At 38.6% G+C, this 250,084-nt stretch overlaps 3 protein-coding genes across 3 annotated transcripts; 1 reads left to right on the top strand and 2 right to left on the bottom strand.

Annotated features, from left to right (window-relative positions):
- Positions 1 to 67,853: 67,853 nt before the first annotated feature.
- MIS18A (MIS18 kinetochore protein A) lies at positions 67,854 to 85,765 on the bottom strand. The gene is made up of 5 exons (XM_043996129.1): positions 85,438 to 85,765; positions 83,520 to 83,586; positions 75,789 to 75,911; positions 71,948 to 72,044; positions 67,854 to 68,325 (listed from the first exon to the last, which is right to left on the bottom strand). The coding sequence occupies exons 1-5, from the start codon at positions 85,703 to 85,705 to the stop codon at positions 68,245 to 68,247; spliced, it is 636 nt and encodes a 211-aa protein (XP_043852064.1). The 5' UTR covers positions 85,706 to 85,765; the 3' UTR covers positions 67,854 to 68,244.
- A 15,911-nt stretch (positions 85,766 to 101,676) lies between these two features.
- Positions 101,677 to 122,224, top strand: LOC122750608 (melanocortin 2 receptor accessory protein). The gene is made up of 3 exons (XM_043997361.1): positions 101,677 to 101,788; positions 120,437 to 120,536; positions 121,966 to 122,224. The coding sequence occupies exons 1-3, from the start codon at positions 101,677 to 101,679 to the stop codon at positions 122,222 to 122,224; spliced, it is 471 nt and encodes a 156-aa protein (XP_043853296.1).
- A 952-nt stretch (positions 122,225 to 123,176) lies between these two features.
- On the bottom strand, positions 123,177 to 227,331 carry URB1 (URB1 ribosome biogenesis homolog). The gene is made up of 39 exons (XM_043997360.1): positions 227,063 to 227,331; positions 221,218 to 221,357; positions 220,076 to 220,227; positions 218,072 to 218,204; positions 207,592 to 207,688; positions 206,443 to 206,528; positions 204,900 to 205,025; positions 203,450 to 203,571; positions 200,352 to 200,547; positions 199,328 to 199,465; positions 197,319 to 197,492; positions 191,811 to 191,949; positions 190,521 to 190,637; positions 188,862 to 188,974; positions 186,560 to 186,667; positions 183,738 to 183,854; positions 183,031 to 183,169; positions 181,019 to 181,189; positions 179,708 to 179,901; positions 178,058 to 178,279; positions 176,280 to 176,459; positions 172,657 to 173,509; positions 171,330 to 171,528; positions 170,642 to 170,825; positions 164,575 to 164,633; positions 163,147 to 163,337; positions 161,741 to 161,851; positions 161,563 to 161,626; positions 157,647 to 157,818; positions 156,222 to 156,321; positions 143,775 to 143,935; positions 142,793 to 142,904; positions 140,162 to 140,268; positions 138,030 to 138,173; positions 136,139 to 136,248; positions 131,729 to 131,926; positions 130,542 to 130,783; positions 128,063 to 128,665; positions 123,177 to 123,426 (listed from the first exon to the last, which is right to left on the bottom strand). The coding sequence occupies exons 1-39, from the start codon at positions 227,199 to 227,201 to the stop codon at positions 123,236 to 123,238; spliced, it is 6,804 nt and encodes a 2,267-aa protein (XP_043853295.1). The 5' UTR covers positions 227,202 to 227,331; the 3' UTR covers positions 123,177 to 123,235.
- Between the last annotated feature and the right edge of the window lie 22,753 nt (positions 227,332 to 250,084).

Genomic DNA, 250,084 nt, shown 5'->3' with positions numbered 1-250,084 from the left:
TATTCTATTCTCTGGACTAAATAGCATGAGTCCCTATATCCCCAGTACATACTATATAACATAGTGTCCAATTTTATCACCTAGTTGCTCTACCTTTGTATAGTCTGATTTGTCAATGCCCATCCTAACTCTTGGTATCTAAAATAAAAGACTGTATGTGGCCTGACCTGGGCAGAATATAGGATTGTTGCTTTCTTGGTTCTGAATACTATTGATATCTACTAATCATGGCATGCATGGAGTCTCAGGATCAGCTCCCAAGTTGAAAATACTCTGTGGGTCCATATCCACTCAGAATAGTAGTTTATCATTTCCCACTAATGCATTTACTTTTTTCCTCACCTAGAAAACACAAAATGATTAAATTGTCTAGAAAACACAATTTCAGAGCAAAAGTATTTAATATTAATTTAATTTAATGTTAATTTTAATCAGTAAGAAGATCTGCAATAAATAATAAATAATAAAAAGATCTCCTAAACCAAGGGCACACAAATACACACATCATCAGTAAGCAAAGTGAGCAGGCATTCAGATTATTGTACACATAGGGCATATATGTCCTGTACTATAAGATCCCTGATGCCTTCTGGTGGTGTCATCACATTGCTGCTTACTGGATCTACTCCTTACTAAGCATGCTATCTCTCCTAGCCTGTTATGAGCCTGTTCCTATATGGACATAGCATCTCTTCTTCAATAGGTTCTGTTGGTCTCATGACATAGTCTTTACCTTATAATCTTTACTGGTGTGCTGCTCTACTGGTCTCAATGCTACTGTCGAGTGGGCTCTGTGGAATTTTAAAAGGTTTGAGAAACATAATTTCTGGACAATTTAATCATTGTATTAATAATGCCAGGATATTAATAAAAAGATAATCATTTGTCCCTCTCTCTTTCTCTTAGACCAAAGACAATCATGGAGGTGAGAGCTCCAGCTTCTATGTCCATTAGAAGAGGGTGTTCCCTAGGGTGGCAATCAACTCTGATTGATCAGCAATTAATGAGAGAATGAATATTACAACGAGGGGCTGGACCTGAACTTTGATTATGTCATTTACTTTTAAGTGAGCCCCAGCTTTGGGCAATCTATTCAAAGAATTTATCTGCACTCAAACCTGAAATAGAGCCCTATAGCTGCCCCACCTGGCTGGTGTCTGGATAAAGGAAAAGGTTAGCTTAACCTTCAGAAACTGAGGTCTTGAAATGAGGATAAAAGAAAAAGGGGGAAATCTGAATCTGCCCAAATCATTCATTATTTTAATAATCATTTCTCTCAACTCATCTCCTCAGGGTTAGCCAAACCACCTCAGCTTCAGTCATCGGGGATGACATCCCAAAGCAATGTCTCCCTAAACACAGGCTAACAGCTTTTAGGAGACTAAGATTAAGCCTTTCCATCACAACCCCTTTATTGGGTAGGAAATCAAAGCCTCCCATTAGAGATAATAATCTAATTTAGAATTCTGAAAATCTTACATAGTCACAAAATCCTCTCAGGCTTTGTGGCCAAGAAATTTTAGCCAGAACAAAAGGTAGGTTAAGGAGACACACTTACTCCAAATTCCTGCCGTTATTATGCAAATCTGTCAGCAGAAAAGTCTAAGTGCTTTGAAGCTCTAAAGCCTCAGTGTTCCTATTTATACTAGTATATCCTAAATCACATTAGCTTTTGTTGGTTGCCATAACAAATTGTTGGTTTATGTTGGAATCAAAGTCTAAGAAAGGTCCAATGTCTTTTTCCTCAAAAATTATTCTCTAGTCACAATTCTTTTATCTTGTAGTAGGGCACTATATCTCTTGAGATTCTTGACTTTTTGTTCCTCCAGATGAATTTCTTTAAATCATTTTTTATAGTTCTATAAAGTTACCTTTGCCAAGTCCTGAAATAAATCAAAACCATGAATTGAGGAATAAAGCATCTTTAATTGAGATAGCAGGGTAGCAAACCTGTCACTCTGGGGGAATGTCTAGTGTATTTCCTAACTCCGAGACCTATGTAAAAGCTTCTTCTTATACCTTTAGGTAAAGAGGGGAAGAAGTCAAATGAGGTAGCAAGACCTGGTGATGAGACCCCCAGAGACCCTTGCCAATCCAGACAAGGAAAGACACTTCATTCTAGCCATTTTGCTCTTCATACCATGGATCTCAATGGAAGGGGGCAAAGACCCTAGAAACTGAGATCCATTTTGAGTTGGGCTCCCCACAAGGCAAAATCCTAGGGGAATTGGGAGGGGAAAGGAGGAGGGTGTGGTTCAACTCAACCTAATCAAGAGTAAATATCTTAAGAGTAGGAATGTAAGGATATTACTGAAATTCTGCCATTACAAGCAAGGATCATTTAAGGGAGTGGCAGTCCATATTACAATATAATCAGTTCTGTCATTACATTAACAATTTTCTGTCACCTTTTACTAGTTTTTTTATGGCCTGAAAAAGGAAATTAATTTAAGTCATATTGTTGTTTTTACTATATGCGCATGGCTCAATAATGAACAATTAATACCTTTCCATTTATTTAGGAATAGTTTGTTCAGTTTGGACATGTCCAACTCTTCATGACCCCATTTGGAGTTTTCTTGGCAAAGATACTGAAGTGGTTTTGCCATTTCCTTCTCCAACTCATTTTATAGGTAAGGAAACTGAGGCAAATAGGGTTAAGTGACTTGCCCAGGGTCACACAGCTAGTATCTAAGGCAAGATTGGAATTCCTGATGATGAGTCTTCCTGACTCCAGGCCTTTGACTCTATCCACAATACCACCTAGATGCCCTGGAATAGTTTATAGTCAAATTCATGTTCTTTTATATATCTTGTTAAGTGGACTTCCAAGTTTTATAAACATTCTGTAGTAATTTTGAATGGAATTTTTTTTCTTTGAATTTTCCTGCTGTAGTGAGAATAACTTTGCTGGCATAACCTAAATAAGTCCATTTTGTTTTGAAGTTTCCATTTTGTGATTGGATGAGTTACGTAAGTTATCCTTCCTTTCTAAAATAAGCACTTGGGTGATATAACTTAGTAAATAACATGATCCTGTGATCTTTGGTATATGGTAAGAGAACTACCTCCACCAATGCAGTTTGGCATCTTCTACATAGCTTATAGTCTTAGATAGTAGCCTTAGCTTAGTCTCCATACTAAAAGGTTCTGCACAGTAGTCACTGTCCCCAGTGTCCAGAGACCTTTGTCTATCTCATTATGCCAATGAAAACATGACCTACTATGATTTTTTGGGGGGTGGGATGATTTCCTGATCAGTATTCCATTTAATACCTTTTATAGATCTTTTTTGGAGTATGTATATGTAAGTGTATGTAAGGAGAGGGAGGAAACTGGGCATACAGCTTCCTCCTACTCCACCATCTTGGCTGAAAATGTAAACTTCTTGAAGGTAGTGTCTTTATATTGATAGCACCTAGCACAGTGCAATGCACATAGTAGGCTTTTAATAAATGCTTCTTAATTGGAATTAGATGAATTCTTTGTAAGATTTTACAAATAAGTTTATATTCTAAATTTAAGTCACCTTTGTCTTCTATGTGTCTCCTCTTGGCAAAGAGATCATATGTGGCCATCCAAGGTGGTTCTAAAGATTTGTTCACAGAAATTGAATTTCCACAGGAAGTGTTGATCATCTGTGATGTGTCAGTACCTTTAGCTACTTCCTGTTTTTTCATTATCAACATCCTATTCACATAAGATAGGTTGGAACTACTAGTTTCATACCTTAGGTTTTTTTCTTATTTGAATTTGAATTGGATTTTTATCTTTGCTATAATAAATTCATGATCAGATTTTTCTTTCATTGATGTAGGTTTTTATTGGGCTCCTGATCTCCATGTTTAGCATGTGACCTTGAATGCACATGCAACATTCTCACTTCATGGCTTTTACATGCATGTAGAATCTTTCATTGCCTTCATCCCATACTGTACAACAGCAGTTTCCCACTGTGATGTTTAAAATCTAAATTGTGGTTGCCTTAAATTAGAAGCTTCAGCACCAGTCTTTGGGCATTAAACATTTATCAAAGCATACAGATATTCACAAGAAGTTCAGAAAGTTAAGAAAAAGAAGTCCTACCTAGCCTAGAGTTCCAGCCTGGCTGAGTTCTTCCTCAAGTCCTCCTCCATGAGCCTGCTTTAATCAGGAACTCTCTCCAGCAAACTGATTGTGGAAGCTTTTTTTGGGCCGGAACAGAGGTAGTCCTTACACACTGCTTCAAGCTGATTGGTTACCATCATCCAAATCCATTGGTTCTGAAGGTGTTCTCAAGGTGTGATTACAATCCAGTTAACTTGAAGTAGGCTAATCAGCAGTTAATCACTCTCACTTGATTCAATCAGTCTAGATTAATCTCCAGGTGGGTCTTTGAGTATCTGCTAAATCTCATTATTTCATCACACCACCATCAGAACTGTGGTCAATTCCAAACCCATGAAAAAGGACATACCCTTCACCCTGGTTGCAGGTATCAATGTGACATTAGAACTGCTTGCTATCTTACCTCAAACTGCATCACGGACGCTATGTAAAAAATAACTTGCTAAATCAGGCATCTTCTTCAATCTCCCTGAGAAAATAGTAAAGCCTGAGCTATGAATTCTGAGCAATGATTGTCTAACCATGGCTGAAAGGTTCACTCAAAATTAGTGATCTGAACCAATGTGCCAAAGGCTAGAAGGTTAGAGTGGCTAAATGTTGGAAGAATGGTAGCAAGACCTCAAGAAAACCAACATGCAAGCCACTCAACAGAGTCCCAGAGGTCCTAGGATGTCAAAGTTGGAAGTGGTCTCAGAGATTGACCCTAACTCTCCTACTTTGATAGAGAGGGAAACTGAGGCTCATAGAAAGAAAGTGACATGCCCAAGATCACAAAGCTAACAAGTGACAGAGCCATAACTCAAACCAAGCCTCCTAAATCCTCCATATGCAGCTGATGTCTCCAGAATGCATCACTTCACTGTGTCATTCTCTAAGGACACAGTATCATAAATGTCCTCAGCTTCATCAATACTCAATGCTTGGAGTAATGTTCGCTCTCTACAATCCCTGCAGAAGAAGGACTGCAACAGACAACTAATTTAGAAATGGCTCCCAGTCTTTTCCTATCTGTTCATATATAACCAATTGTATTGGGAGGCAGGGTAGGAGGCACAGGAGGATAAAAAGAGAGCGATAAAGACAGAGATTCTATTTGATATTTGGGGCTTATTTCTAGGACTTTCCCCACTTCCTTCTTTTTTTGTTTTGCTTTGGTTTTTGGTAAGGCAATTGGAGCCAAATGACTTGCCCAGGGTCACACAGCTAGTTAAGTGTTAAGTGTCCGAAGCTGGATTTGAACTCAAGTCCTTCTGACTCCAGGGCTGGGTGCTCTATCCACTGCACCACCTAGCTGCCCCTTCCCCACTTCCTTCTTAAAAAACAGTAGTCATAGGGGGCAGCTAGGTGGCATAGTGGATAGAGCACCAGTCCTGGAATCAGGAGAACCTGAGTTCAAATCTGGCTTCAGACACTTAACAATTACTAGCTGTGTGACCCTGGGCAAGTCACTTAACCCCAATAGCTTCACCAAAAAAAAAAAAAAAAAAAAAAAACAGTAGTCATGATTCATAGACGTGAAGATGTGGTGTTTTTCTTTTAGTCTATTAGCCTTTGGCTTCTTTAATTTATAACACCTGAACCATATTTTTCAAAGTATTTTTCACAGTCCTCCTCTCTGCCTACCTTTGCATCAAAGTCACTGAGTATAGTTAATTTAATTTGGGAGATCTGAATGAATTCTTCGGAAAATGTATCTACCATCTCATCTCATACAGTAGATGTTGGTATATAAACCATAATTACTTTCATGGTCATCTTTTTATAAGTGCTTATCATGAGTACTTCACAATAAGGTGACTAAATATCCAATTAAGTGCTATCTCTTGGTAACTTAGAAAGGTGACTTGCTTCTCCAAGGAGGACCTATGAATCATCTTTCCATGTAGTTGCACCTTTTGTCTTCTAGTTTCATTTGTAGGAGAAATGTAAATAATTATAGATTTCAATTCTTCTAAGAACAACCTCTGTCTCCTCTCCCTTCACTCTTCCACCATCACTGCAGAAGCCAAAAGAGAATACACAGGCCTGAGTCCATTTTGTATTTTTCCATGCTTTGTGTGTTGCTTGCAAACATCATAGAATTCATCCCATAGTACTTAGCCTCGTGGGTATTTCAATAAATGTTTTCAAACAGAAGCCTTAATTTATATTCTGGGTTCAATGCAAACATTTTAGCAAGTACCTCTTACCTTTTGCTAATCGTAAAACAAACACATCTCTAACAGACAGTGACTTTGTTCTCTCCTGAGAGCCCTACTTTATAGCAATTGATTAGGTCCTCTTGATGTCTGTATTTTTATGATATAAAATGCATAATTTCAAATTAAAACTAAATGAAAAAAATTTCTTTGGAAACAAATCCCACATTTTGCAGAAATAATGCATGTGTCTGCAATGTATTAAGTTTTCCTTTTTAGATGCAAAGTAGTAACCATCTTGCTTTTTAAATTGTTTTTTTTTTTTGCTTTCTTTCAGTAGAGGTTTAATTATGGGAATTTGGAATTCTCTCACCTCTTTGGAAAATGTGTTAGGATCTTTGATTGCTGGCTATTGGGTACCTACCTAGTGGGATAGACACTTATCTTTTGTAGTACCTGGTATCATCATTGTTTCATTAGAGATAGTGTGTTTTCTCTTTCTTATTGAATATAAATACAGAGTTCCATGAAATATAAATTGCCCAGGGCATCCCTTTGTAAGCCTTGTGATTGTTAACTTAATTTTACTATTAAGTTACCTTTTCTGATTCTTCATCCAGTTCATACCTATTAACCATCAGTCTCCCTCAAGTTTCTGTCCTGAGTCTTTTTCTCTTTTCCCTCCATGACATGATATTCCCTCCTTGATGATATTATTAGCTCCCAAGGATTCAATTGTTACCTCTATGCAGATGACTCCAAGATCTATATAGTCAGCCCTAAATTCTCTCCAAGCCATAGTCCAGTATCACCACTTTCCTCTTGGACATCTCAAATTCAACATGTCCAAAACATGTCATTATCTTTCCTGAAAAATCCTCTCCTCTTCTGAAATTCCCTACGATTGTCAAGGACACTATCATCCTCCCATTCATCCACACTAATGACCATCTTTAACTGTCATTTTCATGTCATCTTCAACAACTCACTCTTGATGGATCATAAATCTGACACCACAAATGTTTGAACAGAAAGTATCGAAGTTTTGTTAAAGATTTCAGCAATAGCAATCACCAAGAATGTACACTCACAGGCAGCAGGCAGGAAACTACAATTGGGACAGGGAAATGAGCTTTTATACACAAGGGTAAAGAAAGAAGGATTTTCCAGGATGTCTCATGGTTATCAGAAAAGCATACAATTAAAACATTCCATGGTTTGGGAAGAAGCTGCTATATCTTTAATAAGAGCTTTGGCTATTGGAACGTTTGAGGAACCATAAAAGTGAGAAGGACCCTGAGATAAATTAGGACTAGGGATAAGAAGGAGGAATTTTACAAAATGGAGTCATCTTGGTTACTTTGCTACATATAGTTATGGAGGGTTTATTGAGTTTGCCAGCAAAATAGCCCTACCCACACAGACAAGGACTCCTGGAAACAACAAAACAACAATACAAAAAGGTTCATAGGGTGCAGCTAGGTGGCACAGTGGATAAAGCATTGGCCCTGGATTCAGGAGGACCTTAGTTCAAATTCAGCCTCATACACAACGCTTACTAGCTGTGTGACCCTGGGCAAGTCACTTAACCCTCATTGCCCCCCCCCAAAAAAAGGCTCATACAGGTTTCAATTTAGGTAGCTTATAATAGAGTATAATAGACTGTTGTTGTTTTTTAATATGCTCTGGTTCTGTTGTGATTTCACCTTGCTCATTTGCTGTATTTGATTTCCTGCTCTCTTCTCTTTAATCAGATTGGTGAAAGGTTTATCAATTTTTATTTTGTCTTTTCAAAGAGCCAGCTTTCAGTTTTATCTTTTCTATAGATTTTTTATTTTCTAATTTATTCATTTCTTCTCTAATTTTTAATATCTCTTCTTTTGTGCTTATTTTAGTTTTATTTGTTGATGTTCTAATTTTTAAAATTCATATCCAGGTCATTAATCCTCTCTTTTTCTATTTTGTTAATGTATGAATGTAAGGATATGATTTTTCCCCTGAGCATTGCTTTAGCTACATCCCAGAAATTTCAATAAGTTGTTTCACCATTATCTCTTTCTGTCACATAATTATTCATTGTTTCTATGATTTGTTCTTTTATTTAAGATTTCATTGTAAACCTTTCATTTGAGTCAGTGTCTTTTGATTTTGGTCCTTGAACTAATTATTTTTTATTGTATTTATAGTATATACAGGATTTATTTACTATTTTTGACTTTTTACATTTTTTGCAATTTCTCTGAGTTTTACTATGTAGTTAGTTTTTTTTTAAGTTCCATGTGGCTTGATACATAGTAAATTTATTTCTAGCCCCTAATTTTTTTGAGGGGAGGGGGTGGGGCAATAGGGGTTAAGTGACTTGCCCAGGGTCACATAGCTAGTAAGTGTCAAGTGTCTGAGGCCGGATTTGAACTCAGGTACTCCTGAATCCAGGGCCGGTGCTTTATCCACTGCGCCACCTAGCTGCCCCTCTAGCCCCTAATTTTTACTATGTGTATGTCTTTGTTTTTTATTTTAATTTTGTTTCATTCGATTTTATTTTATTTACAATTCCAAATTCTCTCCCTCCCTTCTCCCTTTATCTCACCTATGGAGAAGACAAGAAAAATTAAACCATTATAAATACATTTATACATGCAAAACAAATTTCCTCATTGACCATATTCCAAGAAAAAAAAAGGAAGAAATAAAATATGCTTCAGTCTGCACTCTGTGTCCATCAGTTCTCTTTCTAGATGAGGATAGAATGTTTCATCATGAGTCCTTTGGAACTGTGCTTGATCATTGTGTTCATCAAAAATACTATCTTTCAGAGTTGATTTGCTTTACAATATTGTTGTTACTATATATAGGGTGGGTCAAAAGTCACAAATATTTTTAAATGCCTTTATTTTTGTTTTAAATTTACAATACCAGCACATCATATACAGTATATATAGAAAATGAATTTATATTATGTGTGAAAAAATAAATCTTGTAAATGGAAAAAAAATTTCAAAAAGTTATTAAAATGTCAGACTCTTTCATAACTTTTAGCCCACCCTGGGCATTATTTTCCTGATTCTGCTCACTTCATTTTTCATCAGTTCATACAAATCTTCCTAGGATTTTTGTTTGTTTTTTTCAGGGCAATGAGGGTTAAGTGACTTGCCCAGGGTCACACAGCTAGTAAATGTCAAGTGTCTGAAGCTGCATTTGAACTCAAGTCATCCTGAATCCAGGGCCAGTGCTTTATCCACTGTGCCACCTAGCTGCCCCCTTCCTAGGATTTTAAAAAACCATCTCCTTCATCCTTTCTTAGAGCATCACATGCTTATACTATAACTTGTTCAGGCATTCCCCAATAGACGGGCATCCTCTCAGTTTACAATTCTTTGCTACAACAAAAAGAGTTGCTATAAATATTTGTACATATGGACATTTTCCTTGTTTCCTTGATCTTTTTTAAGGTATATACCAAATAACAGGATCACTGGCTTAAAGGGAATATATATGTATATATAGCGTAATAGGTTTTTGGCTATAGTTTCAAATTGCTTTTCAGAATGGCTTGACTAGTTTACAACTCCACCAATTTTGCATTAGTGTACCTATTTTCCCACATCCTTTCCAGCATGTCATCTTAGCCAAACTGATAGCTATGAAGTGATAACTCAGTTGATTTATTTGCATTTTTCTAATTATTAATAATTTTTAAAATGTGTATAGTGATGGCTTTGATTTCTTCCTGAAAACTACTGATTCATATCTTTTGACCATTTATCAGTTGAAGAATGGCTCTTATTTTTGAAAATTTGATTCAGTACCTTATATACTTTAGAAATGAGACTTATCAGATATTGACTGCAAATATTTTTCCCATTTCTTGCTTTTCTTTTATTTTAGCTACATTCATTTTGTTTGTGCAAAATAAATTTTTTATCTAATCACAATTATCCATTTTGTCTACTCCTTATCTATTGTTGGATCTTGAATTCTTCCCCTATCCATAGATCTGATAGGTAATTTCTTCCATGCTCCCCCAATTTTCTTATAATATCCTTTATGTCTAAATCATGCACCTATTTTGAATTTCTCTTGTTATGAAGTAGAAAATGTTAGTCTATGCCTAATTTCTGCCAAACCAGACTACTTTCCAGTTTTCCTAGTAGTTTTTGGATCTTTAAGTACATCAAACACTATATCATTGTGTTCTTTTGCTTATGTGTTGTGTTGCGTTTCACTAATCAACTTCTCTATTTCTAACCCAGTACCAAATTGTTTTGATAATTACGACTGTGTAGTATAGTTTGAGATCTGATAGTGCTAGTCCCATTCCTTCCTTCTGTTTTTTTTAAAGGTGTTTATTGTAAGCAAAGGATTGTTGGGTTTTAGTTTCTTATCCAATCTGCCACTTTTTTCATTTTATTGGATTGTTTAATACATTGATATTTATATTATGTTAGGTTTATATTTTTGTGAAATTGAACAGTGATTTTTTTTTTTTGGTGAGGCAATTGGGGTTAAGTGACTTGCCCAGGGTCAAGCAGCTAGTAAGTGTTAAGTGTCTAAGGTCAGATTTGAACTCAGGTCCTCATGAATCCAGGGCCAGTGCTCTATCCACTGTGCCACCTAGCTGCCCCAAACATTGATTTTTAATACCATTTTGATTAAGACAATCAAGTTATCTACAAAATTTCCCCTAGCTATTCCTTACCCATACAAGTTTACTCAGGTAACTTCAGATCCCTTCAGTCACACAGATACACAAAAGCACTTGCTGGCAAAGTCCTCCTCCTTGACCCTCAGCAATTTAAGAGTGAAATAGGAAGAACTATTTGGCAAATTTAACTTGCTGGCTCTTTGCACACACAGAGACAGTACTGAAGACTTTAATTTGTGATAATTGAGAGTCCCTTTCTTAAGCCCAATTTCAGATATCTTAGTAGTTATAGTCTCATTAATTTAAGCCTTCTAGACTTTACTTTTGCTTTGTGCACAATCTCTGGATCTTAAGATCCTCTTAAAAAGCTATCTCCTGGGTTCTACTGACTTCTTAACAATTCTATTCTTGTGATACAAGTAACCTCAGGTCATTTGGGTCACAATTTTATTCTCATAACTTGTATTTTCACCATTGTCTTTTGACTTGTACCTCCATTTTTGTAATTTCACCCCTCCCCCACATTCCAGAGAAACTTGCTTAAGCTAAAGGTCAAACTGATTCAATCTAAGCTGTTGTGGCAACTCTGAAATTTCACAACTCACATATCTTTTTTGCAATTAAGAGGGCTTCAGAAGGGGTGATCCAAATGTTGTAATATCAATCTAAAGTAAGAGTTTTTTACTTTCTAGCCCATCAGAAGAAAACACACCTATGCTGCTCTGAGATTTTACTTTGTCAACCAATTAATCACCATAAAAGGCCCTGTTAGCCCTCACTTGGGGTATTTGAGCATCGAGAGGCCATTGGCCCCATTTACTGGCAATTACTAGCCTTGCTAATAAATGTATCGTGCTTAGAATTTTGTCCCTCAGATTTCTCTTGAGACAGTTGGTAATCCCAAAGGGCCTCAAGTATGGGACTACAATCTCCCAGGATGACCTTTTAAAAGAACTCTCCAGTGGATTTCACCAAGGGACTTTTCTTTGTCAGACTGCTCCTGGAAGTCGGACTTACACTTGAATCTGATCCAAATTCTCCAAAGCCAAAGTGAGACCCACAATGGGCTGGCCTGGGAAATTCTTTAAGGTTAAGGGAGTAGGTAGGCTCTCTTGCTTCCTAGTCTAGAAGCTGGTAGGTCCTGGGTGTAAATCCCAAGAAGTCTCTACAAGAATTACAGAATAAGTAAACCCCACCCCCACCTCTTGATTTGTTGTTGTGGGTTTTTTATCTCTTTTTGGATACCAACTTAGTAGTGATATTACTTGGTCAAAGAATATGCATGGCTTTATAGCCCTTTGGCCATAGTTCCAAATTACTCTACAGAATGTTTGAATCCATTCACAACTTGACCAAGAGTGTATTAATGTCTCATTTTCCCCATATCCCCTGCAACATTTGTCATTTTCCTCTGCTGTCCTATTATCCAATCCATTGGGTAATAGTAGTACCCAGAATTGTTTGACCTGAATCTCTCCAATCAATAGTAAGAGCATTTTTTTTCATATGGTTATAGGTAACTTTGATTACTTTATCTGAAAACTTCAAGTCTTTTGATTATCAATCGGGGAATGGCTCTTATTTTAACAAATTTGGCTCAATTCTTTATGTGTTTGAGAACTGAGGACTATCAAAAAAACTTGCTTCAAATTTTTTTTCACAATTACTACTGCTAACTGCATTTCCCTCCATCCTATTCCCTCCCCATGAGATTTACTCTATTTTCTATCTTCTTTCAACCTATCCCTCCTCAAAAGTGTTTTGCTTCTGACTACCCCCTTCCCCAATCTGCCCTCCCCTTATCGCCTTTCACCACCACCCCTTATCCCCTTCCCCTCCTACTTTCCTGCAGGGTAAGTAAGATAGCCCATCATCCATTATTGAGAGAGACAATAGGACCAAAGAGATAGCTTTTTAAGAGGATCTTAAGATCCAGAGATTGTGCACAAAGCAAAAGTAAAGTCTAGAAGGCTTAAATTAATGAGACTATAACTACTAAGACATCTGAAATTGGGCCTAAGAAAAGGACTCTTAATTATCACAAATTAAAGTCTTCAGTATTGTCTCTGTGTGTGCAAAGAGCCAGTGAGGTAAATTTGCCAAACAGCTCTTCCTACTTCACTCTTAAATTGCTGAGGGTCAAGGAAGAGGACTTTGCCAGCAAGTGTCTTTATCTATCTGTGGTTTTGTATCTTAGCATCATCGAGCATTCATTTGTCTGTCTACCTTGTGTTCAGTTTCAGTTTGGGGGCAGCTAGGTAACGCAGTGGGCAGAGCACTGGCCCTGGAGTCAGGAGTACCTGAGTGACCCTGGGCAAGTCACTTAACCCCAATTGCCTCACTAAAAACAAGCAAAAAAAAAAAAAACCAGTTTCAGTTTGTCTGCCTCTGAGCCCACCCTTATACCAACGTCCTTGTTCATAAACTGGCCACCTGTCCTACTACTATGATTAGTAGCAGTCACCCATAAACATGTCCTAAGTGTGGCACTGTGATAGCAGTCTTGATAGTAAGAGCTATTCATTGAAGCACCAAGGACCACCAGGAGTAACTCACTGTTAGGACTTCCTGGGTTTCGTTTAGATTGATGTTCAGCCCGTCTGAGCATCAGAAGAAAGCATGAGCTTAGGGGCTCAGTAAAACCATGTTGCATCTCAGAGACTACATCTGTACAAAGTCTGTAAAATAGCCACAGGTCTGGGTACCCAGACAAGGACTGACCCTATTGACAGCTGCATCACTGTCCCTGTGAGTCCAGTTGTAGAAAAAAAGAATCAACAGGGGAACCCTAGGCCCTCCCAGGAGGGATTACTTTATGCCAGAGAACTATCACAAAACACCTCACCTGATTTGTCAGTCTGATTTTAAATCAGCTGGCAAGGCTGCCAGCAAGCATCATCTATGTTTTTCTGGGTTCTGGTAAATTAAACTAACTTCTTTTTCAGTGGCCTGAATACAATGGAAAACTTTTTCAAAGAAAGTTTATCTCTAGCCTGTAGACTTTTAGAACATTGTGTATACTTAAAAGAGGGAAAACCTTGCCAGCAAGTACATATGTATCATCATATTTGTTCTCTTTTTGATATTTTCTTCCTGTGACCTGTTCAGCCAAAGGAAAGAAGATAGAATAAAAACTCTCTTGGAATTCCCAACAGCTGACCAGGTTTGAGATTGCTGAGACAGGCTCAAAATACATCATGCTAAATGCCAGCCTGGATGAATCAAAAGCTGGAGTTAAGATTGCCAGGAAAAAGACCAAACAATCTCAGATGCGCAGATGATATCACTCTGATGGCAAAAAGTGAAAAGGAATTAAGAAGCTTCTTGATGAGGGTGGAAGAGGAGAGTGGAAAAGCTGGCCTGAAGCTTAACATTAAAAAAAAAAACCTGAAGATTTTGGCAACAGTTATAGCACTTCTTGGCAAATAGAGGGAGAAGAAATTGAAATAGTGTCAGATGTTATATTACTGGGCTCAAAGGTCACTGAAGCTGGCAACTATAGGCATGAAATGAAAACACTCTTGCTCCTTGGAAGGAAAGCCACGGCAAATCTAAATAACATGCTAAAAAGCAGAGACATCACGTTGCTGACAAAGGTCTGTATAGTCAAAGCCATTCTTTTTCCAGCAGTGTGACCGTAAGAGTTGCTTTAAAAAAAGGTGAGCACCAAATCGATGCTTTCAAATTGGGGTTCAGGAGAAGACTTGAGAGTTCCTTAGAGTACAAGAAGATCAAATCAGTCAATACTTAAAGAAATTAATTCAGGCTATTCACTGTGAAGCCAAATTCTGAAATTGAAGCTTAAATACTTTGGCCACATAATGAGAAGATGGGACTCATTGAAAAAACCCCTGGTGTTGGGAAAGATTGAAGGCAAAAGGAAAAGGAGGAAGATAGATGGTATCATGGAAATGATGAACATGAACTTGGACAGATTTTAAGAAATAGTGGAGTATAGAAGGATCTGGCATGTGATAGTTGGACATGACTGAACAACTGAACAATTCTCTCTCTCTGTCTCTCTCTCTGTGTCTCTGTCTCTGTCTGTCTCTGTCTCTCTCTGTGTCTCTGTCTCTGTCTCTCTCTGTGTCTCTGTCTCTGTCTCTGTCTCTGTCTCTGTCTCTGTCTCTCTCTCTCTCTCTCTGCCTTTCTAACTCTAGTCAACTTAAAAGCAGATGAGACAGATAAGAAAGAACTTTGTTTTCCAAACTACTGGAATCTTTTGGTTGTTGTTCTTTCTTGAAGAGGACCAAAATGACATCACTATGTTTGAGTCCAGTTACAGTGTGTCCATCTGTGGCTGATCAGACCAATATGAGCTCAGAATGCTCTACCACAGGTTGGGCACAAATAGTCCATGTGAATATTTGTGCATCTCACATTTCTTTTGAGCTACTTCACTTCTGCTTTGCTCATAGAGCAGAGCACCTTGTCCTGTAAGGGTGTCTCCCATGTCATTCCAAAGTTCTTGAGACCTTGAGAGCATCCTTGTATCGCTTTTTCTGACTGCCAGGTGAGCACTTACCTTATGTGAGTCTTCCATAAAATAGTCTTCTAGGAAATCGTACATTTGGCATTCAAACTAAACTGCCGAGGAATCTTTTATAGACTAATTAGAGACAAAATTGGTGAACTATATTTCTAAGTTGCTACATACTTTTACAAATACTAAAATATGGGCAGCTAGGTGGCGCAGTGGATAAGGCACTGGCCTTGGATTCAGGAGGACCTGAGTTCAAATCCAGTTTCAGACACTTGACACTTAACTAGCTGTGTGACCCTGGGCAAGTCACTTAACCCTCATTGCCCTGTAAAAAACAAAAACAAATACTAAAATATTTTCATAAAATTTTAACTAATCGAATACTAAAACTTCAGAAAAGTCCCTTCAAGGGGAAAATGGGATAACATGGCAGCATATCCATAGGAATCCCCCTGGAAAAATTAAATCCATCTTGGGACGAGGGGAAACTCCAGGTTCAACATCAGAGCACATCATTAAATTATGTGCTGCTGATGCTTCCCCACTTTTTTCTGATATCTTACCTTCTCCCCTTACTATTGTAGAATTTGAACATGAAGGATTCACTGCTGCCATCCTTCCCTCCCAAAACCAGCTGGGTATAATGACGACCATTACACATCACCAACCTTTTAGTCCCTCTGCTCTCTCCACATGGGAGACAGAAACCCTTTAACAATAATCCTGGAGAGGGGATACAAGGAACTTCTTTCTTAGGCTTATTCTATTGTCTGTATTTTAATATGAACTAAACGCTGCTATCAAGTGTATATCTGCCTTACTATCATTTGTTTTGTGTAAAACAAATTAACTTCTTTCTTTCTGTGGCCTCTCAGCCCAAGGAACAGAGTGTTATCCAAGTAAAGCACCACTCTATAAAACTGAGTTTTAAGGAGTGGAACCTCTGTAGAATACTTAACCGCAGCAAAAGGGGAAGTATATAAATGGGGGGTGGGGTGGGAGGGGCAGGGAATATATGAGAGTTTTTCAATCTTCCCAAACTTAGAACTTGCCTACAAATGTTTATGACATCAAACTAGAACTGCAGCTGCACATCGCTTGCCTATTCCCACATGGCCACAGAGCTATAAAATAAAGGCCACCTAAGTTGAAAGATCATTATAAGTAAGAAGGGTATAGTCAGACACAGTGAGAATGAAGGGAGTGAGAACTAAAGAAATTCTGCAAGGAGAAGAAAGGCAGAGAAGTGATGGAATCAGAATATGGAAAAAAATTTAAAAGTGCATTTTTAAAGGTCTTTATTGTAACTGAAAGATAAAGAACACTACAGGTCTCACTCTCTCCTCTCTGGAGGATGTATCATTCTAGTAGAGGTAATTTCAAATGACTTTATATAAAATGAAGACAAAGAAGTTTAAACAAGTAGAGATGAGAAAAGGTAGAATAGGGGGGCAGCTAGGTAGCACAGTGGATAAAGCACCAGCCCCGGATGCAGGAGGATCTGAGTTCAAATCGGACCTCAGACACTTGACACTTACTAGATGTGTGACCCTGGGCAAGTCACTTAACCCTCATTGCCCCATCCAAAAAAGAAAAACGTTGAACAGCTAGAATGCCAAAGAAAGGTAGAGTCAAATGAGTTGAGGTTAACGTGAAGGGAAGGATTTAGAGTTGGAAGAGAGGTTTGGAAAGGTTTGATTAAAGTTTTAGAAATGTCTTTCTGACAAGTACTGAATGTCTTCTTCAGTACCTCCCTTCCTGCAATCAGTTTAAAATTACAAAATAGGTCCAGAAACTCACCCCTTTCTCTTTATCCAATCTGATATAACACTTAGTAAGAGCCTAACAAATGTCAGTTAGCTAACTGACTGATAAAGAGGATATTGTTTCCTTTGGTCTGGAGTGACTAGTTACCCTAATGGCCTTTGTAAAATTAATTAATTAATTAATTAATTAGGCAAGTAGCTTTTCCCAGCCTAAGTGCCTGGTCCTCTGACCCTCCCAGGGTTACAACTGAACAACCTTGGGGTAAGATATCTCAGTGGGATTAGGTTGAGGAAACTAAAGGAATTGATTTGACTCTTTGAATTATTTTAGAGAAAAATAAAGAAAAGGAAAAAAGTACTACCATAACAGTTTTGAACCCAAGCTAAGTGAAAACAGCGGGCCCTTGGAAAAACTGGCATTTTGTATGTTACCATTAGCGGTTACAAATCCAGATTTGATTTGGTCAAAATTTATTCTGAGACTAAATCATAATGTGGTCTCAACAGTGAAATATGTTTTCCTCTTAGGGTAATTGTCATACATCAGAACAGAATACAAATCCTATTTTCTGCTGGGCATTAAGGTATTATGTTGCAAAGTACATGGATCAGAAAACTTGAATTAACATTCAGTCTCAGAAAATTATTACCTGTGTGACTTTGAGCAAGTTGCTTCACCTTTGTTTACTTCAGTTTCCTAATCTGTAAAAGAAATAATAATGATAATAGCACCAATCTCCCAGTGTTGTTGTGAGGATTACATAATTGTGAAGTGTTTATCTCAGTGCCTGGCATGTGGTAAGTACTATATAAATTTTAACTATTGTCATCATAATTGTTATTATTATTTCTTTAATTGAATGTAATTACTCCATACTGGGTTTTAGATGTGATTAGTGTGAACCGCTGGTGGTGCAGTACATAGAGTACTGAGCGTGGATTAAAGAAGATTCAGCTTTATGAGTTCAAATCTGGCCCCAGACACTTACTAGATGTCAGCTCCTCGGCAAATCAAATTAGTCTGTACCCTTGAGGGGACAGTCTTTGATGCTGTCACAAGTATGCCCCTCCTTTTTCCTTTCATAACAAATTTCTATACTCAAGGCAGGTGACCCACAGCACCCATTTGTTAACTTTTTTTTTTTTTTTGCGGGGCAATGAGGGTTAAGTGACTTGCCCAGGGTCACACAGCTAGTATCAAGTGTCTGAGGCTGGCTTTGAACTCAGGTCCTCCTGAATCCAGGGCCAGTGCTTTATCTACTGCGCCACCTAGCTGTCCCTCAGCACCCATTTGTACCAGTGTCAAATCTATTGATATATTCATTAAAATGGAAACATCTGAGTATTGTTAAGTTCTGCTGCTTGCCATTCACTTGCTAAGGTCACTATAGACCCTCTCAGTAAAGCACTCTTCTCCTCATGCCAAAATCTCCTGTTATTTTACCACTATCTCATGCTTCCCTGATGGTTCTCTGTCCCTGGAGATTTCTGAGGACTCTTTTTCCCTTGTCTATAATGCCTCTGGGATCTGGGAACACCTGCAGGTAACCCATTCCTCCCTGGGGTTTCTATGACCAGATAACACCTATTAGACATTTAACTAACATGCCTTGCAAAATGCTACCTTTGATGGTTGCTCTTTAGCTTACACTTCGCTAATTGGCACTATATGTATCCCACTGTTTTTTGTTTGTTTTTTTGTGGGGCAATGAGGGTTAAGTGACTTGCCCAGGGCCACACAGCTAGTAAGTGTCAAGTGTCTGAGGCCAGATTTGAACTCAAGTCCTCCTGAATCCAGGGCCGGTGCTCTATCCACTGCGCCACCTAGCTGCCTCTGACCAACTAATTTTAAGGACAATGAGTCTTAATTTCCCCTGTAGGAGGAAATTATATTATAAAAAACAGTGGGGGGCAGCTAGGTGGCGCAGTGGATAGAGCACGGGCCCTGGATTCAGGAGGACTTGAGTTCAAATCTGGCCTCAGACACTTGACACTTACTAGCTGTGTGGCCCTGGGCAAGTCACTTAACCCCAATTGCCCCACCAAAAAAAATCCAAAAAAATAAAATAAAATGAGTTGGTCAGTTGGGGTAAACTTTTATTAAGTATTAACACTAAGACATCTGAGTTACTGGGGACTCATATTTTAAAAAAATGCCAGTAGGTGATATTAATTGCACATGTTAACTAACTAAATAAAAAAGTTTTTGCACTTGTTTCCCCCTTAAGAATAGTGTGTTCATGGGGCAGCTAGGTGGCGCAGTGGATAGAGCACCAGCCCTGGATTCAGGAGGACCTGAGTTCAAATTCGGCCTCAGACACTTAACACTTACTAGCTGTGTGACTCTGGGCAAGTCACTTAACCCCAATTGCCTCTCACACACACACACAAATTTAAAAAAAAATGAATAGCGTGTTCATGTATGAAGATAAGTTTTTGGAAATATCTCATTCTTTCAAGCTGATATAGCAATACTATCTTCCAAAGGGAATAATTAAATTTAGATAAAGATGTAATATAAACATTTTCAAAATTGAATGGAGTGGAAGACATTTTTATAACTTAAAGAGTTTCAGAGACTTGCCTTTTGTTATATCTTAAAATGTTTAGTTTTTATTTCCCAACAGCATAACAATTTGCTAACATATATCACAGGACTGTTGTGGTTTGTCCTTCATTCTAGAAGAGGACCATGACATCAGGAGGTGATGTCATGACTTGCAATGAATTGGATTTAAGTGAGGTAGGGCTGTGCAAAGTCACCAGTTATGTGGTAAAACTGAAGGTTTTCCTTTCATGCATCCTAGCTTATAAGTATACTTGGATAAATATTCATCTTTATCCAAAAGGACTCTTCTTACAAGCCTGACCTTCATGGATTTCTTTGTTAAGATTCTCCCATTTAGCCTTGTTGATCACAATATTCATATTTGGTACAAGGTTTAGGTAACAATAGGTAAGATGTAAAACCTTAAATTCTCTGATATTTTGGGTGAATTATGGGTTCCTGATGCTTGAACTGATTATTAGAAAACCAAATTTAAGAAACAGTTCAGAAGGGGGCAGCTAGGTGGCGCAGTGGATAGAGCACTGGCCCTAGAGTCAGGAGTACCTGAGTTCAAATCTGGCCTCAGACACTTAACACTTACTAGCTGTGTGACCCGGGCAAGTCACTTAACCCCAATTGCCTCACTAAAAAAAAAAAAAAAAAAGAAACCGTTCAGAAAGAAATTTATTAGGTTTTTTTGGTAGGAGGAAAGCCAGAAGAAGGCTCCCTCCTAAGTTGGAGAATTTTACATTATATAGGGTTTCAGAGATCCACTCAAGCATTCCCTGAAGCTAGCCTAGTTCCCTAGGAGTTGAGTCTCTGAAATCAGTCAATTTATAGCCACATCAAGATAGATTTTCAAAAAAAAAAAAAAATAGGGGGCAACTAGGTGGCACAGTGGATAGAGCACTGGCCCTGGATTCAGGAAGACCTGAGTTTAAGTCCAGCCTCAGACACTTGACATTTACTAGCTGTGTGACCCTGGGCAAGTCACTTAACCCTCGTTGCCCTGCAAAAACAAAAATGCAAAATATTTCTCTACAACACCCTCTTTTGGGCTTGTTAAAGCCCAACATTCTTATAAGCAAAGAACATAATTACAGATACAGAAAACTGGGCTGTTGTTTCAAAGAGAGTTCATTAAAATAACCAACTCATTGGCAGACTATTCTCTACGTATCTCTTCTAGAGCTTGATAGAGTTCCTTTAAGGACTTCTGGCTAGATTGGTAACAAAGTTCTCAATATCTCATAGTAAGAGAGATCAACTTGAGTAAGTCTCAGGGAAACAAGCTGTAAGTCAGGAAACAAGTAAACTTTGGTCATGAGTATCACAAAAACCAAAATCCCATGCTTTCTTCAGTGTCATAAAAGTTGAACAAACTTACATTAATTCCTTGAAAAGACAAACCTATGGATAAACTAAGTCAGGTTATAGATTACACTCTATTTAGAAGGTTCACAATGGACTCATTGAGACGGGATATTTACACGATCTTCAAGGTAACCAAGAAAACTCAGGGTCAGATAAAATCTCCCTTACACAGCTAGCCTGTATGGTGGTGGTGGTGGTTGTGCAGTTGTTTGTCCTTGGTTCCTGAACAGGACTACGACATCAGGATGATGTCATGACTTGCACTGAATTGGATTTAAGTGAGGGAGGACTGTGCAAGGTCACCAACCTCAATCTCTCCTCCAGAGCTTAGGATATGGATTGACCACAAATTCAGATCAAAAGACTGTAAGATTATTGATAGTTGCACCCTAATATAGCAACTCAGAAATGTTTTCGCATTGCAATGATAAAATTTTCTATGTGTCACCTGCCCTGATGATAGAAATTTGCTTTGATAGGAAAAAAGGAATGACATGATTATGGAAATATTAAAACTGTCCCTTTGAAGTCATAGATTGGCCTGACATAAGCATAACAGATGGAAGACTCTCTTAGCTCTGTTTGATGCCAGGTAGGAGTCCTACTTAACAGCCATTTATATAGCAAATTTCCACTTTATTCACAGGCTAACTTTCTGCAAAACACCCTTCTAGCCTTGAGATTAACATCCTTTTGTCTCTGGTTGAGACTACAGAATTCTGTTTCTAATCGAGATAACAGAATTCTGTTTTGATTTCTCTAAGTCAGTAGTCTCAGAAGGACTTTGGGGAGACTGCCAGAGAATCTTGCCACTGCCACCATAATTGTTAGTCATGAGAAAGAACCCCCAAATCTGAAATAACTTAGAAAGAAAGCAGAAAGGAGGCTCCTTCCTCAGTCTCTGAGAAGTTTACATTATATAGAGTTTCAGAGAAGAGTACCAGTAAGTAGCAGTTAAGCTATTTTGTTGAGAGAGCAATTCCCCAGGCAAGGTATGTTATATCAGTATGCATAAACATTCAAATTAAGGTCAACTGAGATATAAGCATAAGCATTCAAATTTGGGGCAAATTTAGGGAACCCAAAATACAAGCATTGGGTAGACCCAAGCATTCCCAGCATGTGTCCCTGGGAGATCTCTGAAGTCAACCAATTTCTAGTCATATCAAGATAGGTTCAAACAATATTAACAAATAAGAGTTTCTGTACAATATAATAAAATATTTCCCTACATCCTGAACCTTTCAAGGCAGAAATTTCAATCTCACATGGACAGGAGTGGGCATGATTCCACAGATACGTTGTCATGACTCCTCTCAAGTTACATTTAGACAACTCATGCTGACATATTTAAAGCTGCATGAACAGCATGCATGTTCACCCCTGCCCCCCAATTTTTTAATCATGGAGAAAACACAATTCTTTAACGGTTCAGTGCTCACGCAGCATATCCTATCGCAAAGTTTTCTTTAACTCCTTGGTTGTTAGTGTTCTCTTTTCCCCCTTAAATTATCATGTATATACCTGCCTGTTGACATGTTATATGTAAACTCTGTGAGGACAATGATTGTTTATTATTTTGGTTTTGTATACCCAGTTCCTAACAAAATGCCTTGAACATAGACGGTATTTGATAAATTGTGTTTGTTGGATTGGATTACATTGCATATAAGAAGAATAGAAGGAAGTACCTTTCACATTCATGGTTAGTAGAAAATTAGTAGCCAAACAAAATAAAGATTATCATAATAAAATGAAATATATCATTCCATTTGTATAAAATTATAAAACTTTTGCATAAACAAAAATTATTTGGCCGGAACAAGGAAAGAGTGAAACTCTATAAAAAAAAGATTGTGTCAAATATATCTATAAAAAAAATCTGCTAAAAGGTCTTTCTAAGACTATATGAGAAATGGTGCCAACCTGTATCAGTAAAGGGATTTCCTCATCTGAGAGTTCCCTATAGCAGTGAAATCACAGATCCAATCGCTATCCCTATCCAAAACATGTGGGGAATGGGAACAAGTATATAAAACCAAAAGCCATTCCCCAACAGATAAAAGGTCAAAGGATATGAACAATTTTCAAAAGAATTATAAACTATCAATAACCATAAAAGAATGCTCCAAATCACTAATTACAAGAGAAATATAAATGGTAAAGATAATAGATGGAAATACTCAGTTATTATAGGAATTTTTTTAATTTTCCTTCTATTATTTGGAAGTCCTGTATTCCTCCTACAAATTTTGGTTAACTAAAACTCTACTAACTTCACCTGACCAAAACCTGTCCCATGAGATGAGAAAATTTATTTAGGAACTTAACCATTCCTTAGATAAGAAGCCAGAGGAAGTATCTCAACAGTCCCAGACTCCTTGACACGTAAAAATCCTCATAATTGTTCAGATTTTCTCTGAGGACTGAACTTATGCTTGAGTATAATAATAAAATCTGTGGTTTTTTCCTCCATAATTTCTGCATTGTGGTAAATATATATTTGGATATATCTGGTTGGTCAGCTGCTGTCTTTCATTCTCAAAGAGTACCAAAGTGACATCACTCTGTTGAAGTCAAGGTACAGTGTGTCTGACTGTGGCTGATCAGACCAATATGAGCACAGAATGTTCTACCACAGGTAGAACAAATAGTCTACGTGAAAATATAGGGGGAGCTGTCTTTAAATTTGTACATCTCACATTCCTTTTGAGGTACTGCAATTCCACTTTTCTCATAGAGCACAGTTCCTTCTTTGATGCAGTCGCATCATACTGGGTGGTCCTTTGTCAGCATCTTCCATGTCAATAGATTCCAAAATTCTTAGCAGTACTTACCCACCACATAAACTCAGAGAGAAGATATTTCTCCCATAACACAGTATTTGAAGGTTTGAAAGAAGAAGGACACTAATACACCTTTGGTGGAATTTTGAATTGTTCTCCCCATTATGGAAAACAGTTTGGAATTGTGCAAGAAAAACCATTAAACTATTTTTACCCTTTGGCCTAGCAACCTCCTACTAGCCTTATATCCCAAGGAAGTCAGACAAAAATTCCCCATATTCTGCTATGTAGTCATGGCAGCACTTTTTGTAGTAGAAAAAAAAAACTGGAAACAAAGTGGGGAGTAACTGAATATATCATGGTATACAAATTACTTGGAAAATTGTTGTACTGTAAGAAATAATGAATTTGGGGAATATAATGAAGCAGAGAAATATGTGGGAGAAATAATTATTAATAATCAATATCTTGCGGGGACCCAGAGATCTTTCCTTCTTTCTTAGTTCCCCCTCCCTCTCCACACAAAGACAAGCTCTCCTTGAGAGATTCTATCATCTTATCTAGGTCAAGCCCCCCACCCTCAACCCCAAGCTCACAAAATGAGCCTTAGGTAGAGACAGATTCATTTCTCTAGATAGCCCAAGGACTTACTGATAAAATTAAACCACACCTAGATGAATGGATTTTGCTCAGATGAGTTTTAATGGGATTCTTGCATTCTTTTCTCTGATGTCATTCTTAAACTTCATTTTAATATAACCCATCCTCAAATCATGTCAACCAATTTTATTTGAATAATGCTAACCAATTAGATTTGTTCTCTGTGTGATGAACCTCCTACAGTAGAAGGGTGTGTGAACCAAGACCTGACAACAAGGAAGGGGTCTTTAGTCTGAGAGAGATGGCCATAGACCCACCTCTTATTGAAAAGGGATTAAGAAAACCCTGGACAGGTAGCCATGCCCTCTTTTGGGACCATGAGAAAACAAGGAAACATTTGGTCGATCCCTTAGTGGTAGAAATTGATAAATTGATAATATGCTTACCCAAAACTTGTGTCTTTAGTAATTATTTTCACCATCACATATGGGAAGATTTTGAAGTAAATAGAATCAAGGAAACAATATTCACTATGATTACAGATAATAATGTAAATGAAAATAACACTAAAATACAGCAAAATTCTGATTAATCTTAATGACCAATTTTGGTCATGGGGAACAAGTGGTGAAATACACCTCCCTAGTCTTGGAAAGGCAGCACAGACTGTCAGAAGAGGGCATTGTGTCAATTGGTTTTACTTAACCTTGTTGTTGTTGTCATCATAATCATCACAAGGAGATTGTAATGGGGGAGGCAGAAATTATTAACATTAGTATTAGTAATGCTAGCAATTATAGCTAGCATAAACTTAAAGAATGCCATCTCAACTTAGAACATTGCTTCACAGATTTCTCAGTGAAAACCAGCCAGGAACCTCTCTTCTTCTTAGCGCCATCTTGTCGACTTCCACTGTGCCATGAGAGCCAAGTGGAGGAAGAAGTGAATGTGTAGGCTGAAATGCAAGAGGAGAAAGACGAGGCAGAGGTCCAAGTAATCAAACCGTGCTGAGCACTGAGGCTATAGGAGCAAAGATGGGAAGGCAGAAATCATCTGGAAACATCACTCTCCTCCCTACGAAGCACTGTGCTGCTATCTCTACCATCTGATGAAGGACTCTCACCACCATTTGACACCTCCCTGACAAAAGGACCTGCCACCCCTTAATGCAGATTCCACCTACCTGCTTCTTGATTTTGTGCTGTGGGACCCCTATCATTCTGGACTGATGTTCATTGTGACTTAGTGTAGCACACCTATACAATAAATCCTTGCTACTTTCTTGTTTGAAAAAGAAAAGAAAAAAGAAAGAAAATCAACCAGGGAAAGGAGCATTATTAGCCCAGAAGTCCAGACTTGAATTCTGCTTTTGCCCCTTACTCAGTTGTGTGATCTCATTTAACCTTGATAAGCTTGAGTTTCCTCATCATTTACAAAATGAAAGAGTTGGATCAACTGACCTATAAAGTCCCTTCTAGCTCTAAAAACATGATCTGAAAATGGGGATAGCAGTACTTAAACCATAGGCCTTATAGAGGTGTTGTCAGGAAAGCCCTATATAGAATGTCCCTAAAGTCTTAATGTAGTCGTTAAGCTATTAAATAAGCTTAAAGCTATTATTGAAGCTATTAAAGCTTAAAAATGTACTAAGACTTCTAGAACATTGTATAAATATGAGTTATTAGCCTCAACAGAACTAATAAGATCAGGTTAAAGGAAACTATGACTTTGTGTAGTGCAAAAGAATAATGTGATTCCCCAGATGTGTGTAGCTTTTAGATTGTGCGTACCTTGTACCAGAGCATAGGCCTGCTAGCTCCCCCCAGTGATTCTGAATTTGAAACCTGGGCTGTATTTTATTTTTTCCAAGTATAGAAATGAGAAAATAAAAGCATCTGGAACTCATTAGTATTCCTTGTTTCCATTTTATGACTTTAAGAAGGCAAAATATATTTTCTTAAACTGTTCAGGAAGAGAGAGGAAGCAATGACTCTTAGACTGAGGTATCGTACCCTGAATCTTAATCCCAAGTGTCATAATATAAACACATGGAACAAGGGGTTTATGATAGAAATGTTGACAGAAAGAACTTCCTGGGGGAGGAGGGGCACAAACTCCAATTAGGCCTTCTGTCACTATAGAGTGATCATGCTGGGTGCTTTATACTCTAACTAACCATTTTGAGTATTTGACATGACCTTTGAATACAAGAAAATCAAATACCTGAGGTCAAATCTCCTCTTAAAAACATGTTTAGATTTCATTGATCTCAATTCCTAGACTTAGGGGATTCCAGCTGAAGTCATGGAGAAACCCACTTGGAAATACAGTAAAGATTAGTTTGACTAGAGCTTAAGACCCTATAGGAAGAGAAGAAATACCTGGAATAGGAGAACCTCCTGGGCTTTGAGTTGTGGATTAAGTTCAAGACTTCTAGGTGAATTTCTCACTAGGCAAACACAAGTAAGATGCTTTTATGGAAAATCCCATAGGATAACCAAGGACCTTTAATTTATTGGTGTTTATAGAAAAATATATTGTTAGACATATCATTCAAACTTGTACCCATTAGAAAGAAACATTTGGGGGGGGCAACTAGGTGGTGCAGTGGATAAAGCACCAGCCCTGGATTCAGAAGGACCTGAGTTCAAATCCGGCCTCAGACACTTGACTCTTGACACTTACTAGCTGTGTGACCCTAGGCAAATCACTTAACCTTCATTGCCCTGCAATAAAAAAAAAAAAAAAAGGGCAGGGGGGGGAGCCGCTAGGTGGTACAGTGGATAAAGCACTGTCCTTGGATTCAGGAGGACTTGAGTTCAAATTCGGCCTCAGACACTTGACACTTACTAGCTGTGTGACCCTGAGCAAGTCACTTAACCCTCATTGCCCCAGAAAAAAATACAATAAAATAAAATAATAAATAAATAAATAAGTTAAGGATGCCAAAAGAATTTTTGAGTAGTTAGATATAAAAGCTCTACCAATTATTAAATGGAAATAGGAATGACTATACATGTTTTTCAGCTACACATGACACCTTTGCAAAAATTAACAACATATTAGAGCATAAAAACATCATAAAGAAATATGGAAAAGCAGACATAAAAAAATAAATTTGACATCCCATCAAACACAACTTTTCTGGTAGCAAAGAATTGGAAATAAAATAGATGTCCATCAATTGAGAAAGAGCTAAACAAATTGCAGCACGTGATTATAGTGGAATATAAACATCTTGGTTTTGTGTTAGGGCTGATGTTCAAGCTTTAAGTCATCATACACCAGGCAGGGTCAGCAGCAACCCTGGTGCCTCAGCCACTTACATCCTCAAGGTGGTAGTCTCATTGTACTCAGAATAGAGTGGTGATTCCAACTGTTCCCTCATATACACTTCATCAGCTTTTATTTAGCTTGTTTTCCTCTTAATCCTTTCTCTATGTCTGGTATCAGAATTCATATACATTCTGAGAGAGTCAGATTCTTTCTCTCTCTTTGACTCTGGCTCTCAAACCCAACTTTCACTGAAGAGAAAAGATTCTACTCTCCTTTGAAGGAATGAATTTTCCTTTCTCATTCTCAGACTACATGCATTCAAAACCCAAGCAATTGCAAGTTAATAGTTGGCAAGTGTTTTTAGAATAAAATATGAGCAAATATGAGAAATCAGGAAAACAATTCAACAGATTTCTGTTTGCATAGAGATCTAAACTACAAGGAACCAAACTGGCCTTTCTTTCCTCTCACCTTTTTCCTCTTTCCCCTCATTAATAGGGACAGGTAGTAGTGACAGAAATTAATTGAGACTGGTAAATGAAAGGTGAGTCACCCTTCCAAGAATAAAAATATGGAAAAGAAAAGGTGCTGGTGAATGGGTTTATCTATCTTACCATCCCCTCTATGATCTGTTGGCTCCACTTATTGCTTGGTATGCATCTTTCCCCACTTTAGTATGTACCTTGGGCTCCATAACCTACATTTGTGACTGTCGGTCAGGCAGTGGCCACTGGTCATAATTCAACTTTCTGCTCAGATAATTCACAATATAGTACAGGCCAGGAATCTATCCAGCCTCCCTCCCCTCACCTGTGCTCTTCCATCACATTAAAATGACAGACACTTAGGGAAACCTGAGCTATTGTCTGCCTACCCATAAATAGTCATTTGTTAATGATTCAAATTTCCATGGTAATGCCTCTGAGAAAAAGTGAGCCCAGGGTTACAGAAATGTTACTGAATTCAAAGAAGCATGGGAAAGAAGACATGAAATATATAATGAGGGGCAGCTAGGTGGCGCAGTAGATAGAGCACCGGCCCTGAATTCAGGAGGACCTGAGTTCAAATCCGGCCTCAGACACTTAACACTTACTAGCTGTGTGACCCTAGGCAAGTCACTTAACCCCAATTGCCTCACCAAAAAAGAAAAGAAATAAAAATAAAAAAGAAATATATAATGAAATAAAATCATGAAAACAACGTGTATGTTTATATGTATACATGTGTATGTTTATAGATATATAGATATATACACACACATATCTATAACAAGCATAATAGTGTAAATGGACAAAAACTGAAAAGTTCTGTGTAATTATGACCAAGAAGCTTGGCCATAGAAGAAGAATTGAGATAACGTATCTCCCTCCTTTCTTTTATGGATATGGAATATTGGTTACACTATCTAGCTCAACTGGTATGTTAGTTGGTTTAATGCACTTCCCCTCTTTCCTTTTAAGTTTTTGTTACAAAGTATATGGTTCTCTGGGTAGGAAAGGAGGGAGAGGGATATTTAGAAAGGAACCTATAAGAGATTGGGAGCAGACCTGTGATTTCATTGACATGTGAGGAAACACCCATTATCAATGAATTTCTGCACTTCCCCTACAACTTAAGAGTCAGAAAATTTCCTATAGTAGTGGTGTCATAGAAACAGCATCCCTGTTAGCTGCATATTGACTTAGAAAACTACAAACTAACATTATCTATGTTTTATTTTTGCTTTCTTAGATATTTTCAAATTATATTTCAATGTGATTGGTTCAAGTCAGGAAGGCTTGATGGCCTAAGTGGGACACCTCTCTTCTAAAGCACTGAGAGGTTAAGTAATTTGCCTGGGGCTACATAGCCAGTATACATAAGAAGCATAATTTGAACTCCCATCTTCCTGACTCCAAGGCAAATTCACTATCCACTTCACCATATTGCTCTCTTCAGAGATGAAAAGGATGTCAAAATAAAAGATATCCAAAAAAATTTTAAGAATCATAAAAGAAGTTTTCATCCTCTTCTTATATCACCCTCTACCACAACACACCCAGGAAAATACAAATACATGCAATCTTCTCCAGTTCTAAATTTAACTAAATATTTAAGTACAAAGTACTTACTGTTGGAGTAGACACAAAATTTATTAGAAATGGAGATCTTACCCTAATAGATCTTACAAGCTAGTAAGGGGACACAACACATACCCAGATAAAAGAATACAGATAATACGCATACATGATAAATATACCAAAGAGATATAAGGAAAGTATTATGTAAGGTTCTTGAGGGAGGAGGAGAAAGAAGTTCATCTGTCTCTTTTCAGGACACACACGGTGCAATCCTCCACTCCAGAGACCTCTGGTTAATTTTAAAAGACATTGTTAGTGTAGTAAAGATACATAAGCAATAATTTATAAATGAAAGAGAGAAAAGCCAAAAATGAATAAAACCTTCCTACCAGAGTATGAACTCTGTGGACTGTCTGCCTTGTTTCATAAAGTAAGTATGTTAGACAGTCATAGAACATTCAAGTCAAAGTGGGGGAAGGGGGAATGGCATCAAAGAGAAGATGGTGACTCTGACTTAGCTCCCTGACCTCTATCAAGATGAGATTGTTATCTGGATTACTCAAGGAGGTTTGATAAAGTGTCAGATGTCACATAGTACTAAGATTAGAATTTAATATGCGATGAAAAGGGAGTCATGCACTAACTGCTCTACTTGTCAGTGTGGGCAAGTGAACGTTCCCATTCATTCTGGGTAGTTTGGTCCAGAGAGGAATTAAAGCTGACAGTTGGCCTGTCTCTATCTCTCATCTAGTTTCCCACACCTTATCTTCCCCAGCTATGGAGCTAGTCTCTTCTACTAGTATGAAAACTGGTCTCTGCCAGTCAATTGATGCCCCAATTTGGTTTGGTGTTTATACACACATACATCTATGTGTGTATGGATATGTGTATGGATATGTGTGGATGTATATATATGTATGTGTATGTGTGTATATATGTATATGTATGTAAATGTATATATGTATATGTGTGTATGTATACTTTTTTTTAGTAAGAAACAACAAAAAATAATGAAACACAAAAGTCCCAACCTGGATTGTTCCTATGCTAAATAACTCAAGTTGAACCACAAAATAAAATGTGTTCATTCCATTCAGAGACAACTGATCCCTGGTTCTTTACTTCACTCTACTTATATTCACTCTGGATGGATGCCAATCAAAGATAATCAAACTCCTAGTTCAAGGTAGGTTTGTATGCCTCCATCATTGGATGGGGTGAAGGTCTATTTCTAGGGCTGATGGGATCCTCAGTCCTTCCACAAATCTACTTTCTTTTTCCTCACACAGCCTGCCCAGGCAAAGATTCTAAATTGTTTTTAAGCAAAGGACATACTATATGAACAAAAGAATACTGAGTATTTAATCAAATAAAACTTACTTTGACACATAATGAGTGCAATGGGCTATTTGAGATGAGTTACATCTTTTGTATTTGTTCTTGTATCTTGCATGTCTTGTGCACTTTCTATAATGGAAGAAATAAGTAGTTGTCCAGAACTTGATACCCATATTACATACATCACACAAACACACAAACACACAAACACACATACATACATACATACATACATACATATATATATATATATATATATATATATTGAGTAAACCTGTTATCCATATTTCAGGGAAACTTTAGATATGAGCTGTTTCATTTTGGAGATTTCCCTAGAGGTACTTCAGGGTAGGAACAGAACCAGAGACACAGAAATCACTTCCATTGGAGGGGGGAGAGGTCATACACTAGCCCCCCCCCCACTTCAGTTAAAGTAAGGCAAGTACATGATCTCAGAGCTCCCTCTGAAAGGGGGCAACCTGGACCCTGGGATACACAAATTGCAAGACTTTAAATACTGTGGAGGCCTAGAATAACAGAATAAAACCACCAGCCAAAAGAAATGAGAAGTCCCTGTAGAGTATCACTCACATTGTCAGTAGAGTTATGCCACCCATGACCCCATCATGCAAAAACTGGCAAAAAAAACCCCAACCCTCAGGGAAATCAGGCATTTGTCCCCTGATGCCATTTTGTTCCCTTGATGAGCTGCACATTCTATCTATTATTCCTGGAATATCATTGTCCAGAGGGTCTGGACAACTTCTAGGACAAAAGGACAATTCTGACTTTGACCTCTTACCTGTGAGTAACAAGTTAACAAGCCCCCTCAAGATGAAGATGATCACCATGTAAGCCACTTCCATCAATATTAATTTCTCCCAGTAGTACCTGAGAATAAGCAAAGCAAAGATATGTTTTCCAGTCCAAATCCATTCATACAAGTGGAATGGCTTTAGTGACATTGTTATTGAATGTAAAAACTGGAAATGACATCAACCTCTTTATCTAATGGGAATATGGTTAGGTGATGAGAGTGGCCAATAGAGATGTGTCCTTTATCAACATAAAGACTCTAAATGAGTGGGATTCAAGGCACTGGAATGGAGTGAATTGGCACTAAAATCTGGCCATTCAGCATAGGGTGGTCATTACCAGCAAGGTCGAATCAAAGTATCTCAAACAAGGGGGCAGCTAGGTGGCACAGAGGATAAAGCACTGGCCCTGGTTTCAGGAGGACCTGAGTTTAAATCCAGCCTCAGACACTTGACACTTACTAGCTGTGTGACCCTGGGCAAGTCACTTAACCCTCATTGCCCCACCCCCCAAAAAAGTTTCTCAAACTTGGCGGGGGGGTGTCCCACTACATCTAAGATTCTGTTCATCATGTCATCTGGGGCATGCAGCAGCTCAGTATTTCAGCCAGATCAACTCAAGTGTGGAAAATGCATAGGACAGGAAGCTGGGGAAGGGTATGCATAAGGACCCCAACAAGCAAGTGGTCAAGTTCTATAGCTTGTCATATGGCATCTTCATCTCCAATAAAGAATAGGAGAAAAAAGATAAAGAAAAGACAGGGGCAAGGCAGGAGGAAGAAGGGGGAAAAGGGAGGAGGAAAGGGAAGGTATAAAAGAAAAAGTAAAAACTCCAATTAGCTGTGCTACAAGTCCTAACGGCGTCTTGCCTGGAAGGAACCTGAGATCAGTGGAATATTTTCATCATACATAAAAACTAAGATCTAACATGTGAAATAAAGGATAAATCTATTAGGTTTTAAAAAAAATAAATAAAGATAGTGTGGCAGCTAGGTGGCACAGTGGATAAAGCACTAGCCCTGGATTCAGGAAGACCTGAGTTCAAATCCAGCCTCAGACACTTGACACTTACTAGCTGTGTGATCCTGGGCAAGTCACTTAACCCTCACTGCCCTGCTAAAATAAATAAATAAATAAAATAAAGATAGTTATCAAATTATGCCTCCCTTGAAGACAGACACCAGCAAATGTAGAATAACTACATAATAATCAACTCAAAAAAACTTCACCTGGACCAAAGAAACACACTCGATTAGTTTTGTTTCCTGTGAAAATCCCAGTAACTGGAGTAGCATGTTCTCAGAATGCAGTTCTAGTTTTTACTGCATGAAACATTCAGACAAAAATGAGTTTTAAGAATTTTACAGGAATTTCATCTGTTCTGACTGGATTTTCTCTCTGACACTTCCCACTACATTGAGCTTTTCCTAAAAACATCCAAGACAGGAAATTAAATATACTCCAGCATCTCATAATCTTTACTGTCAGGGAATTCTTCCAGTGGTCAACCTAATTTTTTTCATGCTGTTATTCATAGCTATTTCTTCCAGTCCTATGAGTAGAAACAGAGAAGTAGTGCTCTGATCCACTCACACAATTCTCCTTCATAATCCTGAAAACTGAAGAGACTTTAGGGAATGCTCTCTGCTCTCCAGACCCAGTTTTGTCTTCTTTGGGAAAATAGAAGCCATCTTTTAAAATCAATAATGGGCCCTCGGATGTTCAATTTTCTGGATCTCAGGGTTACGTGAGTCCAGTCAGAGTCTGACTCTCATATGGTATAATGAAAAGAGCTCTCAACTTAAGAACTGGACACCAGGATTCAAATACCCAGGATTAGCTAGCAGATTGACATTGGACACATTAATTAAATTTCTCTAAGTCTATGATTTCCCACCTGTAAAATGAGGATAAGAAAATCACGATATTTCAGTTGGAGAGGATCTCAGAGGACAACTAGTGCAATACAAATTCAAAAGGAATTTCCACTATAATATACCCAACAAGTAGTCATCTCACTTCTCCTCAAAGACCTTCAAGGCAGGGAAACTCACCATCTCTCAAGGCACCTCATTCCAATTTTAGAATACTCTAACTGTTAAGACATTTTTCCAGAAATCAAGCTGAAATCTGCTTATTTGCAACTTCCATACTTTCTCCTGTGGGGTCAAATAGAACAAGTGGATCCCCTCTCCATATGACAGCCTTTAAAATACTCGAAGACAGATATCAAGACCTGCCTTGAATTCTCTCTTCTCTAAGTTAAACATGCCGAGTTCCTTCAAACAGCCCTCATGTGACATGGATTCAAGGTCCTTTGCTATCCCGTTTGCCCTTTCTCCATACATTCTGCAGCTTATCAACATTCTTTTTATACCATGGGGCCCAGGACTGAACCTAGTACTTTTTTTTTTAATAGAATTTTATTTTCCAAAATGCATGTAAAAACAAATTGTAACATCAATTTTTTTAAAATTGTTCCAACTTCTCTTCTTCCTCTATTCCCACCCCCCACCCACTAGAACTCAAGCATTTCAAAATAAATTATACATGAGTAGTCATGGAAAACATTCCCACATTAGATAGGTTGTGAGAAAAAACAGTCAAAAAACTCCCAAAACTTCAGACTGAGGAATTGTCAAAGAGAAAAAACATTTTTTTAAAAAATGTGTTTCCAGGGGCAGCTAGGTGGCGCAGTGGACAGAGCACCGGCCCTAGAACCAGGAGCACCTGAGCCCAAATCCGGCCCCAGACACCAGCCCACCAGCCGCATGACCCCAGGCAAGCCACCCAACCCCAATTGCCTCACCAAAGAAAAAAAAGAAAAGAAAAGAAAAAAAAATGTGTTTCCATCTATTTTCAGATACTATCACTTCTTTCTCTGTAGATGGGTTGCCATTTTCATAAGTCCTTCAGGGTTATATTGGACCATTGCCTTGCTAAAAATAACCACATGCTTCCCAGCAGATCATTTTACACTATTGCTGTTATTTTGTATACAGTGCATTTCACTCTGCTTCAGTTCATGGAGGTCTTTCCAGGTTTTTCTAATAGTATCCTGTTCATCATAACCTAATTAAAGTACCTTAAACTTGACAAAGAATTTTCTTCATATTAGCCCAGAAAAGTCATCATAACTATTTCCCTCCATCCTATTCCTTTCCCATGATATTTACTCTATTTTCTATCTTCTTTTAAACTATTCCTCCTCAAAAGTATTTTACTTCTGACTGTCCCCTCCCCTACTCTGCACTCCCTTTTCTTTCACCCTTCCTTCCTTATCCTCTTCCCCTCATACTTTCCTATAAGGTTAAATAGATTACTCCTCCCATCTGGGTGTGAATGTTATTCCCTCCATGAGCCAACTCTGATGAGTTTAAGGTCTTTGAGCTAATTCTATGTTCCAAATTTTCTTCCTCCCTCTCTCCTCAACCCTCCCTATGAAATCAAGCAATTCAATATTTCATACTTGTGCCGTTATGCAGAACATCTTCACCTTCCTTGAAAGTATTTTGCTTTTTACTACTCTCTCCCAGAATCTGTCCTTCCCTCCTTCCCCTCTTCCCCCCCCCTTATCTCCCTCCCCTCCCTCAGGGCAAAATATATTACTATACCCACTTGAGTATGTATGTTAGTCCTTCTTTGAGTCAATTCTGATATTAAGGTTCACTCACTCCCCAATTCCTTCCCCCTCTTCCCCTCCCCTCCATAAGCTTTTTTCTTGTTTCCTTCATGTGAACAACCTCTCCCCAGACCATCTCTCCCCTTCCCCCTCCCCCAGTCTATTTCTCCTACACCTCAACCCTATTTTAAGGATGTCATTATGGGTTAGTTAGGTGGCACAGTGGACAATGCACCAGCCCTGGACCCAGGAGGCCCCAAGCCCAAATCCGGCCCCATACATAAGACACCCCACAAAGAACAAAACATAACATCCCTTCGTATTCAGTTCAGACCTGTGTCCTCTGTATTATCTTCCTATATAGGAATGTTAACAGTTTGATCTTTTAATATCCCTCATGAAGTCTTTTTCCTGTTTATCTTTTTATGCTTCTCCAGGGTCTTGTATTTGAAAGTCAAATTTTCTATTCAGTTCAGGTCTTTTCATAACAAATGCCTGAAAATCTTCTTTCTCCTTGAAGTTCCATGTTTGCCTCTGAAAGATGATGCTTAGTTTTGCTGGGTACGTGATTTTTGGCTGTAGTCCCAGTTCCTTTGCCTTCTGGAATATCATATTCCATGCCCTCCGGTCCTTTAATGTAGAAGCTGCTAGATCTTGCTTTATCCTTATTAGAGCTCCACAGTATTTAAATTCCTTTTTTCTAGCTGCTTGCAATATTTTCTCCTTGACCTGGGAGTTCTGGAATTTGGCTATAATATTCCTGGAGGTTTTCCTTTTGGGATCTCTTTCAGGAGGTGATCGGTGGATTCTTTCAATTTCTATTTTAGCTTCTGCTTCTAGAATATCAGGGCAATTTTCCCTCACAATCTCTTGGAGGATGGTGTCTAAACTCTTGTTTTGGTCATGGTTTTCAGGTAGTCCAATGATTTTCAAATTATCTCTCCTAGATTTATTTTCTAGGTCAGCTGTTTTTCCAAGGAGATATTTCACATTGCCCTCTATTGTTTCATTCAATTGGATTTGCTTTACTGTGTCTTGGTTTCTCATAAGGTCACTAGCTTCCATTTGTTCAATCCTAATTCTTAGGCAATTATTTTCAGCAGACAGTTTTTTAATCACCTTTTCCATTTGGCTTTTCAAACTGTTGACTTTTTTCTCATGACTCTCCTGCATTGCTCTCATGACTCTCCTGCATTTCTCTTTCCATTCCTTCCTCTCTTTCTCTACATCTTCATTCTATCTCTCCTACTTTCTCTTCAAAGTCCCTTTTGAGAGCTTCCATGGCCTGAGACCAGTTCATATTTTTCTTGGAAGCTTTGGATGTTGGAGCTTTGACCCTATTATTATCTTCTTCTTCTGAGGATGTATTGTGGTCTACCTTTCCCCCAAAGAAGTTTTCGATGGTCTTCTGCTTTCTCTGCCTACTCATCCTGGCTTACTGTTTCTTGGCTTTTTATTCCTTAAAGTGTAGCGCTGCTTCCAGGACACACTGTTCGTGCTACAGTGTGGCCCAGGGAGTGATTGGGCTTCTTCTATGAACCTAGTACTTCTGATAAGGGGTGAAGAGGACATGATACAGTGGAGCCACCACATCTTTATTCCTGGAAGGTCTGTCCCTCTTCAGGAAGTCTAAGTTTATATTAGCCTTTTTGGCTGCTACATCACAGTGCTGAATCACATTGAGCTTTCAGTCCCCTCCATCTTTTGCAGAACAATTACTTTATAACCATACCTATACCATTTTATATTTGTGATGTTTATTTATACCCATTGAATTTCATCTTATTACATTCAGTCCAGTGTTCTGTCATCCAGTGTGTTCACTTATTGCTCCAAAGTAGGCTCTATATGCACATTTTTTTATTTTTTTATGGAGCAATGAGGGTTAAGTGACTTGCCCAGGGTCACACAGCTAGTAGGTGTCAAGTGTCTGAGGCTGGATTTGAACTCAGGTCCTCCTGAATCCAGGGCCGGTGCTTTATCCACTGTGCCACCTAGCTGCCCTATATACAAATTTAATAAATATGCCATCTATGTCTTTATCCAAGACGTTAATAAAAATGTTGAACATCACAGAGTCAAGTACAAATCCTTGGGGCACTCCATGGAGACCTTGTACCATACTGATCATTAACAACCACTCTTTGAGTCTAGCCAACCTGCCAATTCTTAATTCATTTATTGTATTATCATCTAGTCCATATCTCCCCATCTAAGAATGAGATATTTTATGAAAAGCTTTGCTAAAGTAAACTATATCTTCCATATTCCTCTCATCTACTAGCTCAATAATGTCATCAGAAAAGAAAATGAGCTTAGTCTGACAAGACCTAGATTGATTGATTGATGAAGCCATGCAGGCTTGTGGTGATTAACACATCCCTTTCTAAATGTTCACCAACCATCTCTTTAATAATCAATTCTAGAATTTTCCTAGGAATTAAAGTCAGGCTCACTTGTCGATAGCTTGAAGATTTTGTTCTCTCTTCTTCTTGGAAAACTGAGACATTTACTCTTCTCCAAACTCCTGGTATCTCTCCCATTTTTCATGATCTTTCAGAAATCACTGAGAGTGATTCAACCTTCACATCTGCAAGTTCTTTCAGTACTTGAGGATATAGTTCATCTGGGCCAGGTGACAGAAATTCATCAAAGGCATTTTTGTTCTATAAATGTCTTTCTCTTTTGCAGAAAAAACAAGTAAGATTTTAGCACCCCTAATTTCTCTCTATTGTCTCTTACCATCATCACACCCACCTCAAGCAAAGATCCTATCCCTTCTTTGATTCTCATTTTTCTACCAATATTAACTCCTCCTTTTTGTTGCCTTCAGTTTCCCCCAACAGCCTCTGCTCATTCTTACCTTTAGCATTCCTGACACTGTTTTTACATTACCATGGCACACTCCCATATTCATCTTCTATCCTGAGCCTTACTTTTAACACTCTGTGACTACAGGATTGGCTGTCAGATATGACTCATGCCCGGAATCAAACAGACCTAAGGGAGTTTTTCCCTCTGTTGTGATACATGACATTGTTACAACAATTTCCCTCTTTTTCCTTTTATGGCAAACTTCTATAATCAAAAAGGTTTGTAAGTGCAATACTAAATATCTTCAATTATGGATTAATACTGGAACATTTAAGTTACTATAATAGTATGCAAGATTGAACATCTTACAATTTTACCTTGTAGTGGTGGTCAAATTATAATATAGGGATGATATCCTCCTAAGGGGAAAATGATTACACGAAATAATAGCAAAAAGATGCAATACACAAGTTTTCTAAATAAATGGAATAGTAAATTTTGAGAACGCAACAGGATTAGGCTGTTTTCTCTAAGAACAATATACAAATGTATATGATTGGCTCCCAAATTTAGTTATCATGGAAATTCATACTTAGAGTATGTCTTAGTAATGTTCTCAAAATTGGATTAAGGATGTATTAATTAAGGATTAATTGGATTTTACACATAAATTGTATCGCTAATGGTAAAGAAAGTGAAATAATTTTTTCCCATTTTTACAGCATCTGTCTGATTATTTTCAAAGGCAGAAGAGTTTATTTTATGATTGGATCCTCACATTTTTTTTTTTTGGTGAGGCAATTGGGGTTAAGTGACTTGCCCAGGGTCACACAGCTAGTAAGTGTGTAAAGTGTCTGAGGCCGGATTTGAACTCAGGTCCTCCTGAATCCAAGGCCAGTGCTCTATCCACTGTGCCACCTAGCTGCCCGGATCCTCACATTTTTAAAAGATTCTTATATAATGTACAGCATTTAGATAAGGATAGAAACAGAAAATGGTATATAAACTGAAATTCTCTGAAGTTTCAAGATTACCAAATTTACAAAATTGTGTTAAATCTTGTTACTAGCAGAATTATCTAGGAACCTCTAGATTTGAAACAAGAGAAGCAGAATGCTTTTGAGAGCTGTCTGGAGAACAAAGCCTATTGTCCAAGAAAAGATATTTAGGGATCAGATAACAACATGAGACATCTGGGAGTCAAAATGTGCTGATTAAAAGGACATTGAGAATGGGTTACTAGGATACAAGAAGACTTGATGTTAATTAATATTGGTGATAACTATTGCATTGCTTTGGTCTTTTGTTTCAAGATGTTTATGTTTAGATTTTCTTGGTTACCTTGGTGACATGTAAATCTCCCTTCTCAAAACTAATCCACTGTGAGCTCTCTAAGTAATTTGAACTGTAACATGACGTTAATGTGATCTGACTTAATATAATGATGATTATGACTTTGTGGAAAACCTTATTGCATTGTTTGAACTTTGTTTCTACTTTCTGTACATCTTTTTAATTTCAGTTGGTAAAGTCCTTAGACATCCATATTCATCTGTTCAGATAAATATCACTTTTCTCCTTGTTGAAATTGTTTTCCTTTATGTTTTCAGAATTTCACTCATATCTCCCATCCCTTCTGAGATAAATTCTCTTGAAGGATTTTACTTGATAAGATCCTACATATCTTTTCTTTGAACCTTTTGGAATCTGCTTTCCTAAAATATAAACTTCAGGTCAGACTCTGCCTGGATGATCTCTCCTTCTCTATAACAAAATCTAGAATGGAGGAGTCACTTCCCCCAGAATTCCCATCAGTTCTCCTCCAACCACCAGCTCTCCCCTAATCATATCCTGAACAGAACTTTCCCTTGTTGGCTCTTCAGCTTTTGGAGAATGAAGTAATCATTAGAACAAGCAAGGAATTTATTAAGTACTCTGCTTTGGAGAGAGAGAGAGAGAGAGAGAGAGAGAGAGAGAGAGAGGGAGGGAGGGAGGAATGGATGAATGAGTGAAAAATCACTCAAGCACTGTGCTAAGAACTGGGTATATAAGTAAGACAGTCAAGATTGTCTCTGCCCTCAAGAAGCTTATATTCTAAGAAGGGAAACAAGACACAAATGTGAGTGATAGCTATGAAGGGGCACTTTCATCCAAAAAGTTACAGGGATGGTACATTGAGCAACAGGGAAATAGATGAACACACCCCATCCAGGAATAGTGGAGGAATGTTTTAATTATGATTCATGGTACCAGAATTGGGGGGGGGGGTGAGGTATGTATAAAGGAGGAACAGGAAATGCAGAAGGAGGAAATGTACAAGTGCCAGCAAGGCAGTTGGTGAGTAGGAATTAACCAAAGCATTGGGAGTGAAGTGAAGTACAGTGGTTGGGGGTTTACTGAAATAATAGTCTAGGAGAGGCAGTCATGAATCATAACACCAGAGTCCCAAGGCAGAAGTGTCTCCAGAGCAGCAAGATCGTTGTTGAGAAGATGGCCAAAGAGTAAAGATGATTGGATAACTGACCTCCTACATCACTACTATATTATGCCTCTGTGCCAGGTTTGTGATCTGTTTCCCAGCTTCCTTTATTTCTCCTTTCTGCCCAAGTAGTCTCTACTCCAGTGACAGCATCACTTCTATTTCTCTGTCCTTTGACCTTCACAAGCAGCTAGGTGGTGCAGTGGATAGAGTGCCAAGCCTGAGGTCAGGAAGATCTGAGTCCAAATCTGGTCTCAGACTAGCTGTGTGACCCTGGGCAAATCACTTGACCCTGTTTGCCTCAATATCCTCACTTGCAAAACAAGTTGGAAAAGGAAATGACAAACCACTCCAATATCTTTGCCAAGAAAACCCCAAAGGGGGTCACCAAGAGTCAGACACAACTGAAATGACTGAATAATTTGAACGTTACCCAAATACACTCTATTATGCTTCCTAGTCTCTGGTTTCCTCACATGAATATTCCTTCTTAATATACAATGCTACACAACCTCCTCTTTTACCTACTCTGTTTCTTTTGAACAAGGTATGTCAATCCAGAGCCATGGTCCAGTCATGAGTATTATACAACCTCTTGTTTATTGTCTCAACTTTGGGCATTTGTGTATGAGGCCATGGGGTTTTACTACCGTACCTTTTGGATTTTGTCTCCTTTGAATTTCTGAGTGTCTCAGTTGCTATTCTTCTTTTTCTGTAGCTATTCTTTATAACTTTGGAGCTAAGACGTCTTTTCCTTTCCCCATCCTTTTTTTTTTTTAATTTAAAGTCCTTCAGATTACTCTACACAGAGACCGCAATATTGTTTGATGAAGAACTGTGAATGACTTGACTATTATTAGCAATGCAATGATCCAAATCAATCCCAAAGGAATACTGATGAAATATACTATCCACCTCCAGGGAAAGAACTGATATTGATGGAACAGATTGGGGCATGCTATTTTTCACATTCTTTCATTAAGTGACAAATATGGTGATGTTTTCCATGATCATATATGTATAACCCATATTGGATTATTTACCACTTTGGGGAGGGAGGAGGGGAGGGGGCAAGGGAGGGATAAAAATTGGAATAGAAAAATATAAATTAAAATGTTTAATCTGGAAAGGTGGGGAGGGGTATGCTGGGAAGGGTACAGGAGGTATATATGTATTTATACACACACACACATACACACACACACACACACACATATATATATATATAAGTTGTGCATTTCTGAGTTACTTAGGTAGTATTTATATAGTAATTATATTTAAACAAATTTGTCATATAAATTATTTCTATAAATTGATATGTATTTGTTATTTATAAAACAGTTACTTAAGGAATTAGAATACTAAGTTATATGTATTAGAATAAACCTAGGTATATCTAAATGTAATAATTTAGAAAATTTATTATATATGTCATGCATGTATATTTGTGTATATTATATCTATGTTTGATATATGTATAAAATGTAATTATATATCACAAATAAAATTAATTTTTTAAAAATAAAGTCCTTCAGATTAGATTTGCAACATGATAAATGCATTCTTTCCAACATTTGGCAACTGTACTCCATCTCTGGCCAGGATTCTGGCATCCCCATATTATAAGCCATCATCCAGACATAGAAACCCCACTGTCAAATGCCATCTTCATAACCAGCTATTCACTTTCCAAATTATTTTTTTTCTTCTACATCTTTCCTTCAATGAACACCAGTAAGGAAAACACAACCTATCCCACTATAGCCTACAATTTATTGCCCAAGACTATATGTAATAGCCTTTCATGGTCTATCATTCTGACCCTTGTCAAGCCTTCCCTCTTTTATCTCAGATCCCTTTTTTTCTCTCCTATTGAAGTGTCTTTTCTGTTTCCTTTAGGAAATATTCTCCCTTACAACTGGCATGTGGGAAGGCATTCTTCAAGTCCCTTCACTTTCTCCTCCAGGAAGAAGATCAGCCTACACTTAGAGCACAGATGACAGTTACTTGGCTATGGCAGGAATACAAATATCACCCACTTGATACAAGCCACTGCACAATTTCCCCTACTTTCCAAAATGGTTAAGATTTTCAGCCGGGTTTTGTTGAACTAGTCGTAGGTGTTTGATCTTCAACTCTAAGAATCTAGTTAAAAAGTTTATAGCCAATTATCATTTCTTTTAATAACTCAACTACCTTACTTGAATTCCTTTCTTTCTTCTCAAAATACTCAACAGTCACAACCATACTCGCACTCCCTTTAGCCTCATACCATTTTCTGTCTCTTGCCAATTTGCTCCACCATCAATCTATCAATTTACTGTTTGACCTATTTGACCACTCCTCAGTCTCCTTTCCTGAATGTTTGTCACTCCTGCTAACCTTGAATATTACACAAGTCTCTATCCTGGGCCCTTCTTTCTTCTCTTTCTAAATTATTCCACCTTTTTTTTTTAATTTCATAAACTCCCTTGAATTCGATTGTCATCTCTATACTGAGGATTCTCAAATCTGTTTATCCAACCCTAACCCCATTCCAGACCTCCAGTTTTATATTTCCAACTGCTTACTGGACATCTCAAATTAAACATTTAAGATTCAACATATCCAAAACTGAATTCGTTATCTTCCCTCCAAACTCTCCCCTCTTCCAAATTTTTATATTACTGTCAAGGATACCACTATTCTCCCAGTCATCCAGGCTTGCAACATGGGTACCATCCTTGACTCCTCACTGTCTCTCACCTTCCATATCCAATCTAATGTCTAGTTTTGTTGATTCTATGGATTCTTCCCTTGCAATAGCTCTTGTACGAACTCCTCTCCTCCAACACTGCCACTACTCTGGTGCAGGCCCTCATTACATCACACCTGGACTATCACAAGAGCATTCCCATTGGTTTCCCTAGCTCAAGTCTCTCCCCACTCCAGTTCATCCTCCATTCAGCTGTCAAGTTGACCTACCTAAATCCCAGGTCTTACCAAGTCACATACATCCCACTGTCCCTTCATTCAATAAAGTTCAGTGACTCACTATTACCTCCAGGATAAAATACACAGACCTATGTTTGGATTTTAAAGTCCTTCAGAACCTTGTACCTTCTTACATTTCCAGCCTTCTTACACATGCTTACCTTTCACATACTCTTCAGTCCAGTGACATTGGCCTTCTAGCTGGCTGTCAGGCAAGACACCCTCCAACTCCTGACTGTATTTTCACTGACTGTCCCCCACTGTCTGGAATGTTCTCCCTCCTCATCTCTGCCTCCTGCTTTCTCTGGCTTCCTTCAAGTCAGTTAAAATCCCACCTTCTCCAAGAATAGTTTCCTAATCTCCTTTAATTCTAGCATTTTCCCTCTGGGATTATCCCAACTTTATCCTGTCTATATCTTGTTTGCACATATCCCATTAGATTATGAGCTCCTTAAATTCAGGAACTATGTTTGCCTTTCTTTGTATCCCCAGGACTTCGCATACTATCTGGCGCAAAGAAGACCCTTGATAAATGCTTGCTGGCTTAACCTGACTCAACTCCACTAGTTCAAACTCTTCCAAGTCACCGGCACAATTTCCTTCACTTTATTTGGCTCAGGTCCTCTCTTCTCCCTTTCCCTTTCCCACGGGCTTCTTGCACAGAACCCAAAAGCCGTAATACCCCTTAAAGAGGGGGTTCTCAGTGTCAGAAAGAGCCAAGTTCAGGTCCTGGCTCTGACACATACTAGTGAACATAAACAAACTAATGTGTTTCTCAGTGTCCCAATTAATCTGACTTTAAGTTGCAGAGTAATTGCTGATCTGCATTGGTGAGAAGGAATGGCCACAAACTCCCTAGAGTTTCCTCTGCTATTGAAACCACAGATTTGGACAAAAGCAAAAACAACCCCCCCCCCCCATATTTTGTTGGGTGGAGAGAATTTTATAAACATTTACAATGAGATTATGAAGAATTATTATGAGGAGGAGGTAGTCTTTTCTTGCCCTACATACATAGATGACTAGGTTAGAGAGAGCATGGGAAATATTGTTTACCACCCTACCCTCAATGCTCTGCCCCACCCCCACCTCCACCTTCCTGTCAAGTGTCTGCAAGCTATGGCGGGAAGAAATCTCGGGAGACTAAAATGAATGGCTGATAGAGGGCAGCAGAAGTCTGGGGGTGCAGCTTAATGGGAGGGGGAGGAACAGTGGCAGTGCCTAAAGGGCACAAATGGTTTGTCAAAGGCTGCTGAGCACAATTGTCTAAACAGAAATGGCAGATATAACATAGCTAATCAAATCAGTGACAGCTGGAGCCTAATGTAATTTGAAGTCCTCAGAGTCATTGATTTCAAATTAGGGTGACAGAAAGTCCCACGATATACCTGCTGGCTCAGACTTCCTCCACTGACCTTTTCTTCATTCCCTTGCCTCTCCCCAAAATAGATATGGGATTGTCCTCAACAAGTCTAAGGTTGAATTTCATTCAACCAGACAACAGAGAATGGAGAATGGAGAGAGGATAGAGAAGGAGACTGTAGGAGGCAACTGAAACACCATCAACTTTCTTAGCTCAATTTCAGTGTTGGATTAAAGGAGGTACTCAGTCATCATTGATAAATTGGTTGAGGATAAAACATCAACCCATCCCATGCCCCCAGGAATATAATCAGTCTGGTACTTGGTGAATGAATTCACATACTTTACTGCTTGGTCACAATAATGTCATTCAGTTTTTTTTAATAAATTTTTTATTTTCATATTTTGTTTTTATATCATTTGTGTTTCTGAATGTGTTCCTTCTGACTCCCCATTCCTCCAATAATCACTTATGACAGAAAATTGAAAAGATGGGGAAAAATTTAGCAAAACTAACCTACATATATGTATGTATGTATATGTGTGTGTGTGTGTATAAGTCTGACTACATTTGCTATCCCCTACCTTTGCAAAGAAATGAGGTAGGTGGGGCAGCTAGGTGGTGCAGTGGATAGAGCACCAGCCCTGGAGTCAGGAGGACTTGAGTTCAAATCCGACCTCAGACACTTGACACTTACTAGCTGTGTGACCCTGGGCAAGTCACTTAACAAAAAAAAGGAAAAAGAAATGAGGGAGGTATCTTCTCATATCTCTTCTTTGGGACCAAGCTTGATCATTACAATTTTAAGTGCTTTATCTTTTTCTATTTACACTGTAGAAACTGAAGTCTATAGAAACTGAATGCTACTCCTTCATTCCTATCTTTTTATTATTTTCCTTGATATTCTAAATCTTTTACCCCTTCAAATGTTTTGTTGTTGTTTTGTCTATAAAAATATATCTTTGGTAATTTGATAGTTCTAGTGCTAAATCTGTAAAGTAAATTTGATAGAACTATCATTTTTATTATATTGGTATGGTCCAGCAATGACCACTGAACATTCCATCCAGCTGTTTAAGTTGTTCTTTACTGAACATTTTACAACTCTATGTGTAGAGGTATTGAGTGTGCTTAATTGCCAACCATAAAAGCCTTTTCTCAGTCCTAATCCTCCACAGATAGAAACTACTAAGGTAGCTACTCTCCAATTTACCCTGCATGTATCTTTTCGGTATATTATTATTTGCATGTTGTCTTCCCCCATCCAGAGTGTGCACTCCTTAAGAGCAGTGACACCTTTCTTTGTATCCCTGGCACTCAGGACAATGACTGGCACATAGTAGACATTTAATAAATGCTAGTCTACTGACTGACTGCTTTGATCTATTGACTCCCAGATATTTTATGCATTTTATAGTTAGTTTGAATGGGACTTTCCTTTCCATTATCACTTCCAGATCTTCCTATTTATCATCTATAAATGCTTTTGATTGTTGTGGATTAATTTTATAGCCAGCAACTTTGTTAAAATTATCATCTTCATTAATTGGGAGTTTTGGGAGAGGAGGGCTTTTGCACATTCTTTAATATTTTCTAAGTAAACCATCATGCCATCAGCAAATAGGGATACTTTTGTCTCCATTTTGCCTATCTTTATTCCATTCTTTTGTTTTATTGCTTTTGCTAGCATTTCTGGAACTTCATTAAAAAGTAACGGGAGGGGCAGCTAGGTGGTGCAGTGTACCAGCCCTGGAGTCAGGAAGACCTGAGTTCAAATCCGACCTCAGACACTTAACACTTACTAACTGTGTGACCCTGGGCAAGTCACTTAACCCCAATTGCCTCATCAGAAAAAAAAAAAAGAAGAAGAAAGTAATGGGAAAAGAGGCATCCTTATTTTGCCCCTGTATTTATTAGGAAAGCTTATAGAATTTCTTCATCATATATAACTCTAGCTTTTTGTTTTAAATACTTATTCAGAAAGAATTACTCTATGCCTATCCTTTGTGGGGTTTTTAATATAAATACTTTTTCAGAGACCTTTTCTAATTATGTGATTTAGGAGGCTTTATAAAATATGATTAATTATATCCATAATTCTTCATTTTAAACCATCTTTGCATCCCTGATATAAATACAACTTGAGAGTATTAAATGATTTTTGGATAGATTGTTGTAGTATTTTTACCAAGATTTTATTTAAAATTCTTAAATCACTATCTATCAACAATATTGGTGTGAAATTCTCTTTCTGTGCTTTAATTATTCATTAGAAATGTCTTGTTTCTGTTGGAAAGGATGTGGGAAAATTAAGACACCAATATATTGTTGGTGGAGTTGTGAACTGATCCAACCATTCTGGAGAGCAATTTGGAATAATATCCAAAGGGCTATAAACCTGTGTATAACCTTTGACTCAGCAATACCACTACTAGGTTTGTGTCCCAAAGAGATTTTTTTTTAAAAGAAGGAAACGGGCCTATATATACAAAAATATTTATAGCAGCTTTTTGTGGTGGAAAAGAATTGGAAATTGAGTGGATGACCATCAGTGGAAAAATGGCTGAACAAGTTGCAGTATATGATTGTGATAGAATACTTTTGCACTATAAGAAATGATGAGGAGGATGCTTTCAGAGAAACCTGGAAAGACTTAAAAGAACTGATGCAAAGTGAAGTGAGCAGAACCAGAACATTGTACACAGTAATAGCAATATTGTACAATGATCAACTATGACTTAGCTAGTCTTAGCAATATAATGATCCAAAATTCCAATGGACCTGTGATGCAAAATACTATCCACCTCCAGAGAAAAAACTGATACAGTCTGAATGTAGATCAAAGCATACTTTTTTTTACTGTCTTTCTTTTTCGGTGTTTTTTTCAAAACATGACAAAAATGCAAATGTATTTTGCATGATTGCCCATGTATAACCTATATCAAATTGCTTGCCTTCTCAATGAGTTGGGTAGAGGAAGGAGGGAAAGAATTTGGAACTCAAAGCTGTTAGGTTTTGTTTTAACATGTAATCGGAAAAATATTTTTTAAAGTTTTGTCTCATTTTTAAAGTCTAACACAAGACATTCTCAATTTTTGAGAATAATTTTTATACTATAGGCATTGTTTTATTTAATAGAATTCTCCTATAAATCCATTTGGATAAGGAACCCCCCCACCACCCTTGGTATTTCCTTTATAGCCAGTGCAATTTCCTTCTTTGAGAGTATTATCGGAGGTTTTTTGGGAGTATTAAAGATCTCTGGTTGCATTATATTTTTGTATAGATCATCCTCTTTTTTTCAGAATTCTCAGTTTTACTGATATATACTATTTGTAATAGGTTCTAATAATTCTTTTTTATTTCTTCTGGATTTTTAAAATATTTTGCCTTTTTTTATTTTATTGATAATTTTATTTTCTACTCTCTTTTTAACCAGATAGGCTAAAGATTTGTCAATTTTATGAGTTTATTCAAAGAACCAGCTCAAAAATCATATTCTTTTTTTGTTTCCAACATAAATATTTTCCCTCTGATTTTCAAAATTTCTTGTCTTGCAATTATTTTGAGTTTGTTTACCAATTTTTTGTTTACATATTTAGTTCATAAGTTCTCCTTTTTAAATTTTACTAATGCATATTTAGAGGCATAAAATTTCCTCTGAAAACTGTTTTAGCAGGTTTCCCAGCTATTTTGGTGTCTTTTGCTTATGCTTCATTAATTGTTTATAGTTTTACTACATTATGGTCTATAAAGGATGTATTTAGTACTTTTGATTTTTTACATTTATTTGCAACTTTTCTGAATTCTTAATACATGATCTATTTTTTGTCATGTGCTGGTAAATATGTATATTCTTCATAGTATTAATTCAGAAGATAGTATAAATCTTATAGTTCTAAATTGTCCAGCAAGTTTGTTGAGTACTATATTTTCCCATTTGTTTATCTTTCTCTTAGATTTATCTAACTCTGGCAATCATAGCAGGAGGAATATGCAATAATGGGGGCTTGAGCTGATAGCAATAAAAGAATCACTCTATATATGAGTTTTTAAAAAATGTTAAACAAGGTATCTCTAAGGCTCCTTGCATATCTAAAGGTCTGTATTTCTAACTGTGTTAAATCACTTTACCTCTCTATCCTCAGTTTCTACACTGATGCAATGTTGAATTAATTATGGGAAGAGAGTGACTGAGTCATAAAGTAATTCGGCCTGAAAGCAAGGTGTCTTGCTTTATAATGGGATACAGTGGTGCTTTGTGGATACCAGTGAAAAGAAGAGAAGAGGATACTCAAATACATGCAAAGCAGAGACTGGATTCTTAGAAGTATACTGAAGTGAAGAATCTAGCAGCTGATTTTCATTATCAGGTTCTAGAAAAATATAATTCATTGGCTAGTATATGTGTCACCTAGAAAAGGCATGAATGAAACTATTGCTTCACTTGCTAGAAACTGTTCTGTCTTTCGAGTGAAGTGGGGTTGGTTAGGTTCAGAAAGAGAATCCTCTTTTTGGTCTAGGGTATGATTGCAGAATTGTAGGTTGCCACTAGGAGAAAAGGTAGTCTGATTTAGAGAACTCCTTACACTTGAGGAACTGAGAGGAAACCAACAGCTTCACAATGATCTTGGTCATAGAGTAGGGTGTAAAATTATAAAGGGAAGGCAAATATTAGAGGAGATGTCTCTGAAGGAAAAGAACTCTACTATAAAGGGGACTGATCAGTTTTAAAAGTAGGAAACTTTGTCCTGAAGGATCTTAAAGGCCAGATGGATTTCTCTTGTGTTTGTTCAGAAAATGTCTTCCTGTTGTTATATAGTAAGCTTTCTCTTCCTATTCATTTATTTAAAAGTTGTTCATTGGGGCAACGAGGTGGAGCAGTGGATAAAGACTGGCCCTGGATTCAGGAGGACCTGAGTTCAAATTTGACCTCAGATGCTTGACACTTACTAGCTGTGTGACCCTGGGCAAGTCACTTAACCCCCATTGCCCCACCAAAAAGAAAAAAAAATTTGTTCATTACACATGTTCATCTGATTTGACTTTTGTATATGCATTTTAATAATGATTTACTGGCACCTAGTTTTAGTTGATACCTAGTTTTATTTTTGTTTTCTTAATTGAACCACAAGAGGCAGCATCTGACTGTCTGAATATTCATCTTCTAAAGATCTTTGGCAACCAAAATGACCATATTAAAATAGATGCTGTGTTCCTCCTCTATCTTCCTGTACTTAATCTGACCCCCAACTATAGAGATTAGATTATCCCTCTGTTCTTACAACTAAGCTCCTAAATTAAAATACATAAGTGGCCACCCCTGGTCATATAAAATTATTTATTTCTATGTTTCATAAGGGCAGCTAGGTGGCACAGTGAATAGAGTGCTGGACCTGGGGCCAGGAAAATTCATCTGACAGATGTGACCCTGTGCAAGTCATTTAACCCTGTTTGCCTCAGTTTCCTCATCTGTAAAATGAGCTGGAGAAGAAAATGCCTAGCAACTCCAATATCTTTGCCAAGAAAAACCTAAATGGAGTCACAAAAGAGTTGGATATAATTAAATAACAATAACAACAATGTTCCATAAAGGGTTTTCCACAAATCTTTTTTTGTTTTGTTTTGGGTTTTTTTTACGGGGCAATGAGGGTTAAGTGACTTGCCCAGGGTCACACAGCTAGTGTCAAGTGTCTGAGGCTGGATTTGAACTCAGGTCCTCCTGAATCCAAGGCCAGTGCTTTATCCAGTATGCTACCTAGCTGCCCCCCACAAATCTTTTCTATTTCTGCACAAGGAAGTAAATTATACTATCCCTTTCGGTCATCTCTTTTGTTTCATGACTCAAGTTCATTTCTGAACAGTAGAATTTTTTTAGTTCTCAATGATATTTTTTCCAGCTCTCTGTGTTTGCCTATATACCCTCCTTTGTTATTTATTATAGTGAATGTAAATTACTTGGGAATATGCATCTACTGAAATGCTAATTACAAGAGGAAATCTCAAAAAAATCTCATTTGGCATTTGCTAGTAGGCCCTTGGGAAAGTGACACTATGATCTCTTTTTGAGTTTAGGTGCCAAAGAGCCTTAAAATTTGGATGCAACATTTTCAAATCTCTGAGGTTGTGTTAGACTATTACATTTCAAATCAGACTTCGATAAGCCATAAGAATTGAGGGCTTTTTATAATAGCTATCATTCAAATGTAATCAATTAGTACATTCAAAGGATGGGGTGAGAGGCAAAGAGAGAAGCAACATAGTCTAGTGGTAAGTGACCTGTCTTGGGAGTCTCATCATTTGTGTGAAAGATCAGTGATTCACCTCACTAAGTCTCATTTTCTTCCTTTATAAATAAAAGAGTGGGTTTAGGGGGTCTCTAAGGTCCTGAACACTCTTTGACTTGAGCACTCTCTGACCATGGGATTATTATTATTATTGTTGTTGTTGTTGTTGTTGTTATTGTTATTTAAATGGAATAGGAGTTGAAGGTAGAAAATTTGATCAAATACTTATTAAGGGGGCAGCTAGGTGGCGCAGTGGATAGAGCACTGGCCGTGGATTCAGGAGGACCTGAGTTCAAATCCGGCCTCTGACACTTAACACTTACTAGCTGTGTGACCATGGGCAAGTCACTTAACCCCAATTGCCTCACTAAAAAAAAAAAAAAAAAAATACTTATTAAGGATCATGTGAATCATCTATAATGTATAATCTCATTCACGGACAATATTCTGGCATTTAGAGAATTGACAAAATACAGACTGCCAGTCATTTCTTACAGCTAAGTTATTATGGCAGATCTTGACAATATTATTCAATAACTTTTAAAATTATGATTAAAACATAGGGATTAACACTTATTTTCAAATATCTAAGGACAGGGGCACCTAGGTGGCTCAGTGGGTAGAGCACCAACCCTGGATTCGGGAGGACCTGAGTTCAAATGCAACCTCAGACACTTAACACTTACTAGCTGAGTGACCCTGGGCAAGTCACTTAACCCTCATTGCCCCGGGAAAAAAAATCATTAACATATTCCTAAAAAACAAATAAGAGGGGCAGCTAGGTAGCACAGTGGATAGAGCACCGGCCCTGGATTCGGGAGGGACTGAGTTCAAATCCGGCCTCAGACTTAACAATTACTAGCTGTGTGACCCTAGGCAAGTCACTTAACCCCAATTGCCTCACCAAAAAAAAAAAAAAAACCAAATAAGATATGTAGGCTATAAAGTAGTTGTTCTGAAAAAGATGTGGGATTTTTAGTATACTGAAAGCTCAATATGAGTCAGTGTGTGATATACCAAAAAAAATGTCATCTTGGGCTCCATGAACAAGGGTGTAACTTCCTATAATAATAGACAAATGATAGTTCCATTGTACTCTACCCACATCAGACTTCATCTGGAGTACTGTGTTCCATTCTGAATGCCATGGACACTGACGAGCTGGGAATTGATTCAGGGAGGGTAAGTAGGATGGTGAAGGGCCACGTCACATAAGGAAGAGCTGAATGTGTTTAGGATTGGGAAGATGAGACTCTGGAGAGGCATAACTGTCTTCAAGTACTTGAAGGGTTATTATATGTAGAAGGGATTATATTTGTTCCTTTTGACCCCAGAGGGCAGAAACAGGAGAAAAGAGTGGGAGTTGCAGAGACAAATTTAAGCAAGTTATCAGAACTTCTTAGAGCAGCCTGAAAGTAGACTGGTTCTCTCTCCTTAGAAGACTTCAAGCAGAGGCTGGGTGGTACATCCAAACTCCTTTCCAAAATGAATTAGACTAGAAGGCCACTGGGGTCTCTTTGAAATATCAAATTCTGCGATCTTGTTATTTTATTTAAAATGTTTGTGCTGATATTAATTAATGATATTGACCTATAACTCTCTGTTTTGTCTTCCCTGACTTAGGTATTTGGACTATAGTTCAAACTATAGTCTCATAAAATGAACTTGACAGTACATTCATTCCCTTTCTCAATTTTTGAGAGGAATTTGTATTCTATAAGTAAGAGTTAAGTTGTTCTTTGGAAATTTGATAGTCCAATTGCGCTAGGTTTATTCCCCCACCCCTCCCCCCCACCCCCGCACTTTAGTAATTCATTTACAGCTAGTTAGCCCCGTTTATTTTTCTGTAATTGGATAGGACTCCCTTGTCTTCTCCCTATATATTATTTCACTTGGTGATCTCATCATTTCCCATAAATTTGATTATCATCTCTATGCTGATGATTTTCACCTGCACTTATCCAGCCCTAATCTCTCTGCTGACCTCCAGTTTCACATCTCCAACTGCTGAATAAATATCCCAAGCCAGATGTCTTAAACTCAACACAACCAAAACTAAACTCAATACCTTTCCTCCCAAACACTCCCCATCCTCTTCACAACTTCCCTATTAATTTTGAGGGCACCATCATCCTCCCAATCCTCTAGGTTTGCATCCTAGGTGTCAACTTCCACTCCTCACCATTGCTCACCTATCATATCCAATCTGTCGTCTTATTCTCTTTTTGTTTGTTTGTTTTGTGGGGCAGTGAGGGTTAAGTGACTTGCCCAGGGTCACAGAGCTAGTGTCAAGTGTCTGAGGTCCGATTTGAACTCAGGTCCTCCTGAATCCAGGGCCAGTGCTTTATCTACTGTGCCATCTAGCTGCCCCCCCCCCAATCTGTTGTCAAAGTCTGTCAATTCTACTTTTGCAACATTTCTAGAATATGTCCCTTTCTTCTGATTCTGCCAATACCCTGATGCAGGTCCTTATCTGGTCACATGTTGACTATTACAATAGCTTGCTGATTGATCTGCTTGTCAAAGATCTCTCCCTATTTCAGTCTGCCCTCCATTTAGTCACCAAAATGATTTTCCTTAAGTTCAGGTCTGACTATGTTGAGCCTTCAATAAACTGCAGTGGTTCCCTGTCACCTCCAAGATGAAATACAAAATCCTCTGTTTGGCTTTCTTAGTTTCCACCCCACCCTCACCACCTTTCCAGTCTCCTTATGTCTTATTATCTCCACACTTACTTATCAATCCAGTGATACTGGGCTTCCTTGAGAGTTTGGGAACAAGATCCTCCATCTCTTGGCTCCAGGTATTTTTTTCTGGCTGTCCCCCATACCTGGAATGGTCTCCCTTCTCATCTCTGCCTACTGACTTTCCCTGGCTTTAAGTTCTAGCTAAAGATCCAACATTTGCTGGGAAGTCTTTCCCAATCCCTGTTAATTAGTTCATATGTATCATATATATATATATATATATATATATATATATATATATATATATATATATATATATATATATATATATATATTTACACACACACACACACACACACACACTGTATATAGTTGTTTGCATATTGTCTCCCCCGTTAGATTATGAGCTCCTCCCCGGCATAGACTGTCTTTTTTATTATTTTTAATTTATGGAATAAAACAAATATTTCTATAATATAGTATAATAACAATATGATTGTACATGAAACTACAAATTTACTGTGCACAATTTACTATTCCATTTAAATATACAACAAAATTATCATGTAATTTTTTTCTTCCCTCCCCCCACTCTAGAGATACACAAAGAGGTATATGTGTATACATACATGCATATATATATGTGTGTATATATATATATTATTCTATACTTTCTTCTATTTATCAGTTCTTTCTCTGGATGCATATAGCATCTTTCTTCATATGTCCTTTATAATTTAATTTGGGTATTTATAATAGACAAAATAATTTATTCACTCAAAGTCGGGGGGGGGAGGTTTGTTTGTTTGTTTGGTTGGGTTTTTTTAGGGCAATGAGGGTAAAGTGATTTGCCCAGGGTCACACAGCTGGTAAGTGTCAAGTGTCTGAGGCCAAATTTGAATTCAGGTCCTCCTGAATCCAGGGCCAGTGCTTTATCCACTGTGCCACCTAGCTGCCCCCTCAAAGTTGTTTTTAAAACAGTATTGCTGTTACTGTATACAATGTTCTCTTGGTTCTGCTCATTTCACTCTTCGTTATATTGTGCAAGTCTTTCAAAGTTTTTCTAAAATCATTGAGGTCATCATTTCTTATAGCACAGTAGTATTCCATCACAGTCATATACCACAACTTGTTCAGCCCTTCCCCAATTAATGAGCATCCCTGCAATTTTCAGTTCTTTGCCACCACAAAGAGAGCTGCTATAAACACTTTAGAACATATAGGGTGTTTTTCCCCCTTTTCCCTTAATCATCTTTGGAAATAGACCAAGTCATGGTATTACTGGGTCAAAGGGTTTAATCACTCTTTGGGCATAATTCCAGATTACACTCAAAAATGTTTGGATCATTTTACAATTCCACAAACAATGAATTAGTGTCCCATTTTTCCATATCCTCTCCAACATTTGTCACTTTCCCCTTCTATCATTTTAGTCAATCTGATAGGTGTAAAATGATATCTCAAGGTTGTTTTAATCTACATTTCTCTAATGATGATTTAGAGCATTTTATATGACTATAAGTTGTTTTTAATTTCTTCATTGGAAAATTGCCTGTTCAGATCCTTTGAACATATATCAATTGAGGAATGACATATTCTTATAGATTTGAAAAAGTTCTTTATATGTTTTAGATATAAGATTTTTATCGGAAAAACTGTAAGAAATTTCCCCCCTAATTTTTTGCTTTCCTTCTGATCTTGGCTACATTTGTTTTATTTGCACAATTTTTTTAATTCAATGTAATCTAAATTATCCATTTTACAACTAACTTTGCTCTCTATTTCTTTTTATTCACAAATTGCATGCCTATCTTTTTTTGTGAGGCAATTGGGGTTAAGTGACTTGCCTAGGGTCACACAGCTAGTAAGTGTTAAGTGTCTGAGGTCAGATTTGAACTCAGGTCCTCCTGACTCCAGGGCTGGTGCTCTATCCACTGCACCACCTAGCTACCCCTTGTTTGACTATCTTTAAGTCTGATTATATGTTTTATGTTTTTCTAATTTTCTTGAAAAATCTCTCATGTGTAAGTCATGTATCCATTTTGACCATATCTTAGTAAATGGTATAAAATATTTGGCTATGCCTAGTTTCTGCCATATTGCTTTCCAGTTTTCTCAATAATTTTTACCAAATAATGCTTCTTATCCTCAAATCTTAAGTCTTTACACTTGTTAAATACAAGGTTATTATGTTTATTTGCTGCTTTATATTGCATGTCTACTCTATTCCATTGATCTACCTTTCTATTTCTTAGCCAGTACCAGACAGTTTAGATAATTACTACCTTATAATATAGTTTAAGATTTGATACTGCTAAATTTCCTTCCTTTACATTTTTTCATTATTTCCTTTGATATTCTTGACCTTTTGTTTTTCCAAATAAATTTTATTATTTTTTTCTAATTCAGTAAACAAAAATTTTTTTGGCAATTTAATTGGGAATTAAATAATTAAATCAAGTTGTCTCTTACCTATCTTTGTATCCCCATCATTTACCATAGTACCAGACACATAGCACATGCTTAATAAATGCTCATTAGCTGACTCATCTGTAAAATAAGAATAACAATAACAATAGTGGGGCAGTTAGGTGGTGTAGTGAATAAAGCACTGGCCCTGGATTCAGGAGGACCTGAGTTCACATTCAGCCTCAGACATTTGACACTAGCTGTGTGACCCTAGGCAAGTCACTTAACCCTCATTGCCCTGCCAAAAATAATAATAATAATAGCACCCACCTCCCAAGATTTTTCGTAAGGATAAAATGAAATATTTTTAAAGTATTTAGTGTACTGCCTGACATATAATAGGTGCTTAATACTTGTTTCCTTCTTTCTTTCATTTAATTATTGTTTCTTTTTTATTTTTTCTGCTCATTTATTTCACTCATGTATTTACTTATTTACTTATTTGTTTGTTTGGTTGGTTCTCTGACACATGATTATTTAAGATGTATTAAGTCTTCATTTAGGTTGGTATCTTTTATTTGTGTTCCTTGTATTAATTGCTAATTAGTAAAATTGAAGTCTATGGAAGCAGCTAGGTGGTAAAGTGGATTGAGCACCGAGCCTGGGAATCAGAAAAACTGAGTTTATTCAAATCCATCCTCAGACACCTGCAAGTTGCATGACTGCAGACAAATCATTTAACCTCTCAGCCTCATTTCTTCATTGGCAAAATGAAAATAATAATAGCATCTACCTCCTAAGGTTGTTGTGAGGATCAAATAAGATAGTAATTGTAAATTGTCATGTCTGGCACATGGTAAGTGCTATATAAATAAAATATTTGTAATCATTATTTCCCTGTCCTAGTATATTTTCTTTTTGTAAAAATATATGTAGTACTGAAAAATATGTATATTCATTAAGGTTTCCACTTAGTAGCTGTCATAAGTCAGATCTAAATTCTCAGTTGAGTTGCATATTTTCCTTTGCATTTATCTATTCGTCTAGATTTGATAAGGGAATATTAAAGTCATCTTCAATTATTGTATATCTTTTTGCAATCCAGTTAACCTTTTTGTTATGAAGTTAGGTGGTATGCCATATATATATACATACATACATACTTACACACACACACACACACACACACACACTCACTGCTTCATTGTCTGTAGTTCATATAAGTATATATTTAAGAAACAGTGAAGAAATCAGATTAATTGGGGACAAACTTTTCCTATAAGCAATAGATACAAATAAAACCATACCTAGGAATTTTTTCACCTAGGAAAAAAAATAAATTGAAAGGAAAAGTGGGGTGGGGCAGTGCTGTAGGGGACAAAGAACAGTCCACACACAGCTAGAGTTGCTTTGGTAGAGGGGAAAACCTGTGTCCCAAAGAGTTCCGAGGAGCCTCCTAGGGATGATAGCCTGAGGACACTTGTTCTGACAAGAAATAGAAATAGAAGACATGTCAGGGAGTTCTCCACCCTCCTCCTCCACCAAGTACCACATGTGCCACAGCACACTTTTTAGTGCCCTGTGGCAAAGCCCCTTGCTTGTTGCAACTATGTACCAACAAATTTTTCTTGGTCCTGCTCTTTGCTTAGCTACAGATGTTGGTCTGGTGAGTGTTTCATGTTCTGTTGCAGCCTTAAGTGTTACCCACACTGTCTGAAGGATGACAGAATATATTATTCCTCCTAGAATAGTTTTGCAATTTTCCACAGTTAGATTGATGAAAGGGAAGGAAGTAGATTGGATTTCTTATGGGCAAAAACTGACTTTTCAGCTGCTATTCAATCCTAAAGAAAAGAATATAAGACAAATATAAGTTAGATGCTAAATTATGGCAAATAGGCAAAAAAGTTAACATTTAGGAGACTAATTAAAAGCATTGTGTCCTTAGGGAAAGGATTTTTGTTTTTGTTTTTGTTTCTGGTTTTTGCCTTTAGTAAGGAGTCTAGCAAAAGCTTTTGTCTGGAAAAATAGCTAACTTTTTAGGATATTATATCCTGGATGATATTTTCATCTTCTCAATTGCTGTTAAATCATAAAAGGAGAGATGGTTTCATTTTCTGTTTTTACTACACTGGGATGTGAAAGTCCTGCTTATTCAAAATGTATTTTTGGATGAAAGAATGAAGGAGTATGGGGTGGGACTGAGAGAAATGAAGAACAAGGAATCATTTGGGAGAAGAAGAGAAAATAAGCATCTATACAGTTTCTACTATTTGCCAGGCCTTGTGCTAAGTGCTTTTTACAAATACTATCTCATTTGATCCTTACAACATTCCTGTAAGGTGGGTGCTGTTATTTTCCCCTTTTTCCAGTTGAAGGAACTGAGGCAGAGGCTAAATGACTAGTCCAAGGTTACACAGTTAGTGAGTGTGTAAGGCTGGATTTTAACTCAGGTCTTCTGGACTTCAAGCTCAGTGATCCATCCTCTGTGCCACCAGTTGCTGCTAGGAGGGAATGAAAGGGTTGAATTTCTGAAGGCTCGTCTGAAGAGTGACTAGATAGCTGCGAGGGGGGCATTTAATCCCTGGAGCAGGTTCCCAAGTAGATGTCCTAGATAGTGATTAAAAGACTAGGTTTCTCTCTGTAAAGAGACAGAGGTTCCTCACATGTGGACTTTGCCGTTGTAGGAGCAACTGAGATCACTATAAACTAAAAGGCTTCATTCTAGGGCTACTCAAGGAGCTGCAGCTAAGTGGTGCAGTAGAGAGGGCCCGGAGTGAGGAAGATCTCAATTCAAATCTGGTTTCAGATACTTACAAGGTGGGTGACCCTGGGGCAAGTTACTTAACCTCAGTTTCCTCATCTGTAAAATGGGGAGAGGGTAATAGCAGCACCTATTTCCTCCCTACTTATGTGGAGGAAATTTTGCCAAATTACTCTCCATTTATGAGTACCCCAGAAATATTGCATGTCCTTCAGGATGCAGGTGACCCTTTGCAAGAGATGGTTCAGGGGCAGCTAGGTGGTGCAGTGGATAGAGCACCTGCCCTGGAGTCAGGAGTACCTGAGTTCAAATCCGGCCTCAGACACTTAACACTTACTAGCTGTGTGACCCTGGGCAAGTCACTTAACCCCAATTGCCTCACTAAAAAAAATTTTTAAAAATTAAAAAAAAAAAGAGATGGTTCACCTAGAACTTGAAGAGATAATGAAGTTAGAAGCACCTGCACCTTCTTTAATCTCCCCACTATTCCAATGTACCACAACCACTTAGTGTCCGGAGCAGAGTTAGTTGGATTCTGATAAGCAGGTAGACACAAGTGATGGACACATCTCATGGGACATTAAATAAAAGAGATCACTCACCAGTAGGACAAAGACTGTCCGAACCAGACAAGGGCTCAGAAAGTGATGTTTCCAGTGAAGTTGAGTTAGTTATTCTGTTGGGTCCTACTCTCTATGACTCCATTTGGGATTTTCTTGGCAAAGATACTGGAGTGATTTACTATTTCCTTCTTCAGTTCATTTCACAGATAAAGAAACTGAGGCAAACAGGGTTAAGTGACTTGCCCAGAGTCACACAGCTAGTAAGTGTCCAAAGCGAGATTTGCACTCATAAAGATGAGTCTTCCTGACCCCAGGCCTGGTGCTATATCCTCTGAACCACCCAGCTGTCCTAGTGAAGAAGACACTTACACTGAAACTTACCAGACTTGGTTGGGCCCAGTTCCATCATAAGGAGTAGACTCAACCTAGAGACTGCACCTATCTGGCCTATAATTTCTTTCTTTCTTTCTTTTTTTTTTTTTTGCAGGGCAATGGGTCAAGTGACTTGCCCAGGGTCACACTGCAAGTAAGTGTCAAGTGTCTGAGGCCAGATTTGAATTCAGGTCCTCCTGAATCCAGGGCCAGTGCTTTATCCACTGCACCAGCTAGCTGCCCCCTGGACTATAATTTTTACCATAGACACTCTTAAGGTCCAGGGACACCACCACAGAGTCTAGTACTGCTATCTAGCCTGGAACCTTCCCCAATTTCAGGTTTGATTATAGGCATAGAAAGCTGATGATGACTATGATTCCATCAACCAGTTGAAGTGAAGGAGCAGATGGACAAGCAAGTCACATGAAAGCCAGGTTTATCTAACTTATGGTCGATTTAATTGACAAATGTCAAAGCTGATTGGAAAAGAGGTTACTCATGTAGCCAGATGAAAATAATTGTTTATTCATGTGATGTGTGCTTTGCATGTAATTATTGATGCACATGTCAATTATTGCCTGTTCTGAGCAAAGGGACTTTATTATTTTAATTGTGAAGCGTCTTGTCTAGGCATGCCTAGATGTCCTAAACTGGAAGCTCCCTTCATACTTCCTGCTGTGAGCAGAGGGTGAAGCTCACAGTTCACCCATAGAGAAAACACCACAGAGAGAGGAAGGATTTCTTTCCCATGATCTTTCACTCTGGCTCCCAGAAAAGGGCCTGGGGGTGTTTGTGTCTGTTCCATGTAGTTTGTCCTTCTCAGTCTCTCATTTCCAGGGTCTAGGCAGTGATACTCATGAGGGTTCAAGCCATGACAGCTTTGGAATCAGGATTTTAGGTACGATGTTGCTGCTTGCTGCCCAGGTAGGGGAGCCCTAAGAAGCTGGAGTGCCCAAAACCCAATCCCAATGAGGGTTTTTGTACTTGGAAATGGGACAATGCTCTATAGGGTCTGAGCTAAGCTATCAGCCTAATCCCCTTACCCTCCCCAAACTCAGGTAGTACAGGGTGGGAAGGAAATTATGCCTTTCACCTGTTGGGGAGAGCAAGTTTACATATTTGTGATTGTACCATTTTTTTGGTTTGTTTGTTTTTTTAGTGAGGCAATGGGGGTTAAGTGACTTGCCCAGGGTCACACAGCTAGTAAGTGTTAAGTGTCTGAGGCCAGATTTGAACTCAGGTCCTCCTGACTCCAGGGCCGGTGCTCTATCCACTGCGCCATCTAGCTGCCCCTGTGATTGTACCTTTTAAAGTAAATTTTTCTTTGTAAAAACGAATCTTTTAGTGGCTAATTGCAATTGGGGTAAAGGGACACCCCCCCCCTACAATTGGAGGGAAGACCATCCTTTTTAGAGTACTTGCAAAACCCTGGGGAATGAGTGAAGTGTAACACAGCTGGCCTTCAGACAGTCGGGGCGGGGGGGGGGGGGGGGGGGGCCAGGAGAGTCAATGTTACAAAATGTTTATTTATGTACCAGTGTCGTGCATATACTGTAGCTATATCGGTGGTGCATCATGTTGCTATTTGTTAACCTGAGCGTACACTAATGCTTACGCATGTCTTATTTAATGTGTATTTGCAAGGAATGTAGGAGGTGATCACAGATTTAGAGCTGCAAAGAAGCTGAGAGGTGGAATTTGGACCAGAAAGGTTAAGCCACTTGCCCAAGGTGACATAGGTAAGAGGCAGAGATAGGGTTAAAACTCAGGTCCTCTGACTCAATCTACAACTTTCAACTGTACCAACTGTACCTCTCAGCCACATGATTACCTATTACACTAGGGCAATTATAGTTGCTCTCTCAAACACTGATGTTTCTGCTGGTGTTTGTGCTCCATATTTTCAGATTCCAAGTATCCCTCCAGTGATGTTGCAAAGGACTAACTACAAAAATTCTGGCCTAGGGAGGAAGGTAACATGCCCTTTCAGATAGAGATGGCTCCTCTGGAATTGGAGGAGTGAGGAGACTAAGAGGGATACATGCTTCTAGCTTCATTTGTTCCCTATTCTCAGTGTTAATTCTCAAAGAAAGAGAGAAAAGGAAAAAAAAAAGAAAAAACAAAGAAAGGAAGAGACATGGGGAAGCATGACAACAATGGGGCTAGACTGCCACCTGGCTGGGAAAAGTAGCTGCTATGGAGAACTGAGATTAAGGCAGTTCAGAAGCAAAGATTCAGGATATATAGGATGCTAGTCCTCCTGGTTAAGGAAAAAAAATCATTATTTGAAGCATGTCAATTATTCTGTATAGTGACAGACTCTGGAACCTTTCTAAGATAGGATAATTTAATGATGGCCTACTATTTAACACTTTACATTTTTTATCATAAAGGGAATATCATTTTATTATTCATTAATCAGAAACCTCTCTTCCATTTCCAAACACTAGAAATAAATCCCTCTGATAACCAGTGTTTTGTAGTCTCTTCTTTCTATACCTTTCTGATCCTAGAATAATACAATTTTGTTTTAAAAAAATACAAAAGCGATTTATATCTTCTCTGTGCAGGATTGGGGGAGATTAAAGAGAAAGGGACACCTAAGCTTCAGACTCTTTAGAAATGAGAAGTTTCTTCTGACTAAAGCAACTGTTTTCATTTATAAGGTGTTTACTAACCATACACATCTGTGTATGCTTATCTTACTCTTGTGCACTTTGCACTGTTGGAAGCATTTTTATATACACAGACATACTCACCTTCTTTTATTTCAATAAATGCTTTCCAAATAGAGTCAACACCATAAGTGTTTACTGCTCAACTGCTCTTCTAGTACAGTATAACAACATCATTCTACATGATGAAACAAAATTATATTTTATTATCCTTGTGTACCCAGGTGTCTGTGAAGGTCAACCCTATGGAGGCCAACTACTCCCTCCTTTGGCCTGTCTTTGCATTGCAAGCATAGTTCTGTCCAGCTACTCCCCTCCTCTTCTCATGGGGTGCAGCAGGGCTAAGGATGAGGGTGGAAAACCTTCTATTTATTTGCCTCATTCTGTACCTATAGAAAAATGGTTCTATGCATGTGTGAGTGGGAAAGCAATGAGAGGGGAGCGACCATCTCCATCACATCAGAGCACTATCAGCTATTTTTAGCTCCTAGGGAAGAAAACCCAGATTGAGATTTGCCTATTTTGGGAGGTTTATAAAAAGGAGAAGTCAATAAAAATCATCTCACTTAGTTCTTGAGTCCCACCGAGTAGGGCTAAAGAACCTCTACGCTATTTTGCTTGGTGATCTCATCAGTTCCCATGGTTGCGATCATCCTCTCTATGTAGCTGATTCTGAGGTCCCTTTATCTAGCTAGCCCCAACATCCTTCCTGCCCATAGCACACTCTGACCTGGGTGTCCTGTAGACATCCTACATTCAACATGCCCAAAACTGAATTCATTCTCTTTTCCCATCCTTCCTATCTCTGCATACTTGAACACAGCTGACACGCCTCTTCTCCTTGAACTCTCTTCTCCTCAGGTTTTCCTGACACTGATGGTCTGGATGAGGTCTCTGGTATTAGCCCAAATCCTCTGTCTCAATCCCTGGCCTCTGCCTCGGTCTCCTCATGGCCCCCTGCTGGTTATGGCCTCCGTAGTCTCTATCTTCTTTTTACATTCCTCAATCAGGAATTGGTTCTTTCTCCTGTGTCCCTAACAAGCCTCAGGGAGATGCTGGAGATCGTTTTGATCTCCAGGCTCCTGCTCAGCCACTTCAGTGCGGGTCTCCAGATGCCTGGCTGATCTTGTCTCCTTGTAGTGACCTATGGGCTCTGGTTGTTTTGACAAGCCTGGTCTGGAATCTGGCTTCAGGTGCTACATTAATTGCATTCATGCTATCAAGACCACTGTTCAGAGTTTTGTCTCATTTCAGATCTATATGCTGGCTTCCCAGTTACAGACCCTCTCCCCACCTTCTCATCCACCTTCCATACTTACCCAAGCTTGGGCTGACTACCCTGACACAGCTCCCTCCCTGCTTCTGCCAGTCCTTTCGTGTGGTTCTGGATTGGAGGAGTCGACATGTTTCTTTGCAGTTTCTTTATCCTTAACATTTTTTTTGATTCCTTTTCAGTTATTTGCTAGGGTTTATGTGGGAGAGCTGGGCTTCTCTACCTTTCATGTTGTCATCTTAACCATAAGTCTCATTAGTTTGGGGTTGTGTGTGTGTTTTTTTTTTTAATTACTCAGAATACAACTTCCTTTTGGATCATCTTTTCGTCTACATTGTTGTATTGATGAATACATATGTACTGTCCTTTGAAATTCTAAACCTTTTGTTCTTCTAAATTTTTCCCCCAATCTAGATCTGCCAAGTAATCTATCAGTATATAGCACCAAATCTATATATTTAGGTTGTGTTTTTGTTATAATGGAATTGGTCCAACCAATCTCTTTAATTCTCCCTTTATTTCTGTAAAGTGCTTTGTAGTTACATTTTTATAACTCTTCTATGTAGCCTGATTATCTCATAGTTTATTCATTTTATAGTTACTTTGAATAGATTCTTATTTTTCCTGGGTTTGGCTGCTTTTATGAAGCTATTGTCTGTTTCTTCCATGGTTACCTAGCGTTTTCTAAGTACATCTTCATATCATCTGCAAATAGAATTGTTTCCCCTTTTATATTTATATTTATGCTTTTAGTTGGTCTTTTTTCTGATGGCTTTAGCTAATATTTCTAGAATTGTGTCAAATAATAATGGAGGGTAGCTTTCACTGGTTTTAAATCCATCTTTAGAGGTACCAGATTTTCTGTCATTTCTCTTATCTTACTGAGAGGTGGATTGATAGTAGAAAGAATGCCACTTACCTTGGTCTTAAATCTCACCCCTAAAATGTTAATTGTCTTGTGACCTTACATATGTTACTTAGCCCATCTGTTTATCCATTGGTAAAATGGAGTAATACCTGTGCTACTTATTTCATAGGATAGCTGTGATAATGTATATAAAGTGCAGGGCAAAGCTTTAAATGCCATACATCACTTATTACTGACCACTCCGAAGGTTCTTGTGGTGATCCGGTTTTGCCTATAAATACTCTTGTTTTCTTCTGGAGATGCTGATTTATTTTAAGCCCATATTTATTCATTATACTGGGGCCTTTTTCTATTTACTGATTTCTCCAGCAGTTCACTTTATTTTTCTGAAATAATGGGCCCCTTGACAATTTCTTTCCTTTTTCCCTTTTATTCTATTTATTTTACTTGGTGCATTTATTGCTATTTTGAAGGAATGAAGAGGAACTGGACTTAGTCATGACCACTCACTCAACTCTCTTGTTAGAGCTCCCACCAATATTATAGCTTTTCATCATTGTTGCCTTTGCTGGTATCTAGATGAATGGGGGGAAGGGAGGGAGTGAATGGGACACCAGGCCTCAAATTATTTTATTCCTGTACAGTCTCTCTTGCACGTAGGCACTCACTTCCTCCCTGTCGAACACTTTCATTCTTTCCATGCTCCTGTAAAATCACTGTTCCAGACTAGTCTTTAACCCTTCATTTGACCTACAGTAGCACTTAAACAAGACCTAGAATTGCAGATAACTATATCCCCTAAAGCTTCCTCCTTTTACTCTTCCCCTCCCCACTGACACAAGGGAACATAAATAGAATGTAGCAGAACCAGGATGCAAAATTTGGTACTGACGCCAAATCCAATGCTTACTATCAAAACAGAAACGATCAAATTTGGTTACTTAATCCAGGGAGACAGAGGGTTAATTGTCTAAGTATCTGAAGGGGGCAGGCCATGTGGGAAAAAAATTAAGATTTATTTTGCTTAGATCCAGTGGGAAAAGAACTAGGAACAATGGTTGAAACAAGCAAATTTTACTTGTATCACAGGATCACAGATGTAGAGTAGGGACTTTGGAGCACATCTAATCCAAAACCCTTCATTTTGCAGTTGAGGAAACTGAGGTCCACAGGGATTAAATGATTCAGTAATAAGCATCTATTAAGAGCCTTCTTTTTGCCAGGCATGGTACTGGAGGAGTTCACAATTTTTTTTTTTTTAGTGAGGCAATTGGGGTTAAGTGACTTGCCCAGGATCACACAGCTAGTACATGTTAAGTGTCTGAGACCAGATTTGAACTCAGGTACTCCTGATTCCAGGGCCGGTGCTCTATTCACTGCACCACCTAGCTGCCCGGCCCCCCTTTTTTTTAGGAGCTCACAATTTAATGGGAGAGACGACAAGCAAACAATCATGTACAAACAAGCTATATATACAGGATAAATAGGAAATAATTAAAATATTTAAATAATTAAATTAAATTAAATTAAAATATTAAAAGAATTAAAAGAATTGGGGCAACTAGGTGGCGCAGTGGATAAAACACAGGCTCTGGATTCAGGAGGACCTGAGTTCAAATCTGGCCTCAGACACTTGACACTTATTAGTTGTGTGACCCTGGGCAAGTCACATTGCCCTGCAAAAACCAAAACAAAACAAAACCAAAGAAGGAAGGAATCAAAATAAAGAAGGGTTGGAAAAAACTTCCTGTAGAAAGTGAGATTTTATTTGGGATTTGAAAGATGCCAGGGAATTCATGGGCCTTCCAGGCATAGGGGACAGCCTGGAAAAATGCCTGGAGGTTAGATATGGAGCCTCATGTTTAGGGAAGCTCAAGGAGGACAGTGTCACCGGAATCAAGGGTCTGGGTAAGATGATGTTAAAGTGGAAAAAGATTGAAAAGGTGGGCGGGGCAGAGGGGCTGGGTGATGAACAGTTTCGACCTCCAAACAGGACTTTGTATGTGATCCTGCAGGCAATGAGGACCCACTGGAATGTATTAAGTAGGAGAGTGATGTGGTCAGACCTTTACTTTAGGAAAATCCCTTTGGTGGCTGAATGGAAAATGATCTGGAGTGGGGAGAGATTTGTGGCAGGCCGACTGATCAGCAGGCTACTGCAAGAGTCCAAGTAGGAAGTGGAAAGGGTGTGGACCAGAGTAGTGGCAATATCTGAGGAGAGAATGACTCCAAGATCCATTCCCATTCTGAAATGCCATAATTCTATGCAAAGCCATTCTCCTAGCTGGTGAGAACACTAGAGAATAAATAGAGCAGGTGGGGTTTCCCCCTTTTGGGACTTTCTTTGGGCAAAGAAGAATCTTTCATTAATCAGACCATTATACCGACCCCTCAGGGGACTTAATTTGGCAGTAACATCAGCTAGCACAGCACCCTACCCATGGAAAGTGACCAATAAATATTTTTTGACCAGGATTTTTGCTCATCCTCCTACACTTAAGTCTGTGAGCATAATTTTCCACCTATTTTTAAATGGCAATGATACATAATTCAATCAATGTTTCCACATGAGATTAATGATTTTAAATTTTCATGTTAATTCCAGAGAATATACTAACATATCAAAGGAAAAAAATCTAAGTTCCAACTAATCTTAAATTTTATCCAAAGTACTCAAAAGCTGTCATAAGTCATTTATTTGTTCATGATAATAGACTTGATTTTTCTATAACATGCTTCCCCACCCCCACCCCCACCCCCATCCCCCAATCAAGCTAAGTTAGCTGTCAAGATGAATAGACAACAAAAAGTATAAGGAAGATGAAGTCAAGGAATATAAAAATGATAACAAGGGAGAAAAGAGGGTCGAGGAATTCATAATAAACTCTTGAATCCCACACTTTATAGTTTCTGGAAGTGATGTTTTATAAACATAATTTTAGCACTGTAATTCAAAATAGAAAAACTTTTATCCCATAATTAACAGTTATAAAGTAACATCAATAGTTACAAAACTGATTAAGCTCTTTTCACTTAAATATAACTTGGGGATAAAATTGCCTTGAGTACATATAACTTCTGCTAAAATGGTACACCAACAAATTACAATACATCCAGAGGGGAAAAAAGTAGTAGTAAAAAAAAAAGGTGAAATGTTTTTCATGTTGTGTCACAAAGACCTGAAACAACTGATTCAACCAGGGACACCCGTAGCTCCAATCCATGCATGATAACTTGCAGCTGTTGGATAAATTAGAAAAAAATTATAAGAAAAATGATAAAAAGTATAATTCTACTATTAATCTGTAAGTCTAATTTTATTCTATAATAGGTAAAAGATGTATTGAAATAAAAATAATTTCCTTAAATGTGAAGCTTTCATCAGACTCTGATGAAGATATAGACAGGGTTTTTTTAAGAGTTCATCACCTTTTACTTTTCTGTACAGCCTTGTAGTATTTCATAAGTTATACAGTAAAGCTTGTTTATTCTTTTTCAAGAACTTGAAACAAATGAAATATTGCTTTAGTTCAAAATGTATATGGATGTTTCATTAATCATTTTTTAAAATTTGTATTAGGTCCTAAAAAGAAATATTTCAATTAGTTGTCAGTTTTTTGTTTTTATAGTTTCTGGTTATCACTCATAGGATTACAGGACTTAGCATTAGACCTCAGAGATCATCTAGTGCAATGCTCTCATTTCAAAAGATTCGGAAATTGAGGCTCAGTTCAGCAAAATGACTTACCCATGGTGGCAGAACATTAAGAGGTACACCTAGAATCTGAAACTAGGACTCTGGCCTCCAAAGCTAGTCCTTTTTCTACTACACCGGTAGTAGGAACACTATTCTTTCTGTCTGCTGTCTCAAACTAAGCTATGTATATATGTAAATGTAGACACTGATCTTCCTGGAAATTGTTTACTAAACCATGGAGCCTAGCAGAAATCCCCAGTTGAAACAGCAGTCAGGAAAAGATTCTTGTTTTTCCAAGTGGGGCAAAAAGTATCTAACCAAGTTCAATGTGTTGGTGTTACTGATAAGATAACCTAGAATCATAACCTGAAATTGAAGAATTTTTAATTACCTCTGTTGGACTTTCTAATGGAAATTTTCTAACAGTGAATAGAAATTTCTAACAGAAATATGAGGAGAGGGAACGAGAAGGAAGGGAATGAGAAATACAAAGAGGAAGAGAAAAAAAGAACAAAGGGAAAAGGATAAAAAGTGAGGGACTAGGCTTTCACAAACAAGATCAGGCTATCCTATACACTAAAACCTTAGAGCTCATCTAGCCCCTACATCTAAAATAGAACCCATAACCTTTTCCCCTAAACCTTCTCTATTTCTGCCCAACTGGACTGCCATCCTTTCAGCCTCCCGGATTCCTAACTAGAGTTGCCACTATTTCCTCTCCCTCATCACTCACACTGAATTCATTGTCAATTTGTCAATTCTCCCTCTAGCAGAGATGTCTTATATGTCTCCTCTCCACTCAAAGGGTCTTCATCACCTCTCACCAGGACTCTTTCCAGTCTGTATCCTCTCTATTTTCCTCACACAGCTGACAAAAAAATTCTAGTAAGACACATCTGACCATGTCATTCCCCTGCCCAAAAACTTGCACTGGGATCCCTTCAATGACTCTGCCTCCAGGATAAAATACTGACGCATTTGAGAGCACCCTATTAAACTAAATTCTATGTTCTTGCCAAATTAGACTGCCAACTAGCTATTACCCAAATGTAGCACTCCATTCTCCACCCCCACACATTCATCATGCAGTTGACAAAGCATTGAACCTGGAATGAGGAAGACCTGAGTTCAAATATGGCTTCATTTACCAGTTGGGTGACCTTAGGCAAGTCAGTTAATCTGTCTCCCTCAGTTTCCTCAACTGTAAAACATAGATAATAATAGCACTTGCCTCTCATGGTTGTTGTGAGGATTAAATGAAATAAAATTTATAAAGTGCTTAGCACAATTCCTGGCACAGAGTAGGTGCTATATAAATGCTAGCTATTATTTACCCAGGCTGTCCCCAAAGCCTGAATTAATACTTTCACTCTACACTTCAAAATCCTTATCTTCCTCAATAGTTCAGCTCTGATGCCTCTTATAGGAAGTGTTCTCTGACCACCACCTCCCTTCAAACTTCCTTGCATTTCCCTATCTTTGTGCATGCATGCTGTAAGCCACCTGTAGAAGGTAAGTGATTTAAGAGCAAGGACAACTTTGTTTTTAGCTTTACGTGCCCACAGACACAATGCTTTGTATACAATCGGCCCTTACTATCTGTTGAAATAAATAGTCTCAATTTCACAGATGAGAAAGCTAAGGCCAGGAGAGGCTAAGTAATTTCTCCAAGACCACATAGGCAGTATACAGTCGAGGCAGAATCTGGAGAGAAGGCCTGGCTCACATGTCCTCAGGACCCTCTGCTCCTGTGGTCCCTTCTTTCCTCTGCCTGGGGAGCATGAGGGGTCACCATCTTAGAGCTCCTCCCAGACCCTTTCTTTGAGGAGGGGGCTCAAGCACTTCACCTCTTCCTTTCCTACCCCTGACCTCCTTCCTGGATCTCATGATCTCCAGAAACTCTTTATTCTGCAAGATGAAACCAATTCTGAAACTCACATCATGCCCCCAGTCCTTTTCATGTGTTGTTTTCTCCTATTAGACCAGGAACTCCTTGCAGGGTGGGGCTGTCTTTTCCCTTTCTTTGGATCCCCAGTAATTGAGCACAGTTCCAGGAACATAGTAGGAGCTTAATAAATGTGTATTGACTATTCCTGACTACTGGCTCCAAATCCAGCTCTCCTACTATGTCATCATGCTTCCCAGAACCTAACCCAAATGACAGAGATTTGGCTGTAGAATAACCCTACCTTCTGAATGTGGCAAGATAATGGAATGTGGTTGATAAGGGGATTTAGCAGATACTCAAAGGCCCACCTGGAGATTAATCTAAACTGAATGAATTAAGTGAGAGGGATTGACTGCTGATTAGCCTACTTCCAGTTAACTAGATTGTAAGCACATCTGGCTGGCCCTTCTTAGAAGCTAAAAACTTTGAACTTTACATCAAGACCACCTTTGGGTCCAGTGAACCAATGGATTTGAATGATGCTAGCCAATCAGCTTGAAGAACCTCCCTTTTCTGGGAGGAGAACATGAAGGAGGAAGTTGATGCTGGCGGAGGACTTCATACTCATACATCAGAATGGTGGCAGGACTACAAGGAGGAGGTTTAGGAAGGCTAGGATTTCTATGCTATAAGAAATCTGTTCTCAATCTTTCACTCTCTTTACTATCTTATATCTTTTAATAAACCCTTAAAAAGCCTAAACTCATTTATCAGTGATTTTAGCCAGTTTCCCCCCAAAACTGGGGGGGACAGATTAGAACCCACATTTAGAATTTTAAATTACACATGAAATAGCAGCAGCAGCTCTGATATTAGAAGAAAAGTTCCACAGACTCGATCCTCTATCTGTATGGTTTTTAAAACAAAACTAAACTCCAAAGGTTTATGAACTACACAATCAATGAACCTGAGATCTTCAAGTTATGGTGACAAAAAGGGCAGAAAATTTCTGGTGTGTAATTCATGTCGTCTGTCTCCCCCACCCCCTGTCATAAGGCAGCATAAAGTAAGAGAAAAAAATATCAATCCTTTTACTTTGAATAGAGCTTCATAACAAACTCAAGTGAAACAATCACTATGTAAATTATGAAGGTGGGCTTACACACCAAAGCAGTCAACTTGGTAGGGAATATCATCATTTTCTGGAGAAAATTTGTTAGTTTAACTTAAGGTCTTCTATATACCTGGAGATAAAACTTGTAAATGAAACTAATTACCTTCTTTAAAACACTTTCTATTACATCTTGTTTATCAAGAGTTATAGGCTCTTCCGTTTCAGGCACAGCTTCATTTTCAGCAGAACCTAGAATGTAACTAAAATATAACATGGTCACAATGCACATAAAGTCAATATGTGAACAATATTGTGAATATTAACATTAAAGCTGAAAGCATAATGCTCTCTTTTTTTTTTCTTTTCTTTTCTTTTTTTTTGTGGGGCAATGGGGGTTAAGTGATTTGCCCAGGGCCACACAGCTAGTAAATGTCAAGTGTCTGAGGCCGGATTTGAACTCAGGTACTCCTGAATTCAGGGTCGGTGCTTTATCCACTGCACCACCTAGCTGCCCCCCATAATGCTCTCTTAACACTCTATTACCATCAAAGAAAAAAAGAGACTAGTTTTGCCATTAGAAGCATCCTAGACACTGAACAAGAAAATACTCATCTTCTAGTTAACAGAACTCTATCCAGACTTGTAACGATTGGGATTACGCCACCTGCTGGAGACTTACTGTAGAAAAGCTCCACCATGAGGTGAAGGTCTCTGAGGGCAAGACCATGCGTCTTTTCTTTGGCGTCAGGAAGTAACATTTGCTTGTGGGAGGAGGAACGGGGAGGCTGGCGCTCTGACTCACTCTCTTTCCTGAGGACTCTGGTAGAGAAGGTAGCTAGAAATGCGCTTTCCCTTTAATAGATAGAGGAATCTAGGCCTTTCCTCTCTCCTTTTTCTATACTGTTATTAACATATTGTTAGTTAGCATAGGTTATTATATTCTGTTATTTTTGACTATTTCATCAAGGAAATGCCCCGTTTCTTGAAGAAACAAAGCGGGGACTGTAATGATTGGAATGATGCCACCTGCTGGAAACTTACTGTAGAAAAGCTCTGCCATGAGGTGAAGGTCTCTGAGGGCAAGACCTTGCGTCTTTTCTTTGGCATCAGGAAGTGACGTTTACTTGTGGGAGAAGGAAGGGGGAGGCTGGTACTCTGACTCATTCTCTTACCTGAGGACTCCTGTGCAGAAAGGAGCTAGAAATGTGCTCTCCCTCTAATAGATAGAGGAATCTAGGCCTTTCTCTCTTTAGAAAATTCTTATTCTTCTTAATAAATGCTTAAAAGTCTAACTCTTGCTAAAGCTTATAATTTATTGGCGACCATTCATCAGAAATTTTAGACAGACTAGCTAGAATTTTAGCCTTTACAGACTGATTTATGTTTTAATTGTCTTAAAATCTCAAAAAAAAAATTACTGGAAATAAAACCAATCAACTAAAACAACTGATTCAAAGTATATGGGTCAAAATAAAGGATTTTTAAGACCATTTTTTATAGTTTCTGAAGAAAGTCAACTTCAAAGATACTTTATGCTACAGAAAAGAGACTTCTTAAAAAGGAATATAAATTGAACTTTACAGCAGAATATTTTACTCTGCCTTAAAATTGTGATTTCAGAGACATCTTTGATTAGACAGATATTCAAATCCAGCCTCAGACACTTGACACTTACTAGTTGTGTGACCCTGAGCAAGTCACTTAACCCTCACTGCCCTGCAAAAAAAAAGGGGGGGGGGGCGGATGAATCGGACAGAGTCCCTTGATTCAAAACTGTGGTCTCCAGTTAGTCTAGACAGAGAAGGTAACTTTCTATCCATTAAGAGGGCAGAATTCCCTTGTTTCAAAACATGAAAGGGATACTGCACTACTTCTGGAAGGAGAAATAAGCAGACTGGATTCTAATAAGAAAGAATGTCATTATGATCATGTTCTGGTCTAAACTATCAGGTTTTCTGGAGACTTTTGACCTCATTCTTTTTCCTTGAATCAAGCAGAGAAGCTCTTTGAATGTTCTGCCTCCTTCTCTTTTCTTTCTGCAGGCTCTTTTATGCTTCTCAAGTAACTCTGAGACGAACTTTATTGGGTCTAAGACAGGTATCAATGGTTAATCCCCTGCCATACTCTTCTTCAAGAATATCTGTGTGTCTTACGCTGTTTAGGGTCTTTGATACAAATTCTATTTAGGTTATATGGTAGCCATTTTTGATTACTGATTAGGCTCTCTGCATTTCTGGGGAACTATCAGAGCCTTGTATAGTACTGGCCTGTCATCTGGTGGTCTGCAGTTACATTCTCCAAGCATTTCATGCTGAAGCCATGAAACTGCAAACTTTCAGAAGACCCTAAGTGGTCTAGTCAAGGTCATGATATATTCCCTGCCCTCCTGGCTTTGCATTTTCCCAAACATGATTTGAGTCTAGGCAACACAACTGCAGATCTGCCCTTGAGTGGAGCTCCAGGAGCAAGTTGCTGCCCCCAAATCTTGTCAACTGGCAGGAAGGTTCTACAGGTTCAGAGCAACATATTGTCTGTTTACTTTTATTCCCCCTTTTCTGGAGTCTGAGGGACAGAACTACAGCTCTGTTCTTCTCTTGAAATATGACTCTGAAAGATCCCCTCTGGATTAGAGGGACAGGCAATGCTGCAGTGCCCAATATCACATAGGGTCTGAGGCCAAGGCCCCCTCTCTACAGTTAGTGACAATGCAGCATCTCCTGTACCCCAATGCTGGACTGAAATCTTAATCCCCTCTCTGATGTCAGAGCACTGTGGACCAGTTATGTTCTTGGGGTCTGGATCCTAGATCCTGACCCACCTCTGTTCCTCAGTTCCAGCCCTCATCACTTGCTTATGGATCTGTGATCTTGTGCTGGAAAGATGAGCCACTAAGGTTTCTCCTTAGATTTCCAATCACAATCCCATCTTGTGGTGCTTGTCTGAGATCTTTGCCATAGTGCTTCCTCCTACTCTGCCATCTCGGCTGGTCTCCCATATTCTTTTTCAGAAATATCTAGATATCCTATACCATTTAGGATCACTGTGATAAATTCCATTTTAATTATATTGGGATTCTTTGCTTATATTGGTTCTCCATATACTTGACTGGGTTTGTATCAAAATGAGCTAAAAATATCTCCCTTTTGGTCATATGCCAGATCTTTCCATCAGTTCTTCTCTCCTCCACTCTCTCAACCAAAAAAAAACCAAACACACAAACAAACTTTTTTTTTGAGGTTCAGCTTCCAAGTATTCTATTGGCCAAAAAAGTCTAAAAAGAATTTGAGCACTGACTTAAAAGATTTGGGACAGAAGACTTGAATACCCAAACTTGAGAAGCAATGGTTATATATCAGTATTCACAGGATTCTTTTCATAGGTAGCAGATTTGTACTACTAATTATGCTTTGTTTATGCTAAAATTCCAATGAACTTGCCTTCTCCAAGGGCAATGGCCTTCAAATGTGTTGTATGACAAGGGGAAAGACAATGAGAGATTTAGATGTATGCCCCCAATAATGCTGATAACCAACTTGACAACACATTGAGATGAAACTATGCAAATGATAATATTCTGAAAAGAAAAGAAAGCCTACATATCTCTCCAACTAAAGTCATTAACATTTGTTCGATTTGTAATTGTCCCTTTTGACAAATCATGTATAGTTTCCACCATTTGACATGGAAAAAAATTAAAGCCAACTTAAATAATAAATTACTTTTGGCTTTGCAAGAAGAATCAAACTACAGCCAGTTCTCACTTAACTTTCCCCAGGCTTTGCATGGTCCCACCTCATCGATACCCTGCAGCCCCCACAGCAGAGTGGAAAGCCAAAGGATCCTTGTGAGGCTGTACCAGAAGCTGCCCCTGCCGCCAGTCATGGGAGCATTCATAAGGCAATTTTTGTAAAGTGAAAACTGTCTGTAAATACTTACAAGTTCATTTTACATCCTTTTATTTTCCAAGGACCAATTTTAAGTGTAACGTCATAAAATAGACTTACCCATCGACTGATGAAACATTGAAGCAAAACAAGTCTCTCTTATAATCAAGATGTCTGGGTGTACATCTGTATATTTGGCCAATATTCAGTGAACATCCATTGCAACTCAAAGTCTCAATCATGCTAAAGAAAAATCATTGCTTTAGAAAAGACAATACTTATTCATGATTTTTAAAAAGATTTCAACTGTTATAAAACCAGAAACTATTCTTCAAAACTAAAGTTCTTCAAACATGTTACATTGATCACAAGCCAAACATCAACAAGCTTTCTTATTCACTGTATATACACATTAAGTGAATACACTTTGTATTTGTGTGCATGTATATAAAAATACATGTCTGTTACATATAATATATTATATATATAAACATATAGTGAATATTAAGTAATCCCGGGGGAGAGGCATCAGCAACTAAGGGGATCAGGAAAGGCCTCATGCAGATACTACTTTAGTTGAGCTTGAAGGCATCTTGGAATTTTAATTAGTTGCCCACCTTATAGCAAAGCAATCTGTTCCTAGTAGCCTCTTAAATGCTTGAATGATCCTGTACTCCCCTTACTGTTATACACAGAAAAAAGCCTCCTACTTCTCTATTTCGCATCTGTGTACATTTCATTCTCCTCACCCCTTCTTTGTTATTCCATGTCTCTAACTTCCTCCGTCAATACTGAATATCCTCAGTAGTAAACCATCTTTAACTAATCTTACCAGTTTTGATGTCCCATTTAATCCATTTTCCCTCAGCATTTATAAACTCATAGACTAAAATCTCAGTACAGTAATATCAGTTTGAATTCTACTAACTGGAGAATTCAGGAATAGGTGGTGTGAGTCTCCAAGACAGATCAACAACCAATGGGAGCTAAGGGAGCTGGTTCACAAAAGAAGAGAGAAACGGATCCATTCAGTTTTTTCACAGCATCCCTGCTGGAATATTGCTAGTTGGTCTCCCTCACCAAACAGCCAAGAATAGCAGAGAACACACATCAACACACTTTAATATGGCTTGTGCCATTGAGAAAACTGGAGTTCAGCCAATGTCTGCTAACCCAACCCTAAATCCCAACTTTTAAAAAGTTGCCACTGCTGTCAAAGCCATAAAATACAGTGAAGTTTTAGGCATAATTGCTAAGATCTTCAAGTAAGTAAAGGCTGTCATCATCACTCTCAACCAAAGGATAATAATAGCCTCCCTGCTTCTAATCTGTCTCCTCCAATCCACCCTTCCCACAATGTCACACCCCCAACCAAAAGCCTTCAATGGATCCCTATTGCCCATAGGATAAAACACAAACTCCTAAATTTGGTGTTTAAAGTCCTCTAAAATCTGGCTTAAACCCATATATCCAACTTTACCTCATGATACACCCCATAATCTGTTTGTTCAGCCATATTGAACACTCCAAACCCTCCACTTCTGTGAATTTGCATTCCCCATGCCTAGAATTTACACCCTCACCTCTGAATCTCAGAATCCTTAACTACCTTCATGATTCAGTACAGAACTTCTGACTAAGACGCCAATATAGAAGATCAAAGAGAAGCACAGCTCTCCCACACAGACTGCAGCACATACATTTATAAAAGGGCACCAGAAAGATCAGTGATCAAGAACACCAAAGAAAAAGGGCAGTTAAGTTCCTCTATTCTGTCCAGGACTGCTTAAGAAGTAAAGAAGCTTATCATGGTTCAGAGGAGAGTCTCAAAAGGGGAGCAAGGTAAGATTAAAGGTCTGGAGTCTGCTGGCATTCCAAGTGAAGTAGGTCAATAGTTCTGTGAGCATTCTGAGCCAGGACCCACCAGAAGAACCTGAGCTAAGCTCAATCATACAAGGCTAGTAGCCTGTGAGTGCTCTGAGCTCCAAACCCAGCCTAATTTCATAGAGCCTGAAATGTGTGGAGGGGCACTATACTAGAAGAAGCATTAGTCAGTACTCAGGGCTCACCTGTTTTGGTAGCAACAAGAGACAAAGACTGCTCCCATTCACATTGTGGTGTTTAAAAATCTAATGTGTGGTCTTTTTTTTTTCTGTCCCCAGTGTGGGGAAAGCTAGCTAGGATTTACTCATAAATTAGAAGCTTCAGCAACAGTTTAGGCATTAAGCATTTATTAAAGTATTTTAGAGGTTAGCAAGGAGAACATGTGGAGTTCAGAAAAACAGGAAACCTATCTACCCTAGAGGAGAGATCAAGAGTTCAGTCTGGCCTACTTCTTCTGCCACCAACAACCAGTTCCTGCACCAAAGAAAAAAAGCTAGAGAGCCAGCCGAACTTCCTACTTCCGCCTCCCTCCCCCGGAAGAGGCGATCCTTACACACTTCTTCAAGCTAATTGGCTGGTGGCATTCAAGTCCATTGATTGACATGACTTGAAGGCAGTCCATGAATAGAACGCGGTGCTCAGATCCTCCAGCTAGAACAAGGAACTTCCTGATGCAGGGTTGACCTTCAGCCAAGAACTTCCTGACATTGGGTTGACCTTCAGCCAGGCTCTCTCAGCAGGGTGGCACTGGTAATAATTTTCTCACAACATTAAGAGCAAAAGACAAGGCCAGCATAATGGCATGTGTGCCAGGAGGATTTGTAGGAGGCCTACAGAGAAGTGGTTCTCCAATATATCTAACTGGACTTTCCCAGGGCCACAGTAGAACACAGAATGAATTCTCAGTGATGGATTGTACAATGAAACAGAGAAGAGTTGAGGCCAACCCTTTACCATTTCCACAAAAAGAAGAACCTAGTCCCAGATACTCATCCAAAACAGCAGTGGCAATGGCATCTAAACTACAAAGGGCGCAGAAACAAACAGGGCTTGTCTCTACCATCATTAAATACAGCATAAAGTAGAGACTGTCTCTAGCACAGTCTCATGGGGAGGGAGGGCAAGGGAGGGGGAACAGAACAAAACAGAAAAAAATGAAAAAATGTGGTTCAAGAAATAACAAAAAGGTTAATTGCACAAAAAATAAAAACAGAGCCTCATTAAAAAAGAATGATTTAGTCACAAGGGCTCCAAGAGTGGTCATAAAAAATTAAGCAAAAGATAAAATATTAAATCGAGCTGAACACAACATTGAAAATCTTACTCAAGAACTGAACTTTCTGAAAAACAGAATGGAGCACACAAAAAACAAATAATTCAACCAGTAAACAAGAAATGAAAATGAAGTCAAAAGACTGAAAAAACAGAAGAACATATAAGGTAGAAAAAAAATTATTCTGTAAAAACAAGGATAAATAATAAATCATCAAATTTCTTGAAACCATGGCAAACAAAATAGCTGGATACCATATTTCAAGAAATCAGAAAATTGTCCAGATCTATCAGAAACAGAAGACAAAGTAAAAACATAAAGAATCCATCCTAAGAAAACACCAAATTGTAAATATCAGAATGCAGAGCTAATAGTTTAAAAAAAATAGCACAAGTGGCCAGGAAGACAAAATTCAAATATGAAGAAGCCATATTCAAGATAATAATAATAGTAGCTAGCATTTATATAGTGCTTCAAGTTTTGTAAAACACTTCAGAAATATTATCTCATTTGATCCTCACAAGGTGTTATTATCTATATTTCACAGTTGAAAAATCTGAGGCAGACCAAGGTTAAGTGACTTGCTCAGGGTAACCTGGCTAGTATGCTGTAAGCTCCATGAGGGCAGGGACTGTCTTTTGCCTCTTTTTGTATCCCCAAAGCTTAGAACCATGCCTGACACATAATAACAACTAACAATAACAGCCAACATTTATATAATGCTTGCAAAGTGCCAGGCTCTGTGCTAAGTGGTTTACAATGATCTCTTGATCCTCACAACAACTCTGAGAGGTAGGTGCTATTATTATCTCCATTTTACAGAAAAGGAAACTGAGGCAAAGAGAAATAAAAGGAGGGAGGGCAGGGAGAAGAAAGGAAGGAAAGGGACTTAGAACCAGATCCCAAACCATTTGACAAAGCAACAATTATCAGGCTGATTTGGTATTGGTTAAAAAAAAGAGAGGGGGGTAGCTAGGTGGTACAGTGGATAAAGCACTGGCCATGGATTCAGGAGGACCTGAGTTCAAATCCGACCTCAGATACTTGACACTTACTAGCTGTGTGACCTTGGGCAAGTCACTTAACCCACTTAACCTTCACTGCCCAACCAAAAAAAAAAGAGAGAGAGAGGGAGAGAGGTTGATCAGTGGAAGAGATCAGGTATAATACATAAAGAAGCAAGTAAAAACTAAAGACCCCAACTACTGAGGGTAAAGACTCACTTAATGACAAAAACTACTTGAAAAACTAGACAATGGTCTGGTAGAAATTAGGTAGAGAACAACTTCTCATACCAAATACCAAAATAAGTTTCCAATGGCTATATGACCTAGATATAAAAGGTCATAACATAAAAAGTTAGAGGAACAGGAAATAATAAAGTACCTTTCGTATCTATGAATGGGGAGAAAGTCCATGCCTGAACAGAGGATGGAGATGATTACAGAAAATAAAATGAACAATTTTGATTATATAAATTTTTTGCACAAACAAAATCAATGCAGCTAAAATTACAAGGGAAATCAGTAACTGGGGGTAAAAATCTTTGCAGCAAGTTTCTCTGATAAAGGTATCATTTCCAAGATAGAGGAAAGAAATTATTCAAATTCATAAAAATAAGAGCCATTCTCCAAATGATAAATGGTAAAGATATGATGAACAGGAAGCTTTCAAAAATAACTTATCCAAGTTATCAATAGTCATATGAAAACTATTCCAAATCATTAATAAGTAGAGAACTGCCAATTAAATCAACTATAAGGTTCCACCTCAATCTATCAGACTGGCAAAACTGCCATAAAAGGAAAATGACATATATTGGATGGGCTGAGGGAAAACAGGCACATTAATTCACTGTTGGTAGGAGCTTTGAACTGGTCTAGTTATTCTGGATAGCAATTCGGCACTATGCCCCAAAAAGCTACTAAGTGTACATACCATTTGACCCACCTATTACTAGGTCTAAACTTTGAAGCAATTCAAGAAAGAGGAAAAGGACCTATATGTACAAAAATATTTAAAGCTACTCTTTCTGTAGCAGCAAGGAACTGGAAATTAAGGGAGTATCCATCAAGTGGGAAATGGCTAGACAAGTTAATAATGTATATGAATGTGATGACTACTATTTTGCTATATAAAAGGAATAGATAAAGATAGGAAAGAGAAGTTATAGGGGGTGAAGGGATAGTATAGTAATGCCAAAAAAAAATTAATGAAACATCTAAAATAAACAAAGAAGAGAGCAGAAGTTAAGAAGGGGATATACAAGGAGGCCAGTTTAAGAACTACCATAATAAATTATTATATTGTTAAAAAGCCAAGCCCATTGGTAAAGGAAGCACAAAAAAGTACTAAAGAAAATATCACCTTAAAAAAAAGACTGGGACAAATGGTAAAAGAGGTACAAAAGGCCAATGAGGAAAAGAATGCCTTGAAAAGCTGAACTGGCCAAATGGAAAAGGAGGTACAAAAGCTCTCTGAAGAAAATCATTTCTTAAAAATTAGAGCAAATTGATTGAGCAAATGGATTGAGCAAATGGAAGCTAATGACTTTATGAGGAACCAAGAAACAATAAGCAAAACCAAAAGAATGAAAAAATAGAAGGTAATGTGAAATATCTCATTGGAAAAACAACTGACTTGGAAAATAGATCCAGGAGAGATCATTTGAAAATTATTGGACCACCTGAAAGCCATGATCAAAAAAGAGCCTAGTCATCATCTTCCAAGAAATTGTCAGGGAAAATTGGTCAGAAGGTAAAATACAAATTGAAAGAATCCACCAATCACCTCCTTTAAGAGATCCCAAAATGGAAACTTCAAGAAATATTATAACCAAATTCCAGAGGTCTCAGGTGAAGGAAAAAATATTGCAAGCAGCCAGAAAGAAACAATTCAAGAATTATGTAGCCACAGTCAGTATAACACAAGATCTTGCAGTTCTACATTAAAGGATCGGAGGGCTTGGAATATGATATTCCAGAGGGCAAAGGAACTATGACTACAACCAAGAATCACCTACCCAGCAAAAATGAGTATAATCCTTCAGGGGGGAAAATGGGAACTCAATGAAATTCAATGGAACTTTCAGGCATTCATGATGAAAAGACCTGAGCTAAATAGAAAATCCGACTTTCAAATACAAGACTCTAGAGAAACATAAAAAGGTAAATAGGAAAAAGAAATCATAAGGGATATTAAAAGGTTAAACTGTTTACATTCCTACATGGCAAGATGATACTTGTAACTGTGAGAACTGGAATGACACCCCCTGCTGGGAGAGATATTGCAGGGAAGTTCCGCCATGAGGAGAAAGCATGTGACTTGGAAACCATGTGACTTTAGCATCTGGAAGTTAAATCTATAGAACCACCCATGGGACCTGTCAATCAGAGCTACCAACCAATTAGCTTGGAGCTGTGTTTGTGTGTGGCTGGTCCTGTTTCAGGTTTCACAAGGGGGATTCTGGGAGAAGCCCCTGAGGAAGGGTCTTTGGGGTTCCTGACCTCAGCTTGGCAGGTTGGATGCTGGGGTCTATTAGATAGTTAGAGGAAATTTGCCTTTTACCTCTTTCTCTCTCCTCACCAACTTCTGATGCACTTTAATAAACACTTAAAAGTCTAAATTCTTCCTAAAGCTTCTAATTTAAGGCAACCACTCATTAGATTTTAGACATCATAGCTAGAATTTTAGGCCCCTTACATAACTCATAATAACTTTTTCATTATTAGGGCAGCTGAATGGAGTATATTTAGACAGAGAGCACAGGTGTGAGTTGAATATGAAGGGATAATATCTTTAAAAAAATATTAATGGGTGAGGGGAATGCACTGGGAGAAAGGGAAAGGGATAAGTGGAATGGAATAAAGTATTTCACATAGAAATTACAAGCAGGATGATTTCAGAAAGTCCTGGAAAGATTTGTAGGAACTGATGCATACTGAAGTGAGCAGAACCAGAACATTGTGCACAGAGACAGCAATATTGTTTGATGAAGAACTGTGAAAGACTTAACTATCCCCAACAAAACAATGATCCATGCCAATCCCAAAGGACTATTGATGAAACATACTATCCACCTCCAAAGAAAGAACTATTATTGATGGAACACAGACTGAAGCATGCTATTTTTCACTTTTATTTTTTTCTTTTATTCAAGTTTTCTTATACAAAATGACTAATATGGTAATAAATCATGCATGTATAACCCATATCTGATTGCTTACCACCTCAGGGAAGGGGGAGGGGGGGGGAGGGGAGGAGGGATAAAAATTGGAACCCAAAACTATAAATAAAAATGTTTATTACTTCAAAAATTTTTTAAAGCCAAACTATATTTAATGGAAGTTCAGTTTCACATACATTTCCTTTTCTGCTCTTTGCATATGAAAATATTCATGTATATCAAGATCACAATAAAGAAGAAATTTTGTTTTTAAAATTAGTTCAAGTATACCTCCTCCATGAAACCTTTCCTTATTCTGTAAGTTCTCAATGCTCTCTCCCCTTGTCAGATTACCTTGTATGTATGTAATTATTATATTGCTTCAACAGAACAGTATGCCTTTTTTGAGCAGAAGTTTTTTCATTTTTACATTGAATGCCTAATGCCTATCATAGTGTCCTCCATATGTTTAGAAAATGTTGGTTAAATTAAGTTTTATACATAGATAATTATTTAACTTTCATCTTACCAGCCATATTCATTTTTTCTAGTGGATAGCTTCTGTTCCTTATCCACATAAACATTAGCTGAGACAGCTAGAATGAGAAACAAGTAACTGCTGGTTATTGATGTCCTCCTAGAATATTTAGAGCTAGGTAAGATATAATAGTTAATTTAATCCAATGTCTTCATTTTACAAATAAAAAATTTATTCAAAAATTAAGTTCACAAGGCTTGTGAGTAGTATAATACCACCAACAATAGTATAATCATTTTCTTAGACAACACTATAAAGTAGATTACTGCAAATGTCTGTAACATGGTGTACTTGGATTAGAAGTACATGGCCCCCATTTGGTTTCATAATTTGGACTTCAGTCTTCTTTCTCAAGACTACACAGTATTTTTCAAACATTCTTTCCATATATGTCAAAAAGTTGAAAATTAATTCCTGCAGAGAAAAATATTTTGTATTTAAAAATACTTCAGGGGCCATTTATATCAATTACAGCTAGGTCTACTTGATCGTGTTAGCACACATCTAATAAAATATTATACCAGCACCATCTCAAAGTTCAGAGTTGGTGCTAAAGTAGTACTTCAGCAAGTACTAAAATTGGGCTTGGATCTCACATAGCATATGTTGTATTGTAAGTGACTATAATCTACAACATCATACAACTGTGTTGGTGTCTTTTCCCCCGTTATTAAACTATAAACTCCTAGAGGGTAGGCACCAGGTCTATTATAAACTTTGAATCTCACCCAGCACAGTAGTCTACACAAAACAGGCAATTAACGGTTTTCTTGGGGGGGGGGGGGTCGGGGGAGGAAGGGAAGGGAATGATTGATGAGTCTGAAATTAGAGGCTAAATAGAGTCCTTTGAAATACATTATTCACCAAAAGTAAGTGTTAGGTAATTGTACCGTTAGAGTAAAATGTTAATGTAAATACTAGTATCTCAAATTAACTAAAAAATTTACAGTTTGCAAAAAAAGAAATATTACATACAAATGGTCCAACATGATCCTCTTAACTGTGAGAATCCTTAACTTAGTCGGAGGATCTAAGCTATTCATTAGTCAAGCACCTGTGGGTACAAGTCACCTCTGAGCTTTTTTTCTTCATCATTAAACCGGGGATAGCATATAAACTACTGGAAGAGACCTCTCAGATCTAGTCCACGAGGTTCTTAACCTGTGGTCAATAAACTTTTTTGTAATTTGCCGAAGGTTAGATCAGGTTTGCAAATGATCCTCAAAGTAGCTGTTATCATCCCCATTTTAAGGATGAGGAAAAGAGAGGTGACTTGACTTGCCCTAGGTGATCCACACAGGTAAAGGTCTGAAGCTGTCTTCCTCATCTTTAAAAAGTGAGGTCAAGGGGCCGCTAGGTGGCGCAGTGGATAGAGCACCGGCCCTAAAGTCAGGAGTACCTGAGTTCAAATCCGACCTCAGACATTTAACACTTACTAGCTGTGTGACCCTGGGCAAGTCACTTAACCCCAATTGCCTCACTAAAAAAAAAAACTAAAAAAAAAAAAAAGTGAGGTCAAGAGACCTGGGGGGGGGGGGGTGAAGGGGGTCCCAAAGCTATTGCCCATGTATAACCTCTATCTGATTGCTTTCCTTCTCAGGGAGGGGGAGAGAGGATGGAGGATGAGAGGGATAGAATTTGAAACTCAAAGCTTCAAAAAAAAAAAAACCCTTGAAAATTGTTTTAACATGTAATTGGGGGGGAATTTTAAAATATATATATTTTTTGAAAATAAAATCTATTTTTAAAGAGTTTGGGACACCTCCCTTCACTCCCTGCCCCTCCCCCTCCCCTCTCGCTCTACAGTCCTCCCCACCCCCTCCTTCAAAGCCCCCCCACCCCCGTCCCCTCCCGCTACCTCCCCCCTCCCCCTCCGGCCCCCTCCGGTCCCCTCCCCCCTCGCCCTCACCGTTCAGGAAGAAGCAGTTGCCGTCAAAGTCTGTGCCCTCCCAGCTCATTGAGTCCCCCAGGGGCCGCTGGCAGCGAGAGCACAGGAACACGCACGGCATCTCCTGCCGCCGCGCATCCAGGTCACTCCCCGTTCCGGGGCCATTAATGATCTTCGACTGCTTTTGCATACACCGCCGGATGTCTTCCTCCGTGACATCTCGGGCTTTTAGCTTCTGAATGTGTAAAGACCTTTGGAAGGTAGTCTCCAAGGGATCGGATTCCGCCATCACTTTCAAACCGCCCGCCCGCGCGCTGCCAAAGACCGGGGGGGGGAGGGGGGCGGGGCGCCGAAGACCCGTGGGGTGCATGCGTGCCCCGAAGAAGGCGGAGCCCGGAGGCGGGGAAAGGAGGAGCTCCGGGCGGGGGGGAGGGAAGGGGAAGGACGGAAGCTGCCCAGGGCTTACTTCCGCCTCAAACACCAGATGTTGGGGGGGCGGGGAATAGGAGTCTCCTTGGCTTCACTGCGCATGCTTCAGGTCTCAATACTCTTGACTCGGAGCGCCGCATGGCCTTCAACTAAAGGACAAAAGAGCCTTCCACGCTATACTGATGTCCCACTTCTAAATGGCCTCCTCAGGCTTCCTCCATCTTCCTTAATGGATGGTTTCTTCCCGAAATTGTCAACTACAAATATTTTTAAAATCACAGGATATGCGCTGGAATATGCTCTTAGCACTGTGCTTGGCATAGAGTAAACACTTAGTTAATGCTGATCAATTATTGATTGATTGAAAGAACCTCAGTCAGCAAGCATTTATGAAGCTCCTGCACTGTGCTAAGCTCTGGAGATACAAAGAAAAGCAAATAAACAGACAACCTCTGCTCTGGAGAACACCCCCTCCCCCACCCCACCCCCCAATGCATGCAACATGCAAACAGCTCTGGAGCAGCGAGAGAAGCACATGAATTGTGGGTAATCTCATTGGGAAGGCACTAAGATTCAGGAGACCTGGGAAAGGCTTCTTGCAGAAGGCAGAATTTTAGCCAGCACTTGAAGGAAGTGGAGAGAGAAAATTCCAGACATGGGGGACAACGAGTGAAAATGCAGGAGTTGGGAGGAGTACCTTGTGGAAGAAACAGCAAGGAGGCTGGTGTGTGTGATTCTATGCGGTGTAAGATGTAAAAAGATTAGAATGCTAGGAGAGGGGCAGGTTATGAAGACCTTTAAATCCCAAACAGGATTTTATATTTGATCCTGGAATTTATAGGGAGCCATTGGAGTTTAGGAAGATCACTTCTGGCTGCTGAGTGGAGGATGTCGTAGAGGGGGGAGAGACTTGAGACTGGAAGACCAACCAATAGACAATTGCAATAGTTCCAAGGGTGGAGTAATGAGTGTCTGCACCAGGAGGGGGTGGCAATGATGAAGGAGAGGAGGGGTTATCTATGAGAAATACTAAGAAAGGAGAATAACAGGCCTTGGCAACAGATTGGATTGGGGTGGGGGAAGATGAGAGTGAGGAGTCAAAGATGGCACCTAGGTTGAGAATACTAGTGCCTTTGATAGTAGTAATAGAGAAATGGAGAAGAGGGGAGAATTTTGGAGGAAAGAAAATGAGTTCAGTTTTAGACGTGGTTGGGTTTTAAATGTCTATTGGAATACAGTTTGTGATATATAGTAGGCCATCGGAGATGCGAGGCTAGAGGTTAGGAAAGAGGTAAGAAAAGTAAATCTGAGAATCATCTGTATAGAGATGATAATTAAGTCCCTGAGAGATGATGACATTAACAAGTGAGATACTATAGAGGGAGAAGAGAAAACCTAGAACAGAACCCTATAGTACATACAAGATTAGTAGGAGTGACCTGAATGAAGAACCAAAAAAGGAGAATGAGACCTCCAAAAAGAGGAGTCAGCTCAGTAGGAGAATCAGGATAGATTAATGTCACAAAAACTCAAAGAGAAGAAAGTATCAAAGAGAAAGGAGGGATCCACAGTGTCATAGGCTGCAGAGAAGTCAAGAAGAATGAGGTCTGAGAACAGACCATTAGATCTGACAATTAAGAGATCATCAGTAACTTTGGAGAGAGCAGTTTCAGTTGAATTCAAATTAAGTCAGAAGCCATAGTGTAAAAAGCTAAGAACAGAGTAAAAGGAAAGAAAGTGGAGGTATCAATTGTAGGCAGCCTTCTCAAGGAGTTTAGCCACAAAAAGGAGAAATATTGAAATATAGCTAATGAGGATGGACAGATTAAGTAAGGGTTTGATGGAATAGACTTGAGCATGCTTGTTGGCAGTAGGGATTCAGTCAGTCAACAAGGAAAAATTGAACATAAGAGTGTGGGGGTGATAGTAATGGGGGCAATCTGTTGAAGAAGACTTTTACATTTAGAAGGATTTGTTTTAGCACAGAGAAGGGCCACCTCTTCAAGTGAAAGGAATGCTTTGCTGTATCGGGGGCCCTGGTTAAAATTACGTAACAGATTCATAGTGGATGATGTTGAGGTCAAGGGTATGACCATCTCTATTTGTAGCTGAGCTAGAGTGGGGGAGTAGATAATGGGAAATGAGTAAGTTGCAGAACTGGGAGGGTGAAGTGTCTGAGGGAGTATCATTACGTATACTGAAGTTCACCAATATGAGGGAAGGAGTTAGAGAGGAGAGAGACTTTGACCTTGACACTGAGCTCATTGATGAAAGGTCACTATCCTGGAGGTGAAAGGACAACAGATACCCAAATTTTGATAAAGTTGTAGATACGGATTGAGTGAACTTCAAAGGAAAGGTTATAGTATGATGATCATAGAGAAAGGATGGTAGATAGTGATAGACAAGTGATGGTGGTAGAGGGAGAGCCTGGAAGTGGAAATGATGGAGCAAGAAGTATTCCAGTTCTCCCATCTTGACCAGTGAGTCAGAGATAGAGGTAAAGTAGGAAAGAATCTTGGAGATCATCATCTAGAATTCAGACAGCATCCATGAACTTGATTTTAAACTATTTTAATAACTATTTCAGTGTAATTGGTTTCATTTTAGTCTTATGTATTTTGTTTTATGCATTAAGAAACATTATTCTGAGGGATGTGTAGGCTTCAACAGACTGCCAAAGGAGTCCATGACACACAAAAGATTAAGAACCCCTGCCAGGGGCAACTAGGTGGCACAGTGGATAGAGCACCGGCCCTGGAGTCAGGAGTACCTGAGTTCAAATCTGGCCTCGGACACTTAACACTTACTAGCTGTGTGACTCTGGGCAAGTCACTTAACCCCAATTACCTCACTAAAAAAAAAAAAAAAAAGGAAAAAAAAAAAAAAAGAACCCCTGCCAGATCAAGGCTTACCATCATCCTTCAGTCCTGGTACTCTTCCTGTAACCTGTATTCAATAGGAAAAGAAATCCATTTTAGAGTTTACCATACATATAAGAAATAAAATTAGATCATTATTTTTCATAAAAAAAACTATTCAGGAAATAAAATTTCTCAATATACAGTTATTGTCTTTCCAATCCATAAATATTTTCATGAACACTACTACTTTTAGAATATTTCAATAGAATAGTACTTTTTCTTTTTTGGGGGGGTTGGAGTGGAGCAATGAGGGTTAAGTGACTTGCCCAGGGTCACACAGCTAGTAAGTGTCAAATGCCTGAGGTTGGATTTGAACTCAGGTCCTCCTGAATCCAGGGCCAGTGCTTTATCCACTGAGCCACCTAGCTGCCCCTAGGTAGATATCTCTATACCCCTTTTCCAAGCTTCTTCATGTATCCTAAGTTGGGAACCCCTGACCTAGGCCAAACCAATCATTTTACAAAGGATAAAACCAGGAAGGTTATTTAACATTTCTTAAGTGGTTAGGTATCTTCCCAGGGTCTTTTTCTTTAGCCACTTGATATGGGGTTGTAAATCATCCTTCCTATCTCTTGGGGGGAAAAAAAAAGCTGGAAAGCAGAAGTGCCTGATACAACTTCAGTACTCAAAGAGCATGAAGAGATACCCAATAACCTGGAGAGACTCTCAGACTCAAAGAGAACAAAACTCTCATTTCCCCAAGCCTCATCCTAGAGGATTTTAGAAGTGGGATTACATACACACACACACACACACACACACACACACATATATACACATATACTTTTATACACACATATAAACACATACATATGAACATAAATGTACACACATAAGTATATATTTAAGGTAGAGCACTGAGGTTGCATGTATAACTCTGATTTGATAAATCCTTAGAAACAGAAATGTACTAAGGGCTCATTCAGATTTGGGGTAAACCTGTCCCTGTCCAAGAAGTTATGTTGACAAGCTAATACTTGGTTTGACTACCTGTTCTCCTTCTTTTTCCAACCCTCCTCTTTATCAACTTTGAGCAAATAAATCTTAGTTCGCTTTCACTTGACTCCTCTCTCCTACTCAGAGGTATTAGAAGTTTGAGGCAGAGCAGAGTCCCACTTTGATCAAGTTGAACAATACATTCAGCAGCCCATATGGTTGTCAGAGAACTACTACCTTTAACTCCCAGCTCCACCTATTTTGTAGGTGGCAATGCTTATCCCATTAGTCTTGGCATATGGTCTGTTTAGATTAATTCAATGGAAGTCTTGCTCAGTTCCCACACATAAGGAAAGCTCTTCCCTCTTCCCTTCCCTATTATATTTCAATGGATTTGTCATATGAGCATAGTTTAAATGTATGCAGTAATGGATTCATTATCATAGAATCAAAGAGAATAAAATAAAATATCTTAAAATGACTACCACGTAGACTGCACATTTATGCCTTCTCCAAGATCTAAGCATAACCAATAACCCATAACCAATCTGTATGCATGCCCCAAAACCCAGGAATTCTTTATTATAGTTCAAGAGCCTGGGTTTAGCCACTCCTACTAGTAGCTCTAAGCACCCCTAATACTGGAATACTTGCAGATATTTTCAGAATTGGAGTTAGAAAGTGTCTCCAACATTTGGTACTCCCAAGTATCCTCTATCTGTTTTTCTATATAAAAGTCAGAAACAATTGGGAAACTCAGGATCTAGGACCAGATTTTGATGCTGCAGTTTTTCTACTCACAGCTGCTATCAGTATAAATCACTGAACTGTATGTGACTCTGAGTCATCGTTCTTGCCAGTTCATTGCTAATACAACAGTAGAATGGAGTCAAGGACAGACCAAACATAGAGAATCTCTTCTGGCTCTAATTCCTCCCTGTCCTTAAACCAACAATCCTCCAAACTTTATTTCAGCCCACACTTCACATTATTGCTGTCTCAGCCCTTAAACTTTGTGATAGCATCCCTCTCTATTAGGGATCCCCCTACTCTCCCTCATATGAATTAGGCTACCTTTTTTCTCTTTTTTCCCCCTTTCCATTTTCCTTTCCATTCCTTTCCTTTTGTTGTTGTTGTTGTTGTTCTGTATGTGTGTGTGTGTGTGTGTGTGTGTGTAGATTTTTTTTTTTTAAATTGGATCTCATCTCACCCAGGCTGGAAGTATAGCCCACTCACAGACCTGATCCCAATACAGTTATAGGTAGGTAGTGCTTGCAAATATATACAAAGGGCTATATGCATTTGTGTATATCACCAATCTATCAACAAGTATTTATTAACCACCTACTATTTCCCAGGTAGATATTTACTATATGTATCTGGGCAGTTGTTAGCAATGAAGTACATTGAAGTATGTAGATGGAACTCAACAGATATAGGAGATCACAAATATATGTTCTACACCTTATTTAAATGCAAAGGAGAGGGGCAGCTAGGTGGTGCAGTGGATAAAGCATGGGCCCTGGATTCAGGAGGACCTGAGTTCAAATCTAGCCTCAGACATTTGATACTAGCTGTGTGACCCTGGGCAAGTCACTTAACCCTCATTGCCCTGCAAAAACAAAACAAAGCAAACAAACAAATAAATGCAAAGGAGATGCAAACATAGAGAAGTTTCATGCATCTTTGCTTCCTAGGTGGTACGTAGAAAGTCCTCAATCAAACTTGATAGAATTGTAAAGCAGTCAAGCATACCAGATTCAAAGTCAGTTGAAACTGGAAGAGCTCTGGCAATGGAATCACTGCTGGCAGAAAGTGATCTCTGGCAATTAGGAGCCGAACTCTGGAGAGGAGTAGGCCTAGGAAGCCGATTGGAGCATCCTACCCAGCAGAGACTCTACACCAGGGGAGCAGAGTAAGAATGCCACAAGAAGAGGAAGAACATTAGGGCCCTGATGGGACAGAGGTATGAGGTGCTGTTGGGAGAATTTTTAAAGTCACTAATAACTACTGCCCCCAAAAGCCAGCATAGGATGCAGACAAACAGGCAACTACAAATTATTCACTGAGGAATGTGACACACAAAATCAGTAGGTGATGGGCATATGTGTCTCACAATTTCATAGATGATTTATATCATTGCACATATATATATGAATGTATGTATAAGTATATTCTGTCCTCGTGGGCTTTATAAAAAAGATAATGTGTTTCTTACAAAGCAGTATTGGAAAGAGCAGGCACAAGGCATAGGAAGGAAAAGTTACTCATTAAAACAAAAAGAGGATGCTTAAATAGTTCCAAAGGAAAGAATGTGGCCTTGTTGGCATAGCCATTTACACTAGACCAAAGAAAACAGTATCTTCTTTACCAGTCAATAAAGTCAGTTAATTTTCTGGGGTAGGATAAAGGGAATGAGCGACTTTCTCTGAGTTTGCTTTTACAGCCTTAAAGCAACTTGGGGCAAAGGAGGTATTGTGGAAGATATTCATCACCTGGCAAAGAGGGATCATGCTGAAAGAAATAGAAAAATTAGCAAATATGTCAGAATGGAATCAGTGATGTTCTAGAAAAATCTACTTTTTCTCTTTTCTTTGTGTTTTTACTGATATTTTATGTTTCTTATATAATAATAGTATCTGATAAATTCTTCCCCCATCCCTCCCAGAGAACAATCCTATATAATGGATGGAATTTTTTTAGAGAGGAAAAAAAGAAAGTCAGCACAACATTGAGAAAATCTGAAAATGTCCAATACATAACACCTGTGGGAGCACATCTATGAAGGGATTAATTGGCAGTATCCTCTCATCTCTCTTCCTTGGATTCCCATTTGATATTTATAATTTTTGTTTCATTTACTTTTTTTTTTGCGGGGCCATGGGAGTTAAGTGACTTGCCCAGGGTCACACAGCTAGTGTCAAGTGTCTGAGGCCAGATTTGAATTCAGGTATTCCTGAATCCAGGGCTGGTGCTTTATCCACTGAGCCACCTAGCTGTCCCTGTTTCATTTACTTTTGATTTTTTAATATGTTGCTCTTTCCATTTTCATGGTTGTGGTTACTATGTATGTTGTTTTCTTGGCTCTGCTTCACAGTACATCAGTTCATGTAGTTCTTTCCATGCTTTTATGCATTTAACACAGGACATCATTTCTTATAGCACAGTAGTATTCCATTACATTTATGTACCATAATTTGTTTAACCATTTCCCAATTAAAGGGTATCTACATTGTTTCTAATTCTTAGATATCATAAAAATATTTTAGAATATGTGGTAACTTTTTTTTATTATCAATGGCTTCCTTGGGGTATAAGTCCAGTAATAGGGATCTTTGGTTCAAAGGATAAGGACATTTTTGTCACATTATTTGCATAATTCCCAATTGCTTGCCAGAATGGTTGGGGGCCACTTTATATCTCTACCAAGTGGGATATAGGAGTGTATGGATGTTCAAGAAAGACTAGTACTTCTGGTGTGATGGCTGCCAAGCCCTTTTTAGGGTTGCTTTCCACCTTTGGTGTCCACTTGATTCACCCAACCCTCACCTGTGTCTCTAAGAAGCTGTATCATACACAGTGGCCACACCCCAGTAAACCATTTCAGCAGATGGGTTAAATGAGATTAAGAGTAATTGAGGGAGGGGACAGCTAGGTGGCGCAGTGGATAAAGCACCGACCCTGGATTCAGGAGGTCCTGAGTTCAAATCCAGCCTCAGACACTTGACACTTACTAGCTGTGTGACCCTGGGCAAGTCACTTAACCCCCATTGCCCCACCAAAAAAAAAAAAAGAGTAATTGAGGGGTCTCGGACCTGTTGGTGAATTAGGAGGTATTCACCCCAAGGATGCAAAGACTTCCCCCTAGGGAATAGGTGGATGAGAACAATTTGTTCTAATGGTCACGAAGGCAATGAAGCAGTAGCTATGGAGTGGTTAGAACTTGGCTACACATCAAAGACACCAAAGTCATCCGCTGCATTCTGAGCCATCACCAGTGGTCTTGACTTTATATTGCTGCCAGACTTTGGTGACTCTGGAAGACAGAGTGAGGCTGACAACTTCGCACAACTCTGCTTCACTTAAATTAGATTTATGCACAAGTCAAAAGATATCACCCCTACCATTTTACCATTTTTACCTACCTCAAAGTCCTGTAATGATAGGCAAGTGACAGTAGCAGGTGTGGATACACTGGGATTTGTAGTCACAACCTTGCACACAGGCAGCCCATGCAATAATGTCATCTTCTCATGGATTGAAGCAGAAGTGGGATCTGGCAGCCCCTTAGGTGTCTGAGCAGCCTTTTAAAAATTTTAATTTAATTTAATTTAATTTCTTAAAGTAGTAAACATTTTTATTTATAGTTTGGGTTCCAATTTTTATCCCTCCTTTTCTCCCTCCATTCCCCCTTTCCTGAGGCAGTAAGCAATCCAAAATAGGTTATGCATGTGCAATTATGTAAAACATTACCATACTAGTCATTTTGTACAAGAAAACTTGAATAAAAGAAAAAATGAAAGAAAGTGAAAAATTGCATGCTTCAGTCTGTCTTCAATAAATATCACCTCTTTCTTTGGAGGTGGATAGTATGTTTCATCAGCATACTTTGGGATTGATCATTATATTGCTGAGAATAGTTAAGTCATTCATAGTTCTTCATCAAACAATATTGCTGTCACTATACACAATGTTCCCCTAGTTCTGCTCACTTCACTATACATCAGTTTATACAAGTCTTTCCAGGCCTTTCTGAAATCATCCTGCTTGTCATTTCTTATAGCACAATAATATTCCATCTCCATCATACACCACAGCTGATTTAGCCATTCCCCAATTGATGGGCATTCTTTTGATTTCCAATTCTTAGCCACCACAAAAAGAGCTGAGCAGCCTTTTTGAAGAACCTCACTGCTCACCTCCTAGCATGAAGAAGGAGATAGAAAAGGTGCCCTAAAAATTCATCCAATGGAGCAGCTAGGTGGCACAGTAGATAAAGCAGTGGCCTGGATTCGGAAGGACCTGAGTTCAAATCTGACCTCACACACTTGACACTTACTAGCTGTGTGACCCTGGGCAAGCCACTTAACACCCATTGCCCCACAAAAAAAAAGAAAGAAAAATTCACCTAACCCTTGTTTACTTACCTCAACAGGTGGAGAGCCCACCCTTCAGTCAAAAAACACTGAAAAATATATACAAAAACTTTTGCAAAGATGATTCCACTCACCATCAGTAGATGGAATGGGCACATACTTATGAACAACATGAAATCCAGTAGTCCTGAAATATGAATAGATCTTGTTGTGAGAGAACTTAGCAGGTACTACATCCAAATAGCAGCCCTGAGTGAAACAAGGCTGGCAAATGAAGGCCACCTTACCAAAGTTGAAACTGGATACACCTTTTTCTGGAGAAGCCTCAGTGAAGCAGAGTGCCGTGAAGCTGATGGAGGTTTCACAGTCAAAACCAATTTAGTCAACAAGCTTGTCTGCCTCCCAAAAGGAGTGAATGACAGGCTCATGACAATGCAATTGCCACTTGCAGGAAAACACTAAGCCACCATTATCAGTGTATAAGCTCCTACCATGGTGAAACCTGATGAAGTCATAGAAAAATTTTATGAAGGCCTGGAGATCTTCATCATCAATGTGCTGAAAGAATTTGTAATTCTTTTTTTTTTTTAAGTGAGGCAATTGGGGTTAAGTGACTTGCCCAGGGTCACACAGCTAGTAAGTGTTAAGTGTCTGAGGCCAGATTTGAACTCAGGTACTCCTGACTCCAGGGCCGGTGCTCTAACCACTGTGCCACCTAGCTTCCCCAAGAATTTGTAATTCTAAGTAACTTTAACACTAGAATAGGCACAGACTATCATACATGGCAGGCATTCTCTTAGGAGGAATGGAGTAAGAAACAGCAACAGCAATGGTCACTTACTACTAAAGACTTGTGCATCTCATGACCTTGTCACCAACACTGTCTTCCATTTACCTAAATGCAATAAATAAATGCAATAAAACTTCACAGTAAACATTGGCATTTAATAGATTATGTCATTTTACAATATGTAAAAGTGATGAAGACAATGTATGGTATGGAATCAGCGGATTGATTCTCTGCCACTTGTTCTAATTTTTGCCTGACAATTAGCATCAAGAAAATGGAAGTTCTCTACCAGCCAGCACCACACCATTCATACATGGAACCATCATACGCTATAACCAAATTGCAGTAGATGGATTGATTTTGAATGCTGGTGGATAACTTACCTTGGCAGTATACTTTCCAGGGATAACCACATAGATGATGAGGTTGATGCACACATTGCCAAAGCTATCTCAGTGTTTGGGAGGCTCTGAATGAAAGTGTAGGAGAGAAGAGATATTAGACTACCGACCAAACTGAAGGTCTACAGAGCCGTTATGATAACCTCATTGTAATATACTTGTGAGACCCATGCAGTCTATCGTTGCCAAGCCAAGAAACCGAATCACTTCCATTTGAATTGTCTTATGAAGATTCTGAAGATCACCTGGCAAGATAAGGTACTGGACACCAAGCTCCTTTTTGGAACTGAACTGCTAAGCATTCAAACCCATTGCTATGGGCTGGCCACATTGTTCAAATGCAAAATGTATATTTGCCTAAAAGACTATTTTAAGGGGAACTCACACAAGGCACTAACATGGAGTTCAGAAGCAGCAAAGAAAGGATGCTCTCAAGGTCAGTGAAAAATTCTGGAATCGATTATGAGACATGTGAGACACTGGCATAGGACCACCCATAATGGCGTGCCTACATCAAAGAAGGTTCTGTGTTCTATGAGTAAAATAGAATTGCAGTAGGCCAAAAGAAATGTGAGATGTGCGCATTTAGAGACATCTCCATTCCAAATGTTTGTATTGACTATTTGTGCCCAACCTGTGGGAGAGGCTTCTGAGCTTGTATTGCTCTGATCAGCCACAATTGGACACAATGTACCTTGACCCTGAGTTAGTGGTGACATTTTGGTCTTCTTTGAGTATGAAGGACAACAGCCAACTATTACCTATATTTCTACAATCATTCCAACATTGATTGTTACCAAGTTCTGTCATTTTTGCCAATTTGAAGGGTGTAAGGAAAAACATCAGGGTTGTTTTGATTTTTATTTCTCTTATTTGTGATTTGAAGCATTTTTTTTTCATGCGATTGTGAATACTTTGCAGTTCTTCTGAGAAGTGTTTGTTCATTTCTTTTGACCATTTAACTACTGGGGAATGGCTATCTGTCATATATATTTAATGTTTATATATTTTGGTTACTAAACCATTATCAGAGAAATGTTATACCAAGATTTTTTTCCCACTCAATTACTTCCATTCTTTTCCTAGATGTATTAATATTATCTGTGCAGAAACTTTTCAGTTTCAAGTAATCAAAGTTATTTATTTTATCCTTTGTAATTGCCTTCACCACTTATTTGATTAAAAATATGTTTTTGGTATAAAGGAGTGAGATACATTAATTACAATATGATAGTAATAAGTAATTATTAATTTGTGATCTATCCTTTTTATTTCTGCTAAGGCTCAACTCCAATTTCCATGCATCGCTGCTGGTGGTTAGTGGGGACATCTCCGTCTCTGCTCCTGACACCAGCTCACCAGCCTGGTTCTTGTTTGGGCTCTGTTGACCCTGTTTCCTCTGGGACTGGATCTCTATGAGCCTAGTTGGGCTCCACTTTCAATCCAATGTTTTGTTACCACTGGCACACTAAAAGACACCAACACAAATGCTGAAATCCCACATTCCTCAGGCAACAGAAGGGCCCACCAGTGTACTCCAGGGATGGATAAGGGTTTTTTGGTTTTTTGGTTTTTTGTGAGGCAATTGGGGTTAAGTAACTTGCCCAGGGTCACACAGCTAGTAAGTGTTAAGTGTCTGAGGCAGGATTTGAACTCAGGTCCTCCTGACTCCAGGGCCGGTGCTCTATCCACTGCACCACCTAGCTGCCCTGATGGATAAGTTTTTAACCCTGGCATTTAATGACACAAAGAGAAGTCCTTGTCTCCAACAGGTCGAGAAAACTCAATTCAATGAACATCTAAAGCTAAAAGGGTCTGTTCAGCAGCAAATCCAAGCCCAAGGGGGAAAGGAGGAGATGATTATATTCCTGGGATTTGGTATTGTGATCATGAATTTTCCCTGTTCTGGCAAAATGAAAAAAAGCGCAAGAAAATGCATGGCAAAATATGTGGGGTTCCACCCTGAGTGCAAGCTACTGTGAGACTAACATGGTGTCTCTGTTTTGTCTGGAGAGACGGGATTCGGGACCATGTCTTGACTCATAAAGGTTTTAGCAAGTGGAACTGGTGCTGAGCAGGGGAGCAAGGTCGAGCGCTAAAGCATTTTTTTTTTCATTGAACAGATTTGAATACAAAATTCGTGAATTTTGAAGCCTATGAGTGCTGAGGAATGACTGTATTATGTTCCTTCAATTACTTTTCTTAAATATTTTTTGGTGGCCCTCTTCCCACTGGCTTTCTTCCCCTCACCCTATCCTTTCTTCTTATTTGTTAACCCTTTCCCTTTAGTGTTTTTCCTCTCTTCTGCTTTTATCTGGTTTTATGTATTTTTCTTACCCCTCTATTTTCCTCAGTCAAGTAGATTCCCCCTTCCTCTCCTCCTGTCGAACTAGTCATATTCTTTAGTTTTTTCATTTCATTTTTACACTCTTTTCCAAAAAGCATTTCTCTCGGTCTTTTCATTATTTGTCTTCTCTTTCTGTTTACTCTAGACCAACATTTTCTGATTCATGACCCCTTTAATCATCTAGTCTCTTTTCTCTACATTTTTCATAAAAGCAAAGCTTCTAAGTTATCCATCTTTGCTCTGCCCTCTGTAAGACATCCCATGGATTCTTCTTTTCATTGTTTTTTACTCTCAAAATAATGCCAATTATTGCAGGTGTTAAAGATAGAATGCCTCACATGATAAGGCACCTCTCCCACCCCCAATTCCACCTCCTTGTCCCCAGCAATTGATCTATACTCTCTATTATTGACATTTCCCTGGAAATTTCTCCCACATATCCATATTCTTGCACTCCTCTAAATGCCAGATGGTACCCCAAGAGTTCCAACTCTTCTAGGACAAGTAGACTTTTCAGACACCAAATCTGCCTGGCATCATCTCCCTTCACACATAGGAGCAATAATAGGTGAAATCCCTCCCACCTCCCAAAGTAAGACCTACTTCCTTTCCCCCCCTTTACAATCTTTCTCTCCTCTCCCTTACCCTTCCTCATTCCCCCATAGTGAAGTCCCCTGATCTCTTTCTTTCTTTCTTTCTTTCTTTCTTTCTTTCTTTCTTTCTTTCTTTCTTTCTTTCTTTCTTTCTTTCTTTCTGCGGGGCAATGAGGGTTAAGTTACTTGCTCAAGGTCACACAGCTAGTAAGTGTCAAGTGTCTGAGGTCAGATTTGAACTCAGGTCCTCCTGAATCCAAGGCCGGTGCTTTATTCACTGTGCCACCTAGCTGCCTGCCCCTCTCTTTCTGAGACCAGGAATGTCACCCTCCTCTCATTGTTAGCCCTTGATTAGACTCTGCTGTATCACTCGTTCTTCTCTATCCTTCTATTCCCCTCTTCCTTTTTATGCACCATAGTCCCACAAAAAAAGCATTCACCTGTAGGAAGGAAGGGGCTCTCCAGGTTCTGTTCATAATGCCCCCTACCCTACTACTCTTCACCATTACCTCTACCAGATTTCCATCTTTGGTCTGGTCTCCTTGTGTACATTTAGAAAGAAGTCTCTTACTGGTCTTTCTGTTTTCTCTTTGTTGCTGTTGCTGTCCTTACGTGCTGCATTTATTCACAGTGCCTTGGGCATGGATGTTGCCTACATGTGAGCCTCTCTATTAGTGTATTCTGTGTGTATGCCCACTCTTCCCATTAATGTAGGACACATTTATGGAGTAATGTCTCCTAGGTTTATGGGATTGGGAGCACTGGATATAACCATGAAAATTTTCGTAATTGAATTTTATAGAATAAGAATTTGATCTGCATAATCAACACAAACATAAGAATTTGAGCAAGAGAATGCATTTTAACTAAATTGGCCATGTGCATACTGTCCTAAACCCTGCTTTACTCCAGCTGTATAGACCCAAACAAGAACTGTGAAGGAATAAGGTAAAAAAAAAATCCTATGCCTCCATATTCTGAAATTCAATAAGCCACCTTCTATTTTTAGATTCTAACATCTTGTTTGTTTTCCATAGATCATTTCAAGAATTATCTACATTTGATGTAGCCTATTCCAAGTAGTTGAAAAAATAAATAGATTTGGATCCTAACCAACTTTATACCAAGTCCCATTCCATTCAAGTTGTGGCCTTAGGAACAGATGGTACACAACCTGTTGTCACCCGATGGAGACACTCAAAAGCATTGTCATCACACATTACATCAGCGAAGAGCTGGGTAAACTAACATAGGCTCCTATCTCTCAAGAGCATGATATAGTCTGGGAACATAGCCTAAATAAACAGCCATCTTTAACTTTGACAAATGCAATATCCCATGTGATCTTTTTGAGATACAGATCAAATGAGAGGAGAGTGTGGTATCTTCTTGTGAGGCGTGCTTGTCTTTTGTTCATCTTAATGTTAGATGTGTGTGCCTATAAGGGATCACCAAATTCTGAACAGACTGCACTGAACTACTGTCCCTGAGCATAGATTCCCCACTGGTGAGTCACCATTGCTTAATGGCACCAACATAAGCCTGCAGGTCCTTGTTTCTTTTCCTGTTGTATTCTTCTTCAGGGGAGGGACTATTTTTCATTTTGTCTTTGTAACTCCAGCACCTGCTACAAGGCTTTGCTAGGGATAGGGACTGGACCTGTGATTTAATAATAATAGCTAGCATTTATATAAAGTTTTCCAAATATTACCTCATTTTATCATCACAACAACTCTGAAAGGTAAGTGCTATTATTATCCCTGTTTTACAGATGAGGAAACTGAGGCTCATAGAGCTTAAGTGGCTTGCCTTCTTGTTGTTCTTTGGTCGTTTTCAGTTGTGTCCAACTCTTCATGAACCCATTTGGGGTTTTCTTGGCAAAGACACTGCAGTGGTTCGCCATTTCCTTGTCCACCTCATTTTACAGATGAGGGAACTGAGGCAAATTGGGTTTAGTGACTTGCCCAGGGTCACACAGGTTTGAGGCAAAACTTGAACTCAGGTCTTCCTGAGTCCAGGCCTGGCACTCTGCACCATATAGGATCATATAACTAAAAGTGTCTGAGGCAAAACTTGAAGTCATGTCTTCCTAACTCCAGGTTCAACATTCTTTTGACTACACCACCTAGCTGTGTATTTTGTTGCTATAAGCAATGCCTGGGTATGGAAACTCTACCAATGCAGATCGGCAGCTTTTCTGCAATTTATAGGCTCAGTTGCTTAAAGCCTAAAGCCAAGGGGTGTGTGTGCATGCGTGTGTGCATATATGTGTGTGTATACACATATATACATACATAATATATTCTACATTAACATAATTATATATAATAAAATAATTTATTAATATAATACATATGTATATATTTATAGTTTTAGATCTGAGAACTTCAGGGGCTCTCTACTTCAATCCCTCATTTTACTGATAAATAAACTGAGACTCAGAGAAGTTAAGAGGCTTGCCCAGTACCAGACAGACCTGCTATTTGAATCTAGGTCCTCTGACTCTTAAGTTTCTTTTTTGCTTCACCATTTGAAAGGCATCAATTCTACCCAGACATTAATTCTTGCTAAATTACTGTGCTGTGGAAACAGTCCTTGAGCCTGCAGAGCTTGGAGACCCAAAGACATACTTGGAATTATTTACCCAGAAATCCATTATGCAATGTCCAGAGCCAGTCAGCGTGGCTAGCTCTGCATAAAAGGGCCCTGCTCCTCTCTCAGAGCACTCTGAAGTCACAACTGCAATGGCCAACAGAACCGTTCCTACCAACTCTAACTCTTACTATAGCTATGAATACTATATGGACTATGTGGATCTTCCACAAGTAGATGAAAGAAAGCTGAAGGCTAACAAATGTAAGTACTGAGCATTCCATTGAACAGTTAATGAAATATTATTAAAGCACAGAAGTTGGGAGGGCTAGCCCAAATACCCTTGGCATTTTTTTCAACTGACATTTTTTAAAAGTCTTTGAATACGTACTGTATAATACCGGCTCACACAATGTTAGTTGATGTTGATACATTTTTTTGCTTAGGAAGTTAATTTCAAAGTTTTTTTGCATGTGATGTTATTGGTGTGGAAATTCCTCCCCCTGATGCAGATCAGCAACCACACACACACACACACACAGGCATACATGCACACATACACAAATATACATATATTATATACGTTGTATTATATATGTGCGTACTAATATATGTACACATATGTATTTAGATTAATGTAATATATTTTATATATATGCTTATTTATATGTTATGCTCCCCAACCCCATTAGACTGTGTCCTCCTTGAAGGCAGAGACATGTTTTTGCCTCTCCTTGTATCCCCAAAGCACAGTCTTAGTACCTGGGAAATGCTTAATAAATGTTTGTTGACTGGCTTCTTGACTGTACTTTAGAGATCTTTCTGGGACACTGAAAAATTAAGTGACTTGCCCATGGTCACACAGTCAGTATATGTCAGACATATATGTAAGACTAATCCCCTACCTCTATACAATGCTTTCTCTCTTCAAATTTGTTAAAGGATACAATTTATTTTTTTTTCAATATTTAGAATTTTATTTTCCCAAATTACATGTAAAATACAAATGTTGACATCAATTTTTTAAAACTTTATGTTCCAAATTCTCTTCCTTCCTCCCTCCCAACCCTGTCCCGCAAGAACTCAAGCAATTCAATATAAGCTATATATGTGCAGTCATGAAAACATTTCCATATTAGCCAGATTGTGAAAGAAAATAGACAAAAACAAAACTTCAGATAAAGGAACTAACAAAAAAAATTATGCTTCAATCTATATTCAGATACCATCAGTTCTCTCTCTATAGATGGACTGCATTTTTCATAAGACCTTCAGAGTTGTCTTGGATCATTGCATTGCTGAAAATAACCAAGTCATTCACAGCAGATCATCTCACAAAATTGCTGTTATTTTGTATACAGTACATTTCACTTTGCATCAGCTCTTGTAGGTCTTTCCAGGTTTAGGATACAAATTAAAAAAAAAAACACTTTAGCAGTTTTTTTTTTCTAAGACCTGTTTCCTAATAGAATTTAACTTAATTTTGCCATGAAGTAATTGTGTATTACTTCAAATTGGATATTTGGTATTTAATATTTTCCAGCAAATATTACAGTGTATACATATTTTCCCTAAGTTATTGTTTGCTAACATGTAAAACCTGAATGATTTTCTAAACATTGCCAAAAATTATTCAATCATAACAGCTAGATAAAAACAGACTCACAGCAAACTTAGTTCAGCATCCATTTTACCAATCTTGTCCCAATCTTCTTGATCTTCATCTCTTTTGAAAGGCTTTCCTCTCATCATTTGCACTATGGACTAAGCCGGCATAGCAGACATTGAATAGAGGTAATGGGCACAGAATATTGGGTGACAGTTTTAGAAACCTAAGCTTATTTGGACTGAGTCCTTTTTTTTTTTTTTTTTTTTTTTTTTTTTTTTTTTTGCAGGGCAATGGGGGTTAAGTGACTTGCCCAGGGTCACACAATTAGTAAGGGTCAAGTGTCTGAGGCCAGATCTGAACTCAGGTCCTCCTGAATCCAGGGCCAGTACTTTATCCACTGCGCCACCTAGCTGCCCCGAAACCTAAGCTTAACCTGTTCACACGGGGAAGCTTGGTCATCTTGGATACCACACATTCCATGTGATTGCACTGTCTCTGTCAGAACATAAATGTAGTCACTGAAAGGAACTGATCCCGTGTGCTCTTCTTGGACAAAGGGGTTGTATACCTTAGTCTGAAGCTCTAATGTCTTGGGATATTTTGGGTTTTGTTTATTTTTAATAAAAAATGTGGCTGGCTGATGGAATGCTGGTGATTATCATCAAGGCCACATTATTTGGGAGCATTTCCATAAACTTCCAGTTTAATTTTGCATTTCCAGAGCTTAGTATATGTTTTTTTGTTCGTTTGTTTTGTTTTTTGGTGAGGCAATTGGGGTTAAGTGACTTGCCTAGGGTCACACAGCTAGTAAGTGTTAAGTGTCTGAGGTTGGATTTGAACTCAGGTCATCCTGACTCCAGGACCAGTGCTCCATCCACTGCGCCACCTAGCTGTCCCCTTGTTATATGTTTTCAAGGTATTATCAGTCAGTAAGTATACACTGAGTAATACCATGTATCTCCCATTATGCTAGGTGCACTCTCTTCTGGATTTTTTCTCCTCATATGCTTGGTAAATACAACAATTACACTATTACCACCTTGAGAGTATAACGATGGTTGTGAAGGGCAAAGGGGTTATATACCAAAGGCACTGAGTTTGGGGGAGAGGACATTTGATATAATCAAAATAGCACTGACCTGGGAATCAGGAAAGTGGCATTCTAGTCTCCACTCTATTATCTGTTATATTCTGTGACCTTGGACACAAATCTCTCTCAGTTTCAATTCCCTAATCTGGAGAAATAGGGGGCATTGGTCTGCAGGTCCTTCCCAGCTCTAACATTCTGTGATAATAAAAATGTGATGATATTCTATGATGTATCCATCCAATTTGTAGAAGGAAATCGTTTTGAATTTAGCAAAACCCTTTTTTTTCTTTTCTTACCAAACTGAGTTGATTAACTGAGATTCTTAGCTTAACATTTCCCAATTAGAAAAACACATGTGACTACTATCTATACTCTAATTCTCTAATGTGAGGTTTAGAAGTCTATCCTGTCTTATTTGAATGTGACAGAGCTATAAGTTTATAGCCTGCTGAGCAATTTGATAGAATCCAGCAAGGAAAACCTTGCTTACCCTCATCTATTTCCCACTGAAGTTCCCAACCAAGTTCTCTTAAGAGTAAGGGACTTTGGGGCAGCTAGGTGGTGCAGTGGATAGAGCACCGGCCCTGGATTCAGGAGGACCTGAGTTCAAATCTGACCTCAGACACTTAACACTTACTAGCTGTGTGACCCTGGGCAAGTCACTTAACCCTCATTGCCCCGCAAAAAAAAAAAAAAAAAAAAAAAAAAAAAAAAAAAGGAAAAAGAAGAGTAAAGGACTTGGGGCAGCTAGGTGGCGCAGTGGATAGAACACTGGCCCTGGAGTCAGGAGGAGCTGAGTTCAAATCTGGCCTCAGACACTTAACACTTACTAGCTGTGTGACCCTGGGCAAGTCACTTAACCCCTATTGCCTCACCAAAAAAAAAAAGTAAGGGACTTCATGAATGAAATACAAGCTCAGAAAGAGACAAGATCTTGATCCTCACAGATGAAAATTGATTATTAGTGCTGTGATGCTTTGGTACATGGTAAGACCCTTTCAGAATTTGCCCCATTTGTTTATTACCACAGCCTAGAATACTCTAAGATTCCTAAGTAATCATGCTTCCTTCAGAGATTATTTCTTCCCCACCACCCTTTCTATCCAGAAAAAGGAAATTTGACAAAAGAGAAATCCATTCAACTGTTTTAAATTTCCAAATATATTATTATTTCTCTTTTGGCAAACAATCCAATTTTATTAGCTTTTTATTGTGTAATAGACTTCAGTGAGGACGTTATTGTACAAAGATTAAGAGCAATTGTTTTTGAAACAGTAAACTATAAATTATCAACTCTGAGGAGAGGGAGATTAGAAAAGGAAGAGATAATTATGTATAATTTTAAAATAATTTTTTTTGGCTTTGGAAAAGGGTCAGATACTCTCTGGGCCCAATCCAAAACCCCTTCCTAGTTGTCAGAAACCTGGGAACCACCAGGTTCCTAAAAGGGAGGTGACCTTAAGTTTTCATACATGAAATATGGAACCTAGTCACAGAAATTTAAAAGTTGAAGATAAACATAGGTTAGCTCTATGCAGTCAATTAATTTCATTACCTGTCAGAGAAATGTACTAATTTCAACTTCTGCACTCAACTTACATATTTTCCCACTGTTTTTGTTTTGTTTTGTTTTGTTTTGGTTTTTGGCAGGGCAATGGGGGTTAAGTGACTTGCCCAGGGTCACACAGCTAGTAAGTGTCAAGTGTCTGAGGCCGGATTTGAACTCAGGTACTCCTGAATCCAGGGCCGGTGCTTTATCCACTGTGCCACCTAGCTGCCCCGCCTCCCCCCCATTTTTAAATTTTTATCTTATCCTAATTTAATTTTTTAATTACATGTAAAGATTTTTTGTGAGTTCCAAGTTTTTCTCCCACCCTCCCTTCCCTTCCCTCTCCCAAAGCCAGCAAGCAATCTGATATAGGTTATACATTGCAATCATGTTAAACACATTTCCCACTGTTTTCATATTATAAGAATAACAATATTCCTCTAATGCTTTAAGGTTTACAAAGTACTTTCTTCACACAGGGCAGGCAATGGAAGCTTTATCTCCATTTTACAGATGAGAAAACTGACTCTTAAGTGACTTGCTTAACTAGTAACTGGTAGAAATGGGAGTCAAGCTCAGGTTTCTCATTCCTCCAGATTCAGCATTCCTTCCACAATGCCACATCAACAGTAATAATTCAGTTGGGGACATAAACTCTAAAGTAAATCTGTCATCCTAAATAATATGGAGCATGGTAAAGTGATCCCCAAAATGCTTTAGATTTTCAGCTGTTATCAATCAGTACAAGATGGCCACATCAGTAGCTTTTCTGTGATTTAGCCTGAATAATTTGCCTTTATTCAGCCCTTCATAAAATGTCCCAAAATAATGAAACACAGATCCAGTATGAGTATTCTTTTTAAAGGAATCATTAAATCCCAGGATGGGGAATGGCCAAAGGTAACATCCCTTTCTTTGGAAACTAGCTATTTAATGACTGGACTCTCTACTCTTCTTTAATAAGCAATGAGGATGTCATGGATAATGATGTAGGTCAGAATACAGAATTGGCTGCAATGGATATTATATCACATTTCTGTAAATTCGTTGGGAAAAAGTCTTGAGGAGAAGTACAAAATGCCATTTTCTAGGTACCCCACAATAGCTTACTCTTGCTATGTAGTCCAAAAAAATCTGGTAATAAAACAGCATTAAATTAATGGTAGAACTGCAGGATGAAGAAGATGGTCACCTTCAACTAATCGACAAGGACATCAAATGAGAAGACTCCATATATGCTGACTTACTTAAGTAATTCCATATTCTTATCTTCTGATAGTTTTTAAATTCTTTAAAATTTTTGTCAGTTTTGACCAGCTCCCACAATGAAATGTATTCAAATGGGGAGGGGTATTACCTTAATATGTGAAATCCAAATACTGAAACCATATTGCTGACAGCAAATTGGTATTAATTATTATAGTAGGAGCAATATCTGCCAGAAGGGCTAAATTAGTTTTTCCTTGGCTCAGGGAGTCCCCTGGCTAAGCAGCTGACATAGGTTTCTTGTGGCCAAAGTATAAAAAAACAGAGAACAAGGAAGCAGCAGTTCCCTCCTTCAGGCTTCTGAACAATTGACTAACATGGCTAACACAGAGACAGGAAAGGCCCTGTATGTCCAACCTAGGCATTGGTTCAGGCCCTTCTGAATCAATTCAATAACCTTGTTTCACTTCTTTGCCTTAAGTAAACTGATTTTGTTAACCCTTGATAGTTTACTAGCATTTCATTTCAGTCCACTCTGAACCCGAAGCATTAAACCAGACTGAATCAGGGCCAGTCTACAATTGGCAATTTTTGGCTGTGTTCAATTGGAATGACCTCCTTGAAGCTGGCAAAAGAGGATATAGAGGAAAATGAATCCTGTTGGTCTCCATGCTTCTGGTGGAGCTTAATGAATACTCGGAGATGGTCCCCCTTGCTCTGAGGAGATTAGAAATCTATGGGAATTCAGCAAATGGAGACAGATAAGACTGTGTGCTATGTGTTTAAGAGCCATGTCCCAATGAAGATAAATGTTGTAAACTGTCATTTGTTTAATTTACATAATTTTTGTTTTGGAGAGATTATTATTTGCATGCCAAACAGCTCTAATAGGTTTGGACTAGAGGTGTGCTGGAGCCATCTCCAACTGGTTCAAGAGAGCCAATTGTTAAATTTTCTGTATGAGACTTTACACCTAGGAAATAAGCAATCCACAAATTAGAGCTTGGTCTGTTGTTTTGTTGATTGCTGACACTAAAGCAAGAGGTGGAAAAAATATTAATAATGTACATTAAAAATGTGTCCTGTTTACTTTTTTTTTCTTTTTGGAGAGCCAGTTGTTAAACATTTACCAGCACTCTTCTGGCTTTGTCCCTAAAGAATGGAATTTGGAGATTGTTTTAAAACAGCTTAAGAAACTGAAGATTAAGACAGCTTTGGAAACTAAAGGAACTACTTGGGACTCTTTCATTTGGCACTTGGGAGGTCATTGGGAACTATATGAACTTTGTTGGCACTCTTTAGTGGAACAAACTTGGGGAGGCACTTGAGAGGACAGTGCTTGACCCTCCCCAGGAGCCCAGAGACCTTTCAAGAGTTGTGCCAAATGTACCCCAGTTGATCTGTTGGGGACAAGGGGTTGTGGGGCTGCATCAATTTTAAAAGTTTGAAAGGAGAGACAGCTTACACTCTTGACCCTATAACCAGTGGTGTCAAACTTAAACAGAAATGGATCTCTTCCTACATGTTGACTTAGAAAATAATAAATTAATATTTTCTGTGTTATAGTATATTTTTTTATTTATTTCATTAAACATTTCCCAATTACATTTTTATCTGATTCAGGCTGCTTGGGGTTGGGAGTGGGGAGTTCAACACCTCTGCTATAACTTTGAATCTTGCAGAGAGGGTTAGGTGAAGTCACCTTGTGTGGTCGCCAAAAAAGAGAGGCAACAGCAGTGCCCACTACCACAGCTTAGACCCTAGCAGTGGCAGCACCCAACACAGGGAGTCACTGGCAATACCTGTGACAGTGTTGTTTAGAACAGGAGCCTATCACTGGGCCCAGCAGAGGTGATGCCAGTAGGCTTCTGCATAGGGAGTCAGTGCTAAAGCCCCAGGGGTAGCAGTGTTCAGCAGCCCAGGGGGCAATTCTCCAGCCTCAGAATAGTGAGTGGGTACCCAGAGCCTGTCATGGGACAAAGGTAGGTCCAGCATAGCACTTTGTTTACTGTGATCTGGAATTGATAGGTCCTGTCCATATTATCATTAGGAGTGCACAGTACACAGGGATCATTGGACAGTTCTTTCTCAAGGAAGGCTTGAAGGTGGTGTTGGGAGGTGGCTTGCATTCTTGTAACAGGGAAGAGGTGAAACTGTCTGCCCATTCCCTGGAGAAGAAGGGCAATATTGGCAGCAGAGACCTATGTATTGTCAGATAATTGACATTCCACCCCACTCCCCACCGTGGGGTTCCCAGTGAAGGGGAAGTCCTGGATGGTAAGCTGGAAAATAGAGCAATACTCAGTATCAACTCTGGCATTGAGACAGGTTGCATACAAAAGAGCAAAGGAGAAAGGCCACTTCTTCATGAGAGACCAGGATGAAAGAGGAGACAGTGGTAGAAGGCATATGATATAAGATGGGGAAGAGGGAGCTCACATTTAAGTGGCTTCAATTTTTCTGTAAAACATGAGACAAGGTTCTTAGCTGAGAGGGTGGGAGGAGGGGAAGTCATGAAGTTTGAGGATGAAAGGGTTTAGAAGAGACACTGTGGGAAATGTGATGATGAGTTGATGGGGGAGCTATAATTGGATTGCATAGCAGAGGGCAGGGTCTAGTGCAGGATGTATAACATAAATTTGTAGTAGACCCAGTCACAATCATTGCATGATTCTCTCCACCTTCATTCAGCAGCAAAAAAGTCCATGATGGAAGTAATCCAAGGCTGAGGCTTGGCAGGGTGTAATTGGCAGCAAAACAGTAAGAGGGCTAACTAAGTATTCAAGAGTACAGTGTGGTGCTGGATTTGTTCACCAAGGGGTCAAGATGGGGAAGAGAGGAGAAAGTGCAGAGGAAACAGCCAGGGAGAATACTGAAGAGTCAAGGGATTAATGTGGATGAAGATTAGGGAAGACAGAAGGAGAAGTGAAAAGCCAACAGATGATGAATCATATAAGGGAATTGTGGAATTCTTGAATGTGGAGGTGATAATTTATAGGTGATGGCAAGATTAAGTATATGATCATTTTTGTATATGGCTAAGGTAGGGTAGAGAAGTAGGTCATGGGAAGTCAATAGCTTTGAGGAACTAAGTGGTTAGGACGTTTGAGAGAGAGTCAATAGGTATGCTGAAGTTCCCTAGTATGAAGGCAACAATTGGGGAGGAGGGAAAATTTGTGAGCTATGTACCAGTCTCATCAAAGAAGGAAGAAGACCTAGAGGTCTATAGTTAATAACTACCAGGATTTTGATTGGGCAGTGAACATGACTATTATGAACCTTAAAGGAGGAAGATGGAAGAAGAGGGAGAACCTAGAAATGGCAATGGAGAGAACAAGATGACTTCTATGAACCGATGCAGAGTAAAGTGAGAAGAACCAAGAGAAGAATTTATACAACAATATTGTAAAGACAGACAACTTTAAAAGACTTAGAAATTCTGATCAATGCAATGACAAACCATGATTCTAAAGGATTCATGATGAAATATGCTACCCATTCTCTCCCTACCCCCCAACATGGGCAATGAAGGAATTTGTTTTGTTTGACTTGTTTGTCAATACTTGCATGTAACAGGGATTTTACTTTCCCCCTTTCTCAATCAGGCTAAGGGGATGCAAAAGCTAGAGAAGACAGATTTTCATTAATTGAAAAAAAAATTTTTTAATTATCATAGTCAATATGTCCAGATCAGTAAAACCAGTGTATGTTATGTCCCCATTCTATCTGGGCTGCAGTGTATTTCATGGACACGTTATGGGAGGCATGGATTAAAAGAATTGTAGATGCTTTGGCATGAAGACAAAAAAACAAGCCACCATAGTTAGATCTAATAATTAGACTGTCATCTTGGACAGCTTGATGAAAATTTGGCAGGTCAGGCCACAGTGCTTCAAACACCATACATGAAATAGAAGGGAATACATGACAGATCTCATTTCTATGAAAGCAGTAAGAATCCCAAGAATTTTGTGATTATGTCACACATAGAAACTTGTTGGATTTGTTGGGTAAATGGAAATGCTTAGGCATTTTAATCTTTCTATTCCTTCTGTTTAGAACAATGTTTGCCACTTAGAAGATTATTTAGTGTCATTCCCTAAAGCCCTCTCTATGTTTGATGTGTAATAGGGGTGAGGAGTCTGAGAGTCTATAAACTTGAGGAAGGAGCTGGGACTGCATGGATTGAGCAGCAGCCGTGACTGGGGGGATGCCATCTTCCGCCTTGGCCAGAACTTAATTAGCTGAGTTGGAGAGAAGCAGCAGCACAGGAACAATAGACAAAATAAGAAAGAGAGGAAGGAGAGTTGAAACACAGCAGAGAAGAGAGAGATCAAGGTGGGATGCCAGGTCCTTGCAAGCATCTTGAAATAAAGAACTCACTTTTGAAACAGCTCAGTCCTGGAAGCTGTCACTCGTAGTCCACTATGTAGCACAGAGGAAAGGGCACTGGGCCTGAAGCCAGGAAGGCCTCAGTTCAAATCCAGCCTTGGACATGTACCAGCAGTATGACCCTGGGCAAGTCACTTAACTTTATTGCCTCAGGTTCCTTATCTCTAAACTGAGGGATAATAATAGTACCTACCTTCCAGAGTTGTTGTGAGGCTCAAATGGGATAATAATTGTAAAGTACAGTGTCTGGTACATACTAAGAACTATATAAATGGTAGCTCTTATTATCAATTTTAATCTGCCCCTGTGCTACACCAGCATTACTAAGGATGCAGTCTCCCCCACTCCTGGTATGACTTGTGCAGTCCTGATTTCTTCCTCAGTCTGTTTTTTTACTGAGTATGATCTTTAAACAACAACAACAACAACTGGGTGTAACCAGGGTGTGCTGGAGCAAATTAGAACCTTGGAAATTAGCGAACACTACAAATCAGGACTTGATTTATTGTTTCCTTGGTTGTCTAGACTTAAGAAAGTGATGTAGAAAATGTAAATAATGCAAATTAAACTTAAACGTGTCTCCCCCCCACATTGATTTTTTTGTTGTTCTTTTGGGGTTTTTTGGTTATTTTGAGAACCAGTTATTAAATAATTACTAGCATATCCCCAGTGAATCCAAATGTGCCTTCTGGTTCAAAGATTTTGACAATCTAAATCATTCGCAGGGTTTAGAGGGAATGTTTGTCTCTCTGAATTGCAGATCCCAGAATGTCAGTCCCCTAGCAGAGCTTCAAGTTAATGCCCTCTGGAGCAGAACACAGTTGCTTTCTGGTAAATCAAGGTATTAGTCACTCAACCAAAAATTGTAAAATGCGAGTGTGTGTGTGTATTTATGTATATATGTATGTATGTATGTATCTTGGGAGGATGACTAAAGACAGTAAACAATCATTTTCTTGACCTCTTATCTGTAGTCTAGAGGGAGTTTAGAAGGAATTTTCTTGTTTCAAAGGGTTATTCAATAGCTACCTTTGACATGAAGTCCCTGCCATTGAGTGATGTTTCTCTCTTCCAAGTTTCTGGAGTACTTTGTTGAGATCTGACCTTTGCACTTATCTCACTTTATTTTATTACATTTATTTGCGTTATCTTTTTTTTTTCTTAGCAGCCTATGTCATAGCTGTCTTGTATCCTCATCACCTATTACATTATTTTTCATGTAGTAGGAGCTTAATAAATTTCAGATTAAATAGAAAAATAGCCCTTTTTTAAAACAAACTTTTAACTATTAAAAATAGCTCATTCTGCTGATAATGCACAATCAGTCACTTTTCCTTCTTTTCCACCCCCCTTCCCCCAATACTGCATTATTCCTACAGTCTGCCTTCTCATGTCTTATTCCTGACAGCTGAGTACCACTAGAGGAAGTCAGCCATACAACCAAGCCAACGAGATCCGTTATACATTTATGTTAGCAAATCTTAGCTGGGCCCCCATGGCTGCATATCAGTCCATTTCCCTGATCAATTTTCTTCTTTTTAAAAAACACCTTAAACGAGGTATGTGGTCTATTCCAATCCCCACAATGCAATGCCATATAATAGGTTATAGTGGGACCTGATCTAGTGGAGTTTTAATACCTATACCACTAGTGACTCAATATGAGACACTCCCAGACATAGACTATCACTATTTGGTTTAAATTCCCTAAGGGTCTTAGGACCCTTTTCAAGGGAAATGTACTATTTACCACTCTAGCTCTTGAGACCCCATCCAATATGTTTTCTATATACACAACCAGTCACTCACAATAATGGCATTTTAGGTCTTAACCGTTTACTAACAATAAGGCAAAATAAATACTATTATAGTACTAATATATTGCATCAAATACAGAAATGAGAAAAATGCATCACAATACATATATAAACCCAGATTATACTCTTCTATCAATATACTCAATAGCTATAGTAAAGATTGGGCTCGCACTTTTAGGAACCTGACAGGAAAAACACAAGGGAGAAAAAACCCTCATAACTCTAGCCTGTATGTTTCAGTGTAATTGGTCCATTCGGGAACATCTGCACTACATGAAATTGCTTCTCTGGTCATTCCTTGACTGTTGATTCTCTCTGTTCATTCTTCAGCTGGGGAAATTCTCATCTCTTGAACAGAGAATAATAAACTCTTTCAATTAACCATCACCCTTAAAAGGGCATTTAGAAAGTGTGTTAGCTCTTGATGTGAATGGCAATTCTTTTTGAGCTAAAGAAAGACAAAGCTTATAAAATTGGCTTTCTCTGGGCTATTTAATATAAACCAGGGAGCTATTCACTCACTTGGATGCTGCACTGTCCAATTAGAATGGAGTTCATGGCAGCACAGGGTCAGGTTCACTGTTTAAGGTGGTTCATCAGGATATTAGAGCAGTTGCAAAAACCCCTCTGCTCTCAAACCAGAGGTGGCAACAGAGAACAAGCCTTTACAAAAAGTTTCATCTTTCTCCAACTCTAGGTTGAAAAAAGCCACCACTGGAACTCTTTATTTATTTATATTTTTAATTAAAAAATTTTTTTAATTAATTAATTAATTTAAATTTTCAACCTTTGTTTAGATAAGATTTCCAATTTCAAATTTTTCTCCCTCCCTCCCCTCCCTTCCCCTCCCCTAGGCAGCAGGTAATCTGATATATACCATTAAACATATTTCTGCATTAGTCATGTTATAAAAGAAGAATCAGAGCAAGAAGGAAAAACCTCCAAAAAAGGAAAACAATAGCACCAAAAACAATCAGCATCCATATTCCACAGTTTCTTTCTTTCTTTTTTTTTTTTCTGGATTTGGAGAGCCTTTTCCATCATGAGTCCTTTGGAACTTTCTTGTACCATTGGATTGGTGAGAAGAATCTAGTCTATCACAGTTGATCAACACACAATGTTGATGATACTGTGCACAATGTTCTCCTGGTTCTGCTCATCTCATTCATCATCAGCCCATGCAAGAGCCACCACTGGAACTCTTGACCAATGAAATCATCTATCTCTTCAATCAATTAGAAATTACTCAGCTGAAACCTTCTCTCAGCTGACTGCTTCCACTACAGTTCCAAGAAAGTAGCCTTTTAGTTATGTCTTCAGCTTTTTTCAGGTTCCTGTTCCTCCTCTGTTTATCTTGCATGATGCCTCTTGCCCTTCTTATCATTGTCTTAATGGCTAAAACGAAAGCCTCCTGACTCTCAGTGACTCAACCTTTTACCTTAAGTCCCCAACTTTCTCCTATTAAATCAACAGTTCTTTTGAAATCATGTCTCGGTAATTTAGTTTCTAACAAGGTAGTATAGCTCTTTGGTGCCCTTGAAACTATGTTTCTTGACACACTTCTCTATTTTAAAAAAAGAACAAAGATATTATTACTCTATTATTTATAACATTAAATTATTTCCATGTGAGTGAGACATTGCTGTACCTTGTTAACAAAAAGATGCCAGTTGGCAGAGAATTGGAAATTGAAGGGATGCCCATCAATGGGGGAATGGCTGAACAAGTTGTGGTATATGAATGAAATGGAATACTATTGTGCTATAAGAAATGACAGGCAGGATGAACATGTTCAGAAGAACATGAAAAGATTTACATGAACTGATGCAAACAAAATAAAGTGAGCAGAACCAGGAGAACAACATAACACAGTTACAGAAATATTGTGAGATGATCAACTATGATTGATTTAGCTATTCTCAGCAATATAGTGATCCAAGACAATTCCCAAAAACTCATGATGGAAAATGCTCTCTACACCCAGAGAAAGAACTATGGAGTCTGAATGCAGATTGAAGCATACTATTTTCAGTGTTTAAACTTTTTCCATATTTTTCTTCCCCTCTTGTTCTGTTTCTTCTTTCATAACATGACTAATATAGACATATGTTTTGCATTATTGCACAGATGTAACCTTTATTAAATTGCTTACCAGATTAGGAAGGGAGAGGTAAGGGAAGGAGGAAGAAAACTTGGAACCCAAAATTTTATTTTGAGTAATGAATGTTTAAAATTGTCTTTACATGTAATTGTATATATCTTGGTCAATTATTTTATTAAACTCTTATCAGAGATATTTAGTAAGAGTTTCCCCCAACACGCTGCATTCCTTGTTATCCTAGATGTGTTTATTTTGTTGGTGCAAAACCTTTTCAATTTCATGTAATCAAAATTATTTTATCTTTTGTAATTATTCTATCCTTTGCTTATCCCCTGCCCATAGCTATGTAATGTATATGATTTGTTTCTCTTTTAGGGTATAATCTTTAATATTTTGGTTACATATCCCTTTTAAATTTATTATAGAATATGGTTTAAGATGTTGGTCTAAGTCTATTTTCTGCCAGATAGTTTTCTAGTTTTAGAAGGAGTTCTTAATTTTTAAAAAAGGGGGGGGTCTTTTCTAACAAGTTTTCTATTGAACTTTCCTATATCTCTTCTCCCTTTCATTTTCACTTCTCATTTTCTATCCCTAGGAAAAGATGTCTACTCTTACCTTCACTTTCTTTTTTTTCCTTTGTTTTTGTTTTTTTTTGCTGGGCAATGGGGGTTAAGTGACTTGCCCAAGGTCACATAGCTAGTACGTGTCAAGTGTCTGAGGCCAGATTTGAACTCAGGTCCTCCTGAATCCAGGGTCAGTGCTTTATCCACTGCACCACCTAGCTACCCCCTTACCTTCATTTTCTAACCCTCACCCCCATCCCCCACTCACTTCTCAGCTCCTTGCCATTTGGTTTCCATTCTCACAAGTCAATTGAAACTTCTTTCTTTGAGGTCACTGATAATTTCTTTTTTTGTTATATTTAGTGGACTTTTATTAGTCATCTTTCTGGACCTCTATGCAATATTTGATGCTGTTGATTACCCCCTCTTCCTGGATACTTTCTCCTTCTCGAGTTTCCATGACACTGCTCTATCATAGTTCTCTTTCTACTTGATGGAAGGCTACTTCTTGGTTCCCTCTGCAGGCTCACCATCCACATCCTGTCATCTATGTGTGCTGCAGGGTTCTGAGCTATGCTTTCCTCTTTTCTCTTTATATTCTCTTAGTGAATTCACTGAGTACTTAGGCAGCAAAGTGGGTAGAGTGATGGACCTAGAGTCGGTAAGACTCTTCTTTGTGAGTTCACATCTGGCCTCAAGACACCAGTTGTATGACTCTGGGCAAGTCATGTAACCCTGTTTGCCTCAGTTCCTCATCTGTAAAATGAGCTGGAGAAGGAAGTGCCATACCATTCTAGTACCTTTGTCAAGAAAATCCCAAATGGGGCCATGAAGAGTCAGATGACTAAAAAGACTGAACAAGGGGACAGCTAGGTGGTGCAGTGAATAAAGCACCAGCCCTGAATTCAGGAGGACCTGAGTTCAAATCTGACTTCAGATACTTGACACTTACTAGCTGTGTGACCCTGGGCAAGTCACTTAACCCTCATTGTCCTGCAAAACAAAACTAAACTAAACTAAAACTAAAAAGACTGAACAACACAAAAAGTGATCTTATTAGATCTCAAGGATTCAACTTGCATCTCTATCAGATGACTTCCAAATCTTCTAGTCCTTATCTCTCTCTCCAGCTCCAGTTCTGCATCTCCAGCTGTTACCTGGATGTCCTATAGGGATCTTAATATCACCATCCAAAACAGAACTCACCATCTTTTCCCCTAAGCCCCCCTCTAAACCAAAATTCAATTTCTGTTAGAGGCACCAACATTCTTTCAATCATTCAGGTTCTTGGCCTAGGAGTAAGTTTGTTCAATCCTTGAATTCACACTAACTCACATTCCTGTCGGTTAAGTCTTGTTGATTCCTTCAAAACTCTACATCTTTTTACTATTCACACAACCATTCTAGTTTAGGTCTTTACTAACACTTGAAGTATTTCTATATCCATTGTAATTGATCTACCTGTATCCGGTCTCTCCCTTCTCCAATCAAGCCTCCACACAACTATCAAATTAATATTCCTGGGGCAGCTAGGTGGCACAGTGGATAAGGCACTGGCCCTGGATTCAGGAGGACCTGAGTTCAAATCCAGCCTCAGACACTTAACACTCACTAGCTGTATGACCCTGGGCAACTCACTGAACCTTCATTGCCCTGCCAAAAAAAAAATTAATATTCCTAAAGGACAATTCTGACTATGCTATTCTCCTAAAAGAAGCTTCAGTGATTCATTCAGTGATTCGTTATTAGGATAAAATACCAAGTCCTATTTGGCATTTTAATGAATGAAAAAACGAAGAGTTTCTGGGTAATTAATAATCAATTTATTAATTAGGGTAGCCATAATCAATAAATTGTTATGTCAGTGATTTCTTTCAGTAAGGAAATACATCTAATGGAGACATTGACTGCCTTATATATATTTTTGAAAGGGAATGCCTCAGACAGGAGAAATCAACCATGATTGATGGACATTTAATGAGGAGGCAGGCTCAAAGTCTCCAGTTCCTCCTGCTGAGAATGTGGCTTGATTATGAGATTCAGCGACTTCCAGCAACCTGGACATGGGAATCCATCTCCACTCAGACCACTCTGGTTGGCGTTCTCCTTCATGAGCTGGGTCACCCTAGACTCCACTGGATGGGTGTAAGGACATGGGCTTATTCCCTAAGGGCAAGAATTCGCCTAGATTAGATTCTGTTTATATTCTAAACAGAAGTGAGATGTCTTATGTGAGAATTAGAATGACACCCCCTGCTGGGATGGAGATTGTGAGCTCTGCCCTGAAAAGAAAGCATGTGACTTAGAAACCATGTGACTTAAGCGTCTGGAAGTTACCACCTGTTAGTTGTGTCTGCTGTCTGTGGGTAGCTGTCAATCAGTGCTACCAACCAATTAACTTGGAGCTGTGTGTGTGTGGACGGCACTGTTTCCTATTTCACAAGAGGCTTCTGGGAGGAGGGAGGAGCGAGGCTTTTTTGGGCTCCTGACCTTGGTTTGGTGGGTCAGATGCTGGGATCTATTAGATAGTTAGAGGAAGTTTGCCTTTTACCTCTCTCTCTCCTCACCAACTTCTTATGCACCTTAATAAATAACTTAAAAGTCTAAACTCTTGCTAAAGCTTCTAATTTTAGACATCATAGCTAGAATTTTAGCCCCTTACACTTAGTTGGGTGGGATCTTGCCCAAGATAGAGAAGCAAGTTCCCCAGGGATTAGGGCAATCTCATCTATCAGTCATGTCCTTCAAAGACTGACTTTCTATGGGGGCTGGGCCCTAAAAGAGGAAATAAAAGCCAGGATCCTAATTAATAATGGGTTGTTAATATAATAGAAAATAAGAATTTCTTCCAGCATTTAAAGCCACTGACAGCCTGGCTCCAACTTCTTTCTAGGTTGATCACATAGTCCTCCCATCCCTCAGCCCCAGGCCCTCTGTGTTCCAGCTAAACTGGTCTACTTGCTGCTCCCCACAGAAAACATCCCATCTCCTAACCGCTGCACAAATCATCTTCCATGCCTGGATTGTTTATCCCTTATAATCTCTGCCTCTCAGAATCTGTCACTGCCTTCAAGGCTTCCCCCAATGGCTACCTTCTTTAAAAGGTCTTTCCTGATTCCTCCCATTGTTAGTGTTGCCTACCCAAATCATTATGGTTTTATTTTGTATATATCCTGAAGCTTCTCATCTATCAATATGCCTACCAGTAGATTGTAAACTCCATGAGGGCAGGGACTTCCACTTTTGCATTTGTAGCCCAATGCCTAGTCATCTCTCTCACATATTATGTGTTTAATAAGTGCCTGTTGACTTGTATTTAATACCAATTAAAGAAAATTTTGAATATATTCCATAATTTCCTTTTTATGAGGAAAGGCTCATTTGGTCCACGAAGGAAGAAAAGTATCATAGTACAACAGAAAGAACAAAGTGTTGGAAATGGCTTCTAGTCCCAATGCCATTCATCTGTGTGAAACTGGGGAAGGCAAAACCTCTTGGGGTCTGTTTCTTTTTCATCTAGAAAATAATGGGGGTGCATTAAATTACCTTGAAGTTCTCTTTCAATCCTACTAATTGCCTTGGACTGATCTGCAAAAGTTCTTTTTCTTGCGGCTTTTCTGCTTCTTTTTTAATCTTATTTTTGAGTAAGTTCCTTTTTTTGTGGCTTCTCTTCTTCTTTAATCTTATTTTTTGTTGTTCCTATTTTGTTTATATATTCCTTCCCTTCTCCTACCTAGTATAGCTTGCAGCAAAGATTCAAAAAGGAACACAATCATTGAATTTGAGAGTTGGCAGCCACCTGATCCAAGTAAAACACAAAAGGAATCTCCACTCTAAGTATAAGATAAGTGGTCATCCAGCCTCTGCTTGAAAACTGAGGTGTGAGGGGTGGGCAGTACAGAGGGAATTCGTCCCAATTTTGAACAGCTTCAATTATTATGAAGTTTTTCTTGACTTCAACCCTGTATTTACTTCTGCAATTTTTATCTATTGTTCCCAGGTTTGTCCCTAAATCTCTTCTCCAACATGGCAGCTTCAGATACTTGAACATGTCCCCATAGTCTTCTCTTCTCTAATGTAATTTCTTTAGAGGAAAACATCTCAGCAAAAAGTAACCAGTCTGACTCAGAAAAGACACAGCTCAAGCAACACCTTCTATAGGAAGTGTTTTCTGACTCCCTCCACCCCCATAGTACCTTCCTCCCCAAAGCTGTCTTACCTCTATTCTGTAACCATTTGACATATATCTGTATGCCAGTTGCCTCCAGCTGGGTTGCCAGCTTGAGGTAAAGACAATTCTTGTATCTCTATTACCCAGGCTAGGGTCCAAGCTTGGCTATTCCAATTCTGTAGCAGTTTCCTTCATATTTACATTATTTTAAACTGTGTATCTCCTATTCCTGGTTCTGCTTACTTCACTATGACATCAATTCATGTATTCCCATGCTTCTATGAATTCATGTTTCTCTTTTTTTCATTGGCAAAACTGTTACCTCTTCACAGAGCATCATTTTGGTTATCCTTGGCTCAACCCTTTTGCACAGGATCAATTTAACACTGAAATGCCCTTTATTCCTGCCAACAGATTCAATCGTCATTGCTTTTTGGGTTAGTCTTGCAGCTTTTGTGGTGCTTCTCTTCCTAATTTTGCTCTACATGTCCTGGTCTGGCTCAGTTCCAATAAGGTAAGTCAGTCATGGTAAGTGAGCTCAGTAAATGAACACCAGTAAGGTCACAATCATTCTATATAGTAGCAGTCGTGCCAGTGAGAATGAAGTTAACTGGGCCATCAGTTAATGTTTTTAAAAAACCTATTATGCGCACAACACTTTAGTAAGTACTTTATCAGAGTTGGGGGTGTTCAGTAGGCTAAGCTAGAGTCAGAAACTCAAGGGCCAAAAATTCTAAAATCAGATACTTTGTGTATGGACACTTTCCCCCAAGGCCTACTTTATAGGGTATCTATAGGCAGACACAAGTTGGACACTTGTGGGCAATGGAGAACTTGTCTTTTTTAGTAAGATTTTTTTAAAACAAGCAAATATGCTACCTTTTCTATTCATCTGATACAAATTGTTAGTCATTACATAAGATACTACTGGGAATGTTCATCAACAATATGACAGGTGAATTTTTCCCCCAATTTAATGCATAAAAGGAGTGAGTAGTGGGGAGAGGGAGGGAACCAAAATTATTAAATGTCCACAGAAGGGTTTAAAATGCTAAATAAGGGACAGAATACCTGTTGCTATGAACGCCAGGCCAGCTTTAGTTGAGCTACTGTACAATCCTGTAGTAATGACAAGTTGTTCATCCTGACTTTCTTTATGAGGCCATAACTAATAAAAGCATTTAGCAAATACCAAATATTCACAATAAAACGGCTCAATAATATGAACTTAGAAAAATGGATGGTGACCTATTGTATCTCTGGAAACAAACCAAGTGAACCTCAACACTGTGTACCCTTAGATAAAGAGAACAGGTTTCTGCCCCTCGCCCCTCTAATTTGCTTATTTTCTAAAAGGAATAATACCCTTTTGATTATAGTAAAGCCCCTTTGGGAGATGGTTAAGATCAAAATAAAGGAACAAAAAGTTTGGGGCTGATATAATTTTTTTTTCATTTTATTTATTTGGGGGGGGGCTGATATAATTTTAAAGGATACTTTGGTTCCAATGGAACTTTCATTCCTAACTGGTTCTTCTCCTACAACCTGATGCATGGATGTGAAATGAGCTATACTTTCAAATACATCAACATGTGGAAATTTAATCTGTTATTGCCTTAGTATCTTAGCATGTAAGATTATTTTTCACCTTCACATTCGCTCTGAATCCCCTGAACCTAGTTCAATACAAAAGAATTCCCAGTATCCTAGAATTTTGAAGCTCAGAGATGATTGGGTAAGCTGGGCAAATAATAAGGAATGACACTTAGCAGGTCACTACTATCTATAAGTTATTTGGGGTTTTTCAAGTAGTTTTTTCTTTCCTTCAGTTCCCCTTTTTTTACTTATAGTGTAGAAATGAGATATGAAAAACTCCCCTTGTGATCATGTTGCTGCCTCGCCAATACCTTTGACTCCAGTTTCCTTTTCTGACCTATCCACAGAGGTGCTCGTTCACACCGTAAGTGCCCATGGAATCATGTCTTCAACTTGCTATTCTTCATCCAAAAGGCCAGAAGCTTTCAAAATAGCCCCATGACCACCCTGCAGCCTCAGAGTCAAATCAAAGAACTCGAAGATGGCAGTTCTAACTATGAGCAGCCACAGGGCGATAACTGTACCCCAGATTCCATTCTAATCACTGACCCTGACAATATTTCTCCTTTACAAGAAAATGCACAATATAGAGGTCTGGTGGTCTGAGCTGACAGTATAACTGTCCTGTTTAAAAACAAGGATGGTATATCCCTCCACCTACATGGAAGACTGAAGGTGGAAAGAAAGCAAGAATAACCCCATGGTATCAGCAATAAGAACAGAGCAAATTAACCTACTTGGCCATATACTTTTATGGTGGCTAAAAAAAATAGACCATGTAGGTACAGCAACAGATCAGACCAGGTCAATATTGACCCACGAGGAAGATGAGAACATGTTACTGCAGTTTTACAAATAAAGAATGCCGCTGATTTTATGTAGGATGCTTAAGTAGGTTAGTTGATGTCTGTTTGTCTCTTGTGGGAGGACGGGCCCATAATGGAAATAAAAAGTGAGTTCAGGTTTTTGTAAACATTCACTAGGGTATTATTCACAGAATGTACAGAGCTTTATCTAGTCTACAACACTGCTTTTAGAGATGAAGAAACAGAGGCAAAAGAAGTGACCTGGGGGCAGCTAGGTGGCGCAGTGGATAGAGCACCGGCCCTGGAGTCAGGGGTACCTGAGTTCAAATCCGGCCTCAGACACTTAACACTTACTAGCTGTGTGACCCTGGGCAAGTCACTTAACCCCAATTGCCTCACTTAAAAAAAAAAAAAAGTGACCTGAACTGGCTTTCTCCTTCCCCCACTTTGACCATTACTGACATTGGATCTACTTAGTAAGTACTCAGGCTCTTATTCATCATTTCTGTTGTCTATCAGGAGTCTTTTCCTCACAAGATGCACCTACCTCAGCACCACAAAGTTGAGTCAGTCTCTGCCTAAGTAGAAAAAAAAAATTTTCCCCCAAAGCCTCCCAAAAGAAGGCCTGATGGAAATCTCTCCCCTAGAAGTTGACATAATGAGAGACTATCTAACGATAGTATTAAAAGGAATCTTCACATTCTTTATCTTAAAATCAGGCTTCATCAATTAAAATTAACACAATAAAACTCTATAAAAATCAAACTTTATTAGTATACAAAGCACTATGCTGTACACAAAATTAATGACTTCAGGTAGCAACAGTGATGTTCTCACACAGTGCTACTATTGCTTCTTCTTGTTCCCGAGTCTTCCCTTCATCCCCACTGACCAACTGTGTGGCATCACAGATCATTCGGACGTGAGCCAGGAAGGTATTTACTGGCTTTGCTCCCGGCCAGATATCTTTAATATAAAGAGATACCAGGAACACTGCAGCAGCTGAAAAACGAAAGGTCACACAGTCACCAGAACACAAAAACCACTCAGACTGAAAACAATTCAGTGTTTTAAAGGCATTTTCCAACATACTTATGTGTGCCTGGCAGCATCTTAACAAATAGTACTTGACAGCATGGATGATAAAAAGTGATCATGCTCACGACTAACTTTTGCTTTGATATTTTCCTCAAGTTAAAATGATACTTCCTCATACTAAGAATAACTGTTTGAACAACTAATGCTAAGAATAAACATCAGATATACTGGAACTCCCACCCCCACAACATCCTTCCTATCGATCCTCTCTTTTTCATTCCCACATTCACTATCTTATTCTCTCACTGCTACCCAAGTGGACTACTGAAGTGGCCTCCTAAGATGTCTTCCTGTCTGCCTCCCTCCTCTCTCCTTGCTTCAGTTCACCCTTTATACTATTTCCAAAATAGTTTTTGCTTCACACAGCCAGTGGTGCGTACATTATGTGTGACAATCAACAATTCTGATAGGGTTTCATTTTGTGACAACACATGCTTGCTTCTACCGACATGAAGCTGCCTGGATTGAACTGGTTTCCCACCTTTAGTTCTCTCTGGCTGAGTGCTGGATTTCAGGGCTCACATGCATGATTCATTGCTCTCTTTTGCTTTTGTTTTTTCTTCAGTGGTTTTTAAGGATGGATATTAGTAACTCCAAGGAAAAGCCAAAAAGTTGTAACTCATAAAAGAGTATGTTTCAATGACTATTAGAGATATTTCAGTGGCTGCTGGCATGGGGAAGTCAAGAGTTCCAAGAATCCCTCAAAACAACAATGCTAAAACGGATTGTACCAAAGCATAATGGAAAGAACTGTATAAAAGCAAAAAACATCAAGAGCTAGCAAAAACCAAAAAACTCCAATTCTCAGAAAATAAGCAAAGATCTTCAGAGGGAATTGACAGCTGGAGAACTGGTTAGTGATTCCTGGCATTGGGCTTTGTGAGATTAAAATTGGATATTAGATCATAAATCTCCCCTACTTAACCTTTCCCTTAATTTATCTCCCAGACTAGTAAATGGAAGAAGCTTCTGGTTTTCTAGTTAGAGCTTTTATTGTATGGTAGTCACAAGGTGATGTTGATTAGAAGGATAGGAAAGTAGAAGTACAATACAAATCGTCTTAAGTCTAGGCTTAGTCTATATTCCGTATAAAACTCACCAAAACCCAAGGCCACCTTTGGGGAGAGAGACCGAGTCAAGTGCGTGCTGTTAACTGAGAGCCAGGCCGAGTCAAACTCCAGTCAGCATCTGTCTGTGCAGCGCAGCCAGGAGACCAGCGGAGCAGGAAAAAAGGCCCCACTTCCATTCTCTCCTTGCCTTTTAAGCTGGCACCCCGGAAGTCGAGTGCTCAGCAGGCAACCTGGCGTACGTCGCAGGCGGACTGGTGTGCGTAGCTCATGCTGTTGGTCTCCTCCCCAAATGGGTGGTCCTAAAAAAAAACTGGCGTCTCTCCATTATCTAACCGACTGTTAAAACTTTTTATCACAGCTTCCTACGGCTGGTACGTAAGGAGGGAAAAATCTGCTATTCCTTAAAAAATGAACACTTATACACAATTTGATAAAAGTGTGGTTTCATAACGAATCAAAAAATATATATATGATAAGAAATATTTTGTGAATTCAATGCCAAATTGTATAAAACAAGTGATTGTTGCCAAGGGGACATTCTATTTCATATTAAGAGCTTTTCAAATATGTAAAATGTAAATTGATTGTAAAAGTCAATAAATTTAATTGTTTTACTTTGTCCCAGTTCATTTCCACCGTATTTGGTCATATTACTACTTAAACCAATTTCTGCACTAGAAGGAGGGTGGACAGTCTAAAGTGGAACACAGTCTGAAGCCTGCCTGGAGCCTTCTTCTACTACTTGTGTTGTAGTAGAAAGAATTGATTCAGAATCAAAAGACCCAGGTGTGAATCCCAATTCTACCCAGCTTCTCTGGTCTCAGTTCCCTCATCCATAAAATGAGAGGGTTGGACCAGAGCTCTGAGATTCCTTTCAGCTCTAAGTTCTATAACCTAATGTAATGTATAGTATATATGAGTATATATGAGTAATGTATAGGAACTGAATTCACAAAGGTTCTTGTTTGGTGTTTTTTTTTTTTTTTGTGGGGCAATGAGGGTTAAGTGACTTGCCCAGGGTCACACAGCTGATAAGTGTCAAGTGTCTGAGGTCAAGATTTGAACTCAGGTCCTCCTGCATCCAGAGCTGGTGCTTTATCCACTGCGCCACCTAGCTGCCCCCTTCCCAAAGGTTCTTAATGACCTCCTTACTACCAAATCCAATGGCCTATTCTCAGTTCTTATCCTTGCTAAATTTTCTGCAGTATCTAACTCTACTGACCACTCCTTAAATGCCTCTACTTTGGCTTCCCTGAAGTGACGACTCTTACTTTTGTCTGATCTATATTTATGGCTCTTTTCTCCCTCCTGTCCCCTAGATCTACATATTTCTCAAAGTTGTTTGTATTTTATTTCATTGCTTATGTGTACTATCGCCTTACTGGATGGCAGAGATGTGTCTCATTTGTATCTTTCCCTCTCCCAAAATCTCCTCCCCTAAGCATCCTGACTCCTAACTTATTACCTGTGGCAAGTATTTTATTACATTCAGGACAAAACAGAAAATTCTGTTGGGCTTTATCCAAAGGTATCTGAATTTCATGATCAAAACTCTGGCATTTCTTTCCTTTCATCTCTCCCTATGTTATACCCCTCCTTCACTTATTCTTATCCTCATGGTGACCTCCAGCTCCTCTACCTCTTAGTTCTCTCTCATGTCAACATTCCTACTTTGACTTCATTTTTCTCTCTTTTTCCCAGTCTTGACCCTCTTGGCTCTACAATCCTCTACACGAGAAGTCTTTGACCCTTTGTCCTTGCTGCTAATGCCTTGCCAAATCCCTCCACCCACTCCAGTACTACTCAGGCACTGATGAGTGGGAATGTAAGTCAACCAGCCCAGATGAGTGGGTCCATTAGAAGTTTTTATTATCTAAACATAAACTTTCCTCAAACTTCCCATGTTTTCCTTGACCCAATTCTCTCAGCTCAGGACCTTGACTCGTACTTTACTGAGAAAAGGGCTTAACCCTGAGCTCTTATCCCCTTCACTTTATCTCAAAACCCCTTCACCTCATCCTTTCTTTACTCCTTTACTCTAGTCTGATAATGAGGTGGCCCTTCTTTCAACAAACCAACACCTTTACACATGTCCCTTATTCTATCCCCTATCTTCTCCAGCAGATTGTCTCCTCAATCACCACCTTTTTCTCATTAATCTTTCACTTCTCCTTTTCTACTGGTTCTGACCTGTTGCCTACAAACATTCCCAATTCTCCCCCATCCTTAAAAACAATTACTATATCCTACCATTCCCCCTCAAGTTATGATCCTGTATCTCTTCTTCCTTTCTTAGCCAAACTCCTGAAAAAAAGCTGTCTACACTTTACCTTCACTTCCTCTCTTCTCACTCCCTTTCAATATATATCCAGCCCCAGGCTCTCTCTTGAGCTCTAGTCCCAAATCACCAACCACCTACTGAACATTTAAAAGTGGATGTCCCCAGCTGCCAACATGTCCAAAACAGAATTCATTACCTCCCCCCAAAACTCCCCTTTCCTGAACTTCTCTATTTCCCTGTTTTCAAAGGCACCATCATCATTATTCCCACCAAGGTTTACTAAGACAACCTTATCATCAATCTTTGCTGGCCACATATATCCAATCAATAGCCAAATCTTGCCATTTCTGCCCTTATAACATCCCACATCTCTCTTCTTATTCTCTTTACTCATATAGTCACCACTTTAATTTGGGTCCTCATTACCACTCATGTGAACTATGGCTTCCTAATTGGTGTCTTTTCCCACTCTCATCCATCCTCTATGGAGCTGCCAAACTGATTTTCCTTAAGCACAGGTCTGACCACGTCACTCCCTTATTCAATCAACTTCCCTGGCTTCCCATTACTTCTAAAATAAAGTATAAACTCCTGTTCAGCTTTTAAAGTTCTTCACAACCTGGCCCCATCCTTCCTTTCCTATCTTATTATATATTACTCCCTTCCCGTTTCTGCCCAAATTCACTTCCTTGCTATTCCTCATACATGGCACCCCAACTACCTTAGCACAGGCCATCTTCATATATTCTTCTCCCCTGACCTCTGCTGCATAAAATGCCTTTATTTCCTCTAAGCTCAGGTACCACTTTCTTCTCCCTGAAGTCTTTGCTGGTGCCTCCAAGTGGCCTAAACTATTCTGTATTTGGGTGGCACAAGGGATTCAGCACTGGAACTGGAATCAGGAAGATCCAGGTTCAATTCTAGTCTGACAGACACTGGGTAAGGTACTTAGCCTTTGTCTGACAGGATCAGGGAAGAGAACTACAAAGCGCTTATCGCAGTGCCTGGCACACAGTAGGCATTTAATCAGCGCTTGCTACCTTCCTTTTCTGTTTAGTACACGCTATGTGTAGATGTCGTCTTCCTCAGCAGAATGTTGCTTTTGTCTCTGTGTGCCCAGCACTTTGCATGGTACCTAGTGCATGTCAGGTTCTTTGCTGATTTGATCACATGAATGCATGTCTATTACCTTGTTTTGTTTTGTCTTCTTCATCCACAGCAGAAAGAGCAATTGTTTCTACCACTTCATGAAAAGAGTTCTCTATTGGGCCCTGGGATGCCATCAACTGAAGCATGACTGTATTGAAGAGGCAGAGCATACTCTGAGTGGCTGCCTTCAGTTCTCTGCCACTGGAAAGCTGGCTATACAGTTTAAAGATACTATTTCTCCACATGACATCTCTGAGAAGCTCTGTGACAACTGTCTGGTGTGGCAAAATGCTGCTTTCAAACCACCTAAGGACCTCTGGAACACCCTGGACATCCAGGGTTGGGTCCATCAGAGAGCTGATCCCCCAGTTGGCCACCAGAACAGCTGTGGCACCAACAAGACCCAATGCTTCACTCTCAGGGTGAGGAGCTAAGTGGACTTGCTTTGGCTCTGGCTCTGCTACAGGGAAGATGGGTTCCCAGTGGGTCAGTATAGATCTCAGGAGATCCCTGCATTTCTTCAGGCTCGAAGCCTTTAATTCTGGATCAGTTGTTTCCTCTGGATGCGCCTCGATCTTCTTTTTGTTACGCTGAGCTTTAGATCGAGTTGGTGCAAGGGGTTTGTTCCTATCTTTAATAATTTCTGTTACACAAAGAAAAAAATGTTAGGTCATATGAACGACTCCTAATTACTGTTTCTCACTTCTCAGGCATATTTATTGAGTACTCAGTATTTGCAAGGCACTATGAAGGTTGTAAGAAGAGTAAGACACAGTCCCTGCTTTTATGGAACTTACAGGCCTATGAAGGAGACATAATACATACAAAACCAGGCAAAAAATATTTCAGTTCAATAAAGAAAGTACATACTGCTTTGGGAATTCAGACAGGATATTACATGTGGCAAGGAGATGGGATCAGGACAGACTTATGAATGAGATGGTATTAGAGATGGGCCACAGAACAATGGGTAGGATTTGAAAGGAAACATTTGGGGAACGGGGATGGGGCAAATAAGGGCTTTTGGGGGCAAGGAACAGCACAAGCCAAGGGAGGGTGGCAGAAAAACTCAGGCTGGTGTAGTACATAGTCCACAGTGTAGCACATAAGAATAGTTGTTGTAGGCAAGTGTAGAAAAGTAGCTACATTGGTGGAGGGGCAGCCTTCCAATACTCTAAAAACAACCCAGGTTTGTATAACCCATTTTCCCTCCTGCTCCTGGGGCAATGAAACAAATTGTTAGGGTGGACCATAAGATTTAGAGTTAGAGGGCCTGGATTTGAATTCTAGTCTGAGACTTCCTAGCTATGTGGTCACAGGCAAATCCCTTCCCTCTAGGCATCAATTCCCTGATCCAAATAAGAAGTTTGGACTAGATGAGTTCTAAGGTTCTATATTGCTTTAAGTGAATGCTCCTAAAAAGTATGATAAAAAAAAAATGGCATTTGGCAGATGCCTAGGGGTCCCACCTGATTTAGTATTGTTTGAATTGGGTAAGAATGAGAAAGAGTTTTAAGTACCTACTTAAGGATGACTGGATGTGGACCACACCTGGCTGGCCCTGAGTGCCATTGTTCTCAGAGGCAGAGTACTACTGACATCAGCAAGAGACCACTCTCAACCAATCTGCTTGAAGGACCTCCCCTTTTGGGGAGGGAGAGAGGAACTAGGAAGCAGAGTTTAGCGGGCTGCCGGAGCCCTTTTTTGGGTGAGGAATAGGGGTGTGGTGGCAGACGAAGAACAGGAGGGTCCCTTTTAGTCGTTGGGACACTGGCTTGGTGGTGAGAGATTTCCCATGGGCTGCTAGGAAAGGAAATTGATTTCTTTCTCTCTGGCTATATTGAATTAGATCTAAGCTAGGATTTCCATGCTATAAGGAATCTGTTCTCTCTCTCTCTCTCCACTAACTTATAATATATATTTTAATACATCTTTAAAAGCCTAAACTCTTGCTGAATTTATCAGTGATTTTTGCCAGCTTCCCCCCAAGAGTGGGGGGGAGGGGCAGATTAGGACCCACATTTAGATTTTTAAACAACACAAAGGCATGGAAAGTACATGTGCAGGGCTTCACGTATAATCTGTTCCTTCTGGTCCAAAATGTATATGGTATTTTATATTAAACTCAAGAAAAATTAATTTTAAAAATTTTAAAGGTTATGTAAAAATAAAACAAAAAGAGAAAGTATAAGGAGAGAATTTTCCAAGTCATGGAGTTCTTCCTCTGCCATGCTAAAAGAAACCAAGACAGTCTAAGTACCACCCCTTGAATAAGAAGAGCTCAGTCCAGAGGGGTTTAGGTAGCAGAGGACATAGCAGAAAAGCCTAAAGAGCAAAAAGAGTTTCACTTGGGGCCCACAGTCCTATAATTTGAACCCTTTTCCACTGCCTACTCTCTAGGACTTGGAAGATATACATGATAAGTGTTTAGTTAGAAAAGACTGTAGTGGAATGAGAGTCTCCAGTTTGGATGAAATGACAACACTGTAACATAAACAGACATCAACTATAAAACTTACTCATTAACTCCTTGACTTGGTATTTTTCAATCATTGTCTTCAGGTCTTCTTGGAGCTTAACATCTCCTGTAATCATGCTCCATTTATGCATGAGCATGAGGACATCCTTGGTAGAAAATACGTTTTCATTCACAGTCAATCGGTCCATTTCCTTGAAGGCTTCTAAAACAGTTTCTCGGTACCCCAGCACAGAGCTTAAAGTACTAAAAAAGTGAGTAATCTGGACAGAATCCAAGGTGGGCCTATGTGAAGACAAAGAAACAATAGAAACTTACTCAAAAGAGTCTTTTCTCTAGGTTTAGATCCTAGTGGTATAAAACAGATGCAAGCTCTGCCAAGCAATCTTGAAAGTATCTGGCAGAAAAAAATCTTGCAGGCCTAGACCCTTGCAGCTTATCTACTCAAATAACATTATCTTTTGCCTGCATGAGCTATCACAGACTCCTAAAGATGGGAAAGATGAAATAATCTTGGCAGATTGGCAGAAAATTGGCAGAGCTCTGTTGATCACACATAAACGTAGCTTTCTGAACTACACGTGCAACCTCACATATCCATGTAATACAAAAGTATTAAAAGTAAAAAAAAAAAATGACCCAAATATTTATAGAATTGACTAAGTCATTTCCCCCTGACCAATGTGCTTTTCCAGTCTTTACCTACCCTAAATAAAATGGCTCCTTAGCAACTTAAATTATGAATACATATAAAAAACAAAAACAAAACCAACCAAACCCTGTTCATAATTTTTTCAAGAGCTCTATCAGGGTATTGCAATCAACTTGCTATTATGATTTGTGTTACTTAGTGAAGTCACAAATTCTTGATCTTAAGTTCTTTTGTCAACAAAAACAGTGACTGAATGATAATTAACGTTTTTCATTTCATCTTATGAGTGTCCAGTGAGGATGAACTATTTGAAACAAAACAACATCATAAGTACTACTTCAGACTAAAAATACAGATGGATTTGAAGCTTTAGACTAAACCATACATGGCTAATTTCTAATTGGTTATTAAAGAATAAGAATAAAACATTTTTAAAGTACTTTAAGTTCTCACAGACCCAATGAAAACTAAAGGAAGAAAATGAAGGCAGGGAAATTTACAGTCTTCCTGAGGTCACATGGTGAGGTGACACATTCATTAGTAGGACAGACCCAAACACATAGCATAGGGACACTTACCGAAGATATTTCATCAACACAACCAAAACATAGAGGAATTCATTGACAAATTGTAAAGGAAGCAGCTTTGGTGACTTTGCAGCCACAAGCTCACAGGGATAGTCATCCTGTATTTCCATTCTTTTGTTCCCCAAGTTGGATACCCACAGAGTATGCAGCAAGGATATAATGTTGGATAGGATCTGGTTTTCCAAAAACCTACAACCAAAGACATACACACCTCTTAGAACACTTTCAAAATTGTTGCCTTCCAACTAAATTGGTCAACTAAAATAAAGGACTACTGAACTAGGCTTGGGCTGGGGAAGGGGGGAACAATGATGCTATTTTCTAATACAGGTAAGTGAAGCAGCTTAATTTGTACCTTCCATAAATCTAAAACTGCTCCCAGGATGATCCATAAAGTAACAAACTAGACTTAGGACCATAGATTTAGAACTGGACAGCATTTCTTTCTTTAAAAAATGATAGGGGCAGCTAGGTGGCGCAGTAGAAAGAGCACCGGCCCTGGATTCAGGAGTACCTGAGTTCAAATCCAGCCTCAGACACTTAACACTTACTAGCTGTGTGACCCTAGGCAAGTCACTTAACCCCAATTGCCTCACCCCAAAAAAAAAAGATATAAAAATACTTTTTAAAACTCTGAGAAGGTCTAGATAAAGGTTCTGTTACTACCAAATACATGAAGTTTGTTTTTTATTTCTCCTACAGGTTTTTTTTTTAATCAAACTGTCTCAATTACAAACTGAAAATGAAGAACACCATTTAAGAGTAAACGTAAATCAATTCTAGAATATTTGGTATCAGTACTTTGTATTTAGAAATACAAAATCTATGCACCAAATAAGCATAGAAAACAAATTCACACATTGGTCCCCCAGTAGTACAGGTCTGGGTTTATCCAATACTAGGGTTACTAGGTTCATTTGCTTCTTTCAGTATGATGCATACTTAATCTGCTATGCTGATGGGCCTGATTATTCATTTAATTTATTCACTTTAACTTAATTGTATTGTTCTTTTAATAACACCTAGAATATGTTTTTAAATCAACCTTTTAAATTAACCTTAAAATACATGGACTGATACAGTAAAATATTTCTTATCAAAGAACTGAAACTGAAAACTTTAGAAAATATTAATCAATATTATGCCAGGAATGTTTCATCAGAGGTATATGAAGTTGAATATACAATCAATATGGTACATAAGTGATATAAAAGACAGTTTCTGTTTTTATTAAAGTGATGTCTTAAATAAATTCTCACTTTTCAATTTCAGTATATTCTAAAGATAAATGTAACATCTTTCCTGAAAATTTACCTATCTCCCTAAAGCAGGCCCTTATGCTTTGCAATTTATAATACCACATGCTGTTTATTATAAAAATAGCAATAGTACCACCTTATATTTGTGTAGCACAGTTTTCAAAAGATTTTCACAGACATTTTAGAAAAGGGCACCACCAATATATGTGCATGATGTTTGACTATCCCTCTTCTCCCCTTCTGAACAGGAAGCATAGTACAGTGGAAAGTATTCAGATTCAGAGGATCTGTGTTCAGATAGCAGCTCTGCCACTTAGGACATGTGTGATTTCGGACAACTTCCTTGATCTCTCTGGATCTTGGATTCTTCACCTATAAAATAGGTGAGGGTGGGACTAGATGCATCCTAGCCCTGATTCTAAAATCCTATAATTTTTTTACTTTTTAAATAGTCACTCTTTTTGCTGCTGTTATTACATAGTAGAAAATAAAGACTTCTAAACTATGACCGAGACTCAGTGCTTGGATATGTAATTTTTTAAAACTATTCTCATTTTCTGAGGATCAGAGACTGTGAACTGGGAGGTACCTTAGAGCAAAGCTTCTTAAATTGTGAAAGGGTTGTGAAAAATTTGGCAACAGTAAAAAGTTATGTATGTCTATTTTACATATGCGGGGTTGCTTAAAATTTTTTCAGGCAAAAAGGGTTCGATAGTGGAAAACGTTTAAGAAGTCCTGCCTTAGTGAGCTAGTTTAGCCTCTCATTTTTCAGTAGGAAATAGATCCAGAGAAGCCAAATGAATTAACAGCTATATCCTTTGGCTCTAAACCCAGCACTTGTCACCACCTTTACTAGTGTAGGATTGGTAGACAATGTTATTTTCTAGTTAGGAAAAAAAAATTTTTGCTGACCAGGAAGTATTTCATAAAATCTAAGGTTGGTCATTTAATATCTTGAAAGGTTTTCTACAATATTCATCCATCTTTCCAGTTCTTGTACTCCCAGAATTGTTATTTTTTGCAACACCAAACAAATTTAAGTGTATATTAAAGATGACATTCTCTTTTGTGTAGCCCACACAAGGAACATTTGTCAGTGTCAGTCTATTTCTTATTGCTGCCAAACTGTATATGAGTTTTCATTAATCTCTTCCCCAAAAAGACAAAAGTGAAGTGTTTTGTCTGCTACAAGAGATTAAGGACCAGCTGATAGAATACCCAGATCAATGAGACTATGAATCTACTGAAATAAAATAAGCTCACTGGATACATACATGAGCCTAAGAGACCATCTAATCCAACTTTCTTATTTTACAAATGAGCCGATTCTCTCAAAAATGCTGATACTTCATATGGCTGAATTTTATACCCTGTAACTCTGCTGACCTTATTGTTTCAAACAAATTTTTAAATGATTCTCCAGGCTAAGAACCACATCACTTGAAAAAATTGATAGTTTTGTTTGTTTTTTGCCTATGCTTCTTTCCTCAATTTCTTCTTCTTTTCATCTATCATTGGCCCTTCTAGGACAAGAATGACAGTGAACATCCTCGGTTTACTCCTGATCTTACTAGAAAGGACTCTGGTTTATCTCCATCACATATAATGCTGGCTCATAGTTTAGAAATATTTTATTTAAAATGTTTGCATTAGTGTGCGTTAGGGATATTGGTTTATAATTTTCGTTCCTGTTTTTTGTCTCTCATAGAAAGTATTTGGTAGGATCTCTTCCATTATTTTTGCTAAGTTTGTCTAACATTAGAATTAAGAAGCAGTTAAGAGGTGCTATGGACAAAACACTGGGTCTGGAGTCAGGAAGACCTGAGTTCAAATTTAGCCTCAGATACTTACTATTTTTGTGACCTTGGGCAATCATTTAGCTTCTATTTGTCCCAGTTTACTCATCAGCAAAATGGGAATAATTAGAGCACCTACCTCCCAGGATTGTTGTGAGGATCAAATGAGTGCTTTGCAAATGCTAGAGAAGTCTACAAATGCTATCTATATTATTTTTTTGTTTGTTTACTCATTCTTGAGGAGTCAAGTGATTGCACAAAAGTCCTGCTCTATATCTGGGGACAGGCTCAGATTACCTGCTGTCTCTAGTGACTGGATTGGAGTGACAGCCGTGGCCCCTTTCCTCCAGGGTTGAGTCCTGTAATGGATGGGGGCTTTGTCACATAGTGGTGGGGAAGCAACATTTCCTCCTATTCTGCCATTCTGATTGGTTTCTATTTAGTATTATTTAAAGATGGATTCTGTATCTCTTTACTATGAGATACACTGACCATTTTTATTTTGAATAGTTGACAACAGATAATGTTGACCAGGCATCATGTTTGAAGTTCAATCTTGAAGGTAAATTCGAATATAAATCTCTTGAAAAGGTGATGGGTACTTTTTTCGTATTGTAATTTAGGAATGATTGTGTCATTCCAAACCCAAACATAATACTTTTTGGTAACATAAAAGCTGACATTCAAGGACTATTATCTTGAAACTTAAAATTAGTGAACCATCTATTAGAACAAGATTAATCCACTGCACATATAAAGGAAACTGAAGCGTATCTTATGGAGCTAGCTGATGAGCCAAGGCTGACACTTGACCCATTCATTACATGGGCACAGATGGGAAACCCAAATAACATTTTAAAAATTAGGAAGAAATCATTTCAGTAATATTATGTGGTGCTATGGATTCAATGGAATTTGGTGTTTCAATGACTTCATTCCTTCATTTATTTATCTATTCTTTCATTCATCTGTTTTTTGTGAGAATGGCTGGCTTACCACTGGGAAGAGATACTATATAAGAAATTTCCATCAAGGAATGGACTGGACTTAGTCTCTGAAGTCACTCCAACTCTGAGAATCTGTGAAAATTATATTCAACACTAATGAAAGTAGATGGGGGCAGCTAGGTGGCACAGTGGATAAAGCACCGGCCTTGGATTCAAGAGTATCTGAGTTCAAATCTGGCCTCAGACACTTAACACTTACTAGCTGTGTGACCCTGGGCAAGTCACTTAACCCCCATCGTCCCACAAAAACAAAAACAAAAACAAAAAAAGAAAGTAGATGAACTATTGATGCCTCCTCCCAATATGGACAAACACATAGAAAAAAGAACAGGCACTCACTTCTTCCCAAGGATATGCAAAATCCAAGTTAAAAGGCTATGTTCCTGCACAATTTCAAAGGCAGCTTTTGTAATATGGGCGGCATTCTGTAGGATTTCTAGAATCCAGTTCTGAAAACAAAACCCAAAGAGATAAAAGTAACTCCTCAATAGAGAAAAGACTTTATTTAACTAAATAATAAGCTTTTAAAAAGTGTGCTATAGGTGTTAGATACTTACGGAAAATAAAGTATCTGTAGTGAAGAATATCATAAAGTTAGAGGACCTGTGTTCAAATAGGAGCTTGCCACTTACTACATATGTGACCCTGGACAAGTTTTCACTTAAATCACTGGGTCTCAGTTCAAAATCACCACATATGTTGAAACACTCTAGTCCAATCCAATCCAACAAACATTCTTTCATTACATGCCTATTATGTGCAAGTGTTAAGGGCTAAAATTCTAGCTAATCTGTCTAAAATATCTAATAAGCAGTCGCCAATAAATTATAAGCTTTAGCAAGAGTTGAGAATAAGAATTTAGTAAAGAGAGAGAGAGAGAAAGGCCTACATTCACCTATCTATTAAAGGGAGAGTGCATTTCTAGCTCCACTCTCTGCCAGAGTCCACACCAAAGAGCCTGAGTCAGAGCACCAGGCTCCCCCTTCTTCCTCCCACAAGCAAACATCACTTCCTGATGCCAAAGAAAAGACACATGGTTTTGCCTTCAAAGACCTTCACCTCATGGCGGAGCTTTTCTACAGTAAGTCTCCAGCAGGTGGCGTCATTCCAATCGTTACACAAGGAACCACATGGGAACCGGAAATATGAAAAACAGTCCACTACCAGAAATTACCACATGGGTAAAATACGAAAAATGCAAAACCCAACAAAATCAAGTCACAGATTAATACGGAGTTCAGGATTGTGTTTCGAGCATTAACTAGGAGGGTCCATTTTCCTTCTCTATGCCCCAGTTTCTTAACCTGTACATACTAATTAAGTGTTTTAGAATTCCTAGATGTATGTAAGCTAAGGAGCACTGATATAAAAATCTGAGTGAATTGGATTTGTATAAAAATATTCTGTTCCTTCTGACTTTGGTTAACAATGTTCCTTTAGGCTCTACTCCCTTTTACTTATCCAAACTTAATATCACTTAAAAAACCAGAACAGAGGTTATGGGTCCATATTTCCAGAAGCTTACAAATTTATGCTTGAAGTGAAGAAACACAAGAGAGTACAAGAGTTTTGCCATATTTATTTCTCCCAACTGTCTGTTGCCATTTAGAATACCCATAAATCTGGACTGAAATCCAGGGGGGGAAGATACATTCTCTTGATGACTATGTTAATCTATCCACTTCAGTCTGGCATTAGGAGATAAGATACACAAACTCTATTTTCTAGGGTCTCACTTGGTAACATACAACTTCCATATGCTAAGTCAGAGCTAAGTGGCTTGAGAGCTCCTGAAGCAAGAGGCATAATTACCTACTTAGATGGCATAATTTGTGTTTTCACTACTTAGTCTCAAAAAGAATAAGAGGACTAAATATGTCTTCCCTCTCGGGGCAAATAAAAGGTCCTTATTAACAGAGGGGCAACAGCATAAAGGGGAATCAGTACAAAGTGTTTTTTGCGAATATATTTTTAGAAGAGGGCAGGAGAAGGCAAATATTGAACACAAACTGTACCATGTCTACTGAAGAAGGCTGTGTAATAAGGAAAGCAGAATAAGTATCTTATTTTCCCCACATTGAAAACTAGGTGAAAGGTCACAGTCGTAAAACCAGGGAAGAATTCACATCCAGATCAGAAGTAGAATTCATAGTACTGGCTTTCAGATGCAGAACATGAGAACGTACACATACTTTTCTTTCTCAAATAAGCTTTTAGAAACACACCTTACCTGCATTGTTTCATCGCACAATGGACTGTTGAAGAAGGACAGGATGATATGGAAAATCCTCTGAGAGGAATACAAATCATAGCAGTGTGTGTCTCGAAGTCCTTGTCTCAGAAGTTCAAATATCCACTCCTGTTCTACTCTATACTATAATCCAAACAAAAAAAAAAAGGAATGTTATCTGAAGCAAATTTTTTATTAATTATATATATTTTTAAAGTCTTAAGGGTTTTTTAGATGGCCTTTGTTTTTAAATTGCTGTCATTTTTGTGCCTTCTCCAAAACACCAGAATAGAATCTTCCTTTATAAAAAAGAAAAGTCCATAAAGCAAAACCAAGTGGAAGTGGGGCAGCTAGATGGCGCAGTGGATAGAGCACTGGCCCTGGATTCAGGAGTACCTGAGTTCAAATCCGGCCTCAGACACTTAACACTTACTAGCTGTGTGACCCTGGGCAAGTCACTTAACCCCAATTGCCTCACCAAAAAAAAAAAACAAAAAAAACAAAAACAAGTGGAAGTGACATCTGACAATGGAGATGATATAGTGCCTGCCCTGGTGGTCTCCTATCTCTCTGCTGAGAAGAGGTGGCTTATGCTGCATTCTCTGTTCTCTGGGATGATTGCTGGCTCTTCAGTTATTCATAAGTCTGCTTCCTCTTAGTTATCTTTTTACTTACAATAGTGTGTGGCATAAAGCAGTGTGGAGGAAGAGAGAGTTGGCCTTAGAGTAAAAAAGATCTGGGCTCTAGTCTCCCTCCTGACCCATCCTGTGTGAGCCCTGGTTGAGTCACTAACTGCATCAGTGCCCACAGGAATTCTGCACACAGGTACTGATCTGTGTATGTTGTTCATGTAGCTCTAAGAAGTGACCAATACTATTCCACAGACCTCAAAAACTACACTGATTTCTGATTTTAGGTATCTGTTTTCTTCAGTGACAATCAGTGTGCCACAGAGGACAGGGAGCCAGCCACAAAGTCAGGGAGACTTAGTCACTTGGCATCTTAACTGTTCTGGGCAACTTTCTAAGTCCATATGTTGTAGAGTAATTGCTGATAAGCTTTGGTAGATGAAATTTCCTCCTTGGGAGCTTCCCTATACCAATGAAACCAAAGATTCATTCCTTATCTTAAACCCAATGTAGGTGGGATTTTTGAGCCCAGTGGTAGGTGCCAGAATTACAGTGGTAGGTGCCATGATTACAAAGACAAAAAGAAATACAGTTCTGCCCTTCCCCATCTTATTTTAGATTCCATTCCTTCAGGTGAAAACAAAGGACCACATCAAACCTTGACTGGGTTAAATCAAAAGGCAAAATGGAAGCTACTATTCAAGCCTAGTTTATATTTAACCCAGGAATTTCATCAGATGCCTGGTGAACATCTGAATTTTAGAACAGTATTAAAAAATTCGTTATTAAAGAGTTTTTTATTTTTACATGTAATAGGAAAAAACCAAAATGCTATTTTTAAAAGACAAATATGGAAATATGGTTCACATGATTGATTGCACATGTATAAACTACATCAGATTGCTTACCATTTCAGGGAGGGGAGAGAGGAAAGTAGAGACGGAAAGAGAATTTAGAGCTCAAAATTAAAAAAAAAACAAATGGTAAAGATTGGTTTTACATGTAATTGGAGAAAATAAAATGTTATTAAAAACAAATTTTTTAAAAAAGAGTTTTCAAAGCTTTTTGGTTCTACTTTAAAACTAAAAAGAAAAACAAAATTCCAGGAAATCAAAGTACTGGTAGATTAGAATATCCCTTAACTCTTACTTTTAACAGTTCAATGACTAGAGGCCCAAGATAGTTCAGTAGCATTTAGTATCCCCTTTGTTGCTGTTCAGTTGTGTTAGACTGTTCGTGATCCCTTGGACCATACCATCCACAGGGTTTTCTTAGCAAAGATACTGGAGTGCTTCACCATTTCCTTCTCCAGGGGATTAAGGCAAACAGAGGTTAAGTGACTTGCCAAGGGTCACACAGCTAAGCTAGTAAGTGTCTGAAGCCACATTTGAATTCAAGTCTTCCTTCCTGACTCTAAGCCCAGTGCTCTATCCACTAAGCCATCTAGCCGGCTCTAGAATTCCCACAGTAGGTGCTTAAATAACATTTGTTGAACTGAATTACCTCTAAGTCAGAGCTGTAGAAAAAGTTATAGAATCCTGGCACTTTGTTCAAGTATAAGTCCTGATGTGACAACAGGAATTTGTTTATCTTCATGTACATGTGCTCCTCTGGAAAGAGATTTAAGCAGTTATTTAAAATGTCTAAGCCCCAATAAGCATACGTGGCAAGGCTTTTTTGTTTTCTGCCATGGTTAGGAAGGGGAATTTTTGTATAATATAACACAGTTAATTACATTTCAAAGAATTAGATTGCAATGCAACACACTTAACAATTAATAGAACTTAATTTAATTAATGTAATCCTCCTCTGATGATACAGATATTTCAAGGCATAAAGGGGCCTCTGTTATCTTTCAGATTCTTCAGATTTTTATAGTCTACAAAGAGCTTTAATACACAATCTCCTTTTCTCTTAAGTTAAGAAGTGTCACACAAAGATTTCCAGTTAATAACATGCCAGACATGAGACAACTTAACTTTACATTCTCAACAGACTCATTCTTGAATCTCAAACCTGATCCTTCACCATTGCGGGCAGAAAGGTTCATGGCTAAGGGAAAGATAAAGGTGGCTCACACCATGCCTTACCAGAGGCATCATTTTATCTTTTGTTGCACGAATCTCTCACCATAATCATAAAAGCAAATGCAACATGATATGCTGCATTTATAATGCTTTAAAGTTTGCAAATAACAGTAACAATACCTCACACTTAATAGGTGCTTTAAAGTTTGGAAATTATGTTACACGCACAATTTCATTTGAGTCTGACCACAATACAATGAAGTAGATGGTATGATAATCTGCATTTTAAAAATGAGGAAACCAAGGTTCCGAGGGGTTAGGTGATTTGTCCAGGAACATGGAGCACATAAATATCCATGGTAGAATTTGAACTCAAGTCTTCTGGATTCCAGTGCTCGGTCCCCCCTGCCACTTTGCCCCTAATTTCCATTGCCCCTCCCCCTTCTGAGGCTTCCTCTAGATCACAGCTCCTATACTCCTCCTTCTTTACGCTTCTCTACCTACTCAGCAGCAGACTTGCCCCCAGAGCAGGAAACCTGTTCCTTCTAAGCACCCTTCCACCTGCTTTCAAGCAGCCTCCCCAGGCCCCCCATTAGACTGCTCCTCGAGGAGAGGGACCATTACATTTGCACGCATGTGTATTCCAAGCACATGATGCAGAGCCAAGTGTCTAATAAATGCTCTCTGCAGGTCTGCCTTTCCTTCCAGAAGTTCCAGGATGGGTTCAAGTCTTAAGTCTCAGAAATAATGCCCTAAGCAAATTAGGTAGTAAACTCAATCCTCCCCCACCCCCTCCCTCCTCTCTCTCTCTCTCTCTCTCTCTCTCTCTCTCTCTCTCTCACACACACACACACACACACACACACAGAGGAGTGGGAAGGTCCTTTTGTACATCAAAGGACATCAGAAGTGTCCTTTTTGTTTACCTCGATCAGACTAAAAGAGGCAGAACTTTCAGGAATGCAGCTCTCCCCACCCTCCCCAGTATTTCATCATTAATTGCTTCTTTTGGTGAATAATTCAAACTTCTAAGTGAAAATTATGCACGTTTGTTGTATCTAGCTACAGAATTTCTCCACATTTTATTTGAAAATAATAATTACTGGGAATTGGTTCTTCTTGATTAGCAGGAGGAATTCAGTCAGACTACCTTCCAAATAGAATGATTATACATTTTAAAATCATGCCTCATCATTTTTAGCTAAAACAGAGTAAAGACTGCCCCCCCTCCCCAAATAGGCAGTTAGAAGATGTAGGGGATAGATCCTGGACTTGGAATCAACAAGCCCAGAGTTCAAATTCTGCCCCAAAGGGTTACCAGTTGGGTTAGGTTAATCTGCATAAAGTTTCTCGGCCTAAGTTTCTTCATCTGTAAAAGGTGAATAATAACCGCATTCACCTCAGTGTTGTTGGGAGGATTAGGAAAAAACCCCTGTAAATCTTAAAATCGATTTAAATACTAGTTATTATTATGGACTTAGAGGTTTTATTTAGAGGTCAGTTTGCAACAATAGAACATTTTTAATATACTTTCTTCTACTATCCACAAAAGGTTAGAAAGATACATCTCTTTTTCCTATCAGAACTTCCTCTCCAAGGGAGAAAACACTGGAGAATCAAAAGACTTGATCATATACAGAGATGATCTTAGCTCCACCACCAATAGACTCGCAGCCTTGGACAAGTGATTCTCCCCCTTTCTGGGCCACAGTTGGCTCACCTATGAAATGAGAACTGGCTTCAATGATCTCTCAGGTCAAGTTCTAAGACATCACAAAGATCTCCTATTATTTTCCCCCAGGTTCTCATATGGGAAAAACAGTCCTATGATAGGCCAGACATTCCCACTGCCACAACCACAGTGTGACGCCACCTGCTGTCAGGAACCCGGAGGAAAGGGAAGTTTGGAAGTAATGCGATATCCATCCTGCCCATGAACCTCATTTTCTTACTTAAAGTCCTACAGTATTTTTCAGACCTGGCACTAAGGACTTTTGCTAAGCCATTTTAAAATGATACATCTTAATCTAATTTTGCATATTCATGAGCCACTGTGATAAGCCTTCACTTTTAATTTATACTCCAAACACAAGTGAATTGATGATACCTGGTTTCAGAATCTGCAAGGCAGTTTTGGCGATAAAAAGAGTCAAGGAGTAGGTGAACCTGAAATTCTCTTTTCTGATTCCATTTTGTACTACATCCAAGAGATAGAGAAGCTTGAAGGAAAAAATATACAAAGAGAAATTAATATACTACAAAACAGGATCAAATTATGTATTACCATCAGAATGCAAGCTCTTCTCTAAGGCCAGACCCTTGTTATGGGAATAATAGAAGAAATATCATTAGTGATGGCAATGCTCTTCTTCACTGCTGACCCAGTCAATTGATTCCATGAGTCAAATAAATGTCCAAAGACATGTTCCAAGAACCCAACTGCTGCCATTTTATCAATAAGAGCAATTTCAGAGCTTTGGTCTTCCCCATTCTACCTTCTCCCATCTTCTCCCTTTCTTAATTTCCTGTATTCTTTCTCACTTTTCCCTTTCTATCTCCCTCCTTCCCCCTCCTCCTTTCTTTGCACCCCCCCACCGCCAAGTCTTCCCATAGCAAAACTACACAAGAGTGCAAAACAACACTGTAACCTCATAAACTTTTTTCCTTTTTTTTTCTTTCTTTATTTTTTTGCGGGGCAATGAGGGTTAAGTGACTTGCCCAGGGTCACACAGCTAGTAAGTGTCAAGTGTCTGAGGCCAAATTCGAACTCAGGTCCTTCTGAATCCAGGGCCAGTGCTTTATCTACTGCACCACCTATCTGCCTCTCATATATTCATTATTGTCACAACTGTCAAGTGGGGAGAGGGAGGGAAGAGGACAATTTGACCCTTAAAGTTTACACCAAATATACCTTCCCAAACTAAACAGGGATTTGTGACTCAAAGTCAGCCTTCCAAATCATTCTACGAAGAGCTTTTGCTCCTTTTCTATAAAACTTCATGCCTACATTGATCCATAATTTTTTTTTTGGAGATTCTGCGGACAACAAATTCTCTAAAGACTATGTCCATCAGCATGTTTGATCTTACCTGTGGCTGTTCTCGAAATCGAGCCCCTTCCAAATGGGAGTAATAGGAAGCCAGGACATAATAAGCTGCTGCTCGCATCTGAGGATCATAACTGCTAAGGGCAGAAACTGTGAGGCCCAGGGCATTGGAATCAACAAATTTGTGACAATCCACTACGAATTCTACAGGAAACAAATAAAAAACAATGTTAGTGAAACAAGATGATATAGTAGAAATCTAGTTTCAGAGCCAGGAAGATATGGGTTCTAGTTCTACCTCTGATATATACTGGCTATGTGACTCTGGACAAGTTGCTAAACTTTTCAGTGCCCTAGGCAATTCAACTCTAACAGGCTAACTTTAGGAAAAGTTGCCAATATTCATTGATAGAGGGAGTGTCCTTGCAGAGAATCTCCTAAAACATGAAATTCTAAGTCCACACCAAAAAGTAGGTGCTATAATATCTACTAATGACACTTGCTAGAGTTTTCTATCAAAAATGCAAATCACCTAGTAGGAACAAAAGCTCCTGAAGGGCAGGATCGATTGTCTCTGTAACCCCAGTGCCTGGCACAAGTGCCTGACACAGAGTATGTGCTTAACATAAATGTTCAGTGAAATGAACTGATTTTGAGAGACCCCAGCCCCCAAGAGATCCTTAAACTTTCCCAAGGGAAAAGCAGCTCTGCCTTCCACCTCAGGAATGCAGTCCCTGGCATGCTGATAAGCAATACCAAAGTCTGCAGGATGATATGTAAGATATGGATAGGTGCTATATATCTTACTAACATCCCATTATTCAAAAATCCCCTCCCAGCAGTCCTTTGTAATTCCCTCCCCAGTTGTTTTACTTTATTTTGTGAACATACAAAAAGACCAGGTCTTCTCTTACTCAGGGAGACAGTCTCCATAGTGAGTCTGTCTCCCCGTCATATATTCCTCTGTCCTAATAAATCTCTCTTAATTTTACAAGATTCGTGATAAGCCTCCAATTCTTTGGGTGAGCTAGCCTCCCGGATCCAGGTTGCAAGTCCTCTCAACAATTTCATGAAAAAGAAAACTTTTGTTCAACAAAATCTCAGAATCACAGGTTTTAAAAGATGAAGGAACTTCAGTGGCCATCTAGTCTAATCCACACCCAGAAAAGAATCCTCAATATAATTCACCCGACAAGTACTCATTTAGCGAGATCCCTTTACCTCTTTACGCCCAAGAAATTTTTATGCTACCCCAGGTATATAGGTATATAAAATAGGTATGCAAATCAAACATTTACTGCAAATTTTTTTGTGACCTCCCACATTCAGCTATGTGATCCTGTATGGGTTGCAACCCAAAGTTTAAGAATCTTTGGTGTGGTTTTTTTGTGTTTATTTTGTGGGGCAATGAGGGTTAAGTGACTTGTCCAGGGTCACACAGCTAGTAAGTGTCAAATGTATGAGGCCAGATTTGAACTTGGGTCCTCTTGAATCCAGGGCTGGTGCTTTATCCACTGCACCACCTAGATGCCCCAGTTTAAGAAGCTTTGATCCAGTCTTTGCCTGAAGACTTATGAAGATGGAGATATCTCACAGCCTCTCAAGATAGTTCAGTCTACTTTTGGATAGCTCTAATTACTACAACATTTTCCCTGATGTCAAACCTCAATTTACCTCTTTTCAACCTTTACCCATTGTCTGTGGTTCTACCTTCTGTGCACCGCCCCCGCCCTCCCAAAAAATTAGCTTAATCTCTTTTTTATAAGACAGATCTTCAAATACTTATACTTACTTCTAGACAGTCTCAAGCTTATCAATGGTGTTTCTAAACTGTGATACCCAGAATGGAACATGGTGTTCTAAATATGGTCTGGAGGAACGATCACCCTCTTTCCCCTAAAAACTATGACTCTCATTATGCCACTTGCATTAGGTTTTTGGTCGCCACACCATTCTCCTGATTCAAATGGTTGCTTCTACAGGTGGTTAGTTCTTGTTCAACTTCTAGTTCCCTAAACCACCAAACCATTTTATACAAGCTGTTGTCTAACCATGACTCCCCCAACCTGGTACTAGTAAAGTTGGTATTTTGAACACAAATGTAAAACTACACATTTACCTCTAATAAATTTATCTAATTTTATTCATCCCAATGCTCCAGCCTAGAGAATCTTTTTGGATCATGATTCTATCATTCAGTGTGTTAGCTACCCCTCCCAGCTTTGTGTCATCAGCAAATCTGATAAGCATTCTGTCTATACCTTCATCTATCATTGATAAAAATGGACCAAGCACATATCCCAGGAATTTTACTGTAGATCTCCTGGCAAGCTGAGACTGAAACATGAATAACTCTAGAGAGTCTGGTCATTCAACCAGTTCTAAACCTATTTCAATGTATTATCATATACTCCACACTTAACTTTTCCATAAGAACAGTGAGAGAGACTTTCTAAAAAATTGGTTCTAAAAAATTCTTCCCATCCACTGGTTTAGCAATCCTTAAAGAAACAAAACAAGGTTAGTCTGTCGTGACTTGTTCTGGCTCTTTGTAAACCATTTTTCCCCCCTAGGGGTTCACTAACCATTTCTTTAATAATAAACTCTAGAATTTCCCCACAGATGAAAGTCAAGCTTCCTGCCCTGTAATTGTATAAATTCTCTTCTCTTCCCTTTTATAAAAACTAGGGTATTTGCCCTTTTCCAGGCTCATGGCACCCCTCCCACCTGCCACAGCTTTTCATCTCTTGGACAGTAGCAATAATCTATCTCAGGTCTTTCAGTTTGTCTAGGCCAAGTGACCCGAATTAATCAAACAATAGTTAGGTCCTCTTTCATTATCTCCTTTGTTTATCTTGAGTGTCTGTTAGGCAAGTCTTCTGATTATTCTTGTGAATGTTGAGGAAGTGGGTTATATGTGTAAAGGAATTCTTCCCAGGACTAGGAACCTCACATAAGATTAGGAGAAGAGAAAAGAAGGAAAAGCGGAATTGAAAAGAAGACCTTTTACAGAGTTCAGGCATAGGATAAGCAACGCTCTTTCAAATTCACTTTACAAAGTCTCATTTAGGATTCATAGTAACCCCCTGAGGTATAGGTTATGAGTAGTATTATCCCAATATTATAAATGAGGAAACTGAGGAACAAATAAGCTAAGTGATTTGCCAGAAATTAAATTTCAGAATCAAACTCAAAACTCTGGGCTCTCAAACTAGTGCTCTACACATGACTTCACTAATAAAGTAGCCCTCGATTAATGAGAAAGCTCTAAGTGTGACTTGAGAGAAGGCCTAATTTACTCATCTAAATTAACTTCCTGCTACTTTTAGGGAAACGCCAAATGAGATATGGTTATATATATCCAAGTAACCTAGCAATGAGCCTCTCTGAAGTTAGCTAGGCTGGTGTTAGCTAAAACAGAGTAATGACCTAGCAATGTATTACATATAAGACTTTATTTCCAAGGAGAAAAAAAAAAGATTTCCTTTAGCTAGCTGGGAATATTTTTAGTAATCATTGATACCTTCCTCTTAATACATACAAATTTTCCATCCAGAGGAAATTCTGATTCCTTGTTTTATAGCCACCCTGGCACTTTCTAAAAGTCTCACTTTACTAACATTCCTTTCCCTGGGAAACAACTGTCCTTGTGGTGTTCAAAACATGCAGTTGCCAAATAATAAGCTATTTTTAAAAAAGTTAAACACAATCAGTTCCTTCACATTTGTTTAAAGAACCTTGCAAAGTACAACCGAAGACTTCTACTGACAGGCTTATCAGCCTGAAGGCTGAATTTAAATGACTTTGGCAAGGTCTTTTCTCAGTGAACTGTCGTAGTTATAGTCACAATCATCAGAGGCATGGGATAAGGTAATAAAGTTTGGGGGTGGTAAGATTCCAGGAATATGCTATTCGATGTCTTTGCCACCCGTTTAACAAGAGTATAGAAGCAGTGAAATCTGCTAGTGTGACTACTTACTTCAATGAGGGAAGGTGTGGGGGGTTAGACTGGGAAGTGTGAGGCTTAGACTCTGCTTCAGTCTATCAGCATCATGTCCTTTAGTTTTGTGAAAAATAACCTAGAAACTTCAGTCCAGTTCTGTGGAAATAATTATCCATCATTGAAAAAGCATCTGTCATTGTCACTATTAAAAAATCTTGGCTGAGCTGTTTCTGGGCCAAGGTTCCAGAGAGAAAGGATGAGAGCACAGCCATCCATTTTCAATAAACTGAGATTTCTCTGAAGACATGTGCCTATGCACACAGGGCCACGAGAACCAGAACCATGGGAAGTGAGCAAAATCCTTACAGGGAGAAGCCAAACAAGGCTCCCTGAGGGTGATGAAAGTACACAACACCATGCTGCCATCATCAAATTCCAGAAATGAGACACGAGGAATAAATATCCTTGTACAAGGCTACTTTAGTCATCAGGACAAAGGCAGAAGCAAGTCAAGCATATTATTTTTAGCTTAAAAGAACCGGACTCAGTTCTTGATACCTTTGACTTCTATGATACCTGTTTTGTGACTTTAGACAACTCTGCCATCATACATCTAAATGTTTTATATCCCCAATTACAACATTAAAAGTGTACATCCATTACTGGTGTGGGCATGAGTCCCTGGTGTTGGCATCATTTTCAACTCCCAACTCACCCCCTTGCTACCCTGGACTCAGCCCTGAACACTAAGCTCTGATGGTGGGTTTCCCAACTTATCTTGCCCAGAATCAGGCCTCCATGCTACTTTCAGGCCGTCTCTCTCCTAGAAGAGGCTCTTCAGTATGTGTGGTCTTCCTCTATTACAATGAAGGATCCTAGAAGGCAGGGACTGTCTTACTTGCATTTCTATCTCTAGCACTTAGTGAAATATTTGGCACAGAGTAGGTACTTAATAGTTGCTCATTTTCTCTCTCTCCTCTCTCTCCCTCCCTCCCTCCCATTACTTTTAGAAGGGACTGCTTTTTAACTATTAAGAATAGGGTGGTATATTGGGGCAGCTAGGTGGCGCAGTGGATAAAGCACTGGTCCTGGATTCAGGAGGACCTGAGTTCAAATCCAGCCTCAAACAGTTGACACTTACTAGCTGTGTGACCCTAGGCAAGTCACTTAACCCCCATTGCCCTGCCCCCCCAAAAGAACAGGGTCTTATAGTAGAAAGAGAATGAGACAAGGACCTAGTTCTACAATTAACTAACTTTTTAATGTTCAAATGGTCATTTAACTTTGGTTTCCTTATGTACAAAAAGAGGGTGTTGGATTAGATATTCTCTAAGGGTCTTCCCAGTTTGAAGATCCCCTGGGTCCTATTAATATGGACAGTAATCCCTTGTATTTATACAGTTTTATGTTTTACAATTTTTCCCCACTACAAACTTGGGGAAGGTGGAGCAAATACCTCCATTGCCATTTTACAAATGACTAAGGTAAGGCTCAGAGAGACTGAGAGATGAAGGGTCAGAGCCAGAACTCATACATATAGACAGGTCTTCTGAGTCCATGTTCCAGGATCTTTGCACTACAATACAGGCCACTCTTATTCTCAAAGCCTAATGCTAGGAGAGAAAAATAGTAACAGTTATCAGTCCCTAACCAGGCCCTTTACAGTTCCTCACACAGAAACCAAAAAAGGCCCTTCTAAAATATTTAGATGCTGATTGTAATATGTTCATATAAATTATTTCCTAATATTTTATTTTCCTCTCAAGAGTACATGTAGCATTAGAGATATAGACACATATTAGTCAAATATTTCACTACATTTCACAGAAAGTGACAGGTGTCCAAAGGCTTGCATTTTTACATCATGAAAAAATCTGTTTATACGGTAGATTAAAAAAGATACTAAAACTACTGACAAAGAACAAGAAAATGCAAAGGGAGGGTTCTGAACTATCCATGAAACTAGACTGACCTCAGCAACTGATCAAGTGTTTTTAATAGGCATAAAAACAATATGCTATTGGTTTGTCATCAGAGCAGTTTGCCACTTGCCTGAAATGACTTACCATTATAAAAAACAGAATAAAGTGTAGTGTTTACCCAGAGGAAGACTGCAGCTAGCTTGGAAAGGTTATTGGTGGAAAATTCCTTATAAAAGAAGTTCTCCAATTTGGAACTATGCCCAAAGGGCTATAAAACTTTGACCCAGCAATACCACTACTAGGTTTGTATCCCAACGAGATCATAAAAAAGGGAAAAGGCCCTCCATGTACAAAAATATTTATAGCAGTTCTTTCTGTGGTGGCAAAGAACTGGAAATCAAGGGAATGCCCATCAACTGGGGAATGTATGAGCAAATTATGGTATATGAATGTAACATATGATGATTAAAAAGATGAGAGACATAGTTTCTGGGTGATTTTATCATTTTATTAATAAGCCGGCTGGTTATTAATAAAAGGATGGTCCATGGCCATCTCTCTCAGACCAAGGACTCCTAATTATGGTGGGCTCACAACTTATATGCCCTTCTAAGGCAGATGGTCCATCACACAGAAATCAAATCCAATTGGTTGACATAAGTCTTAGGACTCAAATCTTGCTCAAAAAGACACCAGAGAAAGAATGTAGACCCCACCCAAGATGATCAGAGCACAATAGCTTTAACCTGGATGTGATTCGTATGGGCCTAAGATGAATCTTTCCTTTTTTGTAAAAATAATAATAAACATTTTTATTTAAAGTTTTGAGTTCCAAATTCTATCCCTCTTTCTCTCCCTGAGGCAGTAAGCAATCAGATATAGGTTATACATGTGTAATTAAGTAAAACATTACCATATTAGTCCTTCTGTATAAGAACACTCAAAAGAAAATGAAAGAAAGTGAAAAATAGCATGCTTCAGGGCAGCTAGATGGTGCAGTGGATAGAGCACCAGCCTGGGAGTCAGGAGAACCTGAGTTGAAATCCGGCCTCAGACACTTAACACTTACTAGCTGTGTGACCCTGGGCAAGTCACTTAACTCCAATTGCCTCACTAAAAAAAAAAAAATAGCATGCTTCAGTCTGTGTTCAGTCAATGTCAGTTCTTTCTTTGGAGGTGGATAGTATGTTTCATCAATAGTCCTTTGGGATTGTCTTAGATCATTGTATTGCTGAGATCAGGTAAGTCATTCACAATCCTTCATCAAACAATATTGCTGTCGCTGGGTACAACATTCTCCTGGTTCTGCTCACATCACTATACATCAGTTCATACAAATCTTTCCAGGTTTTTCTGAAATTGTCCTGTTTGTCATTTCTTAAAGCAGAATAACATTCCATCACAATCATATACCACAGCTTGTTTAGTCATTCCCCAATTGATGGACATTCTTTTGATTTCCAATTCTTAGCCACTACAAAAAGAGCTGCTATATTTTTGTACAAATAGGTCTTTTCCTCTTTTTTGGGATGTCTTTGGAATATAAACCCAGCAGGTGTGGAGCCTAAAATTCTAACTGTGATGTCTAAAAAAATCTAATGTGTGGTCGCCTTAAATTAGAAGCTTTAGAACCAGTCTTTGGGCATTAAGCATTTATTAAAGTATATTAGGGGTTAGCAAAGAGAGAGAGAGAGAGAGAGAGAGAGAGAGGAAAAACAGCCTTCATCTAGCTATCTAAGAGAGAGAGAGAGAGAGAACATCCCTGCCGCTGATAGCCGGTTCCTTAACGAAAAGACCCAGATCCTTAGCTGCTTCTCCCAGAAGCCCCCTGTGAAACAGAAAGCAGGGCCATTTTCACACACAGCTCCAAGCTAATTGGCTGATAGCACTGATAGACAAGACTAACAGGCGGTAACTTCCAGACGCTAAGTCTCATGTTTTTTTGGTTTTTTTCAGGGGGGCACTCTGATTTTCACAATGTCCCTCTCAGCAGGGTGGTGGTGCTCCAATTCTCACACAGGGGTATTGCTGGATCAAAGGGTATACACAGTTTGATAGCCCTTTGGGCCTAATTCCAAATTGCTCTCCAGAATGGTTGGATTCAGATAAATATTACTTTCAAGGAGAACTGGACCTTGGAGTAGGTGGAAGAAAAGACTAAGAAAAAAGGGGAGAACACTGGGTCCCCCCAAAGATAATTATTTCTCACAAATGGGATACTATTGTGCTATAAGAAATGATGAGCAAGTGGATTTCAGAAAAATCTAGAAAGACTTATATGAACTGATGCTGAGTGAAATAAGCAGAACCAGGAGAACACTGTACACAGTAACAGCAAAATTGTGCAATGACTGTGACTGACTTATCTCTTCTCAGCAATACAATGATCCAAGACAATTGAAAAAGACTCATGACAGAAAATGCTATTCACATCCAGAAAAAGAATTATGGAGTCTGAATGCAGATTGAAGCATACGATTTTCACTTTGTTGTTTTTGGGGTTTTTTTGTTTGTTTGTTTTTGTTGGGGTTTTTTTTTGCGGGGCAATGGGGGTTAAGTGACTTGCCCAGGGTCACACAGCTAGTAAGTGTCAAGTGTCTGAGGCCGGATTTGAACTCTGGTACTCCTGAATCCAGGGCCAGTGCTTTATCCACTGTGCCACCTAGCCGCCCCCTGTTGTTTTTTGAGGGTTTTTGGGTGGCTTTTCCCTTTTGTTCTGTTTCTTCTTTTACAACATGCAAAATATGTTTACATGATTGTATATGTATAACCTATATCATTATACTGCTTGCTATCTTGGGGAAGGGGAAGGAGCAAAGGAGAAAAAATTTGGAACACAAAATCTTATGGTAAATGCATGTTGAAAACTATCTTTATATGTAATTAGAAAAAATAAAATACTATTTACAAAAAAAGGCTCTTTTTGATCACTATGAGTGTGTTACACTGAAAAGAGAGGTTAGGTATAGGTGAATGCATGTATAGAGGAGAAAGTTAGCAAATATAAGGATTCTGTGTGTAGAAGGCAATTCAAAGATTTGAAATTACTGTCATAATCATTAACAATAATATTGAAGATTATGATAACTAGAATTTGTGATTTATAAAGTGTTTTAAGATTTGCAAAGTGGGGCAGCTAGGTGGCGCAGTGAATAGGGCCCTGGATTCAGGAGGACCTGAGTTCAAATCCGGCCTCAGACACTTAACACTTACTATCTGTGTGACCCTGGGCAAATCACTTAACCCCAATTGCCTCACCAAAACAAAAACAAAAACAAAACAAACCCAAAACCAAAGATTTGCAAAGTGCTTTACAAATACAATCTCATTTGATCCTCACAACCATCCTGGGACATAGGTGCTGTTCTTATATCCATTTTCCAAATGAGGAAACTGAGGCATAAAGAAGTCAAATGTCTTCCTCAGGGTTAGAGAACCAGTAAGTATCTGAGGTAAGATCTGAACTCAGCTCTTTGTGACTCTAGGTCCAGAACTCCATCCCTTGTGCACCTAAAATGGTCATTATGAACTGATTAAGTTCTACACTGATGACTACTAGTAATTTTGGGGTAATGCTGAATTTCTCAAAAGGCTGTGCCAACAGAATGAAAGCTTTAGCAGGTTCTATGCCACACTGGAAAGGTTTCAAGGACAGGCCAAGTACAAAATGTTATTCTGCTATCTGAGAACCAATCTAGCTAAAGGTGGAACTCACCCCAAGAAGGCTGAATAGCTGGGAAGGAATATTTTTTAATGGCCATAGTAACTTAAAAAGTCTTTAAAATGAAGTGTAATGGGTAAGTTATCTACCCAAAAGATATTTATGGATATAAATGTTATTATTGTTGTTATTATTGTTACTCCCACCACCACTATCACTGACCACCACCCCCGCCACCACTACGATATATCTGTAATCCCCGGAGTTCTCTCTAACCATACAGACTGCAAACCCAACCAGGCTTATCCATCCTGCAGTATGGTACAATTGACTCAGAAAGCAAGAGAAATGAGATGAGTAGAGAAAAAGGCCACAAGCCTTGCATGGAAGCACAATATAGGAGTGATAGAGGACTTCAATTATCCAGACTATGCTTTGAGCTCTCAGCCAAAAGCAGGGCAGCTAATAATTTCTTGATTTGCCTTTAATTTCATCCTTCAAAAGAAAGAAGAGCCAATAAAAAGAATACCTAGTAAGAAATTGCATAATTTCATCAATAAGAAATTCCATCAAGTTCCTTGAAAGGAAGTGACCATTTCATGCTAGAATTTGTGATATGAGAGGAAAAGCAGGTATATTCTAACATTAGCCCTAAATTTCAGGAGAGGAAATTTCAAAGGGTCAAAGAAATGTCAAGTTGAATCCCTTGGCTTAAAATTTTACAAAGAAAACCAGCCCAAGAAAGAAAGATTTTAATGAAATCCTGAAGAAACAATTAAAAGAAACTTATGTTGATGCACAGCTACAAATTATAGAAAGGCATGACTCATGAACCAACTTGAATTTAAAGTCACTTACAAATGACAAAAACAAGGACAGGTAAGAAAAGATCAATACGAAAGTATGGCCTGGTCCTATAATGATAATTTCAGGTATGCTAAAGCTCAGGACATGCTAAAGTTAGTGAAAAAAGCTAAAGACAACAAAAAAGAATTTCCTTAGCTACACTAGGGAAAGAGGGATCATAGGACCACTGTGGGATGAATGGGATAAAGAAAACATTACTCATTGAAGGCAAAAGTGCTACACTATTATTTTGCTTCTTTTTTCTCTGTCTAGGAAGATAATCTTTGGACTGGCAAGGACTGTACAAAAATAGTTAATGATGAAGTCTATGGCAAGAGAGCACTTGGCTGCCTTTGATGAGTTTAAGTCACCAGATTCAAACTATGTCCAAGAAGACCAAAAGCAGTAGCAGAGGTGACTACTGAGCACCTACTAGTGATATGGTGTGAGAAGTAATTATTAGTAACAAATATTTGGGGGGGGACCCAGTGATCTCCCCTTCTTCCTTAGTGGCCCCCCCCCCCACAAATTCTCCTTAAAAGCAAGATTCATCTGGGTCAAATGCATCTTGGGTGGAGAAAGATGTTTGTCTAGATGGCTTCAGGACTTTACTGATGAGATTTGAGATTAGGCCTGCACAACCACACCTAGATGGAAACTGTTGTGCTTGGATCAGCTTGGGTGGGGGTCTTACATTCTTTCTCTGATGTCATTCTTAGCAAGATTTGAGTGGCTAAAGTGACTCATTCCAGACTCTATTTTAATATAACAGACCTCCAAATCATGTCAACCAATTGGATTTGATCGCTAAGTGACTGACCTCCTACAGATAGAAGGGTAAACAAACTGGGACCCCACCATAATTAGGGGTCTTTAATCTGAGAGGGATAGGCATGGACCACCCTTTTATGTATAACCTGCTAGCCTATTAATAAAATGATTGTATTACCCAGAAACTATGTATCTTATATTTTTAATCATCACAATGGGAAAGGTACTAAAGGATTTAAAGAAAGGAAAGTGGCATCTGAATTTTCAAAAATGGAAAGAAACCGAAAGTTGCAAATAATGGGTCAATAAGCCTGACTTTAATTCCAAGGAAAATTCTAGAATGTATTATGAAAGGCATGATATACAACTATCTAGAAAAGGAGACCATGATCATAAGGAGCTAGCATGAAGGGGTCATGTCACAGAAGTATAATGGATTGAGAACTGGCATCAAATTTAGGAAGACCTGGGTTCAAGTCCTGCTTTTGACACACAGTAGGTAAAACTGCATTAATAAAAGTGCCTTAGGGGCAGCTAGGTGGCACAGTGGATAAAGTACCAGCCCTGAATTCAGGAGGACCTTAGTTCAAATCCAGCTTCAGACACTCGACACTAGATGTGTGACCCTGAGCAAGTCACTTAACCCTTATTGCCCTGGCCCCCCCTCCCCCAAAAAAAGGTCCTTACTGAACACTCCCTACATACACTAATGAAGTCCTATAGAACAGGGCAAGATATATTAACCTTATCTTCTTCTTTAAAATAATTACTAGACTGATAGATCAGGAGTATTATAGAGGTACAGTTCACCTAGATTTAAGTAACTATAGATAGAAATTTAAAAGTAAAACAATTTAATGTTAAGAAAAATTTCCTATCAATTAGAAATATCCAAAAATGGAATAAGTTGCATTGAGAGCCAGTGTGTTCCCCTTCAATGGAGGTTTTCAAGCAAAAGCCTGAAAGACCAAGGAATAGTGGAACGAACACTGACTCTACAATAAGAAGATATGATTCAAAGCTTTGATCTTTTCTATTTTCTCCCTCTGTAACCATGGACAATCATCTAACTTCCTTGTGTCTCAATTTTCTCACTTGTGAAATGAGGCCTAGATGTCTACTGAAACCCCTTTCCAACCTTAGACCTAAGATCCTAGGATCAAAATAAATGAATAGCTAGTGGGGAGGCTGCTAAGTGACTCTTTGTTTAGGTATGCGTCAGACTGTGGCTACTAATGTTCCTTCCAATGAGAAGATGCTCTGATTTATGAGTATAATGAAGTAAATTGGGTTAGGCATAAATAGTAGATAGAAGAAAATGACCTGTAAAGAGAAAGCATTTTTTACCTGGCCTGGTAAGTTCACTGAAGAGGTGAAGTAGAAAACAGGGATCATAAAGTTCATTGAAGTCTACTTTGCTCTTGTCTTTAAATATATCCTGTGCATCCTAAAATAGAAAAAGAGGAAACTAAAATAAAGGTCTAAAGCTGAAATGCCATCTCATCCCAGAAAACTCAATACCTTTTCATAATTTTAAAGTTCATGGCCACCATTTCTGGGGCTGAAACAGATAAAAAGATTTTTAAAGTATAAAATGCTGCTATTATTTTGAAAAAGAATTAACAACAGTATATATTCCATGGATATTTCATAGGTTACCAGTTGCCCAGACTGGGTACACAGATGAGAGGATAATTGATAGAGCTCATCCATTAGTATATATACTTTGGACAATGGTAATGCTAATAAATGTTTAATAAGCAGCTCTACCAAAAAAAAAAATGTACTTAAGACACACCTTTAAGTTTAATTTGAATTAACTTTTTCTTAAATCTAGATAATCACCAAAATAATAAATTAAGCCCTGATTTGTAGTATTTGTCAATTTCCAAGGTTAATGGGCCAGTGTGAACTGGCTTTAGCACAACCCTATTTTGGCCCAGCACTGTAAATGGAAAGAAGTCTACACTTAAACAGAAATGGGAGAACAGACTGGAATGTCCATGGGAAATTACACAAACTTCTCCCTGAAATGAAGGTCCATATTTTTAATACCAATATTTTATTGGTGGTGTTCTATGGCTGCAAGTTAAGGAATATAATAGTCTAAGTAAAATTTAGTATCACTGAGAGGGCAATAAAGAGGTGCCTGGTAAATGTGAGCAGGAAATATATAACAAAAAAGAACTATGAAGGGGAACTGGAGTGAAGGATAGAATCAAATAAATGTAGATGACAAAAAAGTGGGTTGGTCATATATTGAGAGTGAGGATAACCAGTGTATAGCTCATGCACTCCACTGATATACTCCTGGATGCCATTCAGTTATCTTAGCTGGGCTCCTTGTGTTGAACTTATGAGAGAACATAGACAAGAGTCATGGGACAGGTAGGCAATGATGGGTTGGAAGAGCACGTTAATGAGATCACAGATTTGTACTGAGTATTCTAAAATGACAAAAAGAGTATGAGGCTAAAACATAAAGCTGAATCAAATAAGATCAGATTTAATGGGGATGAATGAATGTGAAGACTTACACTTAGGTTCAACAAAACGACCTCACAAGTATAGGATGGTGGAGACAGGGTTAGACTGAAAATGATTCTGAACTTCAGTATAAGTTAGTACAGACAACTTCTGCAAAGCATACACTGATCTCTTGCAGCAATAAAAGAAATAAGACCATCAGAAAATCTGTACTGCTATTGACATGCTCAAAAGGAGATATCATGCCTATCAAAAAGAGGCAGAAACAGCCCTTGAGAACTCTACCTCCTTTAGCAGAAGTTTTCGATTCTGTGGGAAGTGAAGAATGGTCTTCATCATCTTCTCTCGATCCAGGAGACATAAAATTTCTCCCACACTTGGTTGCTGCCATAGTGACTTTCCCAGGCTCTTACAAGTCTTGTGATGTTCCACAGCAGCATGGCCCCACAGCAGCATTCTAAAATTGGGTTATGGAACAGTGATTCATTGTAGGATCCTCCAGTACAAAGTAAAAATGGCTAATCCTATCTATTGACTTGAGAAAAATGAAAAAGTCTTGGCATTTTTCTTTCAAAAGTTCTCTTTTTCCTAGTGGCTACTCATAAATGTCCTTTCAGAACCTTCAGAAACAAATAAATTTCAACTCTTTTGTTCCTACCACCAATTATCTGTACTAGTTTATTACCTTAGCAGGATGTACTCCTGTGCTCAAATGTTTATACTCACTTTCTGGAATCAACTAACATAATAAAAGTGTGATTGACAATTCAACTGAAGGTAAATAATACCTGCAAAAGAACTCTGGTCTTTAGTTGATACTCTCCCACTGAAACAAATGGGACAAGAAATCTCTGTATATTCAATCCTAAGAGCACTCAATCCACTGTCAGTCTCTTTATCTTATGAAAAGGGAATGTATCAATTTCCAATAAATTAAAAGGAAGGATTTCATTAAATTTCTGAAACGAAAATTTAGTTTTCCTTTAAGTATGTTTTCCATTAACAACTATGCTAGGAAGAGAACAGCAATGGAAGGCATTATGTACATTCTCACAGACACTATCATAATGATTACTTGGCAATACCAGATTAATCTGTTTGGTTGTTGTCCTTTATTCTCAAAGAGGACCAAAGTGACATTACTCACTATGTTTGAGTGAAGGTGCAGCATGGCTGATCAGACCAATATGACCTCGGAATGCTCTGCCACAGGTTTGGCACAAATAGTCCATGTGAACATTTGGGTTGGATTCTCTAAATCTGCACATCTAATGAATATCCAGCCACATAATGATAATAGTTTTTTTTCCTATTATTTCAGGTTTGATCCTTCCAAAATAAATCCTCTTCCCCTATTACTGACAGGGCAATGACATTTTACATCTGTTTATCATGACAGGAACAGTGCCAGGACCTGTGAGTTCAGGAGTATGGAGAACTCTTCTAATGAGGAAACTCCCTGTACCAATATAGGTCAGTATCTTCTTTGCAATTTAAAATCTTAGAGAATGGCCTACAAGCACTGAGAGGTTAAGTGATTTGCTCAGGGTTATATGGTAAGCCTATGTCAGAAATGGGACTTGAACCCAGGTCTAGAAAAGCTCTGGGGCCAGCTCCCTATCCACTATGCCAAAGCTGCCTTTATCCTTATTCTTATTTGTTGTTGTTGTTGTTAAATTGTTTCAGTGGTATCCAACTCTTTGTGACCCCTTTTGGGGCTTTCCTGGCAAAAATACCGAAATGGCTTGTCATTTCCTTCTCTAGCTCAGCGTCTGAGGCCAGACTGAACTCAGGAAGATCAGTCTTGCTGACTCCAGACCCAGCACTTTATCTACCTAGCTGCCCATTTTCTTGTTTAATGTTCTTCAATCTTTATGGCATCATCAGGTGTTCTGATCTATATAGAACAATTAAAATAGCTCTTTCTTACATTCAGTAAAAACAATTTCTAATTTGTTCTTCTTTTTCCAATAAAATACTAGGTTCACCATTTTAGTACAGCAAAAGTACAACTGAAATGCTATTAGTCCCAAAATAATGCAAGAGAGGTGGACTCATGGAGATGGTATTTTATTATTGTTGTTTTTTAATAGCAGATCCTTAGACTAGACATAACTTTTACACTGAAAATATTTTAAAACAAATACTTTTCCTCACAGAGAATTTTGAAATTACTTGTTAGTGTACAGGTAACAAGCATCCCTCCCCACACCCATATCTTATCCCTACAAATTCAATTTTCCCTGATCTACTGGCTTCTTCTCTGTTGCCTACAAATACAGATCTCAAAAAGTGCTCTATACTTGTTGCCTCCATTTCCCTATTCACTTTTCAATCTGGCTTCTGAACTAACCACTCAAATGAAACAGTTATCTTTTTTTTTTTTTTAATTTTTTTTAGTGAGGCAATTGGGGTTAAGTGACTTGCCCAGGGTCACACAGCTAGTAAGTGTTAAGTGTCTGAGGCTGGATTTGAACTCAGGTACTCCCCACTCCAAGGCCAGTGCTCTATCCAACAGTTATCTTTTAAATGCTAATCAATGGCCTTTTCTCAGTGCTCATCCTTCTTAAGCCTCCTTAAGCTTAAGTTAAAATTTGATACCTCTGACCACACTCTATCCTGCAACCCCCTTCCTGAATATACTCTTTGGCTTTGGGGGCATCGCTCTTTCCTGCTCTCTAATACTTCTCAGTTTCTTACTAGATCATTAGCCACCTTCCACTGCCTAAATACTGACATTTCCCAAAGCTCTGTACTGGGTCCTCATCTGTTCTTTCCTACAATACCTTTCTTGGTAAACTCATAAACTGCTATAGATTCAATCATCATCTCTATGCAGATGACTCTCAAATCAATAATTCTAGTCTTTATCTCTCCCTGAATTCCAGTTCTTCATATTAACTACCTGGTAGACAGTTCTACCCTAATGATGTATGCACATCTTAAACACCAGATATTCAGAAGGCACATTATTATCTTTACCCACAAACCCTGCCTCTGTTGACAGTATTACCTCAACTTTCGAGTACACAACCTCAGAGTCAACCTTTACTTTTTTCTCCATCACTCCACATAGCCAATTAGTTGCCAAATGCTGTCACTTCTACTTCCATGACATATCTTGCAGCCACCCTCTTCTTTTCATTCACATAAATTGTAAGCTCCTTGAGGGCAAAGAATGTCTTTTGCCTCTTTTGATATCCCCAGTGCTTAGCACAATGCCTGGCACACAGAAGGCACACCGATCTCATCTCTCACTAAGCCCTGTAACTGAATTGCTTCTACTCTCTCCCTCTCCAATTCATCCTATACACAGGTTGGACTACGTCATTCCTCTGTTGTTGAAGAACAGTGGTTTGCTATTGTCCCTAAGATAAAATAGAAACTCCTCCACTGGGCATTTAAAGTCCATCATGGCCTGGCTCCAACCCACCTCTCCAAATATTCCACATGACTTCCCTTCATACACCCTATTCCCAAGCCAGCTGCTATTCCCTGAACTCAGCATTCCACCTCTAACCTATCTTTGGATGGATGGGTATCTCAAGGCCTACAATAATTCCTGTAACACCTCATAAAATCCTTTTCAAGGCTCATCTCAACTGCTCCCTCCAGATCCTCTTCAGTCTTGGTATTCTCTCCTACTTATCAATATAAACAGGATATCCCCAAAGAAAAAAAAGAGGGCTTCTTGGGGGTAGCCACTATTTTTCATTTTGTTTTGGTACTCCCAGCATCTAGCACACTGCCTTACATATAGCAGATGCTTAATAAATTGTTTGTGGAGTTGAACTGCAGAATTTCTAGCCTTACTATTGGCCATACTTCCAGGTCTGGTAAAAGAAAAATCCAAAAATGCTGTAATTAATGCCTTTATTCAGTCGCTCTCATCCCTCAAGGAGCAGCTAGGTAGCACAGTGGATAGAGCACAGGGCCTGAAATCATGAAGATCTGAGTTAAAATCTGACCTCAGATGCTTAGCTGTGTGACCCTGGGCAAGTCACTTAACCTTGTTTCCCTCTGTTTCCTCATCTGTAAAATGAGCTAGAGAAGGAATTGGCAAACCACTCCAGTATCTTTGCCAAGAAAACCCCAAATGGGAGTCACAATGAATTAAACACTACTTAAATGACTGAACAACAACAAGCTCATCCCTCAAAGTCAGATTTGATAAATTGACCTACTTCATCCAAAAACTCACCTAAAGTTTATGAGGCTCAGATTATTCTTTTCATACAATCTGAGAAGAAGCAGTATCTTCTGATCTATAAAAGAAATTCCATTTAAAATGTGGTAAGTATCATAGCAAAAAATGGCCTTTATATATATATATATATATATTTTAAAAAGCATAAAATACTATGCTTTTATACACTTACCTAGGATACTGAGGGTTGCACCATAGCCTCCTAGTAGTACTGCAAAGTGGCTGCTTTCACAGACGGAAGGGCAAAGTTTTACGATAGTTGATATTAAGTCCACTAACACTTCTAGGGGAAAAAAAAGACTGAAATATTTAGCATTTAAAGTGATGACAGATAATTTAGTAGAGTGCTGGGCTTAGAGTCAAGAGGACACAAGTTCAAATTTCACATCAGATATTTTAACTGTTTGATCTTGGATAAGTCACTTAACCCTTCTTGGTCTGTTTTCCTCATCAGTAAAATGAGGTGGCAGAAGGGGAGTGGGATTTCACAGCCTCTCCCTTCAATCCTAAATCTATGATTCCAGAATGGTATATATTTGGGGGAGGGACAAGAGGGAAAAAGAAAACAAATCTGAAAAAATATTTAAATACTTTTCAATTTCTTTTCTATTAAGTTTCTAATGCCTTTAATATAACCATTTTGCTAGGAATTTCATAGCAAATATTCCCTTTTAGACCAATAGATCTTTTAGGAAAGAGGAAGGTAGTTTGTTAATGCTTTTCTCCCAATTTCAATTCTATTGTTTGAGTAATAATAATAGCTAACATTTCCATAGCACATTCAAGATTTCCAAAGCACTTTATGTATTATTTCATTTGATCCTCATGATAACTCTGGAAGGTAGATGCTATTACTATTCTCATTTTACAGAGGAGGAAATGGAGGCTAAGAAAGGTTAGGTGACTTGCCCAGGGTCATGCTGAAAGAAAGTGTCTGAGGAAGAATTCAGACTCAGATCTTGCTGATTCCAAATTCATCATTCTAATCATTATGCCACTTAACTTCATAAGCGGAAAAAAAAATTACCCTCATCTCACTTTAGCCAGGGAAATGCAAGGAAAGCTTAGCAATTTGGATTTCTGCTTGTGGATCAATTCTATTGGTTAGCATTATAGTAAGAAAGGATTATACTATTTAGCAATTAGAGACTGCTTGCCTAGAAATTTTGTTGACAAGTCAAGAAGGCTGCTATAAATAAAACTCTGACCGGCAAACAATAGCACAGTAGAACAAGCATGACTTCAGAGGCAAGATGACCTAGGTTTAAGTCCTGCTACCGACACCTACTGACTGTATGACCCTGGGGCAAGTCACTGAACTTCTGAGGAAACCCTCTAAGACAATAAGTTACAGACAAGTTGCAATTCTGAATTGGTAAAGTTTAAACCAAAAAAACCCCCAATTATTTCTAAGTCAAAGAAGTTTAAGTTTGGATTTGAAAGGAACATAACATTCTGATACTGTTTTAGAAATCATTCCAAAAACAAGTCAGAAATAAGTATGGGTGGGAAGCTAGTTTGATGAAATCAGAGGACAAAAATGTATAATAAAATACACAAATAAACACACAAGGAGACCTTTTACTTGGATGCTTGTGTCATCTTCTTTTGACTGCAATATGGTTGGCAAAAACAAAGAGTGCTGTGTGATCATCACGTACATTAGTGGTAGCTGGACTAACTTTTTGCAAAGGGAATTTTCAGGCTTATATAAGAGCTGTATACAAGCATGCAGAGTCTTTAAAAATGTGTAATCCTGGTAGCGGAACCTAAAAAAGGCAAGAATTCATTTTTTAAAAGGCTGTACTAAATGTAGATACTATTTAACAAAGAGCAGCTTTTTCTATTACACTTCATTCTCTAACCTTCTAAGCAGCAACATGTAGTTCAGTCTAGAGACCAAGCACTCGGGTGAGCTTAACGCTTACATTGCTGGAACTGCTGCCATGGAGCCCTGCCATGCTGCCTGGACCTTCTCAGGTACCCTCCTCTGTCTCTCTACTTTGCCACCTTTTCCTACTGCTGGAACCATCATGCAATCAACCCTGTCATTATTCCTATAAAGGAATAAAGGAATTATTCCCCCAAGACTCCACTCCCCTGGATATGCTGCCTCCTCCTTTTATAATATAAGCTTCTTGGGGGCAGGGATTACCTTCAATTTTTAGTTTGCATCACAAAGGCTTACCACAGTTCCTGGCACACAGTAAAAGCTTAATAAAAAAAATTTTTTTAGCACATTCACAAAAGAGAGAAGTGAAAGCATACTGATCTTCTTGAGGCTTCTAACATGAGCAATCATATTTAGTTTTCTAAAGTTTGAAGATTCACTAGAAGAGCAGAAGCTGAAAGAAATACACTAAAGGGCTTCTCCCATTCTAAACTGCCTTACTATCAGTCAACACCTCTTTTTGCTCGCATTCTATTCTTTACACCATAGTGAGCCTTCCTCATTTTCAAACACTCAAATCTCCAAATTTCTTTATAAACTCTGTTTAATAAGACTTCATATTATAGTGAGGAAGCATGATAGACAAAAGCTGTTGCTCCCATGCTATTTCCTCAATAAGGAAATACTTTTTAAGCTGTTCTTGAATTTCAGAAGAGACGACCAACAGTTTAGCAACAGGAAATACTTTCCTGATACTGAATGACCTCCAAACCACAAAGGGGAATACATGGCACAGGGCTCAGGTGGTGCTAGAGAAGCAAAAGTGGCTCCTGATCTAACAACATTTAAATTAAGTAGACAAATAACTACCAATGTGATAGGTACTCAAAAAGGCTTAGTAAGATGATATTTATTGAATACATATAAATTAGTAAATATATATTAATCAACAATTGATGGTAATGACAGTTATTATTAATGATAATATCTTCATTTTATTAAGACCATTATGTTACTATTATATTACTATTTTTACTTTAGATTCTCCTTATAATTATCAGTCAGCAAATTTCACAATTGAAGAAAATCTTCCTGGTAAAATAAAATCAACTTACTTAAGCCCTGTCTTCACAAACTTCTGCCAATCAACAGGATCAACTTCGTTAACTGAATGCTGTATGGAGAGTAAGCAAAGAGAAACAGTATACACAACAGTAGATAATAAGTAACAGTCTCTAATTGTATGCAGAGTTCTATATGTTTCACTCTTCAGGAAACACTTTTTTTTGGTGAGGCAATTGGGGTTAAGTGACTTGCCCAGGGTCACACAGCTAGTGTTAAGTGTCTGAGGCCAGATTTGAACTCAGGTCCTCCTAAATCCAGGGTTGGTGTTCTATCCACTGCACCACCTAGCTGCCCCCATGAAACACTCTTACAGCTAAGTAGCCTAGTGAAGAGTTGGGAAGATCTAAAGTTGAATCCTGCCTCAGACATTTACTAATTATAGGACCCTTGGCAAGTTATATAACCTCTCTCTGTGCCTCAGTTTACTCAATCTATAGAGTGGGTTCCAATCCTGGTTCAACTGAGAACAAGTTACCTTACCTATCAGCGCTTGTTATCTTATGTATAAATTGAGGAAGTTCAACTAAATGATATCTAAGATCTTTTTCCTACTAAAAAAAATATTAGACTACCTGAAAGCCATGTTTTTGTGTTTTGGGGTTTTTTTTGGTGGGGCAATGGGGGCTAAGTGACTTGCCCAGGATCACACAGCTAGTAAGTATCAAGTTTCTCAGGCCGGATTTGAACTCAGGTCTTCCTGAATCCAGGGCTGGTGCTTTATCCACTGTGCCACCTAGCTGCCCCCAAAAGCCATGCTTTTAAAAAAATATCCTAGATATCATATTTCAAAAAATTATCAAGGAAAACTGCCCTGACATTCTAGAACCAGAAAGTAAAACAGAAATTGAAAGAATCCATCAAACACCTCCTGAAAGAGATCCCAAAATGAAAATTCTCAGAAGTATTATAGCCAAACTCCAGAGCTTCCAGGTCAAATACTGCAAGCAGTCAAAAAGAAAGAATTCAAATATTGTGGAGCCACAGTCAGGATAATACAAGATTTAACATTACATTAAAAGATCTACATTAAGGTTTCAGAGGGCTTCTAAATAAGATATCCTGGCAAAAGAACTAGGATTATAACCAAGAGTCACCTACCAGCAAAACTAAGTATAATCCTTCAAGGGGGAAAATGGACATTCAATGAAATAGAGAACTTTAAAGCATTCCTGATGAAAAGACCAGAGCTAAATAGAAAATTTAACATTCAAACACGAGACTCAAGAGAAGCATAAAAGATAAACAGGATAGAGAAATAAGGAATTTAATAATGTTAAACTGTTTATATTCCTACAAGGGAAAATGATACTATACATAGACAGAGGGCACAGGTGTGAGTTCAATATGATAGGATGATCATCTAAAAAAAATAAAGTAAAATTAAGGAGTGGGAAGGAAGAATACACAGGGAGAAGGGGAAAGGGAGAGGTAGAATGGGTTAAATTACCTGACATAAAAGAGGCATAAAAAAGATTTTACAGTGGAGGAGAAAAGAGATAAAATGGGGAGAAGCATGTGAAACGTCATAATTGGCTCAAAGAGAGAATAATGTACACACTCAGTTGGGTACAGGAATCTATCTTACCATACAGGAAAATAAGAGGGGAAGGGAGTAAGGAGGGGGTGAAGTGCTGATAGAAGGGAGAACAGATTGGGAAAGTTAAAAGTCAGAAACAAAACACCTGAGAATGGACAAGGCAAAAGGAGGGAGAATATAATAAACAGGGGAAATAGGATGGAGGGAAATACACAGTAATCACAACTGTGAAAAAAAAATTTACAGCAAATTTCTGATAAAGACCTCATTTCTTGAACATATATAGATAACTGAGTCAAATATATAGAAATAAGAGTCATTCCTCAATTGATAAATGGTCAAAGGATTACTTCAGAAGAAGTAATCAAAGCTATCTATAGTCAAATGAAAAAATGTTCTAAATCTTTACTGATTAGAGAAATTAAAATTAAAATAATTCTGAGGTACCACCTTATATCTATAAAAAAAAAGGCAACTTTTTTTTACAGAGCAATAGGGTTAAGGGACTTGCCCAGGGTCATACAGCTAGTAAATGTCAAGTGTCTGAGGCCAAATTTGAACTCAGGTCCTCCTGAATCCAGGGCCAGTGCTTTCTCCACTGTGGCACCTAGAAGCCCCCAAAATGACATTTTTTAAAAAATGCTACCACCTAAACAAAGGAACATATCACGAGTGATCTTTAATAAAAGATAAATGAAGATCAGATAACCAGACATGGCAGACTTCACACAATGCCCTATCACAGGGCAGAACAGATTTCCAGGTTAGGTGAAGACATACGTGGGGAAGCTGATGGGATGGAGATCAGACTAATGAAGATCAGATAAAACCACAGAGACAAGGTCAAAGGTTGTTTCCATGATGTTCCCCTTCACCATTCCAACTTCCATAATGATAAGTATAGTAGTAGAAGACAGAACATGCTAGGGAAAAAACTATAGGACTAACTAGACCTACATAATTCCCTCTAAGTGCAGTTCACATGACAAATAACTAATGCTGTCATTTAGTAAATATAGTATATTTTCATAAGAAGGATGAAAAGCAAAGATTATTCAAAGTTAAAAAGTATTTGAAGAAAGAACCATTTTCTCTGCAGTTCATAACTATTAAATAGATTAAATTTAATGCCTTTAAATAGCTGTATGATTTCGATATTTCTCTTCCTTATTCTTTGCTCTTTAATTTTTGCATTCCCATAGTTCTCATTTTCAAAAGCTAGCAATTCTAAGTACTTAAGCCCTATGACATACAATATTAATCTTCTTAAAGTCACTTGGCACTTAATCTGATCTGTCTGCTGTGGTTTTACCTAATTTGTGGGTTCCTGAGAAATGTCTGAAGTTTTCTTTTGAATGGCTTATTTTTTTTTAAATTACATTTAACACAGACACAAAAGTCCACCAATAATCATTTCCATACATTTCTATCACATGCAATTTGCTTTTTAAAAAGTTTAAAACAAAAAAAGTTCTATTTGTCTATGTTTTCTTCCAAACTTTTTTCTCTGCATAATTTCTTTTTAATGCTTCAATAACTCTTTTTGGGGGAAGGAGAGAGGAGAAGAAATGGAGCCAACAATAATGTTAGATTCCCACCACCCATCAGCCCCAATCTCCTTGGGAGCTCACTGATAGGTTAGCATATATATGGATATTCCTCAACAGACACTACATAAAAATACTGAATTGACAGATTAATTATAGAAATAGTAATTAGAAGAAAAGATTACTGGTGGATACCATTTTAGAAACTGCTCTTTCCTGGAGCATTGAAAAATTCAGAGATTAGATTGGGGGGGGGGAGCAGGACAACTAGGGTTAAGTGACTTGCCCAGGGTCACACAGTTAGTAAGTATCAAGCGTCTGAGGCCAGAGTTGAACTCAGGTCCTCCTGAATCCAGGGCCTGTGCTTTATCCACTGTGCCACCTAGCTGCCAGAAAAGAATACTGGTGAAAGAAACAGTTAATAACAGGAAAAATATACTGTATATCATCTAACTAAAATTTGGGCTGAAATTTCATTTTTGACAAAAATTCATAGATTATGATTTTATGGGTCATTTTTTGCTTTGAGACACAAAATTATATGGGATAAAAGAATTACAAGTTAATGCCATGGTCCTCTGTGTTTGAAACAAGCAACAATGACAAAACCAACAGAAATAATATGATTATCTCAATAGATGCAGAAAAAGTTTTTGACAAAATACAGCATCCCTTCCTAGTAAAACACTGGAGAGCATAGGAACAAACAGAACTTTCCTTTTAAAAATATTAGTATCTATCTAAAAACATCAGCAAGCATTATATGCAATGTGAATAAGCCATAAGATTTCCCAATAAGATTAGAGGTGAAGCTAAGATGCACCCATTATCACCACTATTATTCAATATTGTATTAAAAATGTTAGCTATAACAAGAGAAGAAAAAGAAATTGAAGGAATTAGAATTGGCAATGAAGAAACACTTTTGCAGATGATATGATGCTATACTTAGAGAATTCTAGAGAATCTACTAAAAAACTAGTTGAAATAATTAACAATTTTTAGCAAACTTACAGGATATAAGATAAACCTACATAAATTATCAGCATTTCTCTATATTACCAACAAAGCCCAGCAATGACAGATAAAGAAATTTCATTTAAAACAAATGTAGACAAAAAGCAAAACAAAAATAAATAAATAAACAATAAAATAAAATGTAGACAATACAAAATACTTGGGAGTCTACTTGACAATACAAACCCAGGAACTATGTGAACATAATTACAAAACACTTTTCACACAAATAAAATCGGATCTAAACAACTGGAAAAATATCAATTGCTCATGGACAGGCTAAAGCCAATATGATAAAAATGACAATTCTCCCTAAATTAATTTAGTGTCATACCATAATAACAAAAATCATTTTTAGAGCTAGAAAAGATAATAACAAAATTCATCTGGAAGAACAAAAGGTCAAGGATATCCAAGAAATTAATGGAACGAAAAAAAAAACACATGAAGGAAGGTGGCCTAGCCATATGCCAAGATAAAATCAAAATGGGTACATGATTTAGACATAAGGGGTGATACCATAAGCAAGTTAGGAGATCATGGAATAGTTTATGTGTCAGATCTATGGAGAAGGGAGAATTTTATGACCACACAAGACATAGAGAGCATAGTAAAATGTATAACTTTGATTATAGAAAACTAAAAAGGGGTTGCACAAACAAAACCAATGCAACCAAGAGTAGAAGAAAATCCGAGTTAAACGTATAAGAATACAAGTCATTCCCAAATTGATAAATGGTCAAAGGATATGAACAGGCAGTTTTCAGATAAAGAAATCAAAGCTATCTACAATCATATAAAAATGCTCTAAATCATTACTGATTACAGAAATTCAAATTAAAGCAACCCTGATATACTACCTCACACCTATCAGATTGGCTAATATGACAGAAAAGGAAAATGATAAATGTTGGAGGGAATGTGGGAAAATTGGGAAACTAACATACTGCTGGTGGAGCTGTGAACTGATCCAACCATTCTGGAGAGCAATTTGGAACTATGCCCAAATGGCTATCAAACTGTTTATATCCTTTGATCTAATACCACTGCTAGGTTTATATTCCAAAAAAGACAAAAAGACCTATTTGTACAAAAAATATTTATAGCCGCTCTTTTTTTTTTTTTTTGTGGTGGCAAAGAATTGGAAATTATGGGGATAAGCATCAATTAGGGAATGGCTGCACAAGTTGTGGTATATGATTGTGATGAATACTACTGTGCTATAAGAAATGACATGAGCAGGATGCTTTCAGAAAAACCTGGGAAGACATATATGAATTGATGCAAAGTGAAGTGAACAGAACCAGAACACTGTACGCAATAAGAGCAATATCGTAATATGATCAACTGTGAATAACTTAACTACTTTCAGCAAAATAATGATCCAAGACAATTCCAAAGGACTCATGATGAAAAATGCTATCCACTTCAAGTGAAAGAACTGATGGAGTCTGAATGCAAACTGATGCATACTACTTTTCACTTTTTTTTTTGGTCTGTGTCTTCTTTCACAACATAACTAGTATGGATATATGTTTTGCATATTTGTACATGTATAACCTACATCAAACTGCTTAGGATGTGTCAGGACAAGGAGAGGGGGGAATGAATGGTAAAACCTGTCTTTACATGTAATTGGGAAAAAAAGAAAACAGTATCAAAAAGAAAAAAAAAAAACCCAAGCAACAATGGCTACCTATTTGTCAAAATGGCTGAAGGCGGCAGTTTGACTTTTCTTTTTTTGACAGTTCCTTTCCACATACCATGGCACATGTCAAAAACTGCCCTCATTCACTGACAGTGGTGTTTTTTAGGATACTGCTTCTCAGACTCATATCATTGATTGTCATTGTTTTTTCCTACTAGTTCACAGAAATGTCAAATTGTTTTAGGTTTGAAGTATTTTAGGATAATTATAAAATGTTTCTTCTCCCCATGTAAGTAAAAGGAACTCACCAATAACTCATTAAGTCGTGACAACATAGGCTTCTCTGCATTCTGGGTTTTTTCTTCTTTGTTACTACTGCTGTATGAGGCTGTGAGCCATTTTATACATGACCCCAACAAAGTCTTTTTCCAGTCATCCAGCTCTTCCACAGATTTTTCCAGTACCAATGATATGGAATCTGATACAATCCAACTGCAACAGATGTAAAATATATCAAGAACTATAGGCTTAAAGGATTTCACATTTATAATTCACAAAAGCTTAAAACATGTTACAGAGGACACCAACACACCCATAATAACTACATATCATGATAAAGATACCCAGAGATAACATTTTTTTGTGGGTTTGTGTGGGTTTTTTTTGGTGATTATACCTGGGCATAGGCATATAACTACAGGCAAGGAGTCAGCATTAAAACATTCAGGAATGAAGATGCTAATGTGAGTTCTCTCCACTGAAGTAATTCAGGACCATGGGGACCAAGATATCCAGATTTCTCCCTAGCCTAGATAACATAGATACATGTAGCCCTAGAATGAAAGAATATTCCCCAAATTCATATTTGCACTGCTCAACTCTCCCTCCAGCTCCCTCCTCTAAACCTTCATTTGTGTTCCCTTTTTTGGGGCCCACTTTGGTTTTCACATACCAAAGCATCTTTCTAATGGGCCATCATTGATCTGTTCATCTTACCTCCTGGATTTCTCTGGTCTTTGAAGAATGCTGGGCAGCTGGTCAATGAGGAGTTTAAGCTCCTTTGCTCTTGCATATGGAACCAATTTAGAAAGGACTTCTTCTTGCATGCCAAGACCTTGAGGACCATCTTCTAAAAGACTGTTTTGAAGTTCTCTCCATAGGGCCTTTCTCAATATGTTCATGACACCTCTAGACACTGGGGCAAAGATAAACATGGGGAAAAAAAAAAGTCAACTACAGCTTGCTAACCAACCTCCCCCTCCCCCCCACCAGCCGTATGCTCTTATAGAACAAAAAGGTATACTTCCAGGCTTACTAACAGTAAAAATCTTATACATGCTACTAAGACTGTCATGATCAATGTCTAAGTATCCTTCTAGCTCAAAAATAAATTGATTTGTTCTTGAAAAGTACAGGGTGACAGAGGAGTATAAAGTACAAAACAACATCAACCTTCTTGTTCTTTAAAAAGAAAAAACACCATAAACTATCATTGACAGGTCTTTATTAAGTGCTTATTAATTGACTTGATGCTATACAGAGGCAGGGTGACTTAGACTATTCACCTAACAAGTTGCAGAATATAAAAAAGGAATTAAATTCTACCATCAAACACAACTTGCCTGTTTGCTCGTTCTTAGAACAAAGTGCAAGACCATAGGAGAGTTAGGGGTAGGAGGCTGGGGAGGGCACAGAGTTAGTCTACGCTAAAGCAAGACTCTTCCTATTAACTGGAAATTGCCATGAAACCTGGGATGGCTTGAGAACAGAGGCAATAGTGTTCTATAAGGCATTAGCCTTATTATTAAGGGTACAGACCTTAAAGAAACATGGTGCCCCTGGCATTGACCCTCTCTCCTCTTATTACACTCATTAATAGGGCACCCAGGAATATTTTTGGAATTCAAAAAGTCACAAGATCCTCCTGTAACTTCACGTTATGGAATCCTATCACAGAAAGACAAGAGTTCTATCTCCAAAGTAGGAATTTAAAAATGCTTCTTGTGTCATGAACCCCTTTGGTAGTCTGGTGAGGCCTGTGGGCCCCTTCTCAGGATAATGTTTTTAAATAACAAAAGGGAACATTAAAATTTAGTTAGAACATAGTGAAAATAAAGATTTCATTTTTTCCCCACCAAAATTCATAGGTTCCTCCTTCCCAATCCATCCGCAGCAGGTCCAAGGACCCCAGGGTTAAGAACCCCTACTTTAAATAATTTGTTTGGAATGAAGACCACACTCAGCCACAGTCTGGTAGCTCAAAGATCTGGGATTTTAAAAATAAAACAAATTATTTCCCAACCAATCCTAGAATGTGGTTTACCTTTGGATGGACGTGTAAAGTCTCCCTGCATACAAGACTGCAAATAGGTATGGATGAGTGGAAGAAAGAGGCTGAAGTTTTCTGGAAGAAAGGGCCCCAAGCCCTGTAAGCACCACAACTCAAAGTGCAGCAAATGGGTACTACTTTGCTGAATCAACAAAGCTACGATGGAAAGAGAAGTTTCTGTCTTACGACTGAGACAGTAGGTCAATAAATCTAACTCAACCACATGGACCAGAACTGGGTCTTTCTGTAAAGCTCGCAAGAACACAGTCTCCAGCTCTTCAATGACCAGTGCAGGCAGTAGTGCACTCACGCCCTTCACATAGTCCAGGGACAACAGTAATTCTCCTTGCTGGGGTTGTTCCTGGTAGCATCCAGTGATCAGCTGTTTGAGGATCTCCCCGAGGAAGCTCAGATGTTTTCCTTTTTGGGGAGATTTCTTAGATTCCTGACCCAAGAGGGTCATTTTGGGAAGGGCCAGGAGGGCAAGCATAATGTCCCTCAGCTGGGCTCCATCCATGTAGGGATGTAGTTGGCACAAAGCTTCAAGCTGAGCTGAGGGTTTCCCATACGCAGTGGGAGGGCCTGTCTGTAGGGTCTGTAGTTCTTTCAAGACACTCTGAGTAATAGCTGCCAAATATTTGGAAAGGATGTCTAGGCGGTGCATGCCCTGCAGAATCGGGGCACTCACTTTCAGCAGTGAGAGGACCCCAGCATTGAAGTGAGTTGCTAGAAGCTTTACAAAGATTGGGTTGAGGGTGTGTGAGGGAAGAGTCTGCTGCTCCAAGGCCAAGTACCAACTCTCCAAGGTGGGATGTCTGAAGATCACTATCAACGCATCTTCAAGGGTCTGAAACAGACAGTATACATAATAATATACACGAATCTGATCAGTTAATGACACAGCTCTTATCATTTTTCTGTCCTGTAAAAACCTGCATGGGTCCCCTATTCCCTCCCAAATAAAGTCCAACTTTCTCAGCCAAGCCCTGGAAGCCCTCCTCAATGAACTCTTGTGGCCTTCATTCACTACTTCCCCAATAGACTTTATACACTGGATTCCACAGATTTTTCTCCTTTTGTTCACATCATAGGGAACTATGCCCAAATGCCTTTCCAACTCTGCCTTCTGAAACCGAACCCATCCATTTCCTCCATGAAGACATTTTATTCCTGAATAATACTGTAAGCAGTATTTGAGGACAGTGACCAGGTTTTATTCACCTAGCACAGTGCATCACAGCATACTCAATAAATGTTGGTGCTGAATACTACTGAATGAATACAGAGTATTTAAGCCACAAACAGGAGGACTGGAAGAAGACTATTGGCCTAGGTCCCTTTCACACAGAACAAGTTCACTACAGTAGAGCACAGCAGAAACAGTACTGACTCTGGAATCAGAGGACCTGGCCGTAAAAGCCACCATGATTCCTAGTACCTGGGTGACTATGGACAAGTCATTTATGTGACCTGTGCTTCAGTCCCTCCCTCGTCTGTAAACTGATAGGGTCAGTCAAGATGGCCTTTAAGGTCACTGTCAGCTCTAGTCCCACTACAGTCACACTCAAGGATTTGAATGCCTGGAATGGAGCTATAAAACATCTCATCCAAAACAATGGATAAAGTGAAATCATTTTAATTTCTATTTTATTTTCAGCATATCCACTCCTTTACCTATACTAACTCAAGACAGTTAATATTGAAATAAATTTGTATTCCCAGAACTCATTTAACTGATAGCATGAAGTGACAAGCAGTCTCAGGGGAGCTGTGTTAATGGGAAGTTAGTCTGGGATTAAAAATCTGTCACAGGGGCAGCTACGTGGTGCAGTGGATAGAGCACTGGCCCTGGAGTCAGGAGTACCTGAGTTCAAATCCAGCCTCAGACACTTAACCCTTACTAGCTGTGTGGCCCTGGGGAAGTCACTTAACCCCAATTGCCTCACTAAAAAAACCCCAAAAAACAAAAATCTGTCACAGAGGAAATTGCAATAGATAAAATAGGTAATTTTGATTATTTCAAACTGAAAAGATTTTTGTACAATAAAATCAAAGAAAGCTAGGATAGGGAAACAAACATTGTAGATTGGGGGAAAGACTATTAAATATCTCTGGGGGAAAGACTGTATTAACTATCCAAGCAGTATAGGAAATTCTTCTTTCTCTACTTCATCTGATGAGCTCTAATTTGAACTCTAATTCTGTAACACCAGCTGACTATTGGACATTTCAAACTGGATGCCCCATAGGCATATCAATCTCAACATGCCCAAAATAGAACTCATTATTTTCCCCCACAATCTCACTTCTTTTCCAAACTTCACTGTTTCTGTCAAGGGCATGGACAATTCTTTTGGTCTTCCAGCTTTGTATCATCATCAATTCCTCATCCCAATCAGGTGCCAACATGTGTCCTATGTATGTCTACATCTCTGACATTTATCTCCTCCTCCCTCCTTACTACTTATACAGCTACCACCTTCGTTCAATCCCCTGACACCTCTTGGTTGGACTACTGCAGTAACATTCTACCTGGACTCTCTACCTCAAATCTAATCAAATCTATTCTCCTAGAGCTATTTTCCCTGAGCATAGATCTGACCAATGTAACTCAACAAACTCCAGTTAATTCCAGTAACTCCACTTTGTCTCTAAGATAAAATATAGACTCTTTTGTTTGCCTCTTAAAACTTTCCTCACCTGGCCCCAATCCACCTTTCCAGCTTCATTAGCCATTACTTCCTATCCCTAAAGGAAGTCCAGCTAAACTGGCCTTCTCTCTTTGTTCTCCCCACCCACCTGACAGCTCCTTCTTAGTCTCCTTTGCTGAATCCCCCTCCAGATTACACCCTCTAACTGTAGGTTTCCCATAGGCTTCTGTTTAGGGGTCCTCTTCTCTTCTCCCTCTATACTACTTTACTTGGTGATCTCATCAGCTGCCATGAATTTAATTATCATCTCTAGGCTGATGATTTTCAAATCTAGCTCATGTGTATGGGTTAGTAGACACTACTATGCCAGAAAAAAATGTGATGCTACCATTGTAAGCAGCCTTGCTAAAAGGTATTCCTCTCAAATGGAGTGAACACTAAGCCTCAAAGAGAGAAGCAACTTACTTTGCTTTCTCATTTCCAAGGAAAGAGAGAAATCCAAATACCTAAAAAAAATTTCTAATTAGAAACAAGAGAATGATTATAGATTAAAATTTTTCTACACCTTATATGTAGGTAGCAAAATGTTATTGTGATAAATACTTCCAGAATGTCAATTAAGTGAGCCGCAGAAGGCTCAGATCTTATTAAATTGTGAAATGAAACTGAAACTTGTTTCTTAAACCCAACCAAACTGTAAAACTTAAGTTGGAGTCTGTGTAAGACCAATTAAACACCCTACTTTACAGGAATAATAAAGGGAAGAATAGCTCTATTTGTTTTCTCATAGCAGCAGTTCTTGAAATATTTACAATGCAAAGGCTTCTCCAACTATATATCCTTTCTTCAAATCAGGCTGCTACAATTAGGAAGAAAATACTTCCCAATTCTTTTCTAAAGATGCTTGTTTCACCTGCCATAAGAGAAAAATGCTTTCATGTGGTAAAAGCTCAAGAGGATCACTACCTTATCATTGGCTAATTCCAGTGTGGCCAAGGACCCCTCATCCAAAAAGATAGCAGATTCAGCCTGAGCAGCTTCACATTTCTGCTGGTTACACGTGTCCAACTGATAACAACGGCTCAACAGGCTGCTGAGCAAATGCATGAAGAGCTGAAGCAGTGCTGGACCTGAACTTTTACCAAGCTGTGGAATAAAAAAAAGGTAATTGCCTTTTATACATAGCGGAAGATGACAGGCAAGAGGGACTAAAATCCCTCCTTAGAATTGTAGTATTAACTAAAAAACTTATTTTGTCCATAAGGAGAAAGCAGGCATAGGCTAAAACCCAAACTGACTAAATGTTGTTTTTTGTTGTTTTTGCGGGGCAATGGGGGTTAAGTGACTTGCCCAGGGTCACACAGCTAGTAAGTGTCAAGTGTCTGAGGTCAGATTTGAACTCAGGTCCTCCTGAATCCAAGGCCAGTGCTTTATCCACTGCGCCACCTAGCTGCCCCCCCAAACTGACTAAATGTTAACCACAGAAGTAACAGGGTAAAAAGACATGGAAAGACAAGAGGCCAGTCTCTGCTAGAGATCCACAATTAACTTAAAAACCTGACTTGTTTCCCTAGCCTGAGAAACTGGGCTCAATTTTTTTTTTAATCCTTTAGAAATATACTGAGAGAATAGACCAGGAAAACTTTTAAGGCACGGAGAAAGAGTCAACAAGCACTTATTAAAAGCTTATTATGTGCTAAGTACTAAGGATTCAAACATTCTACACACAAAATATATGTGATATAAGTGGAAGGTAATCTCAGAGGGGAAGGTACTAGGCATTGGGGAATGAGAAGGAAAGAATGGGAAAGACCTCATACTGTATGTGGAATTTAAGCTGAATTTCAATGGAAACCTGGGAAGCCAAAAGATGAAAAGGGGAGGAGGAACATTCCAGGCATGGGACAGCCACTGAAAAGATACCCATTGAATTTGTTCTTCCCAAATATCAATTTTATGAACTCAGCCTGATTTTAAGCATCTAGTAGATGACAGTAGGGCAAATTCTAAAGAAACACTTAGTGACCAATAAATCAGGACACTGAGAATTACCTGGCACTGTGACAGTTTCAACACCAGAAAATCAGGCCTGGCAAAAGCGTGGCTTCTGAACCTGGATCTCTTGCATCTCGGGGAACCACCTAGCAATGCCAAGGAAGTGAGGCCTCCTCCTGAGAGGCAATGGCACCATCCTCCCAACTCCAATATAGGCTGAGGCCTCTTATTTATTATGTAGTATTTAGCACAGTTTTCTACATACAATAGGCACTTAATGTTTGTTGGCTGATATTATCAAGTAGGATGGGCATCTGGTATAGTAGAACAAAAACAACAGTCTAGGAGTCAGAAGACTTGGTTTCAATCAATCAGCATTTATTAAGTAACTGCTATGTGCCTGACCTAGGCATTTGGTGCTACAAATAAAAAGTGAAAATCCTTCTCAAGAAGCTTACATATTATTGGGTACAAGGAGGGGGGTGAGCATGGGGGAGAAATATATGTTCACAGATAAGTAGCATGTAAGCTCCCTTTGTAAAATCAGGAGGTTAGATGAAATGATCCTTCAACTCCATTCCTGCTCTAAAATCCTGTGATTACATGAACCAACTCCTTCTATCTGAACATGTCCTTATAAAAGTAAATGTTTCTCAAAGGCTACAGATTAGTATAATTCTAGTTTACCTAAAACATTCATTCCCCAGAAAGTCAGAGGAAAAGAAGCGTGTAAAGAAAAGCAGCTTCACCTTGGCAAAGTTCTCCACAGTGGTTCTAAGATACAGCATCACCTGCTTCACAGAAAGCAGCACTTGCTGCATTGGGAGCTCAGCAATCCTTTCTCTCAGCTTCCCCTGGATATTCTCTTCTAAAAGGAGGGTGCTCCCCTTCTCATAGATACCCGTTAACAAGGTGGAAAAGGCAGAGCCAGCTACGAGTGATGCCTCAGTGGGTATGGTGGTATGAAATTCCTTTGGGAAAATAGCAAAAGCATAAAGAAAAAATCAAAAGGCAAACAAAGACACTGAATCCCAAACTTTTAAATCAATTAACTGGAATATCAAATTCCTTTTATAGTGTAATTGTGAAAATGTATTAACACATTAGGCTTTCATATTACTGCAATTACAGGTGTTTTATTATGATGAATAAACTAAAATTGATGTGATAAGATAGGATAATTATACATTGTACCAGGAACTATAATTAGGAATAGTAATAATGGAATTTACAACTAATATTCCTTTAAAAGAAATCAACAATCCTTAACTTTAGTGTGTTGCGTAAGAATAAGAGGAAAATGGAATAAAAATGAATTCTGAAGCTGTTAAATCTAACCAACTTATTCTTTCCAATGTAATTAATAAACTTCCATTTTTCACCTCACCAGACTTTCCAATACTATTCTTATAGGATACTCTAGATGTGATTTCCTAACAGAAGTATTAATAGAATGCCCTTAAGAATGTGATGCCTCCACTTATTTAGCTGATTTCTTATGTTTAGTTATTTAACTATTATGAATCTACAAAGGGGCATAGATTTTTCAAGCACCATCACAATTTTAATAAACAAGTAAACACATGTATCTAAGAATTCATAATGAAGTAGGGCAAGTGTTCTTAAAGACCCATGAAAAGAGTTGATGTTGCAGTATAATGTTACAAAGAGGAGTTAATCCTTAACTAGAGAAGAGAATCAATTCTTTCTTTTCAGGTCTTCAACTTTAGCAGGACTCAGCTGTTTGCCTTGCAGCAGCTGTGTTGAACTATTAAACTCAGATAATCCAATAATGTATTGGTCTCCTTTAAGAAGTTTAATCCAAACTTATGTTTGTGAAAAAAACAAAAAACATAAAACCTTTTCTTTTAAAAACCCTGTCCCTCTAAATGAGAGATTCTTAACTTTTTTGGTGTCATGGACCCCTTTGGTAGTCTGGTGAAGCTTGTGGATCTCTTTTTAGAATAATGTTTTTATATTACTGAAGGAAATGTTAAATTTCAGTTAGAGGTTAGTCAAAATAAAGATATAATTTTTTTATAACTTTTTTATCCATTCAAGTTCATGGACTCCTTTGCAATCCATGGGCCCCAGGTTAAGAACACCTGCTCTAAGCTGTAGTAGTGATAGAGTAACTAGTTTTATTAGGGAGTAATGGCAAATTTCATTTTATTACATCTTTAATAAATCTGTGCCTTGTTTTCATCATCTACAAAACAGGCATACTACTCGGTTCCCTTTCAAGTGGTATATAATATAGTTTTATTGTAACCACTTATAGCCTGTAAGAAATAAAAGTATCTACATACATTTTAGGATAGAGCATAAATTTCATTACTAACCACTTTTTTTTCCCTTACAAAATTAAACACAATAAAATAATTGCAGGTAAGTCTCACCAAAGCTTCTCTGGCTTGCTCAGGTATCCACAGGCTGTAGTATTTGTTGAACTGGCAGAGCCGAGCACACAAAGATGTGTTTGAAAGTTGTAAATTGTCATAAGACTGAAGCATCAAACAAAGAGCCAAAGGATCTCTCTGTGTATGTAGGAGGTCTGTCAAAACGGCTATCAGATATGTCACTATGCTTTCTCCTACAAAGGTAATTACACAGTTAGGATATTTGTCCAATAAAACCTGTGACTAATCAATTCGATCTTCACCCCAATTAACTTCATGCTATAACACAGCATGTTCAACATTGTACAAATGAAGTTATGTGGCACACCACAAAAAACTTCCCCTCAATCAATTAATCAACATTCTTTTAATATGATTTGTTCAAATTACCTATCATCAAACCAGCATTAACAATACGGTGTGAAAGATTTGCTGAAATAAACTATCTATTAGATGCAGCTAGAAAAATAGAGTGCTAGATTCAGGAAGATAGCAGTTTGAATATGTTGCCTCATATATTAGCTGGGTAACCCTGGACAAGTCACTTAACCCTTCTCACAGCAGCAGTTTCTTCCTTTGTAAAATTAGGTAATAGTGGCAACTATCTTACAAGGTTGTTGTGAGATTCAAATGAGATAACACAAGTGCTTTGCAAACCTAAATTTTTTTTTTTAAATGCTGGCTATTACCATTATTATCATCATTTATGACTTCCCAGACACACCAATCAGCCTAACATGACTTAATCATGTTAGGAAATGATAGTCTGAGTGGAATTCATTCTGGCTCCTGGTGATCACTGCTTCTTTTCCTAAATAGATTAGATGCTAAACCACTATCTTTAAATATTCACCATATTTACAGACCCCAGTTGCTTAGGGGACAGAAACTGAGACCCAAGGATACACAAAGTTAAGCAAAGGTCACATGCATTTATCTTGCACACGTGCCTGTGGAAATTTACAAAATACAGGAAATGTCAGCTGGGGAAGATTCAGAATTCTTGTTGTTTTCAGCTTCCAATAACTATTTCCAAAACTGAAATGTCCTTAGCAATAAATGCACTGTGTTGGGAGCAGCTAGGTGGCACAGAGGATAAAGCACCAGCCCTAGATTCAGGAGGACCTGAGTTCAAATCTGGCCTCAGACACTTGACACTAGCTGTGTGACCTTGGGCAAGTCACTTAACCCTCATTGCCCAACAAAACAAACCAAAAAAAAAAAAAAAGTAAATGCACTGTGAAATGGGCTTCCATATCACAAAGACATAGCCACTGTTAGGTGGCTAATATTCAGAGCATAAAAAGGCACCTGAATCATGTCCGGCCTCAAGGAGCAATCTATTCCTGCTGTCCAGAGCTGCAGGGACTATGGCACTGAATGGGAATGTCAGTAGGATCATATCTTCACTTAATGAGAACCCAATTTCCTCATCTAAACCTTCACTTTCCTCCATGAGGACATCCACCATATCCAGGATATCTACAAGAGAAGGAAAAAAGAAATTATCAAATCCAAATAAACACAGCTATAGGGATGAAATCCAAGTGGTTCAATGAGGACATAAAAACAAGAGAATGCAAACAGTAACTGGGAATGGGAAAGATGAAAAGCTTGATATAATACTTCAACCATTGTAAATAAGAATTTTGAATTTAAAGCTTCAAGATCCTTTTCAAAATTAAAACAACTCTGAGGTTCCACATCTACCGGACTGGTAAAGCTGACAAAAAAAGGAAAATGACAAATGCTAGAGGAGTTGTGGGAAAACAGACACATTAATACCCCGTTAGTGGGGCTGTGAACTGACTGGCCATTCTGGAAAAGGATATGGAACTATGTCCAAGATGTCACTAAACTGTGCATAGATATCCTCTGGCCCAGTGATAACACTATGAGGGCTATTTCCCAAAGAGATCAAAGCAAGAGGAAAAGGACCCATAAAGACTAAAATATTTATAGTGGTTCTTTTCCTAAAAGAACTACAGACTAAGGGAGTCCATCAATTGGAGAATGGATGAACACATTATGGCATATGAATATAATGGACGACTGCTGCATTGTGCCATATGAAATGATGATGGGGACGGTATCAGAGGAAGCTGGGAAGACTTATATGAACTCATAGTGAACTGAGCAGAACCAGAATAGTTTATACAATAACAGCAATGTAAAAAACAAATCCCTTTGGAAGTCATAAGAACTTAGATCAAAACAAAGACTAACCATGATTCTAGAGGACCAATGATGAAACATTGTTACTAACTGCCTGACCAAAATGTGGTGGACTCAGGGTACAGAATGAGATTTTTTTTTCTGATGTGGCCAATGTAGGAATCTGTTTTGCTTAACCAAACATATTTGTTAAAAAGGCTTAGTTTTTCTTTTCTAATATTGCGAGCGAGTAGAGTAGCAGAAAGGAGAGAAAATTGCTTTTGGTTAACTGAAAAAATAAATTTAAAAAAGACTTTGCCTAATAAAAAACATGATATTTAGTTAACAGATAATATAAACTTTCCCTAGCCTGAAATTCACAGGAGGGCCTCCAAGGGAGAAAAAAGACAACCCCCCCCCCCAAAAAAGGCAAAAAAACCTAATAATTTTAAGTTGTGAATTAAGGCAAGAAAACAGTAACAACAACATGGAGTAATGGATAGAGAGTTGGCCTTGAGGACAAAGAGACTTAGTTTAACATTCTGCTTCATACACATTGTAACTTACTTAACTTCTCAGCATCCCAAACAACTGCCTAAGCCTCAAAGTTGCAGAAGGGTTGCCAATCTGCTGATAGAGTTTGTTTCCTACTAGGCATTCCCTCCATTATATCAACATGTCCCCACCAACAAATTAAGGTGACTAAGCGGGTCTCTACCAAATAACACAAGGCACTTGCATTTCCTATTAAATTTCCTAATAAAATAATAAATGAAGCATTTCTTTCATTCCTAACATCGACTGACTCCATAACTGGAAAAGTTATGGCTTTGGCAGGTATGACCCAGGATCACAGACCAAGTGCTAGAAGCCATCATCTAATCCTATAACCCCATAATTTTAGAGTTGAGGAAACAGGTCTAGAGAGGTTATGTGACTTGCCTAACATCATACAAGCAAATGAGCTGAGCTTCAAACTTAACCACAAGTTGAGTATACTTTGCATTATGCTATTCTACGTCTCATGCTTACTACAATTAACATTTACCTTTAATGGAAATGCCACGAGGCATAAAATTTCTCTTTTTGCTCTACAACAGCCTTCAGTAATTTGATCTTTAAAATCTTGAGTTAAAACCAGAGGAAAAGAATGAAGTATGAGTACATACCATCAATGTGGGAGACAGGTATACTGACATTATCAGCATCCTGCTTCATCATAGTGGCTTGAAGTGCACTGGCTTCCTGAACAAAGTCAGCTGCCTTATCTGTATATGAATAAGGATTTGTTACCAACTGCAACAAAACCTGCATATCAAAAACAAAAAATAAGACATTATCATTGGTTACATGGGCAAATATAAAAAGTATTACTGCTCAAAAGCAAGGTTCGATTCCTAAAAATGTTATCTTTGTACCAATAAAAACTACTTTATTTGCAATTTTTTCCTTTGCTGTTGTTTTTTTCTTTAATATCAGTGGAAGCTTCAAGTACTATGCCATTTTAAGGACTAATAATACCACTGACCCATTGAATTAACAGAGCTTTCAGACTGACCAAGGCATGCCTAGAAGTCACTGACCCAGACAGATTAACACTGTTTTCCATTTGTTACATTACTGATCTTTTAAGCCATCCTGCCAAATCCTCTAGGGAGTTTTCAGCAAGCTTTAACAATGCCTTCATGATATTAGAAGAATCAAGTACCATGATGAAAAGAATCTAAAATTGTTGTTACTTTGAAGAAGAAATTTTTTAAACCAAAATTCAGTCTTCATTTAAAAGCTACTTAAAAAATTAAGGTTCTAATTGTCAAGAGGAAAAAATCCTTGATCAGTGTCCTTTTACATTTAGGGATATGAAATAAGGTCTTACACATTCCAAAAATTGAATCACTCCTTCTTTTCCCTCTTCTGCTGTGTTATCTAACTGTTCCAACCACAGCTCTAGCTCCTTCCATGTGTACTCAAATACTCCAGTGTCACGCAAAATCTGTCAGAGAAAAAAGCATCAAGTCAAAAAAAAGAACTAAATTCTAACAAGACAAACATGTATCAAACATATTTTGCTTTAATGATGCTCCAACAAAATGAGCAAACTAAAATACTACCAAGTGGACAAAATGCTGGACCTGGAGTCAGGAAGACCTGAGTGCAAATCTGGCTGTGTGACCCTGGGCAAGCAATCTAACAAGTCTGCCTCAGATTCCTCATCTATAAAATGGGAATAGTAACAGCATGATCCAGACAAGGATCGAATGAGAAAATATTTGTAAAATGCTTTGCAAATCTTTAAGCATTTAAATTAACACTAGCTGCTATGACCGTTATTATTAAGGTTATGATTGTCAAGTGGATGAGGACAAGATTTTTTTTGAATCTAGAAAAATTTTTTTAACCAAAAGTTATTTTAAAGATTAAGTGCCTACACCAGGCGGGGAAATAACAGATTATTTTGTTCTCTGGAATGGAAAATTCACTCTCTCTTGTTCTTGTTGATCTTCTTTTTTCTGCTGAACGCTCTCCAAAATGAAAAGCTTTCTGCTTCTACTAACAACATTCTCTACCCGGTTCTCTACTAAAGATCCAAGGATCCAGGGAAAGAAATCTAAGGAGTCAATTTCTTTTGATATTTCATTGCCACTCATGCACATTATAAATTCTTTTTTTGTTGTTGTTGGTTTTTTTAGTGAGGCAATTGGGGTTAAGTGACTTGCCCAGGGTCACACAGCTAGTAAGTGTCAAGTGTCTGAGGCCAGATTTGAACTCAGGTACTCCTGACTCCAGGGCCAGTGCTCTATCCACTGCACCACCTAGCTGCCCCTATAAAATCTACTACATACAGATTATCCCTTTACTTATTCTTATCCAGTCACGGCACCATAGTGGTGATTTACACTACTAAACTATGTATCATAGAATAGACTTTAGGATAAGTCAATGCTATCTCAGACAATAAAAAACAAAGCAATATTGTGCACAACACAATAAAAAACCTATGCATTGGGGCAGCTAGGTGGCGCAGTGGATAAGGCACCAGCCTTGGATTCAGGAGGACCTGAATTCAAACCCAGCCTCAGACACTTACTAGCTGGGTGACCCTGGGCAAGTCACTTAACCCCCATTGCCCTGAAAAAAGAAAAAAAAAAGAAAAGAAAAACAAAAAACCTATGCATTTAGATTGAAATTAGTGATAGTTCACTCTGGATTGGGCTGAAGTTCATCTTTGAGGCAGCTAGGTGATGTAGTGGAGAGAGAACTGGACTTAGAGCCAGGAATTTCTGGGTTCAAATTGCAATTCAGACCTTCACTAGCTATGTGACCATGGATAAGACAATTATCTTCTCTCAGCCTCAGTTTCTTCAACTATAAAATCAGGGTAACAGTGGTAGCGTTTATATTACAAGAAGTTGTAAAGAATAAGTGAGATAATAAGGATGAAGTATTTTGTAAACCTTAAAGCCAGGGGTATACTAAATCCAGTTCCAACTTGTTCCTGAAAACAATTTGTTGATTTTTCAGAACAAGCATTTACACCTCAGAAATCAGCCAACACACAGTACTAACACATATTAATAAATCAAGGGGTGACTGCTTTGTCTTTTAAAAGTGATGGAAATATGTCAGTAATGAAGATTAAACATAAAAGTGCATCAGGTGCACATTTTTCCCCCCACAGAACTGGTTATTAAACATTTATAAGCACACCCCTGCTTAAAGCACTACATAAATTGTCGATTATGATGATGATTTATGAAAAATGTGTCTCAGAGAATAAGGCATATGAGAAGGATCTGCAAGTCTGTAAACATAAGAAAGTTCCAGTTTTGAATTTCCTCTACCAATGCAAATTGCAATCTACCTATATCTCAGTAATGAAGTTCTAGAGAATTGTCTGAGCCATAAAGATAAAATGATTTCTCCAGGGTGACACAGCAAAGTCAAAGGCAGAACCTGAAGCCAGATCTTGATGACTCCAAGTCTCTGCCTTTCATAAAAGATAAAACACCCTGAATTGTGGATTCTGAATGTAGACTGAACCATACTGTCTCTACTTTTGTTTTTGTTTTCCTTTTTTAAGGTTTTTTTCCTTTTGTTCTGATTCTTCTTTCACAACATGACTAATGCAGAAATATGTTTAAAGTAATTGTACCTATATAAACTACATCAAATTGCTTTCTGTCTTGGGGAGGGGAGAGAGAAGGGAGGGAGAAAAATTTGGAACTAAAAATCTTATGAAAACAAATATTGAAAACTATCTTTATATGTAATTGGAAAATAATGAAATACTTTTATGATTTTTTTTAAAAAGCACCTTGATTTGCTGCCTTTGTCAAAGACCTGAGGGTTCCTGGGATATGGAAGTGCTTCTATGAATCTTTTTTTTTGGGTGGGCAATGAGGGTTAAGTAACTTGCCCAGGGTCACACAGCTAGCGTCACGTATTTGAGGCTGAATTTGAACTCAGGTCCTCTTGAATCCAGGGCTGGTGCTCTATCCACTGAGCCACCTAGCTGCCTCATTTCTATGAATCATTAAACAGTCCCTAGTAAGAGCCACCCAAGCTAAAACTGAGACATGCAGCAGAAAAACCTATTTTTAAAGTTTATCCTTAGAGGCAACAGGAGCTTTAATATCCAGCAGCCAATTTGTGATGAAATATAAGTATCTCAAATATGAAACAGTGGGAAGTGCTTACCTTTAAGATCAATAGTTTCGTTGATGCTTTCAGTTGTGAGTGTTTACTTGTCACAAACATTTTCATCAGCAAATAAAACACAGATCTTTCTCCACCATTTAGACTTTCCTAAAGGAAGAGGGGATACAATATTTTGCAATTTACTCCTTTTGAATTAACCCACAAGCTGAGGTCACTCCTGAAAGAGAACGGTTGTACATTCCTCATTTGTGACAAAAAAAACCTGTCAAGCCTGCATTTTAAACTTGCAATTCACTGTGCTTTTATTAATGAGGAAGCAACATTTCAAAATGTGAAGCTGAGGAGAGTTCTGCCAAGCAAAGTGAGGAGACAAGTGACATTAGATATACAGAGGGCAAGGAAATCAACTGACAGTGACAAAGGCTCCTTCTGATATACTGACTTATGATAGATTCATTATAGCTCCAACTTTCACAAAAAGAACTAGAAGGAGTGAGCTGAAGAAAACTGTGAAGGTGACAGAACTGGGAAAGCCAGAGACTGAGGTTGGAAAAAAAGGACCAATCTGTAAGGATCTTAGAATTTAAAAGAGAAGCAAGAGGCAGAGAAAAGCAAGAGCTAGAGGAGGGAAAACGCCAGATAGAAAGAAGGTATAGAAGAACCTGAGATGAAGAGAAGGATTGTAATAGATTCAAGGCAAAATAATGACAATGGCAATACTAACTAAATTGATTTATTTATTCAGGGCCATATGAATAAAAATATAAAAGGCTTACTTTATAAAAGTAGAGAAAAAATAAAGAAATTCATTTGGAAGCACAATAGGTCAAGAATCTCAAGAGGAATAATGAAAAAAGTGGGAAATTTAGCACTATGGGCTCTCAAACCATATACTACAAATCAGTGGTAATCAAAACAATTTCGTATTGGTTGAGAAATAAGATATATATTTATCAGTGGAATAGATAATTGATTCTGATGAAGAGACATTGCCACGTTACTGTGTTAAAAAATGAATTTGTTTTTACAGGCATTCTTTGGGACTCTCTAATTGCCTACTGAATGAAGCATAAACTTGTAACTCTGGTGTTCAAAAACCTTCACATGGTACAGTGGAAAAAGTAAATTTGGAGTCAGAGGATCGGGGTTAGAAACCTGGGTCTGCTACTTATTACAGATATGACCCCGGCAAGTCATAATCTATCTCAGTGTCTTCAACTATAAAACAAGGGAGTTGAACTAGAAAGTTTACTTCTCCATCCAAAAGCCCATGATCTTATTGGCACTATCGCTCCAACCTACCTTTCTAGCCTTCTCTAATATACTCTCTGTCCATACAAAGTGGACAACTCACTTATCCATCCTCCTCAATCTGCCTTCTTTCCCTCTCTACACCTTTGCTCCTGCTAGCCTGCATGCCCAGAATGGGTTCATTTCTTCCTCATCATCACCACCTGCTGAAATCTTCTTTCAAGTTCCAGTGGGAGGTGACCCCATTTCCATTAAGGCTTTCTTGATTCCCAAGCCTAAAGTGAATTCCTCAGATTCCTCACAGAATTTTGCATGGCCTTCTTTGTACTTATCAAGTTCTACTTTATATTATAGTTGGTTACATAGATGTCATGAAATACCAGTCTCTCAATAATTAAACCACAGATCAACCAAAGGGAAACAGAGAAGTCCATAATGGCTCTGAGCAGGCTGGACCACATTATCAATGAAGAACTATGCAAAAAGATCTGAAGAGAATATCAAAGATGTATAAGGCTTGGAAAAGGCAGCTTTCTGGTCCTGCAGCAAGACTGATGGATAAATAAATGACAAACAGCCCATATGCTCCACTACTGTCCATACAATGTCACAAGATCTAGAGGAAAGTAACCCCTCCATAGGAACTGCATGGGAGGGCAAGGGCAATAGAATGACAAAGAATGAATGAGCTGCCATCTAAATTATTAGACAGTACACACACCAATGAGATTATGGATCAATCAAAATATAAAAGAAATGTACATGTCCTATTTCTTATTCAATTATACTACAAACCCCTTGACCTTACAGGCAAAATGCCTAAAGACAAATTTCATAGCTTATGCTGTCATTAAGCACAAAAGCTCGTTCTTCTTTTTCACAGATTTGGACATGAACCTCTAAAGGACATGGCTGGCCCAATTCTCTTCAACCTCAAACATCATTTTTCTTCAATCTCCTACTCCTATAATAATTCATGATTCTGCTAGAAATATATCCAGTTGGGACCTAACCTACATAAGATATTTGGTACATTGCATCAATTTCAGGTACTGAAGTTATATGACTGACAAAAGATTACTGGTCCTACCTGTCCTTTTAACCAGGCAAATTTGCTAGCAGGCAATTCCAGGGCCACCTTCAGAATATAGTACTGAAGGACTGGAGGAACTTCCTCTTGAAATCCTTCTTCTGAAATGATACCTAGAGTTTAAAGAGAAAAACATGAATGAGTCTTGGGAGAATCCCATGGCAGTTGCTGCTGCTGGGTCAAATTCCTACAGTTAGATGAACCAGACAAAAGGCTTGGTTTTCAGAAAAGAAAAGGAAGCTAAGCAATCAGTATGAAACATCTTTGATTCCTACAGTAATTCTACTTCACTTCCTAAACTCAATCATTCAACAAATCCTATCAATTCTTCTTTCCAAGTGTCTTTTGCTTTTGCCCTTTGCTGACCATTCCCAAAGGTACCACTACTGTAGTACCTTATCACCTCATTCCTGGACTGTTCTAACTGGTCTCCCTGATTTCAGCCCTTCTCAATGAACTATTGTCAATTAACCTGCATACTTGATAATCAATGTCACAATACATCTAGAAATATTTTGGGGTCAGAGATCCTTGAACACCCTGGTGCATGACCTCACCACCTCATGCCTGGATTATTCCAAAATCTAGATGGTTGGTCTCTCTGCTATAGATCTACTCTAGATCACCTTCCACTCTGCTGCCAAAGGAATCTTCCTAAAGCCACCAGCCTTCACAGTGAACTATATTTTTCAACCTAGCTTTTTCCCACCCTCTCCTGTGTCTTTCACAATTAAATCAGCAAGTATCAAAGTATGTGTTGATTGTAGGGAATGGGATCTTATCAAGGTTTTCATACTTCACCCATTACATTGAATGGTGGTAAATAAGCAGTAGTCAACTTTGCAATGGCTTTGTTACTTTCATCATGGATGCTATAAGGCAAAAAGAAGATCCAGTATCCTAGGTAATATCTATTTGCATCTCAGTATATGAAGGAATCAAGTCCCCTAACACTGAGGAGAAATGGAAAGCCTTCATTCATTTACCTGGCACTTCCTTAGATCTACTGGTTTCATTTATATTTAGGATACAAATACAGCATATGGTTTAATTCCTCCAGGATTTTGCCAACTTGGTCATTTGACAAAAATCACAGGTTAAATATGCCAGAAGTTAAATTAATATTTGGAAATGGCCTAAGATTCTGATGACCATACACACTCCTTCTCTGCCACTATCATGACAAAAGAGGAATGGAGTTTCATGGGACTAAAACAAATCTGCATTTTTGTCCATTTTGTGAGTTGCTATGAATGAAAAGAACAAAATACATCAGCTGGTAGCCAATCTTCCTATAACGAACTTCTATGTATTAACCAAGATAGTCCAGTCCTCAGATAAGCCCACAGAGGCCTTACAGTCCACTTTTGTAGATCTAATCTGTGTACCATCTGTGACAAATATCTCAGCCACTCCCAGGAACATTTCTATGATACCAATAATGATACCATTGTCAACTGGCACATGAAAAGGAAAACACTCTCGTTTTAATATTGAGCTAGGCAAATGTAGTCAGGAAGATACATTTGTTACAGAAAAGAAACAATTCACAATGAAGCAGCATAAGAAAGTTTGCCTACTCTTTTGGAATATTTTCACTAGTGCTCAATACCAGAGGCAGAGATAAATGAGGAATAACTGTAATCATCTTAGACATACCTTTCAGAAGCTTGCTGAAGTCAAATGTACATTGAATGACAACATGGGGAACCACCATCTGGTAAAGACAAATGACCTGAAGCAAAATAGCCTTCAAAAGAGTTGTTTCTGCATCATCTAAGCCAAATAAGAATAAGATAAATTAGAGAATAGTCTTTTTTTTTCTTTTAGTCAGTTATACCTTAGCAATCATGTCAATTCTAATACAAAGAAAATATTTATATTCACTTCTACAATGTTGCTAAGAAGACAACCTAGAGAGAAAAAGTTTCCAAATTTCAATTAAAACAAGTTCCAACATCAGCTATATAAAACTATGCTATGTTTAAAAAAGAGAAAGAGACATAAAACAGCAACCAGACACTGAATTTGGATCAGAATACAGCTATGGGCAGCTGCATTTTGGTGTGCTATACAAGGAGCAGACTCGTGGGGTAGCAGATGGGTCAAGAGAGCTACCATGGTATATCAATCAAAAAGCATTTATTAAATGCTTACTTACCATGGCCAGGGATTGCACTGAGGATACAGAGAGAAGTGAAACATACCCTATCCTCAAGGAACTTGCATTCTAACAAGACAAGTAACATATATAACTATATATATGAATTTTGGTAGTTTTGAGGGGAGAAAGATAATAGCAATCTCAATCCCCTCAGGGAACCAGGAAAGGCTTCATGAAGGAGGTGGAACCAAAAATGAGTCTTGAAGGAAGGCATAATAAATAGGGGGGAAGGAGTACATTCCAAGTATTGGGGACAGATGGTACAAATTCATGGAAATGGGAAAGGAATACATTGTGTGTGCAACAGTGAAAAGACCCATTTGGCTGAACTGCAGTTTATGAAAGAGAAATAATGTGTAAGAATACCAGAAAGCTAAGAAGGGGCCAGGTTGTGAAGAAATTTAAATGCCAAAGAAAAGAATTACATTTTATCCTAGAGATAATAGGGAGACACTATAGCCTACTGTGGTGTATTTGGAGACAGGAGGAAGAGGGAAAAGAGAAAGGGCTGACATAATCACACATGAGCTTTAGAAAAGTCACTTTAGTGGTTATGTGCAAGAGTGACTGGAATAGAGAGAAGTTTAAGATAGAAAGACCCAACAGGAGGCTACTAGAATAGTCCAGATGAGAAGCAATGAGAGCCTGCATTAAGGTGGTAGTTGTTGAATATTAAGCAAAGGATACAGACAAGAAATTCTGTAAAGATAAAAATGGCAAGATTTGGCGACTGACTGGAAAACAGGTCATCTGCATGTACTTGGAGGATCCACACATATGCTCACCATGTTTATGATCTACTTCCGTAGGTTCAGTTATTTCATCCTCAGGTGAACTTTTCTTTTCTAACCCATCATCTTCATTTGTTTTTTGCTTTCCAAGTGACTGCCACACACACACAATATTGTTCAGATCTGGCAAAAGCTGCACAGGGAAAGGAAAACAGAATCAACACAAATGGTACATTCCCAAAACCAACATATCCCTTCTCACCATGGCTGTGGTGATGAGAGAAATCATTTTCTCAGATATTAATAACCAATTATTGATTAAGATTTTCTCTTTCTATTTTTTCATTTACAAACCAACCCCTTTAAATTATTTAGCCAGTCTCTAAAGGACATTGCTGATAGATGAGATTGCCCAAATTCTCACAGTACATGCTTTTTGATCTTGGACCACTCATAAAGGAGACCTTATAAACAAAATCCAGTCCAGGTGAGATTTTGCCCTTAGGAAATAAGCCCCTGTCCTTGGAACCTCCCATTAGAATTTAGGGTGACTCAGCTTATGAAGAAGAAAACCAATCAAAGTAGTCTTGGTAGAGATGGATTCTTTTGTCCAGATTGTTGGAGCCAGCTGAGTCTCATAATCTGGTCATGTTCTCAGCAGGAGGAGTTGAAGACTTTTTGCCCACCTCTTCATTAACATGTCCATCCCCTTATATTTTTTTTTTTAGTGAGGCAATTGGGGTTAAGTGACTTGCCCAGGGTCACACAGCTAGTAAGTGTTAAGCGTCTGAGGCCATATTTGAACTCAGGTACTCTATCCACTGCGCCACCTAGCTGCCCCCATCCCCTTATTGATTGTTAATCAATTACAGTTGATTTCTGCCCTCAGGTATACCCCCTTTCCTAAAGACTTTTTAAGCAATGAATGTTTGGTGTCTTTGGTTTATAAGAGAAAGACAATGACAATCATTTTATTAATTATTTGCTAGCCATAATTAATAAAATTTATTATTAACTGCCCAGAAATTATGTCTCTCAGACTTTTCATTTACCACAGTAGAAAAAAGACCCTGACAAAAATTCAGAGTGCCAACAAGGAGTCCCTTCCTGCCATATTCCAGGGAATCCATGTTTTCCTGGTGAGCAAATCTATCTTCATTTTCCCTATTTTTCTATTGGGCTTTTTCCTCTACAAGGTTTGTAAAAGTGCTGAACCACCCTTTATAATATTGTTTCTCCAGGAAAATACTTTGAAGTGCCTTCAAGATAATGGGCTATGAATTTAAAACAACTGAATTTGTGGCACATAATCTGTTGGTAATCTGAGGAAAATCCCACCTGTGCTTCTAAACTGTCCATTAAAAAAGCTGATTCGATGTTCACACCACTTTCTCACACATTTGTATGTTCAGCACAATCCCTAGTATGTCAAGATAATGGAATGTGATAGATGAGATTTAGCAGATACTCAGGAACCCACCTGGAGATTAATTTAAACTGATTGAATTGGATAAGGCTACTGACTGCTGACTGGATTACTGGCTGACTTGACTGGATTACTGACTGACTTTTAGTTAACTAGATTCTAAGCACATCTGGTGGGTACTTAAGGGTACTTAAGAAAGCATGGTTCTCAGAAGCTAACAACTTTGAACTTTGACCACCTTCCGGCCCAGTCAACCAACCAGCCTGAAGAACCTCCCATTTCTGGGAGGGGACAGGAAGGAGAGAGGAGAGACTGCGCAGGGAGCTCGGTCTCTTTGGCTTCTATACATCACTGTGGTGGAGACAAGACTTCAGAATGAGGAGATTAGGATTGCCAGGTTATAGGAATTCCGTTCTCAATCTTTCTCTTTTCTTTTACTCTCTTTCAATAAACCCTTAAAAACCTAAACTCGTTTTTCAGTGATTTTAGTCAGTTTCCCCCCAAAACTGGGGGGACAGATTAGAACCTACATTTAGAAATTTAAATTACACACTAGGTAGATGATACCAAGCTCAGACTTCTATGGCACTTACATTTATCCACACCATTTACAACAACCTTTTGAGGCAGGTGGCTTGGCTATTACTGGCTCCAAGTAATAGAGCAGTTCTACTCTGAAGAAGTGTGGCTCAGGGCATACAATGCTGGACAGCAAGACCAGGTTCCCATTCTGCTTCTGACACTTGTTGTATGAGCATAACAAAGTCTAGGTAGCACAATAAATAGAGCACCAGACCTAGAGTCAGAAAGATTCATCTTCCTCAATTCAAATCTGGCTTCAGACACTTACTAGCTGTGTGACCTTGGACAAGTCATTTAACCCTGTTTTCCTCATCTGTAAAATGAGAAGTAAATGGCAAGCCATTCCAGTATCTTTGCCAAAAAAAACCCAAATGGAGTCATGAAGAATCAGACACATCTGAACAACAACAAAGGAATAGTGAAGCTTAAACGAAATACTGTATGTAGATTTAAAGCATGATACAAAGTAATATAGTTATGTCATAAGAATTACAAAATTGTTCCCACTTATTGTAGGTCTTTGCCTTCATTATTACTGACATATTTGCAAAGACTTGAGTATATTTTAGCAGCAGCACAATTTATAATTTTTTAAAAACTGGAAATAGTAGGCTTCTACCAGTCGCAGACGACCATGGATCAGCACCTTGAAGAGCCACAAGCCACAGTGTGGCTGTGCAGTTCAATACGGGAGCCACAGCTCCTGCCACAACGAGGACATCAGAAAATTGCGCTCTCTGTTGCCCGTCGGTTCCTGAGCCTCATTCGTTTTTCTTCCTCCCAAGCTTGAAGTCCCATCTCAGCTGTGCGCAAGGTGCTCCTTAGTACTGAACTCCATCGGGACGGTCCTTGGCCATCTCCTCCCAGCTGCTGATGTCTATTCCCAGAGCCCTCAAGTCTCGCTTGCATACATCTCTGTAATGAAGCTGGGGGCATGCAGCAGGTCTTCAGCCTGAGGCTAACTTGCCATAGAGTAGGTCTTTAGGAACTCGCCCATCTTGCATGCGGTGCACATGACCAAGCCAGTGCAGCCATCTTTGTTTCAGAAGCGTGTAGATGCTCAGAAGTTGCACGCGTTGGAGCACTTCTGTGTTGGTAATCCTATCTGACCAAGATATGCCAAGGATGCGCTGAAGGCAGTGCATGTGGAAGCTGTTAAGTTTTTTCTCTTGTCTAGTATATGTAGTCCATGTTTTGCTGCCATACAGTAAGGTACTCAGGACGCATGCTCTATAGACAGCAAATTTGGTTTGTCTTGTCAGTTTACTGTTTGCCCAGACACGCTTGGCAAGCTTAGCCATGGTTGAAGTAGCTTTCCCAATCCTCTGATTGATCTCAGAATCAAGTGACAAACTGTCACTGACAATAGAGCCAAGATACGAGAATTGGCTTACAACATCCAACTGGTAGCTACCGATGTGTATCAATGGAGGCGACATGACTTTCGTCTTTCTAAGATTTATGGTTAGGCCAAAGTCTGTGCAAGCTTGGGAGAAGTGATCCATCAAGGTCTGCAATTCACGCTCTGAGCAACAGGCAAGTGTGGCATCAGTGAAAAGCAGGTCTCTAAGGGTGCTACCTCTCACTCTGGTTTTGGATCTCAGACGTGAAATGTTGAACAGGCCTCCGTCCAACCGGGAATGCATATAGATGCCATCAGTTGACGAACCAAAAGCATGACGCAACAGCATGGAGAAGAAAATTCCAAACAGCGTGGGAGCAAGCACGCATCCTTGCTTAACTCCACTGTTTATGCTGAATGCTTCAGAGGTGTTGCCTTCGAACTGTACAACACCCTGCATATTGCAATGAAAAGAGCGAATGAGGTTATGGAGTTTAGGAGGGCAACCAATTCTCAAGAGAATTTCAAAAAGACTTTCTCTGTTAACCATATCAAATGCTTTGGTCAGGTCTATGAAGGCAATGAAGAGGGATTTTCTTTGTTCTCTGCACTTTTCTTGCAGTTGGTGGAGTGAAAAAATCATATCGATAGTTGACCTCCCTGCTCGAAAGCCACATTGCAATTCGGGGTAAACATGGTCAGCAAGTTTACACAGTCTTAGCAAGATGACCTTGGCAAACATCTTCCCAACGACACTGAGTGGCGCAGCGGAAGCATGCTGGGCCCATAACCTAGAGGTCAATGGATTGAAACCATCCTCTGTTAGGAGCATCTATCTTTGGGGACAGCTAGGTGGCACAGTGGATAGAGCACCAGCCCTGGAATCAGGAGGACCTGAGTTCAAATCTGGCCTCAAACACTTAACACTTACTAGCTGTGTGACCCTGGGCAGGTCACTTAACCCCAACTGCCTCACAAAAAAAAAAAAAAAAAAAAGGTAAGCAACTTGAAAGCAGGGACTATCTTCAGGCAGGTGGGGCTTGTCAGCCTTGGCAGGCAACTCGCCTAAGGGAAGGAAAACCCTGATTTTAAACCTTCACTGCCTTGCAGCTATACCCATATATGGGATGGGCTTTGGGAGTTAACCCTGAGGAAAAATTAGAAGCCAGAGTCCCTTACGCAGTTGGATGTTGGACATCACATCCCTCTGGCAACTCCTGCGGCGGCATTGGTGCCAAACTGTACTGGCTCTGCCTCTCCTTTGGATCCACCAATGTCTCTGAGAGGGAAAAATCTGGAAATGAGCTGTGTCAAATTACTAGAGAACAGCAGAACAAACTAAGGTATCTGAATGCAATGGAATATTACTGCAGTGGAGGAAATGACAAATATATGAAGAATACAAAAAAACTGGCAGGACACACTAAGTGATGCAAAGTGAAAGACACAAAACCCAAAACAATCTATTTACTAACTACAAGTACATAAGTAAGGTCAGCATAGATAAGACTCAGATAAATACACAGAAAATAAGTTCAGAAGGAAACAAAACAAGATGCAGGCAAGGAAAAGATGTAAAGAACAGATCTGGGATTTAACTGATGTAAAAAATTCCCAGTGTGAACATTCCCTCAACCAATGCAGATCAGAAACTGCTCTGCATTTTTAGTGTTAGGGAATTTCAGAGGCACCGAAGGTCATAACCAGAATGTGTCAGAGATGGGATTTAAAGCCAGGTCTTCTGGACCCTGAGGGTGGCTCTTTATTCATTATACCATTATATCACTTTAAAAATATGAACTGTAATGAACAGAAATGTATTCTATTTATATATAATACATGAACTATATCTATATCTATATATATGTACACATATATAATCCATCCATTTTTTTCTTTTTACCCTTTGTTCTTCATAAGTATTTGGATATTTATATTCACTGTAGAAGGTAAAGGTCCTGTGGCTTGCCCATAATCACAAATCTGGTAGCTCAAATCCAAACAACAGGCCTCTTGTGTCTTACATTCCCCGAGATGCAATGCAGTGCAGTGCACCCTTCGTCTCTGGGCTTTTCTACTTCCTGGTTTTCTGGTGTCCTTTATTCTGGATCACACATTATCTTTCTGTACAGGTGCTGCAGCTTAGCTATCTGCTATTCACTTCCAGACTTTAAAAACACTTCTAAAAAGACCACACTGTTTCTTTTCTTACCTTGCTCACAGCTTCTCGGTACAGATGCACAAATTCCTCCATCATTACAGGAGTATAGATGCTTGACTCCTGCCATACATCCTTATTGAGACAGTGGTCAATGTTTTTTAATGCTCTCTTCAAAATGGTAGAAATAAGTGATAAAATTGTATGATTTACTGATTTATTTTCCAACTGGGAGGAATGAAGGAGGAGAAAAAGGTCAATGAACAACAGTTCTTTATAATACGGTGTTAAGTAGCAAGACCTAACAAGTAGACCCCAAGTGAGAATGTAAGACTTTCAGAATCAAAGACCCTTCAGAGCACTTTTCTTGGGTTACCAATTAGAGATTTCTTTCTCCCCTGAAGGGAAAAATGAAAAGAGTTCAGGGCACAAGACAGACTCTTTCTGGAGTCATCTGGCATGGATGACTCAAGTGCCAATTATGTTCTCTTGATGCAATGTGTTTTATCATACAGTAACAAAGCTTTGTTAGCTAGAACCCTACCAACTAGAATTATTTTTTGCCACTTTACATATAAATGCACAAATGTCAAAACACCAAGTTCATACTAGGGATTTATTTTTAAAAACAACTTCATGGGTATATCCTGAAGTTAGTAATTATTCACCCTACTCTTCTGTGCTTTCTTTATCAATAATCCTGTAAGACAAATGATGATCCTAAAACACTGCAGGGCTCTCAAATCCTTAAAATATACTATACTTACCAAAACAAGACAATAAAAAGTGGAAATAATTTCAACAAAAGTTTAAATTAAAAGGGTCATCTAGTTATATTAACAATACCATTCCATTTTCTAAGCATTGCAATTAACTGAGGTTTTATTATATCATATATAAGGTATACACTATATATACATTACATTACCTAATCACAAGACTGTTGCCTTGTAATTATATCAAAAGCAGAAAGGACGAGGGACCAGATAAAACTTTAAATATAACCCAAAGTACTTGAAGCAAGGTACCGAGCCAACTGCTGCCTTGCTTCCAAAAAAGAAATGACAAATACATGAAGGATCCACAATTTTTTTAAAAAGCCCAGTCAGGAAAAAACAAGTATGAAAAGGCAAAAGTAGACTTCTCATTTGTTGCCTATAGATCAGGATTCCTCCCTAACTGCATGTGGCAAGAACTGTCAGAAGGCAGGGGGTGCAAAAATACTCATAGCCACTGACATTTCCCCTGAAAGATGACTTTGCAAGAATCTAGAGAAATGGGTCATCCATATAAGGGAAGCTGCCATCCACACTTCTGTTTGCAATTTTAGCAGTAGGTATTTAGGGTATAAAATTAATCTTAACTGTCTCAGGCAGTCAGAATTAATATCTTACAAGGGAGTAAACACTGCCAACAAGATCAAACTTTTTCAGAAATGTCAAATCCTCTTCCAAGTCCTGTCTATAAAGGAGGTATCTGAAAAATTCCTTACAAACATATTTTCATTCCAGGCCCCTAGGATAGAATATTGTCTCCCACAAAGAACAGGGCAAACTATCTGGGTCCTAACTTCACTTATTTGGCAAACAGAACAAAAGTCCCTTTTGATTGGTGCCCCTACAACCTCTCTCTGTCTCTTCCTATTACCCACTCCCAGACTGCATACTGGAAAGATACCAAAAGAAATTTTAAACCCACAATCCCAATCAAAGGAGTCAACATGATTATAATGCAACTGTTACCCCACTGAATGATTTGTCCTCCTAAGATCAACCTTGCTAAATCTGGAAAGGTTCATGACCAGAGAGCTGGACCTAGCAACTCATCAAATACTCTACTAAAATGTGGAGAAGCTGCAACCTGCATGAGCAGGAGTGCCCACACAGATGAAATCATGGTGTGATGTAATAAAAGATAGCATCTAAAGTAAAATTACCTTTCTAGGAACCTAACAATGAAACAAACAGAATAAACAAATACAGTCAACATATTACTTTCAAAATAGTTATACAACTATTTAGAGGAAAACAAGCACTAAAATAAGAGCAATAAATTTGTCTTACTTTTAATCCTTGGGTAAACATGATTTTGTTACACACATGCGGAACTGTTGTCACCATCACCATAGAAAGCAATCTAGACAAAGGTATAAACTCTTTGGTTTTAAATGCTGGAGAAATCTCTGGCTGAGCCTCATAAATCTGTAGAAGAAACAACAGTATTTAGGTAATGCCTGAGCCAAGAATAAATGCTGAGGCTAATTCTATGCACCAGTCTTGAAAGATGGCACCATTATGGTTAAGTAATAATTCCAACATTAAAGGTCAAGGAATTGATTTTTTTCTGTGCTGTTCTGCAGAACAAAACAAGAACTAAACAATAGAAGATAAAGAGACAGATCTGGGTCCACAGAAGGAAGAACAATAAGAACTCTCAGTGCTGCCTTTGTAAGACAGTTGCTGGAAGTGCTAAAGCAGAGATTATTTATCTCCTATCTGTAAAAGATATGTGTACTGCAGCGGGGTTTCCGATTTTGGCCCAGAAGATGAACTCACCAAAAAAAAAAAGAAGTTTAAGAATTGTATCCTACACTGCCTTCCTGTGCCATGCATCACAGACACCAGCACTGGAGACCCTAAGGCAAACTTCTCTTGGCAAGCTGGTCCTTTTTAAAAAATAAAATAAAGAACATCAGCATGAAGTTTCCATTAATCCTGTGATTGATTCCCCATGGCACTCACTACTTGACTGCCTGTAAATCATTTCAGGGTCTCCAATTCTCAAAGATTGTACAGGGTGTCCCAAAAGACTTAGTGTACTTTTAAGCTATTAAAGCTTAAAGAAGGAAAAAAAAAATCTATGACCACTGAAATTAGGCCTGATGGGGCATCCTGTACATCCTCTATGCTGATGAGCTATGCCTGCCTGGTAAGCAAGGCTGAGGGGTGGCTGGAGGGCACCCTGGATTACTTGAACCACAGGAATTGTATATGTACAAATACAGTAATTCTTGATATTCTACACCACGGGTGAAGTAAAAAATTAAAAATGTAACTCCTTATCTCCACCTAGAGTCATTTTTCTTACCTTCCTTAGTAGCCTGATATTGTTTAACCAAGCTGACTTCATTCTTGGAACGAAGGAATAGGTCACTTCCTTAAAGTACTTAGTGAGTAAGTCTGGGCACACTTTTAGGATATTCACTACAAGCTCAGCCACCATGTCATCATCCGCTGCTGTCTTCAAACCCAGCAAGAAGTTCAAAAGAGTCAAGTTCCCTCCTCTAATTCAAACAAACAAACAAACACCAAATCACCAGGTCTGTGTAAAATTTCTTAAAAACTCCAATAGCTGGTGCTTACCATAATAATGCCAATTCCCCTGTAAGACTGAGGAAAAGATGATTCTGAACCAATACTGGCTATTGGGTTTCCCCCAGGTTTTAAGATGAGATACTTAATTCTTTCGAGAAGTTCTTAATCTTATTTTACTACATCTGAGTAGATGAAAACTGATCTCCTGCTTTGTCTTCCTCCTCATTCTTTCCCCCATCTCCATCAAAGGCATATTTAAAAAACTATTCCTGTTTCTTCTTCTTTTTTTTAATCTCTTCTACATCTGGTTTGTTCTAAATAAAAACCCAAGACAGAAATCAGAAAAAGCTAGAGAAGATAGAGGCCACCCTAACCCCACAATAAAGTATTTGGAGCAATAAGTAAAATGTCTAAGACATGTCATTTCCCCAAAACGATTTCTAAAAGATATGTAGCATGGTACAACCTAGCTTTTCCAACTTCTCTTATTTGCTTTTGAGTACTCTGTCTTTAGCAACACAATGAAAGAAATTTCTTGGTGTAGGTTTGAAAATGCTGAAACTAAATTAATAAACATATATTTGAAAAAGTAGATCTTGTTCTAAACCAAGCACGTTTTCAATTTTAAAAACTCTTAGTGGGATGAAATTTGAAGCAATAGGAAGTACTGATGATAATGAAAAATGAGATGTACGAAAAGTTGTAGCTAATGCATTTCAGGAATTTTCTTTTTTCTTTCCCCCATCCCTTCATAATGTCTGAAAATTAGTGTTTTATGTAACTGGAAATATTATATACATTTATATATGTACCATATATGCTAATAATATGTATACATACACATATACCCTCTATATTTTATTATGATATTTACTGACAATTTTTAACATGTTTCTCATATACCAGCAAAAACCAAGAGATGTCAGCTTCCTTAAAGTTCAGCACCTTGTAGCTCTTATGGAATGAGTATTTAAAAAATAAGGTAAATTGGGGGCTTCTAGGTGGCGCAGTGGATAGAGCACCAGCCTTGGATTCAGGAGGACCCGAGTTCAAATCCGGCCTCAGACACTTAACACTTATTAGCTGAGTAACTCTGGTCAAGTCACTTAACCCCAATTGCCTCACCAAAAAATAAAAATAAAAATAAGGTAAATTAAATGGTGTAATCACCATCTTAGGAAACTACTTTCAAAATTGATGTGTTTCCCATTATGATTTTTCTGGGTAAAACAATAAAAGGAGGTTAAGTCTCATCACCTGAATTTTGTTTCCTTATCTACAAAGGTTGTGCTGGAACCAGCTCAATACCAACTCACAAGAGCCAATTTTTAAATTTTCAGTGTGAGCTTTAACACCTCGGAAATTAGCAAAGCTACAAATCATGGACTAATTTATTGTTTTGTTGATTGTCTAGACTGAAGAAAATGTTAATAATACAGATTAAAGTTACAAGTGTTTGTTTCATGGATTCTCCCCCCTCCCCCATTGTTAAACAGTTAAATGTTTACCAGAAAAAATGCTGCTTATCTCTAAGACGGCAATAATACTTTCTATTTTATTCATGAATAGTCTAAGCAAACCTGGGTCTATTCATAGGCCCTTTATAATCCTATGAACCTAAAGCACTGGCTCTAACTCCTGCTGTGGGAAGGGATCTTAGAAGCCATCTAGTCCAACCCCTTCTTTTAGCGATGGAGAAACTAAGGCCCAGGAGGTTAAGTGAAGTGTCCCCCAGGTCACACAGTGTAATAAGCATCAGAGAAAGATCTGAACCCAGGCCCTCTAAATCCAGAGCCAGGGCTCCTTCTGCTGTACCAGAGAAGTACCACAAGTCTTAGGGTTTCAGGAAAAGTCATCTAGGTCACCTGCAAGGACTCAGTGGGGGTCTGAGTCATTTTATGGTAGTTTCTGAGCTCTGGCTCCCTCCAAGCTAATCTCAGTCTACTGAGAGGAAAATGAATCCATAAAACCCCACCCAGTTTTATGGGTTTATGTATATACCCAGGTTGCCAGGGTATATACACACATTCCAAGCTTGCCTCAAACCCATGGGATTTGGCTGACAGCATAGCATCCAAGTCTCAGGCCTATACTAAATGAGATTCCAACTGAAGTTACTGCAAATATACTCTACCCTTAGACATTTTCCTCCATGAGAACTCTTTTCTTTTTTTGGTGAGGCAATTAGGGTTAAGTGACTTGCCCAGGATCACAGAGCTAGTAAGTGTCAAGTGTCTGAGGCCAGATTTGAACTTGGGTCCTCCTGAATCCAGAGCCAGTGCTCTATCCACTGCGACACATAGCTGTCCCTTTGAGAACTCAATAAATAACCTCCTTGGGCAGTTTCCTGTTTCCTAGTCTGGAAAAAAAATGAAGGGGGGGAAAAACAACATGATTTCTAAGATCTTTGCAAATCCTAAAATTCTGTAATTAACCGAATATTAACTGAATTTGCTGACTCTTGCATCCATAATGGCTTTTGTTTTTGTTTTTTGTGGGGCAATGAGGGTTAAGTGACTTGCCTAGGGTCATACTGCTAGTAAGTATCAAGTGTTTGAGGCCTAATTTGAACTCAGGGCCTCCTGAATCCAGGGCTGGTATTTTATCCACTGTGCAATCCAGCTACCCCCAATAATGGCTTTTTTTTTTTCTTTTTTTGCAGGGCAATGAGGGTTAAGTGACTTGCCTAGGGTCATACTGCTAGTAAGTGTCAAGTGTCTGAGTCCACATTTGAACTCAGGTACTCCTGAATCCAGGGCTGGTGCTTTATCCACTGTGCCACCTAGCCACCACCCCACCCCCCCCACCCCCGCCAATAATGGCTTTTAAGGAATAGAGATGACTTGCATACACAACCACATTGTCCTTTACCTGCCCAGAGTACCAAGAGATGCGTCGTAGAAGTTAATGCCGTGCTTCAGGGAACAGCAAAGGTCCAATAAGAAGTTATGAACCAGTTCCCTTACCATAGTTTTGGCTGCTTCTTCAGTAGGCTATTAGGGTAGAAGGAAAGGGGAAGAGCATGAAAAAAGACAACAGAGAGAAATAAAAAGGAGAAAAAGCAAAACATTCCATGACTAGAAAGTAAAAATAGAACAAACTGTCTAAATTATATAAACATTGGGATTTACACAAACATTTTATATCAAACTGTGACATGATTAGGACAGAATTTTTGTTAATGGCAAATTCATGCCTTTGTTCGACAACAAGCTTAATACTTCTTTAATACATCAAATTTATTTTATTCTTATGAATAAAATTCCACATTTAAAAGTGTTTTATTAAGCACTTGAAGCTTTCTGGCATTCAAGAGAGGCAAATAATCTTTCCAATTCAACAAAGTATTTTTACAAGAGGACACATGCAAGTCTTATTATAAAAGGAAGGAGAGATTACTGAAAAGCTTTAAGATTTAAATTAAAAGTTCTACAAAAAAACCTTGAAATCTAAAACTTTCACTTCTTTGGCTAAGTTTAATTTCAAGAGCATATGAGAAAAGTAAAAATGATTAAAAAGTAGCATATGCCTCTGGTCAATTTAAGTATAGAAATGTTAATAACCCTACCAATGAAGCTTTAGACAATAAACTGTATGTCCTACAACTTGAGTAATTAGAAGTAGGGAGCAGGGAACCTTCAAAAAGCTGGATGAAAATCAGCCATATTAGGAAAGTGTGGAGAGAGAAGGGGGCAGAGTAATTCTGTATCACTGGCAATTTATTCTAGAGTAAATATAAAGTGACTTGCCCAAAGGAAAACTGTTTCCACAGTGAAAAATAGGCCATTTTCCAATTAATGGCCAAAGGAGAGTAACATAACCCGTAAAAGTCATTAGAACTTTATTACATGTTGAAATTTTTTACTGAAAAAGTAATACTCAATTGTGTTTTCCAGAACATAAAGATGACACTTAACATTGTAACAACTGGAATGATGCCAGCTGCTGGAGACTTACTGTAGAAAAGCTCCACCATGAGGTGAACATCTCTGAGGTCAAGACCATGTGTCTTTTCTTTGGCGTCAGGAAGTGACGTTTGCTGGTGGGAGGAAGAAGGGGGAGCCTGGCGCTCTGACTCGGTTTTTTTTCGTGTGGACTCCGGCAGAGAGCGGAGGGAGAAATATGCTCTCCCTTTAATAGATAGATGAATGTAGGCCTTTCTCTCTCTCTTTACCAAACTCTTATTCTCCTTAATAAATGCTTAAAAGCCTAACTCTTGCTAAAGCTTATAATTTATTGGCAGGATTGCATTAGATATTTTAGACAGACTAGCTAGAATTTTAGCCTTAACAACACCTTAATTCCAAAGTTACTACTGTACCTTGACATTTTCTGTGCTGACATCAGCAATTCCATTCCAACGATAGAGAGAAGCCACATTATTTAACAAATGCCCAGTAAAGAAACGAACTTTCTGGGTCTTTGTGATACCAATGTTGTGAACCACCTGAGAGCAATAAAACAAAATAATGAAAATATATGGAATTATATACATTTTCTTAAAAATTGCCAAACAAAATGTTCAACAATGTTCAAACTAATAGTTTATCAGACACAATATGTCCATTTTATTATAAAATCAAAGCATAATTATATAATTTAGAGCTCATGGGGACTATCTGGGGTCCCCCCTTTAAACTCCATTATCACCAATAATTTTTTTTACTCATTTTAATAACTAAGAATGCCTATCAACTTTTTTCCTTTTTAAAAAATAATAAATATTTTTATTTATAGTTTTGAGTTCCAAATTTTATCCCTCCTTCTCTCCCCCTCCACCCTCCTTGAGGTGGTAAGTAATCAGATATCATTACCAATAATTTTGCCCCACTGGTAAGGACACAAAGTACGCAATACATGCTTGCCAGGGTATTGGTATGTGTTAGGTTAGAACTTTTTTTTTTTTTAAGTGAGGCAATTGGGGTTAAGTGACTTGCCCAGGGTCACACAGCTAGTAAGTGTTAAGTGTCTGAGGCCGGATTTGAACTCAGGTACTCCTGACTCCAGGGCCTGTGCTCTATCCACTGCGCCACCTAGCTGCCCCCAGGTTAGAACTTTTGCAGCCCTACAGCCCCAGAATTTGTACATGAACAAAAACAAGTTCTCACCCAGAACTATAATCTAGACCAGTCGTTCTCCGACTACAGTTTATGACATTAAAACTTTTTTCATAATGATATTGAGATGTTTTTGTTGTTGTTCTTTGGTTGTTTTTCAGTGGTGTCCAACTCTTTGTGACCCCGTTTGGGGTTTTCTAGACAAAGACACGGGAATGATTTGCCAGTTCCTTTTACATATGAGGAAACTGAAGCAAATAGTGTTACATGACTTGCCCAGGGTCACACAGCTAGCATCCGAAGTCACATTTGAACTCAGGAAGATGAGTCTTTCTGACTCCAGGCCCTGAACTCTATCCACTGTTCCACCTAGCTGCCTTATTGAGATGTTACTTATATTTATATAATCCATAGAAACAAAAGCTCTTTGAGGTTCTCAATTTCTAAGTATGTAAAGGAGTCTAGAGACCAAAAAGAAAAAACAAAGAAAAAATTGAGAACTGCTATTCTAGACAAACTAAAAATTCCTGAACAATGAGGTCATCATTAGAATTACATTCAATAGAATGTTATCAATTCAATTACCCAGAAAAACACAATAGCTTTCCTCACTTGGAAAATGTTTTCTCTATTAAGACACACCTTGGGGGCAGCTAGGTGGTGCAGTGGATAGTGCACAGGACCTGGAATTAGGAGGACCTGAGTTCAAATCCCGCCTCAGACACTTAACACTTACTAGCTATGTGACCCTGGGCAACTCATTTAACCCCAATTGCCTCACCCAAAAACACACACACACACACACACCTTGGTTTTCAGGGTGGACAACAAAAGATTGATAGTAGAAATTCTGTCTTCCTTCAAGCCTGTGCCAAAAATGACTGGGAGGAATTCTGAAAACAAAATATTCAAAAGTTATTCTCAATTTAAAGATTTTCTGAAATAAAGAAAGCTGAAAAAAGATTTTTTTCCAGTACAGTGATGATTCAAACAAAAGCATTCAAGAAAACAGGAACAGACAACCAAGATAAAAGTGTAACATCTTCTCTTAATAGAAAAAAATATATTTTGCTGGATTTTGGGGTGGGAGAAAAACCGTGCCTGAGTCTCACAAACATCGGAGCCTCTTGTTAGCAGCACAGCAGCAGTGCTCTCTGTTTATGTTCCATAGATAACCCAATCAATCCCCCAGGCTTAATAGCCCTCTGACCCACAAATCACACTACATTTCAGGTAAACTTCAAGGCTCTGGGTAGTCTCTTGTCCAGTAATTTACCTCTGGTTCCTAGTGGAGGATGGGAAGGTCTAGAGATGCAAACAAGCTGGAGCCTGACACTAGGCTACCCCCAGCTCAGACAGCATAGGTCAAGAATGAAGCCTAACTCACACAGAGAAAGCACTGGGCTACTACCACATCAAAAGCCCCGGGACAGGCCTGGCCAAGCCAGCCCAAGAAGCTATAAAGGGAATGAACCTCATATGGATTAAGTCTTGCTCATTTTTAAATGAAGCGAAAGAGTGAACCAGATTGTATGCAGTTCACATGAGATAACATTTTAAAAGGTTTCTTTCTAGTTCTAATAAGCAGCATAACCATCTTAATAGCATGAAGAATGGCACAACAAACTAAGTTTCAGTTTTTTAAAAACTACCACTAAGGAAAATAACGCATGTGGTACTTACGAAAGCCACAAAGATGACTTTGCTTCCAAACTCTGGAAGGTATTTGTTTATTCTTTGTTAGGTCATCTCTCAGCAGTCCAGATAGTAAGACTGTGATACCACTATTATTTTTGGTCAATACTATTAAAATAACAAAAGCTTCGATGCACACTCTCCCCCTATTCTTTTATAAATAATAGCTGGTAAACTTAGTTCTTTTTTCTACCCATAGCTCTTCAAATTAAGTTTTGCCACCAAAGTATTAGCATCCTTCCCTCAGAAATAGGTGAATACCTTTCAACTCCAACACTTGTGCTATGGTATTATCATCACCAGCAATTAAGAAGGAAAGGGCAAATTGGATATATGCCAATCGAACATCTGGTAGCCCCTATTAGAAGAGAAAAGAGGTATGTCACATACATAAACACACACATATCAAGAATCCATGGTTTCATCAGTATGGGTGCTCCCTCCAAAAACACAGTTCACAATACCTCCAGAGTTTCATGAATTGCCATGGCCAAAAAAATCATCACCAGATAGTGAAACTTTTGGTGCTAAATCTCTCCAAGCTTTGTTGGACTGGATCCTCAATGCCCAACTAGAAACCTATGGGTATGGCTCTACTGAAAGCTTGTCTGGTTCGATGGGGCCTGTCACAATTCGTGCTCCATCAGCCCAGGGTCCATGGCACTGTAGTAAGCCTTTAGCAAAGGACATGTGCATGTGTGTCACATGAATACAACAAAAATTAGTATATATTTATCTGCTCCTGAGTGCTATCATGACTCTGAAAAGATCCACGCTGTTAATAGTCTTTTTTTTTGGGGGGGGGGGGGGGAGGCGGGGCAATGAGGGTTAAGTGACTTGCCCAGGATCACAAAGCTAGTGTCAAGTGTCTGAGGCCGGATTTGAACTTGGGTCCTCCTGAATCCAGGGCCAGTGCTTTATCCACTGCACCACCTAGCTGCCCCTGTTATTAGTTTTTTGATAGCCAATGGGTGTTACAGCAAGAAGAAATTAGGCACTTGTGGGGATGTAATAATTTTTAGGTGCATAGAGCAATATTAAATATTAAACTGTCTGGTAAAAGGGTTAGAGGAAGAAAACAGTAGTAACAATCGGTGATTCTCTGACTCAGGGATATTGAAACAGTCACTTGTTTGACATTATTTGTTGTGCCTCATGTATTCAAGACTTAACAGAGAACCTTCTAAAACTTACCAAAATAGATAACAACTACCCACGTCTGGTGATTCTTGTGGGCACAAATGACAGTCAGAAGAAAACTACACTATATTGCTGATAATCACAAAGTCTTGTCCAAGAAATGAAAGATATAGATATACAGGAAACTAACACAAATTTTTAACAGAAATGTAGAGAAGATTAAAGGGCAGAAAACAGACCATGAAAATGAGAATATGGACATAGGAATACTAAAGGACAACAATATGTTTGCTGGAAGATAAAGAGAAGTTAGGACCTTTGCTTGGGGTGGATGGGCATGATAAAAGACAAGAGGAAGGCAGAGTTTATGAACTCTACTTTTACTTCTATTTACTCTGCCAAAGAGAATGACAACTGCACTGAAAACAACAGAACAAAAATAACTTGGAGAGAACTGAAACCCTAATAAGTCAAGGGACAATAAGAACATCTAGCTGCTTTTGATTAATTCAAGTCACCTAGTCCAGTTGTACTAGATTCTTGGGCACTAAAGCTGAAAGATCATGGAAAATGGGGGAAGTACTACAAGGATAAAAATGGGCAAATAACAGAAGAAAAGAGCTAGTAAGAGGGTCAGACAACTGGTCAGTAAGAGATTTTAGGGGACCATTTGCTGACGCTGGGCAAATTGCAGAAAGAAGCACTTCTCAACAGTCATAAGGGAAAAGCTTCAGCATTAAAGGAGCAGAGGGCTTGGAATATGATATTCTGGAAGACAAAGGAGCTAGGATACAAAAAGAATAACCTACCCAAAAAAACTGAGTATAATCTTTGAGGGGAAAAAATGGATATTTAATGAAATAAAGGACTATCAAGCATTCCTGAAGAAAAGAACAGAGCTGAATAGAAAATCTGACAAACAGAAGACTCAAGAAGCATAAAAACGTAAACATGAAAGAAAAATCTTAAGGCATTTAATATGATTGAACTATTTACATTCCTATATAGGAAGATGATAATTGGAACACCTTAGGACTTTATCATTATTAAGACAGTTCAAAGGAGTTTGCATAGACAGAAGACATGAGTGTGAGTCAAATATGTTGCAACGATCTTCAAAAAAAGTGAAGGGATGAGAAAGAGTGATGGACTGGGAGAAGGGGTAAGGGAAAGGTAGAATGGAGAAATTTTTCTCACATAAAAGAGAGATACAAGGAAGAACTTTTACAATGGAAGGGGTAAATGAGGGGGTGGAAGGCAATGCTTTACCTCATTCTCATGGGAATTGGTTCAAAGGAAGAACATACACACATACACGTACATATATGGATATACATACACACTCAGTTGTGTATAGAAATGTGATTTACCTAATAGGAAAATAAGGTGGGAAGGGGATAAGAGATATGGGAGGGCAGGGTGTAATAAGGGATTAAGGGAGGCAGTGGTTAGAAGCAAAATAGATTTTTGAGGAGGGACAAGATGGGGGGGGGGGGGCAGAAGATAGTGGAATGGAGAAAAATACACAGTAATCATAACTGTGAATGTGAATGGGATGAGCTCACCCATAAAATGGAAGTAGATAGAATGGATAAGAAATCAGAATCCAATATGTTGTTTACACGAGACACACTTAGAAATATACACAGAATTAAAATAAAGGGTTAGAACAGAATCTAATATGCTTCAGCTGAAGTAAAAAAAGGCAAGGATAGCAATCATGATCTCAAAGAAAAAGCAACAATAGACCTAATTAAAAGAGATAATCAGGGAAACTACATTTTGCTTAAAAAGTACCACAGACAATGAGGTACTATCAAAAAATTTAAACAGTAAATTTCCCTGATAAAGGCCTCATCTCTCAAATATATACTGAGTATAGAACTGAGTCAAATTTATAAAAATAACAGCCATTCCCCAATTGATAGTCAAAGGATATAAACAGGCAATTTTCAGAAGAAATCAAAGCTATCTAGAGTCATACACACAAAAAAAGTTCTAAATCACTACTTATTAGATTAAGGCAAATATTTTAATTTAATAACTTTGAAGTACCACTTCACAGTTATCAGAGATGACAAAGGCTAGAAGGGATGAAGGAAAAATAGGTACACTAATAAACTGTTGGTGGAGTAGTGAACCAGTCCAAACATTCCAGAGAACAATTCAGAGCTAGGCCCAAAGAGCTATCAAACTGTGCATATCCCTTTTTTTTTTTAAACTGTGCATATCCTTTAATCCAGCAATACCAGCTCTAAGTTTGATCTCAAAGAGATCAAAGGAAACAGAAAAAGAACTATATGTACAAAAATATTTATAACAGCCCTTTTTGTGGTGGCAAAGAATTGGAAATCAAGGAAAGGCAGAACAAGTTGTGGCATATAATTATGATGGAATACTATTGTGCTGTGGGAAAAGACGAGGGGTAATTTCAGAATAAAACATGGCAAGACATAAACAAACTGATGCAAAGTGAATTGAAAAGAACTGGTAGATCATTGTGCATCATATCAGTAATATTGGGTGTTTTTTTTGGGGGGGGGGGGGGTTTGGTGAGGCAATTAGGGTTAAGTGACTTGCCCAAGGTCACACAGCTAGTAAGTGTTAAGTGTCTGGGGTCAGATTTGAACTCAGGTCCTCCTGACTCCAGGGCCGGTAGCCTATCCACTGCACTGCCTGGCTGCCCCATATCAGTAATACTGTAATGATGATCAACTGTGAAAGACTTGGCTGCTCTGATCAATACCAGATCCAAGACAATTCCAAAGGACTCATGATGAAAAAAATGCTATCCACCTCCAGAAAGAGAACTGATGAACTCTGAGTGCAGACTGGTTCTGCTTTTGATAATATACCAAAGAGATGATATTTTCTTTTTATTAAATATGATAAAAAAATTAATCAATGCCAGAAACAAAAGTACAGATTTTATCACATTAAATTTTAATAATAAATGAAAACTAGTGTCAATGAACAATAGTTCTCAGGCCAGACTTCTGAGACAGCAAAAAAAAGCCTCTTACATATATATATATTTTAAATAGAGAACAGAAGGATCCTGGTGGGACTATGAAAACAATCATATTAGAAAACCTTTGTAGTGAGGTATTCTTTCATAATTGTTTTTTCTCAATTATTTTCCCTTCACAATAACACCATAATATTGTATGAGCCCTGCCAAACAAGCATCTAAGAACTCTTTTAACCAAGAATTAAAAGGTCACAAAGTTCTGTCACTGGTGGTATTGAGTTTAAGATACCTGGCTTCTGAAACTCAATTCCAGTGCTTTTTCTATACACCACAGGCTGTTTGGAAGATCAATGTCAACAAAGCCTTGCACACTTCTTAGAGCTTGCTGAAGGAAAGGCTCGCCAATGTCACGGCCCACAATCCCGAACACAAAAACACTGTGGAGGGCTAGAAAGGGGAAAAAATGTAGTTCCTTCTCTCTAGATTACTCACAATCTACTTCATAACATATAAAACTATAGGTCTCACCTATATGGAGTGTGTGTGTGTGTGTGTGTGTGTGTGTGTGTGTGTGTGTGTGTAGCTGCAGTTTCCTCACAAAAATCCTGTAAGTAGGGATAATAGCATTTGAATTACCCTTTTCAGAAATAAAGAAACTGAGGTACAGGGAAGGTAAGTGACTTACTTGCCCAGGGTCACAAAGCTAGTAAGTTTCTGAACTAGATCTAGAACTCGTGTCTCCTCACTCTAAACCTTACAGTACTATACGTGTGTTTTTCAATAATAACTTAATATGTATTCAATTAACCAAAAGATCTAATTCGCCCTATTAGTTGCCTACATATAGACAATAAGTAAGATATAATAGAATATAGCTATATAAGAAAAACAGCAGTAGACCAATTGAGAATTTCACAGGAGACAACATTTCAGAAAGGAACCACCAATAAAACTCATGACTTTGTCTTCTACACTTAAAAGCAGAAAGTATGGACAATAACGTCAACTAAAGATCCTAATAAAATGTTGAATAAACTTCAGAACTCTCCCTGAGATATGGTGAAATGGATTTAATTATCATCTCTATGCAGATGATTCACAGATATGTGTGTGTATATATGTATGTGTGTATGTGTACATGTGGGTTTAAAAAATCAGCTTCCTAATCACATGATGGAGGAAGTGTGAGTAGATAGCAATTCGCTTAAAAAAGATCTTGGAGTTATAGTGTACTTCAAGCTAAATATGAAATCAATACTGTGGTATGGTGGCCAGAGCTAACTGGGTTATATTAAGAAAGGCACAGTGTCCACAATTAGGAAGGATCTAGTCCTATTCTATCTCTCCTGACCAGAAGTAGTTTAGTTCTAGGAAGGACACTGACAAGCTGGAAAGCATCTAGAGAAGCGGTCACTAGTTAAGGGTCTTGCAAATCAATCCACATAAACATTAATTGAAGGAAATGGGAATATTAGCCTAGAGAAAAGAAGTCTTGGCATTGGGGTGATCATTGTCAAAGTAGGTTTTTAAAGTTTTTTTGTTTTCTTTTGTTTTGTTTGTGGGGCAATGAGGGTTAAGTGACTTGCCCAGGGTCACACAGCTAGTAAGTGTCAAGTGTCTGAGGCCGGATTTGAACTCAGGTCCTCCTGAATCCAGGGCCTGTGCTTTATCCACTGCGCCACCTAGCTGCCCCCACTGTTAAAGTATTCAAAGACACAGAAGAAGAAAATAGATTTCTTATACTTGATCCCAGAAGGCAAAAGCTGGAGGACTAGAGAGAACTTGCAAAGAGCTAGATATAGGCTTTCTATAAAGAAAAACATCATGACCATTAAGACCATCATAATGAAGAAGCTGGCTACCATCATTAAAGGTCTGCAAGAAAAGGCTAGATGACCCTTCTGCAATGTTATAAAAGAGATTCTTTTTCAGAAATGGCTTTGAAATGAGAAATGCTGAATGTTGCTGGAGAAATGCCTTAAATTGAGCTGATTCTACCTATTATAAATTCTATTACATAATTAGCTGGGAAAGGCTGCTGTTCAATAATCCTGCTATACACTTAACAAATCATATTTGCTTGGGGAAAAAAAAAGGATTGCTTTTTTTTTTGTCTTTTTTGGTTTTTTGTGGGCAATGAGGATTAAATGACTCGACCAGGGTCACACAGCTAGTGTCAAGTGTCTGAGGTTGGATTTGAACTCAGATCCTCCTGAATCCAAGGCCGCTGCTTTAGCCACAGCACCACCTAGCTGCCCTCTGCATTATTATTTTTTTAATGAGCCTTTATTTTTTTTCCCCTTCTCCTTGTGAGTCCAAGAAAAATAAGTCTCATCTCTCTTCCACGTGACAGGCTTTTCTTTAGATACTTGAAGACAGCTATTATGTTCCCCAAAAGCAGAGTTCTTAACCTTTTTTGTGTCATGGACAGCTTTGGCAGTCTGGTGAAGAGAATAATATAAATTTTTTTTTTTTGGTGAGGCAATTGGGGTTAAGTGACTTGCCCAGGGTCACACAGCTAGTAAGTGTTAAGTGTCTGAGGCCAGATTTGAACTCAGGTCCTCCTGAATCCAGGGCTGGTGCTCTATCCACTGCGCCACCTAGCTGCCCGAGAATAATTTTTTTTTTGAGGCAATTGGAGGTAAGTGACTTGCCCAGGGTCACACAGCTAATAAGTGTCAAATGTCTGAGGCCGGATTTGAACTCAGGTACTCCTGACTCCAGGGCTGGTGCTCTATCCACTGCACCACCTAGCTGCCCCGAGAATAATATTTTTAAAAGAATAAAATAAAACTAATTGGATTACAAAAGAAACCAATTTTATTGGAATACAATTATCAATATATTTTTTTTAGTTTATGGACCCAGGTTAAGAAGCCTTGCCCTAAAGTTTCTTCTTTTCCAAGCTAAACATCCCCAATTCCTTCCACAGTCTTCATGTGGAATGATCTCAGGGTTCTTCAATATTCTGGTCATCTTAACCTGGATACCTGCTTTACTACTGATAATGTCTGACAAGGTCAAGGGACTAATGCATCCCTAATGCTGTTGACTAAATCCTCTCTTAATGTAGCCTAATACTACATTAGTTTCTTTAGCTGCTGTAACACACTCTAATTCACAATGAGCTTTCAATCTACTAAAGTACCTAGACTTTTTCCAGAAGAAATACTCTTTAAGAACATTTCCATCTTTTATTTGTGGTTAATCTTTCACTCAAAAAATTATTTCTGTGAGCTACTAAAATTATTTTTTATAACTTTCTTGGAAGGAAACGATTGGGCTAAATAACTTGCCCAGGGTCACACAGCTAGTACATGTGTGGGGCTGGATTTGAATTCAGGTCCTCCTGATTTCAGGGCTGTTGCTCTATCCATTGCCCCATCTATATCCACTGCCCCTAAAACAATTTTTGTAGAGAATTCTCATTTTTAATCTTTCTCATTCCAACTTTCTCCATTCTCCTTCTCCAGATTAGGGATAACTTAAATATCTCTGATTCTCAGTTTCTTCATATATAAAATTAAGGGACTGGCCTAGCTAATTTTTATATTCCCTTCTACTTCTAAATGCTATGATATGTGGATAATATAATATAGTAACATTTTTAAAATGTTAAATCTAAGAGAAATTCTATGAAGAATAAGGTGATATTTGGCTAAATAAACTATAGTTTCTTCTAGTTCAAATGACAGGGGTTTTTAAAAAAGCTATTGTAAATTTTTATCTGCTTTTAATGCTCACTGAGGATTTGGAGAGGGCTTACTTGATACTCTCAGAGCACTTGGAAAATGGCAGAAGTCAATTTGACGAATGAAAAGAAGCACTTAAATAACCTGTTGCTAATACATATGCCTGATGGATAGTCTCCCTAAATAAATAATAATAAAAATGTTCAATTTCACATTTTCTATTTAAGAACAGAAATTTCATTGGGGGGGGGGAATGGAGCCATCTGGAACAGTTTTATAGCCTTCTTATAAACCCATCATTCACACTTCCATCTCCCTTGGGCAGAACCCATCAACCATAGCGATAATAACAGCTGCAAACAAGAAACCTAAGCCTGTACACATTGAAAACCTTTTCTGAAGTTATGACTTCCAATTCAACCTAGACTTAGATAATATTAATAGGACTGGTTTCCACAGGGAAGAAAAACTGTTCTAAAAATTAACTAGCTCATTTCAGAGAAAAAAATCATCATTTCTTCTTTCTTCCCCGAGTGAATTATCACTCCCCACCACACACGATGGTAAGCTCTCTGAGTTGGAAGAGTACTACCAGAGCCAGTGATTCTCCAGAGAGATTTACTTCCAAATTTGCCTTTCCCATAAAGGAACCCTTGACCTTTACAGTCATCCCATTGAAAAGAAAGACTAAAATGTTTTGGCTAATGTATAGCCAAGATCAGCCACCACTGCCCCCATACTGGGAGCAATGATACTATAGAGCAGTAGCAAAAATAAACCAATACTCACAAAGGAAAACAATTATGGAAACTATAGAATATGTCATCTGTAAATAAAGCTAATTGAAGAGAAACCAGCAAAAAGAGTGGAGCTGAAGAACCAACAGAGCCCACAATCCCACCAATAAAAATTTAAGAGCACCATACCAAATAGTGAAGTCATTTTTCCATGGAAAAAAATCATAAAATCAACTCATAGGCAAGTGACCAGGACAAGAACTATGGAACAGGGGTAGGCCAGCAGGATCCCAGATTCAGCTCCCAGTTTAGACCAGGGTTGGGACTACAGCTCTGAAGCTCCAACATGTGAGTAGATTCATGATTTCAACTACCAAAAGAACAAAGACCAGGAGTAGATCAGCAGCCCTATAGTCAGAGCAGGATCCTAGATTCAACCCATGGGCACAAAGCAGTGAGGGTTGGTAGCTCTGTCATATCTAGGAGTCATATCTAGGATCCAGCTCAGGGGTGACTGACCAGGACAGGGGTTGAAGGACCAAGGTGGGCCTACAGCTCTATAAATCTAAATATGCAGAGCCTACCAGCTAATTAACAGGGACTGGGGGCCAGTAACTGTCCTTTCAATTACCACCCAGTAGCAAGTTTGCCTAGAACCAAAACCAAAGTATAGAGTCCAGAAAGCTCAGTCCAGCAAATAAACAATTATACTTTTTAGAGGCCACTGAAAATTTGCATCATCTTGGACTGAGCCATCCTGTGATCCTTGAAGAACACAGCACTTGATAACCAGAGAACAAAGTGGAAGGACCCCAGAAAATACAAACTAGGACAATACAAGGCCCTGACATTTCCTCCTGACATGAAAAGATTCTGGCTCTCAAAAAAAGTCCAAACTTAGTAAATAAGATTAGAAGAATTAGTCTATCTATATCTATGTGTGTTATTTTCACATACATAAATACATATGTGTGAAGAATAACTGCTCATAGTAATAGAAGTTGCTTCAATTTGTTCAATATTAATATTTAATAATAATGTGGTTAATATTTAATAATCTTAGGTAGGGCTCCAAGCTTATTAATGGGAGTGTTTCAATTTTAGTCATTAATAAGGAAACATTCAAACACACCCTGGATAACCCTAGACCTCAACATGGTAAGAATAAATATGTAATGAGTGAAGCAGCAAGCTGAGGAGTGACCATCTCACAAAGGCCAAAAATGAGCGAGGCCAACTCCTGACCCTGCCACATTATAAACTAATCCTTACAGATCTCTAAACCATGATTTGTTATACCAAGCTAGCTTGACTCCCTGGATTCTAAGATTTGCCCCACAAGATCCCTGATTACAGAGGAATGAGTTTTTAGTTTATCAGATATATATTCCTATACTACTTAAGCAATTTCCCTGATTTCTGATCAATGAAGGAAGGAAAAAAGGAGACCTCTAAACACACAAAATAACAAACTTGTTTTACATTTTTCCTGTTACCTGGAAAAAAGAATAATTCAACTCAACAAACAATTCACTCCCTGGGTGGCAACATTTTCTTAACCCCTTTTCCTTTAAAGGTACAGAGCTATTCCTTGAGACTTGATTGCTTCAGGGGATTAAAATTCAAACTGTGGTATCACTTCTTTAATGCCTGAGTACAAAGCAACCCTGAGAAGCTGAAGAGGCTCTGAGATGCTTAGCTGTTGGATTGAGATGGGAGATTTACTCAGCTAAATCAATTCAAAGTATTCTCAATGCCTATCTTTATTGACTATTCTCTGGATAAGACTAAATAAGCAAATCTTCTTTTGTTGACTGTTGAATGACCCATGAGTGCCTCATTTTGTTCCAATATCAAACCTAAACTACCAGGAGACTAGCCTGAGTCAAACCCAGTCCCAAACACCCCAAAGTTCAAAAAATACACCCTTTTGGGGGCAGCTAGGTGGTGCAGTAGATAGAGCACCAGCCTTGGATTCAGGAGTACCTGAGTTCAAATCCAGTCTCAGACACTTAACTAGCTGTGTGACCCTGGGCAAGTCACTTAACCCCAATTGCCTCACTAAAAAAAAAAAAATACACTCTTTTCACACTACCCATCACATTTTAGTTTGGAAGAGAGACACAAGGAAAGTAAACATTTAAAGGGAAATATGGAATATTCAAAAGAAATTATAAAAGCACAAGTTAAATGTTCTTTACCTTTGGACTTCTTATTTTCACCAAACCATACAACGATTTTTTATTGAAGTCAAAATGGCTATAGAAATCCCTGGCAGCATCTGGACCTTGCGCCACCATAGCCGACATGAGGTTCAAGCAAGTTTGACTCATTCTACATGTACAATAAAGGAAAATATAAAGTTAATTCAAAATTGCAGAGGGTAAACATAATCTTTTTTTTTTTTTTTGCAGGGCAATAGGGCTTAAGTGACTTGCCCAAGGTCACACAGCTAGTGTCAAGTGTCTGAGGCTGGATTTGAACTCAGGAACTCCTGAATCCAGGGCTGGTGCTTTATCCACTGCACCACCTAGCCGCCCCGAGGTACGCATAATCTTAGAGTAAAGCCAAATGTCTGAGTGTACAGTATATTAATATTGAAGCCCTATCAGCTAATCAGTCAAACAAGAATTTATTAAGCACCTACTATGTTCCAGGCACCATACTAAGTGCTGGAGATACAAAGAAAAGAAAAAAAAAATAGTCCCTGGGAAAGACACAAAGTGGGGTTTTAGCTGAGATTTGAAGGAGGCAAGGATTAGGAGAGATAGAATTCCAGGCATCAGGGACAGCCTGATCATGAGATCACTAATTACATGGAGGGGAGTGAGGTGTAAGAAGACTGGAAGGGTAGGAAGGGGACAAGTTATAAAGAGTTTTGAATGCCAAAAGATTTTATATTTGATCTTTTTTTTTTTTTTTTTGCGGGGCAATGGGGGTTAAGTGACTTGCCCAGGGTCACACAGCTAGTAAGTGTCAAGTGTCTGAGGCCGGATTTGAACTCAGGTACTCCTGACTCCAGGGCCGGTGCTTTATCCATTGCACCACCTAGCCGCCCCCTATATTTGATCTTGGAGAAAATGGAGAGTCACTGGAATTTACATGGTCAGACTTAAGCTTAAAAAAAATCAGTTTGACAGTGGAGTGAAAGATGGACTGGAAAGAGGAGACTTAAGGCAAGAAGACCAACTAGAAGGCCATTGCAACGGTCCAGATGTGACGTGGCAAGGGCCTGAACAAAGGTGGTAGCAGTGTCAGAGAGGAGAGGTCCTCAAAGGTTAAGAAATGGGAAAAAAGGGAAGAGGTCATTATGTGCTCAGAGAAGAAAGGGAAAGGTGTGCATGGAGAGAGGCAAAATGGTGTAATTGAAAGATCATTGTATTTGGCATCAGTCTAGTTTCAAATACTGGTTCTACTTAGTAATTGTGTGACCTTGGGCAAGTCACTTCCCTTCCTATGGACCTAAACTTCCTCATCTATAAAATGATGTGGTTGGACCACACCTTTAAGATTTCTTCTGGCTCTAAAATGTCTATAAATACAAACTCCTGCTTTGGGGGAAACTGAGGACAAAAGGGTTAAAAGACATCAGATTATAATGGCGTATTGCCTTGAAATTTCAAGGATGGAAGAGCACAGTTTTCCGATGTCCTCGTTGCAGCAGGAGCTGAGGCTCCTGTATTGGACTGCACAGCCACACTGTGGCCTGTGGCTCTTCAGGGCGCTGATCCATGGTCGTCTGAGACTGGCAGAAGCCTACTACTGTGTGTGTGTGTGTGTGTGTGTGTGTGTATGTGTGTACACATATACACATACACACACACCTACATACACCTTATGTAAATAATCATATGAGTTTATTTCTGCCTTTGGGAGAGATAAAAAGGAAATCTACTTTCTACTCTCACACTGCTCCAGTCTTTCACTTCATATACTTCATTAGATACTGGTCTACTTCAGTAATCATTTCATATATACATGTTTCCCCAACCAAGATATAAACTTTTATTTGTTGTAGGCAAATAAGAGGTACTTGATAAGTATTTCTTGATTAATTGGAAAAGGAAAGGAGGGAGGGGAGAATACTACGAAGTGTAGCCAACTCAAATGACAAACAGATTTTTACAAGGAAAGTACATTAACAACAAAACCAAGTTAGAACAGTATATAGGTGTTGGTCCTGCAACATACAGTCAATGACTTACTTGTAGCTTGAAGCATTCAATGATTCATAAATCAGCTTCATGTGACTATTCATAACTTTTTTTATGATGTTCGTTCCCACAACATGAAAATGAGAAAGATCACCTGCTGTTCGCAGTAATATGGCTTCTAACGCTTTAAATATTAATATCCTCTGAAATGACAAAATTTAACTTTTATAAATTTCATTTTTTTCTTTCTGAGCAAAACAAAATTCCATCCTAATTGCAACTGTTTCTTATTGTCTTCTAATATCTTAAAGGCTAAAGATTGTTATACTCAATATTTCAAATGGTTTACCAAGGATTCCAAAACCAAAATTTCAAATATTTAGAATCCTGAAGAGATAAAGGAAACTCCAGCTATTTCTGAAATTTGTGAAATTTGATACTTTTTATCTGTGTTCTCGATTTTAACTGCCTTTTGTCTCCTATATTTACAACTAGTAATGTTCAAACCTACCTTTAACACAATGCTTTCTAATAAACTACATTAATACCAAGAAATTGCTATTCATCCAAGAATTCTTTCAAAGGACATGAATATCCTTAAAGCACAAGCAGCCAAAGGATATAAACAAACAGTTCTCAAAACAATTATAACCTGTTAACTATATAAACAAGCTATATAAGCAAGTGCTCCAAATCACTAATAATAAAGAGATATTTAAATTAAAGCAATTCTGAGGTTTTACTTCACACTTAGTAAATTGACAAAAATGCCAAAACATAAAAAGAATCAATGGAGGAGGGTCTACAGGAAGACAGGCAGAATGATACACTGTTGATTATTGTGCTATGAACTGGTCCAACTAATCCAGCAAACAATTTAGAACCAGGGTATGGAATGCTGCAGATGCTATCATATATGGTCAGGGTGTTGGTTGTTTATCCTCCTTACCAGGTAAAGCTTGCTGGGAGGAGAAGGGGGAGTGGGGTTTCTCTGAAAATTGTTGTGATATTAAAGCAAAGGACATCAATAAAATGTTTTTAAAGGTCATAAATGACAAAAAGTACGAATCTAGGTACCACAAGGATAAAAATTAAAATCAGGTCTTATTATGTACATGCAGATGCCATTTCTCATATACCAACCCTGATGACAGGAAAAGTCATTTTTCCTTTGTAATGAATCTTCAACTTACTTCATGTTCACTTCTTTTCTCTCCAATTAGAAGTTGAAAAATTTCTGAACATTCCACAGAAATTTTTATATATCCTTCCACGACATCATATAGTCCAGTTTGTGGTAACTTTCTGGCAATGGAGACAAATGTTTCCAAAGCTGAAACAAAAGTTACACATAGCCATTAAGAGAAGTAACCTTTAACTCAGAAACACACTAGTTACTATATGTGGGCGCCATTATGGGGAAAAAATTGAGAGCTTTTGGACTCAAAAGTAAAGGGAGAAAGATATAAAAATTAGAGGTGCTGACCAGGAGAGTTAGAAGTCTGGGAACCCTAGTATTTTCTCCCATTTAACTCTCTCATTTTGCAACACTGTCTGAAACCATACCAATTAAGAGTTATGTGGATTAACAGGAATCTCTCCTTTAAAAATACAAATACTTCAAAGCCAGTCATTTAAACTCCCTGGCCTCAGTTTGTTCACCTGTAATAGGAGAGGAAATATACTACACTAGTTGACTTCTAATGTAAATTCTAATATCTAATCATTCACACATTCGGGTGACTAAGTTTAATCAGTGTGAATTATGGAGAACTCTGAGGGATAGAAAAGACCAGGAAGAGTGCCAAAGCTGGGGCTTAGAAAAAAAGGAATATATTGGGAATGGGGAATGATAATATGGATAATAATAATTAATATTAATATAATTTTAAGGTTCAGAAATCACTTTGCATAGATTATCACATCTGATTTTCAAAACCTTATGAAGTAAGAACATTATTATTCCCAGTTTAAAGAGGAAGAAGTTGAGGCCAAGAAAGGTTAAGTGACTTGCTCTGGGTCACAAAGCTAGTAAGTGTCTAAGACAAGATCTGAACTTGTGGGGGGCAGCTAGGTAGTGCAGTGGATAAAGTACAGGCCCTGGATTCAGATGGACATGAGTTCAAATCCAGCCTCAGATACTTGATGCTTACTACCTGTGTGACCCTGGGCAAGTCACTTAACCCTCATTACCCCTCAAAAAAAAAAAAAAGATTTGAACTTGAGTCTTACTTGGTTCCAAGTCCAGGATTCTATCTAGTATTCCATCTATCTATAAAAAGGCAGACTGGTCAACCTTGCCTTTAGCAGCCTTCAATCTCAAAAATTTTGTCTGTTGGTAGAGTTGTGAACTGATCCAACAAATTTGGAGAACAATTTGGAACTATACCCAAAGAGCTTTAAAACTGTGCATACCCTTTAATCTAGGAGCAGCTAGGTGGTGAGGTGGATAGAGCACTGGCCCTGAACTCAAGAGGACCTGAGTTCAGATCTCACCCCAGACACTTACTAGTTGTGTGACCCTGGGCAAGTCACTTAACCCCAATTGCCTTAAACAACTAGGGCCATCTCCAGTTGTCCTGCTATGCATCTTGAGAGAGTGAGGTTGGTGACCTTGCACAATCTTCCCTCACTTAAATCCAATTCAGTACAAGTCATGACAGTGACTCAAAAGGGAGTGAACAGTGATCTCAATGTCACTGTTCTTTGAGAACAAAGGACAAACAACAATGACCCTTTGACCCAACAATACCACTATTAGTTCTGTATCCCAAAGAGAACAAAGGCAAAAGGACCTTTACATACAAAAATACTTAAAGCAGCTCTCGGTGGTGGCAAAGAATTGGAAACTGAGGGACTGCCCATCATTTGGGGAATGGCTGAACAAGTTGTGATATATGATTGTCATGGAATACTTTTGTGCCATAAGAAATGACAAGCAGAATGGGTTCAGAAAAACCTGGGAAGGCTTATATGAACTCATGTAAAATGAAGTAAGCAGAACCAGGACAACATTGTACATAGTAACGGCAAAACTGTATAATCAGCTATGAAAGACTTAGCTACTCTGATCAAGTTAAGGACCCACAATGAAAAATGCTATCCACCTCCAGAGAACTGATCAACTCTGAATGCAGACTGAAGTATACTTTTTTTTTTTTTGGTGAGGCAATTGGGGTTAAGTGACTTGCCCAGGGTCACACAGCTAGTAAGTGTCAAGTGTCTGAGGCCAGATTTGAATTCAGGTCCTCCTGAATCCAAGGCCAGTGCTTTATCCACTGCATCACCTAGCTACCCCCTGAAGTATACTTTTAAAACTTTATCTTCTCTTTTTCTGTGTTTTCTGTTGTAACATGGTTAATATAGAAATATGTTTTGAATGACTTCACATGTGTAAGCAATATCATATTGCCTGTCTTCTCAAAGGGTGGGTTGGGGAGGCAAAGAATTTGGAACACAAAATTTCAAAAAAAGAATGTTAATTTGTTTCATGTAATTGGAAAATAATAAATAAAAATACATTAATTTTTTTTTGTCTAGGATTGACCCTGCATCTAGGAAAGGAGGAATAAAATTGTCTTCATTTTTTTCCATCCTTAATAAGTCACTTCAACAAACATTTGTTAAACAACTACTATAAACAAAGTACTATGTTTCACACTGGAGATGAAAACAAAAAACCAAAACCGTTCCAGATCAAGAGGCTTAGAGTCTACTAGAAGATACAACACAGACACTCAGAGTGGGAAAGCATATCGGTGAAGGCTTCTTAGAAGAGGAGCACCTAAGAGAAACAGACCTTCAAGGAAGATTAGAATTTCAAAAGACAAAGGTAAGAAGAGAACACAGCCAGGCAACAACTGCTTTTATATAAGCACAGAATTGAGAGATGAAAGGTCAAGTTCAGGGGATAGAGAACATTAAGTCTAGTTACAATAGAAGGTAAAATCTATGAATAAGAGATGCAGTAAGGACACCAAAGTTCTGAGGAAAGTGGGGAGAAAGTAGAAGCATCAGACATAAGTATTTTTTTTAGAATTTGGAACACTTCTATCATCGGTCTTACCCACATGTTTCAATCAGTACACATTTATTAAGCAGCAACTATGTGCCACCAACTATGCTAAATGCTAAGGATACAAAAAGAGGCAAAAGACAGCTTCTGCCCTCAGAGACATTATAGTCTAATAATGTTGGATAGTATTCCCTCTACCAATGCAAATTGCAACTTGTTTGTAACTAATAGTCTTAGAGAGTGACCTAGTACATTGAGAGGTTAAGTGATTTGACCAGGGTCACATGGTCAGCATTTGGCAGAAGCAGGACTTGAATCCAGGTCTTCCTGGGCCAGCTCTCCATCCACGAAAATACACTGACAAAACAAATTTTAATCAATAAAGCTCATGATAGAAAAATTGCAAACACTACTAAGAAGAAAAAGATGCAACATGGTAGAGTGGAGAGGACACTAAACTTCAGCTGACACATAGGTTCAAACCCTAGCTCTGTCACTTGGGCAGTCATATCACCTCTGGGTCTCAAATTCATTATCTATTCACTAGAGGAAATAATAAAGGTTAATACCTAATTTTCGTTTACAACATGTAAGTTTTTCAAGGGCAAGGGCTGTTTTCTTCTTATCTTTGTACCCCCAAAGACTTAGCACAGTGCCTGGTACACAGTGAGTGCTTCATACAAATTTTTGACTGACTGAATCAAATAAGATGTTTGAAGATAATGGCTTTATAACTGACTGGCACATAGTAAGTAACTGCTTAATAAATGTTTCCTGGCTGCTCTAAAATCATAAAGGGCAATATAAATGTCAAATACTATTATTATTATTATTACTTATTTCACAGAATTATTTTGAGGTATTACATATAATCCTCCACTAACATACTACTCCAGTGCCTCATCCTGGCATGGAGATAACCTTGGGCTCTCAAAGGCTAAACCAATGGAATTTCCTGAATAGCTAGGTGGATTTCTATTCACTGGACTGGAGGTCAGGAACACCTGAATTCATATCCAGCTACTGACTAGCTATGTGACCCTGGGGAAGTCACTTAACTCCTATTTGCCTCAGTTTCCTCAACTGTAAAATGGGATAATAATAGCACCTACCTTCCAGGGTTGTTGTGAGGATGAAAAGAGATAATATTTGTAAAGCACTTAGTACAGTACCTGGAACATAGCAGGTATTATATAAATGCTAACTGCTACTGCTACAGCTACTATTACAGCTGCTGCTGCTGCCGCCACCACCGCCACCACCACCACCACTATTTATTTAAGTTTTGGTATGTCCTACCAAATTGGAAAGCCTTCAAGTAGGGGCCATAATAACTGTATGCTTGTCATCGGAGAACCAGCTGAACTTTGGAGAAGCTCATCACTAGGTTCACCATGGACCAATGAAATTTTAAGACGCAGAAATTCTCAAAATCTTTCTACTGTCTACACAACAGGGTTGTTATTTCCATTGGTGGTCGTTCATTATACAGCCACAATAAAACCACAGATCCTTAAATTATTGAAATACATAATAATCTGAAATATTATACATTGTATAACATGTTAAATATGTAACATAATATATTATAAATACATGTTAAATACAGTTAATATTTTACTTTAAAATAGTATTTCTAAATGTAAATACTATAAAATGCAAAATCCTCATATATTTGCTGCATTAATTATTGTGAGTAGACCAGAAATAAAAACTTCCTAACAATTACAGCTGTCTGAAAACTAAATAGAATTGTCTCATGATAATATATCTCACTTAAAGGTTTACAAAACTCCTTCTCTAAAAGGTAGGTAATACACATATTCTCCATATTACAAATAAGGAAACAGGTTCAGGGAGATAAAGTGATCTGGCCAGGATTACAAAGCTACTAAGTGTTCATCAAAATCTTAACCTAGATTCAGCACACTAATTCCTTAAGTGTGGCATAGTGAAAAGAGCACCAGATTTTTGAAGAGAAAAGCTTGGGTATGAATCACAGTTCTGACTTAATTCTGCACAGGATCAGGCAACCTCTAAGGTCTCCTCCAACTCTAATTTCTATGAATCTCCTTAAATAAATTTCTCAGACACAGGGCTCCTGTTCTAAAGAGCCCATCATAAAACTGAATAGCAAACTTTTTTAAGCCATCCGAAGGTCTCATTAAATATATTTTAATTAAGACCCAGTTTTTGCTGTAGTATGCTAATAAGTCACAAATCCTAGGAGCTGTCAAGTCAACAATAATATATTAAGTACCTACTATGTGCCAGAAACAGTGCTAAGCACCGGAGATAAAAAGAAGAGCAAAAACATGCAAACAAGCAAGAGACATACAGGATAAACTGGAGATAATCTCAGAGGGAAGGAACTAAGATTAAGCAGGACTGGGAAAGTGGGATTTTAGAAGAGGCTTGAAGAGAAGCAGGGAGACAGCGATGAGGAGACAGTTCCATGCATGGGGGGAAGCCAGGGAAATGCCCCAGGCAGGAGATGGAGTATCTAGGGCAAGGAAGAGCAGAGGCCAGTGTCACTGCTCTGCAGAGGGCATGGAGGGAACAAGGTATAGACTGGAAAGCCAAGACGAAACCAAGGTATTAAGCCTTTGAATCACAAACGGAGAGTTTCCTCTTTGATCCTGGAGGTGACAGGGAGCCACAGGGTAGAGGGAGCGATACTATCAGATCGGGGTTTTAGAGAGATCAATTTGACAGCAGAGTGGGGGGATGGACGGACTGACATGGAACCCTAAAGCTGGAAGAGTCCTTAAAGATAATCTAACTGGACTCCCTAATTTCACAGATGAGGAAACAATCGCAGACATCCCCTCCAGACGTCGTGGGGCAGTCCCCACAACGTGAGTGCCTCGGGCCGTCTCTAATTTATCATGTTCTCAGGTGAGCCAAAAGAAGACACCCTCCCCGAAGCCGGCAGGGTGTTCGCACCACGTGCCCGCGGGGGCCCCACCCCCTCGCCCGCCCTTTGACACCCCCCCCGGCCCCCCGCAGCCCAGGACGCCTACCTTGCGCCACCGTTTGAGGGTCTTTGAGCTGAGCCTTAAACTGCTGCCCCGTGAAGTCTTCCCCTCGGGGCCTCTTCCCAAGGCCGGCCGAGGAAGCCTCGCCCTCTTCTGAAAGGGCTTTCCTCTTTGGGTTTCCCATGGCCAGAGGGTCGTGACGAGTCCACGCGAGTATCTTCGGAAGAAATGCGCGTGGGGCGCACGCCGCGGGTGTGCAACCCCGACCACACCACGTGGGGCGGAAGGAGGAGCCGCAGCGAGCGAAGGAGCGAAGCCGGAAGGAGCCCTGCTGGTCCCAGGTGGCGCTCCGCGTGCGCGCGCCTAGAGGAGGCGGGGTTATCGCGGCACTACGCGAGGGAGGCGGCCTTCAGGGTTCCGGAGGACTGGGCGGCTTTGTGAGCTGGGAATGCGCAGGCGCAGGAAGAGTCCCGTTGCTTGCCTCCTAGGTCGGTTCAACCGGTTGAGCCCTTGGAGCCGCTGTGCTGCTGTGCTCTCGGTATATGAGTTTACCTGCTAAAGGCGCAGGAATCTGGTTAGAGCCCAGACCCGGAGTCAGGGAGTACCATGATGCTTATTAGCGGTGTGACCTGGGCAAAGTCACTTAATCTCCGCCTACCTCATTTTCCTCATCTGCAAAATGAGAATAACTGCCCAGGGTTGTTGGGAGGATCAAACAAGAACAAAGCTCTTTTCAAACTTTAAAGCACTTTATAAATGCTTATTAGTAGTATTGTCAATCATCATCATCATCATTAGTATTACCTGTGTTACGTGACTAAGATTATTAGGGTACATTGAGTGTAGAACTGTAGATTTTTGGAAGTTCATCTCTTGGTCTACTAGTCCTAATCAGACATTTCCAAAACTAGTTTTTGCTTTAACTTCTTGCTTATTATTTTAAAGCAGGGCACTCATTTATTTGTTTGTTTGTTTGTTTGTTTGTTTGGGGTGGGAGCAGGGAATACATAATATCGAATCCATTGCTTTGGGAAAATACCCTAGACCTCCTTGGAGACTCATCTCAAATCTCACCTTCAGTAAGCCTTTCCTGGTCAGCTCCCTTCTCCCCAACTTTATCCCGTACCATTAAATCTGTTTACACTAAATATCTTTTTTATAAAATTACTTTTAGGGGTATCTTTTGTTTTTACATTGCATAAATGTATCCCAGTATTCTTCCCCTCAACTTCTCTCTGCCATCCCATATAACAAATAATGAAGGGGAAAAAAAGAGAGAGAAAAAGCAGCAGAACCCAATGCATCCAAAAAAATCTAAAAATACATGTAATATTCTGCTTTGCAATATGCAAAGAAGTGTCAGGTGGTGTTTTCATATATCTCTTCTTTGGGGACACCCATGTCCTTTGTATTTTTGCAGCATTCACTTTCCAATGTTTTTTTGGTAGTTCTATTTGTATTTTTATAGTCATTGTGTATATTGTTTTCTTGACTGCTTACTTTACTTGACATCACTTCAAGTCGGTCCATGCTTCTCTGTATTCATCATACTTGTTTCCAACAGCACAGTAATATCCCATTGCATTCATTCATGTACATTACACTCATTTAACACAGTTTGTTTAGTCATTCACCAGTCAGGGCATCTACCCCGTTTCCAGTTCTTTGCTACCACAGAACATGCTACTATAAATATTTTGGTGTGCATGGGGATTTTCTTTTTTTAATACCTCTTTAGGGTATATACCCAGTACACACAGTATATATCTTGTATGTACAGGGCTGTTTACATGTTGTCTCTCCCATAAGAATGTGAGTTCCTCAAGGCAGAGACCTGGTTTTTGCCTCTTTGTATTCACGATGCTTAGCATGCTCCTTGGCACATAAGTATTTAGCAAGTGTTTGTTGATTGATGGATGGACACATACCTTTCCTTCCACCCTGTCTTCCTCATATTGTTGTGAAGGTCAAATGTAATGTAAAAATGCATTACAAGGGGCAGCTAGGTGGCGCAGTGGATAAAGCACCGGCCCTGGAGTCAGTAGTACCTGAGTTCAAATCCGGCCTCAGACACTTAACACTTACTAGCTGTGTGACCCTGGGCAAGTCACTTAACCCCAATTGCCTCACTAAAATTAAAAAAAAAATGCATTACAACATAAAATTTATGATACATCATGTACAGGATATCTCAAAAATCTTGGTGGATTTAACCCAAAGGACTCATAATAAAAAATGCTATCCACCTTCCGAGAGAGAAATGATGAACTCTGCATGCAGGGTGAAGCATATTTTCTTTCACTTATTTTACTTCCTCCCTCCTTGGCTAATGTGGAAATATGTTTTGCATGACTTCATATTAATAATGGGTATTGTATTTCTTGCTTTCTCAGTGTGGGGGGCAGGAAGAGAAGCAGGCAGAAGAGAAAGACTTCAGAACTGGAAATATATATATATTTTTAAGCCTTGGTGAGTTTAAGTTTTTGATAGCTTGTTTTTAGATACTCTTTATGTAGACTCAGCAGGTTATTAAAGATGTTGTTTTTGTTGTGCAGTCGTTCAGTTATGACCGACTTCATGGCGCACCAGCCCCTTCTTTCCTCCACCATCTCCTGAAGTCTGTCCAAGGCCATGTTCATTGCTTCCATGACACTATCTATCCATCTCATCTTCTGCTATCCACTTCTCCTTTTGCCTTTAATCTTTCCCAACATCAGGGTCTTTTCCAATGAGTCCTGTCTTTTCATTATGTTATCAAAGTATTTAAGCTTCAGCCTCAGCATTTGACTTTCCAGTGAATAGAATGAATTAATTTAAGTATTGACTGATTTGATCTCCTTGATGTCCTAGGGACTCTCAAAAGGCTTCTTCAGCACCACAATTCAAAGGCTGTCAAATCAATTTTCCTTATAGTCCCCCTCTCACAGCCTTACATTACTACTGAAAAAAGTATAGTTTTGACTATACGGACCTTTGCCAGCAAGGTGATGTCTCTGCTTGTTAGTATGCAGTACAGATTTGCCAAAGTTTTCCTTCTAAGGAGCAAGTGTCTTTTAGTTTCATAGCTTCAGTCACCATCTGCAGTGATCTTTGAGCCCCAGAATATAAAATCTAATGCTCCTTCCATTTCGTCTCTCTCTGTTTGCCAGAAGTGATGGGACCAGCTGTAGCATCGTAGTGGGTTGTGGTTTTTTTTGACATTCAGCTTCGAGCCAGCTTTGACTATTTCCTCTTTCACCCTTTCAAGTAGTTTCTTATTTCTTCTTCACTTTCTGCCATCAGAGAGGTATTTTCTACATATCTGAAATTATTGATATTTCTCCTGGCAACAGGAAGATTTAGGTTCAAATATTCACTCCTTTGATATTACTCTCTGTATGACCCTAGACACTTACTTAACTCAGGTAACTGCCTAAGATTTAGTAGATAAGTCATAAACAGGATGCCATCTGCATTAGTTATTTCCTTTCCTAACAAAATCATAGAAATTTTTAATAGTCATGTTTTAATATATGTATAATATTATTGCTAGATTAACAATTAATATATCTATCACTACTTTGTAAAATATTTTAATAAGAAGGATTTTAGCATGATATCACACCCCTGTAACCTCAGCAACTGGGGAGGCTACGGCTGGTGGATTGCTTGATTTGGGAGTTCTAAGCTTCAGTATTTGAACCGAAGCCAGTTGGGTATCCACACTTAAGTATTCCAACAACATTGTGAGCCTTCCAGAAGCAAGAGGCTACCAAGCTGCCTAATGAGAGGGGTAACGATTGGAATGACGCCACCTGCTGGAGACTTACTGTAGCAAAGCTCTGCCATGAGGAGAAGGCATCTGAGGTCAAGACATCTGGCTCTCTGGCATCAAGAAGTGGTGTTTGCTTGTGGGAGGAAGGGGGCGAGGCTGGTGCTCTGGCTCTCTTTCCTCAGGATGCTGGTGGAGAGTGGATCTAGAAATGCGCTCTCCCTTTGATAAATCTAGGCTTTTCTCTCTTCACCAAATTCTTATTCTCCTTAATAAATACTTAACAGTCTAACTCTTGCTAAAGCTTATAATTTATTGGTGACCACTCATTAGATATTTTAGACAGAATAGCTAGAATTTTAGCCCCTTACAGAGGTAAACCAGTCCAGATCTGAAATGGAAAAAGTCATAGCTTCTCTCTTTTTTTTTTTTAAGTCATAGCTTCTCTACAGATCAGCAGTAGGGTCAGCATGAGAATAAACACTGAACATCCAGCTGGGTGAAAGAGGGAAAGACCTAGGAAAAAAAGAAAGAGAGGGAGGGGAAAAGGAAGGGAGAGGATGAAGGGAGGGAGAAAGGGTATAGTGGATAAAGCCCTAAACCTGGAATCAGGAGGACCTGAGGTCCTGTACAGCCTCAGACACTTAATAGCTTGGGCGAGTCACTTAACCTCTATCTGCCTAAGTTTCTTCACCTGTAAAATAGAAATTAATAATAGCACCCATTTCCCAGGTTGTTGTGAAGATCAAATAGATAATATTTGTAAAGTGCTTTGCAAATTTTAATATGCCAGATAAATATTATTTACCAATAAATATTATTTAATAATAAAATATGTTAATTAATTATAACTTATTAGATAAGAAATTAATACTACCTGGAAATCTATGATACCATCAAATTAATGTTTTTCTTTCATTTGAGCGCTTATTATATACAGGATATTACTATGTATTACGAATTTGTTTAAAACGGATTTTTATATAGAAAGAGGTAGAAGGGTCAGTAACAAGTGGTAGGGAAAAGAAAGAGGGCTGCTCATCTCTTTGCTTCTGATTTCTCCATCAGGAGAATGACTTTGGACTGGAACAACAGATCAGAAATGGGCAATAGGGAATTGATACCCAAGATAAATAGGGAGACAGTAAAAAGCACCTGACTGCTCCTAGTGAGTTCTAGTAACCAGACCCAAATGAACTACATCTCAGAGGACTCAAAGAAGTGCCTAATGTCGTTTCTGAGGCCCTGTTTCTACTTCAGGGTCATAGGAATCCATGCTTGACCCTATGCTTTATATGCATATTTTCAATGAATCAGATTTACAAATGACACAAAGCCAGTTGGGATAGGTAATATAGTATATGACAGAGTTAGGATCCAAAAATATCTCCACAGGCTAGAATACTGGGCTGAAAGTTTGGGGCTCTTTTTGGCTGAATCTAATGAAACTTAATAGGGATAAATGTAGAGTCTTATGCTTTGTTTTTTTAAAAATCAACTTAAATACTAGATGAGGAAATGTGGTTAGACAGTAGCCATCTGAAAATGCTCTAGGTTTTTGTTTTGTTTTGTTTTGGTTTTGCAGGGCAATGAGGGTTAAGTAACTTGCCCAGGGTAACACAACTAGTAAGTGTCAAGTGTCTGAGGCCGGATTTGAACTCAGGTTCTTCTGAATCCAGGGCTGGTGTTTTATCCACTGCCCCACCTAGCTGGCCCTCTAGGGTTTTAATTGGCTACAAGTTAAATATGAAATGAAAAAAGGTTACAGCAGTCAAACATACTTCAGTGAAGTCTAAAGCTGCATCATGACAGGTATAATTCCAGGACTGTGTAAGTAAGTATCCTGCATTCTGTCCTGATCCAGACCACACTTGAAATATTATGTTCAATCCTTAGCACTACGTTTTAGGAAGGTTAGTGATAAGTTGGAGGGCATCTGGAAGAAAGAAAGCAGGATGCTAAAAGGCCTTGAGATAATATTCCATGAGAATCAGCTTAAGGATTTGGGAATGTTTGGTCTATAGAGGAAAAGATTTGTGAGAGACATGATATATATCTTCAGTTGTCTTCAACTGCATCGAAACCCCTGTTATAAGAGAAGCATCAGACTTGTTCCCTTTGATCCTAGGGAAAAGAACAGGGAGCAATGGGTAGAAACAGCAAAGAGTCAGATTTAAGCACGTTAGGGAAAACCACCTAAGGAGTAAATGAATGAAACAATTATTAGGTGCTTTCCATGTACAAAAGTGCTGCACTAAATTCCAGGGACACAAAATAAGGCAGTCTTTACTCTCAAGGAGCTCACATTCTAATGGGGAAGAAAATATAAATGGAAAGTTATAGTTGCAAATAAGGTCCTCCTGACTCTGAAGCCAGCCCTCTATGATATAAGATATTACACAGCAAGGAAAGCATCCATTGTATAGAATGAGGTGAGTTAATTGGCTCTCCAGGAGGCCCTCACTACAATTCTTTTAGCATTCCCATGTTGATTCTTTATCACACTTCCTGTATGAAGTATTCTGAAACTTCTCTTAAGCCCCCAAAGCTTTCCCACCTCTTACCAGATGACCTTGCCACATTATGAAAAAATCAAGGCTATCCATCATGAGCTCCCTCATCTCCCCTATACCACACCAGTCCTTTTCTACATCTTTGCCTGACTTTTCTTCCTTTATTCCAGTCACAGAGGGTGATCTGATCCTTTTTGTTCGGAAGACTAAGATTTCTTTTTTTTTTTTTTTTTTGCAGGGCAATGGGGTTTAAGTGACTTGCCCAGGGTCACACAGCTAGTAAGTGTCTGAGGCTGGGTTTGAACTCAGGTCCTCCTGAATCCAAGGCTAGTGCCTTATCCATTGCACCACCTAGCTGCCCCAAGATTTCTATTTTTGAATGGTCCAATTCCAGTCTAGGACTCCTAACAGTTTTTCCATTTGATGATTCCTTCTTGATCTTATCTTCAGTCTCTCCCTATCAACTTGCTACCTTCCCATTGCTTAAAAACATTCTCAGGTGTCTCTCATCCTTAAAAAACCTTCACTAGATCCTATTATCCTCCCTACCCCCATCCCCAAACTCTCCTCCCTTTTACTGACAAACTCCTACTTTCTATCTCTTGCTCATTCATCACCTATTCATTTCTCAGCTCCTTGCAGTCTGGCTTCTGACCTTCCCTATTTACAGAAACGTCCTTCTCAAGTTCATCATCAATCTCTCTGCAATGAGTATAAATCAAGGGACCCCCCATCCCAATCACCTCTGGCTAGTGTACATCCCATAGAGCATACCTAGAGCTAATGCCACATGTATTGTCCTTGGAACTGGGTCCCTTCTGATGATACATTATCTCTTGCCCTTTCCAGGAGAGCCCCTTAACAAAAGACATGTGCTGTATGAAATGATGTATAGCAAAGTGAGCAGAACCAAAACAGCATTGTACACAGAGACAGCAGTATTGTTTGATGAACTGTGAATGACTTGACTATTCTCAACAATACAGTGATCCAAGACAATCCCAAAGGACTATTGATGAAACATACTATCCACCTCCAAAAAAAGAACTGATATTGATGGAACAGCCTGAAGCATGCTATTTTTCACTTTCTTTCATTTTTTTCTTTTAATCCTTTTCTTGTACAAAATGACAAATATGGCAATGTGTTACATAATCATACAAGTATAACCCAAATCCGATTGCTTGCTGCCTCAGGGAGGGAGAAGGGGATGGAAGAATGGAGGAATAAAAATTGGAACCTAAAACTAAATAAAAATGTTTATTACATTAAAAAAAAAGACTTTCAACTAGAGGCTTCTAGTTAGATTCCATGGGTAGAAATTCCTATTTCCAGAATGTGTCAAAGCTACATCAAGAGAGGATTGACAGGGGCAGCTAGGTGGTGCAGTGGATAGAGCACTGGCCCTGGAGTCAGGAGGACCTGAGTTCAAATTTGATCTCAGACACTTAACACTTACTAGCTGTGTGACCCTGGGCAAGTCACTTAACCCCAATTGCCTCCCTAAAAAAAAAAGAGAGAGAGAATTGACAACTGAGCCAGGAAGAGTCACCTAATCAGTAGACTTTAAAAGGAGTGATTCTGCCCTGTTTCTCTTCTTTTTCTCTCCTCATTGTCTGACTTAGGAACTCTTTCTCTCTGGTACTTCTAGTAAGGAGCTAGCAGAATGGATTTCTTTTTCCCATTTCCCACTGCTGGCAGTTATGGTGATTTCAAACACATGAGCATAAGTCAGAGCCTCTCCCCCTCCCCCACCACACACACACACCAATACCTACCCTCTCTCTTCATCTGTGTTTTTCTTTCCCTTAGCTAGGTTCCTTAGCAGTGATCCTGACAGACTTTTCAAGAGTAATTAGCTAAAAAGAACCTTAATTACTTAGTAGCACTTTGATAGGTGTTCCTGCTACTGCAGGGCTCAGAGGAAAAAGATGATGACCTACAGGATGAGCCCAACCACTGGCCTGGCTTACCAGAAAACATATTTCTTGAAGGAGCAGTTCAGATAATGTAGCGCTGAGGGGAAGATGAAATGCCTATTCAGCAGTATTGCAAAATGTTTTATGTTTTGCCTGCAACATTAATGTTTTAGGTATGAGCCTATCAAGAGAGTATACTAATGGCATTACAGGTTCCCGCTTCATGTTAGTCTCTGTCAGTGAATGCTTGTGAGTATCTCGCATTTCTTTTGTTTGAAGGAAATAAATAGCTGTCCTAGACCTGATCTATTTAGTACACTCTGCTCCCCTTTTAGAAGAGACACCAGATATGAGCCAAACCAAAACGTGAAGTGATTTTCCCCCTGGGCTCTGAGATGGGGGAAAGAAATAGAAAAGGAAATTTAAAAAAGAAAAGGAAATTTAAAATGAGAGGAAAAGAACATGACCTCTCTCTTCAGAATCTAGGCATTTCCAAGACCTTACCCAATTCATACTCATGGGTGCAGAACTAACAGTCCATTTAAAGTAAGGGTTTTTAACTGTGAATTGTATATATTATACACACATGTGTGTGTATGCATGTATGTATACACATATATACATAGAGCTGTATTTCAATATAATTTATTTCCTTTGTAACCCAATGTATTATATTTTCTGCATTTATGAACATTTTGAGATGAGGTCCATAGATTGCCAAAGAGGCATGTGACAGAATAAAATATTAGGAATTATGGGGAACAGGCAAGCGCCGTAGCTCCCATGAGTTGTTACATGTGCTAAGGCTGATGGGTTTTTTGTTCATGCTCATCCTCTTTGTTTTCCATTACTCCTGTCTATCCTGTAGACCACAATATTTGTAAGTACTTAATGCAGTGCCTGGCACATAGTAGGCTGTACATAAAGGCTTATTAGCTTCACCTCTTCCTTTTCCTTCCATTACAATGCTCTCTTCTAGATTCTTTTGCCACATGTAGGACCTCTCCTTCTTACTCTCTCTTTTTTTTCCTTCTTACTCTCTTTTACTGGATTATTATTTATTAGGATAACCTAAATGTGGATACCCCCCCCAAAGCCCTACCCTAGGCCCTGTTATCTTCTCTCTTCATCTGCTCCTATGAGCTTAATGATCATCTCTATACAAATGACTAAAATCTAATTATTCAGCCCTAAATTTTCTCTTGAAACATAGTTCCAAATTTTTAACTTCCCACTTTATATCTCTACCAGGATGTCCTGTCAACATCCAAAAATGAGCATATCCAAAACTGAAATCATCTTCTTCCCTATACCCATCCCTCCTTTAAATTTTATTGTTTCTATTTAAGAGAACCACCATTCTTCCATTTTTCACACACCTTAATTTTTCTTTTCCCTCAGTACCCATCTCACAAATTGACAATTCATATTAATTCTACTTCAGCAACAGCTGTCCCATTCATCCTCTTCTGTCCATTTAACATAGTTACCATTTGAATTCAAGCCCTTTGACCTGAACTACTGCAATATATTCCAAACTGATCTTCCTCCTTCTTGTCTCTCTCCCCACCCTTCTTCCTTTTCCACCAAAATAATCTTCCTAAGTGTGACACATGGTACACGCTTAAAACCAGGTTACCATTTTGTACATTAACTAGTGTCACAAACACCAACTAGACTTACATGTCAGAAGTGTGCCAAAGCCAATTCAAAACTGGCTCAGGAACACCAAAATGTAATTTTTTCAGTGAGTGCACTTATAACTCAGAAATCAATCAATCTACAGGAAACTCTACAAATCAGGACTTGTTTTCAGTCAGTCAGTAAGCATTTATTGACCACCTACTATGTGCCAGACACTGTGGGGATAGGCAAGCAGTGGGGATGTAAAAAGAGGAGAAAGATAATTCCTGCCCTCAAAGAGCCTACAGTCTAACAGAGGAGACAACAAGTGAGCAAGTACAAACAAGCTATATACAGAATAAATAGGAAATAATTAAGAAAAGGAAATCCCTAGAATTTAGAGGGTTAAGAAAGGCTTCCTGTTGTCAGGACCCCCACCCCAAGACTACTTCTTTTTACTCCCCTCTTTTCTTCTTTTCTTCTTATTAGGAGACGCCTTGTCTTTCAGAGCTAAGGCACAGCGAGCAAATTGTACCCTGCACTTGGCATAACAGCTATCCTTTGCACTCACCCTCTGGATGAACTCTGTTGCAGCTAAATCATAGAATTGGCTCAAACCAGCATTGGGGAGCTCCTGAGCTTGGGCAAGCAGCTGAAGGAACTATATTCCAGTCATGAAGCCCTACTATGAATAGACTTTTTTTTTTTTAAGTGAGGCAATTGGGGTTAAGTGACTTGCCCAGGGTCACACAGCTAGTAAGTATTAAGTGTCTGAGGCCAGATTTGAACTCAGGTACTCCTGACTCCAGGGCCGGTGCTCTATCCACTGCGCCACCTAGCTGCCCCTATGAATCGACTTTTTGTCACTAGGCAAACTTGCCACTTTGTTGCCGTTACACCTCACTGCTTGATTCTTTTTCTTGCCACCCCAATATGTATTAAGGCTTAGCCTTGCTGCCTGAGATCTCCTCAGGCCTAGATCAGGAACCTGCATGCCTGTCTACTTCCCCTCCTCCAATGAAATAAAAGAGGGATTTTTGCCTAAACTCTCTTGAGCTATTTAGTATTTTATTTTTATTTATATTTATATATATTTTATTTATATTTATTTTATTTTTCAGAGTTGAAAGTTGGTGTAAAGCTTTGTGGGCTCTTTGGTAATTTATTTTTCAGGGTTGACACTATAGAAGATGGGATTTTTATCAGAACTTAAAGGAATCCAGGGAAATTGATAGGTGGAAGGGAGTACATTCTAGACATGGGGAATGGTCAGAAATAATGCCTGGAGCCAAGAGATGGAGTGTCTTATTTGTCTGGATTGAAGAGTATATGGTGCAGAGGAAAGTATAAGAAGATAGGAAAGGGGGGCAGCTAGGTGGCACAGAGGATAAAGCACCAGCCTTGAATTCAGGAGGACCTGAGTTCAAATCTGGCCTCAGACACTTGACACTAGCTGTGTGACCCTGCGCAAGTCACTTAACCCTCATTGCCCCACCTCCAAAAAAAGAAATAAAAAAAATTTTAAAAAGAAAAGAAAATGAAGAATGAAAAATATTGAAGTGTCAAGGATGAAATTCAGATTGTAAGCCTAAGGAACTGACAGGATGGTGTTGCCCTCTATAGTAACAGGGAAGGGAGTTGGGGAGGATTTAAAGGGAAAGATAATGAGTTTTGGTTTTGGACATGTTGAGTTTAAGATGTCTACTGGAGGGGACAGCTAGGAGGCACAGTGGATAAAGCACCAGCCCTGGATTTGACCTGAGTTCAAATCCGGCCTCAGACACTTGACACTTATTAGCCATATGACCCTGGGAAAGTCACTTAATCCTCCTTGCCCTACCAAAAAAAAAGTGTCTACTAAACATCCAGCTCAGGATGTCTAAAACTTGATTAGAGATGGGAGATTGGCAGTCAGCAGAGAGTTTGAGACAGAATAGGTAGATTTTGTAATCATCAACATAGAGATGGTAATTAAATCCATAGTAGTTTATGAGATTATCAGGTAGAGGGAGAAGAGAAGAGAGCCCATGGCAGAACCCTGTAGGCCACCCATGGTTAGAAGGTGTGATCTGGATGAGGATCCAGCAAAGGAGACAGAGAATGAGGAATCAGGTAGGAAAAGAACCCAGAGAGCATGGTATCCTGAAACCCTAGAGAGAAGAGGGTATTAAAGAAAAGAGGGTGATCAACTATGTCAGAGGCTACAGAGAGGTCAAGGAAAAGGATGATTGAGAAAAGGTGTTGGATTTGGCAATGAAGAATTCACTGGCAACTTTAGACAGAGCAGTTTTGGTGGAATGATAAAGTCAGAAACTAGATTGTAAGAGATTAAGAAGAGAATAAGAAAGAAATTGTAGGCACATATTTATAGGTGGCCTTTTCAAGGAGTTTAACCACAAAGGAAATTAGAGATATATAGGATGATAGTCAGCAGGGATGGAAGGATCAAGTGAGGTTTGGGGTTGTTTTTTAAAGATTAAGAAGACATAGAAATGTTTATAAATTGTAGGGAATGAGTCAGTAGACAGGAGAGACTGAAAATAAATGACAGGGGCAGCTAGGTGGCACAATAGATAGAGTACTGGTCCTGGATTCAGGAGGACCTGAGTTCAAATCTGGCCTCAGACACTTGACACTTCCTAGCTGTGTGACCCTGGGCAAGTCACTTAACCCCAATTGCCTCACCAAAAAAAAGAAAGAAAGAAAAAAGAAAAGAAATGACAGAGTGGAGATAAAAGAGGGGGCTAGTCTGTTGGAGGAAATGAGATGGAATGGGATCACCAGGGGAAATACAGGAGTTAGCTTTGGTAAGGTATCTCTTCATAAGAGATAGGGGTTAAGGAAGAGATAGTGGCATAAGGCATACAAGTAATATGAGATGAGAAAGAGGAGAGAAGAGGGCAGATGGCCTAATTTTTTCTGTAAAATACAAAACAAAGTTCTCAGCTGAGAAAATAAGAGAAGGGGAGCCATGGGAAATTAGATAAGGGATGAAAAGATTTGGAAAAGCTTTTATGGAGACTTGGGATAGTGAGTTGACAAAGGAGGCATAGTAGGATTGTCTAGCAGCAATGAAGTCCCAGTTGAAGTTGTGTAACAAATATGTAGTGAGCCAAGTCAAAATGGTTATGTGATTTTCTTCACCTTTGTTCAGCTAAAGAAGTATAGTAGTAGGGAGCAGCTAGTTTGTGCAGTGTATAAAAGCACTGGCCCTGGATTCAAGAGGACCTAAGTTCAAATCTGGCCTCAAACACTTACTAGCTGTGTGACCCTGGGCAAGTCACTTAACCCTTATTGCCCTTCAAAACACACACACACACACACACACACACACACACACACACAAACCAAGAAGTATAGTAGTGATGGTGGTAAATGATGGGAGTGACCCAAGGCTGAGGCTTAGCAGGGCTAGGAACTCAAGAGAAGAGGACAATGTAGAGCTGAACTGTTTCATCAAGGGGTCAGGAAGGGGAAAAAAGGAGAGAGTAGCTAGTGCAGGAGTGATGGTCTAGAAAAGAACTGCGAGGTCAAGGGACTAAAGGTCACAGTATGGCTAAAAAGTAATATTTGGTAAGGGGAGGTAGAGGAAGAGGTGAAAACCCAGTAGATGAGGGCCAGATAAGAGGATTTCAGAATGCTTGAAAATGGAAGTGGTACATTTGTTAAAGATGGCAATCTGAAGGATATGACCATCTTTATGTGGCTGAAATAGAGTGGAAGAGTAAGTCATAGAAAGTGAATAGGTCAAGGACCTTAAAGCTCAAGATGTTTGAGGGGAAGTCAATATGTATGTTGAAGTCCCCAAGTATGAAGGCAGGAATTGGGGAGGAGAGAAGAATTATGAGATTGATTTATTGTTTTATTGATTATCTAGTCTTATCAAAGTGTTGAAGAAAATGTTAAGAATGCAGATTAGGGGACAGCTAGGTGTTGCAGTGGATAAAGCACTGGCCCTGGTTTCAGGAGGACCTAAGTTCAAATCTAGCCTCAGATACTTGACACTTACTAGCTGTGTGACCCTGGGCAAGTCACTTAGCCCTCATGCCCCACAAAAAAGAAAAGAAAAGAAATAAAAAGTTTCTTCCTTTGGGGCAGCTAGGTGGCTCAGTGGATAAAGCACCAGCCCTGAATTCAGGAGGACCTGAGTTCAAATCCAGCCTGAGACACTGGACACATATTGGCTATGTGACCCTGGGCAAGTCACTTAACTCTCATTGCCCTGCGAAGAAGAAGAAGAAGAAGAAGAAGAAGAAGAAGAAGAAGAAGAATGTGGATTAAATTTAAAAGGATGTCCTGCATATAGTTGGGTTTTTTTAACCTTTGAAGAGCTGGTTATTAAGTCTTTACCAGCACCGTACTGCTTATACTTCTCAGTGAACACAAACTTTATTAATTAATGTGTATAAATAATAAAAATATCAACCATTACAGGAACACTATCAACCTGAGCTCTAAAAGTCTCAGAAAGTATTTATCATTCCAGTGTTCATGACAGGGTTCCTTCTGTATGCAGCCAGTGGTTGTGTGTCCTCCTACAAGGTAGCATTCTGGCAAGTCTCCATTAATCAGCACTCCTTTTGAGCAAATATAGGAAACATGAAAGTCTGTTCTAGTGGTTACCCAGAAGCAGTCTGATCTCTCTGAGTTTTTATAGTTCTGGCTAATGACTTTTATAACTTATATCTAAGTTCTGAGTGGAGATTGACTAAATAAGCTTATGATGAAACTATCAAAGCTTTAGTTTCCTAACATCATTAGCAGATGTTTAACAGTTGCTCACCAGATTTGGGAGACACACATTAGTAGTTGTTGAATATCAAATCCAGGGGACACATATCATTAGTGGTTGTTTACCAGATTTGGGGGACACACATCATTGCCAAACTATGCTGCTCAAGTGTTTATCTTATTACTTATCTTATTAAACAGCTTCCATAATGTTTAATCACAAAATTAAAACAAAATGGAGTTAGTTTCTTATCCTAAGTTAGCACTTCACTAAGCACAGGTTTGAATATGTTACTCCTCTGCTCCCAAATCCCAAATCCATGTTGCCTCTAGGATGAAATACAGAAGAATCTTTAAAATTGTCTTTACATGCAATTGGGGAAAATGCTATTTAAAAGTTGAAAAAAGGGGCAGCTAGGTGGTGCAGTGGATAGAGCACCGACCCTGGAGTCAGGAGTACCTGGGTTCAAATCCAGCCTCAGACACTTAACACTTACTAGCTGTGTGACCCTGGACAAGTCACTTAACCCCAATTGCCTCACTAAAAAAAAAAGAAAAGTTGAAAAAAAAAGATGGTCTGGGTTTGAATCTTGCTTCAGATACTTAGATGTGTGGCTCTGGCAAATCACTTGGCCTTCCTGGACCACAGTTTCCTCAACTGCAAAATGAGAGTAATCCTCAATGACCTCTAAGATCCCTTTTAGCCCTATATTGATCCTGTGATACTAAAAGGAAAGAACTAAGAATATTTAGCCTGGAAAAAGGAATACTTAGGTGGAGTACGATAACTGTCTTTGAGGTGCTTAATAAATGCTAGTTAACTGACTAGAGGACTTTTTGAGCTTCAAAGGATGTGGAAGACTTTGGACCTCTCATCTTCCCATTAGCACCCTGTTTCCTCAGATCAGCTGGTGGCAATGTCTATGTAGGGTATCAAGAACAAGATGCAGTAAGGGGAACTTGTGAGACATCCTACCAATGGTAGAAGAGGACCTCCAGCAACCAGGAGTTACAAGTTACTCCTTTGCCACATGTACTCTCTAAGCTTGGGCCTACTTTCTCCAGAACTCTGTATGTATTTGTGGGAGAGCGTTTCATCAACTCTTGGGGGAATGCCTTGTAACAGTTGTTCTTATTGTATTGCTTTAGTAAACATCTCTTTCTAAAAGTTAATTAAGATTAGCTGACTGAGTTTCTCAACGGATAAACATGAGATGAAATACACTGCTGGAAGCTATGACTGATGGTATTAGAAAAATCACCCTTGATTCCTCAGAGGAAACCCTGGAATTTGAAGAGGGAGATAAATACAGGCAAGCTCTGGGGACCTGATTCATCGATGGATTCAGAGTTGGAGTAGGGATCCTCAGAACTTACATTGGTTACATCCAGGAGTTTAAAAAAAAATCCTGGTAAATATTTAACACAGCTTCTCTGGGGGAAAATGTACATACATAAAAGTTTGATGTCTAATCTTCATTATTAACATTTTCTCATCACTTTCTTAAATCTAAATAATCAATAAAACAATAACAAACATTTGCTGATTTCTGAGTTGTGAATGCTCACACAGAAAATATAACTGGCTCTCTCAAGCCAGTTTGAGTTGGCTCAGCCCCACCCTGGTTACATCACTAAGTCTCTCTGAACCCTAATTTTTATCACCTCTAACTAAAATGGGAATACTAATTTCTGTGAGAGCTACTTAGAGGGTTAGCTATGAAGATAAATTGTGAAGATATATGCATGTATATTCTCTTATTTTCTATGTATGTATTATGTGTCTATCTACTTCAGACTTTATAAACCTTTAAGTACTATGTGAATGCCAACAATCTTAGCTTCTTATTTTGTACAGTGCTCATTCTACATCAGGTTTCTCAACAATGTTATGGTTTTCAGATATCTCACCATTCTGGTCCTCTTCCTCTTTGCTGACTCCTGACGATTATGTAACCATTAACTCACTTTTCCTCCTTTTGTGAAACAAAAGCACAAGACTCAGAGTTCCCTTCTACTTGGATATTCTAATTCTAGGAAATTCCCTTGGGGAGGAGGATAGTATGGTAAAGTTGCAAATGTATTCTTTCCTTGGTATTCTAACTAGGACAGAGTACAAGTACTGTGCCCAATAAACAACAGCAAAAGTTTATATACCAAATGTTGGGAGCATGAATTCTAGTAACGAAATACTTTCTTCTCTAATTGGAGATTCAAGTAGCCTAAAAGTTCTAAATACCTGAAGAGGGCAGAGTGAAGAAGACTAGGGCAAAACACTAGAAAATTAGTGTTATTGGAAATGTATTTCTCTCCACCTCACAGTTTTGCCTTAAACAGATGCAGTCAGTATTCACATAGGCTAGCAATAATAACTTACAAGATATATAGTATTTGATTTATAGTTTATATGGAAATTTCATATCCATTAAATTTTAATTTATTAACCACCTACAGTATGCAGGTAGCTTCATTAGTGAGGCAGTGGATAGAGTACTGGACCTAGAATCATTAAGACCTGAGTTCAAATTCAGCCTCAGAACCTCACTAGCTATAAGACCCTGGACAAATCACTTAACCCTGTTTGCCTCAGTTTCCTCATCTGTAAAATGAACTAGAGAAAGAAATGGCAAACCACTCAAGTATCTTTGCCAAGAAAACCCCAAATGGGGTGATGATAAGTAAGACACCACTGAATAACTACAAAAGGATTATGGTCTGTGTAGTATAGTACTTATTTGCTTTCCTCCCACATCTACCCCTCTTCTAAATTTTCCTATTACTGTTAAAGTCATCTTTAGCCTTCCAGTTACCCAGATTCACATCCTAGACTCTTCACACTACAATTCATTGACAAATTGCAGTGTTTTAAGTTCTACAACATCTCTATTATTAGTTCCTCTCTCTACTTAAACATTGTTACCCTAGTCCAGTCCCTTACCTGGGCTACTTCAACAGCCTCTTAGTTGGTCTGCCTGCCTTGAGTCTCTTCAACCTCCAACCCATCTTCCACACAGCTGCCAAAGTTATTTTCCTAAAAAAACATTGGTCTGACCATGTCGCTCCCCTACTTAATAAATTGCTGTGGCTCCCTGTTGACTCTATGATCAAATGTATAATTCTCTTCTTAAAATTGAAGACCCTTCACAATCCAGACCTAACCTATCTTTGCAGCTTCATTTTAAATTACTCCTTTTCCTGTACTCTATGGTTTAGCTAAACTGGTTTTCTTATTGTTCCCTACACACGACACTTTGGCTGTCTCCCATGCTTGGAAAGCACTCCCTACTTCCCTCTGCTTCTTAGAATCCGTTCCACATGATGCTTTTCCTAATTCTTGTGGATTTCCCACAACTTCCCTCTGACCTCCCCAAATTACCTTGTATTTATTTTGTAGCTATTCTGTATGTAGGCAGCTAGTGGTGCTAGTGAGCAAGGCAGGCTAAGGGGATACTGTGCAGATGTAAGGAACTTCCTTCTTTCTTGGGGGAGATGTGGCTTTCTTTCAGATCCTTCCTTACTCATGGAAGTGGCTTTCCTTTCAAAACCCATCCTGCCAAGAATGATAGCCAGGTATTCAAAGAGGAAGAAACATTTAGGTAAGGCCTACTATGTGCCAGACACTAAATTAAGCTCTTTACAAGTATCATTTTATTTGATCCTCACAACAACTCTTTGAGTTAAGTGCACTGCACCACTAGCTGCCTCAAGTAACCTTCCCTTAACCTTTCTTCCTTCCCTTTCATTTTCCCTCCCTTGGCTTGATGCTGCAACCTACTTGCTAGCTATACACCTACAGGAAGGAATCCAGAGGTTATTCCATTTCAACTCCCAAGTCCTCTCCCTCTTTCCTGATGGGTTGTTGTTTGGGCCCTTCTAGCTAGCCCCACTCCTTTTGCCAGGTGGACATAACTTCTTACACCACTTGGATGAGCTGAGAATCACCAACTACAGTATTTCCTGTAAAATGCAAAACTTTCAGTCCTTGCTATCTACTTTGTCACGGTATCCTCCAGCCCAATAGGTCATAAGTTCCTTGAAAGCAGGGACTGTCTTTTTCCACTCTTTGTTCCGAACACTCATTGAATTGAATGACCTCCAAACAATCAGGAATTTCCATCTCACCTTTCCTCAGCTTAAAGCTAGACCCCAAATACAAGGGGAGGCAGACTTTTATATATTAAAAACAATCAAATAAGGCCAATTAATTAAAAGGAACCAATACATTAGGTAATCTGATTTCTAATGGAGGAATGACTAGTGACTTTCCAAGTTGGAAGGGGAAGAGCAAACAGGCAGAACTCCCTAAATTTAGAAAAAGAGGTGTCCTATTCTCCCCAAATGTCTGTAAACAATCAAAGGAACATGGAAACGATAACTGATCAGTATGGGGCTACTTTTCAGATAAAACATGTGGGTATTTTGGTTGTTTGAGATGTACAATTGTTTTGTTTAGTTTTTGTGGGGCAGTGAGGGTTAAGTGACTTGCCCAAGGTCACACAGCTAGTTAGTATCACATGTTTGAGGTTGGATTTGAACTCAGATCCTCCTGAATCCAGGGCCAGTGTTTTATCAACTGTGCCACCTAGCTGCCCCCGAGATGTAAAATGGAAAAAAAAAATACTGCATCAATCTTTGAGTCTGACTGGGTTTCTGGTCAGCATAAGCTAGATCCTTGGTTAAAGGTCTCTAAACAGCAGGCAGGGTGGTCCAGTTTCCCAGGCATGAAGGGCTAGTTTCAGACAATATAATAAAATTTTCTCCCGATTCTCACGATTAAATTAACTTTTCTCATAACACAGAATTTGGATGAGACCTATAATTGAATAGAAAAGGAACTGAGGTAACTCCAGAATTTAGTTACAAATTGGAGTCAATGTGGTTCACTCAATTCCCACAATTAACCACTTGCTGTCTTAACCCCCTCAATTATCTCACTGATATATCATAGCTCACGATCAGTACAGATTTCTTGGTTTATCTCTTGATGGTTGGTAACTTCCATGATCAGGTTTCAAGTACCTTCTTTCTGCTTGCCCAGCTCTGATGTCTTATAGCCATAAAATCTTTCATCCCCCAAAACCTGAGGGGAGAACTTGAGAGTTATAGTCAGTCTATGTAGTAGTCAGCCCTTCCTCCAAGTCTCTCCTGCCACCCCAAAAGCAGGTTTCACATATATACTTATTTATATGGCTGCTGTCTCCTGCAACAGAATGCAAGCTCCTTGAGGTAAGGGACACAGTATCTGGCACATAGTAGGTGCTTCTTGAATGACTTCTGGATTGATCACTAGAGGGAACTTCTAAATTGATGAGATCACAAATCTGAGAGATTCAGCTCTTTGGTTTCAACAGCCACAAACTCAACTAAACCCTCAGACTCATGAAACAACTATGAATAATATATATATATATATACATGTATATGTATATGAAAAAGATGTTAGAAGCTGTATAACATATACAGAATTCTAATATTAAAAAATACTTCAGACTCGAATATTGGAAGAATGCAAAGATTTCATTGCTAATATTTATTTTTGCAAAGGCTACCAAAACAAACAAGCAAAAAAAAAAAACCATTTACTCCAAAAAGTTCAATTATTGTCTCCAAGCAGATTATATCACAGGTTATCTCCTGACAAAGTAGCGGAGTTATTGACCTTAAAGATGTTATGCATTTTTTTTTTTTTACAAAAAGACAAGTGTCTCAAATTTCCTGACTTTTTCTGTGTGGACAAGTAGCTCTCAATCTTGTACTACCAAGGAGACATTTAAAAAACACACATTTAATCTGTACCTTCAAGATAAAGGTGAAATTGGAAACTAGTTGGTATAGTGGATAACTCCCTGGATCTGGATCCAAGAATATCTGAGTTCAAATCTAGCCTCAGACCTTCACTAAGTGTGTGACCCTAAGGAAGTCATTTAACAGTCTCAGTTTCCTTATCTATAAAATGAAAATAATAATAGCATTTAATTCCTGGGAGGTTGTAAGTATAAAATGAGATAGTATTCATAAAGTAAATGTTAGCTATTACTATTATTTAAAAATTTTGACATCTTTTGTTTTTATACATCACTTTCTTTTCCCAATCTATCCTTCTCCCTTCCTTTACACAGAAAACCATTCATTAAAATAAAGAATAAAATAGGAAGGAATAAAAAAGCAGTTCAGTAAAACTAACCAACTAACATATCAATCAAATCTGATATCATGTACCATGTTCCCTATCCATAGCCACCTACCTGTTTTTAAAATTTACATTGTTGCAGTCATCATTTATGCTGTCTTCCTGGTGTTGCTTATTTACCTTTGCATAAGTTCATAAAAGTTTTCTCATCCCTCCTTGTATTATTTCATGTTCATTATTTCTTACAGTGCAGTAATATTTCTCCACATTCATGTACCACAATCTCTTTAGCCATTCTGCAATCAATGAGCATCTATCTACTTTGTTTCCAGCACTTTGCTACCACAAAAAAGTGCTGCTATAAATATTTTGGTGTATATTGGCACTTTCTTTGACATCCTTGAGGTAAATGCTTAGCAGTGGGAGCTGTAAATCAAAGGATATGTATATATTAATCATTGTCTTAGCATGATTCCAAAGTACTTTCCAGAATGATTGGACTAATTCACAGATCCACCAACATTATTAGTGTGCCTATCTTTCCATGACCCCTACAAAATTTACCATTCACATCTTCTGTCATCTTTGCTAAATTGCATTGTTAACTGAAAACTCAGTTTTGAATTGCATTTCCCTTAGTAGTGATTTAGAGCAATCTTTCATGCAGTTAACAGTTTACTATTCTTTTTTTTAAATAAATTTTTGTTGGTCTTTTTTTAATACATTACCAAAATTTCCCACCATTTCCCTCCTTTTCCCCCTCAACAACTTTCAATTCTTTTGAGAACTGTTTGTCCATATTCTTTGACCACTTATATACTAGGGAATGATTCTTAGTGTTATATATTTGTTAGTTCCTTACATATATTAGAAATTAGAAAAAAACTGATGTTTTAGTACTCAGTGAAAAAGTAATTGTGTTTTGTTTTTTTAGTGAGGCAATTGGGGTTAAGTGACTTGCCTAGGGTCACACAGCTAGTAAGTATTAAGTGTCTGAGGCCGGATTTGAACTCAGGTACTCCAGGGCCGGTGCTCTATCCACTGCGCCATCTAGCTGCCCCAGTAATTGTGTTTTGAAAGAAGCCCGTGCTATCAAGAGCTTTTTAGAAATAGATGTTTGGAAGTATTGATATCATTATATCATTTTATTGTCCCAAATTATGTCACCTATAAAAACTCTCATATGTGCATACTTCAAAATCCCAGAAACAGTACTTTCTAACCAATTTAAAAACCTTTCAAATGAAGAGTTTCTGTAGGATTTGAACCCATTTGTTAACAATGTTAAAATGCAACATCTTCAGGCTCATTTTTAAGAAGAACTGAACAATATCAGAGAAGATATTTCTAGCTACATTTTAACAACAACCTCCATTACATAATTGGTAGATAGGATTGAAAATGATGATGTTGATTTAGTAAATATAGCTATTCGTACATTTCTTCCATGTGAAGTTATAAATCTTTGTGATGCAGCTTTTTTTTTTTAGCAATGACATCCATTAAAATTAAGTATATATTATATCTGATTGCTTACTGCCTCAGGGAGAGGGGATAGGAGGGAAGGAAGGAAGGAGGGATAGAAATTGGAACCCAAAACTATAAATAAAAATGTTTATTACTTTAAAAATTAAAATTAAAATAAATAAAACTTGAAAGAAGTAGTTGAATTAAAAAACTAATATAAACAAATTGAATTTGGAACCATATACATAAATATAAATTTTAATAAATGAACATTTACATATATGTTTGAGGTACATGCTAATAGGTTTTTTTTAATCAACAGGAATACATAATCCCAAATTTTGGAGACCATTGTGGAAGGGGAATAAGACATACAGGGGTAATTATAATGCAAAATAATACATGATAGATATGCACAGAGGACATCATATCAAAATACAGTCAAAGGGGACAAGAGGATTTTATTAGCTAGAGAGATTGGAGAAGGCTTCATGGAAGAGGTATCATTTTAAAGTATGGGTAGGATTTTAACAGATGACACAAGGAAAGGATGCAAAGAGGGAGAGACACAACAGAGAGGAGTAGAAAGAGGACTTGGTATCAGGAACCTGAGTTTGAGTCCGGGTTCTGACACTAATCTGTGTGACCTTGAGCAAGTCACTTAACTTTTCTGACCTTGGTTTTTCTTTTCTGTAAAATAGAGATCATATTAATATATGTACTACCTACTTTACAGATGTGATGTTGGATAAATGCTAGATAGCAAAGGTATGAGTAAAAAAAGGAATGTGGGGAAGTAGTAAGCCATGAACCTTCAATCATGAATCCCTACCAGGGCACTTAATTTTAAAAGCTCACCATATGTACAGTAAGCACAAAACAAAGGCTAGATTTTACTAAGATGTCACAGTAACAAGAATGGATACAAAATAC

The sequence above is a fragment of the Dromiciops gliroides genome, chromosome 3 (assembly GCF_019393635.1).
Source record: "Dromiciops gliroides isolate mDroGli1 chromosome 3, mDroGli1.pri, whole genome shotgun sequence".
In the NCBI taxonomy this organism is placed as follows: domain Eukaryota; kingdom Metazoa; phylum Chordata; class Mammalia; order Microbiotheria; family Microbiotheriidae; genus Dromiciops; species Dromiciops gliroides.
The sequence above is the reverse complement of the archived record's forward strand: the minus strand, read 5'-3'. Positions and strand labels throughout refer to the sequence as shown.

What these genes read in the sequence shown, in the direction of transcription:
- URB1 (XM_043997360.1), bottom strand. Translation starts at nt 227,201, where the DNA reads ATGGGAAACCCAAAGAGGAAAGCCCTTTCAGAAGAGGGCGAGGCTTCC. An exon ending in AGCAAGCCAGAGAAGCTTTG is followed by an intron (nt 178,280 to 179,707) that starts GTGAGACTTACC and finishes ATTTTCCCAAAG; the next exon opens with GAATTTCATACCACCATACC. An exon ending in CTTGCAGATTCTGAAACCAG is followed by an intron (nt 140,269 to 142,792) that starts GTATCATCAATT and finishes ATCTCTTTCCAG; the next exon opens with AGGAGCACATGTACATGAAG.
- LOC122750608 (XM_043997361.1), top strand. Translation starts at nt 101,677, where the DNA reads ATGGCCAACAGAACCGTTCCTACCAACTCTAACTCTTACTATAGCTAT. An exon ending in AAAGCTGAAGGCTAACAAAT is followed by an intron (nt 101,789 to 120,436) that starts GTAAGTACTGAG and finishes TCCTGCCAACAG; the next exon opens with ATTCAATCGTCATTGCTTTT. An exon ending in TCTGGCTCAGTTCCAATAAG is followed by an intron (nt 120,537 to 121,965) that starts GTAAGTCAGTCA and finishes ACCTATCCACAG; the next exon opens with AGGTGCTCGTTCACACCGTA.
- MIS18A (XM_043996129.1), bottom strand. Translation starts at nt 85,705, where the DNA reads ATGGCGGAATCCGATCCCTTGGAGACTACCTTCCAAAGGTCTTTACAC. An exon ending in AGAAAAAATGAATATGGCTG is followed by an intron (nt 75,912 to 83,519) that starts GTAAGATGAAAG and finishes ATTTTTCTTTAG; the next exon opens with CATGATTGAGACTTTGAGTT. An exon ending in TAGAAAGTGTTTTAAAGAAG is followed by an intron (nt 68,326 to 71,947) that starts GTAATTAGTTTC and finishes TTTATCCAACAG; the next exon opens with CTGCAAGTTATCATGCATGG.